The sequence below is a fragment of the Centroberyx gerrardi genome, chromosome 8 (genome assembly GCF_048128805.1).
Source record: "Centroberyx gerrardi isolate f3 chromosome 8, fCenGer3.hap1.cur.20231027, whole genome shotgun sequence".
NCBI classification, from domain to species: domain Eukaryota; kingdom Metazoa; phylum Chordata; class Actinopteri; order Beryciformes; family Berycidae; genus Centroberyx; species Centroberyx gerrardi.
In genome coordinates this window covers 12,363,624-12,651,981 of record NC_136004.1, presented here as the reverse complement: position 1 = coordinate 12,651,981, position 288,358 = coordinate 12,363,624, and the positions used below count along the sequence as shown (strand labels likewise).

The following is a 288,358-nucleotide window of genomic DNA, read 5'->3' as shown; positions in this document are numbered from 1 at the left end:
GAACAGGTCATTATATGTTGAGAATTTGGACCCATTTCCTTTGTTTTGGGTGTCAAATGTGCCCTTGTATACCTAGGCTTGTGGTTGAGCATGAGACCACAACTTGTTTGAGCACAGGCAGAGACTTACATGAATACTTCAGAACAAACTTCAGTTTATAACCCAATAGTACTGAAGATGTCCGATTGAGGTCCTCTTCTCCTACTGGAGCCCATAACACAGAACTTGCTAGTCACGCCTTGTGTGACCACAATTTGTCACAAACCAAAGGGTGGAAATTGTTGCCAAGATACAAGAGGATGTGAAAGCTACTTAACACCTTTTTAACGTATTCTCTCTCATCCTCAGAGGAAGAGAGAGCGTAGCGACCCGGACTGTGCCATAAGTAACTGGGGTTTGGTCAAACATTTTCTGTAAATGTTGCTGCCCTCGAATATAAATTCATACCAGTGTTTGTACAACTGGCATAGGAATAATGGTAGTTAAATACAAGTTCAACAACCCTGATTTATTTAATAGTGTATATACATAGTGGTAAAACAACTGTAAAGTCCCAATAGTCCATGGCAACTATGACAACCTTTTACATAGCAGTTCCTTCTTCTTCTTTCTCTCGAGCAGGACTGTTTCAAGTGAGTGTGGTTGCCGATATGAGAGCATCAATGTCCTGTATGGCTTTAGATGTTCTCTGCAGGGCGTCAGCGATGCAGCTCTCAGTCACTGGTTCACTATGAGTCTCCTCTTCTGCAGAACTACATCCCAGTTCTGAAGAAACTTTAGCACTTCTCGGGACATTACTGTTCTCCAGCAGAACTGGACACAGGATGTTAAAGAACACACGTTTTCACTCAGAAAGATTATCTACAGTAGCAGGTAATGAGTGGGGCTTATAGAAGTCAGGTTAGGACTTTTTTATGGAACAGGGTAACAGATTTATAATGAAATCTGCAATGACATTGTTACTTTAGCTGTCCTTGTTTTTCTGATGTGGGAGTTATTTTTTATCTTTTAAATTGTGGTGATGTGTTTTTGGTTTTTCAGAATTGTGTTTGTTTAGTTTTTATGTTCAATGTCTTGTGCTTCCTTGTGTTTTCTTTGTCTTTTAACATCTTGGGACCATGTTGGAAATAAGTGTTTTTCACTTTAACATGTTATTAACATGTTGTTATCCTTTGGATTTTTTGTTTTGTTTTTGTCTGCTAATCCACAAATAAAATCAATCAATCAATCAATCAATCAACTGGACTGCCAGCTAGTACAGTGTTCTAAACATGTAAAACAAGTACAATTTCAAACCCCAATCATAATATTTATGTCCACAGCCCCTTGTACCTTATATAATCATCTCAGAGTTCAAGGATACAGTTGAATCGTTTTATCTTCTCCAGTTCTGCAGCTACGAGGTCTGACCTGAAAGTGGATGGAAAGTCACTCAACATTACATGAACATGATTTTAAAGCTGTTAGTAATGATAGCTCAGTGAAATATAACTCACCCACTGTGTACCGTCTGTGTGACTATAATGTGATCTATAGGCGCAAGGTTGGGTAGGTTTTCTTCAAATACCACTGGCTCAGAAAAATGTCTGTCCTGTAAACAAAATAATAAAAATGTATTTAGATGCCTGAACAGTATGTAAATAAATATATCACTTAACATGTATGGACCGAGTCTTTGACCTGTTGCAAGCAGCTGGGTGTGGCAGGGAGCTTTAACGAGTGCTTGGCCTGGTTGTAGCAAGTGAGGATCCTGGAAAAACAGCGATGTGATAGGCAGAGACTCAAATGACAGAGAACAGCCATCAAATTCATCCCACTGTGTTATAGTGGTCGGTTACCTGCTTGCACGACTCACAATAGAGCCCACAGAGTAGAGCTGCCCAGGGACATCAGGTGGAAGGCTGTTCAGGTGGTATGTTACCTCTTTCACCTGGGAGACAGACACGATGCATAAATTAGCCCAATTATGCAAAGACCCAAATAGCTGTTGTTGCTTTAGCTTAAGAGGCTTTGTATCCCAAAGCAGGGTAACATGCTACATTGAATAGATCAGACTATATGGCTTGCAGTATGGCAGCTACATGACAGGCTGAAGCTCACCTGCCCTGACTGGAGCTCAGTTTTGTGGTGGGTGAAATAACTGTTAAGGACACCGTTTGACCGGATGACTGATCCATCTCCTGGGGAAACCTCTATGACTGAGATAGCTCCACCGAGGATCCTACACAAGACACACACACACACACACACACAGACACACACAAACACACATTTACAGTGTAGATGCATGCTATATGTATCACTACAAACACATTTGTCTTCATTTATGGAGGGGTCTTACACAGAAAGGTTGAATGTGGAACAAAATTCAATCAGAAAGTTGTGATTTATGAAAAAAGTTCTCAATGTCAAAATGAACACTTCATACTTGTTTTTCCCATTTTTGTGATATATCTTCTTATGATCTGTCTTATTTCTACCTTAACCAAACCACTAATAGGTTTACATTTTGTTGTTTTGTATTACATTCTCTGAAATTATTCTACAATAAAATACACAAAGTCAGAATTGAGTGAAAGTGTTTTGATGAATAAGGGCCATTATCTATCGAGAAATCCTACATTCCCACACTCACTTAGGAGATCAAATTCAAGGACTTTTCAATGACTGTCAAGGTTTTGACATTGGTCAAAATTAGAAATCACAGAGGCCTCAATTTTTACTCATGATCATGTCAAGCCAAGAAATCATGGTGAAACCATTCATTTTATTTTATTTTTCTCAACTCATCATACTTTCAAGGATTTTAAGGCCCATGGGAACCCTGAAAACCTAATGAGCTGCATACCTGTAGATGACTCCTTGGCACCACATCACTTTGACCAGCTCTTCTGGAAGGTTTTGGTCTGATTGTTCCTCGCCTTGGGTCAGGGGGTCTTTAAACTTCCACCTTAAACACATTAACCAATTAAATGCTACGTCTATATGGATGTATTACACATGTAAAATCTGTCACTGAGCATCTTTAATTGGTGTACCTTGTTTGCTCGATTTATTCAAGTCAATTAATGAGTGAACCTGTGCTGATGAGGCGAGGAACACGTGAGAGGCAGCGCCTCAGGCAGACGAGAGCTTCTTTCCTCTCTGCGTCCAGCTGTCATGTTTATCCTCCCGTCTGCCTGGCTGGAAACTCTTCTTCCCTCTGCTGCAATATCTCCAGGAGGCTTGGAGAGGCGAGCGGTGCAGTGGTGGCGGGCCAGAGAGAGAGGGTAGCGCCACATGGGGGCGACCCCGGAGCAGGAGTGATGCTGGACCACTGTGGTCGACTGGTACAGATCCTCTGGCTTGGAAGAGAAGAGGAGAAGAGGAATAGAATAAAATCTGATAAAAATAAGATAGAAATGAGCACTGAAATGTTGCTGGGAAGCATTACCTTGGGCAGAGGAGAACAAGACCGCGATCTGAGCGGCTCGTTCTTTCTGGTTCCTCTACCCTGAACCTCTTTGGTCTCATCTTTGCCTCTCTGGTGCTGCTGACTGACTGGCCAGCCATCAGGCTCTCTGCTAAGGCCGTGCGTCCTGTGCTGCTGATTGACAGCCTGACTGAGGCTGCAGGTGAACTCGACTGAGAAGTCTTCCCCTGAGGACGACAGCGTCAGGGCGGCCCGTCCCTCCGCTGACCTGACGATGGTCTCACCGCCGGGTCCGAGCTCGGCGTCGCAGGGAGACGACTCGGGCCACTCCACATCTGAGTCGATACTGATGAAAGGCTGTAGGAGGGATGGGGAGACACAGATGCTGATACTGTATACTGTAGCATACACAACAGCCTGAGCAGAAGACTTTTAATCTGAAGGACTAGTACTGGGTCAGCAGAAAAGCCCTTCGTACCTTTTTGAGGACAGCAGGGATGAGTTCCTCTGGCAGGTATGGCCGAGTGGCATACTTATTCCTGAATACCAACGCAGCTTCCATCATCTCCTACAAAATCATCATCATCACTTTAAACAAGATAGTAGCCTAAGCAAGTGAGCAAGAAATGCCTTTCGGAGAACCACACCATGCATTCAGAATACTAACCAACCAGCATCAGGCCTGTATAAAGCAGCCTAATCTGGTGTGTATTCATCTTTAGTACCTTGTAGGTGCTGATGGTGAACCTTGACCTCTGTCGGACTGTGTGTGTGGTCTGCAGAGGATGTCCTGAGGGGTCCGGGGCTTTCAACAGCAAGAACTCACAGCCGCACGGCGACAGTTGTAACTGGGATCCGTCTCCGTAGCGAACATCCACCGACTCATCCTCATACATGATCATCAAACTGACACTGGCGTTGGCTGCCATCATTAAAACTGTATGTGATCTGGCAGCACTTCATAAAAGTTACCTAAGTTGTAGAAACGCTGAACTCAAACACACAGTGAGAACTCTTTGGCAACGTCAACGTCATCAGGAGGAGACGTTTGTTGTGGGTGCGCGGCGCGCTCTAGTAACCGTCCGTTGGTTGAAACCGGGAAACAAAACAATGGGCTTCCTTGCCGCACTGTTGTCTGTTTTACGGTCAAAACATAATCATGACAAACACGTACATTATTGTATGGCTTTCCCTGTGTGTATCATCTCCGTGCAAGACAGTAGGTCAGGACGGGACGGCACGCCGTGCTTGTTTCGTAGTTTGTGTTTTTGCGTATAAGCCTACTATAAAGGTGTCTGGATGTTGTAACTTTTAACCACCAATGTCAGGAACATAGCCGCATCTGTCCCCGGTCGTTACGCTAGTGGACACTTGATTTTAAGGCAAGAATGAACTGGGTTTACAACTCCCGGGCAGTGTTTCCAAAGAGTAGGAAAAAGAGAGGAGCTCTTACTCTGCCCCTATTTCCGAGCACCGCAAACGTCATCGCGAAGCGCGACTAGTAACAAAACGTGCAGTCCAGAGTCTCCTTCAGAATTTAGTTTTCCCTTCCATATTTTTTTTGACCCGTACAAATTAATAATAATCATTTAAAAAGTAATTACTATCACTATCATTTAAAAAAATCATATTGTCATTTAAGAAATACTCTGTATTCGTATTGATATAGGTATCGATAAAACTGTTACATAAAAAATTGGTATCAAATACAATATCGAATTTTGGTATCACCCATCTCTATGGTGAATGTGCCTGGCTTGGCCTAGAGGCGAGTTAACAGCACAAAAATGTACAGCTGGATACGGCTCTTGGTGGCTTCTAAAGAAAATGGATCCAATTATTTAAAAATGTTATTTTTTTTGCAGGTATTTCTTTTCTAATGTATTTCTACGAAAAAAGGCCACTACGCCAAAATCGCTGCACAGCCAAAGGCAAGAATTAGACAATCAACACTAAATACCGCCCCCTTGCTGTTGATTGTCGTTTGTGAAAAGTCTCTGGTTATTATGAAAAAGTTCCTTGGGGAAATTGGAGTTAGAAAATACGTCTGTCGGGTAAGTGTCTTTGGGAAATGAAGACTGTTGTAATGAAAAACGACATTGGGAAATGCTAACTTGAATTAAGTGCAACTGTGAAAAGGGCTATTACGAAATGTTTATAAGAATAATTGGTTTGTTTCCAAAAAATATTTCAAAATAAAATAGTACATTTAATAATCTTATTTTGAGTAATTCAAAATAAAATGGTACATTTAATTATTGATTGAATTAATTATTTATTGATATAATAATTTCATTGTGAGTATTTTGGTCCATACTAGCTTGCTCGAAAAAGTAATTTGTCTTATACAGGCTGGTTATTTATACCAAAACTAGCACCGAAAAAAGGATGGATAACATATTTTCATCAAAAATAATAATCACAATATTTTATTTATGTCAAATAATAAAATATATTTTAAAAAAAATACATACAGTACATTGTTTGGTAAAATCTTATTCACTCATGGTATTGTTTGGATAGTTGCTATGCCAACCATTCATTTGGGTTATGTGATCACTTCCTGTTGAAAACAACAGATTCTGACAGTCCGCTGCCAACGCAAACTTTGAAACTTTCCAAAGTATCCGCCACTCCGTTGTGAGCGGAGCCGCTGTCCACAAGGGGGCGTTGAATTTACTCCATTACAGAGGTCCTCCATTGACTTGAATGATTTTCGGCGCCAACGGAACTAGCTAACGTGAACTGTAGGGATGGACGATTCCACATTTTTTGGAGTCAATTCCGATTCCGACTCCTTGTAATGGAATTGATGGAATCGATTCTAAATCGATTCCGATTCCAAATGAAAATCAACACAACAATTTCAGTTATATGTATGTATGTATGGTTGGCATTCAACAGTGAGCCTTGATCCCCCCCCCCCCCCGTTGTGAAATGGATCAGACCAAGGCAGTCGAACACAGATTAGTATAGATAGGCCTAAATCTGAATTAATTAATTACAAATTAATTTAAATGAAACAGTTTCTGCGATTCCAGAGTTTGGAGTCGACTCTGATTCCGTTTATTAGTAGAATCGATTTTCAGAATTGACATGATGGAATCGAGAATCGGCTCTTTTGGAGTCGACTCTAGTGAATTGTGTACGAGGCGTTAAGCATTACAAATTGTTGTAATGATGTTGACACTTTCAAATGGATTAGTTTTTCATCCAGGTGCATACAGTAGTTGAAGTGCGTGTGTTAGAGAGACAAGTGTGTGTTTGGACATACTATTTCATATGATGTTGTTTGCCAAAGTCAGGATGAGGAATTGTGTGTGAATCTGAGTTCATCACAACTCATTCATCATAACGATGTAGGGGTACAGCGTTGTTTAGTGTGCTTGTATCAAAGAAGTTGCTCCTCCGTTGTCGTGACGGCCCATCGCTTGTTGAACACACCCAAGCCTGTGTCAATATCCAAACTATCAAGTAACAGTTGTACTCCTCAGTCCTTAAGCATTCCCAGTGATCTAGCAACAAACAAATGGGAATAAGAAAAAATGTCACCCCTATAAAACTATTACTTTGGCTAATTGCTCCTAAACTGGGCTTCAATAGTTGATAGGGTTCAAGGGGTCCCCAGCGAAATGACAAATAGTTTCACACATATTTCATTCACGATAAGTTAGCACTAGGAGAGAACATGTTTAAATGACTATTCTGAGCAGAGGCCAATTCTCCCCACTGTTATCTACTTTAGTCACCAAGGATGTGCTTTCTTTAGGAACAATCAACATTTTGACAAAAAGTTGCTGCCCCAGTTAAAAAAATTTAGCCTATACAGTTTTATACCTTTTTATCTGGGAGTCAAGCATACAACAACATGTACTTTTTACACAACCAAACACATGTTTTATACTTGTGGTCATTTTGTGATTCAGGAAATATCACTATTGTACATTATTGCAATTTCTAGATTGCACATTCAAACACGTCACTAATATTTATACTTAGCTCGCTTCAAATGATTTTCAATGTAGAATGCCTCTGGTGAAGTGGAAGGTTTGTCTGTTAAACCATCCCATAAAGAATAGTACTTCGATTGATTGATTAACTCTACTACTACAGTATCTGACTCAAATAAGGAAACAAAATGATCACCTCCCACCAGTTGTTACCGTACAAAATTAATAATAATCACATTAAAATGCATTAAGACTGCAAATCCCAATAAGGTCTCCTTTAATAACTTCATAATTGTTAAAGAGCTGTACGTCCAAGAACAGGCTTGTTCTTCTACTGACAGTCTGCTGTCCTGTTGATTTTTACTTTGCCACCATAAAATAAGTGGTCCATCGGGCCAGGAGCAGAGCGCCGAACAGCACCGTGTAGCTGAAGAGGATGAATTTGAGAATCTCTCTGAATGTCCGGAGGAAGCGGATGGACAAAGGCTCCACGTCCAGAGGCACATGTGTCTTCTGCCTGCGAACTGTGTGTTCACTCAAGTGTCCCATGTTTTCTCCTCGTCCCATTGTTCTGCAATCACACACACACACACACATTTGTGTCATATTTACCCCTTCAGCCTCAATTCTACTCTAAATGATGAAAAACAAGTTATTTGACAAACAGAAAATGCACATTTTCATAGACTACTAATTTATTAAGTTAAATGTTTTTGGTTAATTGAATCAGAAGTGTTGTGTGAAGAAGCTCCTATAATAGTATCCAGGCTTGTATATGCTGAAGCCTTGGCTGCATTATCAGAGGACCATTATTAATAATTTATTTGTAAATTGCACTAAATGGGTTCAGTATTGATCTGCTCTCCATTGGTTTAGACCCAGAAATAATGTAGACTGTTGCTCTGTGTTTTCATATGGAGAAAGCAAACATGCCCAGCAATCAACAGTTTGAAATGTGTTGATTTCTTAAGGCAAGATCTTTTTGTTTCTGTCCCTGACAGTGGCTGCTTTGCCAGGACGTTATTTGAACACAGTACTTGCAAAGTTACACATAAGCACAGCTATAAACCATTCTAAAAGTAATACTCTTCTTGTTTTTGAGTAAGAGAGTAAGAAAATCATTTTGTCAAAAATGATGCTGTCCTGTTGTATGTATGTCTGTCTGATAATGATGTAGAACTTGAAAAACCATTCAAACAAATGTTAGTAATAATACAGTGATAGTGTACCTTTCACTTATTTAACCATAGAGTATAAATGCATTGTCTTGGCACAGACTGTAAAGATTTATCTTAAATCTTGAAGCGTAAAACATGCATGAATTTTAATAGTAACAGACTTACATCAATCTTACCTTTGTGTTGTTGGTGCAGGACAGGAGCTGATCAGTAAGAGGGCTCCTGTGCTGCCAGCCCAGAAGTCCAAGTTGGTGTCTGTTGCCTTGCCTGTTTCTAGTCCTTATGGCAGAGGAGGAGCCAAAAGCAATTAAATTGATTACAATGGTCTGAAACCCTTGGGTTTTTCCTAATGGAAAGTTAAGCCACACAGTGCACCTGCTCCTCAAACAGAGAACATCTACAATAAGATTTTGTACGTCAAACAATATTTACAATTTAAGTATTTTCGCTTTAAGCAGAATTGTTTTCAAGTCTAGTAACCTATCAACAACAGGGAAGCAATTAAAATAGAAGTCAAGCTCACCGACATATCTGGCTCCTGTCAATGTGTCTCACTATGTTCATAGTGTAAGGCACGGAGAAGCTATTGACTGGAACAGAGATCAAACTCCCTCCTCCAGCACAGTTACCGCTACCGGAACATGGAGCAAATGGCTTCCTAATTCAATCAGCATCCTGCGCTGTCAAATCATGGGCTGCTATGGGCTAAGCTCTCCAGACAGCAGAGGGCCATTATCGGCTGATCAGGAGGCCTGTTTACTGGGATAATTGCTCCTTCAGAGAGCTGGACCGCTGCTGATGGATACGCTCCCATCTCTTCCTTTCTTCTCCTCTCCCTGATCACAACCATCTTGCCTTTCTGCAAATGATCCATGAGCAACAATATGTACAGAAAGTTCTAATATAACCATGTAATATAATAAGACGAATTTCAGTTAGTTGAGACCACTTCATTTACAAATTTATTCAGGCAACAGATTTTATTTAGGCAACAGATTTTATTTAGGTAACAGCCAAACACAAAACTGCTCAAAAAAGACAAAAAAAAAAAAGTCAAAACAAAATGCAAATCAAAGTACATATATGTTTTATTGTGTTATACATTATCACAAACATCCAAAAGCTTTCCATCATACATACATACATATATACAGTGCAGCTGCTTAGTAGAGCAAGGACCAAATTGATGAGGGCAAGGGGATCTACAATAAACAGTAGCATCAGGGCAACTTTACATTATATTGTGAGGGTGCAAATAAAGGACTGGGAAACCTTAAAGAGCCAGCTGCTGTCTCACCAGTGCAGACATCAATGAGACACCTGCAGTACATTGATATGGACATAAAAATAGCCGCCAAGGTCTTCTGGTCGATAAGAGTGTTTGATGTGCGCAGGTGTGCGTGCACCTTCTAACTGAAGGTGACTCAGGGGGTCTGGAATTCAGGCCGGTCCATGAGGGATTTGATCCAACTGGTACCATTAATGAGTTTGGTGGTGGCAATAATGTATTCCATCCCACTGTCTTCCATTTGGGAGAGGAAACGCAGAGCCGCTATTTCTGCGTACGTCACTCCTCCGAGAAAGAAGACCAGTGTAGTCCTGTTCTCCCCCTGTTGGCCTGTAAGACAGTGAGAGGAGAGCGGGAAGGTCAGACACAGGACTTCTGGGTAGGCTGGTAGACATGAAATTCACTAAGCAGGAAAGATGAGAACACTTGACTCAAAATCATCTAAGACTACACACCACACACAATTACTTTCCTGTATGATTTTGTAACCCACGTGGACCAGAAAGAAGGTAAGAACACATCTCAGATTCTAGGTTTGTTTAAGCTAGGGTGACATCTGACCACACGTGAATGACACCCGACTCAGGAAAGACCATTCGACTCCTTTATGGTAGGGTTGAGGTAAGTAAAACAATAACCAACGTACACTTTAAGTTTACAGCCGGCAACAGTAAAATAATAGAAATTAAAAAATAAAACTAAAACGTATCTAACTAAATGTATAGTCTTTGTTGTGTGTTTGTGTGTTTAGGATCCTTTATGTGTGTGTTTGTTCAGTGTTGAAATTGGATCATCTGGGTAGCTAGCCATCCACTTCAAAATGCTGAAGAACCATTAAGGGTCTCTTAAAAAACCTGACATGTTGTAAAACAGGACATAATTCACCCTATATTATCTATTTTCTACTGTTGTACAACATAAGCTTAATCTCTAATCCAAATAAATGTATTCATTGCAGTTTCTAGCCAAAAGCTGCATTTTACAAGCTTGCACTCAAACACAGCATAATACATTTCAATTGAGTTGCAATACATTTGAATGGAGTTACTATGTTATGTTTCACAAAATGCAAATTTTTCCGAAATGGAGGTGAACGCACCATAATATAACTCAATGCAATCTCGAATTATATTGATTTCCAAGCATGAAACAACATTTTTTTTTTAACTTTTTTACACAATTCAACTTAAACCAAGTTACATCAATCAGGTTAACTGTTGTTTTAAACAAGAAAATAATAATTTTACAGCACTAATTAACACCTTGGTTAGCTTACCAAGTGTCATCAACAGAATTTTCAGAAGAATCATCACGTCTAGAAACACAACTAATCTAATTTATTTTACACAATGAATAATTATCCTTATTTCTGTATTATTCTCTTCATTTATTCAGGGTATTTAATATATTTATATGGGAATTTGTGACTGGGTTACATTTTACCCTTGATATGGTATCTCATTCAAATTTGTGCCATCACTCAGTGAAACTAAACACAACTGAATATAAAAAAAGGCAAAGCCCAATCTGCTTAAGGACCTTATTTTGGATTCTGAAAATACTAATTTAGCCATCACCCTCCCTTAGATAGAGTCCTCTATTATCGCCTTTTAAAATTCAATGTGGGGAGGACATGCACAAACAAGTCAACTGTCTAATACCCAAAGTCACAGCTCTAATTAGCACATTTCACAGTGAGTGTATAATTAAATTCATTATTCACATCAGTGCAACACCTACAACGGCAATAGCCAATATGAAAAGACTGCGGGAAATTGGAGGAAAATACTGGTGGTCACTGACAAATTAACCACAGTCCCGTCTATACATCCCTCTCGTCAGCACAGACACACAAAAACCTGCACAAACAGAGACTCCGACGTTCGCCCTGTCCTATTGTCAACATTGTGCAATAAATCTGCTGCTCTTCAGCATTTGACATGATGGGAACAAAGCCATGTCTTATCTACACGCAGCACCCAGGAGGTCATTTACTTTTATTCCATTTGGTGAGCAGCGGGGCAAACTGCAGCCCCGGTTTCTATCGGCGCTTACGTTTCTTATGAAGCCCAGCGGGCAGCTGTTGTCTCTCCTCAAAGTGGGGGCCTGGGAGCATCTTCAGAACCTCTTCGATGCTGCGCCAGCCGGGCCGCGCCAAGACCTGGGTCAGTCGGATGCTTAGCGGAGCGTAGCCACTGTACACGTAGGAGATGTCGTTGGGGTTCTGAAGAGAGCAAAACACACCCAGTCCAGAGGTCAGTTGAGGTCCTCACACCCTTAAAATTTCTCCTGGCTCAGTTCTTAAAGTGCTTTTCTATAGCGGCCCATAAATCTCACCAACAGGACTTACCTGCTCGTTGGCGTCCTCCATCCACAGTTTAAGGGTCTTTCTAATGGTGGGGTAGTTGTTCCTGGAGCTTGTCTGGGGCTTCAACAGACCTGTCTTCTCTAGGTTGTTCAGCGTTAGCATGTGTTCATAACCGTAGGTCTTGACAAAACAGAAAAAAAAAATTGTTTCAATTATTCATTCAATCAAAGTAAGTGATTATTTAAAAAAAGAAGAGCACGGTACACTCTGGTTCACTAGTTTCTCTTTGTTCACACAGCAGGAATGAGAACAGGGATACAGGGAGGTAGAGAAGATATGATTTTCTGATTTTCTGATCAGGCTCAGCCTTAACTACTACACCACCAAATTAAAGCTGATCATGAAAAACAGCAAGTGTCCTAAAACAATAACTGTATAGGGAAAGCTTCAATTCATATATTGTACCTGGAGAATCTCCCTCTTGTAGTAGTCCAACACCTTCTGCTTGAGGCCGTTGTTGCAGACAGACTGCATGCACACCAGACGCAGAATCTTGATCAGGGGATCTTTCTGGGCAATGCAGTCTTCGATGTACGTGTTCACCTGGATCATCAAGATCATTCCGACTTAACTCTTTTATAACATGGCATGCCACGCTTTTTGTTTGTTACTGTTCCATCTTAGAGAGTAACTCAACCCCAAACCCAAATCTGTGTAAATCCTGACATCTAATGGTAAAAAGCATGCTACTGAAATTGCCATCTGCTATTGGCTGATCTGTTGTGCCAGGTGATATATGTGGTTGTACTGTTCTCCATACAGATTAAGGGCATGACACTCAGATAAACACCTTTCTTCAACTAAGACTCCATAGACTGATGTTCTTTTGATGTTCTTTTGTCCACTGAAAATCATAGCAGAACATGTACATCTCAATGAATTAGCTGTAACTTGACAATAGGCTTATAGATGCCTGAAATGTAACTTAACGTATGAGTTTTTAAATTTACAATGTGTCTAATTATGGAATAAATTGACAATGTAGTACTCTAATCTCCAGATCTTTCATCATTAATTCGCAAAGCATGTAGAAGATGTAGCTGATATTACAGGTAAGATAGCATTAAACAACACTGATCGTTTTTAAACTTACAAAATAATCATATTTCACAAAGGTATTTATGTAGAAATGTAGATAACTCGTAAATGAATTAATACATACGGACAATGCTACCACAGGCATAAGGATGCGAGCAGGAACACATGGATTGTAAATCTACATGTGGATCAACAGCAGTCTCCGTGATAGTGAAATAAAGACCATAAGGCATTAGTGAGAGCTTGAGCATGCAATATAGCCTCCTTCTACCTTCTAAAGACAAAACTGCCTCAGAGAAACAATGGGTGGAAGGGTGGGGAATACCTTGTCTGTATCAACTCCAGTCATAAACTCCTGCTCCACTGTTAGGTTATCAAAGAAGGCCTCAGATGCTGAAAAAAAAGAGACATTCATTTGGTGAATGCTTAAAAACTATAATATAAAAAGGTATTCTTTGGCAAACAGAGATAGAAAATGGCACTAATAAAAAAACTTTTTGGGTTGGGAAGTTGGAAGTTTTTTATTTAGGTGATTTATATTTTCACCTCAAACAGATGTACCCTGGGGTTGATGGATAATGGCTTCTTTTTTTTTTTTACTATTTTTATTCCACTGCCAAATCTTCACAGTGCACAACGCTTTATTTTCCATTTATGAAAATATGGGCATCCCACTGAGAATTGCAATGGAAGAGAAGAAATGAGAATTTATGGGATTGAAAGGGAAAGAAGAGAAGGTTATTTACGCACTGGTGATGTCCTTGATAAGCTCGGCTATTGAAGTGTGGTTGGCCAGCGAGCTGCGTGCCGCCTGCATGTGAGGCAACTGAGACACAAACTGCTTTATTTCTCCCACTGTTTTAGCATTATGCCGCTCCTGTAAGACAAGAACAAATATCACATCATTTGCCAAGCTGTTAATAAATTAAACATGGCACCTCAGAAAAGGCATTTAAATAATGTAAACCAATTTGATTACTATCAAAAATCCATCATACAGCACAGCAGAAAATGAAATGAGATGTAAAACAGGTCTGGGCAAGGCAGACAATTAAGATGTTAACACCTAAAGCTGAGGTGGGGAAGCAGAGGCCCTTTTGTCTAATTATATTAGCAGACAAAAAACAGTTTAACCCCTGTCCAAGTCTCTCTATAAACCACAACTCTCACACAAAATATTATCTCCGTCTACTGCATATCTACACAAATTCACATGTGACTCAACAATGACAACACACACACAAACACAAAATGAGGTTCCTGAAAAACCTACAACATTAGGTAACAGTAGCCTCCTGATGCTCATTGCTTTCCAGGGGCTCAAGCCACGTATGATGGTGCATTAAATGTGCTTACAAACAACAGCACAACATCAAACAGCATCAGTTTACAACTGAGCTAATGACACATCAATAGACAAGACTATATACAGTAAGGAGATTACCAAAAGCCAAAATAAGAATTCTATTATTGTGGCTTTGTCAAACATTATGCTTGAAAGATCAGTACTTTATCTTATCTGTGGGCGACTGTCATCACTTGCCTAATCTATCGGTTTTCTGTTATGACCTTTGTGGCAAATTGCCTCAGAGATTATGATCAGATTGGACAATCTGAAGTGTCTGGATAGATACTTGGAGAGATGTAGGATGGCTTCCTGGAAGTAGGGCTGGGCAATAATTCAATATTATCGCTTATCGTCTTTTAGTGGAATCATATCGAGATGATATGAAAATATTTTGATATGATGCACAAATCTGTTGTCAAATTGATGATAAGCTAATTCTATTTCAAAACTCTGACAAAATGAGGTATCAAACATGTTATGACATCACACTTAACAACATCATGCAGTTCAATGTGATGAACATCAGTTTGATTATTTAACGTGATGTTGCACACATAAGTCATATCGTGATATGTATATCGATATCGGGGAAAAAATCCTTATGATTATTGTGATATTGATTTCAACCATATCACCCAGCTCTACCTGAAAGTACCATACATTGCAACTGCATGAGTTTGTCCTCTCATATTATAAAAGGCACTCTAACATTACAATTCTTTCACAGCATGTAAGTAAGGTAAGAGGAAGGAGTTGAGGTGACACCAACCTCAAAGGCAGCAGAAATGATTTTGGCCTTCTTGCTGAGCGCTGCTCCGACAGCATTGAAATTCTTGTCCCTTATCTCCGCATACAATTCCTCCGCTGAGTTGAGCTGCAACTTCTTAGGCTCTGTGGGTAAATCTTTACCCGCCTCACCTTGCTTCTTCTGCGCAAACTTCTCAGGGGGCAACTTGACGTAACCTGTGTTTCAGAGGATGCACACGACCAGAGGAAACAATAACGAGGACGAGGGAAAAGAGCGCAGTCAGAAAACAGAAGAAGCACAGCATACATTAGACACCCAACACTTGAAATACGATGAGAAGAAATCCAAAAGTTCATCCTGACCGTTAGTGATTCCATAGATCTCGTCAATGAGGCCCTCGTAGGTGAGCTGCGTGGCCAGAGGGGTGAGCAGGTCAACATTACGGTCCAGGAGCAGCAGGGTGTCGAACACTGGCAGGATCTGATTCTGACTGCCAGCAAACTCCCTCTTCATCCTCAGCATCATATTGGCTACGTGCTGCGAAGAGAATATCCTCCTCAGAACAATTCACATACCTGACTGCTGCCGAGTATCTGTCCGGGTGTAACTAGCAGTTTCACTTGTCGTTATTGTTTCCATGCAACATTATTCCACCTCACACCTCGTACTCACCCGCGCACATTCTCCTTTCCCATAAATCTGCGGTATAGTGCCATACAGCGCCTGCAAGGTCATGAGGCCTTTGGCGGTGTGATAAAGGCTTGTCTGGTCATTTTCCAAGTAGCACTCCTGCAAGAGACATAAGGGGGTGAAATGAGTCATGTGAGTCATGTAAGAGCTATAAATCCTGATGAGGTGTGGAATTTTAAAGATTTCCTTCTAGTGAACTTAGTAATTCGAACAACTATCACACCCAACTACACTGACCTACAAAGCAGTAGTAGTGAAACTGAAAAAAAAAAATCACTGCATCGCTTATCTATTATCTGCAGAACTAGACAAAACTACTGTTGGTGCAGAGGTGCACTGTATATCATTGAATAGAAATTATAGGTAGAATTTCAAATCTGTTGATTTGAAATCTAAACTCTAGTCATGACCATTGACCTTTATAGCATGCAAATAGAATTACTAGGTATGGGATGATATATCGAAATTCAATATATCGCAATACAAAAATGTGACAATACATATCGTGGGGCAGAAAAATGAATCGTGATATTAGCTACATTTTATTCTGCTGTAGTAATCACAAATGAGACGGCTTGAAAATTATATTATTTCCACTTTGTAAAGACATTTTTAAATTGTTGTTTACATTCTAGCAAGCCAGTGCCATTGCTAGAAAGATTTGTGTCTCAGAAATAAACATAATTCTGCACAGTCACACTTTGTTGTCACTGAACTTCTATTTATTACATCATATCGCGGTTGTATCGCGTATCGAATTGTATCGTGAGTAAATCGTCCCATCCCTAGTAGTTACTGCTGTTTGTGTTTGTATGGCAGGACAGTGGTGGACACAGTTGGCAGGTACAGGTTGCACACACCCTGAAAGCGCTCTCAGACTCCATGGAGAGCAGGTCCCCATCGTAGGGAATCAGGTCCAGGATATACTCGTCAATGTTGGTGAAGGAGCCCAGCACGCCCTGCTCCTTCAGCCGCTGTTCACACAGCATGCTCCGCCGCGGAACGAACAGGATGTGGAAGTCGCGGGAATGCATCTTATCCTCACTAAAAGGTGCATAAATGAGGGTGAGAGTGTTAAAAAGCTGCGGAAATGGGAAATACACTTGACCGTCTGCCTGTGATGTGGAGAAAATGCCTCGACGAAACAAACCTAAAGACATTCTCAGCGATGATGTCCATAAGCTCCAGTCTGGGACGGACGAAGAAGATGATATTTTTGACGTCAGCGGGTGGGAGGCGGCCCCCCTTGAGGGTGAACATCTTCTCCACTTCATGTTCCTGAAAGACACAGACATAATGATACAGCACCCGATTTTTCTCTATAGTAGAAAAATAACAAACAGATGCATCACAGGTGAAGTATCCCTTTGACTTCAGATTTGTTTCATCCTGATCCAAGCCTGGGCTGTGAGGTTATTCTGCTACACAAAAACAGTATGTGAACAGACAGAACTTACCTTCAATAAGGAATACTGTGCTATCAGTCCAAAAGGTCCTGTCAGATATTCATCCCACACTATGGCCTGGAGAGCAAAAGCACATGAAGTTAGAGATCTCATTACCAAGAACTGGACCAATATCTGCATGTGGAAACGATGGTTGATATAACCTATTTGGCTGACAATTTGTTGGTTAGAATAAAGAATAAACTAATGACCGTCGGAGCCGCCCATACCAAGAAAAACACATTTCACATGTACTTCAGGATGTGTTTAGAGACGTGTTTCAAAATGGTAAAAATGTCCAAAATGTATTGTATATGTAGATGACATTCATTCGTGGAGATATTTGCAGATGCTAGCTATGTAGTCAAAAGCAGAGGAGTATGTTTGAAGTATAGATGTATATTCAGTGTCCAAGATATATTTAGAATGAATGTGCACAAATGTACAAGTGTACAAATACATTTTTGGCCAATTCTGGTACATTTTCAAACATATAAACATATCCTGGATTATTGTGCCATGTATTTGTTACAGTATGGGCCGACCATTGACAGGTCCGTGACTAACGGCTGAAGAAACCGTAAAGTAAATATTTGTTTCAGTCATGGTTTGCAATTTTTGTGATGCTAGTTACCTTGCTTCCCGCACATTTGTCTAAAAACTCCCGAAGCTCCTTTCGTGCTGCTTCTCTCAAAATGTTTAAATTAACTCTTCCGTATGATAAGTGAGCAGCCATTTTTACTTCAACAGCACAACAAGTCAGGTGACTCCAGCGGCGAGGCGATCACATGATCAAAGAAGATTGACTATCAAGATTTTCACATCCTATTCCAGCCTATGGAAACTCCTGTCCGCTAACAGCATACATCTAAAATATCATATTGATGAATACCCTAATTACCTAAGAGGAAAGCTATCTATGGTATGCAGTAGCCAATTTGTGCAAAAACAATCAAGAGTATAATAGTCATCCACAACCATCATTCTACGCATGCGCGAAACCAGAGTTTTTGTTTTGTTTTACCCACGTTGAGGAACATCTAGGTCTCACAACGCTACCAGTACCTTACTAACATCTTAAACATTGCGCTGTTTGGCTAAATAAAATAGCACAGTAATGACACTGGACCGAGTGTGAGACCAAATAAGGAGCGGGCTCATCTTTCTAACAGGCAAAGCGAACACGGAAGTGGGAAGGAGTGAAACCTCTCGCTTCGCTTGTACACTTTGCTTGTATGTAGGTGGGGCAATCATATGACCAAACAAAATTACGCATCAGTATCTGCGCCACCACCACCATCAATTCAGACTATTGTGGAAATAAACGTGTCTTCACATTTTGGTGCTGATTCCACTGATTTCTTTTGGTAGGCATCACTTACGATAAAATTGGATGAGGCGCACGTCACTGTCTTTTGGGTGCAATGGACACTTTGTCCTTTAGATGGCGCAATGTCTTCACAATTTGAAGGGATAAAGTGGAGATGAGCAAAGCTCCATATAAATTGAGACACTGAGGGAGTCTTCAGAAACCCACTTGTCACGTCTTGGAGCTACATTTTGCTGCAAAACAATATTAGCCCCAACTCAACCCAGTTTACTGAAAAAAAATGTAAGTGACAAGTAAGTGGCAACAAATTAAGTTGTTTTTAGGAATAGGCCTAATGAAGATCGGTGCTCCGGTGTTTCCAATCTGTTGTCTCTCTGCCAATTAATGCGGTAAAGAGTAAAGTTATCAAGAGACAATCTGGAAATTTCAGAGAACACAAAATGAAATGCAGAGATGACCCTTACGACAAAAAATATTGAATGACCTAGTAATTCTTAAAAAATATCATACAGCTAGTATTGGACGATGTAGGATAAAAAAAAATAAAGTACCAAAACGCAGGTTAAGGCACAACAGGCGCACTACAAGGCCTTATATGAACATTATAGAAATGTTATGGTGATGTTTAGTTAGGGCTTAGTTTGGTAAGCCAAATTTATAAGGCAAGCTCGGGGACTGAACAAATCTAATAGGGTTGCGCTTTGGGCTGTTACAGAGACAATTGGAGCAGGTGATGATTGTCCACTTGAGCATCAGTGTTATCACTTTGGATCCAGGGGTTTCCTTCCCAGGGTACCAAGGGCTTTCCATCCTCCACAGAGGAGAGAGGACGAGTTCCCACGCAGTGTGGAGATCAGCTGTGCCTCTAGCGACAGGCAGCGCAGGAATACGCTACAAAAGTACTCCTGTAGGCAAAAAAATAAAAACACAGGCTTTGGTGACTGGCACCATGCGCAATGACTGACTTTGTGGTTGGATCCAAGCGCTGCACAGAAATTTAGTCCGCATCATTCCCTGACAAGCTTCCTGAGAGGGAGAGAGCGGAGACGGGCTGGATTCTCAGGTAGGGTATCCGATCGCCTTCGAAGGATTTTGAAACATTGCATCCTCAACATAAACCACTGTAAGGTTATTGCATTCAGTCAGTAGCTCAGTGAATTACAATTTCTCATTTACGAATTGAATGAATTAAGGATTTCATTCACAAGAGACGAGACTGAAAATGATCTGCTACAATGAAACATATTTCATTGCATGTATTTTCTCATATGATGAAACACATTTTCATTGCCTTTATGAGCCAGTTACTTATAGAGCCATTTGAAAATGGCTTTTTATGAATGTCTGCAAGGCAGTGAATCTGCATGAGGCTGTGACTAATTAACCTATATGAGGTGCTAATTATGCAAATGAACATATGATAGACTGCTTTGTTATTTCAATGGTTTCTTGATAAAAAAAAAATGCCTTATTAAAAACATTGCTATGCAATAGAATATTGCTGTCATTCATGTAGAGGCATTGTTAAAGCTGAGATTACCTTCTTATTTTGAAATGTGAAATGAAACAAACTACAGCTTTGGTGCTATGATTATGTAATTGATTGATAATACTACTACTGATAATACTTTATTCATGAACGATTATGCTAAAAAAAAAAGCACTTGGTGTATAGCTTAATAATAGCCCACCGTCTTCATCCCTACACCCCCCTCTCTTCCTCCCTCCCCTCCCCAAGCTTCATTAAAATGAGACTGGTGGCTGACTGCACTCCTGCAACACGGGTGCTTCCTTGTTGCAGATCTGTTCTAAGAAAAACAGACCTGGTAAGTCATTTGGGAGGTTGTGTGGTTGCGGTCCCTGGGCGTTGCTGCAGGATTTTAGGAGCACACATTGGGGCTTGATGTGCCTGCAGGCTAGGAGGAAAACATCAATGATGACTGTGTCTCCCAGTGCTTATCTGGGCAGGGCAGCTCAACTCCAGCTGTGCCACAGGACAGGTGACTCAGTCGCCTACTTGTTGTGACGACGATATCTCGTTCTGCACCCATGGGTTATGGTCAGAGCGCTGTGTGTAAACAGAGGCAAAGACCCACCATGGACTTATTGCAGTCCATTGCTACCAGCCTTAGTATGGAGGGAGGATGGGAAAATCGAGGTTTGGAATCCTCCCCCCACTTCCACCATCTCCAACCCCTCACATAGACCTGAAGCATGGGGATTAAATGGGGGAGGGGAAAAAAAAAGACTGAATGAACGGTTTGAGATTTCTGCAGCTGCCTCCTCTCACATGAACAACCACCACAGTGATTGGACGACACCCTTATGCTGCCACCTCTCTCTCTGTCTTCATCCCCCCCCCCCCCTCTCTCTCTCTCTCTCTCTCTTTCTCTGTCAGCCTATCATGATGCCATGTATACAGAGAAAGAATGGAAGAAGGATAAAATATGTTTAGGAAGACGGAAAGACGTTTCTTAGCTCATATCATATAAGGCAAGAGAGAAAGACAGAGGTAGAGAGATGGAGGGAGGAATAGGAAAGATGGGTGTTTAGGGAAGAGGTGAAAAAAAAAGAGATGGAGGAACGAAGTAAGTGCTCTGCACGCTAACTGCATTATTTAAAGCTGGAGGATACAAGGCAGCTGTATATACCCAGAATCCCGTGTCTTTGGCTTGTCTTCATTTTCCCCCTCTAACCATGCTGTCTTTTCAATTGATACTATTTATAGCAATGGTGAGAATCAATCAAGCAAGATGGATCATTTGTAACAAATTGCAACCATATTTCTTGATGTGAGAGCAGGTCTACTGATCCACTGACACTGATATTGAAACAATGACCCCATATGCATGGGCTTTGAAAGTTGGTACAGACATGCCCTTGTGTGAACACACAGACTGGTACACACACACACACACACACACACACACACACACACACAGACAGTGTTTAATCATTCTGATTCTCCTCCTCTGATCTTGCTGTTACCATGGCCACAGTTGGTAAAGGTACATGACTCCTCCATGTTCCTCAGTACTGTTCAAAATCCCTATATGGAGCTATAAACCCAAATCATAGATTATACCCAGAATCTCTGTATGTTTTTACGCCCCGCTTTTGAATATGTTGTCTGCTAAGAATACCTATTCTGTCATTTGTGGCTCAGCTTCAAAAGGGAGTGGCTGTGTGCTCAGATTCTCATCAGGCCAGTGGATGAGAATCAATTCATTAGTGGAAATCCCAGCCTCTCTGAAACTGGTGATTAGATCTACCTAAACGCTCTGGTATATTGGAGAAGACAGATGTAATTAGTGTGGCCTTTAAACCAGATGCCTCCAAGAGAGCGAGGGGTTAAAAATCAAAAACAGCCTTTCTGTTGTCTGGAATCGGGCTGTGGTTGGATCCACTTCGCCACTGAGATATCAACATATCTGTAAACAACATCTTTTTCCCATCTGCTGCCATTCCACATCTCTGTTGAGACACACATTTAGCCGATTATCACCGTCACTGTGCACATATTGTAGCTGCTGTGATGCTCATGCCCCGGAGGATCAGAGAGCGAGCCAAATGATCACCTTTCAAGCCGAGCGCTGTCCGCTGAGTTTTTTGCCTGAAAAGTCGGGCTAAAGATTATTTTTAGTGTTGCGGTGTTTTCAGACTCGAACAGGCTCTCGTTTGCAAACAGAGATCTGCTAAAAACACTCAGGGGCATTGTACCTGCTGGTTGGCTGGGACGAGAGGGAGGGTCAGATATCCAGCAGCTGAACTGTGCCAGATCCTCAGAGCCGGCTTCCTGCAGCATGACCAGGGGCAGAATCACGGCCATCACACCGAGGGACCGAAAGGAGATGGGACATGTTCCTTTTTATATTACCAGCCATGGAAATGATCTCAACAGACCCAACAGCTGTAGTTTAATTCTTGTGAGTAGCAAATTGATGCATAATTGCTTTAGGATGGACATTTAGCATGCTGATTTAATGCCCCCTGTCTGATAATACCTGTTTCTTAGAGATAAGATGAGTGGAAATTGAAGGAGAGTGACTGACCAATGCATCTGCAGCTAATTCTCAAAGTCCCACCTCTTACCTCTGGGGCATGCAGGGATGAATCACCATCAGCCAGGCAAATTAGAGACTTACTGCAGGCCCTTGCTGGAGTGTGGTTAGGTGAATGCTCCATGTTTGATGTGTGGCATCACTATACGCGTGCATAGCGTTTCTAGAGGGAAGCCTGGACAAAGGCAATCAGAATCTTAGAGAAAATGTGGGACAGGAAGCATTTTTTTGGTGAGTTTGAGACAGGATACGGACTGCTAATTCCGTGTGTACGTGGTGCTGAATTTTTTTCAGCCATGTCTGTCTCCAGTACCCCCCCTGCTCCGTCCTGTTGGATGGGGCTGCCATGATAGCGGGGTATTAACAGCACGATAGCTTGTCGGTCACTGGATGGTCTTTCCTGTTTGTTCTCCAGCGATGCGGGACCTGGAACCAAGCCTGCCGAGAGGATGTAGTTGTGTGGATCTGAAACGGCGCGACACTCTCACATTTGAGAGGTGAAGTGTCCTCACAGATGGTTTCACAGATGGTCCCCGTCAACCCAATTGTATGACTGAAAACATGGATAATTTGTCCATGCCATAGACTTGAAGGACCCACTTCCCAGACGGTCTCTTTTTCCCAAGACGCATCCCAACAGTCTCTTCTGTCTCTTCTCTCTTCTGTAATCTCCCCTTTCTGTCAGACCCTCTTCTGTCTCTTTCTCCCCTTTCTCCCCCAAAGCCCGCTGTACGTGTTCACACACAAAGTGTTAAAAATCTTTGTCGATAGAGGTATGAATATATAAAGCACACACTAATGCCTTAAAGCGGGGACTTATACAGAGGTAAGAGCAATGGGGGTGGGAGTTGTAAATAATTAAGAAATGCTGAGTGATGTTTTCCTCCTGCAGTGGAGGGCTACTTGGTGCAGTGCTTTACAGTCTTGTCCAAGTCCAGGCCTTAGTGTTCTGCTATCTTGGCATCTCACCTTCCTCTACCGGGGGATGGAGTTGTGCCATGCAACTGGGAGATGGCTTGTATTTTCGGTCCTTCCCACCCTGTCTCCTCACTTGTCCCTCTGGCCTAGAGCATGAGCATAAAGCATCAGCAGTCAGTTTATGAAAGGAGTTACTGTACATAGTTGATGAGACCAATGGTCAAAAGGAGAGATACGATTAATGGTGATGGGATTCAGTGTCCATTTGCAGGGATAGGAAAATGAAAATCATTTAATTAACATTTGAAATAATCTATCAGGATTCTGTTCTGTTAATCCAATCTGAGAAATCAATGGCACATTTGAGTGGCCCTTATAAACTTGTTAAATGGTAAATTCAGAACATAACCAACTTTCAGGAATGAGGTGATAGCTTGGGCGCTTGTTTAAGTCGGAAAAGTCAGCATCACAGAGATCCAAAGTAACAAATTCCACTATAATCTTCAGCCACTTGTTTCCTTGATGTAAGTGATTTTAGCACATTCTAGGAATCACAATGAGTGAGGGAGATTTTCATGTTCCATTTCTCCCACTTCACTGCAGTTGTCTCCAAAAATTAACATTTGGGTGTGCAATATCCGTAGAATCACAATAAGTCAGTGCCATATTCCTGTAGATGTTTCAATAGGCTTCATGCACAAATTCTAAGGCCTTGTTTGTGATTTTCCACTGCAAAAGGTGAAAGGTCATTCACTTGTTATAGCTGTTAAAGTTGGATATCATCAAAAAAGCCAGATACTGCTTGTTTTTATGACCTAGTCAACTATTTGGATGCCAGTTCCTAGTGGTAAAATTGGATGTTTACCTGTTTATGAAATCTGTCTGCACAAGCCTTGAGCATCTTTTTGATTTTGTAACTACCCACTCATTTGTAGCCCATATGTGTCACCACAGAATGCAAGGATCTGATTGGTCCCCTCGATGACTGATAGCCTCTGTGTGATTCAAGGAATCTTCCACTAGTTCAGGGTGTTGGTTGATGTATGTTAGAACATTTATAATTAACATATTTAACAACAGTATAGAAAGACAGTGTCATTATAATACTGTATTTACATGACAATAGACCTTGTAAAGGTTGTAAAGTAAATAGTGTATTCAATAGATTTCACTTCAAAATGCTATATTTTGGAAAATAAATTTCTGCCTGAAATTCATTACTCAAAGCACAGATGATCTATCCTTAATAACTATCTTGTAAGCAAAGGCCTTAAGATGACTCATAACTTTAACAGTTACAATTAGTGCTTTACTTTCTTGGCAGCAATAATTATGCAAGATTAGGTGCCAGTTTGTTTTTTAAAATAGTGACCATTTCATTTTGGAATGAAACTCTTCATTTAATAACAAGACTTATGCAAGCTATTTTCAATAAGGTGTTGAGATTGTAGTGAGGTTGAGATGGTAACATAATTGCTAATGATTTTTGTTGCTAATTTTCTGCAAGTGGCATATCAGAGTTTTAAGAAAGCCCAGCACGAGTGGGGTAGGGCGGATTTGACTAGAGCTTGTGAGCAGTAAGCTGCACTAACATGCATCATTGTCCCCATTTTTTTTTCTGCTCAAAATATAGAGAGCTGTGTAATTCAGGCCAAGGATAACAAACACTGCTATATTTCTGTAATTACTAGAAACTTTCTAATATTGTCTTCTTTAAGTTCAAAGGATTTTTTCGATTGGTGGATTTGACTTTGGTGCAGATGACTGTTTTATCTCCAGTACTGGATTAGACGGGTTCAGATTGGCTCTCAAATAAAAGTCTGTATTTAAGGATGTGTTTGAAGAAGTGATTTAAAGGAAAACACTGATCAGTCTAAGCTGCTCAGGCAGAGGTTCCAAAGCCTAGAGCCCCCACAGGAAAGGCCAGATCATCATAGACTGGGGCTAACAGGGTCCTGCCTGAGGATTTCAGGCTATGCTCCAGCTCATAATAGGTTAAAACAATCTGAGCTGCAGCTATAGGAGCCAGGCCTTAGAGCAAGGAAAATTACAGTACATTGAAATATAGGAGTCAATGTTTTTTATTTGCAGAATTAACTGTAACTCAAAGTATTTATGCCAAATTGATAACTATTCCAAGACATGTATGCAACTTATGGGAGGTGACTATGAAAACTCTTGAATCATTATGCAATCTAGTATTTTGCCTAGAAATATGGCATGGTTGTGATTCTCTTGGACACTATAGGGCAGCAGTGAAAGAACATGTGGTCAGGTGAAAACAGGTATAAGAATAAGAAGAACACAGGACTCTGTGTCATGCTTGCTTTTTACCAAACATCTATTCATCACACTCACTCAATAATTAATGTTGTCTTTGGATAGATCATTGCTTCTAGTTTTGCTTGGTTGCTTGCATTTGATTCTGGCTTCAAAATAATGTGAATTATTAACATCTAAAGTCGCACAGGGCAGTAACAGCCTATGGCCCAGTCATGGTCCTACTTGCAAGGAGGCAGGAAAATATTTGTCACAACAATCTGAAATGCTTGCACTAAGGTTATTGAGTCTTTAATAGGACACACAGCACAATGTTACAGCTGAGGAACCATTACTGGGTGCAACATACTAAAAAAATGTATATGGTTACACCAAGGTTATTGAGTCGTAAATAGTGTTGATATTCTGTGCTGATATGAACATCAATTCTGGCATCTACCTATGCTTAGTACCGCTTAGTACCTCTCAAAAGGGGTTGGAAGCAAGTGCTGACGAGGCTGTCACCTTAGACCGCAGGGACTCTGCAGCAGCCAGTATGGACTGCTGGTGGACGATGGCTGGTGGCTACATCAGGGCTTTAAGTCTCCACGCATAAATAAGTTTCAGTCCTAGGTAGGCCTATCACACTAAGAGTGCAGTCTTGATGAAAGATTAATTAAAGAGAAACCAATCGTGGGGCTTTGCATTGATCCCAGAATCTCATTATCCCACTTTAGAAATGTCCTTCTTGGAGGATGGCGAGGGAATTCTTGCCCTGGAATTCACGCTCAGTACCATGTAGTACCATATCATTATATTTTAAAAGGTTTACAAATAGGGCAGCACATAGCAAGGTACATTAGAAAATCAGAGGAATGGCACAGTGGCTATTATCCCATGTGATATACAGTGCAGATGTTAGCAGTCCCCCTCCGTTTATTTCTATATGCTGGACAGAAAGAGGGAATGTCTTGTCCTTCCCTTTTTCCCTCTTCAAATTATGAATACAATACAAAATATTTTTTGTATTTGTAATAAATGTAAAAACGTTGTTTGTTGAGTAAAACCTCGCTGTTGCACATTGTTCTTTGAGCTGATCCCACTCCAGGGGAACTGGAGATGACTCTCTTTTCTTTATCCCCATCCCCCCTTGAGCTCTGGGATGCTGCGTCCATAATGATCCATGCTGGATCAATCCATCAATGCCTTCCTGCACTATTGTCACTCTGCTTGCTATCTCCAGTTCTTTGTGCCACAAACGTGTACCAAAGTCTTGAAAAAAAATGGTCTGCTACCAGTCCAGTCATACGTGCTGCAGTAATGCATCAAAGAGCTGCTGTTGAAACAATAACAACAAATGCGTCCAGATTAATCTGTACATATGCCTGATAAGACTTAAAGCTTGTGCTGAGCATTCATATGAAGTATCCAAGGAGAATGCATGGTTGCGCTGCTAAAAATGGAAGGAAAATGTTTTTGTGTAGGGGTTGCACTGGGAGTTGTGTGTGTGTCCCTGAAGATGGACCGATGCAGATTTGTATTGACTATCCTCTTAGGCCCTTGAGTGAGACGCAGGTTTCTAAATTGGTCCACTCCACCCCCATATGAAATGCTATACAGGAGAGATCCTGCTGTGTGGATGAGTTACGATGATAAGGCAGATGACTATCTGAGTCGATGCTTGCGGTGATTCTCCCAGTCTCCCTCTGGTCTTTCCTTTTTCATCTCACACATTATCTATTACTATTCAAGCCTAGTGCATTTCGTACAGACTAACGGTGGTTTCTCCACGGTTCCCGGGCACCACTTTGTGCATCGCTGCCTCTCAAACCCTCGTCACTCAGGCTTCGTGACATTTTGAAAAATTGCAGGAGATCATCAGCTGCTTTTCAGAGCAGAATCCACCACCTGACTGAGTCATCATACATGAGAGGGAAACACGTACAAGATGACTGTGGCACCAAGTCAGAGGCACAGATGACGCAGATTGGTTGCGTGTGTAAACTCAATAGCCTGGTCACTGAATGGATGAGTCTCACAATGATATCTAAACCCTGGAATAGCAAGGCTCAACCTGACATTTTGCAGCTATATTTTTGAACATGCAAATTTTAAACATTTTGGGATGTGAAAACTTAAACCTTCACTGCCTACTCTGAACGTAGATGAAACCTAGAATTGCCGTCTGTACTCTATATGCCTGAAGCATGTGCAGTATATGCCGAGAGCTCTTCATGTGAGAGGTGTGTATGTGATGCAATCCTTCAAGCTATCTTTTGAATGCCGCTGCTAATTAGATTCTCACTTCAGCAAAGATGTTCACTCTCATAGCCCTCGTCTTTGATGCAGCAACATCTATCCACAGCGTCAGAGAGCTATGACCAGTCTGGGTGAATGATTATCCAGCCCATGTCTGAATGTCTCTTTATATTTCTGCCTCTCTCTCTCTCTCTCTCTCTCTCTCTCTCTCTCTCTCTCTCTCTCTTTCTCTCTCTCTCTCTCTCTCTCTCTCTCTCTCTCTATCTCCATCGACCTCCCCAGGACAATCATCTTGGACAAAAGTGGGATAATTCATTTTGTGCAGTGAAGGAGAGCCATGGTTGTGAGACCCAGTGTATAGGATGTATACAGTCGGAGTAATGCCCCCCTAGGGTGCTGCTGAAAAGGGGAATAAGACAAATGCTCTCCTAAGACTGGCTTGGCTAGATGCAGCAGCATCGGAGGGACAAGCCCACACCCAGAGTGTCTATTTATAGCACTGTAAATTTGTTGTTATTTTGTGAATCCTGCAGGCAATACAGCAACAGATAGAGTTCAAAAGGTATGTCGGTTGACGTTACACGGTATAATACGTATGGTTGAACTAGAGAGACTCGTGTTCATTGTCAGCACCAGTTTTGTGTGTTGGAGGTTTATACGCCACAATCCACAGCAGTGTCACACCCTCTCCCTCTCTCTCTCTCTCTCTTTCTCTCTCTCTCTCTGTTTTCACTCCCTCCAATGCTCTACAGTGCTAGTCTTGACTGCTGTGGATTGATCGCTTGTGAAAAGCTGAAGACAAATGAAACTTATTGATTTTCCTTTTTTTACGTTACCGTTACGCATTCCTTCTCTCTCCGTCTCTCTCCTGAACCTGCTCCCTCCCTCTCATCAAATCACAATTTCTAACTTTTGAACGTCTCAGACAGAAGCTCCAGAGACACTGAGCCCCTCTGAAGGACCAGTGCTGCTCAGTCTTTTGTGGACCCTGCTGGCCCTCTCAGCCTCCTGGTTCATCCCCTCAGGACATGTCCCCTGGCCTGTGGCTGCCGCAGCGTCGCTCCACGTATTGTCTGGTGGAGACTTGCAGCAGCTCTAAGTCAATTGCACAGGGCAGCCACACACACTCAGCAGACATGCCCATAGGCGCTCGCCCTCGCTGATTTCTGTTGACATCTTTGTGTCATTTTTACTATATCACTCTGTGGAATTGAATTGCTCAGTTGTTGCATCATATGGATTATGGGCATTGTAAGTAGGAATAGGTTGATATTGATGGCGAGGTTTTAGAAATAGGCTTGGCAAGAGTAGATGGTACAGGGTGGACAACGAATTTGCCACCAATAAATGGCATATGTTATTAAATAGGGCGTATGATTTTTTATGTATGCCAATACCTTGTTGCTGATATTGTGTTGCTCATAGTTGGGGGTAAACCCACCTAAACTCACTTTACTTTCCCCCGTTTTCAGGCTTATTATGTAAGAGCATAGTAATCATCATAGTAATTAAGTATCTGATGAAGGTTATGGAAAGACCTTTAAGGGGAGAAAGGTAACTATTGCTCTTCTGGAATATATAATTGAATTTTGTTACTACTGGTGTTTGTTTGTCTTATGATGGTCACCAGCTGGAGGTCATCATTTACCCACCTTTTATTTGCTCCTACATCACTGCACTTAGGCAATTAACATAAGTGCATCTGGTGACTAGCCAATTTGAGGTCAGCACCGTCCTGGCTCACAAATTTGGAGCAAATGTCCGCACTGATGAGGGAGCAGCCCGTGTTAATGCTTAAGTCAGCGCTGCATAAGAGATAAGGACAGGAGATAGCTTTGCTTTCCTGCAAGAATTCAATACATTGAGGTTTTGCGCTTAAGCTGTGAAGGTAAAGATGTTAAAGGCATTACATCCCAACCTGAACTGGACAGTTATCTCATCTAATGTAAGCCTCAGTGAGAAGCTTGGTGAGAAGAGGTGCCAACTAAATAAAGATCTTTTGACCACAGAGTTCGCATTTTTTTACATGACATTAGGCAAAGATTGTTGTTTGACTACTTCATGGTGCATTTATCTCTCTCTGGCTTCCTGTCTATCCACCTGCAGACAGCGATAGTGCAGCAGCCATGACGGACACGGTGATGGGCGGCAGCTCGGATCGCTGGGTGTCCAACGACCGGCAGAGGAGCATGCATGCCAAGTAAGCACGAGTATCAGCACGGCAGGGTACACTGGGCATAGCGGGCGCCATGCTGTAATCACTGGGAACAGCTGCTGTAGTGATGTTAACCCCTTCTATGCCTCCACCAACACTAAACTGTACCCTCCTTTTTCTCTCCTGCTTGCTTTCCATGTGTGATCTGTGACACAGTGATAAGGAGCAGTAAGTAGACAAGCTCCCACTCCATCTCTCTTATCTCTCTCCCTGCATTGTGTAGATCCACTCTGTGACTGAGTGTTTAGAAAGCAGTGTAATGTGTAGATGGTTGTAAATGCATATTCATTCATTAATGATTTGTGCACATGTATAGTGCACAGTTAACTGCTGAATGTTTGCACAATGTGCATTTGTCCGCCCAATGTACATTCTCTATGTGATATGCTCTGTGCTCCTCTATCCAGTGTTTTTGTTTGCTCCATTTGTCCAAACATTGAATGTGAAGTACTTATGCAAATGTGTGATTGGACATAATTTTAGTAAAAGCATAGAAGCAATGTAACCTCAACTGGAGAATATGTTTGGCTGACAGGGGCAACTGGACCATGCAGCCAGGCCCTGGTCCTGGTCCAGACCTGACAGATGAAGAGAAGGAGATTATAAACAGTGTGATCGCCCGTGCTGAGAAAATGGAGGCCATGGAGCAGGAGAGAATTGGGTGAGACATCCTGGACCATGGACTGGTTTCTATAGATATAGAAAGACAATATCACTCATTGAGACTGATGAGACCCTGTCTTGTTGCAGGCGCTTGGTAAACCGTCTGGATGACATGAAGAAGACAGTGTGTGGGGACGGAGTGTCCCGCTGCTTGCTGTGTGGGGAGCAGCTGGGCTCACCTGGGGTCAGCTCAGTGGTGTGTGAGGACTGCAAAAAGGTAGGAATGAGTCGGCCAATTACTAAGCGGCAACAAAACAACCCACTCCACTGTGGCAGCTCTGATAAATCTTGACAAAATACAAGTGGTCATGGTCCGTGAGTTGTGTATATGTGACATTGTAAATGGTGAGCAGTCGGAAACCTTTATTTTCTCCTGTCATGTAGAACATGTGTACCAAGTGTGGAGTACAGTGTAACAGTCGGCCACGCTCTGTGTGGCTGTGCAAGATCTGCAAAGAACAGCGAGAGGCAAGTGTTTTTCACTGGCGAGCTCTAACAGAAAAGAAATGTCAGTTGTGAAGCCTACGATAGTAACATTTTTCTGTTTCTCTTAGGTGTGGAAGAGGTCTGGTGCCTGGTTCTTCAAAGGCTTCCCTAAGCATTTCCTGCCTGCGCCTATGCCAATAGCTAAATCCAGAGAGGCTGCAGAGCCCAAGGGGCCACCAGCCTCTGGGCCCAGGGAGGCAGCAGCCCAGCCACAGCCACGGGGTAGAAACAGTCAATATGTGCCCCTTCAGCTTTAGTCCGCAGTCTATTTGAATCATGATGAATTCATACATAAAGGGAATTGCACAGTCTTAGCACCACTTTTGGTTTGTCGATAGAAACATTTGGTTTTCTCTCTGTCTCTCTCAGGTCAGAGTCAGGCTCCTACCTCTGGGCAGCAGGTTTCAGGCAAGTTATCTCATCAATATCAGGAAACCAAAAAAAAAAACTACCAAAATAACCAACGCTTGTGAGATTTCCATTTCTCAGCAGCACCGCCAGTTGCTTTTTAAACAACTTTTCAAAGTACCACCTCTTCAGTCTCATCAGATCAGCATCTGTACGCCCTCCTCTCATTGCTCTTCTCCCAACCATCAAACCTTTCATCTGCTTCCCAAATTTGGCAGCACCGCCCACTGTTGCAGGGGAGGGGATGAGGAGCTCAATTAAGCTGTTGGGAAGTGCATGCTGTGACATGGGAGGTGCCTCCAGGTGGTGCTGGCATGATGGGTCATACCGAATCATCTCACATTTTCAGCACAATTACCTGTGCAATCTGATATCCCCATAAAAGAAAGAAGTAGCTGAGAAGACGTGCAGACTATATAACCGCAGCATATAGTCGGCTGCCACAGCTTGTTGTACTGTATGTAGGTCAATGCCTTTGCAACGAAAAAGCTGCAACATCAAAAGTATCCGGAGAGACTAGGGAGTATTACAGATTCCACTGCAGCGGGGGCTGGAAGTGGTGTGATTATGTGTGTGTGTCTGTGTTGTGTGTGTGTCTGTGTATGTATGTATGTATGTATGGCATTCATGCGTATTTTTAGGAGCAGAGCCACAGGGCCGTGCTGGTTACCCACCTGTGGCCCCTAAACCATCGGAGGTGCGTATGGCCACGGGCGGGGCCGGTCCTGGCTACACTGACCAGGGCGGCCCAGTAGTGATGAAGAAGGCTGTGACGGTCCAGAGCTCCAGACCTCAGCCTGCTGCATCTGCCGCCATGGCCCAGCAGGGTAAGGGCCAGCCAGGACAAAAATCACTGAGAAATCCCCTGCATCACCCGTTTGCTCCTGAAGTGTTCCAAGCATATATTGTAACTCTAGATGTGGGTTCTTTTGTGCAGTCTAAGAGGATTGTATGTGGTTGTAGGTTCAATGGCGGCAGATGGAGGCGCTCCAGAGCAGAGAGCGCCTCCTGCAGTACGGGAGGAGAGGAGGCAGCCTGCTGCTTACAGCGCTCCCCCCGCCCGGCAGCAACCTCCCCCAGCTGAGGAGGAGGAGGAGGCCAACGACTACGACTCTGATGAAGCCAGTGAGTGTTCACCATCTGCCCGCTCATTTCATGGAGTAAGGTGGCTGATGCCCATGTACAATATTTAGATTAGCTTTACCTCATGACAGTTTGACTGTGACTGCTCTCCTCTTGTTTTCAGGTAAAAAGGACTAGATGGGGTGCTTTCTAAATGAATCAAAACATATTGTGATGTATCATAGTACTGGGCATTGATGTGCAATATTTTCCTTAATTTGGCAGCATTACTATTCCCTTTAGTGAGTCTGAGTCATACCGTGTCGAAGCTGAATTTCTGCCTTTTAGTCTGCTGGTAATATTTCATGTCTATAAATTGTCCAATAGTGCTAGCAGACAGCAAGTATCATTCTGGCAGAATCTATTGAGCCTGGTAGAAGATGATAAATGATAAGCGCCATATGTTATCCAAGCAGAGGAATCAATACCTTAGAACTAAAGCAGAGGAGGACGTGAATGAGTCAATAGTGACACATAAACTATGTAATTGTGCAGTTTTTTGTGTATATCCCCTCTGAGTGATGAGAATGGTGCCATGTCAGTCATGTTCTGTGCCTCCAGCAACAAACGGCCTTTATTCTTTCTCTGGGGGATCGGGCGTTAATTTACTTTATTGAGGTCCGGGAATACGGAGCAGTGCAAATAATTTGAGATACAACAGGGCTGACGGGATATAGATTCCCCTTGTGTTTGATATAATCCCCTGTGTTAAGAGTGAAAATGGCAGAAATAGCAATGGTTTCACTGTGCCTGTTCTCTGTGGAGTTGCGAGGGTGAGAACAGATAGGTCCTGCGGTGCCGACTGGTCTCAATAGCTCAGCTGGTGATAACTGCTTCAGTGTTGTTGTGCTCTTACATCTAGATGTCCTGGTTGTGCCTTTCAGCTCAGTAAAGCAAATATAGGTTCAATACAATTTGAATGGTGTAGTTTAATAGATATGCTTGTCAAATGTGATTTACATTTTGAACTTAAGGTATGCTGGTAATCATATTTATTTGAGATCCATTCTGTGCGAATGCGTGCTTTGATAGCTATCTTATCTAATCTATAAATATATTTAATTATAAAAACAAACTGGACGAGCTGGGGCTGCTTAGTGTTGGAAGAGTTTCAGAGCACTGCACTTACATACAGACCCTACAGGACCTACCGGCTGGTAGCTAAACTCAGCACTGGGACGTTTACTGTTAAATAAGAGGATTAACAAATTAGATTTGATTATTTTGTCTGCTAACAGCTACGCTAACCATTGTTACTCCTTCACAGAAAATCTGTGAGGGTAGTATTTTCAGTCTTTTTTTACCCATAACCTTGTTTTCTGAATGCCCTCCTTTGAGAGTCGTGCCTTTATTTGATTCCTTTTATATTGTAGCCTCTGCTTTGTTATGAGATTACCTGCTATTTCTTTAGGTAGGAGGCTCTGAATATGTTCCGCGATCTTGGCTCAAGACTGCTCAATCCAATTTACAGCACATTTAAGGGGAAGCTGGGCCTCATTGTGATTCAGCATTAGTGTCTGTCGAATCTTGATGTGCTAGTGTGTCCATCCTGTGCCAACGCCAATACTCACTAATACTCACAAGCAGAGTCTCAATGTTGTTTAATTAGAAGAGAGTCTTTCCCTGTATTTATACTCTTAATTATTCTAGGGCAAACACAGCCTCTCTGTAGTCTAATGTAATGACTGGTCTGCGTTTCTTTCAGCCACTCTGGGCTCTCTAGAGTTCAGTCTGCTTTATGAGCAGGAAAGCAACAGCCTCCACTGTAGCATCCTCAAAGCAAAGGTACCACCCATCTCCTCATGCTCTCACACATTGGGACAATTAAAGTGAAGTGGTTTATGTTGAAAAGCTCCTGGACGGTACTTTAGCTTTATGGCTCTCTGCTGTCCTCATGGTGTGATGGACACTGTGCTATTTCTCTCTGCAGGGACTGAAGCCCATGGACTCAAATGGACTAGCAGATCCCTATGTCAAGCTTCATCTGCTGCCAGGGGCTAGTAAGGTGAAAGAACCACCTTTACACCAAGCATTTGCCTCTTTTAAAAGATTTATTTCCTGAATGTCCTGTTTAGGAAAAAGGAAGAACGGTGATTATTAGACTCCTGTGGTTCAGCTAGAGGCCTTCCTGCAAGCTCAAGTCTGACACCTTGTGGTGTAAACATGCAACATCTTATTACTCATAAACTGGCCATAGATCTATTGTCTAACACATTGGGTGAGATATTGTGCCATAAGTGAAAGTGTTAGTGTAAGCATAGTGTAGGCCAGTGTAGGTCTGATCAGTGCCAAGTGGAGAAGGGAGCAGTTCTTGGATGCCAAAACTTGCTGTTGAACCTTCTGGAGGTCAATTCAATGAAACACCCATGTAGATGCTCACCCTGGTTAAATGGCACAAGGAATTACATACATCAGTTCTTGTGTAGTGGTAAGAACTTGTCCCAAACATATATCCAGTTTCTTGTCCTGATGTGCCACTTAAAGTCGAGATGAAACGGCATTTCGAGAGTATCTAACTTCCGTATCGTGATGTATTTCCGAGTGAAACAGGAAAGACAGGCGGGACATAACGTTGGGAGGAATTTGATTTGAACGTTGAAAAGTGGGTGTGTCATAACACCCGAAGACACACCGAAGTACCATGCTGTTGCTAGCTAGCTAACTAATGAATCTTAGCCTCTTAGCTCTGTGCGCTAAAAGTTGAAGATTGATTGATGGGTGGATGCCATGATATTATTGGTTGAAATTAGTTACGGGCATGCTTACGTAAGCACACGGCATATTTTGTTTTACAGGAAGAAAACATGATTGAATTTTGATATAAGAATACAATGAAATTGATTTTTGGTATTTTTTTTGGCATATATTGTTAAATAGGTGCACAGTATGACCGGGGATGTGATCTAAAAGGGTTAAAAAGGCATTTTTCATTTCATCTCGTCTTTAACAGTCTACGAAGCTGCGCACAAAGACCTTGAGGAACACCCGCAACCCCGCATGGAACGAGACTCTCACCTACCATGGGCTTACAGATGAGGACATGCAGCGTAAGACCCTCAGGTGGATACCTCAAGCAGCCAAACATGAATCACACAGTACTTAGCAGCTATTTGATCATCCGCTATCATTTCTTGCTTCAAACATGATCTGCCCTTACATGACTTCCTCCAATGGTGCAACACGTCCAAATGATTAACTTTTTGTTTTGATTTGCACAGGCTGTCTGTCTGTGACGAAGACAAGTTTGGGCATAATGAATTTATTGGGGAAACCCGAGTGGCCCTGAAGAAACTGAAGATGAACCAGAAGAAAAACTTCAACGTGTGTCTCGAGAGAGTTGTCCCCGTGAGTGGAATTCATTTACAGTCAAGCAATGCTGTGCTCTCCTTGTCTGAATCTCTTATTGACCTGCTGTATAATGTTGCTCCCTTCACAGACAAAGAGAAGTGGAACAGCCGGGGCGGCTCGAGGCATTTCTCTCTACGAGGATGAGGCAAGACTTTATTACCAGCATGTTTAAACGTGACAGATTCCTCCAGAAGTTCATACAAATCTTTTCATGAATCTCCCTGAACTATCTCACATCCCCCTCTGCTCTGTCTTTCATTCCCCAGTCAGGGAAAGATGGTGCGGAGGTAGAGGAGCGAGGCCGGATTCTGATCTCCCTCATGTACAGCACCCAGCAGAACCGTCTCATCGTGGGCGTTGTGCGCTGCGTTCACCTGGCTGCCATGGATGCTAATGGCTATTCTGACCCATTTGTCAAAATGTGGGTTCCACGATGGTTGAGATTATTTCTTTGTTGTTGTGTTGGATTGTAACGAGGGTAGCACCAGGCCATCAGTTGTTATCAGTACAGTGAGGAAGCTGACAACATACAAAATGATGTTACTCTGAGTAGTAGATTTAGATTGTAAATCTATGAATGCAGAATAATGGCAAAAAAGTAAAGTATATATACCATTTACAGATTTCTGAAACCCGACATGGGGAAAAAGGCCAAGTGCAAAACACAGATCAAGAAGAAGACCCTAAACCCAGAGTTCAATGAGGTTCGTATTGCAATTCATGGTGAAAGGCAGCAATAAATAGAAATGACTCAGCATTTTGTCTTAAATTATCATTGAATCAGTGTATTGATATTTTTTGCAACTCAAGTATGAAAAATGTCCCTCTTGGGAGATATCTTTGGGAATGATAAATTAATTTCTTTCTTGATTAAATTTCAGGAATTCGGCTATGAGATCAAACACAGTGAACTGGCCAAGAAGACTTTAGATATCTCTGTGTGGGACTATGATATCGGGAAATCCAATGACTACATCGGTAAGTTATTTTGGGGATTTGATTAGTACCATTCTTTTGATGATCCACCTGCTCTACACCGGACAAACACCTTTAATGGTTCTTCCTGTTGGACAGGTGGGTGTCAGCTGGGTATCACTGCCAAAGGAGAGAGGCTGAAGCACTGGTACGAGTGCTTGAAGAACAAGGACAAGAAGATTGAGCGCTGGCACACCTTGATGAATGAGAATCACATCTCTAGCGATTAACCACTTGCCCCCAAACTGCATGAGCTAAAACCTCCCTACTCGGTCCACTTCCCTTCTCCTAAGGCACTTTTTTTTCCATCGTATTCTTTTTTGTCTGTTCTTCTCTCCTGTCCTCTACCTGACCGACACACAGGCATCGCTCTCATGCCTCCCTCTCCCTGATGTAATGTGCCCTCTCCTATCTATTCCTTAACTATTTCTCTGCCTGTGCTGAGACTTAATCTGCCCGTGGAACTTTTCAAAAGGCAAAACATGGCATACTAAAAATGAATTGGAGATTATTTCATGAATGCAACCAAGACATCTAGACTTGAAAGTGCAACATTTTAGTGAAGAATTGCATAAAGACGATCGTGCCTGTCAATGATGTTATGTACTATACTGAACTCCACACATCCTTAGCTAAAGAAAATGAAATTTGAATTGCACTGGCACAGAACAAGAAAAGCAATATGTTATGGCATCTAAGGTCACCACCATCGTCCAAGGCCACAACATTCATTAAGTTCCTTGGAGTGGCAGGGTATCATTTTTTGATTTCTTGTGTAATTACATCACGCTGTAGTGTAACACTTGTATGAGCATGCAAAGCCACAGACATAAGAAAACAGTGAACACGCAGCTGCACCTTCAAATATTTCAACTGTGCCCGATGTCATGGACATATATTATCATGAAGAAATGTTTACATATTGATACATTGCTCAGGTTAGGATAGAAATTACAGAAATCTGGTCTATACATGATTCATAAATCAATGGACCATGCGCTAGATGAATCTTTCATCAGTTGCTGTTAATGTGTGTCTTAAAATTATAGCACACCTAGTTGAATATTATGAATTTTTATGTCTGATTATTCAAGCTGTGACTTTTGAGTTTGTGGGAAATGTTAACCATGTGATTTGAGTAACTGAACAGTGAACAGAAATGTTTATTTTTCAGTTTTCATTTATTAGTTGCGGTGAGAACTGGCAGGAAGAAGGAATTCTTTCTGCCAGCTCTACTCTTCTGAAGCACGTGGTTCGCTCTGACAGCTCAGAGGTTTTCTACTGCAGTTTTTATACTGAATGCACATGGTCAGGTTTCTTACTCTTACAAATCAGTCTGCTCCGCTTAATAGGAAGAGAAGGTGGAACAGGTTAAGTCATAAGTATGTGCAGCTTTACCTGCATGCACTGTGATCGTGACTCTTGTGTGCCTGGAGCAGTCATGGCCCGCTTTTACCCCAACGCACCCTTTCCACAGAGCGGGGCCCTTTCCATCCTGCCACACCCCAATCATTCGAGGCTTTAGTGTGTGGCTGTTCACTAATCACAGCGACCCAAGGAAAGCACACCTTACACAATGGAATGACCTCAATTTATACAGCTGTTTGCAAGTTACTCCAATGTCAAAAAACAAAAAGACAAAAACAAAAAAACCTATGCATGAAATGTCTTGTGGTTCAAGATATATACATATACTTTTTAAGAAATTAACGCTATTGTAATTCAATTAATGTTTACACTTCCCCATAACATTCCTATTAATACTTTATATACAGAAGGCCATAATAACACAATTGCATCTATGCTGCATGACTATCAGGATGCTTATTGATATGGTTGAGACAGCTTAATTGAAATGGTGTTATCTGAATAAACTGGTCTGATAGCATCCACAGGACTGATTGATAATGTGATACCAACTGAGCACATCAACGAAAAGAATTTATCCAACTCTAGAAGTAGCATACATTGAGATTAATCTCATTCTTGGAGTGAGACATTCTGTATATAAACATCAAGTTCTCTCCGGTGTCTTCTCTCTCTGAACAGCCACTCTGCCCCCCTGTGGCAGTGATTCACACCTCACAGTAGCATCATACACTGTCCCAAGTAATGCTACTTCAGTCACAGTGGATCATCGTGTGATGGTCAACACATACTATGTTCACTCTTTATGTTTTTTTGTCAGCAGGCTTCTCCCTGAGCTAAACATCTAGCTGTCTTCTACTTGATTCTGCCAGTTCAGTGGAATGTTTCCTGGTTCTATCTCTGTATTTGTAAATAGATAGTGCATGCACTGGAAATATGTATGTTTGCAAATAACTTTGCATGTAAAGATTTTGCAAAGAGTTTACACACAGATCAATAAAAATGAATGAAAAGTGACAAACCTAAGCATGTGCATATGTTTTTATGCTTGTGATGTGCAGTGTTGAAGGATTTAACAGATTTGTTTGCTTTTATAATAATAATAATGAGAAGAAGAAGAAAAAATGAAGAAGAGGAAGAAGGGGCAGCAGCTATATTTGATTAGCACTCCTGATTGACACTGCTGCTCAGCGGTATTAAAATAATAATAGTAATAATAGTAATGATATCCTACAACCTATAGAGTTATACTGGATACAAAGGTACATTATTGGACACATACAGCAACTCTTTAGGGACGACTGATAATGCTGGTTGGAAAAGGCCCACTCAGTTCAGAAAATGTATTGTGCATCATCAAATTGCCAGAAAGAAAACACAATGCTGGCAGTTGTTCTAAAGTTTAGGACCCTATATTGTCAGTGCATGTTCACATTGTGTCCTTAATCTGGACTGAGTTAAAGACAAAATACCTATACCCGTTTCCCTGAGGCTCCAAGTAAAGTAATATTTATTTGCCTCCCAAAACATTTCATGTGAGCATGCTTTTCCCTGGCCAAGTGGAGACATGTTTCTGCATTCAATCTAGTGGGTATTATGCAAAACATGTTGAGAAGGAGCCAGCCCCCAATAAATACCACATTTCTCAATATATTCAACGTTTCTCTTATTGTAAAAATATTAGGGTGCTTAAGCCTTGTACATTTTTGGGATTATGGTTACATGAAACAGGAAATTGCTGATTTTCATCAGGAGTTTAGGCTACATAAGGGCATCGAGCACAACAAGACCTGATGAGTTTGTATAGCTTAGTAGGTAGTTGCCTCCTTCAAATTCCATGGCAAAATGCAGCTCATGCAAGTATAAACACTGCTTGAGTCAGGACACACACACACACACACACACACACACACACACACGTATACAAGGCCAGGTGAAGAGAGTGTCATATTTCTGAGGAGCCTCTTCAACTGCAGGCCTATGAGAAAGCATCATCTACAAGCGGGTGAACCGGGTACTCTGTTTGGCATGCATGCCTCTGACAGAGTGAAACGCCTTAAAGCCGGCCGGTGCACGTCGACCAATTACAAAGACATTTATGCTGCAATTAATGTGGAAATTTTACTCCATTCTGACAATAATTTGACACCTAAACAGGATTATTCGCCCGTTCTGCTTTGAGATGCAAAGCCGATATCTACTGTATGTTCTTCTTGCCTTATCATCGCTCATTTTGTCAAATACACAAGATGTGATCGTGTCAGGTCACTTCTGCCACAGAGCTGGTCCTGCCGGGGAGGGACAGACGCGCCTCATGTTTCTGCGGGAGGAGACAGCCGGTACGCGCTCCTTGTACCTGACCCTGTGGTCCAAAGATATGCGACTTGTAAGATGCGAAGTAAATACCGACCCGCTCGTCACGGAAAGCTACCGCTCTCTCTGCAGCAGAAGCGGCACTGAGGGTCAGGAAATCAGCCAGCGCTTCAATATCAGTATGTTGCTGGCTCCGGGTGCCGCCTGCGCCCCGGACTCCACCGCTGCGCCGCAGTTTACCAAGCGCACCAAGAGAGATGGAAGTGAGGGGAAAGTCCGGAGGAAACGCGCCTGGATATTCCCAGGGACGCTGTGGTGCGGCACTGGAAGCAGAGCCACCGGATACGAACAGTTAGGTGAGGATGGTGGAGTCGCTTCTTCAAATTCAAGTTCATATTGTTGTGTTTAAATTATGAGCACAGACAATCCTAGTAGTAATACCATAGGAGATAAAAAGTATAAACTCTATTGAGTACAACAGACACACTACAAGTCCCTTTAGGCATATTATAGGCTATAAAAATTATAGAGTAAATTTACAGTGATAGCCTACCAAGATAAAAAAAAAAAAAATAGGCTACCATAAACTAGGTCATTACAAATTAACTATAGAATTCCGCAGACACGCTATAAATCCATAAGCATACGCCTATTTTAGAATTAGGCTATTATAGTGATGCCATATAAGAGATTAAAAAAAATATCATGTAGGTAAAGGTCACTATAAACTCACTATAGAGTGCCACAGAAGTCACTAGTAAGAATAGTAGCCTATAGCCTATTATAGTGAATTTTCATGAAGGGATGCGCCGTGATGCCAATTAAAGCCTATTCGTTTTTCTTTGCACTTCTGTAATGTTGAATGACGATAGAGTTTAACTGAATTGAATTGAATTAAAGTTATGACTTAGAGACGCGCACTTACTGAATGTATTTTTTCCTGAACTGAACCTGTGCGCTAAATTTGGATGTTGAACGCATATCTATGAAGACAAGGTTTCCTGGGACAATGTAAAGGGGCATTGTAGCCTATAGCCGATTACCATGAGCAGGAGCACTAGGGTGAGATTAGGCTATGGCACAAAATACATCAAGAACATAACACATGAGGAGTGGAGAGCTTTAGAGGTAGCACACATCAGGAGTAAAGTAATGACAAAGTCTGATGGACATTTTTAAATAATATCCATACCAAAATAATGTGCTTGGTATATTTTATGAATTAAATTCTGTTTTACAACCCATACATGTTTGATTTTCAAACGAAATAACCATATTCCTTTGAGGTCAACAACTTCTAGATTTTAAATCAGGTTGGCTATTTATCTGGACTACGTCATCTCTGCTTGATGACTCGCTCACATGCAAAGTGTCATTCAATATGTTTAAATGATGTGGAGATTTACTCGACCACCAATCCACTTCTTGTTCTCCTGCACAGGAATGTTTGAGAGTGCAGATCGATGCTGCCGGGAGCATGACCACTGTGTGCATATCATCCCTGCCTTCACGGTGGATTATGGAGTCTTCAACCCCAACTTCTTCACTGTCTCACACTGTGACTGTGACCAAAGGTGAGTCTCAGCATGCACCGCAGACCTCAGTAACTCATGTCCCCCTCTGCCCCTCAGCCCTGTCCCCCCCCCCCCCCCACACACACTTCTCTGACTAGCATGGGCATACAGTCCAGTAAGGGTAGACCTGTGTGAAGACTGATTTTTCTCATGCTGATTGAATTCCTCAAGGGTGTGGTGGTAAACGCCATTTATACATTGCATGCCTTTGTACTTCGGAGTGTTGTCATCTGAGGAATATTTGTATTAGATCATTTTGTCACTATGCCAGTGGATATAAACAGATTTAACTAGGAGGACCTGGGGGCATGTAATAATGCTTTTGATCTGTAAGTAATAAATACAGTGCAATTGACTGATTGCAGTATTACACTACATATATAGTTATTGACTCAACAATGTGCTGAATCCTTTATAGTTCATACATTTGCACGTAGAGTGAACATGTCACTCATCATTATTGCGTTTGCCGGCTGAGAGAGCATTTCGTGCCTCTTTCAGTATCCATTATTTAAACCCGCAGAGACTCAGGAGGGATGCCAGTTTTCGTCTCACTTGGCACAGAACGCAGACAGGTGCATGTGTAATACATTTCACCTCTAATTCCTCTTCTTCATCCATAAGTAACAGACATTTCGAGGATTATCCCTCGCAGCTAATGCTGTAAAGGTTATCTATCATTACAAGCTGTTTGGATTACCCAGAAAGTGTGCATGAAATGAGGCAACATCCCGCAATGTTTACCCTCCATAAGTGTTAAAGTTGGGCTAGTCTGACTTCTACTTTTGTTTATCGCTATATTCCTATTGTTATTGAAATTGCGTTACATTGCATGCAGTTAAGTTCTTAATGGCTTTGTCTCTCTATGCCCATCACCAGGTTTCAACAGTGCCTTCTTGGTGTGAATGACACCATCTCCAATATGGTGGGCTACAGCTTCTTTAATATCCTGAGGGTGCCGTGCTTTGAGCTCATACAGCAGAGGCGATGCACCGAGATGTACTGGTGGGGAATGTAAGGGACATATTGATATTCATGCTCAGAGCTTTGCTGCATATTGTTAGAGTGCGTAAGTGGGACACAATAACTGCTCAGTAAAACAGGACACTCCGTTGTTCAGTGACATACTGTACAGATAATATGGGAAATTGGAGCAGCAACTGCACCTCTAAAGTTCAACTGAGCAGCTTGTCTTGTAATGACATGCCTGACACTCTGCCAACCTCCACATAATACCCGAGGGCATAGTGCCACACCCCCACTCTGTTTCCACAACTTTGTCTATCAGATTACCAACAATCTTCCTTACAAACAAGAACGGATTAATGGTTAATTTGTTTCCAGCAACCCTGGTATTACGTTGACAAACCCAAATTAGAAGTAAAGAGGTAAAAAAAAAATCAAACATTCTGAGAATATTTGGAAATACCCTTTTCCGGTGAACTATAATTAATGTTTTTTTTGTGCTTCTTGAATTTGCAGTGTGTTACTATAATTACCTTGCAAGGAAAATGCTAATTACAGCCCTGAAATGACAGAACCTGTGACCCAAAATAGCAATAACAAGTTTACCTTTTCTGAATAGATAAATATGCAAGGAACATGGTCAACATTTGCAAGTCAGAAATATAAAAAATACAGAATGGAGTTTATGAAAGAGGTTTTCTCTTGGCGTGGCTGGGTTCTAACTTTCATGTTTACTCTCTGTAGGTGCAAAGTAGCCAAAGAGGCCCCGTATGCCATCTTCCAAAACCCCCTCTCTTACAACACTACCCGCGTTACAAGCAAATATGGTGACACCAGGGATAGCAACGAGTCAACAAGTATTGAGGGGCACCATGTAATGGAAAGACCGCCGACCAATCCAAACAGAAAGTCGCCCAAAGGCGAACACAGATGCACCTCCAGAGACCCACCCAGAGGAGATACTTTCCACCGCAAAAAGAAGAAGGGGAAAGGATGCAACAGAAGCAGGAAAACATCTACAACGTTATCCACCCAAATGCCCCCAGTATCGATGGCACACAGTACCAATCCTTCAACACTGACAACTGCAGCCCTGATACAGAAGATGACAAATGCTTCTAAAACCAACACTTCCATATCAAATAAGAAGAAATGGGGGAAAAAGAAGGGCCTCGGAAAGCAGCTGACAGCTTATCCCACACACAAAAGCCAGGTTCCATCACAGGTGACCACAAAGTCATATCCGAAAACAGCATCCACAACACAAAGCACCCCAACTGTAACACAGAGAGCTGCGCTTCATCTACCAACAACCATCACACCGGCGACCACAGTAACCACCAAAACTCACAAAAAAGTTCAGAAGAAAAGTCGCCGTTGTGGACCCAGGATGCCTGTGAGGGGCGATACCTTTCAGCCTCGTCGTAAAACTTGTCTGGAAAAAAAACCATCTCTGACGACAACTATTATACCCTCAACATCTACAGCTGTATTACCAAGCCAAGGGACAGCAGCTCAGACTCAACGGCCCAGTAAGACATCAGCATCACCCAAAGGGAAGACTGCAACAAGACTGTGGAATACAGCTCCTTCTACAACACCCATCAAAGTAAAACTAGAGACAGGACTCCCACCACAAACAGCTGTCCCCCTTCATCAGGATGGTGAGTCTCAAGGCAGAGAAATACCTATGTACTTTGGGATAAAACAAGCCAGGAGCCCATGATAACAGGTAGTACTAAAACCTGAAGCAACTAGTCTATGCAGTAACAAGCCTGAACCAAACCAAGGCATTACACAGTGTGACAGGACAGCACCTGCAGCTACTGTAACAGTGACCCAAGGGCAGCGTAACCCCAACTTGCCCTGGCCAATAGTATGACTCCTTGGAAGGGGTGGAAGACGGCATGTGGGGCCCCTTTTGCATGGTAGCAGAAGGGGCCCCACATGCCGTACTCCACCCCTTTGCTTACCACGCCACGTTCTACAAGCGAATATGGTGACACCAGGGATAGCAACGAGTCAACAGGCACTGAGGGACATCATGTAATGCAAGAAGCACTGATGCCTTCAGTAGTAGAAATTAACACCCGGAATACTGGCCGGTATCTTTCTATAACATTACACACATTATAACATGATAACATTTGAATGCCTCAAAATGCTCTCTTGCATGAATGAATTACAAACTTGATCTGCTGTATAAGTGAGTGAGCAAGTTTTAAATTAACACATTACCTGATTCTATCTGAAACAGCATTGAAAACAGGTAGGGCATTTTACTATGAAAATTGTATAATAGATTTGACAAATATTGTTCTTGGCAGGTCATTTTTATTTAGTTTAGACAAAAAAAAAAAAAATTCAACACTGATCATAGTCCTCTGAAAGAGCTGCCTGTGTTCTGAGTCCAATAAATGAAAATGAGACTTTTGTTTTGAATAACAACTTGAAATGGAAATTGTAAAGAAAGTGACGAGTTGTTTGGCTATATAAAGAAGTGTGGGTACCTGGGTAACTTGTGAGATCATCTGTGTTTATTTTTTGTGCTGCAGACAATCAGCTCCTGTGTGGAAGCCTCAAGCATTTGGATGAATGTAAATACAAAATCCCTCCTTTGGAGAAGAAGTACGAGCTGCAGAACATGGAGTCAAAGACCGTCTACCATTGTGGTTGCACCAGCCGGTAACACAATAGCACAACACTTGGTTTTTATGTACGCTGCACTCATGAATGTAAGCACAGGCATGGTGAGCCTATCAGTCCTACCTACGTAATGTGGAGTGAGAAAGGTCAGAATAGGCTCGCCTGTTCTTACTGGCAGCAGCAATGAATAGCTCTCTTGGTGATTGCTTTATGCTCTCGCTCTCTCTCTCTGTCTCTCTCTCTCTCTCTCACACACACACACATACATTGAATCTTTTCATCTCTTACTTTTTATTTGCCTTGCTTCTCAGTGTGTTTCTCTCCATGACGTTGTAAATAAGCCCTGCTTGTCTGCTTGTCAACTTTCCAGGTTGGCTGGTCAGATTGAACACTCCAAGATTCCCACTGTTCTCCGCTCTCTCCTGATGGATTTTGTCTCTCACTACTGCTTTAAACTACCAAAAGAGAAAAAATGCCGTAACAGAAAAAGGTTTTAAGCTCTGATACTCTCATTTATGTTAATCTCTGACAACGTTTGATGGCAGCTGTGCCAGTCTCCTGTCTAATGTGTTTCTCACTTTGCCTGTGTGACAGATTATGATGTTGGGTCCCGTCATTGATATTTTTGTACAATTCTTTTCTAGCTGTGCTGCTGGCTTCTCTAAAGCCTCTGACCTACTTCAGGCACTTAAGAAGATAGAGGAAAAAGACACTGCTGGAGTACAGAAATCAGGAAAAAGAGGGATTCCTGTTCATCTATACAAGCGATGCCTGAGGATTGTTGAGCCTGGGAAGAGAGGCTGATCTTACTCCACCGCTCACATGATTATAGACTGAGCTGTAATGTACATTAAGCAAACATTTTCTGTATCTCTATGATGATGGAAATTAGGTTTGGAAAATTAGTGAGGACTGAATACAACCAAACCCCCTCTTTTGATTGATATATTTTTTGTGAGTATGCCCTGGACACATATTTAATATATTTATACAGACCTGTAATGTAAGGCCACACATTATTAATTTATACACTGAAAACGCAATAAAGTCATTTATTTTTCACTTCTGTTTGAGTTAATGAATTGATTTGGAATTACATTGTGTCAAGGGCAATTCCACAAATGTTCACAGGGTGGCGCCCTAGTATCTGCATTGCAAATCTATTCAATGAGGATGATTAGAGACTTTGTACTGCTTTCCAAAACAGCCAGTCTGCTACTAATCTAAATCCTGAATGGAAAGTTTTGAATCAAATATTACCGGACTACATTACCTTAAAATAGGAAATGACGATACATGACTGTTACTTCTCCGGGCATTAGAATTACCCCATTTGTTTTACTATTAATGAGTTGGTCATTGTTCTGTTAGCTGTTTAAAGGTTTAGCACCGATATCAACTCATGAATTTTTGACAGCTTATTCTGGCCCGCGGTGCATGCTGGGAACAGCTAGTTGGCCTTGGAAACATGGCGTCGTACTGACAGCTGGGAGGTTCTCAGTATCTTATCCAACCGCTGACACAGAGGTTGGGCCGTTTACGGAGCTGTCTGCTCCTCGTTTTTTTACTTGAAGGGAGCTTGGTTCAGGTACCGTCTTCATCTAGGAAAAGCAGTCATTTTTAAAGGTGCAGTGTAATAACGGATTTATTACGAGTGTCACGCCCACTCTGGTCGGTAAGCGGTAACGATACCGTACGCGTTAGCTACCGTTAGCTGGCTACGCTACTAGCTAACCAAGCCAGCCACCCAGCTAGCAGCCGCTATTAGTACGACATGAGCACCTGTATATGAAGAGGACCTGCCCTGTCCACTGCCTGGCTGTAGTCGGTTAGCTGGCAACCAGCGATTGTCGATAGCAATACGTTCTACCTTTTCAAACATCAACATTAAAGTGGACGGCGACGATATGTTATTGTAGCTAGCTAGCAGGCTAGCTAGGGCGTTTCTGTCATTTTCAGTCACTGAATTTTTAATGTTCGACCCCTTTGGCATCATTGTCGGAGGAGAGAGCGATGGGCTCCGGTGCTGTGGATTCGTCCCAGTGGCTCTCGGTGAAGGAGGAGACGATTTTCCTTCACGATGGACTTATTCGGGTCACAGATCTGGCTGAATTGCCCAGTGAAATTGGAGTGTCAGAGCAGGGAGACACTGAGCAAGAGGTGGGTGAAAGACATAACATACATACACACACACATTAGACAGTACGATGGCTGGGTTCTTTATTGTTCTGTTAATGTAAATATGTTTCATTTTCAACGCCCTCAGTCAATGATAACGGGTTAGTGCTAACGTTTGCTAGTTCCAACCTGCTTATTGAACCATTGTCAAGTTAGCAACAATTGTCCATACATTTCCGGTCATGGTATTTCAAAATAAAAGTTCAACAGAACGTAAACAACTATTTCACGTCAAGAATGTTGATTAAAAAATGAATGACAGTGTCAAGTCAGTGTTTTGGTAACAAAATGTTTTTCTTATAATATTTGCAAGTACATTTGATTGGTGTTATTAGTGAAATACTTAATTGGACTATCCATAGATTGTTCTATTCAAATGTAACTAAACAAGCTGCATAAAGGTGGTACATTGTACCTCAGGTATCAAATTACACAGCTCCAACATTTATAGGTAATATTGCCAATCCAGCAGCTTTTTGTATGCAGCCAAGTTGAGCCAACCCCCAGAAAATGCCAAGTCTGCACTAAATCGGACACATTATTTGACTCTACAGATGTTGTTTAGCAATTGTATCAAAACATAGTGGAGACCAATATTCTCTGTAGTAACATATATGAATCCACAGATTTTTAATAACTACAAGTGATACAGGTATCGTAGCATTTCGGTAGCTGCAAAATCCACTTGACACATATATGTAAACACATATACGGTAAGCAATGTCAGATATGTTTTATGGTAGAGATTACAATATGCGGCCTGTATAGTCTAAGTTAGATGGGTTATTGACTGAGGGGGTTTGTCTAAAGATAGCTGTACAGCCAGCTGTTATTTCACTCGCATTAAATATCACAAAGCTTCGTACTTGACATTGCTTACACTCTTAATTCCACTCAAGTGCAAGCTAGAAGTCATCCTGAGCACTTGATGTTTTTTAGGTGGCTTACTGTGACTTACAGCGCTTATCTATTCAGCGCTTTTATTTTGGTCTTAAAACCGGAAGTGACATGCTCGGTAGCTTCTGCAGACTTGACACAGATGCCGATAGAAACTTCCAACGTTAATGTACATTGCATCCTCGCTAGATTCTACCATGTAAATGATCTAAGGTTACATAGCAAGCAATCTAGAGAGTTTGCCACAGTATTCTCTCATCAGCCGGTGGTTACTGGTGGATAATGAATACCAGACTGACAGTAATGAACATGTTTTACGCTCCTTAATGTTGTTACGTTAGGTTAGCTATAATTAGGCTATTATATCTAGCTATTGATATTGTCATTGCTTCATTTATTATTCAGTCAAATTTTAACTCAGACATCTGAGTCTCTTGTATTCAACTTGCTGGCTGGAGAACTTAAAAAACTCTCATCCACCTCGAGGTTCATATCTGCAATAAAGCATTCACATTTCAGGGTTTTGGCTTGTACGACAGTATACAGAAAAACAATACAACGTACGTTACGTTTTTAGCATCTATTGATTTTTAACAAAAAGATGTGCTTACACACTCCTGGCTCAGATGTACAAATGTATTATTAAAATAAATTATTAAAATTATAACTTATGTTTGAATTTTAGTATTTAAATCAGCACTTTGTTAGTGTTAATCACATCTATTTATTTGTACAAGATCAAAAGGTACTGAAAAGTTGCAAAATGCTGGGTACTTCAGTTGGGATCTTAAGTTTTCTGCTTGCTCTTAAACCTTTTTTTTTTTTTTTTACAATATCAATTGAACATGATCTGAGTTAAGTTAAAAACAGAAATGTCATGCTCAAATCTGTGTTCTACAGGCAAAATTAAAAAAAAAAAATCTTTTTTGAACTGACTGACACTGCTACCCAGCCTCATCCACTTGTTTGTGATACAAGGCCAAATGAAGTTTAAAATGCCAAGGCATCCATATAGATCTGCTAATATTCCAACATAGGAGTATGGTAGTGTTAGACCAGCTGTCAAGCCCATAGCAATACATTGGGAGAGTCAGCATGGGGGCACAGCTGGTTCCACACCTTCTGGTGGGGGATGTTTCTCATACAGACAGCGAGTATGCTGCAATTGGGTGAAGGCTATTGTGCTCATCAACTTACACTGCCTGCTTGACTTCATTTTTATAATATACAGTGTGGTGCACCCGACTGGGCAAATACAGTTGGTTGTGGTACCAGCATAACGTCTTTTATACAATCCCCCTTGGGAATGGTGGCTGTTTGAGAGAGCATAATGCTCAGAACATTTAAATATATGGAAATTTGCGACCCCAAAGTGTACTCAAAATTTGAAATGTGCACGCGCGCCCATTCTGAAATACTTTGGTGAGCATAAACATTTTATTCCCATGTATAAGCAAGGAAATTGCACACAGTTGATTGACTATATCTCTGCACTTTTTACTCATGATTCTACACATGTTACAACAGCTGGAAGATTAGCTGACTGGTTGATTTAGAGGTCTGATGTTTGGTAAAGCTTCTAAATCCTACATGACTGCAGGGTTATAGCTGGTTCCATAAATCACCAGTTTGCTATTGCCCTCGCTCCCATTTAATACCAGATGAGATTAGAGGCCAGCATTAGATACTAACAAATAGACTGGGAAAATTAACACCAGACACCACCCAAATGCTGTTAATTTGGCTGTGATTAATAAGTCTGGCTATTCTGCCAGCCACTCTGAGAGGTAACAAACCACTGGTAAAATAATGAATGTGACTGGTCAGTTTTGAATTTGACCACCCATTGTTGATGGTAGACTAAAAAAAAAAGCTAATTTCTTGCCCTGGTTCCAAACATGAGATATTTTGTCGTTTTGTTCATTGACAAGCTCAGCACTACACCTGGAGCGCGCAACACAGCTTCTGAACTTACACTTCTCGTTTGAGCAGTTCACAAGAAGAAACACTTGGAATTGCTGGCTCAGGCATCATAACTGACAGCCAGACTGTTCACTTGGAGAAATGCACGAGATGTTGCTGACTGTACCTCTGTTTATTTTGGCAGCATGCACAAACTTCACATCGAAGTTTGAAGGCTATTTTGTGCGCTCATGTTGTGCTAAGCTTTGGAAGGCAATATCTCCTGTTGTGAGTATTTATTGCAACAGTACCTATCATGGGGAGCTATAACAGGTTACACAATAGTAATAGCAAATTGGACATGGTTGTAATTGTGTGTGAACTCCCACATGTACCATGGATTTGGGGCCTTCAGTATTAAGTACAAAGTGATGGTTGTTTTGTGATGCTATAGGTATACTATCAATGGACTGCACCTGGGACAAGGCAAGTTTGTTATTACCTCTACTAATTTGTTATAGTGGCATTTAAGTAGAAGTTATGCAGTGATTAAACACTGATAGCAGGTCATGGTCTTAAACTGGAGGTTGAGATAAATGGGTTGTAAGGCGAACATCTGTACTGTCTGGTTATCAAACCATCACTTCTCATTCGCCACCACCCGCTCTAACCTGTGTTTTCACCAACCTCACTCTCTGTTAAGGGTAGAGCAGTCTTTTGGAAGTTTTTCATCATGCAATTCATTTTTTGTTCAAATTTAACAGACAAAAAGGGTCTAACTAAAGTTTGGCAAAGGAAGAAGGTGGTGCGGATTTAAATTTAGCATAAATGATAACTTGTATGTAGGTGGGACTCACCAGCTTGTCACATTAATTAAAGCTTTTTGGAAAGAGGGAGCAGCACAAATATGGACAGAGATTGTGTTGTAAAAAAGCCAAGTGAAATAATTATTGTTAGATTACAGTAAAGTTATACTGGATAAAATTGGATGTATTAATTTTTGAAAAGCAAAACCGAGATAGAAATGGAATAGCCATGTTTGTTGGTGCCCACCTCCTATATTTGTAAGTGTTAGTATGTCCTGTAACCTTTAGCAAGAGTCTGGTCTTGGAAGATATTATACTGTGATTCTCTGTAATTTTGTCCTTCAAGACCTGCCCACTCTTTATAGTGACAATATTGTGTCTAACTTTACAATTGACTAGCTAGGTCATTCAGTGCCATTAGACTGTAGGTGTTCTGATGCTGACTATTTTTATCCACTTGCAGCAGTCTTTTTGCAGAGCAAGGTGGAGAAGGCCCAGCGTCCAGTTAAGGAGTGTTACCGTAACATTAGTAGCATTTCTGAAATGGAATCAATACAGATTGGGCCTGCTAAATGGTGTAATGGATTTTTTTCTAGTCCATGATTCTTGGGCCACACAGTGTAATCAATATCTGAAATGCTGCCTAAGTGCATATGAAGCACATTGTTCTCCCTTCTGATAGGCTAGCCCCAATGTGCCTTGCTATCTTTGATCATTATTTCCTAATCAAACAAACTGTACACACTAGGCCTTATGTTTTGAAACTGAGTAGTTAGACTGTAGACATACGTTATACCAATAAATCATTGGCATGAAAATGTCAGTTGCTTATTAACCCACCCAGCGAATGGCCTTCTTCGACCATGCTGACTGTTGTTATGGATTAACCCGGCCCATAGTTTTGGTCAAGGATGCCAGTTTGAAGAGGATTTTTATCCCTCTGTCCCTCTGTTGCAGCAGTTTCAGGCTGAATATTGATGAAGCCAAATATTCTCAAAAATAATTCTCTGGTGAAATTTCAGACTGAGGTGAACTTGAACACCCCCCACCCCACCCCATTTAAATCTATGTCAATGAAATTCAAAGACTCCACTGCTGTGCTTCTCCCTTATATTTGATTTAGCTGCATATTATCTGAGTGAATCTGCCCTCTGACGAAGCAAATCTGATTTGTATGTAGCCAGACCAGGCCAATGCTTGATGGGGATTACGAAGTGAATGCATTCTACAGGGTGTCGTCATCATTTAGAGATCTCTGCCTGCAATCTCTGACTTTTTTTTTTCTCAAAGCAACAGACCAATTATGACTGTGATGACTACTGTTAATGTCTCCCTCTGTTTTTTTCTCCCACTCTTCTCCCCTACCCTCCACCTCCTCCTTCATGCCAGATCCTAACATTTGAGACAAAGAACCCGGTAGAGCTGGCCGAGCGTCTGCGCGCTGTCTGCGGGAATCAGAGCAATGCATACGCACGCCTGCTGGAGTACCGTCTCAACGCTCTGCGCGGGCTGTGGGGGGCACAGCGGCAGCTGGCCCTGGAGGAGCAGCAGGAGCGAGAGGGGGCCGGAGGGGCTGATGAGGAGGCCTTGGCCCTGCTCAAACGACAAGGTCTGCTCCAGCAACCCGAGCAGGCGCCCTTCACCTCCCGCGTAGGTCTGCTGCTGGTCTTCCCCCTTCTGCAGTCCCAGACTCGCAGTGACCCGGCGCTCTGTGGGGTCACAGCAGAGGTACTGCTAGCCTGTCTGCGGGACTGCCAGCCACTCAGCCTCAGCAAAGAGCCCGCTGACTGCCTCAACGGCCTGGAGGGGCTGCTCTGCTCCTGGCTGGAAGATGGTGCCCAGCAGACAGGCCAAGCGCAGGGGCAGGCTCAGACGCAGATTCTCCACGCACACAGGCAGAGGGAGAACGCTGCTGCTGCCCTCGTGGCACTTGCCTGTGCCAGGTGAGACCATACACCTAGCAGCAGAATACACCAACTTAACTGAGAAATGCTCTAGATTTTCCCATCATCTCATCCTCTCCCTCACCTTTGCCACCCTTGCAATTCCCAGGAGGATCCTTCTGTTGGCTCTTGCTTTAAAAAGACTGTTTTCTAGTCTAGTCAGTCTGTTTGAACACACAATGTTGGTAGCTTACTACCCAAGAACATTCCATATTTAAGTTTGCAGACCTAGTTATCCAAAGCCAGTAAACAGTTGTGTGCAAAATACATAAACGTTTATGCATTCCAAAATGGATAAACGTTGGTTAGGCTCCTGGAGTTGTACATTACATCTGTCTCATTCAGACAGACAATTACTGTAAGGTTGAATTCACACATTTGTGCAAAAATGTTGCAGCTGACTTTCATAGTTTGTGAGGGGAAAAAATTGATTACAGAAAACAAAAGTAAACGATCACTCCTGACCAGGTTGTGAGTTTATTACTGATATAATCATATTACACACATTGTTGGCATGATAAATTCTTTTTGTAATCTGTAATCCGATGATCACGGTTACTGTGCTACCCAACACGGTCATACCTATTGCATATATCCAGTCTTTTCCTTGTCCTTTGCCTTATCACATGCAAAATAACAAAAGAAGCTAAACCCATTACAATAGTACTAAGATACAAATCTACCATAAGGGGCCTTATGATTTTTATGTTTGTCACCTAGCTCACAGAAGAAGAGAATATCCTTTTTTTTTAACCCAGTGCCTGAACTCTGGCTTCTGCTGGTGACAACTGAGCTTGACTTGTCAAAACCAGAACCCTCCACTCTTTGTTTGGCCTCTGTAGAGGCTGAGAGCCCTTTGTTGTAGGGAACCATCCAGCCCTGGTGCCTTTTCACCAACACTGGGAGCTAATTAAAGAGCTATCTGCTGTGTGCCCCTTCTGATGGGCTGGGTTAGTAAATTCACTGTGTGACAGGGTTAAGTGAGCAAAAAGACCAGCCAGTCGTGTGCTTTGACATCACTTGCTGATGAGGTGTTTTAGAGCTGAGGTGGAAAGGGGGATTCTGAGTCGAGGCTGACTCATGTTGTGTGTCTCGTGTGGAACATGACTCACATGAACACTGCACCAAACATACAGAGCTATACAGTATGAGGCAGTGTTTCACTGGGTCTCCCAATAGCACTGTAACATGTTTGTGCTTTAAAAATCTAGTCTACACAGTATACACATGAGGCTTTTAATGGTTAGTGTACTAGTGCAGTGACAAGAGGTGTACCGCAGGTGTAATTTTTTTTATACCCATTTCCTTTGTTGCCACACACATGTAAACTGTGTGTAATGTGGTTCACCAATAAAATGATGGTTGTCTTGTTATCTATCCTCCCTTTTGCTTCCTTTGCCCTGTTGAGGCTGTTGCCCAAAGCTGCAGCATGGGGGAATGACAGAATGGCACTTCAATAGAACTCTCCTTCTATAGATCTTCTCCCCAAATAGCAAATTGTTTGAGTATGCTCAGTTAATAGTTCAGTCTTGGATGAGGTGAAGCAATAAATGACTCCTTCACATACTGTAAGTAGCTTGCACATTACACCCTGCAGGAAGTTGCAGTGGAAGAAATCTCTAGGTCTCATTACAATAGAAAAGAACATTTTATTCAGATTCAACAAACATTACATTTTAATTTCCAGTACATTAGATTGCCCCCCCGCCCCTCCCAATTGCCACCACCAAGTATTATTCCCTTACATTTCCTTCCAGAAACGCTAAACAATGAGCTTTCACCTAAATTTTGTGGCCTCCTCACTCATCTGCCCGGCTGTTTTCCAGGGGATCCCTCAAGACCTTCATCCACACTGTTCACCTGCTGCAGAAACAAACAGACCTGGGCCAACTCCCTGTGGCGGATGTGTTGTACAGGTGAGTGTATCCACGTGTGAAGGATGGTTCCTAAATAATTGTCTGGATGTGTAACCATTCTGTATCTCTCCTGCTTCAGACTCTTGGTCCTGGAAGGAGGGCCAGGCTCTCCATCCTGCCTGTTGGGAGGCAAACACAGTGTGTCCTGGGGTTTCGAGGACATGCTGCCCACGCCTGATAGTACTGCTGGAGGGGCGGAGAGCAAAGGTAAGACCCCTTCTCATACTCTTTTGTGTGATCATCCACCTCATTTGGCTTTGATCAGTGGGAAAATGTTTAGTGTTCTGATACGTTTCAGTGATGGCTGTCATGTTTGCTGTGTTGCATTTATGGTATTGTGTGTTATGCTGTTCTTTTGGTCTCTAACCACAAGATATGAAGAATAGGTCAGAATAGGTGCAGTTTTTGTGTGTGATTGTGATGATATGTGTCATGATCTAATTTTCTGGGTTATTGGTTCTAGAGAGGAACTGATGCTTGTCCTAGTTGCCCTCATAATACTGCCCTCCATTATGATTAATTTATTCACCTTTAGATTATTTATACTTCCCCTTTGTCTGGAATGCCTCCAGTTGGAGTCCCAACAAAGAGGGAGGGAAGAGAGCGCATTGCCATTTACGGGACTCATTTGGCCTCGTTGGAGCGTAGTGGGGACATTAGGGCTTATGGTGAAACTGGAGAGAAGAGCGGTGGCTGTGAGCGGTTTAGGGGACAAAGCAGGGGATGGGAGGGTGATGTCTCACTCTCTCCAGCAATCGATTAGCTGACCTTGTAGAGCTATGGAAGCTGATCAGGGCATATATGCATAAAGTGTCTGAGAACAGGAGTGCTGATCATCTGAGGCAAGTTTGCATGGCAAAGTTTTATGCTTTGAATTCTCATGCAATTCATGGAATTATCTGTGTTGGTGTGTGTGTGTGTGTGTGTGTGTGTGTGTGTGTGTGTGTGTGTTGGGGGGTGGCTCAAACAAAAAAAATGATTACATTGCCCCAGCATTGCATTATTTTCACTATTCATCTTGTTTGCCCCACACTCACTTGACTGATTCATTTGGGTGGATTATGATATGATTGCCTATTATGTCTGCCACAGATATTGAAAAAAGTATTAATCTCATAATAAGCACATCACACTTGACTACACCTCTTTGTGCCATTAAATGCAGAACAACAGAGAAAGTGTGAATCGGGAAAGCAATTTGAGAATCAATGTTGGACTGTAACTGCTGTCGATTTAGTGAACGTCAATGGAAAACAAATAGAAGTCTCTACCTTACATCCATGTATTCTCTCCTGGTTTTGTCCACTCCTGTGGTGATACCTCCCCCTACTTTTCATCCCCATTGTCCAATCTGTCTGTCAATACCTTCCTATTAACGTCTTTTCTGTCCCTGTGTCTTGCAGACACAGACCTGGGGCGCTGCCTAGCCACAGACGGGCTCTATCTGTATACCACTAATTCCTTTGGGAGAGGACTCAGCAAGCTGGGCTCTGGTTTACATGGGACACTGAGGTAATTTGACACCCCTGCCTGCCTGCCTGCCTGCCTGCCTGACTGTATCTGCAGCACTCAGAGCGAGAGACATAGACCGAAAGAGAGTGACACTAAAAATATCCCTTATCCCTTACCCCTCCCAAGGGAACCATGGGGCCACCTTGTGTCCTGTACTTCCTTACTTCCTTAAACCCCAATCTACAGTGTACAGTCACATCCCCTTTGATCTTGACTGTCTCTGATTGACAAGGTTGATTTGAAAGGGACAAAAGGGGGGTTGTGTGTTCTGTATTGTAAACGCATGCTGTGGATGCAAATTGCCCAATTTGCAAGCCTATGGCAGTTTCCTTCCACAAAGTACGTTTAGAATGCAAAATGCCCAGAGTTCATTTGTTCACTAGAATTGCTTTCAAACAAACAAAACATGTGCCTCATGTGCTAACTTTGCTAATTTTATGCTCGTAGTATCTCTGTTATCCTGATTCCATCTGAGGAGTAATACCTGGAACACAACCACTTCCACAACCATAAAGAAATTAGATTCCAATGCAATGGAAACATCACTAACATACCTTTACCACAAATAGCACAAACTGTGGCAATGACATGCAATTGACTAGATTGCTAGACCCATATCAGCTTTGAGCTAGCATGCCAATTCTATTCTAGCAAGACATACTCATTAACTTGTCATTGTCAGTACTGAATTGGGCAAACAAGATGCAAATGTTTGTGGATGGTAATGTGATTTTAACAAGTGTAGAGAACTGTGACACAACCAGTGTGTTGATACTATAGTCATTTTGCTGGTCCTTGTCATGTGATGCTTTGTTGCTGCCCCACTCAATTGTGGCAGACGAATGAATGAAGTATTTTTAATAAAATTTGCACTACTTCAAAGCCAGGTGTTTCAACTGGGTCTTTCACAAAAATGTCCACCTTCCCGCTGATAAAATTTGAGTATTCAAAGCACCGTTGCATAAGGAAATGAACGCAATGTGTTTGTGTTTGCCTAGGGGTTTTGTGTACTGTCGAAATGAGGAGTTGGAGCCCGGCTGGGTGGTGTTCAGCAGCGGTCGTCTCCTCCACCGTCCTGCCTCCTTTGATGCCAAGCCTCATCAGTTGTGCCAGGTCATCGACCCTTTCACCCTCCAGGTACACTCTAGTCCAACACAAGCATTTGCTGTTGACTCATTCAATCACATTCACGTTATTGGTCTCGGTAACAGAATGCAACATGAGTCTCATGTGAATGCTCGTGATGCACCGCCTCTGCAAGGTTACAGTTATATTGCACATTTCAATGCAGTTTTATCATCCCATCATTCCGAAATGCATTAAGTGACTGGTTTTGACACACAAAAATCTGATTTTGCTCTCATAACTATCAGATCTTGGTCAGACTCGCACTGTGATCGCAATTCAGTATAGTCTGGATTCAAAAAGCCACAATGCATGCACAAGCACTGTTAACAGATGGAGAGGGAGAGTGGGAAAAAGTAAGTAAGCAGATACAGATTTAACTACATACAGCCACAGGGGATGCATAACAGCTGTTTTCAGGCTAATGGCGGACATACAGAAATGTGGTTTCATTACATCCCATCTTTAGAATCAGATCTTAAAAATCACGTTGAAATGACAAGTGTAGCCAGAGCCCAAGACGGTGTTCAATGTGCCCTTTCCAGGTGTGCCAGATTGTGCCCATGCCAGCCCACCACTTCCCAGTGGGCAGCAGCATGACCACGCTGCACCTCTGCTCAGATGGAACCTACCTGTACTGGGTCTGGTCCCCGGCCAGTCTCAACGAGAAGACCCAGAAAGGCCACTCTGTCTTCATGGATGTTTTTCACCTGTCGGTGAGTATGCTCTCCAACATTTTTTCAGTGGTACTCAGTATTTCCATTTCTGTGGTCCATCTCTCAGAAGTCTGCTCTCCCCCCCTCCCTGGTTACAGACACAGACGGGGTTGTGCGTCGCAGACATCTTGCAGGAGAGGGTGATCCTAACTCGGAAGGAGGGCGAGTCTTCCAAGTGTTTGAATGAGCTTCTGTTGAGCCGAATGTCACGCTTCCGGGCCTCCCATTCTGCTACATTGGCTGCTCTCACAGGCTCTGCCATTACCAATACTGTCAAGGAGGAACAGTCCGGTAATTCATCAGTAGAACATAGTAGTATAATGTATGCTATATTGTGCAGTTATATTGTGCAGTTATTGTGGATCATACGGTTCTGAAATCATCTCTTTTTAACTGTTCCATAGCTGTCAACACTAGCTGTGGACTCCCTCTAAAGACTCTGAGGAAGACTCCTATGTATGTGTGCGGTACCTATCTAGTAATGCTGGCTTCACCTCCTGGCGTTTCTGGGAGCTCCGCCACACGCTCCCTGTTCGGAGGTACCAGCAGCCTGTCTTCTCTGAAAAGTAAGCACACACACAGATAACATTCCTACTAAATCCTCAGTGTGCTCTGTTCTTCAGGGTTCCAACCATCATAGATAGAACCTGGACAAGTCTATGTGATTTTATTTTTATTTTTTTCTGGAAAAGTTTGAGAAAATTATACGTCATGGAAATTTGTTCAGAATTTTTTTTTTTTTGACCAGCCAAGCATTTCACGTTAAGCTTGGCTGCTGGTCGATCTTGGTGCCTTTTTGAATGAATAATAACACAAATAACAAATGTTCTGATTACAGTCTGATTACTTATTGAGGTCCCAAGTGATGATAATTAAAGCTATCCAAAAAATGTACCATTTGAACATAGACAATTATGAACATTGGTCAAGATCATTATAGGCAACCATTTGATCCACTAGCTAGTGTATCTGGTAGATTCCTAAACTCTACCAGCCACTCACATGTTTTTTACCAGCCACTTTTTAAAATCATTGTTAAAGGCCAAATATGATAATGTTACATGGTTTGGCCAGACGGTGTGACAACCAGCCAGTTGAGCATCTTACCTTGTTCGTCATGTCGCCACTTCTCATTGAAATATTGTTGGTTTTTTTTCTCTTTGGCCCCGATGTCTCCTCCTTCACTTGCTGCAATGCACCACCTGTCTTATTATCTGTCTGCTGGCCTCTTAACTCCAACAATGTTGCCACATTCCGCTTCCAGTTTGAAAGTCTTATCTAGCCTTAGGGTAGACAAGCTAAACTAATGAAGTGGGCGGTGAGGCTGCCCTATTTAATGTTTTCCTTGGCAACAACATTTCATATCAAAATTATTTGTTTTGAAACAACGTTGTTAAGTACGTTGCCCAGGGGCGATGGAGAGTCTGCAGTCTAACCCCCTGCGGCACACTTTCACCCACATGACCAAAAGTGGTGAACAGAGCGGCCAACCGATAATGCGATCCATAGAGCCCCTGCTGTCGCGGGGCTAAAAAAAGGCATATCGGACAATAACAGAGGGCAGTGCATAAACATCATTGAGGGAGCTTCGTAAAGGGTCTGCTATCTGGTGATTTCTTTTTCCCCCCGTTTGGGCAAACTTTGTTCACTTGCCACAGTGGTTGATGGACTTAACAAATTTACCAGCCACTGCTCAAAATCACCCACATTTGTCAGGTGGCAGGTGTTAATTTCTGACCCTGATTGTAGGTAATGGAATAGTGATGGAAAAGTTTGGCAAAAATGTGTAGGAACCCTGAGGCTTGAGTTGATTCATTAAGCTTTTCTTTTCATTTTGGTCAGTTCTAGCCTCCAGCCTGGTCTTTAACCTGGCTGATGGTCAGTTCAGCAGCCGTGCGGACCTCATTGATGCCCCTGGCAGTTCTCTAGGCAGGGGTGCCCAGGTGGCAGGACTGGGTAAGCTCCACTTTTACTGCATTCTGCTGTTTTGTGTTGAACTCACAGAGGATAGTCACAATACGGTGTCAATATAACTGACATTCAGTTCCGTATCCTGTGGGTTTGTAGGAGCCTGTTATGATGCCCTGAACAATTTGATCTGGACCTGCTCCAGTGATTATATGGACCAGTGGTGCAACCCTGGGAACCAAGCCTTCCATCATGTGTGCCATAGGCTCGGCGTCAGCCATGTCATCAAAGAACCCAAAGGTAGACAAAAGTGCTCTTGAAACCACCAGATGTTCTTTGTGTGAGGTTAAGTCAGAGATTTGATCACCCGCTAACTGTGTCCTTCCACAGAGGAGACTGTGGCCACTGGAGAGGTGATCAACCAGCTGCTTCATCACGTAGGTGCCATGTGTATCCACCAGCTCAACCTGTTGGCGGCCAGCAGCAACAGCCTGCCCCTGGGCGCTCTACTGGGTAAACAGCACCCAATTGAGGCCCGCCACTTCAGCAGCATCTGTGACATCATGGAGAAGGCCATGGTTAACGGAGATACCTGCATCATCCGCTGCATCTTGGTGGTGTTTCAGGTCGGTTTCAGGTGCAGCTGGTGACAGTTTGCATGGAAAATGAGTCTCCTGTTTTCCTTTTTCTGACTCTTTCTTTTCATTGTTATCCATCTTCTCCAGGTGGTGTTCAGGTTTTTCAACCCCCAGTCGGAGCAGAACAGGGAAAGTGTGCGTCGTTCAGGCCTACTCCTGTGGCAGCTGCTCATGGCCCCAGTGGATCAGATAGGAGCAGAGATCCAGAGAGAGGTGTGCCTGGCCATCAGGTAGGTCCAACCATTCAATGTACAATGACATGAATAATACACTAATAACATGAATTACACAAACAATGCATAAAGTCCACATATGTTGGATAATGATGTTTAAATGGACTGTCTTTGTTTCCCACCTCTCTATCTCTGTAGCTCGGGCCTGAATACGTTGTATCAGGGTGAGGCTGAACTCAACAAGCTGCTGAAGTTGGTTCTAACCGAAGGTGAGTATTGAAAATGCTGATTTTAACTCCACTGATTCTACCGTGTTTTGCGGTGAATACGAGTTATGTGTTTGATGATGTGTGTTTGTGTGTGATCCTTAGGTGAAAGGAACAGTGGGCTGTCCCAGCTTCGTGATGTCATCCTTACCAACTTGGCTGACCAACTGCAGAAGAATAGATTTGGGAGTGAAGATGACGACCACTACAGGTCTGCCTTCTCCCTCTAACTCCAGGCTACAAAATAAGCTCCCATACCTTTCACTAACCAGCACAGAACAATTTCACATCATAGCTTGATACTTTTAGTTTGGTCCCTCTTGTGATATAATTGTCTCTCTGTTTTACCCTTACAGACTGAGTGATGAGCTACTGCATTGTATCCTGAAGACTGTTGTCCGGGAATCCTGCCTCCTTATCACCAAATGTCAGACTGTTGCCAGGGATGACTTCCAGAAGCTGCTCTCCACTGTGCCAGTATGCATATCAGTTTAGCAGCACTAAATGTCATCTGTGCTGACTAAGAACACGTGTTTTGTTAGATTGCATTCATACTGACTTGAGACGGTTTTTCTTCTCTGTTAGGTGGTCTCACCTAGTCTGCGCTACCTCATGGCTGTTCAGAACCACCTCCTCAGTAACACCATTTTAATCCGCCCAGATGACAACGACGACAGTGACAGCTCCCTACAAGGGGAAACAATGAAGGTACAGGTAAACATCCCCTTTAAATACCCCTACCTCTGTTTGTCCACGTGGAGTCCGTCTGCCAGTCTCGATGAGAGAGCAGTTAAAAAAAGGAGCAACGGGACACGGATGTTCTTTTACGGCACTGCATAGTAATTTGTTTTTACTGCAGTTGTATCAATAGCCGCTACAATACTTGCTGTCTCTATACCAAGCATGTGTTGTTTCTAAGTATTGATAATCATGGTTATTGATGAAAGAACCAAAGCAGAACACAATCTCCTCTGTAAATCAACAGCCCAGATTGTGCTGCTGTATTGTTTGTTTGGTTGTTACCTCTAACAAAGGGTAAAGTTATGATTAATTATATGTGTGCAATTCTGATATTTAAAAAAGAGATGCTCTTATCTACTGGAAAAACTTGGAGGCAGTGTTACGGAAGTGTGGGCATGTTCTGTGTGTGTTTCCCAGGAGCTGCAGAGCAGCATCCTGTCCCTAGCGACCAAGATCCTGGTGGGGTGTGATGAGGTGCTGGAGACCCTGCAGCAAGTGACCACAGCTCTCATTAACAGTGACATCCCTGACAGAGAAACCAGGTGAACTTTTTACCACACCTTTTTTACCTTTGTTTTCTCTCTTAACTGTTGGCCTCTTTTTCTCCCCTGTTTCATATCTGTCATCTGTTTTTCTGCCTAACGTGTAAGCATTTTTTGAATTAGGTAGTGACTTGTAGGTAACCCTCCTACCTTCCATTCAATATTTGCCCGCTTGTTATCCCCAGGTTGAAAGGCCTGGAACAGGTAACCAAGGCCACCATGCTGGGGCACCTGCTGCCAGTGCTGCTCACCTCTCTGATGCACCCCAACCTGCAGACCCTCACACTAGCTGACGCCCTCATGCCTCAGCTGGTCCAGCTAGTCCTCTACACCAGCCAGGTTGGACTCCTGCTCAATCCAAGAGACAATTGCTTTATATAAAAATCTTGAGTTAGGAAAGCAGTCATCAATTTATTCACTGTCTGTTTTTCAGACTGCCCTGTTACTTAAGACCCAGTCTCCACTTTTCACTGAGGAGCCTCCACCTATGGGTGGCTCCTTAGGGCAGGGGGCAAAGGCATCTACTGCTGAGGACAAGTAAGTTTTCTGAAGGTCTATTATGAACGCATTTTTATATCTGTCATAATCTCGGTTTTCTATAATAATTTGTGTGATTTATTTTCTATCCCTATCCTTAGCTTTAGAATCCTCGACGAACGTGAGGAGCCAGGTTTCCTGACTGGACTGAAGATCCCTGCCCCATGGGCTGCTGGGAAGACAGTGGAGACGGTGCACCCGGTGCGAGACAACTATAAATTCAAGGAGACCGTACACATCCCAGGAGCCCGCTGCCTGTACCTCCGCTTTGACTCCCGCTGCTCCTCACAGTATGATTATGACAAGGTACTCACTCTCACTCACACTGACTGTTGGCACAATGCATAGCTTTACGGTGTGTGTTGCTCAAGCATAGCAAATCTCTGGGTGGAGGGATTCTGTATTGAAGGTAGTTTCTGATGTTTCAGTTGGTTATCTACGCCGGCCCAAACACCAATAGCCGCAAAGTAACAGAGTATGGAGGAAACACACTGGGTTACGGCAGTCGCAGTGTCCTGGGGACAGGTTGGCCCAAAGACCTTGTTAAGGTAAAAGAAGCTGTTGAAAAGACTGCCTTCAGACAGATACACAGCACAAACACACACACACACACACACACACACAGACACACACACAGAGCACATACACAGTCTTGAGGTGCTACAGCCTTTTCCATTTCTTGCTGTAGGTTGAGGGTGATACCGTGACCTTCTCCTTTGAGATGAGGAGCGGACGTGAACACAACACCCCCGATAAAGCCATGTGGGGATTCTCCTGCACTGTCAGAGCTCAGGTAAAGTGTGGACACATTGGCATGCCCCGAGCTTCTGTGCCTGCCATTGGTTTATCATAGTAGCAGTTTGGAATATGATCTGCCACAGCTAATTTTAAATATGTTGTTTGCTCTGTGTTTTCAGGAGTCATCTGAGGATGTCTCTGGAGGCCTCCCCTTCCTGGCAGACCTAGCATTGGGTCTGTCAGTGCTGGCCTGCTCCATGCTCCGCATCCTGTATAATGGGCCAGAGGTGACGAGAGAGGAGGAAGCCTGCCATGATTTGCTTTGCTCAAAGCTGCTCCAAAGGTGACACAGCTAAATTAGTACATATTCTTTAACAGTATGTAGTGGGACACAGCTAAACTGCTATAACTTTTAGCAAATACTATTGCATCACTGTATATCATCCACAGGGGAAAAAAATGTAAAAAGCTTTTGATAAGAACTGAGGATGGCAGATTGGTGACAACCTTTATTTCCTCAGGTGTCAGTGGCAGGTGGAGGCAAACGGTGCAATCTCTCCAGCTCTTACGCCCAGCCCTTCGCCCCTGCCACTCACCATTGAAGAGGACAGGGAGTTCACCTACCCCTCCGATGTGCTCATCCCACCCCCAGGCCTCATGCCAGGGACCTACTTTGACCTGCCTCGTATCCGCCTGCCTCCAGGCATCATGGGCAGGCTACGAGAGGTGTCTGGAAGGGCTCGACCGCAGTTCCGTCCCAGCATCAAGTAATATACAGTGGAGTTATATATTGCTCTTTACCGTTCTCTTCTTTACCGTGCGCATGTCCAAAGCATTTATCCTCAACCACTCTCTTTTTTTCTGTTAGGGAGGTAATCAGGCCAGATGTCATGGAGGAGGTTATAGTGTCATGTGTGATAAAACATCTAACCCTGGTGGACGCCCTTCAGTCACTCGTCAACTACCAGTATCGTGAGGAGCACGCAGAGGAGTACGATCTGGTCTGTAAGATCATGGCTGAGACCTTCAAGAAGATCAATGCAATGGAGCGTCAGCTGCAGGTAAACTGCCGTCAGACAGTTGCATAACAAGGATTTAACAAAAGCTGTGAAATGCTCTAAAATATGTTGGCTAGCCAGTCATGGAAGACTGTGCACACTATGCATGTTTGTCTGTCTGCCTATTTTTAACTGCTATCCCAGATAAAGGCATGAAACATGTAAGGCAGCCATAAAAATAAAGGTTTTTAAAACTCTTTGCTTGTTAAAATATCTCCTAATGGCAATTGGGAATAAACAGAGCCCTAGAATTAATGGGGAATTTATTTTTGCATGGTGTTGTTGCATAGCTGTATTTTAAGAATTAGTTATAATAGGCCAGGCTTAACTATTCTGGGCCTATTTACGTTACCTTATAATTACATCTCTAATGCTTAGGCTGTAGTTGACATGACAATAAGAAATCTGTGAGATGTTTAAATTGTAGACAACACATTGTTTATTCCGTATGAAATAAATTGATCTTATTATGAAATTTAACCTTGAAAGTAAGGGAATATGAGAGCAATGAATAAAACATTAGAGTTGGCTATGTCAATTTAAAAAATTAGGTTGAGGTTGACGAGAAGCTTGGGTAGATAGAAATTCAGGCTACCAATCTGAACAGCACCAAAGAGTGGAAGTTTTATCTGTGTCCAACTATCTTCTGTGTCGTCTTCCAGAGTGTAGCAGAATTGGAACAGAAGTGGCAGAATGAGGTAGAGGAGGCCCAGCAGGGAAAGCTGGAGAACAACGCTCCTTTCTTTCACGACTACCACTTCTTTGAGGTACGAAGCTGCCCCATACACACTACAACTCATTCTCTAGAGATTATCTACCATGTGCCGTGATGCTCATGATTTATTATTTCATTTACCAGAACAAAATTAAGGAGCTGGAATTGCTTTGCTCCCTGAAGGAGGTCCCACTTGATTTCAGTGATTTGGAAAATGTTGTCCTTGCACTGAGGTAATTAATTTCAAATTATGCTAGTACTTAACAGTAACAGTAGGCATCATCTCAGTGAAGTACTCACTCCATGGCTCACTCAATGCCATAACTTGATGTATCTGCACCAACAGGGAGAAATTCTTCCAGGAGGTGAACTCCATGCACTTAAGAAGTAGCACCCCACTGGCCAAAACCAAAGCCCTGGTGAGGAGCCTGATGAACCGCACTGAGCTGCTGCTCCACGTCACCATCGCTCCACATTGCAGAAGCCTGACGACCACACCTGCTGGCACACCAGGGCCAGGTACACATCATCTTATAATCTGTTTTACTTCTGACTCTCTGAGCTCCTTTGAGCATGCAAGCAAAAAGAGAACATTTCCCCTATGTGGATCAATAAAGTATCACGTTATTGTTGCTATTGTAACGGCTCATAATTTACAGATCATTTACACACTTGCTATTAAACTTGATGTGTATGTCACCTTATGGACTTATGCAGCAACCGTGTCTCTCCAATTTTGCCATTTTTTGCGGATTGCAATTGACAGCTGATTTATAAGATAATATTTCATGACCTTATTTTTAGGCAGTTATCAATTCCTGCCTGAGTGGGAGGTATTATTTCCCTAAGACATCTGTGATTTGCAGCATAGTTACCACATTTCATGCAGATTCAATCAAGGGAGACTGAGTGGTGTTGAGCTTGAGTGTTCAGGCAATCACTGTAATTCTTTTCATCTTTTGTGTCAGCCTGCAAGTCTGTGTCGGACACCAAGACAGTGATCCCCATGGTGAAGCAGCCAGTCTTCCTGCGCAGCATGTCTGCTCCCTCCGACTTAGAGATGATCGCCAACCAGGACTTAGAGTTTACACATGCCCCCCAAAGGTAATTGTCAATTATTGTTTGATAGCTTCAGTGATACAGATTCATTGGAGTGAATGGAATGGGAATTTATTCCTTTACTTGTTTCTTTACCTCCAGGAGGCGACACCACCCTACAAGTCACCGCAGCAGCTCCTTCACCCTGCTACAGTCGCTGGCCATTGAGGACAGCCGTGACAAGCCAACATACAGTGTGCTGCTGGGACAGCTCTTTGCCTTTATTGGCACTACACCTGATCAGGCTGTAAGTGTCTTGCCTTTCACTCACTGCACTGCGCCAGTGATTTCTGTTCCTCTGATTTCTGTAGCTCCATGGGCATCAAGAGGTAAATTACAGTCAGTCTTTGAGGTGTCAGATGCTTCACTCCTTTATACCCGTGCACTATTAAACTTCATCACGGTTTCCAGCACTTGAGAAAATCATTTTTTACAAATCATGTCTGTAATTTATTTAGCAGTATATACTTAATAAAAGAAAGTAAAAGTTCTACTGTGAAGATTTAATCTTCACACATTACCTGTGAATTTTCACACAACTCCTACAATCTTCTTCTCATATTCAGAAAGAACTATGCTGTCTTTGACTACTCATGACAACATTTGAGGGAAAATGCCCTTTATGTTTTTTTTTTGTTTTTTTATGTATATTATAGTTCACAATTCACATGTGTGACATGGATTATGACTAATATTTTCACTTTGACAATGAGTTTTGAAATCATTTTTAGCTAGCTAGCTGTAGCTTACAAAAGAACAAATTTGCTGTGGGACTGCACAGAGTCTGTATTTGTTTTTTTAACTTCATGTGGAAAATGTTGATTCATTGCAGGTGTCCAGTAGCAGTTTCCTGTCTGCTGCACAGACACGCTGGCGACGTGGCAGCACGCGGAAGCAGGCCCTTGTTCATATGAGGGAGCTGCTTACGGCTGCTGTCAGAGTGGGCGGGGTCACCCACCTGGTGGGGCCCGTCACCATGGTTTTGCAAGGTGGCCCAAGGTAAGAGCAGCACACCAGCATGTTTGATTAGTGAGCGTACATACAGTAAATGTGAAATAGGCAATGTTTCCCTTACATTCAGTTAGCTGCAGCTCCTACAACAAGAAAAAATTCAATATCTTGAAATATCATGTACTCGCAACGTCCGAAAATTCTAGTGAAAGTTGGGCAATATGGCCAAAATATTACAATATTTTTAAATTTTGAGGGTGTATAGCAATGTTTGGTTACTCAAAATACAATGTCTGTGTGTGTGCCATCTGTGCAGGATTGAAGAGCTGACCTGTGGTGGAATGGTAGAGCAGGTGCAGGAGGCCTTTGGAGAGACCATGACGTCTGTAGTGTCACTATGTGCTCGCTACCCCATCGCTTGTGCCAATAGTATTGGCATGCTTTGCACAATCCCCTACACCAGGCAAGAGAATTCATCTTGACTTTTGCATTGTCCCTGTCTTAATTTGTTTCTGTATTGCTAGACCTTACCATCCCCAGACTCCTATTACCTCTCATTTGTCATCTCTGTGTTACCATAGGAGTGAGGAGCAGTGCCTAGTTCGGAGCGGTCTGGTCCAGCTTATGGACCGTCTATGTAGCCTGAGTGGTCAGAGGGAATGCAGCTCAAACGAGAAGCAGACCAAGAAGCAGAAGGTGGCCACCATGGCCTGGGCTGCTTTCCAGGTGCTGGCCAACCGCTGTATTGAGTGGGAGAAGGTGGAAGGTACGTCAAGTTTGGGAAGTGCTTACTCCTCGTAACTGCTCACTGTAAAGGGATTTTATATATAAACAACTATCAAGCAGAATATATCATGTTATATTGTTTTGACAGTGCCCGCAAAAAACACAGTATTTAGAAAAGCACATTAGTATTTCTCTCAGGAGGAGTCCATGTTTTGCAGATCCTACCACCTAACAGAACAAAGACACAGAAAAATACGTAGAATGTGTGAGAGGTAGGCAAGCTCAGCAGATGTTGAGTCGGAAAAGGAATTCAGAAACTAGGGCATATCAGGCAAGAATAACTTTTCTGATGGTGCACTTAAAGAATGTTAATGTTTTCTTCACATTGTCAGATGAAAAGGTTGCATGCTGTGCAGGAATTGGTACATTGTAATGATAGCTCAGTAATGTTTCCTATTTCTCTTCCAAGGTGGTTCTACAGATGCAGTACACTCTGGTCTGGCACGGCAGGTGTCCAGCCTGCTGACCAATCACCTGGCCCGAGCCACAGAGTGCTGTGGGAACCAGGCAGCAGGCAACGATGCCTTACAGGATGTGCTCAGTCTGCTCAATGACCTTTCCAGGTAAAGTTCCATCAATGTTGTTGGAAAAAATAGCTTCATATTGTGGTTATCCTACTATAAAATGAGGAAAACTCTGTCCGTCCGTCCGTCCGCATCCATTTTGCTCCTCAACAGGTTGGCCAATCAATCTGAAACTGCACATGGGCATTGAGCATTGGCATAGGCAGGGACTGACGGAGCTGATTTTTCCATTTTCCCAAATTTACGCTGTTTATGCGCCTTTTTGGCAAGTCTGCGCGGAGTTGTGGCGCGCGCATCCCCGGGTATCTGCGCAGAGTTGTGGCACGTGCATCCCCGGAAGTCTGCACGTAGTTGTAGCGCGCGCATCCCCGGGTATCGACTAGTTATTATATATGTATACATTTTTCTTTGCTTTGTATTCCAGGAGCCACATAGGGAAGGCTATCCTGAGCCAGCCAGCCTGTGTGTCTAAGCTCTTGTCTCTGCTGCTGGACCAGAGACCCTCTCCAAAGCTGGTACTCATCATCCTACAGTTATGTCGAGCTGCCCTGCCCCTCATGAGTGTAGAGGACTGTGGGAACGTGGCCCTGCCCTCATGGAGCTACTCCATCAACACACTGGACGCTGAGCAACAGGATGCTAGTGACCCTGCCTCTCGTATCGCTGCCTTGCTGCTGGCCAAGCTGGCAGACTATGTAGTACCAGGTTGGTCTCTTTAGGCACCTTTTTATTTTAGCTAGCAGTACCAAACAAATCCTTTAGGGAAGTGCTGGTCGTGGCTGTTGTAAGTGCAGTGCTCTTAAGTTGAAAAGTTTTTAACTTCTAGTGCCAAAAACATGCTAAACTCTAGAAGCCAGCATTATGAAGGATAACCCTAGTCATGAGGTCACTCTCCCTGCTAACCCTCTTATTTACACCATGCCCTCCCAGGCTGCCAGACCCTGCTCTCCCCCAGCTCCTCTGAGCCAGACACCAGCCTGTCCCGTGCCAGTTCCAAAGGAGCTCTAAAATCAGATAAAGACGTTGGGGAGGAGGGAGAGGCTGTCGATGGCAAGCTATCAATCTTTATCCACAAGAGGGAAGACCAGTCATCTCATGAGGTCCTACAGCCACTTCTCAGGTAAGACTGCCACTAATATATCATTGTTTTTATTTCACATGAGCAAACTTACTCAGGGTTTCTCTGACATGAGTGCTCTTCTGCCCTCTCCAACATGCAGTAGCTCAGAAGGACGTCCCTTTCGTCTTGGTACTGGAGCCAACATGGAAAAGGTGGTGAAGATGGACAGAGACATGACCAAGGTCAGGGTTTTGATATGACCAAAAGACAATTACCCAGAAGTTAAAAGCTGAGCCTTGCAATATCAACAATAGTGTGGATAGTTTGATTCCAGGTGCCACCCTAACCTCTACTGTCCCTTTTCAAACCCCTCCTAGAGTGGGAGCTGTGAGGTCATCACAGAGGAGGCGTCTGCTGCCCTGAGAAAGGCCAACAAGTGGGCCCAGTCTGGGCTGATAGTGAGTGTGGGCCCGCCTGTGGAGGCTCTGGCCCAGGAGACTGCTGGAGGCATCACCACTGGTGACAAGAAGAAAACTGCTCAGACCGCTGTTTGTAGGGACAGGAACGCTGACCTGGCCAGGTAACTGAACTGTAATTACTAGTTTTCTAGTTACTAGTTTTTGCACACTGCCATTTTTCTGTACATATGGTACATCCGTCCTGGAGCTTTTGAGAGGGGACAGCTGGTAATGTTCTTATCCAAATGGCATATTCTGTACATATGCTATGGGCATCTGTAAAGTGATTATATTTGATAAGGTGTATTTTTCCATGCTGCATCCTCTCCTATCCCATTACTTTTACTGCTGCAATGACCCAATTTCCCCCAAGGGTTTCATCTTATCTTATGTTATTTTACTTAATCCTTAACCTTTTAATAAAGGTAAAGTTGCTTCTGACATGTGACACCATATGCATTATATTTGCATAGTTTTTTTTTTTTTTAAATCCCCGTATATTATGATGGTCAAACCTGATGGTGGTTGTGAGCAGATCTGACTCCTAACCCTACCTTGTTCAGGTCGGACCCTGTCAGGCCGTTTATCAGCGGCCATGTTGCCAACAGTATGGCTGCTGAGGTTATCGCTCTGCTGCATAGCCTGCTCACTGCCCCTGAGTCCAACACCGCTCAGATCTGGACCAGCACTGCTGAAAAGGTAATTGACTATCACTCTTCTAACTCCAGAACAATGTTCATACTTAGTAGTGACAACTGATAGAGTTTTTTTGCTACAGGTTTCTACAGGTGCTTATTTGTGTCAAAGTGGCCAACAATTTATATTCAGTTTCAGTTGTATTTAATGCTATATGATGCTCTTTCTCTTGAACACAATGCTTTCTCACTTGGGGTTTGTGCTAGGTGCTTTCCCGGGCGCTGATGTTTATCCCTCAGCTGGGGAAATACGCTGAGAGTATTCTGGAGAATGGGAGCAGCAGTGGCAGGAAACTGGCTAAGCTGCAGGCCATTGGCAGGCAGGCTGTGGCTGCACTCTGCGCCCTTGGGGGCTTCAAAGAAACCATTAAGATCGGCTCTGAGGTCCAGGTGGGTTAAGAGAGACAAATCAGTGCAAATGACGTACTTAGATATTGACCCAAATGTGCTGTAATTCACATCCTAGATAATAACTGACATCACAATTTATTCTGAAAGCAGAGGAATGTGAGCGTTTCCTTTGATCTCTCTGCTCTGCAGGTGGTAGGTAAGGGAGTGCTTGGCAGTGTAGGCATCGTTATGTCTATCAATGAGCAGGAGGGCATTGCTACTGTCAAGTTCCCTTCTTGCGAGTACAGGAGAGCTTGCAAAGCCTCAGACATCCTGACAGTGCCTATATCTCGCCTCTGTACACCCAGATCTGAGGTAAGAGATTCAGCATCAAACACAACTCTGCAGTCCCTCCTTTGATGTAAAATAGCAGCCTGAAACTCCCTTGTCTCCCTTTCTCACTCCCTGCTCACCCCCACAGGCTCTCCCCCTCTATAAGCTGTCCATCACTGAGAAGGTGGTGCAAGCGGTACAGTCGATGCTTTTGCCACAGGAGGGCAGTCTCTCCATCCACACCTCTCTCCCCGCCACAGGAGACGGCTCCAGCCCCGTCATGGCCGCAGTACGCTTGCTGGCTGAAATCAGAACCAGGTTAGTAAACACTGCTATATGTATGAACTCCTCTACCAAATATCTGAACGAGATGGTGTTGATGTCCCTGCGCCGGATCTGGATGTTGATAGCGGTGCTCATATTCTATCTATTTATATATTCTATTTTATGTTCTGTTTTGTGAGCAATATTTACTCTTTGTTTGCTCACTCTGGGCACCCATGGCACACCTGACAGTCCTGAAAGGGTGATCCCTCTCTGTGAAGCCCTTCCCAAGGTTTCTTCCACTTTGTGTTTTTTTCCCCTTGTTCTCATTGAGGGTTTAAAGTTGGTGGGGGCCGTTTTTCATTTACTGCGTTAAAATGTGGCCGTCTGCAGCCCTTTGAGACTGTAACTGTGATTACTTGCTATACAAACAAACTTGAATTGTGTGTTTAAAACGGTTTAAAAATGCAGGAAATTTGATAGCAAAAATCAAGGATTGAACGTAGTCAATGGTTCTTGATTGTGTTTTCTCAGGGCATGCCTGGTGATGGCCCAGCTCCTGGAGGATAGCTCCTTCTGTGAGGAGTTCATCCAGCAGTGTCCTGCTGCTGTGGAGGTGCTCAACCTGGTTGCCCAGGAATGCAGCCCTGGTGAGTGTTAGTGACATACTAATATGTCAAGTCATTCAACCACCCACAACCTCTCCAATACAATATAATTTATTTAAACTCTGACATACAGCAGCATGACCTGTCATTTCTGCAGCGGCATCGTTTGTCTGGGTAACCTCGTACACTGTTGGCAGCTGTGTGTATAACAGCATTCTGTCGTCTCGTGCAGGGGAGCGTCTTGGCATGGTAGAGGCTCAGTGTGAGAGAGTGAGGATGCTGTACCGGGACTGCGCTCGCCCGCCACCCCCACCACTACAGACAGACAGGCGCCAGGTGGGGGTTGCCACAATTCATTGATCTGACATAAATCTAATAGAGGACACAAAAAACATACAAATACATTTTGATAGATGAAACACATTTATATTTGTGGGCCCAGTTGATGTGCTTACCCTCTCCTACGTCTGCCTCACCAGCCCAAGGAAATCACCTGGTGTCCGTCCAGAGTGTTCCCTCCGGTCCGTGCCTGTATGTTCTCCTCCCGTCTGACCTCCGTCACCTTCCTGGCTGATCCCAGCGCTGGAGGAGGGCTGCCCAGGGGCACCTTCATCTATGCCACCTCCCCTGTACCAGTTCAGGTGGGCACATTGACTCTTGCATTAGCATTTCCTCTGTCAGTATGTTGAACATCGATTGATGAGGTAAGCACACATTGATGCTGCAGCCTGACCACAGTCTACAATCTCCTCTTACTTTTCCCTGCAGGCCCCTTCCTTTTACTGGGAGATAGAGATTGTCTCCTATGGAGACTCTGAGGAGGACAGCGGTCCGATTGTGTCTTTTGGCTTTGCCACTGAAGCAGAGAAGAGAGACGGAGCGTGGACCAACCCTGTTGGCACGTGTCTCTTTCATAAGTATGTTCCTCTGCATTTAATCACTAACAGGTTCCATCTCTGTGAGCTTTTTCCCACTGCTCTGTCTCTGACTTGAGTGCTGACCGCTATCCTTCTTTTTGTCTTGTCGTTCCATCCTCTGTCCTGTCTGTCTGTCTTTGTCAGTAATGGTAGGGCAGTGCATTATAATGGCTCCAGTCTGCTGCAGTGGAAGAGTGTCAGGCTGGACGTGGCTCTACTTCCTGGTGAGACAGGAGACCAACTGTCTTTTTCTCCAGATATGATCTACTTCCTCTTTTTCCACTATTTGTTTGATTTAGTCGGCCTTAGAAATCCATATAGCAAAGTATGTTATGGATTTGAACTAAACCCTTAAAAGCTAAGAATCTCATCTGGCTGCCCTTTTGCCATGCATATCTTGCTTCGTTAACATAAGCTTTACTACAGTGAGCAAGTTTCAACATCTGTGTCATTTATTGAGAACCCAAATGGTGACTTTATGTTTTTATGAACATAGGCGATGTGGCTGGCATAGGCTGGGAGCGTTCAGAAGGCACTCCTCCACCACCTGGCCAGGCCCCCAAAGGAAGGGTCTACTTCACCTACTGTGGCCAGCGGCTCAGCCCCATCCTGGAGGATGTAGCTGGGGGAATGTGGCCCCTGGTTCACATTCAAAAGAAGGTGAGTTTCTGCTGGCTAAAATGACTCCTAAAGCTCTGCGTTCGACCTGTAGATCTTGTATAATTTTGTTCTTCTCTCATTTATTGATCTGTAAATCTGTCAAGAGTCAATATAGTCAAAAAATTCTTTCAAGCCAATTGGAGCTCTGTATTTGCATTTTAAAGACACTGTATCTTTAATCCTTCACCATGTTTTATTCAGTGTATTTTTATCAATATCCTTTTCTCCGCTGCTGCATTGACCCAATTTTCTCTCAGGATAAATACAGCTAATCTTATTTTTATTTTTTTTTCTAGAACACAAAGATCCGTGCCAACTTTGGATGCCGGCCATTTGCGTACGCTGAAGGCCAAGCCCACAGGAATGCTGCTGACTTGTGCGTAGACCTTGCAGAGGAAATCAGCGCAAATTTTGAAGCACTCCCCTTTGCGATGGCCTCGGACAGTGACAACGATGCTGGTGCAAGTGTTGCTTCTGACTCTGGCTCCCATGGACCCCCCTGTCGGATCGCGGCTGTGGCAGTCGCCCAGCAACGTATGTCTGTCACCCTCCTCCTAAAACATGGAAAACTGCTTGAATATCCTTGATTGGAAAGATAGGGAGTCAACATGTGCAGTAGGCTGTAGCTTATGTTTTTTTTATATTCCACACTCATTCTTGATACTTTTTTTTTTATTGTCTGGAGTTCTCATTTCATTGTTTGTCTCTGCCGTTTTGGTTAACCCTCTCCCTCCCCACTGTTTGTGTATCTGTTTGTCTCCCAGTTGGTAACATTTGTAAAACCTGGCTTTGTTGTTTGTCCTCTCCTGTCGGGACAGAGTACAACAGTGACCTGTCCTGCCACTACAAGGTGGAGCTGAGCTACGAGAACCTGGTCACCTCCGGGCCAGACCCTCATCCTCCTCCTATCGCGGATGATGAAAGTGACGACGAGGATGATGATGACGTCCCCAGGGTGAGTGAGGACAGCACCCTCTTACATTCTGATAATGGCCCCCAAATAATTTGTACGCATCTACATTTCATTGTTTGCTTTGATTTCTGTTTGACCTTAGGAGGACCACTATGCCCTGCTGGTGAAGGCCTGGGAGACCAAAGTGTTCCCTACCATTCGTAGGCGCTTCCGCAACGAGGCCGAAAGGAAGTCTGGCCTGGACCAAATCAAAGGAGCGCTCCAGCTGGGTGAGTATTGGCAATGAGGTCCATGTTAGGGATGGACCTTTCCCATTATTTACAGATTCATTAATTATAAGTTTAAATGATTGAATTGATTAACCCAGTGGAATAGTCTATTTGTCTAATTTCATACAACCCATGTACTAATTTAATTCAAATCAATTCAAAATCTATATACCCGTAAGGTAAATTTGCTCTTTAGACAGGATTTCTCACCACATACGCCACAAACATTTCAGTTAGTTGTGCCTTGTGGGCTATTTTCACCAAGCTCCCCAGTTGGTTTACATCGTTGAAGCTGAAGCTTCCAGCGAAAACAGGCTATAATTTACATATAATTTAACAAAGGTTAAAACAGATTCAGCAAAAGGCTGTGAAAGCATGCTTGTGTTTCTGTCTAGACATGAATCCAAAAGAAACAGAATGCCAAAGTGGGCAGATACTGTCTGCATGCTACTGTCAAGTTGTGGTAGCCTATATGATTAGCAATTCCATAACTGCAAAATAGTCAAGCAGCAACAAATAAGCACATTTCTTGACATTTTTTTAATGTGTGCAAACTTTAAGAAATTGAATAAAAAGATAAGTCACCCAGGGTATGAACATCAGTTAAATGCATAAAATGTAGCAGCCTGTATTCAAACTGACATTTTCCATCAGCCCCACTCCCCTATGCATCTCCCCTGGATACAAATTCCACTTTTTGATTTATCCTTCTACCGCTCTGCCTCAAAGAATTCCACCACATTTTCTGACAAGAATGCTTAACACTAAATTGCCAATAATTCTTGTGTGCTCATGCAAAATTTAAGGGGGGCACCATCGCAAATGGAATAAAAAATTAATTATCCTTTAACAAACCAGAACAAGGTGGGAGAAAGGTAGAGCTAGAGATAAATTTGACATGAAATGGACTGACAAAAGTTAATGAATAATCCATGTAATGAGATTAAAGCATAAATTAACTGTCGGACTTGATTAATTGAAAGATTGGGTAAATCATAGCCATTGTTAGCCTGTGTACTCTTGCTTGGGATGTTTGTTCAGATTCAGCTTTAGTAGGTGAACCAAGGTAATAATTTTGACACTGTTTGTATGGCAATAGGCATGGTTGACATTGCAAGACAGACAGTGGAGTTCCTGTATGAAGAGAATGGTGGCATTCCTCGTGATCTCTACCTCCCTACAATTGAAGATATCAAGGATGAGGCCAACAAGTTCACAATCGATAAAGTTCGCAAAGGTACCTTTCACTTACATCACTAGACCAACAAACCAAGTCAATGAACTCTTTAAGGTGGAGTTTGCTTACTTCAGGTAACATCAGAAGTGTTGTATTAAAAAAGCACAGATTTTACTCAGTTGTGCTCAGGCCTTTCCCTAAGGAGTTTTGCAAAGTGATTCATCTCAATTATTATCTGCTTTTTCAACACAGGCTTGACTGTGGTCATCCGCTGTCCAGACAGCAACAATACCAACAGCACCACAGGGGGAACAGCCCTGCCAAAGTTTGCTATCCGGGGCATGTTGAAGACCTTTGGTTTGCATGGCGTAGTGTTGGATGTGGATTCTGTAAGTGGACAATACATGAGAAGTCTGTCTTTTCTGTGCCGTCATGGGAAATGTATCTGTAAACTCTTAACGTGTTCCTGTGTGTGTGTGTGTGCGTGTGTGTGTGTGTTCATCCAGGTGAATGAGCTGGTCCAGGTGGAGACCTACCTGCGGAGTGAGGGGGTGCTGGTGAGGTACTGGTACCCTATTGAGATGCTGGAGCGCCCACCTGCCGGATCTCGACGCACTGCGGCTAACGGCTTAGTCTCTCTAGACAGTAGCAACATTCAGATTCACAGGTGATACATGCGTATATATGGGGACAAACATAATTCACATACACCCTGTACTGATGCTCAAAATAAAATCCAATTTTACCACTTTGCTTTAGGGAGCTGCTTCGCTGTGAGAGTGCACTGGCTCGGTTATACTGCCGCATGGCCCTGCTCAACATCTTTGCCCCCAAGAGCCCCCACACCTTCACTCGTCTCTTCCACATACCGGCTATCCGCGACATCACCTTGGAACACCTGCAGCTTCTGTCCAATCAGCTGCTGGCTCCGCCTCTGCCCGGTGAGTGTACTTTTGTTTTAGGAATATGGGACACTCGCTGTGAGCTACTTGAAAATGTATGTCTGGTTCTGTGAATTCTGTGCTGAATGCCGTTATGTTGTCCTTCCTGCAGATGGCACCATTAGCTCTAGCTCCATCCTACTGGCCCAGTCTGTGCTTAACAACCTCCAGGGCCAAAGCTGCTCTCCCACAGACTTATTCTACCAGGGCAATGCTCAGCCCATCCGGGAGTGGCTGACCGTGGCCATCACCCGTGCCTTGCACCAGGGAGAGGAGAGCCTACTGGAGCTCACCAAGCAGATCTGCTGCTTCTTACAGGTCAGTCAATCAGTGCTTGGGTTTAATAAACTTTTCTCTAGATATGCACCTGCTTTGCAAAGATGGTAATCTTCCTTTTTTTAATGTTGTTCACTCTGGCAGAATGCACCAGAGCAGTTTACATCGGAGGAGTTTCCTGTGACCGAGTCAAAGGTTAGCATGGATGTCAGCTTTCCAGGTGCTGCATTTGTGATTGTATCCTGCAAGGAGAGCCAACTAGGCTGCCGCAAAGAGTGAGTTCATTGGCAATATTCAGATTCAGCGATTCATGATGAACCCAGATTTTAAATTTGCAACCCATGTCCTCCCCTATTAGCGTTTTTCATCTCTCTCCTGTCTTTTCCCTTCCACTACATTAGCTCGAGCCTGTACAAGGCTCCCTGGGCACGAGTCATGGTGTATGGCCTGGGTCACAAAGTACGCAGAAACGGACAGTTAAATCTGATGGAGGCGGTGTGCTATCCCCTGGATGCCTCGCCTACCAACACAGGCCTCACTCCCCCTCCCACCACCAACCAATACCCCTCCGTCATCATCCCCACTGATAAGGTGCACATCAAACTGGGTGAGTATCTAGCCCTCCAAAAAGGATTTTCATACAGGCTGTTTCCGCTTTGCGTGAGGAAAACGTATCCGTTACGGCATGAGATTGAAACTGAGATCCTTTTCTCTTGATTGTAGGGGTGTCGCCACCTCCTGGTGCTGTGCTGGTGCTGCACTCCTTGCCACTGGAGTTCCCTCTGGCCATGGCGTTTGCCGAGCAGCTGTTGACGTGGAAGCTGGGCGAGGGCAGTGAGCGATCAGAGGATGAGCTGGACACAGTGCCCTCATCTGTGCTGTTGCAGGTGGTAGAACTGCTAGGTAGGTGGAACACAAGTCATTAAAACAAATTTATGGGCCTGATTTATTGGTCTGCTTTTGTAGTGCTTGCATATATTGGTATAATGCAACCATAATAAAATCTTACTCTATAATCAACCTAGCAGGCACAAGAGATGATAACTTGCCCTGATAAATCTTATGTGACTTTTTTTTTTAATCCAAATTGTTATCCACATATTCATGATTTGAATGTTATTTTATACTTAAATAATGTTATTTGAATGTTAATTTATACTGTGGTTGTGTGGTATGCCTGTGTAGTTTTGCCAGCTGGGATGTCAAATCTTTGATGCTCAATATCTTAGAACTGCACTCCACCCAGATTAAACCTTTTGCTTCCAAGCTTACAAAATGTTAGGAGGTTCATGCTTGTTCACGCCACATATCATCATCCTTCACTACTAATTCCATATTTGGAATTTTCATGTTAAAATTCTGATGATTGGTGATGATTGGTGGACAGGTCCCCACTTGCAGAACCTACAAATCATGAAGTGAATGCTGCATTCTGTCAAACCTAGCATGATAAATCCTGCCCAACATGCAAACATTCATCTCTATGGTTTCCCAGAATACATCTATAACTTTATAACTTTCAATATTTTCTGTGTTCTCTCTCTTATTGTTTTAGGAGGTTTGCTGTGGACCACTGATCTGGCTCCCTCCATCAAGGAACTCAGCTTCCACTTGCTAGCTGAGCTCTTCCGCAAGATCCACCACTTGGAGCAGCGCAAGAGCCCCGCTGGCCTGTCCAGCTCCATTGCTCTGCTGCTGAACCCCTGCCTGGCAGTACTCATGGCCCTACAGACGGAGCTCCGGAAGCTCTATGACCGGGAGACTCAGGGTTGGACGGCTGGTGGGGCCGGGGCGGGGGGTTCCTCGTCCGGGGGCGTCGCCTTGGCTCTGGGGGCGGAGCAGAGCCGGTTCTCCACCTACTTCCATGCTCTGATGGAGGTGTGTCTGGCTGTGGCAGAGGTCACGCTACCCCTCAATGTAGGAGGCTCTGCAGTGGGAGCCCTGTCTTCCACCAGCGCCCCCAACCTCAGCGACTCTTCCTCATCCTCGTCATCGTCCCCAGGCCAGACACCCCAGAGCCCCAGCCTTCTGTCAAAGCGTAAGAAGGTGAAGATGAAGCGCGAGAGAGCAGCAGCCGCAGTGGCAGCGGCAGCCTCTGGGAAACGGGGAAGCGGAGGCACGCGGTTATCGGAGAGCGACAGTGCCCTGCTCAACATGGCGGGCAGCAAGCCTGAGGACATGCTGTGGTTCCACCGCGGCCTCACTCTCCTCATGATCCTGCGACACCTTGCCAATAAGGACCCCCAGGGGCTGAGTGTGACCAGCGATGCGGTGACAGATGCCTGCCAGGCTTTGGTGGGTCCCACCGCCCACAGCCGCCTGCTGGTGCTCTCCGGCATCCCCACCCACCTGGAGGAGGCCGTGGTTCGTAGTGCCATACGCAGGGCCTGCAACGCCCATGGGGGGCTCTTCAAAGATGAGATCTTCATCCCCCTGCAGGAAGAAGACCCCAAGAAGCCCAAGGCTGGAGCTGGGGTTTCCAGCCCTCAGGATGGCAAGGCGGGCCCTGAGCCCGAGCGTCCCTTCCCCAATAATGGAGGTCCCGAGAGCCCGGACAGCTCCAGCAGTGTGACTCCAGCTATGAGTGTGAGCGCTTCGGCCTCCACCAGCCAGACCTCTATCTGCAGCTCCTCCCAGGGGGTCTCCCGCACAGCCAGTGAACTTTCTGTGGATCAGGAGTTGTTAGCTGCGCCTCCTCTCACCCCTGCTGCTGCAGCTTCTGCTGTCACCTACCCCCAGCAGGGCCCCCTAGACCCCCACACTGTTTCTAGTCAGGAGAGCCTTGATATCTCCCTGTGTAGCACGGGGAGCCTGGGGAGTCTTGGCAGCTTGGGGGAGCCTCTGGACAGTGCAGAAACAGCTTCAGTGTCAGATGGGGGCTCCATGTACACAGTCACCTCACTGGATAGCAATGCAATCATGGCCAGGCCCATCAAGGGCTATGCTGTCATTGAGGTGGGTTGTTTGAGAGATACCATAATACATTTTGTCTGTTTGGTTTTATGTTGTATAGAAGGTAAGCAAGAGTACAGTAAGGAGAAACACTTATCTTTCTCTTTGTTGAATATAGGTTCGATCCCGGGCAAAAGTGGAGAAAATCCGTGCCAGTCTTTTCAACAGCAGTGACCTGATTGGCTTGTCCAGTCTGGAAGGTGAAGAGGAGCTGATGGAGTTGACCAATGAGGAGATCCTCACAGCCTCCAGTGTTAACCAAAGCCTGTTTGACACACAGGGAAGCTCTGCACTTGAAGACTACTTTCTGGACAAGTCCATCAGAGGTTGGTATTTCATTCTATTTGTTTAGATATTTTCTGCTTATAGACAGTGATATTTGATCTCAAAATACTTAATCCTCCTAAATGATCTCTTTCCATGATTCAAGGGGACAAGCTCGTACCTGGAGCACGAGATGTTCTCACAGACATCTTTAAGAGCTGTGTGCACTCGGAGCAGATGCTGAGCCTCACGCCGGCCAAGCCAGTTAAAGTGTCTGACATTTACCTCAGCAAGGAGCAGATCAACTCTCAGACCCCTGGAAACCTGCTGCATGTTTTCTTCACCAATGTTCGGCCTCCCAAGAAAGTACTCGAGGACCAGCTAACTCAGGTATAACGCAAGAAGTGTTCAATAACCCATATGTACACTTTCTAGTACAGACATTCATATATTTGTGTATCCATGTTTTTCACAACACAAGATTTCACAGTGATTAAGCAAAGATGGTTTTTTTTCGCAGATTCTACGAAAGTATGGTACTCCCAAGCCCAACAAGAACAAGTACAGCAAGGCAGGCAAAGAGCAGCACCAAGGCAAGGTGGTGAGCACCAAGAGGCCCATCACCAAGCCTCCCACCAAGGAGAAGTCTGTGCTCAACAGTGTCAGGTGAGTCATTTCTCAAACCACAAATATGAAGTGCAAGATTTTCACATATGTTTTCCAGATACAATTCCACTTTGATCTGGTAATGAAGTGAATTTATTAGTCACATGTGCAATCTGGAACCCTAAGCAAATAAATTCTAGAACTTGCAAATGGATCAATCTCAATTTTCCATAACACAATGTAACACCCAAGGCAACACCCATATTTTGTGGAGCTATGCCTGTCGTCACGGCCAGTTATGCTTGTCTCTGCCAGGACTGCACTGAGTGAGAAGAAGACGGTTCTGAAGCCCAAGTCTCCTGAGAAATCCAGACCTGATGAGAAAGATGTGGAAAAATCTCCTGCCAAGAAGCCTGAAGGTTGGCAATAATCACGCACCATTTGTTAACTACACAATCAAAGGAAAATACACTTGCACATCAAGTGAAAACTTCATACAGATGGAAGACAGATTATTGTGGATCAAAACGATAGAAAGTGGAGTTCACACAATCTTTGCAAAATGCTCCCAAGAACGGTTTAATCTTTTCAATTTTGTCCCTTAAGAATGAGGCTAACCGTTTTATCTTTAATTTGAGCCTACTTCCATATCAGATGTATGCAGAATCGACCATGTCCCCATTCCCTCGCTTATTTTTGGCTATGATAATCTGTTTTCTCTGAATAATACGTTCTTTCTGGGCTTACTGTGGCTGCCGTCCCAGCTGTGGGATACTTCTATGATCCTGATATCTTCACATCAAATATAAGAGGAAAATGTAGTCTCATGTTGGGGAAATATTTGGGCCTTAAAATCTGTAAAGATGATTTCAGATTTTAGTGATGATTTAATTGTCATATCACCAAATCTGAATTGAATTGGCCTAGGCATATATGTTTTTTTTTCCCTCCATCTAAAGAATACTTTGCATAATATGATAATATCTAATGTATTGGTTTGCGACTTCAAAGACAGGGGTAAATTGTTGTGAAACCAGGAGCTGAGAACTTCTGCTGCGCCTCACATACCACTTTCTCTTCTTCAGTCCCAGAGGAGAAGTACCTGACATTGGAGGGCTTCCATAAGTTTGCAGTGGACCGTGCCAAGCAGGACATCCGTAGCGTTTGGAGGGCAATTTTGGCTTGTGGTTATGACCTCCACTTTGAAAGGTGAGACTGGTAAAGTCGACCCCCCCCCACCGCACTTCTCTAATTGCCGCACTTCTCATTTCATTGCGATACACTTGAAGTTAGCCTTTATCCGCTATGTTCAAAATTAAAGGAAGAATACTGGTTTGGAGGGATACAACATTAGGCCAGCCTATTGCTGCATTTAGGACAATTTCTTAATGACATTACTTAATGACTCTATAAGCTAATGAAATTGTCAAAGATGCAAAAGTAGCAGGCTTCAGTAAGGTCGAAATATGGGCTAATTTTGTCTTATTTAATTACATAAAAAGCACTTGTCCACATGTCCAGTGGAAGATTTTAATTCCAAAATGAAAAATCCACAATAAAACAAATTGCTGACCTGAAACTTATTACCTACCTTCACTTAAAAAGCAGAGGCTATAATTGTCTGTGTAATATTCACAGGCAAATATTGATCAATATTAAAAAATATGGAAGAATGAACATCATGCATAATTTTTTCCCCAAAATTTATTTATACCATTTTGGAATGAGTGTGCACATTTTAAAAAGAAGCCTGAGGTTCATACTTCAGAGTTCAAGTTCAAAGTGATGAATACTGTTTATCTCCAGGGAAATGACTGCATGTTCATTTTTGAACATTTTTTGTTCATTTTTGACACCGTTAACTTCACAGTGGGAGCTCTGTGTTTAACAGCAGCAATGCCTCTGTACTAGGTGCACCTGTATAGACACTCGTCATGCCCAGAAGGCCTGTAGGAAGTGGAGTTTGGAGATGGACGTGGCTCTGGTCCAGTACATCAACAGGCTGTGCCGTCACCTGGCTATCACACCGGCCAGACTACACCCCCATGAGGTCTACCTGGACCCCAGTGATACCGCTGACCCACGTGTGGCCAGCCTGCTCAGTAAGTGGCCCGCTGGTTTGCTTGTCACTGCCTGTGTAGTACAGCATGTCTGCACACTTGTTTACTCATTCTGATTTATGTTTGTCTTTGTAGATGTGCCTGTGGAGAGCCTGCGTTTGCGCTTTGCTCTGCTGCAGTCCCTCAACAACACCCTGGAGAGTTTCTTCCTGCCACTAGTGGAGCTTAGACAAACACAAACCTATCAAAACAGCATTGCAGCGCTGTTATGTGAGGCTAAAGGTGAGCGAGATCTCAACATCTCAGCACAGATCTGGGAGGTCAAGGGCACAAAGCCAACTGTCTATGTGGGTCAAGTTGCAGTGCTGGTGTTGCTGTATCAGTCCATTGACCTATTTAGGAAACTCGCCTTGATAAACATACCAAAACAGAGTCAGTCTGATCAGATCTTGTCCTTCACACCTCTTCTTCCACCTCTTCTATCTCCACCTGTTACAGGTCTAGTCTTCTATGACACTAAGGTCACTGTAATGAACAGAGTACTGAATGCCACGGTACAGCGGACAGCTGACCACGCTGCCCCAGAGATTACACTGGACCCTCTGGAGATTGTGGGAGGTAGGCATTCCCTTCACTTATGTTTTTTTCTCTTGCCCATTATATGTCACTTGTGCTAAAACTTTGCAAACATTTTTTGTGCGTGTGTCTCTGGCATGTGTCCTTCAGGAGAGATCCGATCGTCAGAGAATACATATTTCTGCCAGGCAGCACGGCAGCTGTCTTGCGTGCCCTCGTCCCAGCTTTGTGTGAAACTGGCCAGTGGAGGAGATCCCACCTACGCCTTCAACATCCGCTTCACTGGAGAGGAAGTCCATGGCACCAGTTAGGATCCCGCCTTTATGTCTTTGTTTTTCACTACTGCCTTGCACTCTTCTACCTGTTAAACTGTTTTTTTCAGACCAAGCTCTATGAGCTATTCCAATGAAACTGTCTGTGTCTCCCCAGGTGGCTCCTTCAGACACTTCCTATGGCAGGTGTGTAAGGAGTTACAGAGCTCTGCTCTTTCCCTGCTGCTCCCCTGCCCCAGCGCTGCAGCCAACCGTAACAAGGTAGAGAAATGTTTTACGGTATCTGACCAATTGTATGTCTTATTTTTGGCATTTTAGAGACATTGTACTTCACCAGATGTCCGCTTGTGCACAAATGGTAGTGCACAAACATGATTAGATTAATAAAATGGGTTAGGGTTAGTTTGAAATATTTGTCCAGGAACCAGTGTTTCCTTTACATCTAGCTGCCTTGCTCCCCACCCCACAGCTGGAAAATTGCCCAAATTAATAAATACAATGAAAATTCATCATCTGACTCTACTCAGCCTGCTAAAAAATAACAGTGAGTGACATGCTGCCACTAAGCTTTGTTGTGGGTGAGAGATTTAAACAGTTGCTGAATTATATTAAGAACTTGGAGTGTTCCAGGCACAATAGAAAAGCAGATTGGCTACAGTTGAGTTGCTAGATAACATCTGAGAAACAGCTCTCAGATGTCTGTTTGAGTGTATTTCTATTTCTCAAATCATTGGTTTCATATTTGTTGTTAAAATGCCAGTTAGATTACTAAAAATTTCCATCCCTAGGACACAGTCACTCTTAGAATCTGTTCTGGCTGAGCACAACTTGTTATCACTGATGGCATAATTTGAATCACTTAGCTGTTGTCTGTTTTCCCCAGGGGAAGTACATCCTGACGCCTTGTCCTATCAGCTATGCGGAGGAACAGCTGCTGCACTTCTTTGGCCAGCTGCTTGGCATTGCCATTCGGGCAGATGTACCGCTTCCTTTGGACCTGCTGAGCTCCTTTTGGAAAGGTCTGGTGGGTGAGCCGCTGGACCCAGAGCAGGACCTGCAGGAGGCCGACTTACTCACCTACAACTATGTCAAGAAGTTTGACAATGTAAGGAATGAGTGCTGTTTATCCCATGTGCCTGCTCCTGATGAGTCAATAATACTTCTGCACCAGTTATTTCAATACTATGATTCCGAGTTCATCATGACCCCTGCTCTCCGACCCTCCAGGTGAGTGACGAGGCGGAGCTGGAGGCCCTGTGCGCCGAGATCTCGTCCCAGCACCACTCAGGAGAGAGCCCCGACTCCCCCAGCCGGCCCTGCTGCACCTTCACCTACATCACTATGACTGGAGAGGATGTGGAGCTGTGTCAGGGAGGTCGCAGCCTCACTGTCAGGTACAGGGAACTTGCTCAGATCGATGCTTTTGGGGGTTTTTTTGCCTGTAGACTTCTGTTAACGTCTGTGCGCAGTGTGGGATCACTTGTCATTTTCAGTTCTTTATCACGTTTCTACTAATCTACAAAACCCATCTTATTGTGGTCTGATCTCTTCATCCTTGTCTGGTGCTTGTTTGCGTGTGTTTAGCTGGGAGAATAAGGATGTGTATGCGCGGGCGGTGCGGAGCCTCCGTCTGAGGGAGCTGCAGAACGTGGAGTGTATGACGGCGGTGCGTGCGGGGCTCGGCTCCATCATCCCCATGCAGCTGCTCACCATGCTCAGCCCCCTAGAGGTGGAGCTGCGCACCTGCGGCTTGCCTTACATTAACCTGGAATTCCTCAAGGTAATGCATACTTGCCTGTGAAATTGCATATTGGAATCAGTTTTACTACTTTACAAGAGAGAGTGGTGGTTTTCAGTTGGTGCATTAATGTTTAAATGTTAGGCAATGACACAGGTGTGCAGTTATCATGCGTTTAACAAGGGCTTCCAACATTACTCAGCCAGTCAGAACTGAGGATGGGGTCTTACTTCAAATAAACCTTATTTTCATATAGGTTAGTCATAAATCTCATCTAATTGTAATGCATCCTGCTCTCTCCCTCTGCAGGCTCACACTATGTATCAGGTGGGTCTGATGGAGACAGACCAGCACATTGAGTTCTTCTGGACCGCCCTGGAGATGTTCACTCAGGAAGAGCTCTGTAAGTTCATCAAGTTCGCCTGCAACCAGGAGCGCATCCCCTTCACTTGCCCCTGCAAGGACGGGGGGCCCGACACCGCCCACGTTCCGCCGTACCCCATGAAGATCGCCCCTCCTGACGGAGCAGCAGGTAATAAGCGAAGCGGAAGGCGAAGCTGCAGGACAGACAGAAGTGTGACACGAGGACTCCTATCTCTGCTCGACGTCCTCTTTGTGCAGAAACACTGATAGTGATTATCATAGCAGCTCATATTGTCTTTCAATCTTAGACAGGCGTTGAACATCTTGTTTGCTATTTTCGTCCACCCTGGCTTTATTGTGTCTGTAAATTAGTAGGTGTTCTCTGATGATCTCTGATGTGTGCTGTTGTACTGTATATCCTTCACAGTGTGTCTCTGCAAAGACTCTATTGTCTTTTATTGTTTTATCACCTAAACAAGACCATGCGTGTCATCATGTTCAACACTTGTTCCACAGCAACTCATTTGCCTCCCACAGTTACATGAACACCTCCAGGGGACAAACATGCATGACAAAACTCACGTTGGAAGGGAGGTAGTAGCTGGTTTATCCTAACACACATTCCTGTTTGTCTGCCCTCCAGGTCAGCCAGACTCGCGCTACATCCGCGTGGAGACCTGCATGTTCATGGTGAAGCTGCCCCAGTACACTTCTTTGGATGTGATGCTGGAGAAACTGCGTTATGCCATACACTACCGCGAGGACCCACTCAGCGGCTAGGACGACTTGATAAACACCGCTTCCTCCGTTCATTGAACAGACAGTCCACCCCTCTGCCCCCCCCCCCCCCCCCTCTGCCTAACCTTCCTCCCCTGCCCACCTTCACCCCCCACTCTCTTGGACCTTCCTCTGAGACAGCCCGCTCAAGTCCTTTATGCTCTGCTGCTCCATAAAAAACTTTTTTTTTATTTTACTGGTAATGTTTTGCATGTGTACCCTTGCTTCATTTGAATCACAAATACACATATTACACAAATTGCGCATTTCAGGAGTATGTTTGATGTGTATTTTTGGAGGAATCTGAGGGAGATTATCCCCACTAGTCCTGACACTGTTGACAGTGTCTGTTCTGGTTGCACTGAGGTTTAGGATGGCATCGAGGTGCACAACTGTGACACGGTACAGTGCATTCTCTTTTTGTTAGCCTTCTCCACGTTTCGTCCCATCTTCCCCCACCCCCCACCTTTTACAGAGGGGTTAGTCCTAACTGCCTCCCTAGGTTGAATATTACGAGGTTAGGTCATGTTTTGCGAATTTAACAGCTTAATGGGATGACATCAGACTAGCACTTTAGAATTGCAAGTTCAATTCATGTGTGCTGCACTGTCTTTCTGTGCTACTATTTTAATATTCAAATAAAAACAGTTTGACTGGTCTCAGCAAAAGGAGTCCTAGTCTCAGTTGCTGGACTTTGCAAGGAAAGCATATACATTTTGTTAATCTCCTAATGCTTAACCTAGCTGCCTCCCTCTGACTCCCCTCTGTGGGAGACGCTCTGATACATGCCTTTACTACAGGTACCTCTTTCTGGAGAGGGTGATGCTGACTGTGTGTGAAAAGAGAACCCTAATGATTTGTCTGATTTGTAGAATGAAGAGGTCTTGGTTTGATGTTTGAGATGGAGGTGCGCCTACTATCAGAAAAAGGAACTCTATAATGCTGCCTATTTCTGACCACATCAGCTATCAGCAGGCAGAACATGTGAACAAGTGCTGTATAGGATATTATGTAGTTACTGCCTGTAAAAAAAAAAAAGAACTGCTAATGGACGAAACTAACTTATCTGCCTATATAAACAGTGAATATATTTTATTCAAGTCTCTGAAGAGAGGGTATTTAAGTCATGTACAAAGTCATATTAATCTATTAGTTTATGAAATTGCTCTTTGATTTTAAATATCCTAGTAGCTGTGGCAGCATGGTAGGTCAGGTAGACTGGAGCTCTACCTGGATGCCAGGGGAGCCCCGCTGGTTGCTGGGTCTGCTATACTTGCATTCGGGTTTATGAAACCTGCGTTGCTTTGTGAAATGGGAGGGAGATGTTGTTCTCCCGAGCTGCTCTCCCACACTGCTTGTGTGCTACTGCTACTGAATGTGCAACGAATCCCCCCGCTCCCCAACATACACAATCCACACACACACACCGGGGGGCGGCGGATTATCTTAAGTTCTGCCTTTCAATGGTTTTCTTTTATGAAAGAACAGGATTCTGCTGTTTTTGTTTGTTCATTTTACCCATAACCAAATGTTTAGCTGTGTAAAAACTTAACAGAAAAAATAATGTAAATAGACTTTTAAGTTATGTTTGACGGCAGTTTTTATTAATTGCTAATTCACTTCACCTTATAATTTTTGTTTTTGGTTTGCACTACTCTTCCATGAAAAGATTCTAAAATGAGCAAACTAGGAGATGTCTGTTGGATATCCAGTTTGTTGGGTTTTTATTTTTTACGAATTTTGAAATTACCAGTAATCTATCACCTTTGTCTTGTACTCAGATGGATTCTATCTCTTCTACTCATGGTGAAACATGTTTTCTTGTGTGAGTAAAATCGCCATTTTACTTGGATAGAACTGAAGAACACAACAGAAGTCGATGATTGATATTTGACATGTATATTGGATGGTTGAATTGCTTGCAAGTTTGGTTTTGGTTCTGTTCTTTTGAAGGGTTTACCGCTGCTAACAGGGACGCTCTCTCTCTCTTACTTCCTCCTTTGGGGGAGTGGAGAAGATCATAAAAAGGACATATCCATACAAAGAGGTGTTGCGATAAGAAAATGTGTGCTGTACATTTACTTGATATTTATTACAATTATTTATGGTTGCATTAACTTAACTTTTACTGTCTTACCTCTGCACATCAGAAACTTAACACATATCTAAAATGGATTATACAGATGTAAAGAATCAGATGGCGTTTGAGATTTCTGTGTCACAATAAAGAAATGTCTTGATGTACAGATGCTGTTTGGTGATAATCCTGCTTTGAATCTTTTTTTGCATGTTTACGTAGACACTGAATTTTCTGTGTTATGGTTTGCTAAATTCAGTTTTCTTTGAGATATTGCTCAGATATACAAACAGTGTATTCAGGTAAAATACAGCATGTTACAGCCAAAGATGTATTCAAATACAAAATCCCCAAAGAGTGGGTGCTTTACGTACTTGAATCTAATTCTGAGGGTGCAGTGTTGAAAAGGCAGGCAAATTGTATAACAGACTTGTCATGTGTCCACATAGACAATGGATGAGTGTTGATCATGATGAATGAAGCAGGCTTTTATCCTCTTTCCTCCTTTTGGTCATGCTTTTTATGTAAGGCCCTGCTCCCCAGTCTCGTTACATCACTGCCTGTAAACCAGACACCTTTTGAGAGCAGCGAGTGCCGGGCTTGGCCAGTTCTAGCCGGATCTCAGTTATGCTCCTCACTGACTCACTACCCTGACCTATCACTTTCCCTGTGCTATACATTGAGCCCCATTTTGTGCCATACTCAAAGGGGAAACACCTAAAAATAAAGTTTGAAAGTTGAATTTCTTCAACAAAGCCCGAAGAAATTGATCTGGTTTCTGATATGGTATTTTGTGTGTTTTTAGGTGGAATTTCAGGTGATATGTCTCATTCAAGTCTGCAAGATTCACTTCGCCACCCAATGGAACTACTATGGAGTAGATGTGGTGCTCGAGGGCTGCACTTGTATCACAAATGACAAATACTTGAACTTCTAATACCCAGGCTCAGTGTAAACTTCTACAGTGCACTCGATATGCACAATAGTACTATTCTCTGGTAACACAATCAATTTTATGTCCAGAAATATAAGTCATTTAGTAATTTGGGGTTGATTTTTCCTTTAGTTTTGAGCTGATTGTTGCTTTTTTCCTGTAGACTGCTAGGTCTACAGGGAAGGTTACCATGGAGGAATTCCAGGAATGTTTTCAACATGTTGACAGGTCGGTTTGATGGGGGAACCAATCAACTGTTGCCCACTGGCAGCTGACTCTTCTCCTCCAGAGGCAAGGGCCCTCCACCCCTGTTTTAATGGCCTCCCGACCAATGAAACAGCAGGAACGGGTCACAGCCCTAACAATCCAGCCAATTGAATGACGGGAAGTTCAGTGCATTCAAAAGGTGTGGAAGACTTCCGCTGTGGTCCCTCTGAAACTTGAGGCTGACCCATTAACACAGCTTCTTAGGCGACCCAAAGGTCATATTACAGCATTTTGACCTGGCTGGAGTACACTGCTGCTCAAATACATTCATCACCGTTAGAAACATAAAAGTACAGGGAAACACACCCTCTGTGTCAAGTGAGTTCACTGACTGGTTTGTTAGAGGTTACAGGTTATATTTAAAAAGAATCACAATTCATGTTCAAGGACGGGATACATACCAAGTGTTTCTTATGATGTAATGAACAACTGAGTTACATCACAGGCTCCTTGGTGCTATAGATAGTTTAATGGTGTAGGGGAGACTTTTTAAATTAGCTTTAAATTGATAGTCCAAATAATCACTTTCCATTTGGTCTACCAAGGTCATACCAATACTCATATGAGACAGTATTCCGGTGTGTGTTTTGGAATGTGCAAAATTTCAGAAAAATTTCACAATCAATCAATTTTGAAGTTATTTTGCTCGCTGCTCTGCTCATAAATGACTTGATATTTAAAGAGTCATGGCACGTCTGTGTGAACATGGTGCCTTGTGAAACGTATTAGGAAAGTAGAAAGCAAATAAAAACACAGAAGCCCTGTGACAAACAAAAATACATATTTTTTAAGGACTATTATCCAAAACTGCCTGGCTTAAGTCTTTTTTTATAAACTTTTCACTACATATGTACAAAGTACTGTACATTTTATAATTTTAGCTGATATTTTAGATATCAGAGAAAGCCTAAACCAGCTCAACCCCATCACATGCTGCAGTGAACAGGCATGTGATAACAGAATATTGTATCTGCTAACCAGGCGTTTAAATTGCTTGTCTTTTCACCTATGTCTTGGCTGTTACCAGATATTCCAGATTTGCCTTTAAGGAATGAATATAAAACTGTTAGCAAAGTCCAACTGTGTGTTTAAGTGCAATGTGGTCCGGAGAGTGAACACCAAATGAGAAGCTTGCAGGAATGTTGTGTGGTAGAGGCTGGAGTCTGTAGAGAGCAGAATGTCCTGGGCTTTACATGCCAACTGCAGGCATGATGGACAAACGTGTCATGGGAGGGAAACAAGTCTTTTGGCGCGGACATTCAGGAAATATAATTTATTAATTCTTAAATACATCTCATAAAGTACAAAAGCAGGAGAACAACATACACTCACTTTTACATAAAACATGCTAAAATGTGAATACAACCTCAATGTTTCAGTGTATTTTTTAACAAGTTTTTTTTTTTCTTTCATTCAAAGAGGTCTTTCTATTCAACAACTCCCTCTGCCAGAGTAGCATCTCTCTTCATAACTATCACAATTTTTACAAGATGCTCTTTCAAACTCCCTCCAGCAGCTCACCCATCAGTGCGTCAGTCTCGGCACTCAGGAGAATGTCACAGTCTGGAATGATTCGGCCCATGGGGCACATGTCTCCTGTTCGCATGCTCCAAATGTGTTTAATACGTATATGGATCTACAGTTGAAAGCATCCAGTTGATGGCGGAATGGAGGGACGGAGAAAAGGTCAGCAACACCTGAGGCGATCCTCCAAGCTAGATAATGCCTAGCTGTTTCTTCAGCCTCCTCAGCTGCTCCATGCTGATGTTGTTGCCGCCGCACACCACGATGACCACAGGCCCCAGGTGCTGCGCCAGCTTGCCCTCCTTCTGCAGCCTTTTGATAATGTCACAGTACACCGCTGCCAGCGCCGCACCGCAGGCGGGCTCCACCAGGACCTTCTCATCATCTGCAGATAGAGGAGAGACGAGGGGAGATCAGTCTCAGGGATGCTTTTTGGCATTTTAGATGTGTGGCGGGTAAACATCTGTTCGGACACAGGTAGTACTCACCAACAAAGCGTTCGACGGCTTTAACGGCCTCCTGGTCTGTGACTAGTTCTGAGAAAACGGTGTGCTCGCCAACCAGTTTCAGAGTCTGCGCAGACACCCGTGTCAGGCCCAGTGTTGTGGCAATACTTCAGAGCAAACAGAGAAAACAAAGAAAACAAAGGGTTCCCATTACCATAAAGAGTAGAAATAAGGACAAAAAAAAAAAGGCTGAATAATGATGCTATTGTTTGGGTGTTATGGTGTCTATGAGTGGGTCTTGTACCTGGTAATTGCAGGCAAAGTGACCAGCTCACCAGCCTTCATGGCTGCATTGAGGCTGTGTGCTCCCACGGTTTCCATGGCTACGATGGGCACGTCAGCCCAGCCCGCACGCCGCAGCCCCTCCACCACTCCATTCAGCAGGCCTCCGCCTCCCACCGACAGCACTATCGCTCCTGGCTTCTCCCTCAGCTCTTCCTCCAGCTCCTTCACCAGAGACGTGTGGCCTTCCCTGCACACAAACCAAACCCTGCCTGGTCAGATTCTTGGAAAATCAACACCCATTCCTGACAAACTGTGCAGGCTGAGAACTGAATTCTATGTTCTGTCTTCAAATGAAACAGCGTTTTTTAAAAATGCTGATCATGCTAGATGTAGCCCATATTAGTAATTATTTATGGTTGCATTGACTCTTTGACTGTGACATCCACCATATAAATGTGTCTAGTATGACTCAAGTTCAGCAATCTCTAAAACGTTTTGTATTATCTGGCATCCCTACTAGTGTAAATGACTGTGATAAGATATGTCTGACATTTCTGACATAACACCTCATTCAAGCCGCTGCAACTGTTATCAATAACACAAAAATGTGTTTCCCTGGGAGTGAATGATAACACAGATGCTACAATCAGTAACTTGCACAACATTCTAAAACACTTTCATTTCCTTTGGTGTAGAGTGGAATCTATCTTATCACTTATCCCTCTTTATCTTCTGATGAGAGATAGATTACTGCGACAAGCACTTCTGCACAGAGTACACAGTAATGTAAAGGTTATCAAAGAGCAGTGAACCGTGTCTGAGTCGACAGACAGGTTGGAGAGGTTTCTCACCAGATGAGGGGATCATCAAAGGGAGAGATGAAAATCCAGCCGGGGTTGTTAGCCACAAGCTGTTGTCCATATTCAATGCTTTCATCGAGAGCCTGAAACAGAAAAGAAAACACGTCTTTATAGAAACTACTACATCTCTTTTAAAATATTCTACCATCTTTACCAACACCAACCATTACTTGAATTTATATTTCTTTATGCTGAAATAATGTAATTCTGTATGTCACTGGTGTAAATATACCATAACATTGAAATGTTTTAAAAGTAAAGGATGCATATTTGCAAACCATAACCTATATATGACACATGATGGATTAGCTAACCTTGCCATGAATGATCACACTGGCACCCTCGTCCTTCAGCCTCTCCACTGTTGGGTTAGGGGTGACACTTGGCACCACGATGGTGGCCGGGATCCCAAGCTGACGGGCAGAATAGGCCGCTGCCATCCCAGCATTTCCTCCTGTTAGGACCCAAAGCATCAGTTATGACATAAACACACACACACACCAACAGTGCCAGGAACAATTATTTTTGAAAGGTAGCCTTTGATTTGCTGCTCACCTGAACAGCAGACGAATCGCTCGCAGCCTCGCTCGGCCCACTGCAAGACAAGCCCAAGACACATTACTGTCAAAACCCTCACATGTTAAAGTCGCTGCTCCCTGCAGTATCTGGGCTATAAACACATGATTGCAGATCATCATCAGGCTGGAGCTGACCCTTTTAAACTGGTCTGCACTGGCTCTTTTGGGAATATGCTAATCTTTTCTCTCTCCCTCCTCCTCCTCCCTCCATCACCGCCACCCTCTGACTCATTGAGCTGTTTGGGCCCTTTGTAAACAAGAACAAATGAGGAGACACCATCACCCTGCTGGAATACAATATCTCTCCTGGCTTACTGATAGAACCTGGCACAGGAAGGAGTTACTCACTGTTTTGCAGAGGTGCCCAATGCCCCTGATCTTGAAGGATCCCGTGGGCTGGGACGAGTCCAGTTTTAGGTAAACAGATGTCCCTGCCACTTTAGTCAGGGCGAGGCTCTGCCTCACTGGGGTGGCCACATGAAGAGGGCGCTGGGTCTTCATCTCACTGTGGGGCAGACAAGCAGAGACATTAATAGAGTAAATGGTGCACCTGAATATACTCAAACCTGAACACCAGGCAGAAAACAAAAAAGCATCAAAATAAAAAATAAATTTGACTGTTAGCAGGTGTGACTGAATAACCCCAATGGATAATAATCAAACTTATTATTTTAGTGATTACCTCTCAATGTATTTTACATAGATCACTGATGAATGCATACATCTTGTAATTTTTTTCCCTTCCTTACCTGATTCAAATAGATGAGAAGACAAGAAGTTGTGATGGATATTAGATGATTCCAAACTTCCTTTTTCCTTTGCCCCTCACATCTGACTGCATATATATACCTAGTGCTGCTGGGGGCTTGGCAAAGGGCCCCCCACTTGCAGACCAATCACAGTTAGGCACTCCTCTGCCACCAGACCACTCCCAGTGACTGGGAGGATGAGGCAGGTGGAAGATGAATGAGATTCCACCCCATAAGGAATTTCATCCCATTTTATTTGATATCAACATGAGCTTGTTTAGGATGAGTCACAGTCTGATCTAGTATTCATATTGTGTCCACTGCTATGACTGGTAGGACTGTCGCAGGGAATGGGAATGGGAACAGAACCAGCTGGCTTTTTATTTCACAGTGTCACCAGAAAGGCACATTTTATTCTATTCTAAGAGAACCTGTTCTCATGCAAACTTTTTTTTTCCAGTTTTTTTTTTTAAAATTATTATTAGGATTTCACCCTCATCTCACCTCCTTAGAAATTATATAAGTACTCGATGACAATTTCACACACTGTCCTCGCACACACCTCTCCCCTCTAGGAGATGCAGGCACTGCTGGCATTACCAAAAGAGTCGCTACTATTTTGGCTCCAATCCCCGACTACCAAAAGCGGGCTCCCTTCCTCTGGGACACCGTGAGCAGACTCTTTAGAGGCAGCAAAATGTCACACTGACGGCTCAAACCTGACTGATCCGGATCAGGGCCTAAAAGAAGAAGAAGAAAAAAGTTTCAACTACTTATAAAGAAGTAGCCATAGGCCTAGGTGAAAAGGCAAACAATTCAGAACCCCAGCGCACAGTAAAAACAAAGTCTTTTGCATGATAAGAAAATGTCTAAATTAGTCAAATCATTGCACCAATGCAAAAATCAGATTGCCTAGAGAGAACATACACAAACAATATTGTAGGCTACTAGTATTTTTTAGGGCTACATAGGAATGTCTAAGCTTTCCAAAAATCGATAGCCAATTTTTCATGGCTTAAAATCTGTGTCACTGTCATGGCTGTAAAGTTGGCGCAGTCCTGACATCACTGATTATAACAAAATTGGATTTTAACACCTGCTTATTACAGCAACAAAGGGATTTGGGCTTTCCACAAATAAAAAAAAAATCGTTTGTAGCTCAGTTCAAACACTGAGTCAGTGTCTCACAACGTAAATATAGCCTTTTGGTGCAGGCGTGACCATAATCAACAGTCCTGAATAGATGATTATGCTGTTTTTGTTGCGCCAAGGCGCACAAGGCTTCAGCAGCATCGCACTGCAGATAGATCAACATTTTCTTCATAACTGGACTTTTGATTTGTGACAGCGTCAGTACAAGGCCATTTCGGAGTTGGACCTAGGCTGCAGCAGATCTACGGTAACCCAACTGTGAGTAAACTAGGCCAACGTGTTCAATGCTGAGTCACACTTCCAAGCAGCGTGTTTGACAAACTGCTCTTGGTTCCTCAGGAGAAAATATAGGAAAACAGAGTCTGGCTCGAATTCAAAAGTGAATTTATCATAAGGCCTTATAAGCTGGAGGAGCCCTGTAAAACTATGTGCTTCATTTCATTCTTTCCTTGTGAACTGCCTACAAGGCAAAGCACTCCCAGGGTGATGTTTACATTTTCATTGTTTTCATCATATGGTTGGATAGACAAAACAATAATAATTTAGCCTACTTCAGGCTGTGTATCAATTGTAGGCCTGTGGTGACTGCATGGTGTGGAGACAGTGGGTACCAGCAGGTCTACTTGAGCTACTTTTCATCAAGATAATTAGGACATTCAGTCAGGGGAAATAGTTGTCAGACAGCGCACTCTCGTGGCGTATAATAAACCCTGATGGATCTCATTTTACACTTTAACCCTTTGCCAGGTGAAACTGGCGGGGATGCAGTGGAGAGTACACACACATAAACCCACCTTACCCAGCTTTTATTTGCGGAATACAGTTTACCCACGCTTTAAGGCTAGCATAAATCGTTATGAGAATATGTGAAATTCAAAGTAATCATCATGGTAAGTACATCAAAGTCATGTAAGTTATACGGGTCTTTAACGGTAGAAAAAACCATAAATGGACACTAGAAAGGCCAGTGGCTTTTGGGTTCTAAGAGAAGGCCAACAAGCCGTCAGCCGAAGTAGGTGAAAGTATAATTAGCCTATAACTCTACTATTAACTTGCATGATATATTGAAAGCTGAGCCTACTTCAATTCTAAAATTCAGCTGACCACGGCTTGGCCTTGCTAGAGTTAAGGCGTTTCTATTAATGTTTGTTTATATTGGTAGTTGTTTGCCTCAGGATGACCACCAGCTGGAGGTCAAACCGTCGCTTACTTACCCTTTAATGTACTAACGTGTTACCACATCACTGGGAATGCATTGTACACACTTGCCAGGTCGGTTGACCACCGGGCTGTTACAGACTGAATTTTCTAACAAGTTTAAATGTCGAGGTACAGTGTGAAGACATTTTCTCAAAAGGTACAGTACAAGGAATTAGCTAGTGGGTTAAATGCATCTAGACACAGGTGAAGCTAGCAACTTGACGGTTATTTCAGCTCTTAGGACACTAGGCCTCCCTTAAAGATTTGGTTAATTTAAGGTGGATTTTAACGTTTTAAGTGGATTGTCACATTTTTGAATAGTAAATAAAGGGCAGAACTGAGTCATAAATTCATTAATTCCGCTTTCTTTTTCCCAACTTTAGGCTCCCACAGACCTCGCCAGTCAAACCATGCCTCCCACCGCACAGTGCACAAGAAATCCGCTATGGCAACAGGGGAAAAAGGGCAAGAAAAAAAAGGAAAAGATTTGACAACATGGCGCACTTTCCTTGAGAAAAGTTTCTTCTGAACGCCAAACAGCCCAGTTTTTGTGGATTTTCCGCACAGTTTGTCGACACTCGCACTGCAGCGTACACATTTTGGATGAATTTTTGAACAGCTCTTGATGCACAAACAGTCGTGGCTGTGCGTTTATAAATCAACGAGGACTGTGATGGGATGAGAGCGATAACCCGTTGCAGAAGCCAAAGCAGTCAGACAGGATGGAGAAGCAAGCGACTCTGAAAGAAAAGGTAAATAGATCTTAAAAACAACTCATTTCTACGCAATCACGCGAGCTGCCATTTACTAGTTGTTAACATTTTATTACCCCCTAAATAACACGTTATACTCTGCGTCCTGGACAGGAAATACCAAATGACCATTCCTGCGAAAACCTCGTAAAAGGCTTTCTATCGATTTTCCAGTCATGCATACTGTAGCAGCACACTAGATGATACATAGTGTGGGCTCTCTTGGCTCAAAGAATAGGCAACACTGTATGTGATTTAAAGGTCATTGTTGAAGATCATACTGATTACAAAACAGGCTATGAGCCAGCTGTCACACTGATGTTATTTTGCTGTTGCATGAACACAAGCGCTTGCAGTGCCAAAATGCTACAGTGGCGATAACACGTCTGCAGTTTGTGTGTATTGCCATAAGCAAATCCATACAATTCCCCAGCAAAAGTATGAGTAGCCTGTGTGTGTATAAATATCTGCCTTTGGAGTGATGAGTTAATGAGTTAATGCCTCTCTCTCTCGCTCTCTCTCTCTCTCTCTCTCTCTCTCTCTCTCTCTCTCTCTCTCTCTGTGTGTGTGTCTCTGTCTCTCCTTATGATTAAGCTGGTAGGGTGTTTTCTTTATTGGTCTACAGGGAGCCCGATTGGTCTAGGCTCTTATTATCTCCCTAACTCTCCACCCTTCCTGCCCAGTGCCCACATACACAGTCCCTAGTATGTTGTGCCAAGACAAGACAGCACACAGTGAATGTTACTATAAAATCATGCCGATTAGTGCCTCCTGTCTGGATGAAGGTGTGCTAATCTGGAAATCAGATGGTCAGTTGTTGCTCCTGACTTTTCTTTGTGAGTCAGCTTCTGAACGCAAGTAAACATATTAAAATACGATAAATTGCTTTAGTCTAGGTGTGGAGATCAGTCCCTCACTCTATTTGTCTCTTTCTGAGGGGCGGGTTGCCTCTCAACGCAACCTTATAACAACAGTAAACACTTGCTTCAACAGCAAAAAATACCCCCCACCCCCACCCACACACAACATTACAGTGGATTATCAATAGTTGATGTTCAGTCTTGGAGCATAACTGCTCTAATCTCAACAGTATCTTTAACAGTCTAGTTGCATCAGTTATTCCAGGTAAAACACTCTGGAAGGTTTTAAAGCTAAAGCAGGAGACCTAACCTTCCCATGTTCTCATAAGGTATTAGGCGTTTTGGTGATTATCATTGACAGACAAATTAGAAAATGTGGGAGAAGATGCAAGCAAAAGGGTGTAAGAAAACAAGTGATTGGTACGCTACTGTAACTTGATGTTGACTCTGCTTGATACCCAAAGCCCTCATGTCTGCTTCTTCTACTCCCTCGGCCTCTGGAAGTAATTACCAAGCCTGCCCTATCCCAGAATTCAGTCTGAGGAGGTGTGGCGAGAGAGAGGTATAGTGGAAGCTGGCCCCAAAAACATGCAACCCAAGATTAATTTCATGATTCAGTAATACTCAGCAAAGCATCCCTGTCCAGAGGAGACAGATAGCACTACTGATCTACTTTCTAAGAGTTCCTCTGCTTGTCGTGGTTGGATAATAACCCTCCTGTGAAGCTACTTTAATTGATGCAGTTAGTTTGCCAGCCTGTTAGTTATAAAGCGTAACCTCTGTGTGGAATATGAATGAGCAAAATAATAGATCAGATCCCTCCATAATGCAGTCGGCTTTGCTGTAAGGTAGGTGTATCTTGCTAGGCTGGGAGAACCCCTATCAGTGCAATGTAAAACTCTTTCAGAAGTTTTTGGTAGAACTCAAAACCATGGTTAAATGTCTAAACCGCTGTACAAAATAAAATAAAAAGTAATGAAAACTGAACTTCTTAGTACATATTTAGTTACCTTGTAAATGTCAGAATTGTGAAGTCTTAGATTTCGTGGGAACCCTTTTTTTAATGACACTTTATGACTCCAGTTTCATGGTTGCACACCTCTGGACTTGAAACCTGCACCTTTCTTGCCTTGCAGTAGTGAACTTAGTCACTAGATCAAGCAACAATGGAGACAGACTCAGCACCAGTATTGATAACTAACTCTGGGTTTTGATTAACATAGAAAACTCTGTTTTATATGATTAGCACACATTACAATCATTTACAATAATAAAAAAAAGTCCTACTTCTTAATTTTAACAACAAACATGTATCTGCTGTCACAGACAGCACAGGACATGAGGACATTGTTTCATTCTGAAATTGACCAACTGAGCTCTTAGTATTTGGTAGCCAAATGGTAATGCATTTTAGTTGAAAAAGGTTTGTGTACGTTTGCATTGGTAGCAAACATCAGAATAGATAAGGGCTGCATTTTGAGCAAACTTAGGCTGTTTAATTCCTTTTCTCTTCAAATAATTCAGACAGGGAAACCAACTATTTTCAGTGGCCTTTTTTGTGCAGAGTGTGCCGATCTGTAACTTTGTAATTTTTGATATTGTCCAGTCAGAGTAGAGTAGAGTCAGAACCTTAATCCAGTTTAAGAAGATCAAATTACATGCATTTTATCCTCCCTTTTATTTCTTCACTTTCATTTTCACATTTTTTTTTCCATGGGAGGTTTGCTGAACACACATGCACTTTTTCAGAAACACCCTGCTTCGCATTCATACAGTGACATGCTTTCACACTTTGGCTGCCTGGTATAACTATAGTCTTCTACCACAGACCAGTGAGCTCCATAGGAGCAGTTGGGGGTTTAGCACCTTGCTCAAGGGCATTCCTGGCGGTAGCTATTGAGAGAGGTAGTTTTGTTTTGCTGATTATACATCATTCATGTCCTACTGATTAGACATGTATCATATCTAATCAGTAACTGTTTAGATATTTTTTTCAGTCAGTCTAATTTTTTACACCTCTCTGTCCATTTCTCCAGTTTTCAATTTTTGGTTCTCGGACAGTTGGAAGACCTATCCGGCGTGTAGTTGGAGAAGAAGGGGTCAGATGTGGCCTCAGCAAAGCAGAGTTCATGGAGAAAGTGCAGCAGAGCAACGAGGCGTGTCAGCGTGGTGACTTCCACGCTGCTGTTCATTTGTACAGTGATGCCTTGCAGGCTGACCCACAGAACTGCATCCTCTATAGTAACCGTTCTGCAGCCCTCCTCAAACTGGGACAACACCAGGCTGCCCTGGATGATGCTGCAAAAGCCCGTGTACTTAATCCCAAGTGGCCTAAGGTAAGAGTGCTTCAGCAGCCTTACCTACAGATGCATGGAAATAGTAGACCATATGTTGCAACAAGGCAACAACACCACTGAGGAGGGAAATGGTTCTGATTTTTCAGTCCAGCTGGGCACAATAACATTTTGTCTTCTACAGAAACTGTTGATTTTTCTCCATTGCTCCAATGTAGAGTCAGTGCCAAGAATTGTAAATCTCAAACAGAATACTAATTTGGAGGGGCTTCGATGGGAAGATCATGGCCAAATTGAGCTATAACTCCCAGCTTTATAGAATAAATTGTAGAGGCCATTTTCAAAATACCATATATCCATTTGGGAAAAAAAAAAACATTATTTGAAGTTCATCATTCAATATCTCTATAGAGGATCCAGTCTATACATATTATATGTTATTTTGTCAGCCCAATAATTAAGTTACCTACTATCCTTTAAAAAGTACCATACTTAATTTCTATTTTGTGCTAGCAATCATTTTTTTAAGAGTAGTTGCTATTTTTTTTTTCACAAATGGTGGATATCTGATTTTGAATCATGTCTCTAAATTGTAAATCTGCAGTTCCAAATTCCACTCACATTTTTTATCCTTGGTGGCATTCTTGTGGACGCTGATCAATACAAAGTTTTCTGAGGTCTTGTCTTTGGTCTTGTCCGGGCCATGTGGACTAACCTACCATAGATTTCACATTACTCAACCACATAGATCACTAGGAGACCAATTCCTCTCAGAGATGGAACAGCATTGATTTCATGATTTAGCATCAAGAGATACTTGTGTGTTAGAGAGTGAGAGATTGATGATAATAAGGTAGAGTGATATTGATGATAATCCTTCATTGCCGATGATGGATCAAAGGCCACCTCTTTTTTTGATCTAAGGTCATGTATCCTTGGATATTCAGGTAGGTTTCCACTTCTGTAAAAATGTATCGTATTGTCATTGTACTGAGTATTGAGTATTGATATCAAACTCACTTTATATTACATAGCTAATATTTTCTTACCTGCAGCATTGGTCTATGGTACAAACCTAGATTAGGATGGGCTACATTGCAACAATGTTAAAACAGTATTTGCAGCTCTTCTCTTTTAACAGTAAATTATTATTGTAGAACTTTGTTTAAACTTTACAAATTAACACTCAAATCTACAGTTAAACTTCTGATGTTGATTTTGATTGATGTTTCAAAGACAGTCTAGCACTTGCAGTCATCTTTTTTAGTTTACTATATTTCTTCATATTTTGCTTGTTATGCATGTACAGTTGATGTCCAATTGTTATTTGAGATGCTTTTCGGTCAGTTGCTCTTTTGTAGGGATTGTTGTTATTATTCCATGACGAGTCTCTCCTCTATAATGTTGTCAATTCTTTCTCTGTAGCATCTGACTATTAATATGGAATACATCACTGTTAGCATTAATTTGGAGAGATTTCATAAACTAATGAGGCCAAATTATAATTCAAAATCACTGCCAAAATCACTCTCCTCTCTCCTCTTTATATGCTATCCAAGTACAATGAACTCTTTGTGGTCTGATTGGGGGATGGTTGGTTTAATCTAGGCAGTCTTTCCCTGCTTATTCTTGGATTTAGTGCCTGACAGTTTAGACTCTGATGTTGAAGTTACTGTTAGAAGACTTGGTGTCAATGTATAGCCTGACCCTTGTGTTTTAACCTTGTAATATGATAGTCAGGAATTAATGTGTCTGTAGTATTGACGATTAAGCAGAGGGTGGAGGCTCTTTTTCATAAATCACCACTAGGGGTCAATCTTGTCAAACAGGAAAGCCTTCTCAGTGAGACACAATGGAGAACTGAACATAGTCTGTACATGTCAAACAGGCATGCAAGAAATTTCATTTCTAGGAGGTATTTTGTACATTCAGTGGATTCAAGGTAAATGTTCATCATGCCTGACGTTGGTCTTGAATGTAGAAATGTACTTATACACCAAACCATGCATCAACACAGCCATCATGGAGAATTTTGTGGTAGTTGGCTTTTCTACTTGGTGATTGTAGAGGGAAAACCCAAGGCCAACTTGCTTCATTCTTCAATTTTATCTCTCATATGTCAGAAAAAGTATTTGAACATAAAACTAAAATTCTCTGCATTATGTGATGCTATCCTAGCTTGATCTTCTAATCAGAGATTTTGATTGATTAGTGTGTATCAATGTGCTGTAGTGTATATGAATGAACAATGGTATTTATTACAACTGCTGTTATCAGGGCTTCTTCAAAGAAGTGATAGGCCCGTCTGTAGTGATGCGTCATGGCGGCCTTGACACACTTATGGTGTTGGCCTCAAGGAAGGAGAAGTTTGGTTTGCACAGCCTCCTACAGTCCATCTGCTACGGCTGGATGTTTGATGAAGGGATGGGGATTAAATCACAGGAGTGTGCTGGCATTTAGATCCTGTGTGAGTACATATTTATCATCAATCATGCTTCCCTGTGACCACACCTCTGGATTGGCCCGTCAAACAGTGACAGGCTGGGCTGTGCTGCCCCACGCACCACCGAGCAGGAAGCCCATAGCCAGCTTGTGAGAGGAACCCCTGTCTAATCTGTCAGCTTTCCCCTACTGCTGTAAGTGCCAGAACGCACTCTCTCTTTTCCTGAAAGAAGGAAGAAAATGTGTGGTTTAATGACCCAAGACAGCTTGAGGCCCTTTGTACCTCACCCTCTCGCTGAATGCAAAAAAGCTTAAACGAGAACAAAATAGGGTGTCATTTGGTAGACGAGGGGCACACACTTATGTGTGTCTGTTCACATTTTGTCTCTGTGTGCCAGTGTGGGAGGCAAACTGGAAGAAAAAGAAAGAATGCGTGGTGTATACTCAGTTTCTTTGCAAAAGAAATGATGTCAACCTCTTGAACTTCAGTCCACACTTTTTGATAGATATGCAGTAGCTGTGTGCGCCTCTGCGTTAGATGGAAAACACTGAACATTTGATATTTTGAGTTAGTATTTTGCGATCCTATGTTTGTGCACCGTGTCACGAGTATTGGAATGACTGAGGTGACAATACCCTTTCTAGAGGGATTTCCTGCCTACTCTCCTCCTCCATCTGCTCCCTCACTCTCCACACTGCTGTTCCAGTGACATGTTAAACAAACAACAGCCCTTTCTGCTATCACTCCCATTCTCCTGCTTGAGCACTGACAGGAGAGTTCCCTGGGAACCAGAGGAAGAGTGGCATTGCAGTGTCAGGGGAGCCATCTCTATCATTTGCATACCTCCTGATTATAGGCTATGATGGTGCCTATCAAGGGTATTCTGTCTGCTCAAGTGTTTATTGCCGAAGTTGCTGCTGACACCCACCCGTATTCATGGTTGAATCCATCAAGCTTTGTTTCTCAGATGAGTCTGTGACACATCTTCTGCATTTATTGTAAACTGTTCATGCCATTACGTGCATACATTTTTCTTTTCCACCAACATAAAAATGTCCGTTCATGTCCCAGTGGAGGGGCCTCAGGTTGAACTGAGACAATGAGTGTTTGCACTGGGAAAGGTCATGGTGTGCGGAGGGGCTGAAAGGGGACTTTAATTAAAGTGGCATATCCAGTAATTGTGCGCGGAGTGGATGCTGACACCCTGGCGAGGCATGAACCTTTTCCTCCTACACTGCTGGGTGATGACACTGCCTGTTGCTGTTACTGTACGTGGAATAGGAAGAAAAGAATTGTATGTGATTTTAAGACCTCATCCCTTGCCCCTCTCAGCGGTACTCTGCTTTTCATGTGGACGAGAACCACTGGGGTGTAATGCTCCCCTATTGGTATGACAGTCTGTTAAACCAGCCCTCATCTGATCTCAGTGTGTGTAAAGAATAAAGAACCTGGCTTTTGATGTCATGTGGAGAGTGGTTATAGCTCTTGCGCCTTTCTTCTTGCTTTCATTCTCCCCATCTGAAATATTTATCTCACACATGGGGGTGACCTGTTCTCTTACTTTGACACACGGCAAATAATGAACTGAGAAACCACAGTATAGTACCTAAGCAGGCCAGAATAGATGGGTATTTGGATTTACAAAATGGAGAACATATGAGGTGGCCTATTTGTTTTAATGCAATATTATATTGATTCTAATATATATTATTTATGGGATTGTGTATTCAGTGGAGGGTCATTCTTGGTCATTGTCATTCTGTAGTTTACACTTGTTCTGTTTTCTCTGAAATAGACAAACAAATGGCTTGCAAAAGCAGAAACAGTCCTACTGAGTGTTGAGTGGATTTCATTACACAATTCGCATTAACATTACACAAACATCATTCATCATTCTCTTTCAGATTCCTTCTGTTTTTCTGTGACAATAGTTAAATCTGAAAACTCACACTGCTGAGCATTTAGTAGCCATTTTGTTTAAAAACATTTCTGTTTAGAGCCTCCCTTTGAGTTTCCTCACCAACAATTTGAAAAAATTCATATTGTCAAAAAACATACGCAAGAAGAGTGCCGACAGGAATTATGAACCTTGGGAACATTTGTGGTTCTCCTTGTAGTTCAGTAGTGCATGGCTTGGTCCATTCTATGTAACAATGAATATTTATGATTTCACTTTATCCGCTTGATACATATTTATGACTAGCATGTTTTAGTTTGACGACTGACTTGAGAGAAGAATTGAGCACAGCCGACGTCAACCTGTATGCCTGCCCCACTTCTGAATATTCAGTAGAATACCAATAGACAGAGGACACATTATAATATGTGCAGAGGAGGCAGATGTAGCTCATGTCCCCACCTAGCATCCTCAAATCCAGTATCTTGCTTTTCGCCTTCTTGGATACGATGCTGGCAAATCATTGGGTAACAACGGATTGACAACGGATAACGGGTTGAAACAGGAGCCGGTCTACAACTGTGCATGTCCCTCCCCTGTTCCCTTGTTACACAGGTGAACCAGGGTTTGTTAGTGACTGTGATTGTCAGAAATAATCACTGTTGACTTTCTGAAATATGTTTTCAGAGGAGCTAAGAAATTTGAAATTGCGTGGTGAGGTCACCATAAGGGAGGACTTTGATACCTATGAAATGCCAGAAAGATTTATGAAATGCAAAGCACACCATACTTGGTGAGCGTTAAGATTGGTGACTTAAAGGAATATACTGACTTTTTAAGATATAAACTCTTTTACTCAATGCTTTCATGACAAGGAGATTCATAGCAGTTTCACTTCTGTGGTGCCAGTATTTATTTAGCTGTTGCGCATGCTAATGCTTCTGCATATAGTGTATGTTTAGTGGATGAAAGAAGCTTTGCATCATCTCTAAAGTGCACTAGATAGTAAACACACAGAAGTGAAACGATTAATCTTCTCATCGCACAAATGTAAGTTTTTAGAAATGCTTATTTGCCACAAAGTTGGTTTATGTCTTCAGTTCTACTTATTTGTAATCTGAATGGTATTGGCTGTAAGTTGGCAGACCAGGGGCTTGTTGGCCACTGCCAGTGTTTTATGGAAAGTGTTTTATGCATACAATTATGACACTACGCCTCCCCAAATTGTCTCTCTTCACAAAGATGAACTCTCTTTGGTTAAAAAAAGGTCTTCCCACCAGCTCTCCCCTCTCCCTCTGCTTCACTGCCTTTTTCCACCCCAGCTCCAGAGCTCAGCATGGAGAGAGTAGAGTCATGAACCACTAATAAGAGGGTTCCGTTTTGCTTCTACCCAGCCGAGGCTTGAACTAATGAACAAATCAAATGAATGACATGTAATTATAGGTCAGAGAAAGCGGGACGGACAGAGGGTTGGCGCTAGCGGGCACAAACCTGAAATTATTTGTCTGGAAAATCTGTGGAATGAGCGGGAGCAGTTAAATTCTGCCTTTTTCCTTTGGAAGGCCTTTGTGGCTAGGCAGTACTGCACATGTGCATGGGCCAGGTTATTAAAATGAGGTTGTTTAGGGAGGGTGAAACTGACCACACACGAGTCTGCTGTTTTGATTTCAACAGCACTTCCTCGCCAGCTATGTCATTCTTTACGGACACGAGAGGAAACTAATCCTCTGCCTCAGTTGTCTGTTGGGTAAACAGCACTGCTTGATGTATCTCTCTTACTTGGTATCCACGACACCGATTTCTGCTTCATCGTGGACGCAAGGTTATATTCAGTAAAGATTCTGCTTTCTTGTTCTAGCCTACATTTCATTTGCGTTTTGTAACCCAGTCAATACAGAACTACTCAAGACTTAAGTAAGTTCAGTAACATGCAACATACATTTATTTTAACTACTGCATTCCTAGCCTGTGTTTTACATGTGAAAATATTCAGTTATAGGTTTGTTACTCTGGTGGTGTAGCTCCAACATGCAGGTTGTTGTATTGAGTAAAAACAGTAAATAAATTGCTTTAGGGACCCTAGACTACACAATTTAATGACAATCACAATAATGAGGGTTCTGGTGGACTTAGGATGACCTCCACATTTGCCCCCTCTCACACTGCTGCTGTTTGTTTTGAGCTTCCCTGTCGCCTTGTGGTTTTTCAATCTACTCGTCTCAGGCTTGCTATGGCTTCTTCAGTTCTCTGCTGTGCAATGCTGTTTGGTTTTGGCTTCATTGGCAGTGCAGGCTGCACCATCTGAAAGAGAGTGAAGTGAATTGTAAAAGTGCACATATTTGATACTTTAATGAAATAAAACTTTGTCGGGGCTCTCTGACACCCAGCCAACAAAGAGGAGAATTTCGGTGCCAGATGATGTAATGTGGTTTGATATATGTGTGATGACCTCGTTCCCACCCCACAGCTGTCTGTTTCTGGACTGTCCTGAGGGGATGGATGAGTCAGAGCTGGGAGCTGATGTCACCCTGATGATAATCTGTCAGGCCTATCGGCAACGATTGGCCGGCTCACACAGCTACATATTTTTAGACCATCCTTACCATAAAAACAAATTAATACAAAGTGAATGTGTGTGCCTATGTGTTTGTGTTTTTGTTCTGATAAATTTCTCAATATTTAATGTTGATTATGTTTGTGTGTGTGTGTGTGTGTGTGTGTGTGTATGTGTGTGTGTGTGTGTGTATGTGTGTGTTTTAGTGTTCTGGATAAATCTCAGTTTTTTATTTTGAGCCATTACAGATGAGCAATTCAGAAAGATTTTAAATGCGTTAGACCCTTTTGTCCCTAAAGAAATAAAGCTTGTCAAGGCCTAGGTAAGCACCGCAAACAAGAAACTTTCAATCATGTTAAAGAATGTCTACCTCCTCAGAATGCTTTTTCCCTCTGGATACATCAACTGATTACCAGCTTAATAGCTTGCTATTACATGGCCAGAAATGTCAAAAGGCCCAGAGAAAGCAAGCTCATTGCCATGCTCATGGCATAACAGCCTGCTGCTGATAGTGGATCAGCTTTACAAGCCTGCGGAAATGAGGAAAACAATTGGGCCCTGCTCCTAGCACATAACCCCTTGGGTTGCTCAGATGCTCCTTTTTCTTCCAGGGGTTCATCTTGCTGTCAGCCTCGTACCGTGTTGGCCCCTCCCATCTGGGAGCTTGGCAAGGCTCAGGCCCCCAGACCTGGATGTCTCCAGAATTAGCACAGCCTGGCTTTGCTGCAGGGAGGAAGCGCTCCCATAGGGGAAACAGGGTAGAGTGCAACACTGCAAGGAGCCCATTAGCATACCCTGCATAAGCATGGCAAAATGAATAGCAGAGCTGAGGAATGTTTTTTTTTTTGCTCTGATCAGCTTCCCGATCTTGTCTTGTTCACCTCTGAACTTGAGGTGAATAGTACACACTAATTCTTTTTCTTACAGTGTCAGTGCCAGCAGCCAGGATCCGTGTCATAACCATATAACCAAGCAGATTAGAATAAAGAAAAGTGCTCTCTCATTCCGCTCATGCATTATATCACTGCTCTATTGTTATATCTTTCACCTCTTTAAGGAGGTGTAAGGTTTGGTCTATGCTTACGCCTAGTGGAAAGTGTGCCTCTCCTAGCTTGTGGTCTGTTTCATACAGCACCTATTCATGATGTAACCTCCTTCCTTGAATGAGTCATATGCCCTGGTTCTTCTTAGAGAAATGAATTGGTGGGGATGAAGGTGCCACTAATTTTGTTACCAGGTGGCTGACTAGCTTCTTAGAAAAGAAGAATAACAGCATCACTGCCCAAAATCAGTTACTTTTCCATTCATCTCCCATTCTCAGTATTTAACATTTTTGTAGGTTGTCTCACTATCATCCAGTTGGCTTTGTGAGGGTTATTCTGAATAAGGCTAAAACATGAGGGATGTTGATCTGTTAAGCTTAATAAAATTGTAATTGCTATGGTAGCAATATTGTGTTAAGTGAATACATGATTACTTATATATAGTATAAGTGGCTTGGAATTAGGCATTAGTTGAAGTAAAAATTAAAAGGACATCTGTCCTCATTACTGCAAATAGAAATGGCCTGCATTACTTCGCAACTTACAGCATGCACCAGTGTAAAATGTCAGTGCACATTAATAGAACACATTTGTTAAATAATATATCACTTGAAATCAGTCAGTTCTTTCATTCAGAAGCAATCAATTGATGTATCAACAATGAAACAAAGTCCTATTTGTCAACGTTGCCCATGTGGAACCAGTACATGAAATGTAATCAGGATTTAGTTAAAGTATGACCTACTTTTGCTCCTTTAAGTGTGAGCTGCGTGGTCACAATTTTTTCTGTAATTACTGAGTTAACTGGCATGCCATTTATGATTAATGAAAGATGATTGCTTAATAAATAATGTATGTTTTAGACAGTCTGGAACAAACACTGTATGGTGCACAATATTATGTTGACTTGCTTCTGTGATAATCTCATATTTTGTCCTCAGAAGATAAGGAGGACCATTCAATATTCAAATCAAAACCAGTGAAAGATGGATCTCCATTTTCTGTCTAAATGTCTTAGTGTGTAATGGCCTCCAGCCTAATCCATTCCTCTAAAGTGCTCCTTTCAGATCTCAGGGCTCGTTTTGAGGGAGCTAAATTACTCACTTGTGTCAGGTTATTACAATTAGCTGTTTGAGTGCCTTCACTGTTGTGTCTTACCCAGATACTTCCCTCTAATTCTTTCTCTCCATAATGAGTTTTACAGGGCAAAGCACCAGCAACAACAACAACAGCAGCAAAATGGAAATGCCTGGGGAGACGTATTAGCTGACAAACCATGGAATGCAGGTGGTGTATTTATGTGTGCGAAGGTGACAAATGCCTTCCATGGTTATGGATACAATCTCAGTATTTGACCAGAGGCTGAGTTGTTCCAATCAGGCGTTTAAAGTGAAAACGCATCCTAAAACAGAAATCGTGAATGTTGCTATTCCCATGATCTGGACAATCTAATATAGATTTGTAGAGACCAAGTCTGTCTTGTATACAAATCACAAATCATTGTGTACCAATACACAGGATGTGATGTAATTATTCCTTGTGCCAAAATATAGGGTGAGCATCCATACAGAAGCCCAATTCAGACGTTAAAAGAATAATAGTACGAACCCACAAATGGTTACTGTAGAGGACATCAGGCTACGCTGTCATAGGCGGAGGGTTGGGTTGTGATACAGAGGGTAAGGGGGAGGGTTAGGAATATGATTATGCTACCAAGCCACTATACTAACATACTAACAAAACCAATATACCAGCAAACATACTACTAACAAAATATATCCGCTTACATGCTACTAACAAACAAATGCTAGCAAACCAGTACAGTATCAATATTCTAACAAACCAATATACAGCAAACATACTACTACCAAACAATATGCCAGTAAACATAACACAGACATTATACAAGCAAACATACTACAAACAATATATCAGCAAACATGCCACTGATAAACTACTAATGAACAAATTTTGACAACCCAAATACACCTGCAAACAGTACCTTCCCTATAACACTTAGTGACTTTGTGCCCCAGTCAGCATGCTTTCTCCTCAGCCACAGCCGCACACTGGCTCCCACTGCAGCCTCAGACATACTGCCTGCTTTAAGCTCTGCCCACAAATTCCTAATTCACCTAGTAGTGTTGATGTTGACATTTATACAAAACCTTGGCAGCCAACCTTGACAGGGTGCACTCTAGACTTCTCTGTTGCTGCAACCCTGCTGCCAGCTCTGTATACCTAATCATTTTTCCTTTCTTATGCCTCATCTACTGCGTCCTCCCGTGGCACCGGGAGCTCCCCAAAATACATAATCCTCTACGCCCCTGACCACAACACCAAGTCTAGGTTTAAGGTAGTGCTCACTATTTCCTGCGGGATTATTAGCTTCCCCATATCTACTCACATTTTCCAACTCTGCCTAGCCTTAGCTGGCCTACAATATGCCTGCCCAAAAATGCTTAACTCCCAATTTTTCCTCCCTCACAAACAGAGGTGAGACTTAAGGATAGTGATCTGTACATAACCAGCTCTCCACAAACACCCTTACTTTTTTTTCTTTGTCATTTTTGGTGGTGGTACATTTGCAAAAAATTGATACATTACATTTTTGAATGAGGTTCGTCTGTAGTGCTGCTGTTGGTGTTGTTAACTTAAGCTAGCTACTTCTATTCTGCAATGTTGTCGCCAGAGTTCTGATTGGCAAGCTGAGCCCAACTGGGCAACTTGCCCACTCTAAAATCACTTGCCTTGGGCGAGCGGGCGAGCTTAATTTCATACCCTGCTCACAAACAAAACCAAATTTAATCTTCCCTCCTATCAGTTACAACATTTTAACTGTTTGCTCTCAGTTGCTGCTGCCAGAAACTTCAGCACTTGGTTATGTAGCGCGGTGTAGTGTCCTTGGGAAATACTCATTTTACATCAATACAAAATGTGTCTAACTTTTCTACCTTAGCTATAGGTATCACATATACTGTCAAGGGCCATGAGCTGAGGCAAATTGCAGGCACCACTACTTTAACTTGCCTGCTAGTCTTGATCTTTCTATGCTCTCAATGCGTTTAACTACTTCCCACCTTAGCTCCTGAATCTGCTCCTTGTCATTTAAATTTACATCATACCACCTTCCTAAGCTTTTGACAGGTTTCTCTAGTACAGTTGGAGTTCCTTCCTCATCCATAAAAATCTTCTCAATTTACTTGGCTTAACTTTCACCCTGCCTATCATTCAATTTGTTCAGCACCCACATTGATGCCCTAATGATTACCTCCGACACATACCGTGCGTTCACGCTGCAAGCAACATGATCAAAAAGTCACAAGAGCTGAGCAAGCAGAGAAAGTTGGCCACAGCTGAATTTTTACAGTCATCAACCATCAACAGCCAGATATCAGATATCCACGCTTATTTGTTTCCTTACTGATAAGATTTTGTTCTGTGACCAGTAGGTCCACCTGGCAAGTGCAAAATGAATGAGAAACTTCCTAGTGCTCTGCAATTTTTATTTGAAAGACTACAATAATATACATCTCAAAAATGACATTTGTTGTTGGGGTCAATGCTAAGCTAAGTCATTTTATTGAGTTTTCTGTTTATTTTTGATTAATGCTATCTAATTAGCGCTTACCAGCTAGCTATGTTAACTTGTTAAAACAACATAACATTGTGAAAGGCAATCCCAAACCAGCAGAAAATTTGTAGCTACACAAGACCTCTATATTGGAGCCTCTCGCACTGCCCGCAGTCGGTCAAAATAATGTGACCCATCAACCAAGTCAGTCGCAGTGTGAACACCCTGTTAGTGAAACCACTTCACTAACAGTGAATATGTTAATATGGTAAAAGTGAATACAGACTTTGTAGATATTGCGACAATATGTGGGGGTTTTTGGGGATACAGAACTAGTGCAGAACTGGCAGCATGACTATGAAACAAAGCATAATTAAATGGAAAGTCTCAAATAAATATTGTATGAGTTCATAAATTCAGCTTGCCAATTATTGTCAGTGAAGCTCTAGAGAATGGTTCTTGATGACTCAGAATAGTGTGAGTTCTTTGGATTCTAGCCTTGTGACTGAATTCTTAAAGTTTACTTAATGTGAATTATGTTTTAGATAGAGATTATCCCATTAACCTGACAGTCAGCCACAGATGAATATGTCCCAGAGATGTAATTAGTATATAATGTTAACTATTATTCATGGTAATGGAAGAATATTTCGATCCAAAACTCAGTTCTGCGTGTGCAGATACATTTTGCTAAGATAAGGCCATGGTCTTTGATTTCATATGGATGTTGTCGGTGCTATACATGCTCTTATGGAATGGAATGTTTGAGCTGTTTTTCATTGAGCAAGACACACAAACAAGAGAGATGCTCTGAACTGCAGATGGCAGCAAATGGAAAATTGTTGTGCCACTGTTAAAATCTGTCAGACAGACACAGTTGGATTGCTCTGAATCGTTCCAACTTTTGCATGCAGTACTCACATAGCAAACTCCCTTTGACATGGTAGACTGTGGCAGTCACACTCAGCACAATGGAGCTGCTGATCTTCTGGCATCCATTATTCAGACATCTACTCAAGCTGTGCTTCGGCAAGATGGTCTCTTTTAATCCTGGCGCTCATCTTGTGGTACATCAAGCAAGTCTTCAGTGGATTGTATATGGCGGGAGAAGAGAGTGTTTTTTACGATGGAAAAGTTGGGGTAGACAAGACTGGAGCACAGCAAAGTACAACCAAGGGGGAAAAGATGACCTTTTTACTTGCAATTAAAAATTCTTAACATTTGCTTTTTGCAGTAAAATTGGCAGTGTTTTCTACTTTTCAACTATCCTCATGTATTTACCAACGTGTTACACTATGAGTTTATTTATTCTGTTTGAACTTTAGTTTGGTAAGATACAGTGTAGAGGCTGTTTGTGGCAGAATCAACCGCCATAAATTCTCTCCTCTCTTGTATCTATCTCAGAAGACATGTGACATGACCCATATGAAGATAAGGCCAAAGCTTTCGTTGTGTACAAAGTGCTGGGAAAATCATGTCTAACGAAGTGAAAACAGGAAACTGGTTGGGAAGTTTGTCAACAAAGCTCGGAAATGACCTGTTTCTATAGCCAGGGTCAGAGTTTTAGCCACAAAACTACTCTACACTCCATTTTTAAAAGATTGAGGACATTTTGACTTGGTGGTTAACCCCAGATTGATCTAAACATAGACAGTAGTGGTTCATGTATCAGCATCTAATAAACCACGAAGGAAATTATCCCCACCACACAATATTATCAACATATTCAAATGCATTTCTGTATTAAATGTGATCATAGGTGAGTCAGAAATTTTTCCTTCCATTGTTTAGCAATTCATTTTGTTGAGTGTGTATTTCAAGACTCTATAATGGTTGTTAGTGATGGCTGTCAAATCATGAATTGAGCCTCCAAGTCAGACACACAGGCACTTTGTGTGCTTTTAAGGCTTTGGCAGAGAACATATAGTACTGCAATACATTTTGTGTTGCATATTTAATCAAATATGAAGAAATTTTGTACACTTATCAGTTTTGAAAGCTGATGTGTTTTAATTAGGAAGTTAATATGCAATGAGGATACACTGGAATTTGAAGTAATTTATCTCATATTATCACTCGTTTATGTCCCAGGCTTTCCAAAGTTTGTTTACAGATGTGCAAGCACTGAATAGCATAATGAAATATAAATGTATTGAGGATCAGAATGCTTCTAATTACTTTCACAGTTTTCATTGACTCATAAATAGAATAAATTACGCATTTACCCTAAGCTTTGGCATGTTTATTTATGATGCAGTCTCCTTTCGATTTCATCTACGTACTTCATGTAATTACATATTTGCATCCGCAGCACCACCACAGTACTCATTTCCCCGAGCAACACTTATGGCACAACACATTCATTCATGCCACATGGGATTTCACCATTACAAACTCTGTGGTTTCACACTATTACATTATCAGGGTCTGTTTCTGGAAATACTCACTTTTCATTGCAGGCAAAACAGTGGAACAAATGTACGGTATACATACTTTATCATGCTCTATAATGTGAAATATTGTGCTTCTATATTAACTCAATGGTTAAAATGATATATAAAAAACAAACTAATTGGTACGTGTGCTTCTATGTGTGTTGTATGGGTATGTTTTATTTTTTCTGCATTTATGTTGTGTATGTGTGTGTGTGGGCACGCCTTTTATGGTCTATGGCGCACACTTGCGTAGGTGTGTGTGTGTGTGCTTGGTTGTCAGCCATCTGGCCATTGAAAAAAAGAGAAATCTTAATTCCTCTGTAAGTCCTTGGCACAGTTGATATTATACCAAAACACAATTAAAGAAGATGCTTATGTGGCCATGCACAGCCCTCAGGGGGATAAATCTCTTGTGTCTGACACAGTTGACTAATAAATAAGCACGTTTGGCAGATTGGGAAGGGAGGGAGGACAGGCTGATAGGTCTGTGGAGGTCAACACAGCCTATAGTACCTCACTGCCTGACTGTATTTAATGGGGAAGTACAGCTACAGTACACTGGACCTCTGACTTTACACTGTTTTTCTACACCTAGACTAGTTGCTACTGTGTTTTCTAACTAAATCATTCTGTAATCAGCACTTATAGCTGAAATCATTTGGTATCAGTACAGGGGCTCTTTGCTATAAGCCATGGATTTCAGCATCCTTTGTGAGTTGTTAAGGTTATAGATAGTTGTGCGTCCTAGTAAGCCAGCAGAAAGCCTCAGAGCGATGCAAGTCTCAAGCATTACTGATAATTCATTAGCGGTGTGTGAGGAAGAGTCTCCCCTTTCATTTCATTGTCTTTTACTCCACTAATAACTCTGGAGCTGACAGAAAGCCTTAAGGTAGGGAAAGACAAAATGACTCTCCTCTTCCCTGTTTCATACTGTAATAAAACTGTCTCCTTTACCTGCTGCGGAGACTCTACATCATCTATGAAGTTGCCGTGTCATAAGACTTCAGTTCTTGTAGCTTCCAGTGTTGCCTCAACTGTCATCTTTTTGGCATATTTCATTACATGCCATTTTATGAAGTGTCTCAGATTTGTTTATCGGGCCTACGCTGTTTTGTGATATTGTGCCCATAGAAAACACTGGTGTGGATATAATTGAGTGGAGCAGCTTTGCTACAATCAAAGATGGACAGTCTGTAGCGAAATACTGGCAATAACAGGGATAAAGGCTCCGGTTGTATTGCTCTCATTCTGATCATTGTTCCATTCCCCAGATGAATCATAACTCATTGTCTGATTGCTCTGCCATTCCTCATCTTTATCCGTGCACTATTATGGTCAATACACCGGACCATTTGGTCCCATTTCACTGAGCGGGTTCCATTATGACAAGTGGAATGTAATCCATCTGTGTGTGTGTGTGTGTGTGTGTGTGTGTGCGTGCTCGCACGGGCGAGCATGTGTGTGTGTGTTTGTGAGTGATGTTGAACAACACCCATGCAGACATGGAAGAGGCCAAGGCTGAGGTTCAAGTGGAATTTAAGGAACTGTGTGAGTGTATTTGTGTTCGTTGGGGTAGAAACACAGTTTGCTTCTATAAAGATTGGTCCAAGGTTGGCTGACTCAGTGACCCCCTGCTTGAGATTTTGCCACTGAGCTACAGTCATAATACTCTCCGTCTGAGCCTGACTGATTTGGCAAGAAAATTAATGATATCTGCTATGTCTGCTAATAATGATTTATTTTTGTGGTATCATTGTTACTCATTGTGGTATCATTGTTATAATTTATCATTATAACTCATTATAACAAAATTCCTGACTGAAATTCTAAAACAGGCTTCTGGGATTTTGTTCAGAGTTGTTCTATATTCTCAAAAGTCTGGTGTACAGTAAATGTACACTACCCCTTGGGTAGGGCTGCACGATTAATCGTATTAAAATCGCGTTCCCGATTCATACCTCTATGCGATCTCATTCCTAAATCTCATTCGATTCTGCCACATGTTCATTAGGGATATCCATTGCATCAAACCAGGCGCTCCTAACAAATGACAACACTGCGTTACACCACGTGACGAAATGTACACATGCAGAGCGACAGAAACCGGCAGAAAGGAAAACAAATCCCGAGAGAGACATAACGGAGAACAGCAGACACACACGGGAAAACAGTTGTTCAAAGGTTGTGTTGTAAATAAGAGAAGAGGAGAGATGTAAGTTGATTGTTTTTATGTTCAGTGTTGGATTCATCAAGCAGTTGAATTTAAGCTATTTTGTCTATTAAAAAACAAGCACATATCCTGTACAGGCCCACGGTGCGTGTGTTCAACAATTTCTATACATAGACCAACTTTTTATTTTGTGGCGGAGCCCATGAGTCTCTGTATGAGAAACACTGCATCTCACAGCCAAACACTCCATCTAGTGGCCATCTGATGAAGTGCTGATGGCTAGCTGACAAAGTTGATGTGACAGTCCCATATCAGTCACTGTCACATTTTTTTGTTGTGTTTCTGCCCTGTATCAGGCAAAAGAGTGCAATAAACATTTCTATTAAAAATTGTTTTTTCTAAGAATCGTGAGAGATAATTGTGATCTCAGTTCTAAGCAAGAAAATCGAGATTTTCATTTTATCCAGAATCGTGCAGCCCAACTATTGGGCATTACCTATTGTAGTCCTGTAGCTCAATGGGTAGAGCATGGCACGAACGCTGCCAGGGTATGAGCTTTGATACCCACTGGGGCCACCCATGGTAAAGATGCATGCACTCTTGGTACTGTTAGGTGCTTTGGATAAAAACATCCACCCAACAGCGCATGTTAAAATCTTAAAAATAATTCAAGTTATTCTGCTTAAACCTATTTTGTTTGTGCTGATGTTATTGGTGTCTTGCTCTAGGACAGAGCAGATAGTTGTCGACACGGGGGTTTCAACCTGGGTCCTCCTCATCCACTCACTATGCCACCCTGCTGCCCAATAATGGGTGATAATGTCATTGTACGGATACACTGGTCGGGCCATACTATGCAGACAATCACTGTATCAAAATGTTGTCTTTGTAAGGGAATGTATTATACCCAGGGTAGTTAGAACAACTGTGTTCACTGGCTAGGTCATTGCCTGGCTACCCTACCCTATCAATGTGTGTCCTGATGGGCTCTGCTGTAGCTGAAGCGAGTCTGATACAGCTGTCTCAACCTCTGCTCCTATCCTCCAAGAAGAGGAAAGGAGGGTCGGTTTCATTCTCTTATATAAAGTGGGTTTTATTGGATGTGGCAGACTAATAAAGAGCCTCACTTCGGAGTGGAGGTGAGGGGTCAAAGCTGGTGATAAGGGTATAGATGAGGAGGGTTGGAATGTGTGTGTGTGGGCGTCTGCGTGTGTATGGGTGTGGATGCGCATCTTTTGGGTCCTGGCTCATATTCCACTAATCCTCCGGGGACAGAGGGGAGAACTGGACAGGGATTACAGCATCCCAATGCCGTGTTCCCATCACTCACAGAGAAACACTTCCTGTGCTCCCCCATCGCTGAAACAGGCTGGGAGGAATGTGAGAAGTACAGAAGGGCCAGGGGTGATGATGAGAAAGATATTGCAGTGTTGTTATCGTTGCGAAATTACTTTTTTAGTTGACAGATTATTAGAAAGACAGGGGACCAACCATTGCATTTTGTAGAGAGACAACACTCTTACATGCTGCCAGTGAGATGTCAACAAAAGCAGACTGTTGAGTTTTCTTGATCTGTTGTCATAAGATCATGTGTACCAGAACATTTGTGAATAAAGTTTTTATTTCAATCTTATGTGAGACATGATGGTGTTTCAAAAAATACAACATGAAAGATGATGTTTACCAGACGAGTGGTTGAGTGTATATTGGCAGTGTTTGTTGTCTCCCCAATTGCAGGTTTATGTGTTATCAGGTAGTACAGCACTTGTCTTGGAGGTACTCAGTGCTTGACTTTTGCATTAATGTTTACAGTGTCTTGGTGCAGTGTGCACATCAGATGAGAGACATTTATGATAGGATATCAAACTGTCATATTTGCTTTTAGTGGCATATAAAATCCATTCAGTCTAGCGAGGTTGGTGAAGTTATACAGGGTAAATAATTGGAGGCACAGTTGACCACTGGGGCAGTTTTCCTTAGAATAAATGTGTCTATAATTCTTGGTGTGGCAGTAATGTGCAGTAAGCTATACTCCCATTTTCTTTGTGCTGTTACAAACATTGTTTGCCTGTGTGTACAGATCTATATGCAACGTACATGCTTCATTATTTATTGGAGCAGGAGCATACACAGCTTATTACCTACATGGCTGTGTGATATACAATTTTAATGCCATTGACTGAATGCTTCACTCCTTAGTGGAGGCAGTGATGTATGTTCCATATCTGTAACCTGTGGTGTGTATGCTGTAGTTGCTGTGGGGGCTACAGGCATACAGGGGGTTGCACTAATTAGGACCTCTCCGCAGCGTTTGTGGCATTTTCATTGTGGCAGCTCCCTGGATGGCCTTTTTAAAAAAAGCCCTTTTACAAGGTCATGCATTATTCACAACACAGGTGTCAATCTGACCCCTGGCGATGCCAACACACCAGACGGCAAGCTCTACTACAGAGCTACTGCCCCCTCATGGCAGGGCATTGGCATGTATAGACATGCAACTTGGCTGTACTAACAGATGCTTGTTGTGGATCACACACTTTCTCATCTTCTGTTGTTTGAATACCACCTCTCCTCAGCTATGCCCTGTTTTGGTTAAATCCTTTTCTGATTCTCAGGGTAACCTTCACTAAAATGACAATACCTTCTAGTACGTCTTTAACCAGAATCTGTTAAATTACAAATTTTGTACTTTTAATCAGTAGATCTAGAGGTAGAAGCAGGAAGGGGGACCCGGCTGGTCACCCCGTGTTTCACTCCTGCAGATTATGTCTCTTGTCAGAGAACTCCCACCGGGAACCTTGGTCATCACTGGCACAGCTGGCCGCACAGTTACCTTCCATTTTCTCTATAATTGCTTTTTTTGTAAGAGGTTATTATGGAGTGATTAGCAGAAAATAAAAGGAAGGTGCTGTAGTTTTGAGTCTTTCAGTTTCCTTATGCTTTTTTGTGTGCTGTTCTTTTCCTCATCTTTTTCACTGCCTGGGTGTTTGTCTATCTGTCTCTCTGTCTCTCTCTCTCTCTCTCTCTGTCTGTCTGGTCAGGTAGACCCTTCTGGTCCCATTATTCTGCCAGCGAGGCAGTGCAGACAGACCCGGGTCTCACGGGGCATGTCTTTCCCTAATAAACAGCTCTCTGTATTTGTCTAATTTCTCCTTATTAATGTGGTAGTGTCTGGTGCAGAGCCACTAGGTCTGGAGTATTAGGAGGCCCTAATTTGCTCTACTGAGGGAGGCACGGCTGTATGAGGATAGGCGAAGAGACAAGGGGGTCATCATTAATGTTTCATAATTTAATCAGGCTTCCCTTTCTAGTTTGCCTATAGGGGGATAAGGGTTATGTGTCTTTTTGTTTGCATGTGTGTGTGAGTGTAAGAGAGAGAGTGGGATAGACAGTGAAAGTCACTAAGATAGGGCAACAGATATTATGAAGTGTTTGTGCAATGTAGGATCTTGAATATGCATCATGTTTTTCAGAGGGATGAGGTCAGCTCCCTTTGCCCTGAGTGACACCCAGTCGGTGTTGGTGGACTATCCATCACCTCAGCGTGGCTGCCTGGTCAATGGGGGTCACTTCCAAGCAGTTACCTGTTAACACAGCTAATGGAGGTCCGTATTTGCATAAGCCTTAGTAGTGGGGACTGGAGCTGGATAGCAGACAAGTGGGGCGGGTCCTTTCTCATTGTACAAATGAGACCATTCATCACAGCTCTGTTTGCCTGTATGCACCTTCCCATGAACAATTAATTAATGTGCTGCAGACCTTTTAGTATTTTTCCGTTCTTCCTCTATCTTACCCTCTCTCTTTCTTTGTCTCACTTTCAGGGGTCTGTCACTGCAGCACCAGCCCCTCCCGCTCATTGTAACTTTAATTCCATTTATTAATTTTGTCTTTCATAGCTGCGGTTGGTATTGTTTTTCTTTGACAGCCAAGGGGCTTCAGTGCATAAAGCCTTTGATTTTCCCTTTGTGCCCTTACCTATTTTAATGTTAACGGGCTTCTCTGTCATGCCAATGATGCGCTCCAGGCATTTTCTGATACCTCACACAACATAGCGAGCTGTGTGTTCTGCTGCAAAGACAGGAGCACGGATTAAGTTCAGTATTCAGCTCTGCAAGGTTCATCGTACTGATAATATACAGCACACAGACAACAGAAACACTTTGATGCTCCGCAGAGTGTTTGGACCTTGTCAAATGAACATTGTTAATCATAGTCCTTTTTTCTGTAGTGGGTTGAGTTACTTAATTGGTCCACATTTTTTATGTGTAATCAATATATATTGTTGGATATTTACCTAAGCAATTCAGGTTAAGTGCCTGGTTGCCCTAGTGGTTTTTGAGACCAAGGCCCACCTGGGAATAGAAGCCAATATTCCCCGGACAAGAGTTGTCGGCATAAATCGGGTGCCACTCACCATTATCAAGACACATCCATTAGAAACATTTCATTTTTTGTTTAGGCAGACTGCTTAATGTAGTGTATTGACTTTCACACTGGGGAACTATTTGGCTCAGTGTCGTCAAATATTAAAGCTCATACATGAGTTATTCCTGTGTACATGTTAGCCATGTTTTGTTCGCTGCCTTGGCTAACAGCATCATAAAGAGAGAACTATGAATAATAGATGATAACAGCGATAAACGATGCTTTTGGTTTGGACTTTTAATCTCTCACTGGCTGTGTTTACATGCACGGAGTAACCCAGCTAATGGCCCTACTTCGGTTAAGGTCTTAATCAGGTTAAGCTGTTTACATGGACTTTTGATACCCTGCGACTGAGTGTCCCAGACTGAGTAAACCAGTTAAGTGTTCCTGTCTACCGAAGATGTCTCACCCACATATAACACGGTCCGACTTCTAATACGGGGAAAGCAGTGATGATCCCAATAATAAGAGCAATTGTAAGTATTGTTTGCTGCTATGTTTTGTTGACATAAAAATGGCCCTATAATGCTGTGTGAGTCTGGAAACCAAAAGTCAGTGGAGGAAGATGTTTCCATGCCACAGCATCAGAGTAAGCCAGACATCTTAACCAGGTTTCTCATAATCAGAATATAATCTTAACCACACTATTCTAACTGAGTTATGATGTTAACATGCATTGACCCAAAATTGGGTTACTTGAGTAACCGGGTTAAGAACAGAATTCTCCGTGCATGTAAACATAGCCAGTGTGACGTGTCTCACTGGTCTGTGTGAATCTCTCTTAACTGTGAAAGATCAGACCTGTATTATGGCGTTTGATCTAGTGGGATTAGTGGATGTGTTGGTAATCCATGGTAAGACTACTGGGGTTCAGGTAGAGGGATTGGATTGAATTTGGATAGATTTGATATATAATGCTGACTTCTAACGTCTGGTGTCAACAGATAATAGGCAGTTATTTTTCCTTACATATACTATATATTTGCAACTGCAATACGTATTCATTATGGTTGTATATCGACAGCATAAAATGTGTTTTTGTTGTATTTCTGATTTACACCAGGTTTTCCCTACATCATGTGAAGCAGCAGCAGCTAGTTGTCTCCTCAGGGTGGCAGGACCCCCCTCTACTACTTCTCTGAAGCAGAGTGATAAGACATGCATTCAGAGACCTTGGGAATTCACACACATGTGCCTTTTCTTTTGCACACACTGTTAAACACACTATTTGCAGATAGAGAGCTTGGGATGAAATATTAACAAACAACTGACACCCAGAGCCAGATCTCCCTGTTTGAATTTCAACACAAGGAGCATTACCACATTAAGCTATATTAATATTAAGACTCCATTTGCCATCTGGTCTGCACTGCAAGAACAGATCTATACCTAGAGATTCATGTATATGTTGCTCTCTCTATTTTACTACAAAAGAAACTGGTTTGTTGCCTTGGGCGCAGTGAAGATGGTAATAAAGATGGGTTAAAAATCATAGAGTTGTCGTAAGGAAGCAATTGATTTAAATGTCAGGGTGCATCTCGCCCCTCCTCCTGCACTCCTTTATTGGATATTGTCACTGGGATGGTATGCAGTGAGCGTTCCTAGGAGACCCAGTCAAGCTTGGAGATCCTTGTAGAGGGTCTGTGCGTAAGGGACTGGGGGAGGGAGGGGGACACGGTGGTAACATCAATAATTCAGAACGGTATTGCTAGGGAAACAGGATGTGAAGGTATAGGGGGGTCAGACCAATAGGAATAACACATCTCTCCAAGCACCGTGCAAATGAACCAAACCCAAGCGCCGCCATTTATTTTCATAGCATTTCACAGTGATATACAAGTCTTGAGCCCATAAAAATGCTTAATGATTGCATTGATTTCAAAGAATGTTTTTTTCAGGAAAAAGGGAGTCCCACAAGCAGAGAGTTTAATTTACTGGTGTGTTGAGGATTCTGGTTTTATAAACCCAGCAGTTGAGAGAGGAAGAGAAAGGTATAGGGAGACCAAAAGAGCAGAGGGCTATTTCCCAGGCCTGCTTATTAAATTTCCAATCATAGCCTGTGGTGCAATGGCATTACGACCATAAAACACCTCTTCGCTATGTAGCCGTCTAGGCAGAAATTGCTATTGCTTGGTGGAAACTTGAGTGTTTCCTTTGCATTGATTTCTGTTGAGATGGGAGGGAGGGAAATAGAGTTTAGGCTATCATTAAAACAGAGACACAGAGGAATTCCTATGAACAGAACACATTAGCTGCAGCCTTTGTAGACTCTACCACAGGTGCTGAGTGGGCTTTATGGAGCATTCCCTCTGTGTTTTTGGCTGCTGATTTTCACTGCTATGGATATAGGCTTAATCCATTATCACACTGATTACCAATGAGATTTCTGTCACACCCTTCCCCAGGCTTGGGTCAATTACAAAGTAGGCAGTAAATGCATCAGTTATTCATGGGGATATCGTGATCAGATGAAGAATAATAAGTCAGATGATTACCTTTTTGATAACCAGTGAATTTGATTATGATTTGGATCTATGGTGTGATGATGAAAGCGAGAAGATTTACTTCTCATTTCATAGTCTAACATTACACTACCTTTATCCTACAGCCCACTGTATTAGGGTCTAGCTGCTTTTCCTTCTTATCCCCACTCCCCAGTGACTCTCTCCCTCCCTCTTGCCCCTCCACAATTTTCTCATTAGTGATTAGAGCAGAGTTTCCATTTCCAGGCTATTGACTGTGCTGTTGGAAGCTGAGAGCCCATTACATACATTGCTCCCACTAATTGTTTCCAGTCATAATGAAGTTCCTTGCAGTGGAGGAATGGTAGTTAAGGCACATTAGGTCATAGGCACGTACATTGCATTACTGTGAATACAACCTGACTGCTGTTTCTTCAGAGGCATTCACTTTCATGATTGTTTATTAATTCACTGATAGTAAGTGGATTGGGTAGCCATTAATGGGCTGCAATCATTGAGCAAGCCTGCGACATGACTCCGCTTACTAAAGTCAGATCCGATTAGTTTTCTCTGTTCTTATGTATTTATTTGTAGGACAGGCAAAGGTATGTGTGGAGCGTCAGAGTGAGGAAATGTCCCTGCAGGTTGTTGGTGGAGCACAGAGCCATGGGAGTCTGGGATTTGATTAGAGTCGTGCTGTGTGACAGCAGTCCCATTCTCTGGCTTTTCTATTAAAGGGAGTTAAAGTATTACCAGTCAAGCTCGGCTGTTGCTCACTCTCAATGGCTCTGCTCCATCCCACTCCCAAAGCCAGTATACATTTCATTAATGTACCCAGTCTGAATCGGCCACAGGGATCGTCATGGGAAACATTCACACCCCGATACAAACTGCACACACTCATTCATACGCATGCTCATGCAGGAATATCACACAGAGCCAAATACATATTGACTCAATGACTTAAAGTTCTCTCTTTAAACTTTGCTGTTGTCTCTCTTAGTTTCTCTGTGGCTTGCACATCCACACACACGCACACAAGCTGTCTGACTTATATTCAATCATGCACAAGCACATCATAGTCAACCAATCAATCAGTGGTTGGCTCGGGTTGTGAGGCTCCATGTTGTTCAGACACACTCAGTCACAGCATGCCAGAACGGCTGGCTCTGTGAAATGGAGAGTGATGACACCAATGTGCTGCAGATATGGGAAACCTGACTAGGACAAAGTGGAGGTCTGGTTGAGATGACCCTTGAACATGGCACAACACGCTCGGCTCCAGTCAAGTGTTTAAAAAAGTGTTATTCTACTTCATCTCAGCCTGCTGGTGAATGGCTCGCCTCCACATCGCTCGCTCTCATACCTGCCTCTTCCATCCTGTTGTGGCTTCTGTCCATGTCAGGCCTCTCTCCTCCAGCACTACACTTCACTGCGGAGCGTAGCATGTAATATGTCATTTGTGCAGCGCCATCATGCATCATATCATGGTATATGGATCACATAATTTCATAGTACATATATCAGAAAATAGCATGCCATTATAAAGCCTGACTTGCCCCCAGGGCGGGAGCAGGCGAGCACTTGGAGTCGGCTGGAAGGATCACTGCTTGACTGATCCTCTAGAGTGATTAAATATTATGTCTTAGAAATGGCCACCATCTTATTCTTATTCATCCTGCACAACCCCTTGCCTTTTCCTCCTCTTCTCCTTTCATTTTCCTTTTTTCTTTTAAATGCAGCCTTAGCCATTTCTGCAGGAACGATGAACTGGTGTTAGCACCCCAGCGAAAGTAAATAACCAAGCCTATGAATTATTGATGGAGTGCAGGACCTTTTTTTCAGGAAACCCATCTTGATTCCCTTACTTAAACCATTTCAATTGCAGTGCTGCTTCCTCATTGTGTGTGTGTATGCATGTGTGTGTGTGTGTGTGTGTGTGTTTGTTTGTGGACATGGAGTGCTCCTCTGCAGTATGTGTACTTGGCAGTGCAGGCGGGCTGCTATTCTGACTGATGCAGATGTAGAGTCCCTGTTGTGGATTCCATCTCATCTTAAACAGCTTGTACAAAGTCTAGTTTCTCTAGAGTCTAGTGCGCCCAAGCCCATTAGCTACCACACTCAGAGACACAAAACCACACACACACACACACACACAAGCATGCTCGCAATTATGAACCTGTTACATGGGACGCAGACTATCTATGAATTATTTCTCACTTCTGAAAATACACAATATAGTCCCCCAAAATTGGAATAAAACTGTTCATTGAGGGTACAGGCAAGTGACCAGGGGCCTCTTATAAGTGTTGCGTATGCACAAATTGGAGCTTGAAAGATGCATACGCCACTTTCCACACAAAAATTGGGATTTATTTAAACCAAATTGACGTGAGAATGTCCGTACATGTACGGAAACTGCAGTGAAATCAAATTACACAGACTTCTAATAATAATATCCCAGAAGAACATCCAGGCCATAATCATTTATTTGTTGCTTTTGTCTAAATGCAGTGTAGTTTGCCCAAAAGGCATCTCCTTATTTGCAATGAACTGTCATTATGAGCTCATAAGTTGCATGTCCCAATTAAGTGCAACAAATTCAAGGTGTTAAGCAGGACTGAACGTGAGTTTGTAAAATGGCTTGCAATGATGATGCATAATGATGCATAATGATGCATTATGGCTGCGTTCGTGGTGCACGGGGTGCATTGGAGACACTGTGGCCAGGCACACAGCCATCCTCTTTAGCCACCTCTTCACTGGTTGCATCAATTGTCAGAAAATGAGAATAAAACACTTATCAAGTCTGTTGTTAAGTCTTTTATACATTTTATTTAATCAAATCAAATGAGTGTGACTTATTGAATGTGTGCTTAGGTTTGTTCTTTACAAAAACAAAAGCCACATTTAGGATCCCTGGGTCAGCCGCAGCAGTCTCATCTTCCTCTAATGCCACGTTGGTGTCACCCTCTTTTTCTGACACACAGCAATGCGCTTCTTGGCGTCAACCTTTATATCAGACCCTTTTTTTTTTCTTTTTCAATAAATGGTCCCCGTCTCGCAGCTGGCAGATTAACTGCTGCTGTGACATGTTGCCACTCAACATACTTTTTTAGTAGGTGATACACGAACTAAGGCCACTAAACAATACCTCTGGCCTCAGCTCGACCTCCCAACATGGTTTTTCAATTTCACACTGTGAAATTCCTCTATATAGCCTTGCACCCCGACTTTGCCATTTTCTCACACACAGAATGTCAGAATATGTCAGAATGTCAATATTAATGAAGCGCAATTTAACCATTCATGGGTAATTGTGGGAGTTATCGGGGTGGGACATGAGACTTGATTGCAAGTTGATTGGGATTTCTAAAGGGAAACTTGCGTGACGGAAAGTGTACGCATAGTTTTATAAATCAGATGAATTTAGTACGTAGTTTTCCTCTTTTGTACGTACGTATCTCTTTGTGTGGAATCTACACACAGTTTTATAAATGAGGCCCCAGTTCTGTTGCTGTATAATGTTAATCTCAATATAGAGAAACTAGTGGAGCTTATGAGATGTTTAACCCGATTGTTATTCAAGCCAAGGCTTGGTGGATAAGTGTAAGTACATGGGTGTAACTGCAGACAATGAGACAAACATCAAGAACGTAAAGAGGCTTAAAACTTAATTTTCTTTGACAAGAATTTTTATAATAGCATTCTGTTATGTGTTTTAAGCTATGCCCTCTTATGCTGGAGTGCTAATCATTTACAAGAGGATGGCAACATGCTGAGAAGGATGATCAGTAAGATGATGCAAACATGGAGTGTAATTTGTGTCACTGAATGAACTGTACAATAAGAGAGTCACCATGAACAATTTTGCTCAAACACTGATGCAACTTAAGAATTGTTTCAGCAATAAGTTTACACTTTCTAGCACATCTGGGGAGAAGATTGTGTGGATGAAGTCTTGGGATGAAGACAGTGGAGTCATCTTAGTGTCACTTCCCAGTAGCATAGGCACTGTTTTTTTTTATTTGCTGTATGTTTCTGTATATCACTGATGTTGAGCATTGTTCTTTGCTGTGTATCAACTGTGGCGTTTCAGTGATGCAGAAATTTCACACTATGGCGTCAATAAAATACTTCTACTAGTGCTACTACTACTACTACCACTACCACTGCTCCTATAGGATCCTATACTGTGCACATGCATGATTTTACAAATGGTTAAGTCAACAGCCTTTCTGTTATCTCAAATTCTAAAATTTCATCCAAATTCTTATAACTATTGTTTGAGTTCAACAAATTAATTATTTATTTCAGCTCAATAATGTTTCATTTTTGGTGAGGCTTCTCGGGTATTAGAATTGAATTTTGCCAGAATTAGCCGTTGAATTGCTTAAAGAGATAATGGAATTATTTGTGTACTTTGAGGTCAGGCCAGTGTCTCATAAAAAAGATGGGAAAGCATTTTCTTGCTCTCGACATAAGTGCCATTCATATCCTTAATTGAATTTCATTACTCTGTCAATAATGCATTTCACAGTAATGCATTTTGACCTCATATGAAATTCATTATCCGCACAGTAAACATTTTTTTTGCATACATATTAAACTCTTTTGCACCAAACAGAGTGCTGCCTACCTCAGGTCCTTTCAGCATCTTGCTTCATTTGCATGTGCCTCATATTTGTTTTAGCCCGAGAAACTGTTGACGGGGGGTAATGCAATGCACACGCAGACAGACACTCACACATGCCTGCCAGCCCTTCCATATCCATCCGTCTGTCATGTTAACAGCTTTAAAGGCTGGCGCTTTGCATCTCTTTCATGGAGTCTAAAGTATAATGTGCTGGTGTCCTTTTGAGTTGTCACTTTAGAGCAATATGGCTTCATAAAAGTTCATTAAACGGTTTAAAATATAAGTAAATTAAATAGTAAATTAAGTAGTAACTGTGCTTTGGATTTTTTATTATCCTAGTTGTGACTGCGATTGGCCAGTGATCTAATATATTTCCCTCTCTGTCCAACAGACTGTCTAGTGCTGCATCATTTAGATTACTCACATTAGGCTGCATTACACAGATAAATTATTCAAGCACTGAACTTATAATTCTCATCTACTCCATCCATATAACAGTATATTATACTCCACATACACTCTGAGCACCATATTTGAGATGTACCACGATCCTGCCCATTGTTTTGGCTTCCTGCAACTGGATGGAGGGACCTCAGTGTACGGAGACTGGCGGCCCGCTCCACACCGGGCCTTCTCTTTTACTCTCTTTCACTTGTTCACTCCACAGTCCTCGTCACCTTCCTCCCCTTTTCCACTTATTGTTCAGCCTGTGAATGACTTGGCTACCTCAGCCGGTCTCCTGTTTGGTTACCAGCTGGTGTAAAAATAAACAGGGCGGTGGTGGCGGTTTCTGCGTTGGCAGTGCCACTCTGATCTGGTGGGTTGTAGGCGGTGTAGCGCTGCCTGCTGCTCCAGATGCTCAGAATTACGCCGTCCGCTGCAGCCCCCTCGCTCCCCCGGACTGCTTGCAGCTGCCACTGAAAGGCTGGGATTTCATAGACGCTCAGTCGGCGTTTCTTCTTGGGCAGTGTGCGCAAAATTATACTACATTACTGCAGTTTCAGCACACCAGAATCCTGCTCAGCGCTCTCTTTTTAAAGATTACTCTTGACACATTTGAATCTAAGCTAATGAATGAAACAAATATAGGGGTTTTGAATGTTTTAGTGCCTCATGAACATGGTCCAATTACTAAAACACAGATAAGACATAGAGGATCTGTCAGTTTTCTCTGTTCTTTTTTTTGACATTTCCTCACCCATTAAGTCTTGTCTTTTGGTTCAGTGAGAAGTCCAGTGAGGGGGTCATCTGAGCTTAGTATGTCAGTTAATCCTGCCACTCATCAGGCGCTTGCTTGAGAATGGCAGTGGTTTGTAGTGGAATTATGCTCAGCGCTAATTAGTGGTTAGCATTGACACTGTCAAGGAGAAATAGTGAACTGGAGCGTTACCATGTGACAGCACAGATAGAAGGAGACTGGCTGCTAATGCTGTCTTTTACACACTTCACACTCAGAGGTGGGTAGAGGTGGCTCCCAGTTCACTCACTATCAATATCCTTCCTGTCAATTCCATCCATTTCTCCCTTCATGCATATTATTCTACAAATCTTCTCTTTCCTTTCCCCTCTCTATTGTCCTTTCTCCATCCTTTCCTCTTCCACCCTTTCTCTTTCTTTTCTCGTCACCCAGCCCTCTGGCTGCGCGCCTCACAGTTGCCATGGTAATGATATAGTTTCTCATCTCTGTAATGTGATGTCTTATTAGGTTCCATCGGGGCGTGTGTCACTATTTTATTTCACGCGCCATTTGGTGAGCTGCGGTCTCCCGTTGAAAAACCTTGTGTCTGAGAGGTGAACAGTGAGTGCACCAACATCGAAGTGTAAAAGTGCCAATGTACGTATGTGAGGGTCCTGATGAAAAGGAAGAGGATGAGATGGAGTGAGATAGAGCGAGAGATATACTGTGACGGGGATGTGCTTGCTGTAGCGACATTATATTGAGTCTTGGTTCACTCTATCAGCTTGCAGAATAGATACATGAATTGTAATGTGAAAGACATGCTCGTCCCTGGGTGGCTCTGCCTTTCGCTGTGTTCTCTGGGCTGTCACATCAGGGAGGGGTTTCAGCTGCTACCCAGCAGGAGGCACTGTGTGTGCTTTCAACCATCCACTGAGAGGGCATTTTATTTGCAGTACAGTAGGCCTACTGTATCTCCATCTGTCTTGAGACTCTTTTGTAGATGGGTTGGTGGTATGTGTATGCGGCTGATGTGGGCCAGTGATGGTGGTTATACTGTGAGAGGCAAGATCAGTGCATGGGCTCTCACTGTGACTACTGCTCTAGATACATTCCTTTCATTTTCCTCTTCATACACTCTAGTAGATTACACAGTGTATTTGTGCTGTAGCTTGATAATCAATTTCTGCATTTTTAATGGAGGTCTGTGTGTTTGTTGAGACTACGTCCTTTTGAGTTGCGAATGTGTAGGCTAGTATTTTTTTTTCATGTGTGTGCAATTATAGCCAGTGCTTTGAACGCCTCTGAGAAAAATGGGTGGGGAGGGTTAGCAGTCAATAGCTGATCAATATTAGCCCAGATGCCACTGTCAAACACATCAATAGAGGAGTTTCACCAACGGTGTTTTTTATCTCCCACTGTGTATTAACTCCCACTGAGCCGTGTGTCAGCCCAGAGGGCATTTAAAAATTACCCCGCTTGCTTCATCTTCTCTGTCTTTGCAGATGTGGACCTCCGTAGGCTGCTTCTGTTGAGAGAAGACAGCCAGGACTGTGTCATTGTGGCTATTGAACTGGCTATTGAAGTGGTAATTGCACATTGCCATTTTTCTTAATTTGCGCAGGATTGCGGCAGCTGAATGAAGGCGTTCTGTTCTCCACGATTTCCAATTCGATAGTACTCCACATCTCTGTGGGGGTGGGTGTTAAAATGATTTTCGCCAGCCAAGATGACGTTTGTCTTTTATACATAAAAACTGTCTACTACTTGGGGGGTGGGGGTGGGGTGCTTTGGGTGGGGGTGCAGAAGCTGGTATCCCATTATAGTGTTTTCTCTTGCCAGAACAGAAAAATTTGAATGAAAGAATGACACCACACATGAAGAGCCACTAAATAAATGTGCAGAAGAACATAAAAGACAACCAGTGGTATCGCTCTCAGTCATTTTTTTTTACCATCTCAAACATCGCTGTTGCGTCTGCCTCTTTTGTCTGTTCAGTTATAGACAATTAGACTGAGGTTGTAATGGATGCTGTGGAAAGTAAAAATAAAGGCATCTTCGTACCATGTAAACTTAGTGCATTGACCTAACAACAACATAAGGTTTGATTTACACCACCTCCACCCACCAAACTGTGCTGGAATACAGCTTTGAAGTTCCCTGGTAGTCCCTCTTAATAATGCTCTCAGAAACCTGCTTTGGCTCTGTGGGCTATGAAGCAGGAGAGGCAGATGATAGAATACTCTGTGTAACCTCTTTCCTACCAGTGAGATGGAAGGAAAGCACTATCTCCTTCTATGTGTTTTTGATGAGTCCCAGTAACAGAAACGGCTTATGTAACTGTATGAGGCTGCGTATGTAGGGCTCTGGCTACACCATAGCTGACCTAGTGAAGCGTGGTTAGGATTTCCCTTCGTGGGACAGGCTTTTTTTGATGTATCCTAGCCAGGCTCATAGAGGAGGGATGGTGTGTTTTGGATGGCATCTGTTGTCTTTCCTTCTCCTGGGCTCCCTGCCAGGCATGTGTTTGTCAGATGGCAGCGCTGGTAGGATGGAGGCTTCTAATATATCCTGACACACTCGCTCTGCATTCTCCTTGACTGGGTCATTTGTAGTATTTTGAGACCCTGGCACATTATAATTTGTATCTCTATTCATCACAACCCAAATTAACATGCTGCCTTCTGAGTGCAAACTTAGTCCAACATCAGGTGTCAGCTCTGTTTACACACATAATACATCTGAACTTTATTTTGTTCCTATTAGGGATGGGACGATATATTGAAATTCAATTTATCGCAATACAAAAATGTGACAATATGTATCGTAGGGCAAAAAATGAATTGTGATATTAGTTCAGTTTTATTCTGCTGTAGTAATCACAAATGAGATGGCTTGCCCATCACAATTTCACAAGCTCTCCATCCAAATTATGTTATTTGCACTTTGTTTACATTCTAGCAAGTGCCATTGCTAGAAAGATTTGTGGCTCAGAAATAAACATAATTCTGCTCAGTCATGCTGTGTTGTCATTGAACTTTTATTTATTACATCGTATCGTGGTTGTATCGAATCGTGAACCCCATATTGTGTATCAAATTGCATCGTGAGGCATATCAGCCCATCCCTATTCCTACCTTGGGTTTACTTGATTTCCTTGAAAAGACTTTTGCTGTCTCTTTCATCCCTGTACATAACCAAGCAAACAATGGTGATGGACCTAATCATATATGGCTCACTCAAGGAACAAGCACATTTTCCCTCAAGTTTTTTTCTCATGATTAGATAAGGCTATAATCTTGCCTCCCAAGACAAATAAATGTCTTGAAATTGAATGGCACTGAGTTGATAAGCCATGGTACAACCTGATACTTGCTAGTTTTATGATTGAGTATCTCCTAGATTTGGAATGGTTCAAGTAATTTGTCAACAAATATTAATGCAAAACTATTGGCTTTGGCCGTTCACTATTTTTTTGATATACATAGGTAGCAGTATTATGGTGATGAGAAAAAATCAATTTCGAATGAGTAATATTCTCCCCTCCTTCAACAGCTGCCATGCTGTACCCTTGAGCAAAGCACTTAACCTCAAACTGCTGCAAGAGAGCTGCACAGTGGCCACCATAGAGGACTGTGGTTGTACTGGGAGGTTCACAGGTGTGGATGTGTACAACCATATGAATGTGAAGCAGGGTGTTTTTAAATAGATGAATAAAGGTTAAAAAAAAAATAGTGTAGATAGTATAGTGTAGCTTACACTATACACTACTACTACATACTACCCACCCTAAAAGGACCTTAAATCAAAATGAGCTTTAAGGCTTTCTTGTGCTAATTTTTGTTTGTTTTTTATGTGGTTTGTATCTGGCTGAAGAGGCTTCACTAATATATTTGTAATTATCAATACAATTTGCAATAAGTAAGTCAACTGGTCAATTAATACATTCATGTGTTGTATTAACATGCCAGATCATGATTACGTGTTGTGATGTGTTTCATGCTGTTTGGTGTATTCAGGCCTGGTCACAGTGAGTTGATTGCGCTGTGTAAAATGTGAAATTTGGAGGTGTCCACTCCTCAGCTCTCTTCCCTGCCTGGGAGAAGCAGATTTAGGTCAGGGAGATTTGGGGGTGGCAGAGCAGCTGGAGAGCTTGTTCTGGACTGTCAAAGCTGCCCTGTATACCATCTGGATGGGCTGATAGTGCTGCAAAGCTGAATAGCCAGTTATCCTCTTTAGAGAACTGTGTGGGGATCTGCATAGTAAGTGGCCCCCAAATGCAACACTACCACTGGTGCAACTAAACCAAACTGGAGGTGATAATGGCATGCCTATCACATCACTGCTCTCCTCTCTTACGCTTTACGTTACGCATGCACCTGTCTGCACACATGCACACGCACGGACCCACACACAGACTCAGACACAAATGTAATCTGGCAGAGGGGTCACAAGTGTACGGCAGTCAGGCCTTAAGGAATGCAGTGACCGTTCGCCCCGAGACGCTCGAAAGTCCTCTCTCCTTCAAACAGCTTTCCCCTGCAGCGTGAGAACAGCCGTACAGTCTTCTGCTCACCCTGGGCCGTCATACCCAGGGTGTCCAGACTGTTCCCACAGAGTCAGCCAGGCAGTCACAACTTTCATGCTCAGTAGCAGCCCTTTATGCTTCAGTAACGGCTAATCGGTAGAGACTGGTGAAGAACACTGGAAGCTTTTACAGCCAGGATTCACATGTCAGATTTTAGAAGTGAAATGCAAGGTTATATTCTCAGATATCACCAGGGTGACAGCTGAGTGTTGATGTGAAAGCATTGGCTTCCCTCCTTTCTCTCCTCCATTGCTCTCCGGTTCAGAGAGTTTCTGATAAAGTCAGCTGAACAGAAATGCCTGAACAGTGAGTACAGTTGATGAGTAAATCCCCTTTTTTTTTTTTATCCCTAAATCCAGTTGTTGTTGAGCTGCCATTTATTGTAGTCATCACACCTTAAGCAGCACTTCTGCTTAGCCTTTTTTGGAGCACTCCTCATAAGTGGTAAGCGAAAATGAATTTCACACCTCTCAATTGAGCTGTGGAAATGTGAGCTATGTGACAAATTGTTTATCATACCTTTGATTTCATCCCTGTGTGTTAATGCATTTTGTGTGGGTGCTAATGAATATGTAATTAGCCCTTAATGTAGCCTGCTTATGTATTTTTTTTTTTATCAGTGTGGCTTGTGAAGGACATGTCAATGCTTTACTTTGTGTTGTACAGCAGATAGTGTCAGCTGAGCAATCTAATTGAGCAAAGACACTGATGCTAAAACACAGCTAGCCAGGCTTTATCAGAGATGGAATGGTAACCAAGGAGCTAGTTTGCAGATGTTCTGGCTTTTTACTGTTTTTTTTTTCTAATTTATGCACCCTACCATGAATAAAACCTCAGACCATACACATAGATTTGTAACTGTTACAGAAAGTCTTTGATACCTTTGAGAATGTTCTTGATGATGTTGTATATTTTTGTGATTATGAGCCAGGTACTGTATGTACAGTATATGTTATAAAATATGAGATTACAGTAGTTGGATATGTCTGTTTGCCTTTTTGTGTTATGTCCCTTTGTTTATCTTTACGCAGGCTACACACTGAATACGACGTGTGTGTGTAGTGAGCGTGATGAAAGACCGTGGATGATTGATGCACACAGAGCATCTACACATCTGTTGTGCTCCACTGGGGGAGTTTTGAGGAATGCCCAGCCCCTTTGAGGGGTGCTGGTTCTGTGGGAAGATGTAGCTGGGACAGGGGGTGGAAACTCCTCAACTATCAAACTCAGCTTTCACCAGCATTACATCATCCCTGGGCCTTCCCCTCCAACCACATCAAACAGTCCTGAGGCGAGGCCTGTTTACAGGGAGGGGCACAAGATCAGCTTCACTGGGCTTTTGGGTGGCCCTGAAACCTGGCCTCCCTGTTTTCTGACACCTCTGAATTCATCAGCACTGCTGTGGATACTACAGCAATATTACTTGCAAAGATCATGAGTTACGAGACATTCACCTACTCACTGGCCACAGTGAAAAAACAAACCCGTAAAATCACTTTGGGCCTCTGAGTGAAAGGTTTATGATCACGATTCCACACTGTCAGTTTGAGTAGCACTTGATCGTGACTCAACTGCGTGTCCCATGGAGTGATTTAATTCAACTTTTCATAAATCCAGCAAATAAGCTATTGTCAGATTAAACACCACTGCATGCATCATGATATCGCATAGCTATTAGTTACGAGTTGTCACAAATTTCTATTAAGTGTTCTGACAAGTGCCGTGACATAGTTATGATTAGATTGCAAAATACGGTTGATTGGAGTCACTGTTTTCCCAATGTGTTTCAGCAGGATGCAGACAGAGATGTTGCGATGTGGTGAATGCCAAATGGAGTTGGATGAAGTGATGAGTCACAGAGGAGTGTGTCAGCAGTGGAGCCTAGTGAAGGCTGTGTCTGTATCTGGCCAGGCTGGAGACTGGGGGGCATGCGGCGCAGGGCGCGGGTGGTGATGGATGAGGACTGAGCAAGAGGAGGACGAGGCATGAAATAGAATGAGGATGAAGGACAGAGAAGCCCAGGCTGGCCTAGGGAGGGGGAGGGAAAGTGGGAGACAGAGATGGAGAGACTGAGAGTAGAGAGTGAATGAGGGTCAGAGAGAGACTAACCCTGTCTCAAAATTGCTGATGTTTGCCCCTCTGAACAGCGGTGTGGTTAGTCATGTAGCTTTGCGTGTACATTTGCATTTATGCAGGTATTTAGTCTTTTCTCAGTTGTCAGTATTGTGAAAGTTAACACGTCACAAGTATAAGGCACTCGGAGAGCACAAACCTCCACCAATACTTGTGGTTAAATTTAAAGTTTAATTGATTCCTTGACCCTGCAAACATACCCTTTTTGATTTGGAGTTAAGTCTCTAATCTAAGGTAATTACATAATTGTGGCTAAAAAACAACAATGGTCTAATTCCAGAAATTCCAGATCCGGATCACCGCCAAAATCTATTAATTTTTCCGTGACCTAAGGCCTATCTGTCCACCACATTTCATGGAAATCTGTTCATAGATTTTTGAGATTTCTGTCCTGCTGACAGACAAACAAATTAACATGGGTGAAAACATAACCTCCTTGGTGGAGGTGACAATAGTAAAGTGGATGGTTAAGAGGTACATTGAGGTAGTGAATGTAGACTTTATGTGATTTTTTAGGTCCAAAACAACTTTTTTGGCAGATGCAAGTTTATTTGAGAAAAATGTTTTACTGAATTTGATGCGGCTTCTGTTAAGTATTTAAAGCTTGGTTCCCGGCTGCATTCGATCTACCACCTCTGCTAAATGTTTGCGTGGGTATTAAGCCTTTTAGTGCTAGTCAAAATGGAACATTGAACAATTAAGCATTTTGTGCATTAATATGGAAGGAACTGGGTCACAGACTTTTTACACTTTTAACCTTATTAGTATGTATTTTGAGGTGTTTCATTTGCAGAGTAGGAGATTAATCAAATGACTCCTGTTATGAGATTTGGGAGGCCAGAAAGTCCTATCTCATGTGCAGTATTTAACTTTGAGAAAGCATGTCTTCACTTCTCAACCTGTGCCAAATTAACTGAAATGCAATGGGAGATGTGATGCAGAATTTCTTCTCATGACCGCCTTATTTTGACAATGATCTAAAATTAAACAAGTACAGATTGTGTGCAGTCCCACGGCGCATTAATGATGACGACACATAGACCTAATTAATTAACGGTTTATTTGAGTGTGCTACATTCACATTGTGGTCTAAAAACAACAAAAGCCGTACTGCTCGACATTGTGTCCCTTTTTAACCAAACTTCTGATGACCTTCCAAATGGTCATCTACAGTGGAAGTCCTGCTGTGGATCTGGGAATTACTGCTGAATTGTGGGTAAATGAAGCTTTCGTTCCGGCTGTGAGCTGTCATGATCTGTTTGGGAAAAGCAGGATTGTGTTCACGCATGCACACATGTTCGCATGCATAGACACTCTCTCTCCCTCTCCCTCTCTCTCTCTCTCTCTCTCTCTCTCACACTCACTCACACACATACTGTGGAGGCAAAGACAGAGGGAATCATCAGTCATTGAGTCACGCTGAGGGTGGCAGCTAAAAGGAAGCAATGTCCTTTCCGTCTCTCGTGGTCCCTCTCTCTCTTTCTCTCTCATCCATTACTTTATCTGCCACTCCTCATCCCTCCGCAGTATATATCCACTACTCTCTCTCTCTTCCTGTCTATCCTAGTGTGGCCTGACCTTCCCTGGGTTGTCTTCCTGTCTTCAGCAGGCCAGCGGGGGAGAGAGAGAGAGGGGCCGGCTGTTACCAGGCCAGCCAGATGGCAGGGCCTAGCCTGGGACAGCAGACTGGGATGGGGGGCAAACCCACTGGCCAAACTGGTTACTGTGGCAGCAGACAGCAGCTCTGTGGGGAGTGGCTTCACCACCGCTGCAACTCCCCCCACTGTCAAAAACACTAATTAGCCGCCTTCAGCATTTAGATAGGTGAATTGGAAGATGGGCAGATGAAAGCAGAATGTGGGTTAAGGTCAATGAGAGGCTGGTAATGGAAGGCTGCACTCCTGAGGTTGTGCTATAGCGTTGGCATTGGTTTGGAATGAGATCTCTTTTCTTCAGTTTGTCACAGGTGGTGTTTTTCGTCCCTGTTCTACTTCGACAGTTGTATTGTGGATTCATAGCTGATAGGGGGCTGAGCCGGAGCGGGTCACACTGTAGGATGAAGATGATTCGAGTAGAAAAGTCAAAGCTACGACAAGGAGGCTCGACAGCAGGGGAGGATGCTGGTGGGGGTGAGAAGCAGCGTGTGTTGAAGAGGCTGATGGGAAAGGACTGGAGTGTTCCTGTCCTTGGAGTGGAGTCAAACCCCCTATGTCTCCCTTCTTCTGCTACATCAGCTACTGAGCCTCTACATGATACGTATCAATAGAACAGGCCTGTTTCATCTCTCATGAAGTATGCAGTGCACCCTGCCTGAGGAAACCCTGTAAACCACCAGTTAATAAAGGCTCACAAATCACAGCGTATGCTTTACCTAACCCCTGTTTCACAGGAGGCAGAGAGCACAGCTGTTTGACTCAACCACTCTCAAAACACTGGCTGCATGCAAATGCAGTAATCGTGCCAATAATACATTAGAGCAGGACTTGTTATCACAGTGGTCAGGAGGAGAGAGTTCAACTAATGCCGGTGGGGTGACAATGCTGTGGAATGGCTCTACTTTCCTGTAACTGAGCTTTTTCTACTCTAACCCTTAAGTAAGGTGTTGAGATGAAAGAGGGGCCTGCCTGTGCTACATTGCTAATTTAAGGGATTAACACCTGTTCTACTAAGGCCGATTAATCCTAATCCTGCTTTAACCCCTTTGATCTGAAGTCAGAGTTATTTAAGGAGGGGACTGGCCTAATCCCTCCACAACAGTGACCAAAACCACAGGTACTGGATGGAGCAGCTGGATCCATGGATGGACTGACGCTGGTTCACTGCCATCAGCAGATTCTCGTGCTCTACACCGCAAGGTTGCGTTCGCTCACGCTTCCTCTCTTAGTCAACGGAGGAATGGAGTTGTTACAGAATCCTCTTGTGCACCACTCCTCCCTCTCCCCTTCAAGAGGGTTAACGCACATTTGATGTGCTTTCACAGGGTTAGATTAGTAAGGGCAGAAAGAGCTGTAATTGGCATAATAAGCCTTGAGTATTAAGGTATTAAACCCTGATTATTGAAGAAAGAAAGTTCGTTTTGTTGAAGCCAACCTTAAAGGCTACAATATCTGGTCTTTCAGCTCTTTCGTACTTTGCTTTTGTTCCCTTTGCATTTTAATAAGCACAGTAACCAACAGAGAAGCTACAGAGTCTTGGAAGTAGTTAAATCTTTGCACAATTATTTAATATCAATTGTAGTCTGTTCAAGAGATCAGTCATAAATTGTAAGTATGGCTTTAATGCTTTAATGTGCTTATTATGATTACCAGATTGTGGTGTGTGACTGAGTGTGCGTGTGTACATGCGTGTGTGTGTGGGTGTGTGCGCAGTCTCTGTTTGTAATGGTAACACATGGATACATTTGATATGAGAGAGAAAGGAAAAAGAGACTGTGGGAGAATTTAGATAGATTTGGTGTGCCAAAGATGGTGGGAAGAAAGGTAATTGAAAAGGAGAGGCATGAGTTTGGTTTTGGGGTTTTCTAAATGAGGGACTGGAGTTGGGTGGGTCTGACCACGGCATGGTTTTGTGTGTTTTATGTGTGTGCGCGCGCGTGTGTGTGTGTGTGCCTGTGTATTCAGTGGAAACAGAAACACACAAACACATTTGAATACATTGTCCTGTTCCATCTCTGTTTAGTGTATAGACCGAAGAGGACCACACAGGATCTCAGTCCCATGCGTCAGAGTATGCGGCAGCGCTGTTATTATTGATCCTGCCGCAGACGTCAAACCCCAGCGCCTCTTTAACTGCTGCCCTGATTTAAACAATATGCTGGAGCCTGTTTCATCCATGTCCAAGACCACTGAATTATTAAACACAGCTCTGAAGAAAAGGTCCCTCTCTTTGCATAATGTCTTCACACAAATCTAGAGTGCAGCCACTTCAGGGGATAAACAAGCCCTTCTTCATTAGTGTAATTGGGAGAAGAAAAAGAAAAAGAGAGAATTAGGGGAAGGGATACAAAGGGAATAAAAAGATCATAATCATATATCTTTATCATGCTGAGTGAAGACCCATTGAAGAAAGACTGATTAAACACTGTAATATCTCAAAAGCAAGAGCTTTCAATAGCATTTTCATTATCACACAGTGTACAGAATGGAGCAGGGTGTTTATATTTCCTCTGAGGGACTAATGATGGGCTTTTGGATGCAACAGGGCGCAGTGAAACCCTTTACACTCCAGTACTGAAGAAGGCTCAATTCTTAAACGTGAAATTAATCAAACTCAAAGTCACAGATGCCACATTGATAGTCACCAAAAACACTGGGAATTTACAATTGCTCTATATTTTCAGCTTATAAAAATATACTGCAGCTTTTTTTTTTTTTCTTGTATGTAGGTGCCCTATATTTTGCCACATTTTCTAAAATTTGAAACAGGTATTGTAGCCGATAAGAAACACATTATAATTAGGTCAGAGTAATTTGTGTGTCTAAATGACAAAGAATGAAACTTGCTTACTTAGCACCTTATTCTAATTCATTTCATAGGAACTACTTTCAGGCGGAAAACCTCTTTTCCTCAGCTGGGGGGCTTGAAATAAGGTGGGATGTAATTAGTGATTGGTGGGAACTCTAAGGCGGGACTTCCAATACAAACAAAAAAAGGTCAGCAAAAATTGTGGTGAGAGTTTTGGGTGAAACTGGCGAAGCTAATCAGGTTAGCATTTTGTGTGTGTTTTTATTTTATGTTTTTAATATTCTGATGATACAGCTATGCTGCCACTGTATTTTGTCGTCCTTCTTGTTCCAATGTTTTGTTTCCAATTTTTGCCTAACGTCATAGACACGTCTGCTTTTGTCTTGTCATCCAGTGAGGTCTTTCTGAATGCTTTCAAATGTATTTGTATAGGAACTACTTTTCATTCACAAAACAATGCTTTTTTAATGTCTTACTACATGAGGCCTAGCAAACATTTTGTAGACCCACACATCTCCGTGGATTATGTTACTACATTTAGTTCGCCACCTCAGAAATGTGGTTTTGATATCGCTTGGACTTGAATGAAAGCAAAGGGTGTCTAGAGGTAGGGAAGTGAGTCACATGATAAGTTATAATTTTCTCTGATAATAGCATGGAAAAATCCACAAGAATTTTTAGAAGAGAGAGAGAAGGCACGCAGGAAAAAGGATTGAACATCCACTGTGGCTAGAATTACAGTAAGACTGTCTAGGTTGTGTTGAGCGTGCTGCGATGTTGAAAGGACATCATCTGCCTGGGACAAGGGTAAACTGCAGCACACCATCCAGTCTGCGGTCAGGGTCATTGGCTGCAACCTGCTGACTGCGTGAGGCTGAATTGAGGGCATGCAGGGAGGGAAAAAATGTGTGTATCCTAAATCTCCACTCTTGAAAACTGTTTTGGTCATTCAAGACCAAATCATCACACCACCTGAACTGTTTATTCAACTGCACAGTGAGTAGTGGCGCCTCCAGCTGAACACTGACCCGACTGATTCATCTGTGTGTGTGTGGGTGAGTGAGCGGTCCCTTTGCAATGCTGTGAGTCTACTCTCCAGATGTACCATTCTACTCCCTGTGGACAGGACCCAGCAAACAAATAAGATTTGGAATGGTTTTCAGGGCCCATATTGTCAGCCTTTGCTCGGGGCACGTTGGGTGGTCAATACATGTGACCTCCTCATAGTGGGGCGCCCTAACCCCCATCCATCCCGATTAGAGGACACTTATCAGGGACAGCAGCCCGAGTGACACACTCCCAGCTGGGCTTCCCTGGAGAAAATGCTGGGCAGTGCACGGAAAGATCCCTACAGAGCACTGAGGTGTGTGTGTGTGTGTGTATGTGTGGAGTTGTTCTCTGCAGATAGGACCCTGTGACTCTGAGATATGCGCAGGCTCATTAATTAGAGGCTCTCATTATCCCCCCTCAGGCTCCAGACACTTAATCAACACCAAGCTCCAACTAAGACGCACACACGCACGTATGCACGCACGCACGCACGCACGGACGCACGCACGGACGCACACACGCATGCATGCACACACACTCTCTCTCACACATACACACACGCACACACACACCTCACAAAGTCCACAGCAGGCTAAATTCTGACACAACATCATCCAAGAATAGAGTGCTCCTAAAAGAGGTGAATGAATGCTGATGAGGGTTATTTGTTTTCCATGATGTACGGCACAACAGAGTGGGTGTGTGACATTGCTGGTTAACACTTCTATTATTATACTGTTGTTAAGTATTTCAAAACAGATCCATCCATCTGCCATGTCTTAATGTGGAAGCAATCTGTCAAAGGCTGTAAATTATATTTGTATGTTATAAATTTCCATATTGAAAATATTATGGATGGGTTTCCAAAGACTTTCCCTTTATGAGCTGCACATTCTGACTGTAGTTATTGTAATACTTGTACTTTATACATACAGTGTCTGTCATATAAGAACATGAAGGACTAAGCCTTTTGACCAGTCTTGACGACTGCTGTGTGTGCACGAATGTGTGTATGTGGGTGTGTTTATACAGGTGCTCGCATATCTCTACGTATGTCTGCATGTGACAGGAGGTTATGTATCTCCGTGCTCTTGCTGTGGAATTTATTGCCTTGAAACTCCAACCCTGGTAATTAAAAGGCCGCTGTTTATTCAAATGGGGGTAGAGATAGCGCATGGCGGCACTCCAGTGTCGTGACTTAAGAGCACAAGCCTGTCTGCCTAAGTGAAAATAAATTACATTGAGACATGCAGGAGAGCTCTCAGGGGGTCGCTACTCTTTCGAGTTTTTATAAACCTTTTTTTTTTTCTTTTGACAATTTTCTTTTCATTTTTGCCAAACACCCTCTGTTACTGTCATCTGGGTAATGCACTTTCTCTCGCACGCTGACGAGCACACTCATACGCAGACAGATACATACACACACAACCCGGTCGGAACATACAGTGGAGGCAACATTTTTGAGGGTATGATTGGCAAGGACAAGAAAAGGAAGCACAAACTTTTAAACAGCTCCAAGTTGTGGAAAATGAAAGAGGGGGTTTTTGTTTCCCTCTGAAGGCTGGAGTCTGATTTCCTGTGCGGCTCTGATTGGGAAAGCAGAGGCACGCACAGGGAGCCTGCTTCTGTATGGCGATGCCAGATGACAGGCTTCACTATGAACACAGACTACTGCAGAACACAACACTGAAGTGGCCTCTGATTGATCATCAAACATGCCTTTCATGAAACAATCTCTTGTGTAAACCTGTTTTAGATGGTGAGAGTTCAGTATTTGAGTGTGAGCATGTGCTTGAAAGAGAACATGAATGTAAACATCTTAGTGCTGTGCATTTCCATACTGGGTGTATGATGTAGCACAGTGCCAGCAGGAGTCGATGGAGAGTTGGCCATAAGAATACGAGTTGGATTAGCTCGCCTTGCACTGTGCTAATTATTTAGTGATGCAATCCATTATAAGGAGTGGGTTCAGATATACTGTAACACACACACACACAGACCCCTCCTCCTTTGACCACACAAGTGTGCTTCGATCGCAGAGCTTGACCACACAACACAGAGCAGAGTGTCATTCTGCTTGGGTGCCAGCTGTGGCTGCGGCGGTAGTGTCAAGCATTTTGTTCATGTGCATCCAAGTGGATTAGCGAGTGCCTCTTGGACTCTATGCACAGCAGGGATTTGTCCATAAGGCCATATGTCAGCTTGTCCCCTCCTATTTGCCTTTTGTTATCTGAGTGACCCCTAGGTGCACTGCGTACCCCACTGACCCTGAAGAGACACCAGGTTATTGACCAAGTCACAGCTCCATGGGGTCCATTACCTAAACCAATTTAAACCACTAGCTTATCTTTTTAAAGTGACTTTCCCACTCTTCAATATCGACCATTTTCTTAATTCCCCTTTCTTCTACTGAGAGATCATTTCTCACGAGTAAACAACAATCCGATTACTGTATTTATGCTTCCACATGTCCAGTGAAACAGGATGGGAACCCTGGTTTTGCGCTGTGGCAACTGAGGTCAGCACCAGCAGATCTGTTTTACATGTTGGTAGCTGCTCTGCCTCGGAGCTGTTGTCAGTCTGGGAGAGTACAAGTGATGGCGTGTAAGTGAGAGGGTTCTTACCAGAATACCATGTCCTCTGTTTTGAATTTTATTCATCATTAAGGGTGGAGAAGCTAGAGCTCTTATCTGACATATTTCTCACTCCGGGCAAATAATGCCAAACAAAAATCCTTGGCAATGGCCATCATCTGAAAGCTATGTGCAGTGAAATATTACAGTATGCTGTATGTGGCAGCTGTTCTTAGCAGTAGAGAAGAGGAAACATATAGACAAACAGTGCTTCAGTTGTCTCCAGAGGCTCCAAGGCTCTTTGTGAATGTTGTCTTTTATACAACCATTCAATCCCACACAAATAATCAAGGACAGTAGCCTACTGACAGAGAACAAGGCGGCAAGTCAGCTGCAGCAGAGTGTGGTGTTATTTGAATCTCCTTAGCTCATTAACACCAGTTTAAACAGTGAAGGGCTTGAGCAGAGTTGGACGGTTTGTACAAAGCTGCTAAGCAAATGCACCTTGTCACCTTCCCTGATTTGTTTGCAAGGAGATGGACTGGCCCTAAAAATAGGCCTGCAGTAATACTATGAGACATCTTAGAGGGATACTACACAAATATCGCAACAAAACTATAAATCCCTATAGGAGTATTACAGTAGTATTGTAGTGATAAAATAGGAGATAAATAATTCAAACATGTAAGTAAATAAGGTCATCATAAAGTCACTATTGAGCACCACGGACACACTATAAATCCCTATTGGAATATTATTGTGATTTTTGGTAAGGGGCAGAATAACAGCAAATGCACAGCAGCCCCAACTGAGGCGCTTATTAAAGTATTTTAACATGTGAAATAGACTTTTTTATTTTTATTTTTTTACCGTGCTATAATACAGCAGCATGCAGGCCTATAGGGGTGGCTTTGCGGTTAGAGAGACTGTTCCGTTAAAGATAATGTCCCAGGTTTAGTACCCTCGACAGCCAGTGTTGTGCGTCCATCAACAGCCATGTGTCTTGCCAAAGTGTCCACTAGACCCCTACCTGCCCTCTCTCGGGATAAGAGTTTCCAGCTGAATGCTAATCGTCATCATTTTCATTAAAGCGCACTTTTGGCAAAGCAGTGACCGGCGGCGCTATGACCCTGCTGCCTCGTGCCTGCTCTACTCCAGCTCCAAGTCTGCAAACTGCAAGGCTGGAAAAGAGCAGGGAAGGAAGTCATCAGAGAGCTGTAGTCCAGTTTGTTGCTGTTGCAGGAATCAGGATATCCTTCCAGCTCCTCACAGAAATTCCAGGGATTTTTTTGTTGTTGTCCCCCCTCCTCCTCCTCCTGCAAGTCGTTTCCCTGCGTGTCGCACTGTCTCCGCGGGGTTGTGTTTGACTATTTTCCCCCGAACACTTTCCAAAGTGTGTTTTAGCCGCTGGAAAAGGGGAATTGACCACTGTGATGAATATTTCTGCATTTTGGCACCGACTTCGTCTTCCTTTTGTCGCTATTGGGTCGAATAGGTGCGAAGAGAATCGGTTGGACATAGTCCATCTATATATGACTTGCGCTGGACTATAATGGTGTAACCCACTGACAAGGACGACTTCAGCGTTTACAAAAAGTTGAAGAATTTATTTTTTCCTATGACACAGTCCGGATTGGTCCTGGAAGAGAAGCGCTGATCCTGCGGGCTGAGTGAAGAGGGATCGGGCGCATAACGGACTGATACTTTGGATTTACGCACAGGAACCTTTTTCTCCAAAACATCCTCGGTCGAATAATAGCACACCATGTACCTCTGATTTATTCTGAAGACCCAATTTGTGGATTAAACCGGTCTATGATTTGCGTTGACTGTGCCATCTCCCCAAAAACTGACGCAAAGCCGAGACTCGCACACCATCATGCGTCGCTTCTTGGAGAAAATCTGCTGCAAAATTGAGGAAAGTCGGGAGGCAGCATGACTTGCGCTCTGGATTTCTTTGAATCTCCATTCCCTTCTCATGTAATATCTTAATGCTGTTCATTTTTGGTTTACAAATATGATGAAATGGCAGCCCCGGAAGAAGGTGAGTGTATCTGATTTTCTCCAATTCTGGCTATAAATTACGTTTCTCTGGTTGATCACAAGTTGGCAAGAGGGGGCTCGGTCAGGCTGACTGGGCTCCTCGCTTGGTATTCTTTTACTACAAATGGCAGGACCTGGATGGTAATAGCACTATAACCAGAATAGAGTTTAAGACAATCAAAAAGTTTACATTCCTTTTCACTTAGATCTTTCACGCTATTTATATGTTTAAATAGTTTTGATTAAATGATTGTCCAAATAGACATTCAGTCAGCTGTTGTGCACTGTTGGCTTTGACCTAAGCTACATATCTGCATATTAATCATGAGGTAGACACATGCACACCCGGGAACATAAAATTTGTTGCTATTTTCCGATTATAGCCTGCTCTGGTCTAGGTTGTCTTGCATGTTGTCTCTCTTTATAACATTAGAAATAGACCTACATTCTTAATTAGGACTATAATCATGACATCATTTATTAATCTTGGTCTTGGGTGAATCTCTGGTGCTTTAGGCCTACACACTGTTGAATCCTGTCTCAGAATATAAAATAACATTTCAAGAATGCATACAGAATGTGAGACATTGCACCCTTGCAAGACTTCACCTAAAAAACTTTCAGAATGAACTGGCACCCATCCCTCAATCCATGAATCTTTCAGTGGATTTACAGATGTTGTAGTGGGTGAAACATGTCCTTTGCTGTTCCTCTTTCCCCAGATGAAAAGTCATTTTTCTAGGACGAATTTGTAGGCTTATCTTATTCTCTTACTGTTCCATTTTCATAGCCTTCAAGTATTACGACATGGAAAAATATCTGAAAATCATCCGGGTTCCATAAAATACTCTCACAGCAGTAAACTGCCCGTGGTTAGGATTTTTACCACCAGGGGGCACTTGTCTAACAAGACGCAGCTTTCTTTTCCAGAGGGGGTTTTACAACAGTCTACAGGCAAAGGAAGAATAATGTCAGGATGATCAACTCTGTTCTCTTCTCCATCTTTTTCCATGTTTTCTTTATCCATGAGACCTTATTTAGCAGCAGCATAAAAATGTACAGGACTGTTTCCTTCTGGCCCCTCTAATTTATTGCCAGGTCAGCTGAGTTGTGATGATGATGCCATTTCCTTCCAACTACTGAGTAACCCAATAGTTGAGGCCTACTTTGGTGTGTATGGCCTCAATTAGTAGCCCACGCTATCTTTTTGCCTAGATCCATTTTCATCTTCATCAGCGGTTTGTTCCGAATCATGTGCCATTAACGGAGATAATCTCAGCTTGAATGATGATTAAAGGAAAAATTCAAAACCGAGCTTCTTATTATGGAATTATCAACAGAGAAAATAAAAGCTGTGTGCGTGCCCTGATCATTTCTACAGCTGTGCAGTGTATCTGCCAGAATCATCCGTGAGACCCCCCTTTGAGGACTAAAAGCCTTTACTCACTGCAGGAATTCATTCCCAGTCACACTGCAGTCAAATCTGCTCAACCTGAAAATATCATAAAAGTAACTGCTGTCTTTCATTTTCATTGATAGTGTTGATTCACTCTTCATAGGATTTTACTAAGGCGAACACACCGGATCACAAATTGTGGCGTCTCTCACATCAAGGAGGAAAGTTGTTACTCTGTTTGGTTTGATGTTGATTAATTAATCTGTTAGAGGTGTTTGATGATAGATACACATAAATGCACACACATGCTATGCACAAACATGCATATCAGACCCACACAGCAGTGTTCAACATTTTGAATTATTTGTCACCCACATAGTTGTGTGTGTGTGTATGTGACATTGTCCCTTCACCCTGTCCTCTGGTACAGCGCCAAGTATATCTCCTGACTAAGATAGCAGGCAGGACAATGGCATGAAAATACAGCCATTGTGTCCCACCCCAGTGGTTTCTTTAGAATACACTCTTTAAAAACCACACATAGAGTACACACACACACCCACACACACACACACACAAACGCAGTAATGACTCAAAAGGTCCTTGAATTTTCCCATTCTCACTTGTTGTTTATCTGCTTTTCAATTTGTCTCTTTACTCCACTTGTAGTTCGATGGAGATCAATAGGAGAGTGTAGGAGGATCATATTGATCCGGGCCAAGTGTCCACTCTACCTCTTCATAATGGATTACACTAATAAGTTTAAATTCCATATCTATGATGTTGAAGAGAAAGAGAGAGCGATTCCCTTAATGTTGGTGGCAGATAGCCTATCTGCTCTACAGAGAGAATTGGAGTAAAATCCACTTTTTTTTTTTCAGGGGATTTGCGTGATTAACTTGCTCCTCCTGTGATTTGGTGGAGATGCTCAGAACACCTGAGCCGATTAGGAGAGAGTGTCTATTGCACTGTGTTATAATGGGGAGAGGGAGGCATAGGACTAACGGCTGACTTAGACTAGGGATTCTGATAAAGGGTAGATAAGGCTGTCTGCCCATTGATAATCAATTTATTCTGTGGAGATAGCATTGCTGATGGGCTTAACAGCCAAGTGCAACAATCCCCAGTAAGCCACTGTCCTTCTAAAATGAAGAGACACAAACTTCTAGGTTTGTGATGCTAAGAAATGCTATCATGGCTTTTGTGCCTAACAGTAAGTTGGATGGTGTGGGTGTACAGCAGCGGTCACTGCAGTCGTCTGTGGTCGCCTTGTATTAGAGGAAGACAAGCATTAAAAAATACAGACAGTACCTGTCCTGTGAGGAGACTAACTCAATGAATCAGGTAAGAGATGGCAGTGTGCCTGCAACCGCATTGAAATTATAGAAAGCAGCTGACAGAATCCCCACCAGGATGCATTCAGAGAATGAAGAGCCTGCAGTATGCAGGTTGAAAAACTGCGCATTTATATTGGTTTTCAGATACTTAGCAAGGAAAGGCTGTTTTGTGAGTGTCTGAGTATATTTGTGTTTGTGTAAAAGTGTGTGCACACAGCTCCAACGTGGTTTGGACATGAATTCTGGAATAGAATGGCTTGGCAAGTATCTTTGCGGTTTATACCTGTGTGTATCAGACACTGACTGTGGTTTTTCCATGACTACGGGTCCATGCTTATTTACTGCAGTCAGGCTTGGGTTTAAACCTCTCCATATGCCATTATCACCCTATGTTATCTCTAGCAAAAAGACCTACATCCTGTTAATATGTTGGGTGATCTCAGTTTACAAAACCAGTTTCTGCATTTAGAGTTTATGTTGAGACTTATGGCAGCATGACCAAGACCGGGGGAAGAGACTGTTTGTTTTTGTGGTCATGCCAGATGTTTCTCTGGGTTCCTCACAGTTGACATAAAGCCTTCTCACCTGTGTCTAAGTGGGACAGGGTGCCCTGCCAGTGTTTCTGTGGCCAGAGGAGATTCAGTCCTCAGTAGGAGCTCAGGCTTTTATCATCAGCAGGCGCACTCTTACATCTCTGACCATGTTCATCGCCTTTTGACCTTAGGGAGTTTCTCATGCTGCTTTTCCTCTTTGATTCGGTATTATTTATGAGCTCTCTGGTGGGCAGAAAGGGCTATCTCTCCCTCCAGCGCTCCATCAGTCCCTGTGACGTCTCCTGGCTGGCAGCAGCACAGCAGTTTTGGAATACATTTACAGCAGGGGAAAACCCGTCAGAATGTGAGGAGAAGCGCTGGAGGACACACATCTGAGGAGAGGAGAAAGCAGGCGAGGCTGTCAGTGGGGGAAGGAATCACTTGGGAGAAGAGAAGCTGAGAGTGTTGGACAGAGATTGAGACACATCAGGGAACAAATGAATGGGGGATAGATTGTAAGAGCGTAAGAAATAAGGAGAGATGGGTGGATATTGAGGAGAAGAAATGGAATTACTGTAGAGCTGTAGACATTGATAGAATTGGAGATGGATGGAATGGGAGAAAGGGAGAGCAAATGGAGAAGGGGTGGGGGCTGGAGAGTAAGAAAGATGGTGCAGGAGATAGAGATTTGGAGTTGAGGAGTGAGAGGGCCCTAGAGTGATGCAGCAGGGATAATTAATGATAGGGAGTGATAGCACCTGCTGTTCCTGACGCTGCGCAGTATTTACGGCCCAGCATGCCGAGTGGAACGGGATGCGGCTGCGTGACCAACCCCCCGGCCCATCCTCCTGGGGAGGGAGGAGAGGATGGGGGTGGCGGGGTTGGGTTGGGTGGGGGGTTACGAGGGAACAGCGACTCAGCACCACAGCTGAAATTTATGTGCCGCACTCGCTCTGTTAATCCCACTCCACCGCCTCCCATTGGGAGAGCTGGACAGAGATGGAGGACAGAGAGGCGAGCTCCCCGGAGTGCAAGGCCTCGCTCGCTCTTATTGTGACGCAGTGGTCTGCAGTACTCGGAAGCTGTGGGCATATGCCTGGTAAGGCACACCTGGGAGTCCAGTGTCAAAATACAGCAGGAGAAACAATAGAAACAATGGTGACTGGGCCGTTCTGCTCTCATTAATCCTCATTCCTGGGACCTGCACATTCCACTGTGCGTGTGGAGATGGATTTTTGGATAGCGAGTGGTAAATGGAAAGATTGATTTATGTGTAGAACATAGTACATTTGTAATGTTTTCCTCCAAGCCTCAGAGCACTCATTTCTGATTTGCTGCAGCTTTCCCATACCCCCCAGTGCTCCTGTTAGAGTAAATGGAGCCGTGTTTGGGTTTATCGAGGTCATTGTTTTCCGGGGGTGTGGTCAACTGCTCTCAGGGCTCTGGAGGTGCCTGCCTCTGGGTGCCTCCACAGGGAGTAACAGACCTGACTCGATGGGCCACATCAATAGGAGCACATATCCCTGTGCTATGAGGTGGAAAAGTCTTCTGTTGGACTTAAGCCCTATTCTTTTCGTTGGTTAAGCTGCTCTACTATGTGCATGCCACTAGCATATAGAGAGGCAGCGTTTCATGTATGCTGGTTAAAACAAGCTTTGAATGAGTGCTGTCTGTGGCACCAGAGACACATCCATTTATCCTCACAGTATTTCCTTCAGCGTATGGCCTGAAAAACATGCATACTTTTCTCTGTTTCACAACGTTTATCATGGGTACGGCTGCCAAAACCGCAGTTCCTACATTCCTTTATAACTCCACACTGGAGTGCTTCCAGTGGGCCAGGCTTAGTATCAGCTCAGTCTCCAGGCCCTGCAGCTGTCTCCATCCAGCCCAATGCCGGGTGGTGTGACAGACATGTACTGCTAGTGTGTCCTAAAGGGGGCCTGTGATCCAGCCAGGATGGAGACGTGTGAAGAGCGCCACTAATACCACCCTGCCTCATACTGACGCCCCTAAATCCCACTAATTCCATCCCTTCTTTTGTCAGAGATGGGATTCATAAGCCTTTCTTTGAAGGCTCAATTTTCCAGGAGTGTGTCCATGGCTTAACTGTTGCCTTTATGTGGCGAAGACTCGGCATTCCGTTCCTTGGACAGACGGTCTGGGTGGCACCTGTGTGGACAGTATCTGATGTTCCAGTAGAAGCTGATTATTGAGCGTGACAAACTGAGTCAATTAACCCCCGAATCTTCATGCCCGCTACTCACTTGGATAAACGGCACGTAGTGCAAGAGAGACATAAACGAGATTAGTTTGAGCCTCTCCTCTCCCCCCTCAGTCTTCCAGAAGGAATAAGTGCTGTGCAGTGTTTTTGCAGTCAAAGAGTGTAGCAGACAGACACACAAACGGCCTCAGCAGAGTGCTTCTCCCGGGGTCACAGAAACAACCGAGCCCAGAGCAGATTGTTTTAGTTTCCCTCGCCGCCACTCTGGCCTACCTGGCCCTGCCTCTCCACACTCTTCCTGCCACACTGAATGTGGTGAGGGCAGCCAAGGAAGGTTTTTACTGCTGGCTGTAAAACCCCGCAGGAAGGAAGCAGAAATGTGCCGAGCAGCACCCACTGAGACTTTTCCATCACTGTCTCTCAGGGCTTGGTTTAGCTGCTGCTCCCTCCTGTAGGTTTGGATTTATTTATATGGGGCTTATAGTGGGATACTTATGTCAGGCATATGTTTATAGTTGCTGAGATATGTGGGTCGGGAGAGCTCGGTGGTTCCATCGGTATACAGTATATCCTCTGTGGGCTTGTCTCCTGAGGGAGAGTCATGATTCCTGTGCTCTTAACAAGGCAGACAGACAGGTGGAGACTGACAGGCAGGCCGAGATAGACTCAGTAATGAGGACTACAGAACAAAACCCCCCTACTCCACCCCCTCATGCTTCACTATCTCTAATGATCTCATGCCTCATAGATTTTATATATTTAACTAGAGGTTCTGTTGCAGTCTAATAAAGCCATAGCTACTTATACTCCTGTCTCTTCCTCCCCTCTCCTCTCCTCACTCCTCTCCTCGCCTCCTCTCCTACCCCACTATGTTATTTTCTGTTGTGCCTCCTCTCCTGGTTGTCAGCGTCCTGTAGAGCCCAGACTCGTCGGTAGGTTTATTTGTTTTTGCCACCCTCTGCAGCCTACATTCTTGGATGCGACTCTCACCCTGTCCCACCCTCGCTACTTCGATAAATTGCACTGCCGCCTTGCTTCAGAGGAGCTATGAAAAATGATTTGAAAGATTTGTGGGTGTGTCAGTGTGTACGTGCGTCAATTTGTGTTCGTTCTATGTACTGTGTGCATCTGTGCATTTTAAAATGCCTGTTTTTGTTCGCGTCTCCAAGTGTCTTGGCAAGTGTTTGTCTTGACAAGTGAGTGATATTCTTGTGCCAGACAGGAAGTGATCGATGGGAACTGCGCAATATTATCATCCATCTGAGACACTGGTACTTTCTGTTTCTCTCTTTCAGCCTTTTATTCCCCTCCCCCACTCTTCTCTTTAGATCTATATTCCTGAGACTGGGGTCAGAGGCCACATTAGAGCAAATATTGTTCACCAGTCTGGCGAGGGCTCCAATTACCACTGTGAAATCTCAAGCATCAGCGGCACCTTAGCTGTTTAAATATAGAAGGCTGAAGGCTGCTGTTCACTCCTGGATCTACAGGAGCCTGCCAGACACTACACGACGTCCATGGTGTGATGTTATATTGTTTAAGTCATTTCTGCCTTTATAGCCATGTAAAATGTGTTTGGTGCCTCCACCACCTGTCTGGGTGTTCTGCATGGTGAAATCATGCTGAACAGAACATGTTTAGCGCTATGAATGCTGCTCTGTCTTCTGCAATAAAAAACGTGTGTATCCACTCGTTCAAGCCGCTCCAATGAGGGCTGTAAAAAAAGATACATAATCACTCAGTGGAACAAAAGACTGTAACTTGGCACACAACAGTTGGTGTAACGCTTCAGGTGTGAAATTACCCACACAATTTACATTTGGGAGTGTGATTTAGCCCCCCCTCCTCTTTGTCTTCATATGAACAATGTTGTCTTTTTCAGTTGCAGCTTAGGCTGTGACTGGCATAATGTTATTTGCCAGACATAAAGCTGTGAATGTATCTTTGACAGGATAGTAGACTGCAGCTGCCCCATTAGGACCGGGTGAAGCTGGGGTACGGTTATGCTGCCTCAAACTGCTGAGCCCAGTGTTAAACTGAATGGATAGTTTATACTTTACAGGGGCTGAATGCTTCTTGTGTGTTGGTACTAGGTAGTGTGCAGTTTTACAACAGTGCCCTGGGGAATTTATTGTAACATGGCCATGCTGACTGGCATTTAGGTATGTGAATTCATCCATGCCTGAGTCTGTCAGTGATCACATCTGCACGTGTCACCCAGGCTCTGACCAGCTGCAGCTCTCTCTAGCTGCTCAAGATGGGCCAATCCACCTGCCCCTATAAGGATACTCAGCTGAACCTGCACACATAACTACCTGCAAGCCTTGGCTTTTATTTTCTCCCAGACAACTGGGACATTGTATTATTTATAGCTTTGCATTTGCAGTGCACACAAGCTCAATAACTATCTGCTTAAAACTCTTCTGAATTCACAGTAGGTCCTCAAATGCACTATAGTTGGTTTGAGCTAAGCTGTTGACATTTACGCCAACAGATCCATTCCCCCCAGCTTTCTATCATTCCATCCCCTCGCTGCTCAATCTCTGCATTGTGCTGCTGCTCCCAGCTAGTGGAGAAGGGCCTCAGGCAGAGCAGGTGCAGGCTGCGAGGCTGCTGTGATGGTGGCTCTCCTGACACACACACACATGCATGGGCACACTCAGGGGAGCCGGGTTGGCTGTGGCTCCGCTCTCAGTGAAATGGCAGGCCAGGATTGTTTGTTAGAGAGGAGAAAAAGCTCTGTGCTGGTTGTTTTTTGTGGTCTAAGTAGAGAGTGAGCAGGTGTTTGGAAATTAAAGCAGCCCTCCATGTGCCAATGTGCTCTTGGTCCCAGTGGAACTGTTTTGATCTGGTAAATCCTGCTTGCTGCAAATCTGTTGACAATTCTGGGTGTTCCTATGCCAGTTGGTGTTTTGAAGTGTGTCTTTTTGGCACTGTGTTAAAAGTCTAATTTAATAAGGTGGTTTGTCCCTGTTGCTGTGATACTGCTGCTGATGAAATGATATGGTTCAAGGACTTAATCAGAGGAAGTGAGCCAAATCTCTAGGCTTAGATGTATTGTCCTTTGTAAGATAATATAACTTTATATTTATCAAGGTATTACTACAATGGAGTTCTTATGGTAAATGGAACCTTATTTTCAAAAACTGTCAAGAAAACATAGTGGAAGGAGTCCTTTTATTTATATGGAACAGTAGTTGTTTCACGAGGAATGCACCTTCTCTTTGGACATCTTAATGTCAGAGTCACAGTGTGAAGAAACAGTCTGACATGTAATCTCTTGCTCTTCTTGTTTCAGCAGTGGCTGTCCTCTCTTTATTCGTGCTGTGCTTTGTTCTGGAAAATAAAAATTGACTTGACATTTGAAATGGATTTCTAATCAAAGTGAGAGACAAATGTAATGGTTGGGTGATTGAGCTGTCAGTGTGATGGCTGTCTTGGAGACATCTTTGATAAAATACTTTGTTGGAATTCTTTTTCTTCTACAGGAGTAATAATTAGAAACTGATGAAAAATGTTGAACAACAGAAAAATTGCTGATCAGTGTGCCACAGTTAGGCTGCCCCCTTTTCCTGATTGCACAGTACATGTGACACATGTTGTCTTTGTAAATGGAGTTTGTCAGTCTTCTGAGCGCCGTGTGGCAAACAGACAGATGGACTGGCAGGTTGACAGATAATGGAGACGCAAGTGTGGCGGATGACACCGCTTCTGAGACACTTCTTTGACTGTTATCAGAGCCACTTGCCCCCATTCCCATAAAGAGAGACTCAATTAATCCCCTGTCCTCATTTCCTGTGATGACGGAAACTGTCGCCTTGGCAGAGGAACTGCTCATATCAGGAAACGTACGCAAGACAACACGAGACAGAAAGATGTTTTTCTGCCTTTCATACAATATGCATTATGTGACTTCCGTTTTTCTCATTAGCTATTGATGCACGTGCTTACTTGTCTCAATCAGTGCTTGTCTTTAAGTGCTTTCCTGTTTGGGAAATTAGCGTCAAATGATCTTGTTTGAGTGCCCGTCTCTTCTTGGCTTGTATGATGGTGAGTCCCAGGGGATTTGTGAGAGGATTCAGATTGGAGGTTATTTGGAAGAGGTGAGGGGAGGGGGGGAGTTATGAAACCTGATTAGAATATCGTTTGAGTTAATTAACTCAGGGTTTTTTTTCTCATTCCATCTATCTATGTGTAATCTAATTACAGATGGTGGTTTTCCAGTTCCTATCAAATGAAAATGTAACTGGTCCCATGAGAAAGGGAGGGGGTAGAGGCTAGAGATGATACTCCTCCCACCCGCCCATCTACCTCCTCCTCCTCCTCCTCCTGGACTCGTCCTCCCCAAAGCTGTGCTAAGGAGTTAACAGATGTGGGTGTCGGAGCAATCAGAAAGCTTTGTCTCCATCATCCTGCAGAGCTCAGTCTCTGCCACCAACTGCCCTAGAACTGCCACTGTGTCTGTCAAGGATACTGTAGACATCTCGACTTCATCATGTCACGGATTCAGAATAGAAATGCACCATTATGTTGCCCACCGAGAACAATGACCTGGTTTCTACATCTATCTTCAGACAGCTAACACCTCTGTATTGACTGTTGCTGTCTGTAGACAACAGTTGACACAGGTAAATGTGACCAGTTGAATATAATCCACATCATGCTTTTGGTAAAAAAGGAGAAGAATGATGGGAGCATTGTGATTAGATACACAGCGTAACAGAGGCATGGCACTATTCTAGGAAATGGTGGGCTACACAGTATTTAAGCTGCAGTATGGACCCCAGACATAATTATGAACAGATGGCAGAGGACCTCTCATATTTGTTTCTTTCTTTCTCCTTTCTTCCACTGTCTTTGTTCTGCCTGCTTTGTCCAACTTCTTTATACCCTTCTTTCAAACTTTCAAAAATGGAATGAATTTCTTCGTGCTGACATCCTCTTTTGTTTCTGCTTGTTGAATATCTGAGCAGCTCTTGTCATGGTAGCTGATTGGAAAGATCAAGAGGCCTTCTTCAACTCCAGTCTCTTTGTATAAGAGAAGTTAAAGGCTGAAAATGCAATTCAAGCACTTCTGTCTAGCCTCAGAGATGACACTCATATTAGTGCCAACGTCTTGCTTTCCTGTCTCACATCTTTTTCTTCCTTTTTTTTCTCTCTGTCTAAATTCAAACCTCTCATCTCTCTCCATCTACCTCTGCATCTCCTCTGTACTCCATCTCCATGTCGGTGTCTCTTAGGAAGAAACAGCCCTTAGCTGTAAATTGGCCCATTTCTCACATTTCATTTCGGAAAGTTGAGGCAGGCAGAGACGAGAGGGGGAGAACCTGCTAGCCCAGCACATCGGTAAAACTATGAATTCATTAGTCTCTCGGGGTCCTTGAAACAAGAGTTTGAGACTTTTTCTCAAATCAGCTAGTATTTGTGTCCTTTCTGTGTTGCATTTCACCATTAGCAATGAGAGTACACAAGCACCTTATATATTGGTCGTGAAATGAAACGGAGAAGCAGGCGGTTAACACAACACATTTTGCAGCACACCAAGCTCCCCGGTTTCCTAAGTGAAGAAAAAATATCAGGACATTTCCATTATTCTGCAAATGTGTAAGTCCGTAAAAGCATAAAATTAGATATCCATGGAGCATAAAATTAATTCTGAGACCTCTACAAAAGGTCAAAGGATATTTTCGAACTAAACCCACGATTAGCTTCTTGTTTGACATACAATGTTAATGCTTGGTAAGAAGTTACCCAGTGTGGAATTGGTATGTCCAGTCACACATTAATCCAGCTTTGAAGTCTTTAAGTCTTTTATGTCCTCCTAAGGATTAAGGATGAATTTCCCATATCGTTTTGATACATATACATAACGTATATGACATTATTGAAATTCATCGCTACAAAGCATTTCGCTGTTGTCGCAGTCTTGTTCATGCTTGCTGTCCCATTTTCACCAGTCACCACTTTTTTGTCTGAGATTACAGGGAGGAGAGCTCCCAAGTGTAGCAGCCAATTACAGTTATATCTCTGTCCTGTCGTAGACACCCCACTGTCTGCAGCCCTCCCCTCAGTCAAAAGAGCACCCTCTCTTCTCCAGCAGCCCAATTTGTCAAGATCACTCATTCAGATTGGTGTCTTTTTGAGTGGGGGCTGGTGTCTGCCTTTAGAGAGGAGTGATTGCGGAGGGGCAGATGAAAAGGCAAAATGCAGATGTTCCTTAATCTCTTTTGAAGAGTCGTACCTCCTCTTGCTTTTCTTCACCCCTTTATCTCATGATCCCATTTCCTTTTCATTCAAGGTCTTCCCAGTGTCCCGCTGACCTCTCATTTTTTCTCCTTGATTCCTTTCTCTCTTGATCTCCTTTCTGCCCTTCATTATCTCTCCCCTCTCTTATTCGGTTTCCCAATGTACCATCTTCCCCTTTTTCTGTTTCTATTTCTTTCAGTCTCTCTGTTTCTCCCCCCTCGGCGGCTGGTTCTTTTAATGTGCGGACGACACAGCACCGACCCCATGTAAATATGTAGGCTAATCTGGGCTTTCATTAGTTTGTGTACATGAATATTGCATGACTGGTTCTCCTGTGCTGGCCCAGATTAGTTCTCACTCTTTTCCCCTGGTTAATTGAAAACCATTATAGCTGACTGCAGTCAGGAGTCGTGCTCTACAAAGCTCCTTTCTCAGGCTGTGCTGAGGCTCTGATTCCTCGCTCCCCCACCCCCCACCCCCCCCACCCACTCCCGTCCACCCAAAGCCCCCTTTTCAAATGGACACCAATCAAAAGGCTCGTCTGGGAGAGGCAGAGCAGAGTGTTGGGAAATGAGGTTAAGTGTGTAGACGGACCGACCTTCAATATTGCAACGCCCTCCATATCAGAATCTGACAGCCCGTGAGAGTGTGGAAAGAAAGGGCTTGGTGGGACGAGTTGTAATTGGACTGGGATACCAGAGAGTAGATGAAGCGTTCATGGCTCTGACCTGTCTATCTTCACAAAGAGTGCATGAAGGGTGTGGGGATGGCAGAGTAACCTCTGTGGGTTTTTGACGAGAGCTCCTGTTTTCTTTTAACGAAGATAAACAACAAATCTATGTACACACATACACAAAACCCACACACACACACACACATATGCAAACACACATGTGAACGTACGCTTCATCTCTCTGCGATAAGGTTGAGTGGTAGAAATGTACATGGCTGTTTGAGCATGTAGGAAATCTCACAGTGGAGTTCATGATTTTATGCTCTGTATTTTTTGTGAGTGGTTCTGATCTTTAGAGGAGTCTCTGTGGGGTGCTATTTTAAACAGGCCTCTCCCATCTCTGTGTGATTGTGTGTTGTTACTTGGGGATATGGGGGGTTGAGCAGCGTGTGTCGAGACTCTGTGGAAACAAGGTCTTCCATGTTGCCCCTGGACACGTTCCCCCTATCAAGCAGCTAATTTTATGCAACCCTCATCATGCCTTTGGAACAGAGAAAGAGAGAGAGAGAGAGAGAGAGAGAGATGTTATCTTCGGGATGGTGCAGAAATAAGAGGAAGAAATTGAGTGGAAACTCTTGCTATGCATAGAAGCAGTCTATCATGGGAGCATGTTTTTCCTGCCCCCATCCTCTTTCTCCATTTATTATTTTTCCAAAAGAGAATATCCTACTGTTGTCAGTTTGCTCCTCTGTCTTTATTTCTTTCTCACTTTTTTTCTGCTCTGGGAGGTGGGGAGATGTGTATTTGTGTGTATGGGAGAGGTTTACATTTTAGCTGAGATGGATATATAAGTGTTGCTCCTGGAGTGTCTTGAGAATGCCAGTGCCTGTTTACCCAAACTGCGAGACTCTCCCTGAGATTTCATCTATTTTTTCAGACCAACATTATTTCTGTCAAAATGTCTGCTGTTCACTTTCTTAGGCACTTTTTTGCACCTGTGCACATTTGTTTAAAAATTGTGCAACTGTAACATAATTAGATTTTTCTACCTTGACCTTGAAGGTGTTTTGCTGACACATTTGTGTGTAGGAGAGTCACATTATTTCTCAAGCTGAATAGTTTGCATTTTCTTCTTGCACACATAAACACACACACTCCCTTCCTCCTTCCTCTTCCCCTTCCCCCTATTTTCCTCATTTCCCCTCTCCCTGGTCCGACCACATGGCACTGCGATGCTGGCAGGTCCGTGGTAAGGCTTCAAGAATGGAAATGAGATGCACAGTGGCACTGTGTCAAAGAGCAGCAGATTGAACATTAGCCTGGATGGTCCAGCAAATGTTTGCTGATTTTTTTTTTATTCAAATCAGCCCAGAATATTGGCTCCAGAGCCAAGGGTACAGGGATAGCTCTTCAGTGGACACCTGCTCTATTAACCTCGCATGATGTGTGTGTGTTTGTATGTGTTTGTGTGAGTGTGAGAGAGAGAGAGAGCAAGAGAGAGAGAGAAATTCAGTACAGTGTGAGTCTTATCGGTATTTTCCTCCGTTTCTGTGCATGTGACCTGGGAAAGCACAAAAATAGAGAATAGGATGAAAGTTAGATTTAACAGCCTTTAGCAACCTCTTCACTCTTGCTTGTTATGTGGATCATGTCTGCTTTATATTTGTTTTCCCCAAAGCAAAGTTTTCAAGTTGCAGTCTTACATTTAGTCAAACGATGTATCTAAATCTGAGCAGAGGGAGGGCTGCTCCAGCCTGACTTCAGACAGTGTTATTTATGGTGTGTGTGCATGTCATTCGTGTTTGACTTATTGCAGGGTCACAGGATGTGGGTGGATTGAGGTGGTACTTTATCACTCTTACCTCGCCATTCTTAATCCAGTCACGTCCCGCCCTGTCACTGCGCTGGGTCACCTCCAGTATCTGCATCTGTATCTGTGTGTGTGTGTGTGTGTGTGTGTATGCTTGTGTTTGTGCATGATTGTCTGTGCCACGACATGACGCTATTGACTCAGACCACACACCTTCATCCAGACATTGGATGTATGTAAAGACCAGTAATCAACCTCACATGTAGAAATTATGCAAAGCCGCACAGAGAGCTATAAAAGCCAGCCCTCTTTCACATGGACAGAACCCACAACTCTTGCCTGGTTGAACCCAAGCCCTCTTTTGCCCGACGGCTGAATGGCATGACATGTCAGTTTCGTTCACACGTGTCTCCTCCATTCAGAATGTCCACTCTTCAGCTGTGCTTAAAGAGCAAGTAAGATGTGTAGGAAAGAAAATGAAAAAGTAACTTCCACAATTTTTATTAGGAAGATTATTTTTTTAAAAAAGGAAACTATATTAAAAAAAAAAAAAAAAATAGTACAGTTTTGTAACAATGCATGCTCTTGTGTGGATTCATATCTTTACGCTATATGGTATATGTTGCCTTCAGCCCTGCCTCCTCCTGCTCTCTCCTTCTCTGCCCTTGGCTGGGTTGTGCACACTGACAATGGCTTCTGGTTAGCTGACCTGTCCTGCTTTTAACCTTACTCTAAAGCCATGACTGATGGGATTCACAAGCCTCCTCCCTGCTCCACCTCTCACGATGATGGATGTTTGTATGAGTGTGTACCTTTGCCCATTGGTGTGTTTGTGTATGTGCGTGCATCTGTCTGTGCAGCTATGCCTGTTGGCATGTTTGTGTATGTCTGTGTGTGTGTGTGTGTGTGTGTGTGTGTGTGTGTGTGTGTGATCCTTGGCTTTGACCTACACTTGGCAGAGTGGTATTTTATATTTTTAACAGCATGTTTTGTCTTTGGGTAATTTAACCAGGAAGGAACCAGGAACCAGGAAGTGTCTGCAGTTCTCCATTGCACATATCTCTTGGCTAACTCTCTGCTGACTAGATATCATGTCAGTCAGGTATTAAATGTTTAATGCTAGTGGATGTAGAAGATTGCCTTCTACTTGTCCCGATTAAATATTTAGGGGCGTCTGAACGGTGCCTTTGACATTGTTAGGTGCTGAGGGACCCTGTTCTCAGTGAGGAGTGCAGGAACTTAACTGACTGCCAGCTGTCTATTTGGTTGTGACTGGGGTGCAACTGGGACCCAAGAGTAGTGGCAGATGCAGAATGAGAGGTGAGAGGGGAGGTTATATTTAGCCATGTCCTTCCAAACACAGCCCTGCTTCCTCTCTATACAGCATGCCCCTGGCTCAGTATGAGGACCTTGCTTTGTCCTTTTGAATACAGGGACACTGGATGAGTAGAACACTTGTTTGGCATACAGACCTAATTCAAATGTTCGCAGACAACTGAAAACTGAAAACCAGGTATTTCCAGGTTCCACTTGATAGAAACTGTGAATGCTGCCAAGTTGAGAAAACTGAGTACACAATGACCAAAAAGATGTTGTGTGTGTGGCTGCAAGTGAAAGTTCTCCCACGGAAACAGATTGAGGTTCTTTCGGTTTCCATCTGGTAAATCCGACAAGGCAAAAGCACAAAGACAGGCATGGATTAATAGCTTAAAATCAAAGAGTCGCCTGAACAACCAAGTGGCTTGATCCATTTACCTGATGTCTGGTTCACGCTGGAAGTGGGAAAGACTGGCAGACAGCAAATCACTACCATTTTTGCATGTTTGACATTATTAAGTGATGGATGGAGAATTAAATAAACCTTACCTTGCTTTACTAAGTCCCTAGCTGTAAGACCTTCTTCCTCTCTTTCTACACATGCTGACAGAAAGTGTTTCTATACATAGATAAAAATTAATTAACAGGCAAGCCATAACCTGCAATATAAATTATTGAGGAGTTTATTTGAATGTGATCTCAGCTCTCTGGCTTCTTATGGAGATTACAGTAATGTTAGGCTACTTGGCTTGCTAGTTAGTATTAGTAACAGAACATAACATTTTACGTACATACCTAGATTCACTGTACTTTATTATAAAATGCCAGAGTGTGTGTTGTCTTATGATCATAAAATGATATATGGTCATAATTAATATATTATAGCAGGCCATGCAAATCGATGAAGAACCTGGAAATAAGTGCTTGCGTCGCAGTATCATCTATATGCTCCTGTACTTGACCATTTTGGCCATGGCTGCATAGGATATAGGCTTCTGTAACCAGATTCAGACTCTACAGTGTCTGGAAAAAATGGACAGAGATACACTACTCAGTCTTTGACATACCTCTATGGTGATACATGATCTACATGGGCCTCCTGGGTCCAATCTGCCGCCCCGGTTACCCCGTCTTCCTTCCTCAGATGCAGTGAGAGAAGTTGGGATGTCAGAAGGATATCTAGACATAGGTCCTCTGGGATCAGCTCAGGAGACACCTGGTCCCACCACAGACCACTTTACAGTGCTGGCTTTCACTGGCTGCATTGTTCTGAGAAGCTCACAATGGAGACATGCACACAGAGACCCATTCTGCAGAGAGACGCGATGCATTCCACTGAGGTTACAGAGTACTGAACACTCTGGCGCATAACCCAGCTCACACATCCATATTCACATCCACATGGTGAAGACAATCCAGCAGTGTGTCACCCAAAACAACTGTAGTCTGCAACTGGGAAGATAAAGAGAGGAGAGGCAAACTTAGTCCAGCTGGAGAGCATTCCCTCTGGTCAGGAGAGGGAGAAGAAAGTAGGAGAAAAGCGTGTCTGACTGGGCCTGTCTGCCCCCAGTCTGCTTGGCTGGCCTGTTGGACGACCCACAAAGGGAGGCAAGCGGCCGCCTTAGCTTTCTGGCAGGAAGGGACAGAGGGGACTGATCAGAGGAGGAGACCTCCCCAGGAACAGCCTGGGGGCGCGAGGAACCTTCGACTCCACAGTCAAATCTACTTCTGAAGAGATAATGCTGAAAGGATAAAAGTAGACACTAGCTATTGATGTGATTGCTGCCTCAGGATGTAGATGTGTGGATCACAGTTTGGCATGTGCTCTAGCGGTCTCCATGTTTCCATGGTGGTTGGCTGGTGCTCACACTTGCTGGCCCCAGCTCAACTGACAGCTCAACAGATAACCCCAGTCCATGGAGCCATTGAGAGGCTGTCTATACTGTATGTCAACAACCTCTCCAAAGGTGCTATGGAGCATATGTGGCTGTTGCTTTAATGTGTTGATAGGCCAAAAACCTTTGAACTCTGTGAGGCTTAAACTAATGATTTAAAGTGTGACTTGTTGTGGTCTTGCATATAATGAGAGAGTATGTAATGACTGTCTGCACCGACTGTTTTTGTTTTTTTACAGACAGAGAGAGCTCAACCGGCCACCATTTTATTCAAGAGCTTTGTGGTTGTACTATAATGCTGTTTTCATTGTGTGGTTTCTTCGTTTGCTCTGGTATTATCTGTCTATTTGTTTGTTGTGCCATTTCCCTTAGGAATGTTGCTGGGGCTCTGCTTTTCATTAGTTGGGCTGTGTCTGGACAATCCTGGCCATGTTTGAAGATTGGTGTGTGTGTGTGTGTGTGTGTGTGTGTGTGTGTGTGTGTGGGGGGGGGGTTATGATCATTTATTGTAATCCTGTCATGCATCTTTCCTGTAACATGGGCCCACATCAAAGTTCATTAGTTCCTCCCATCCTGAGTCCCCGGCTCTCAGTGTTTGGACTGAGCTCAGCAGCAAGCAGGACTGCATGGCTGGAACAGGCTCACTCAGGAGCAGCTTGTTAACATGCTAATGTGTCCACATGACTGATTGGTATACACACACCGGGTGAATATCTTTAAATTTCTCTGATTTAAAGTCTGACGCATCTTCAATTTGCCTTGTGTTTTTCTGTGGTCACACTTAAAATTTCCTCAAACTGCTACAGTACAATTTGAAAACATGAGGATGTGTAGTCACTGTACACAGAGATCCATTGTAGACTTACATATACCACACACAAACACACACACACACACACACATGCACACAAGCAAAGGCAATAGGGGCTGTTGTGCCCAGTGTTTAGGGAGCCTTGCTGGGTGGATCAAGACAGGATCAGTGGTTAAGGTATGAAGGGGGCCTTATAGGCCCTGTTATGGCTGGATGGTTTAGCTTTAATCCGATTGAGCAGGCTGGGGAGACTTGATGGGGCGGCATCAGGTCCTCACAGCCAGACTACCAGAATGCTCACACCTGCCACTCTGCTTCCATTTCCTCTCGGTGTTCCAGCTGATTACTGACAGTAATTAAAATTTCTAATTATATCTGATTCACAAACAAGCTGGATTTGTAGAAATACAGATTATTAACTGGTTTTGTTTTGGCTCAATTACCCATTCACCTCTCATGGGAGCTGTAGCTCATAAGCCAGATATTAGCTCTGCCAGCGCAGCATCTCCGGCAGCTCACCACGGCCCCCCCTCTTAACACCTGCAAGCATTTAGGTCTGCCTTTTGGTCAGTGGATCAGTGTAATGTTGTAGGGTTAGAACAAGATGGCTTCCTGTGATGAGAGGCCAACACATTGGTGGCTCTAGTTGTTGCATGAAGCGGGCTAATGAATATTTAGCAGCCTCAGCCCTTGCAAGGAAACAGATGAGCAGGGTAAATGGTAAACTATGCAGAGCTGCAAGTCATTGGGGTTGTGAAGTTGAACCACCCCAACCTGGTGTTGTAATTTCCACCCACTGAACACATGAGCAGGATTCCCAAATGGTGAAAAGAGGGAAAAGACTTTCCAGATTAAAGGAAAGAAACCAGTGGTGGAAAACACGAGTGGCAGAGCAATCCTCTAAAGCAATCTATAGCAGCCCATCCAACCTTGAAGGAGCATACAATAGCCCAAGCCGTTTCCTCAGCATTAGCAGTCTTGTGTGGGATGCAGTATAATCTACCTGCCAGATTAAGATGACATGGTCATTGTCTAGAAGAGAGAATTGAATTATGGTGTGTGAAGGGGGTTTAAATGAGATTATAGGGAAAGGACTCATCCAGCATGCGTGTGATGTGCAAAGTCAGGGGCTCTACACACACACACACACACACACACACACACACGCACACACAAATGCATTCACATACACACTGTGCGCTCTTGTGCATACACTTAACACACGCATGCATACGCACATACAACCCACACATACACATGCATGCGCACAAATGCACATGCACGCATACGCACGTGTGCACACACACAGATATAGCCTATATTCATAGGGCCTGGCTAGCATGCCCTCTTGTTCTGCTGCATCTGTATTAGCAGAGCTGATGAGTTTTTGTGGTGACAATGCATCTTCTGTCTGTGGCTGCCTTTTCTGCCCACTAATGTGTTTACTGTGCTAGCTTGTTGGGGTTCCCCCCACACACGCATGGACTAATCCCCAGGATGTGTGTGATTAGCTTAACAACTCTGCCCCATATTTGCTACATGTATCTGCTCTGTTTAACCGTGGCTAATCTCCTAGCTTCCCCAAACTGCTGAGTTCTCATGATCCTCCCTCTCCATGTTTACACTTAAACTCTATCTCTTTTCATGTTTTTCCTCAGGCTGTGTGTACGCGTATGTGGATATGTTTGCACGCATGTGTACGTGTATATATGTGGTAGCGAGGGCTGTGTGCATGCGCGTGCGTGTTACATGTTTGTCTACCTGTGCGTGTATGTGTGTGTGTGTTTGTGTGCTCTATGATGCTTTTTAAGTGTGTTTGGGTGCTGTTATCTCAGGGGATACTGGTGTGTATGTGTCTACCCTTTGGGTAAAGAATATGTTTAGAGATTCTGCAGTGGCAGCTTGCCATTTATTTTATCATCATTGATCATCAGCTGATAAGACACACAAAGGCTTTATAACAATAGTGATGGTATCAATTAATCACATTTATTGTGCTCTGTCAGATAGGATGTGATCTCATCCCGTAGAATTGTGTTTACGCCACCTATACGTGTTTGTGTGTATGTGTGTGTGTGTATGTGTGTGCATGTAATGAAGGAGTTGGGGGTGGATGGATTAGAATTGGTTAAAGCAGATGGACAGTATTTGCATTAGCCACCCAGGCGCTAACACAGACAGAGTCAATCTGGTGTACAGGGCTGAGACCAGGTTGCTGCTCACCAGGGTAGAGCCAGGCCAGGACACTCTGTCTGGGACTCAGGCGGCAGCAGCAGGGGGTCGGGGTGGGGCCAGAGTCCAGTCTGTCTCCATGTGGTGCTGAGGCTAAGGAGATCAGGAGTACAGGTGGGGTGAATGGAAACTTTGTTCTCAGTAGCTGCCTGATACCAAGTGTCTGCGTAATGGCAGAAGGCAGCAACAAATGGACATCGAACTGCTCTGTAGAGGTGAAGAAAGGGAATGTGGCAGGAACAAGAAAGGAGAGGAGGAGCAGGGAGGGTATAAGTGGAGAAAAGCACAGAGGGTGAGAGCAGGGAGGGCGTGAGGAGAGCACATGAACCCAGAACCCCTTGCCAGTGTTTTGGAGTCAATTAGTTTTCTTCCTGATATATTCATGCTTTTTTCATTTTCCTTTGTTCTCCCTCCTCTCGCTCGGTTATCACAGTCCCATGCTCTCTGCGGGGGGCTGGTTGCAGTGGTTTTGCTAGGCGAGGCTTGTGTTTGTGTCAACCAACCATCACATTCCCTGCAGAAATGGCCAAATCTCTCTCTCTCCCCCTCACTGTTTCTCAGATATCTGTTCCTCTTAACATTCTTCCTCTGAAAATGGATACAGCATGCTTTTAAGGCAACATTTTAAAAACATTACAGATGGACAATTTTTTCAACAATTGTGACCAACAGTACTTTTCCATTTCATTCCTTTTTTTCTTACATCCCTGCTGCTATTCATGTTTGTCCTGTTTGCAAATCCCCACCCCTGTTGAAGGCAATATTGCTCATCTTCACCGGCTCAAGAACGTGCCCTTTAGAAATAATAAGCCCTGTTCTAAACACTAACAAATGAGTGCTGGAGAGGTCAAGGAAGCCAGACTGCTGTGATTATTGCTCATCAGGATCCATACAAATCGACATGGACTAAGTATCTTAGCAGAAATGATCCAATGAGGGGCTCAAGGTTGTGGCCGAGCTGGAGCCACTGGCAGCTACAAGACTCTGCAGGGTGAAAATAAGTGGCCATCATTTCCTGCCAAGCGCAGGCAGTCAAGACTCTCTGATTGATCACTATTGGAGCAGTTTTTGAGTTACAAATTAAGAAGTGGTAGCAACTAGGCTGGAGCTACCCAAGGGTGCTTTGCAGTGAAAGACACAGAGGAACTGACAGATACTTAGTGGGCTGTTGTAGTAGTGGTTTACAAGCACGGCAGTTGTGGAACAAAAGGAGACACGAGGGCTACTGGTCCCCAGAGGTTTTAAGCTTTAGTGCAGGCTTCTATTTTGGGAAGAATGATTCTTTGAGAGAACAAGAGAGTTAGGGAGGGAGTGAAGGAGAAGCAGCCTTTTTTATTGCACCCATTACATGTCATCACTCCAAACTAATCATGTCCTGGAAATTGAGCCTGAGGAAGACTGCTGAGCTTGGATTTTTCCGTCCTCGCATTTTACTCACCCCCCCTCCTCCCTTCACCCTTCCCCTCTATCTCTCCCCTTTCTCCCCCCCCCATCGTTCTGCCTCTTTATCTCAGTCCAATCTCTAATTCTCACTCCCTCCCTCCATATCTGTGTCCTCTCTCATTACTTTCCTTCTTTTTGCTTTCTTTCTCTTCCTCCCACTGTATTTGTCTTTTTCTCTCCTCTCTGTCTCTCGCTCTCTCTTTACCTCTCTTCTCTCTCTCTCTCTCTCCCTCCCTCTCTGGCATTTTACTATTAAATAGAAAGCCAGGGAATAGTGCCCCAGCTCCTCTACACTGGATTGTTTTCTCTCAGACATAGAAGTGGATTTTCAATTAAATTGGCTGTCATTAGAGAGACGGCGGCGCTCTGCCGTTCCAGGGCCGTCTGCAGCACGACCAGCCTCCACAGATGCTTTGATGATGGCTCATTTTCCTCAACGCTGTTACCCTTCTCCCTGCTCCTGTCTGAGACACACGGGCTCCAAGTCTACGTCTGTCATCTCACACAGAGAGCTCTTATGAAGAGGCCAGTGGTCTGGACTCAGGCAGGCCTGTTTCTAATACAGGTTTCCACAGTCACAAGGTTGAAGTCTGCTGCGCGTTGCGATGCCGACTGAACCAGAGACCCCCTGTTTGGTAATTGCATCGCCGTAATGGTGTTGAGAATGCTATCTCCACATGACAGGTGGTCACAAGATGTGGTGGATAAATCACTGCATAAATTACCCCGGGTGGTGGAATTACAGTTTTGCTGAAATGGGGAAGTACAGCAGGCTCAAAAGGAGAGGCGATAAGCAACTGGATGGGAAATGTGGTGAGAAGTGGTAGAGAGGACTTAACCATGACACAAGGGGAGCAGGGCTTTGAATGGTTGAATCCTGGATGCATTGTGGACAGTTGTTATCTTTCAATACAAAAGCACAATAAGTCAGGTCTGGGTGAATGAGTTTGAAGAGCAGGAACATAGGGGCCCCGGGACAGACAGCAGACAGATTACATGCGTGGTCTATCCTCCGGGGTCTGAAAAATACGCCTCGTTTTTTTATTTATTTATTTTTATTCTGTAGCACGGCATTTTCATACATATTTGATCCTCTCCTGGCCGTGATTACCACTCCCTGCATTGTCAATCTCCATCTTTCACCATTTCCAGCCTGTCTTCCTGTATGTGAGTGTGGGGGTGTGTGTGTGTGTGTGTATTGGGGTTGTTTGTGCGTGTGTGTATGCACGCATTGTGGGCAGAAGGGGGGCGGTTATATTAGATTTGGCAGAGGCAGCACAATTTGTCTGACATGTTGAGGGAGAAGATTAGAGGGGGAAACACAAAATGTATTCAGTATTACACTCTCATCTCACAGCTGTAGCAATTGATTTTTTAAAAGTACACATTGGAGCGCCTGGGCTGCCGATAGCTGAGAAGGAGGTGTGGAGAACTGCCATTATCAGGCCGAAGACTCCAATTCACACATGTAAAAATTCAGAATGAAAAGCGGATAAACAGCAATAATCTGTTTCTGCGAACAGAAGCGTGTCTAAAGTCATTTGGGTGGAAGCCGCTGTGTATGAATTTCTCCACCGCTCTCGCCCATTGTCCTTTACTCCATGGCCCGGCCTAAGCCTGCCCTCTGGGTCAGATTATTCACAAAATGCCCCATAGCCCTCCCAGGATTCCCCTAGTCTGAGTTTATCATTCTCTCACACATTCAGCAACTCGTCTGGAAAGCAAGCGCACTGTCTTAGGAGTGCTAGGCCGCATTATGCCTGCCAGTTCAACAAATACTAAATAGTGCAGACAACAAAATGAGGAGAAAAGTGGATTCATCAGCAGCAGACTGTTAATATAGGTCAACCACCTGAAAAGCCTCCGCAGCAGTAAAAGGCATCAAGAAAGGACCATAACGGGTGTTGAAACAGCTTGAGTGAATTGGATTGGGATATTTCTATTTTTCCGTGCTACTCGGCGCACAGAGTCCACTTTCACACTCTTACTGCTCCGTGGCCATCGATGAGGGTGAACTTTAAATGAAAGCGCCAGTCAATGTCAGCCAATTAATGCTGTCCTTTGGCAATAAATGGTTTCTTAATGGTTAGTCAATTTTCCCACTTTTGCGTGTAGTCTCATATGAAATGATTAGTGACGCATGGCTGTGTTAGGAGAGGGAACATCAATCAAGCCTGAGAGAAAGGATGGCTAATGACACATGTGTCTGAGAGGGAAACCCGAGGGGGGGGGGGGGGGACATTTAGCTGGCTGTCATATTCAAAGATGTATTCAACATCTTTGTTCTCTTTGTTCTCTCATTTTATTCTCACAACATGCATTCAGTAGTTGCACACACAGGCCTGGACATACAGAATTTACTCTTGCTCTCATCAGTTCCCCTTATAAAGTAGTCTTGCAGACAGATGTGTAAGTTGTTTTCCCCGGGTGACACGATTCTTAAGAGTTAACAACAGGAATACTTTAGGACCTGTGTAAATCCCACATGCTGGCAACGCAACAGAGCACACAGCACAATCCCCCTGGTTTTGTGATACTGCAGGTTAACGTGTGTTTGTGTGTGTATATGCATGCCTGTGTGTGTGTGTCTGTTGTTCCATAGCTGCTGACGTAATGGCTGTGTTGTTTTTATGAGTCCCCTGCTCCATGTTTTGGGCCCCTCTGACGTCAGTATGCGGAGAGCTATGAACTGTGAAGCCCCCCATATCATATTGAGTCTAGAAACGTAAAAGACTCCTCTCTCTCTCTCTCTCTCTCTCTCTCTCTCTCTCTCTCTCTCTCTCTCTCTCTCTCTCTCTCTCTCTCTCTCTCTCTCTCTGTCTCTCTCTCTCTCTCTCTCTCTCTCTCTCACTGTTCAGTCTGAAAAACTCAAACCAGCTTCCATCGCACCATGCCAGTGTTTGGGAACATTTTCATGCAGTATTTACCTTGATGGGGAATTGAAACTGACTTGGTGGAGGAACGTGACCCTCGTGGGGTTTAGAACAAAGTGCTTGTGTTAGTAAACAGACGCATAAATTACATTCTTTTGAGCTGTGAGTAACGGCTCGCAGACTTGCACAGCCTGCGAGCGGGGGTGTATAATTTCAGCATCCCTCGAGCTTCCCAAGGCTTTGGTTAAACATTCCCGAAATACCATCCTGGCGATCCGTCTTTAGCCGCCAAGCCAAGGAGTGGCTTCCTGCTCCGCCCCTGAGGTCTAGTGATGTGTGTACCGTTCCCTTATGGAGCACTTAGATCTACTGGCACTTGGTGCTCCATCCATCTGCTCACACTCTCTATTCTAGCCTAATTTATAGCCATTGCTCAGTGTATCCAGCCTTTGTTTTCCTTTCTATGGAGGGAGCAGTTGATATTCCAGATTGTGTTTCATTTTATCATATTTTAGGCCTATTCTATACAGTTGACACAGGCAAGATGATATCAGGTTGGACTTGAGGATCACTAGCCTGAGTGGCGAGTGAGAGTTTCTATTAGGAGCACTGCGGTTTTTTTAATTATTATTTTTTTTAACCAGAAAAGGGGATACCATTGAGTTTGGCATGCCATTTTTAACAATTGCGGTCATTGTGGGTTATTGATGTGACTAAAGAGGCTTTCACATCATGGACTGCATTTGCATGGCCCCTTTCTACTTGTTGAGAGGCAAAAAAAACTCAATAATGGAAAAAAAAAAATGTGGCAAGCAATGGTGGAGGGAACTAATAGTTATTAAGGCATGAATGACAAAGGGCCCACACACAAAGGTGGTATTATTTTTCTGTGAAAGAGATGCTACAAGAATAGCATTAATTGAGGGGAATACTACATAGTGTACTACATAGTGGGGTTATTGGCTAATAAACTGATAACTGGACTTGTAGCATTTTAGCTGGGTTAAAAAGAAATCAGGTCATCAGGCTAATTGACTAATGCCAAGTGTCCTCATGTTACATCCTTGATTTTATATACGTCAGTTGTAATCATTAGAATGATATTGCCCTAATGCTAACTCAATTATGCCCCTTCCCTCTTCTGAGCCCAAGCCTAACCTTATCTTAGATGGCCATGAACCATAACAGATATAATCATAGCATCCCCTGTGTGGATGTGTTACCAGCATATTATCACACGTAGTAAATCAGTTTATGGATTAATCAAATTCAGCCCCCACGTCTTTGAATAGCAATCTCCCCACCCTCCCTCCCTCCCTCCCTCCCTCCCTCCATATCGTCCCTCCTGCAGTGGAATGAGCCGCGTGCTCTGCCCATTTCCAGGGCATTCAGGTGTGGCTCCACCTCCGCACTCTGTTAATAAGGACGTAATGGCTCCATATCTGCTCCCAGGCCAAATGAATTGAATCAGTTCCACAGTGTGATTAAGAGTGTGGAGCTGGTGGCCTGGGTGTCTATCTGAGGATAATTGTGTTCTGTGCGAGGTTGTGCTGGTGCTGTGGCTTTGGCTATGCTGTCCAGGTTAGGGGAGTACAGGGGAGAGGTCCTACCCCTGCTCACTGGGTGCCCTAAGCATGATCAAAGCAGCTCAGCGGGAGGGCTGACTGCTGCAGGTTCAGCAGATTTTGGAAGTGAATACTTTTAGTACTCTATTTAGTATGGAAATGAAATGGGAAGAAGAGGCTCAAAAGCTCAGTTCACATTTGTTGAACTGAACAAAGTGTGTTTGAATTGCTGGTACTACTATTCAAGGTAATTATGCCCACTTTTCCTTGTGAGGGTATTCACAAGATGAAACATATTACTTTCACTATGTGTTCTCCAAAGAGACATAAATAGCAATCAGTAACTAATCTTTTGATTCACACAAGTCTTAAAAGTATAAAATCATCAGTAGCGATCACCTTTCATCTCTACCTACATTTTAGACTGATATAGCACATCTGCATAGGAAAGAACAAAGGAAGCACACAAAGCAATAGCATACAACCAGCCACCTAATTAAGTATTTCTCTAGCCAACAGCCATAGATAATGAAGGAAGCGGGGCTTGGTGGGAATTGGTTTGACAGCCTTTTCTCTCCATTTCTCCCTTTCTCCCTCCCGCAGCACCATCCTCTTGGTCCTCTGTAAATACCATTGAGTTAAATTAGCGTCACTGATAAAAACAGGCCTGCTCCACAAAAGACACCATAAGTGACGGTAATTGTCTTTCTCAGATTACATTTCTAACCTTCGCACCTAGCTCCCTCATCCTCCCACCAAGCCTCAATTCTCTTAAGCACACAGGCACTGATCTGACTGGCTGGTTGTTACAGTGCTATTAAGATATGCTGTTATTCTGTGGATGTTCAGGGGCAGTTTTCCCCTCTTTTTCTGACTGTCTGGTTGTCATATAGTTTGTACTTCCCTCCATCAGTGAGACGGAGGGAAAGAGTTGTCACTACCTGTCAGAGCAGCCCTGCACAGTGGACAGTGGCAGTAGTGACAAACACCTTTGGTGCTTTGGTCCTGTTGGAACAGAACTGCAGATCGCTGCCGCTCACTCCACTTTTAACCGTAGCAATGTGTAGGAACGCATGTTTGCAATGTATAGGTCACTGTTGATGCAGCCACGGCATATGACGATGCATGTACAGAGTTAACTGTAGGCTATACATGCAGCACTGTACTCTTTTTGAGTAAAGCAAAGCTGTAAGAATGCTCATGAAGACAAAGCTAAGTGATGGATACAATAAAGGAGAGAGATATAGGGGTGGGGGAAAAGATAAAGCAAGTGTGAGGGAGGGACAGAGAGAGAGAGAGAGAGGAGAGAGGGAGAGATGAATAACTGTTTGACAGGTGGAATGAAAAAGCCGCAGAGGGTGTTTGGAGCAGTGTGGTAGGAGTGTGTGCGGTGTGGTGTGGCGCAGCACAGCGTTTGGCTCATACATCACACTAATACAGCAGGAGGACATAGCCTAGCACAGCGCTATGCAGAGCAGGGGGAGAATAATGTGCTGCGCTTGCACCCGCTCAATCTGATTGAAACACACAGCACAGAGGCTACATTTACTCACCCCCCACACGCACACTTTATAAATCTACTCTTGGCCTTTATATTCTCCTAGATAATCCCTGAAAACAGGAAAAAAAAACAGACACATGGGTTCTTCATCATGGTGGGTGGAAGGTCTGCCGCATTGTGTGTGTCAACTAGCTACATGTTGCTGTGCCGCGCTGCTTTGCCAAGGCCAGAAACATTAAACTACAATGACATGCTGAGTAGAATGCAAGGCATGCAATTAAAAAAGCATTAGGTGGCCATTAAGATTGAGTTTGGCTTGCTGTTATGCTGAAAGACAGTCAATGATCAGGACTGTCGATTAATTTATATAGAAAGAGCATGGGGGATTAATAAGACATTGAAACACAGACACTCCCCTTCCAAGGTGCTCATTGTATATGCCATGCTAAATGATCCTCTCAGTAAATCCCAGTTTGGCCTTATTATTTCCTATTTGAGGCTTGACATGTATGAGTATAATGGACCCAGCAAAGGGGTGGAGTCTAAAAGGTGCTGAAACTAGCCAACAATTAATTATTGTAGACGATGGTCCTAAATGTTTTAGTTCTCTCAGTGTATGTTGTAATATAACCTTTCATTTAAGCGGGCCTGGCCCCTCGCTCCTCATGCATTCCATAGTGCTTGCCTTTGATCACTGAAACGTGATTCAAAGCAATTGTGATGAGTGCTCAGGGCCTCTCTCTCATACTACTGACATTTACATTAGCCAGACTGATTTCTCTTCAGCCCTGATAATGAGCTTCATCACTGCAGTGCTGAGAAAGAGTGTGATGATATCACCTCCAGATGCATGCTGTAGCAACCACATCTTATCGGGTAGCCTGTCAAACAAACTGCCGAGCTATGCAGGTGATGTTCCACATGCCAATCACACCTAATGACACGCTGCAGACTGGTAACGATGGTGCGATATTCATGTAACAGACTGTTGCATGTCAATGCTGTCTAGTGGGCGGATCTAATTGGCCGACGGTTCAGGTCTCGGAGCCTGCCACCTGCTTCACAGTGTCATTAGCATGAAAGCTGTGCTGGGCAACACGTATCACCTCTCACCTCCTCCAGGGAGCTTTGGTGTTAGGTGGACCAAGTGTGGGCCCTGCGCTGTTGTGCCATTCTGACCTCAGGAGGGGATTAATTAAGGATGAGGGCCAGCCAGATGATCGCACCTACAAAGACACACGCGGAGGTGATGATGAGGAGCGTTTAGATACCCCCCATCCGGCCTGCTGCGCTCTCTCACCCCCAGGCCACGGAGCTCATTGAATAGAGTCATCTCTGACGGCAACCTCTTCCTCTGATGTGGGTGGGCTACTAGGGACCTCAGGGTCTGCCTTGGAAAGGGAATTGGATTTCCTCCACTAATGATAAGGATGTGTTCATCAGGGAGTTGAAAAATGGATGAGGGTTGTCTTTGAAAGGTGTGCCTGCAGGGGTTTTGGGGAGTTTGGGGTTGTGTTAGGGGTTGATAGGTTGAGGTATAGAGGTGGATCTCATGAAGTAATAGTCAATCCACATTGGGGTAGGATGCTATTTTCATCATTGTCCTGGTCTAGTCTTGGACTGTGTTCATTAGGGTTCAAGGGTTTCATAGGGGCTGGGGCTGGGGCTTCAAGGGGAAAGGAGAGTGCAGGAAGGGCCCCTCAGGCACTGAACTGGTCCTTTTGGAGCGTTGTGGTATTTGACAGGGCAACTGTAATTGCTCCTTAGAGACCAAGAATAGTCAGCATCATCAAAAAGAACATTTTTGAAAGGGATTCACTCCCAAAAGGAATGAAATGCTGGATGGGAGGAGGGAGGCGAGGAGAAGAGCAGGAAAAGGCATTTTATTCATTTTGTGTTAATAACTTGTATATTTGGAGAGAAATGACCTTAGATGTCTTCCTTAAGCCCTTCTGGGCATAGAAGTCTCTTGCCCCTTTACAGCCATGCCCTTTTCCTCTCCCCAACCTTTCTTCCGCCAAATCTCTGTTCTTTTCATTTGTGTCAAGGGTTTTGTTTTGAAAAACATGAGAGAGTGAGGCCGGCCCTCGGGATCCCCCAGGGCCGGCGCTAAGGCTCTCTTTCAGCATACGGAGATGATGTTCAAAGGCTCCTCCAATTTCCAGCCCAGTTGAAAGCCAAGTGTTTAAGGTGATTCAGAGTAATGGCCGTGTCCTGTGCTGTGCTGGGTCATGGGAATGGGTTGGTTCAGGGGCAGGCGAGGGGGATAGAGGATAACCAGCCCATAATAGCCATATTCACAACATGGTCTCTGCTGCTAGGAGATAGTAGTTGTAGTGTAGCACATGGATTGAGCCTCTCTATGTGAGGTTTGTCTGGAGGCTGTGATAAATATACCTCTGTAATTGACCTGGGTGTCAGAAACCACTCACTTTTGTTTGTCTGGATTCAGTGAATGTTGGTTTATGAGTGAAGGGCAGGGACAGCTGCAGACTTGTGCGGCTGCATCTGCTCTTGTATAAGTGTGCATGCGTGTGTGTGTGTGTGTGTGTGTGAGTGTGTCTATACGCACGTTATCCAGGTCAGATGGGTCACCGTTGGAGTGATAGGTGTGTTTTTGATGGGTGACATAACTTCCTCGCCCTTTCACCTGTCGCCTCCGTCATCCATCCCTCATTCTTTTTCTCTGCCGAACAAGATATATATCGCTTTATAACCCAAGAGCTGAAATACACTGGTGTAATCATATAAGCTGACAATTAGTCCACCATCTCCAACCTATGTTATGTGGATATATTAGCATTAATAAGACCAGACCTTCATGGGTGACTGGCTACAGAAAAGATCCCTTTCCATAAACAATAGCTGGTTTCCCCCTGGGTGGGACCTAGTTGTTGACCCATGATGAACTCCTGACCAGAGCTGCCATGTCCTCCTGACTTGGTGCAGTGACGCTCTGGATTCTGACCCACAGACAGAGACAGACTGACAGTGTGACCCAGACACACTGGAATGCAAATAGGGGGATCTATAGGGATTATACTGCCCGCTTTTTTAAATAGCCTTGGTCCTTTAGTGTGCAAGTCACCCTGGCTGGAGAGGCCTGGCCAAAGAGATAGGTGCCTTTTTTCTTTTCATGTTGCAAAATGTAGTTTCACTGGAACTGATTCCTCGTCACGAGTACATTATTTTCTTTCTTTTTTCTTAGTTTTTTTAGATATTACTTTCAGAGCGGCTCAAACAAAGTGCAGTGGTGAAAGATATACTGTTGGCCTAATCTCATCCCCTCTTTTGTGTGTATGCAGTCCCAGACTGGCTGCCTCTTAACTACCTTTGCCCCCTTATCCTTTCATTCTCTCTCACCCTCCCTCACTCTCTCTCTCTCTTTCCTCCCCTCTCCCTTGCCTCCCCTACTGCCACATTGAGATGGTTTAATGGAAATTATTCAGTAATGGAAAGAAATGAAGAGTCCAAGGTTCACTGCGTCTTTGTCAAACCGTATCTATTCAAGTCAGAGAAGACATAGCAGCAACTGGGGCACACATTTCTTAACTTCTCTGAAAGGCCATTTGTTATTTAGGCACTGTAAGCACTGCATTTCATTAGCTTGCACTAAGAGTCTTTTTTTTGGTAACATTTTATCATAATGTGCCCTCATGATTCACTTTTGCCTCACTGTTTGCTAGTAAGGTGACTTTGAAATCCATTTAAGGTCTAAGGAGGAAAAGTCCTTTAATCATGTTTTTTTAAACCCACAGTCATACCTCAATAAGTCATAAAGCTTGAACTTATGATTCACTGTGAACTTCCCTTAGTATCAGCGTTGCCTAGAAATTATTCAATTTGAATGAAAGGAAGAGGTCAGAGCTGTGACGGTTTATTGTCTTTGTAGGTAGTTAGTCAGAGGGTATGTAGGCATGTACTTCATTGTGTTCCCATTTATAGCAACAAGGACAGTCTTCTACATGAATACAGTCAGGGAAATGGATATTAGAGATGTTCTGGTGTATTTGCATTGTACAGTCTCACTGGTACCGGACATTAAAGCACATGAGTGTCCTACCGAAATCCTTCCCTCCTGTTCCTTGTCGTCCCTGTTCAATCACAGGTAGCTATGCACCGTGGGGCTTCACTGTAAGCCCGGTGTCACTCTCCCAGAGCCACCAGACAGCAAAGAGAGGAGGGGATTTGTCTTCCTTTCCCCTTCACTTATCTCTTTTGTTTGTCCTGGTTTCCATAGACGAGCAGCAGCTCTCCATTCTCTTCTCGAGCGAGACTAAGTGCTGCCGCTACTCTCGACCTGCCAGCTCCAAATTGGCAGCCTGACCTTCTTTTTCTTCCTCGGGGCGTCTGCACAAAGCCATACCTCTACCATGGGGGAAAAATGCAATTAAGAGGTGACATAAACACTGAGCACCCGCTGTAGCAGTGCCGAGGAAGAAGGAGGGGGTAAGGCAGCTGCCATCGTGACAGCGCATGCATAGATACCGGCCTATTAATTGGACTTAAAGCATTGTTGAGTGACACTGGGGTGAGCAGACTAGATGGAGAACATTGGATGTAGCTAGGTCTCATTGAGAGAACCATGACAAGAGAGTGGTGTCAAACTTTGTGCTGTGGTTGGTGTAGGCGTTAAGTGCGGCTGCTCTCTGACCTTGAAATGTGTTTTCACTTGTTGTAGACAGTTAGCACCTTATGTTTGTGCACCCATGACAAAACAGAATGATCATGCAAAGTTGATTTTAGGTAGATGTGTGTGTGTGTGTGTGTGTGTGTGTGTGTGTGTGTGTGTGTCTGTGTTTTTGTTATTTGTGGATAAGTGGATTTTGTTTACAGTAATTATTAGAATATGAATGCATTATGTCATGGGGCGTTAATGTTAAGACTATCTGCAAGTAAGATTATGCTCTCTATGGAAGCACAATATCTCATATTGTAACCTGTTATGAGGAGACCTTTTACAGTTTTTATTTTTAGTAGAAGAAGCCTATTAAAAGAGCCACTGAGGGAGAGTGTTGTTTAATTGCCAGCTAAGGTGTGTGACATTTGGAGCAGCACATCGAATCTGGCCCAAAGTCCAAAAGGTGTTGGTAAGGGACTCAGTAATTACTCTAGTCTCTCCAGGCAACGGGTTTAATAAGACAACTCAATGATGGAAGGACAGCACACGTGCGCCAATGTATACACACACACACACACACTCACACGCAAGTTACACGGATTGTTTGGTAGCATTTTGTTTGTTTATGCGAGTGTGTTTTTGTGTATGTGTGTTTGACGGAGAGGATTTGGGCAGCTGTGAAGCTTTATGGGACAGAAACAAGGCGCCTGTTCACCGGTGCTTGATGGTGGGCTAGATACTTTCTATTTGAATGCAGCGGTCAGAGACGGCTCAAACTCCAAAGATGTGATTTATTTTTTTTCTCCTTATTCACTCATGCATGAAGTGTTGGGTTTTCACTTCTATTGAGTAAAAAAAAACCCATAAAACCTTAAAGTAATGTTCATTTCAGCAGCCATTTGTCACAGCTATGGTGTTTTAACCTGTGGTCCCAAGCCTATATTTATTTTTATCTGTAAGACTGAATGACTTAAAGTGCCAGCAACTCAATGAGCCTTCTATATATTGTATTATTATTGGACACATTTTTATGTGACCTCTCCAGAGGAACAGTCTCACCGGAGAGTAATCAAGTGTGATCTATCTGCTGGGATAGCCTTGTAAACAGCCTGCCTCTCCACCATGGCTGTGCTTGCCATATATGTACAGTAGATGAGTGGTGCCCTGGCCCTCTCCTCAGGGGTGTTTAGCTTTAAGACCCCTGACAGAGGAAAGGAAACCCCCTCGGGGGAACATGAAGCACCACAGGTTGAATGAAATTCTCTCTGAGCACTCCAAAGCTCTCTTCATCTCCACAGGCTCTGGGGAAAAGAGCAGCAGAAAAATGTTTAAAACCAGATGCTTAATCCAGCAGTATTGAAAAAACATAGTAGCGCATGGAGTTTTTTACCCAGGAGAGAAAACACTTTAAAAGAGACCCAGCATGATAGGCCAGCATAATGAGCCATCACTGGCTGATATTAGGAGGTTTATTCATAGAGTAGCACTAGAAGATGGCTTAGTGCAGGATGTTATCTTAATGCCACAACATGATAAATGATGCAGGGAGGATAGCGTTAGGAAATGGTTAGGAAATATGCAGTAACATATTTTCCAGCACAGAGAGTAGTAGCATATTTTGCAGTAAAGAGAATATACAGTATACGCCAACTGTGGAGAAAGGAAATTGTGTACTTGTACCGATAGAAGAACTAATATGGGCTTACAAACTGTAGGTAAACACAGTATTAAATGAACCTGACATGATAACATGAGCTAAGCCCTTCTGCTCATCCTTTCTAATTACCTCAGTAAGCATGATGTAATATGTTCCACTATCTGTATTGTAGTTAAGTAATAGAACATTGCTCACACACTGTGCCATCTAATGATAAGTTATGAGTGTGAGTCCTCCTTAAATGGTCCAGGGGTTTGGTGTGCGTGTGTGTGAGAGAGAGAGTGTGTGTGTGTGTGTGTGTGTGTGTGTGTGTGTGTGTGTGTGTGTGTATAAGTTATGGCAGGGTCTCCAGCAGGGGCTAGTGGCTCAGTAAATGATGGTGGTCGGGTTGGCTACATCGGCCAGGGTCATCACTCCCTGGGTAGCCTGATAGGTAATTCATATAGCCCTGCTACAAAGGGGGGGTCACTGCCATTTCACCATTTATCACACCACATCTATTTCTGACACCCCCACCCTATTGGCTGGCACTCAGTCAAACCATTGCATTATTACGGTGAGGTGAGAAACACGGTGTGGCGAAATACAAAGCCCTCAAGTCAATCAGCTCTAGCCGTAGAAGCATTCCCCTCATTAGCCAAACTGAGCCTTGTCCTGTAGCTATTCAACCACAGAGCTGCGATTGTAGACAGGCAGGTCCGGACAATGTGCTAATTTAAATTTGCAGTTATGCTGATGTTCATTTGCGACGTGGTGTTGCAGAGCTGCACCTTGCTAGGGGTAATCATTAGCGTCAGAGGAGGATTTGGTATTCTGCTCGGCTGGGGCTCTGACACAGAGGGCTCCCTGGCTTCTGTTTCTATTAGTGTCCAGGCCCGCGGCTGCACAGCTAACACTTCAATGAGCGCGCTCTCAACGAGTGGCCATTTCTCTGCTGCCGCCGCTGCCCCTCTAACACAAAGCACTTTGGCTTAGGGATAGAAATGTGACACCAGAGGACACCCATAGTATTCTCATACTGCGGGAAGCGCCCCTCTCTCTCTCTTTTTTTTTTTTACTCCACTCACGATTTCACATCCAATTTTCCCATCTCCAAGTGTTGTCCATTCCCCTAAGACCTCCAGCTACTGCAGGATCACTGGACTCCCCCTAGTGTGTGTGTGTGTGTGTGTGTTCTGTGTTATTGATCAGTGTTGTGTCTCTGTCGCTCTGGGCTAGTGCTGCTGTTATCACTGCACTGTAGAGGGTGGGGAGGAGGGAGGGCGGTTCACCCACTGAGGGCGATAGGGCAGTGTGTGTAATCTAATAGGATTTACAGTATGCACAGCATGTCTCCAGTTTCAGTTTTTTTCTCTCCGCTTTATATTTGCAACAAGTACAAAAATTGATACAATTAAACTGCATAATTGCGATTTACTTGGTCTGACTCAGCCAGATAACTGTTCAGCAGCTTGAAAGGAGAAAGGTAACAGAAGAGTAGAGAATTTTAGATTTTAGAGGAGAGAAAGGAGACAAGCAGGAGCAGACAGAAAGCAGAGATGATGGCAGAGTATTCAATGGTGTAAAAAAAAAATGTTTGAAGATTTGGCTTTCAATTAAAAACTGTTTATATGAGCAATTATAACATGGCAGACACAGAATTGGTTTTATTGACTGTGCTAAATTATTCCAGTTTCGTGTTCAGACAGAAAGAAAAAAGGCTGATTCAGGGAGACAGAGACAGACAGAAAACAGACAGAGGCAGAAAGAATGTTCCTGGTAAAACAGAGGGAATGTTATTAATATTAAGGAGGAGCAGAAGTTATCTGCAGCAGAGGACACACTCCTGCATTTTACTTAGAGCAAAGTGAAGGTGAAAGAAGGAGTATTCCCTCCTTTTTTTTTTCTCCTTTCCACCTCCTTTACCCACAGCTCCCCTTTGCTGTAGCGCTCTGCTCAGTGGGTGTGGATAGGACTCTTATGATGGATTGCACTAGTGGTCCTCTTGAGTGCATGCATGTGAATAAATGGGTGCAGTGTGCGCATGTTCCTCCCTTCCCTTCCCTTCCCTTCCCTTCCCTTCCCTCCCTCTTTCCTCTGCCTGCCTGTTACTCTTTTTTTTCCCCAAAGCTCTCCGTGTTACCCTACTCCATCCTTCTCTTTTTCTTACTTCAGCTGTTTCGGACATGTGTGCACAAATGCAGGCACACAAATACGCATGTAGGATGTACATACTTGTATTAATAATGTATATAAATACACACACACACACACACATTATGTATACACACTTACACACTCAGCAGAACTGAATTGCACTCCAGGCACCATTACTCCCCGGCCACAGTGATTAATTACTTTTAACAAAGCAAACAGAGTCTTGCTTGTCCGGATCAATCTTTTCCCAATCTCGGTGCCAGCCGCTGTCACCAGTAATTGCCAAACCCTGTGTAGTATGAAATGAGGGCTACTTTCTCCCTCTCCCCCAGTCCTAAGCTAGCCATGGCCTCAATTTTCTACGCCTGTGCCCCTGCTCCCTTGGCTCCCATGGGCTCTCTTTCCTCTTCCTCCCCTCTGTTTCTCAATTTCTCCACCTCTCTCCTTGCAAAACAGCTCCTTTACTTGGAGCTCTGCCTTTGAATGCAGGTATGAGATGGGTAGTCATGTCATCCCCCTTAACTCCTTATTTTTTAGGAGTTGCCATATGCTTTTAGGACACACACACAAACAAGCATCACACCACTCGCCATCCATGCATACTAATTGGCATTGCTTTGCCAAGCTGATCAAACACCATTAATCTATTTGTAGTATATATTTGTTTCTAAATGAGAAAATTAATACATTCCGCTACTACAGCCAGCTGGGTGCGGCGAGCCCCATTGATTGTTGGCACCCACGCTATGACTCACAGCTCTGAGCAAGTGTGTTTATTTGGCTCAGTGTGTGCGTGCGTGCGTGTGTTTGTATGTCCGTGTTTGTGTGTGTGCATGTGTGTGTTTTCTGGCGGTGGATTACTTTTATGTTGAGACCAGTTGCCAAAGGAGTTTCAATTAAGATGTTTAGTTTTTTTTTTATAAAGCTATAAACTGTCCACAGGTGGCAAGGAAACCTGTTCACTTCATTTTATTACTGAACAGGCCAGCAAGTCACGCCGCATGTACAGAGATAGATATCAAAGCCAAGGAAACACAGCTAACCTGATTAGCAGTAAGACACAATTAATGATGCATGGTGATGGCTGGAGAACACAGAGAGCTTGCTGTTTAATGAGCTAACCTAGTCATAGGGACTGTGCAGATGTATTACAGGACCACTCAGTGTTATCAGTGTCAGATACCTCTTTCAGTAGAACACTGCCAATTAGCTGTATAATTTGATTTGACTGTCAGAATAAGGTGGCATGTACTTGTTGCTTAAATGTGCAGCAGCATTGTACTTATGTGTTAAAATGTACTGTGCATGTTTTTCCTGCGCATGACATATCTACCGCTAAAATTGCCCTAGTGTTCAGCTCAACTCCACCTGGGATTGAGCGGTAGTTCTCAATAGGAAAGCAGCCCTGAAAACCGCTCTCCTCATTAATAATGAAAAATCCACACTGGTCCACCCATAATCTTAATTTTTCAGCTTGTGATATTTTCCCCGAGTCCTGGCCCAGCCATGTGCTGGAGCATGTAATATATATGATAAGTAGTGGAGCCAGTCGGCGTGGGACTCATCACACACTTAAATTGGTGCAGCATGGAGTTCATATTGCAGTGTGGCCGAGGGGGAATTAGCGAGTCTATATATAAACCCTGCCGCATGTGTTGTGAATTAAAGTGCATTTATCTGGTAATCGCAGGGGAGATCTCCGCGTGCACAAGCATGGCAAAGCAGCGGCACTGCAGCGACCACAGCCCAGTGTGCTGCTGCTGCTGCTGCTGCTGCTGCGCGGGGAGATGGTAAGGAGAAACAGGTCAAACACAATAAAGAGCTCTGATAGGCAGGATGGCAGAAGGCTTGTACAGTACACGGGGAAGGAATAACAAGAGGTGTCTGGCTCTCCTTCAAGTGCTAACCTTTATCTCTGTAACCATCTTCCTCTGTCTTTCCAACTCCCTCTTGTTTTAAGTATATGTCTAACCCTCTGTACCATATCACCATTGTCTCTCTCACCCTGCCCTCTCCTTTCTCCAGTCGTCTCAACCTCTCAGCGCCTTATCTGTGATTCAACTTGCCTTTACTCAATCATGTATGACTCCTTACCAGCAGAATCAAAAGCAGTGGGGCTCATGCCATGCTTTTCATTAGAGTGCTCCATAAGGGCCGGCTGTGAGTCTTTTGAAGTATTGCAGGGCAGCTCTGGAGAAGCCACACTGTCAGGCAGCCTGTGCTGCTGACTCTCTTGTTTGATGAAGCAACTCCCCACTAAGGCCAGAGCAACCTAATGATCCCAACACAAGTGCTGACACAGACAAGGAGCTGTGCCTACTGTTTGACAGTGTGAGGGAGGTAATGACTTGGTGGACTTTGTCTCTCTTTGGGATCTTCAAACTCAGCAAGCAGCGATAACCAACCACAAAAAACACCTCAGGCTCAGCAATGCTTCATGCAGTAGGCAGCTGACTTTTCACACCTCAGAAAATCCCAGTTTGAACAGCATTAATTTTACACGGCCCCAATGGTTTGTGAATAGGATGTCACGTTTTGCACTAAATCAGCCCTTATCTCCCACTGGAATTCCCTTGAGTAGATGACAGCGGCGCTCGAGATGTGGAGCGGAGAGTGTCATGCTGTGAAGAGGTGTTAAGAGAGGGTCACTAGGACATGACTACCCATCCTAATGGGTAATGGAGATGCCTGGTTTCCCATGTTGAGAACATGTGTCTCTCAGCCAGTGTTTACTAAGAGGTGGTTATTTTTCAGCCATGCTTGAGTTCACTGTCAAAGCCAATTAAGGCAGTACAAATGAAGATGGAGGATGTGGTGCCTCAGGCCAGGAGAGCGCAGCACCAGGGCCAAGTAGCCTCCTCTGTCCTCACTCTAGGGCTAACCACATCAGGGACACATATGGCCTGGGCAGCTCATTCAATTGGCAAACTATACATAATTACAATCTAAAGTGGGTCTAAAAAAGAGAGTTTTCGCTTAAGCAAGACCTTTTTGTATCGCTGACCAATTGGTTGAATTGAATTGGTGTTATTTTAGTAATTTTTAAAATAAGAGATAGATATTATGGAGGTGCTGCTCTTTGCTTGATCACTCTCTCTGCTTGCAAACAGTATCTATATAATGAAGCCTGATATCAGCTGTTTTAAATGCGTCCTTTTTTGGCCACCTCTCCTCTAGTAGGGGTGGAAAGCACTTCTCCTGCAGCCTAGAGTTTGCTCTCTTTTTCAGGTTCACCATCTGGCCCTGATTGATTAAAGCTCCTTTAAGTAATTAATGCCTGCTTTAATTGAGAGTCAGCCCCTGTGGCTGTGGGGTTCGTGTGTAATGCTCAGGCAGAGCAGAGCCAAGGATCTGGTTGAGAGGGGCACGGGAAATCTGTTTAGCACCCTGACCCTCTCAGCCTCACATCTCAAGACTCTTAAGATGCTAATAAGAATGCAAGTATGCTAGCTGCATTCTGCTGTGCCATGTGACAAATCGGGGCTATAAATCATAGCGGTAGAGTGTGACATGGTTTTTCTAACACTGGAATTAAAGTGCTTGAAATGATCTACGGGATATTGCCATTTTATCTGCTGGTTTATCACTTTCCATTGGTGTTTTTCCTTTGTGAAAACCTTGTGTTTTGGTGGACATGCACGTAGCGGAAAGAAAATTAAATTCCCTCTGCCAAACAGTGTTTTGTGACAGCATGTCACTGCAGGACCCCACGGTTTGCCACCATTGTGCTGTCTCATCTGTTTGTGATAAACGAGCAATATCAGTTTTTCCCTTCTGTTTCACTTTGACTGTCACAATGGATGTGCACCACATGACACTTCCCGGATCACAAGCCTTGACCTTCTTTATTGAAGGTTCTCTTTGTCTTTTGGTAATTGTTTTTAGAAAGCGTTAAACCATCCCCCCAGCCAGATAATGTGAGACATGGTGAATACAGAGTGCTCAGCATTGATTCCACATACCTGACTATGACCTTTTCCAATCTGAAGTCCTGCGCTGGCTGCCAGTTTGATGTGAGCCTCCTAATCGATGGCTCGCAGCCGTGAGAGAGTACTACAATGTCTCTCCCACTGATGGCTCTACTGGCAAGTGAACCACTGGCTTTTACCTGGGTCTTATCGTATTCACTCTCTGAATAATGAAACATTTACCCTTTAATCGCCGGCTCCACAAAGAATGATCAGTATAATTTGCTCTCATTAAAGCCATCTAATCTAATGGGCTAATTAAGGGCTTTGGATGGAACAGCAATCACAAGAGTCTACAGCCCCCTTAGGGAGGAACACATCAATGGATCATAAATATTTTACTGCGTCTACCTATGTGCAGATTGTAAGGCGCCTCTGTTTGACTTGCATAAGTACTTAACATGCACCATTGATGTGGCTCATGTTGCTCACAGAGAACATGAAATCACTGCGGGCTTGACCTGCGCTGTTCTACAAAAGCCCCCCAAGTCAGCACATAGAAAAAAAACATCCCCACAAAGCAACATTATTAATTCATTAGCTGAATTAATACAGCAATCTCTTAGTCACTATGAGTAACAGCGGGTCTGTCTCGGTTTTATCTGACTGAGAAAACACATGTACACACATATACACACATTTGATCGATGCAGGTCAGGGGTGTCTGGTGGTCTTGGGCTCGGTCTTATTAGATTGGGGAGATGGTAATAGACAGGCGGCTGTGTCATGAATCTATCCCTGTGACCCCTGGGCCAGAGGTTTGTGTTTGGCCCAGGGCGAAGGGTGTAATCCCCCCACCCCTAACCCGGCGAGGACCGACCTCAGACCTCTTCAGTCCTGGGGGAAAGAGGCCCGTACCTGCCAGGAGACACAGGAAGATGGAGAGAAAGACAAGGATTTGGCTTCAGAAATAGATTTAATTACATACAGGCACCATTGTGCTGTTCTGTGGCTTTCAGCTTGACAAGTTGAAGGGCAGGAAGCCCAAAGCAGCAATCATTCCATTTCGCTTTTTTTGTAACTGTTCTCCCAGCTAATTTGTCATGGCCGACAGTTATCCCTGGATATTAAATTAAGCAGTTGACATTTTGTGTACCCTGCGAATCGACTGTGTCACCTTGAAGTGCAGTGGCAGAGATGTGCAAGGGATGGTAGAGGCACATGTCTGAAACCCTGGTCGACAAATGACATTTCTGGGTCACGTCGGAAACCAGGCAACAGCACCTAGCAGTTAAGGAGCCAAGATACAAGGAGAAGAAAGGCAGCAATCCCTTTGTTCCAGCCACACCATTAGTGTTAATCTGATCCCAGCGTCCCGGCCTGTGTGGAAGACCGGTGTGTGGCGGACCAAGTAATACATGTTTGTTGGAGACTGATGGGTGGGTTTCTTGTGGAGTTATTGATGTATTTTTCTTCACTTTGTATTTGTGTGTGCATGTGTGTGTGTGTGTGCAGTGTGTTTGCAGCCTGCTGTCCCTATTTGATGGTCTGATTTGGGTTCCATTACGGCGCTGGCAGGGGTTCTGTTCAGAGACGCTACATTGGCACCAACTGCCCTGTGGGCGATCAGAAACCATCTGCACCAGCCGTATCCTAAACACACTACAACAGCGAAGGGTGTGGCACTATCTAAATGGAGCTTATGCGGCTTCTATTGATTTCCGCGTTTGAGAGCATCTCTATTACTGCTGATATCGCCGATCAGGGCGCAGCACGCCACACGAGGCCTTTGGCTACTGGAGCACAGCTGGAGCAGTCAATGACAGACTGCCTTCACTGTGGGTGAGGAGTTATGCTGTTTGTTTAGGGAGACACCATTCTGGTTTAGATTCTACCACTCTGAGTGTGTGGCAGAAAACAGCTCCAGCTGTCTGTAAATAACCTAACTGGCTACACAGGCAGGTTTCCAGCTCCAATGCCCTTGATACAAAGCTTTTACAAATTACCTTGGCAACTTGATTTGTTTCTGAAAATGACTGACTGGTTCAGGAGTGCTAGACAAATAGATTCTTCACAACACGCAGTCTTTGATCAACATTTTGTCTTGCAAAGAGTAAATCCATCCCATACTTACCCCTGCAGTGTGACCTGGGGAAGTAAACTTAGATGTTGCATACATATAAGCACTCTTGGAGCAATGCAAAGAGCTCTATTGACTGGACTAGGTTCTCCACAGCTGTGGGAGACTGCACGCCTTTGTTAGCATTCATCCTATTTTAAGAAGCGAGATAAGAAACCGTGTACAATCAATTGTACCAGACAGGATGCTGAGTGCCTGCGTGTACATATATATATCTGCCATGCCACAAATCATGCTTTGTTTTCGGATTCACTGCATATTGTTCATATATATTTGGTGTAACAGCGCAGCTTGTAGAAATATATTTTCAATGAAGTCTGCCTTTGAGCCTGTTAGGCCTAGACCTTGAATACAGTTAGACAAAGCACACACACACACACACACACACACACACACACACACACACAAACATGCTCACAGGGGCTGAGGGCACCCCTGGGGTTATGCTGAGGAGGAGCCAATAGGAAGGGACAAGGACATATGCCCAGGCATTAATCTGCTAATAGAGCAGCCTTTAACAGCTGGTCTTGCACCACTCTCCCAATCTTAATCTTGTCAACTTTCTGTTCAACTGCTGTGACTACAGGCCTTTTTGTGAACAGAGCTGCCATTGAAAAAAAGTGTCTGTTTTATTGTAAGTATCTTGTTAGTCCCTGTGTTAAAGAGACAGAGAGAGAAAGAGTGTGTGTCTATGTATGTGTATATGTGTGTGTGAGCGTGTGTGTCTGTGATGTGCATATTGTTTGTGCATATGTGCGTAGAGTATGTTGGTTGCCCACAGTGTGTAGCACAGTCTACCAGAGTGAATAACTTTTTTGCATCATTTCCCTCTTCCTCCTAAGCATAAAAACATGAATATTTAAAACTACTTCAAACAAGCATTCATGAAATATTAAAATGTTCGAGAAACAAGAAAAGCTTTTATCCTCTCTCTTCTCCTTATGTCTCTTCTAGCCTCTCTCTTTCTCTCTCTCTCTCTCTCACTTACACACACACAAACACACACACACGCCCGCTTACACACGCACGCGCGCATTAACACTCACAGACTCATAGAATTCACCCACGGGTAAGAACGACAATCCTTCCCACTCGATCCACCCTTCTGTGGCATCAGCACATTGCTGCTTTAAATAGAGGAGGCAAAGATGCAGGAAGGTTCAATAATTTAGCCCGGATTGAATTTCAGGCAAAACACATTATTAGAAGTGTTGGTTTGGGGTTGTCATGTTGTACAAGATGCCTAACAGATGCCTCAGATTTCAGGAGGGCTTCTGCTTTGTTAGAACTTTCCTTCAGAAGCGTCATTCTGTAATATGCATCCTGTTTGGGGAGACGGTTTCTGGCAGCAAGATTAAGCGTTGACTTGTACCATTCTGTAGTGTGTGTAATGCTGTATGTTGAAAGGGCACAGTTAATCTGTGGAGCCCTCTCTTTCCCTCTGATGCTCTCTCTCTCTCTCTCTCTCTTTCTCCCTCTACCTCTCTCATTCTCTCGCTCTCTCACTCTCTCCATTTCCCTCTCTTTCTGTCTAGCTGTGAGCTAGAGGCTGTGCTAATCGCTGTAGCAGCAGCTCTAAGTAGATGCTGCTGTGTTTTTAGAAAAGATCCTGTTAAGTGTGAATAGAAAATGTCGTGTAGGGGGTAAAAGCTTGCTCTCTTCTTTCTCAAAATGCTCCATGCCAATAGCGTAGCCAACTTGTTGGTTGTTTTTACAGCTTTGTCCTCTTATGCACTATTAGGTTACTTTCCTACAGTATATAGCCTTTTACATTAGTGTATCAGTCTCAGTTAGTCTTGAACCACTCCTCAGTTCACTATCAGCATTGCCCTGAATTAGTATTCAGCTACTGTATTATAAATTCAAGTGAACCCTGTGTTTTATGAGCAACACTAGTTGAATTGACTTGTTGGATTATGCAAAGGCGGAGGTTATGTTGTGTGTGTGTGTGTCTTTGTGCGGCCTACATGATGTGTTTTGACTGCAGTGGGAGATTAATGGAAGAAAGAAAATTCCTATAAGGCTGTACGGCGCATCGATTCTGTCATTTTTTGCTGTGGCTCTTTGGTTTATGCATTTATGCCCGTGCTTGTGTTTGCAATATTTTAATGCTCTCTCCAAACAGTATAGGCTTTTAACTGCATGTAGGGCAAGATAGGGTAAAATAAAAGGATTAAAGGAGATGCCAATTTTTGTTTGAAGCAAGCCTTATTTGCTCCATCTTTTTTCTCCTCGTCTTTCTTTTGCTCTTTGCCTTTTCCTCTCTGTTGGGGCACAGTACTCGCAAGAGAATGAATGAAAAATCTCTTGGAGAGCAGTCATATTGTAAATCTAATCAAAGGGAGAAGTGCTTTTAAATGTCTGTTGTTCCCCGGGGCTGCTCTCTCCCCACTACGTCCTGCCCAAACTCCACCACCACTAGATGCAATTAATATTGAGCGGCTACCCTGGCCTGCGCTCCCCACTTATAATAACAGTGTTAGAACAAAGGTTAATGCTTTGAATCTAATCTCTGTTCTCGTCGGTTTCAATGGAGTTGTGATGCAAGTGGAGGGAGGTGGGGGAGCAGGGCGGAGAGATTGGTAGTCAACGGGGGGCTTGGACGGAAGCAAAATTAATTACTGGTCTCCATAAATTCGATGTCATGTCTCATTTTCCCTAATCCTCTCCTCCTTTCCCGCTCCCTAGCGGTGCTAACGGAGAAGCTTGGGAAGACTAATGAAAAGGCCTCTTAGATGCTAATGGCAAATTAGCCCCTGTGTCACTTTTGGAAGCTGCGAGTGGAGTGACTGCCTCCTCAGTGAGGAGGTGGCCAGTCGGCAGCCTGGGCTGCTGCTCTCCCCCACACACACAGACAGACACAAGCACACACACACACACACACACACACACACGTACAGCAGAGGAGGAAGGGTTGGGAAGCTCCCGGGATGACAGATATTCTAAATTTTGGACTCAATGCATTTTTTATCGGCCACCCAAAATACTTGCCTCTCAGTTCTCCCCAACTGTTGGTTCTGCAGTCGTGCATTACTGACATGAGGGTGTTCGGGCCCAGATATGACTGTTCAGCGAGACACTTTGCTGGCTCTTGGGGGGGATTAGTGGTTTGGATAGCAGATAGTTAGCTGGATCTGGTTCCATTTCTCTGCTGCTGTTGTTGGACTGGACCAGAGTCAGGTTGAGCTTCTCGCTAGGATTAGTGTGTGATCAGGCCTGAGACACAAACATACTGAGACACAAACTTGCCTGGATAAAACATCTCTTGTCTCTGGTGAGCCCAAACAGACATGCTGAAGAAAAACACACTTATGGAAGAGGGGTTTGGATCCCAGAGATAGCGTCTGTTTTAGTTTTCAATCTGCAGAATGTTCCAAAACATTTGAGACTCTCACAATCAGATATGTCAGCAGTCACATGCAGTTTATGTCTCAATGGTATTGAATCATACTCTCAACCATTTGACTTTCTCAGATCTGGGAATAAACTAGTGGATGACAAGTTCAATTCATTTTTTTTCTACTTGCATAGCCATCCGCATGTCCAGAGCATGACACAAGGGCTCGTCTGATGTAAAAATATGGCAGAGAAAGACTCAGGCTAGTTGCGTTATTATTTTACAACTGTGCCCAGAGAAAGAGAATGAAGAGTCTGAAGTATTTATGGGTATTCTTTCATGGCGCTACAGACTGACTCCAGTAAGTAGCTCTCTCTCATTCTCCCTTTTCTCTTTCTTTGTTTTTTTTTCCCAACACAGCCAAAGAGAAATCCCAATGCTCCATTTGTGCACAGTTGACTCCCACAGCAAACAGAAGAAAAAAAATGTTGAATTGAAAAACAATGGTTGCTCCTGAGAAAGGCAGCCAGCCAGTGTGTAACATGTGCATTTATGTAAAACTTATAATCCAATTAACAAGTACAAAAAACCCAGTGATCACTCTATTATGGGAATACAAAGGAGAGAGGTGCCATGTTCTCAAAATTGCTCATGTGGAAAAAATGCAAATGGCGTAAAATGAGTGTGTCTGGTAATGTGTTTGTGTAAAGCCCCATACTGTGGCGCTAGACTGGAGCCGTGATGACTGTCTCTCTTACCTCTCTCTCCCTCCCTCTCTCTCTCCACAGGCATACTTCCGACAGGGTGTTGCCCTTCAGTACCTTGGTCGCCATGCCGACGCGCTGGCCGCCTTCGCCTCGGGGCTGGCCCAGGACCCCAAGAGCCTACAGCTCCTGGTGGGCATGATAGAAGCCGCCATGAAGTCCCCATTACGAGGTACAATAATCCGTGGGTGTCTGTGTATATGTGTGTGTTTGTGTGGGTTTAGTGTGTGTGTGTGTGAGTGTGTGTGTGTTTCTGTGTCACTGTCTGTCTGCTTCACCATCTCTGCATGTTTTGTCCTACAACTGCCTGAAAGGCTGTCTCTGAGATAATCCTCACTCGCTGTCAGTCAATAAATGTGTTGGGGTGACTTTACCTGTCTGTCAGTTTTTCCACCCGTTTGGCAGACAGACCATCTCTCCATCTGTCTGTCTTTCTGTCTTTGTGACTGACTGTTGGTGGTGTCAAGTACTTCCCCGGACTGTGAGGCCCGTGTAGCCTGCAGCTTCAGCATATCTGATTGTCAGTCGGGCCGATCACACACATAGATAGCCCTTTATCTTAATGAGCATCCAACAATGCTGCCATTGTCTGTGCCTGCCCTTGCGAAAACCTATTTCCTAAAGCCAAGTGGATTTATAAGTAGCTTATTCAAGCCAAGATTTTCACTAAAATGTATGTCGTCCTTTGGCCATAATCATCTGTGTTATATCAGCCAACTGCAGTGACCTGGCTTTCCATGAGTAGTCAGTGTGGGCCAACCTAATGGGCCTCAAAACAAACCTGGCAACAATTTCACTTCAGCTGACCACTGCAGAGGATTTAATATGCTACAGATCTGGATGGCACAGACTGCCAACATAGACTGAGTCATCTTGCGGTCTTGCTTTGTCATCACCGGAGTCTACTGTTCCAAGGCTGCACTGAAACTGCGCCTGTGAATAAATGCCGCCTTGTTTTATAATCCAAAATTTACTGAAGTGTACAATGAGATCAGCGAGTCTGAAAGGCTTTGTTCAGAGAGGAATCATTGTTTCTTTGATTGAATACAGCGCTCCTTTGAATCCCCATTTGCAAATCACTACAACTGAATGCAGGAGAAAAAAAAAAACCCCAAAGAGAATAAAGAATGAAGAGCCCATCTGAGCGACATATAAGCCTGTCACTGGAACCCAAACAAGAAAAGGGTTTGGGTGTGGGCCCAGACCCAAGCACCATGAACCGGAGTGGGTCCGCTCAGTAGGGGAAGACCAACTCTTAGCCCAAGCCATTTAATCTCTTAATTGTTTACCACATTTCCCACAGTGCCAGGCAGCCAGCGGAGGACCAAATCCAAGGTGTGTTGAGGAGAGGTAGCTAGGTCGAGGGATTAAGAGCAATGATCCTCTCAGAGGGGCTCCTGGCACAGGGGGACGATAATCAATGTTACGCCAGCAAACAGGGAGGATAATCAGTGTTACTCAGCCAAAGCCCCTCTGATAAGTGAAAGGTAGGCGAGCGTTGCTTTCTCTCATTCTAGGCGAAAGAGTGCTATGTTCCTGCCAGCCTTGCTTATCGGCCACATAACACACCCCTCCCAGGATTCAGCTGGTGGATTACCTCGCCCACCAATTTCATTTTCACCCTACATAGAGTTGAGCACCATCTTAGTGAACTTTCTTCAACACCTTGAACAAGTGGAATTTACTTTCAGCCACAAACATGGCTTGACATATTTAGGCCTACATACAGTTACTCATTGTACTCAACTGGCTTTCCACCTGTTTGTTTTGGCATAATCTTGTAACAACGTTGTAATTACACAGAAACATTGTAATCCGTTGTAATTACATTTAAATCTCTTATTCCAATTCAGCAATGGCTGTATTATTCCCACCAGTATATGAACTCAATGTTACTACCATGTTGCCAAGAATGAAAGAGATGATTGTATCTAGCCGTGATTGAAGTGTTCACTTATCTTAGTCATTTATCTGTACCACAGACATCTCAATACACTGTCATGTTTTTAGTCTTCTCAAAGCACTTTTATGTTTATTTATTTTTTGGCATGGAGCAGAGAGATCCAGCCGATGGTGTTCTTGCAAAAAAAATAAAAAAATCAAGGATCCAGGAAGACAAATAATGAACGTTAGCGAACAATTTCAAGGCACATGTCTTCAAGGACACAGTGTGTAGTGAATTCATCAAAGCGTGCTTTGTTGCCACAGCGTATTTTAATATCACAATATATAATTCCCCAATACTTACTGTGTCATATGCAATTCAACTCTCTCTCTCTCTCTCCCTCTCTCACTCCCACACTTCCTTGCGCAGATCAAAGATTTTTTTTTCCTGTTATTCCAGAGTTAAGCAGCTATAGTGCTCTCATGTGACTCATACGGCATGTCTTTGTACTGTATTTCCCACAACAAAGGGCTTTCACAGAGGTGGAAACTACAGCAATCTCACCTCCCTCTCCCTCTCTGCCACCTCTGATCGTCCTGGCAGCTCTTCTTCCTCCAGTACCAGCGTTTCCAGGCATCTTCATCCACCTATGAATATCACTGAATGAGTTGCGGGAAATCAGTCCCACGCGATTTTCTCTATTTAATGAAGATGTGTTTTAGTATGCACGTTTTCACATGGGTAATATTCCTCCTCCCATCACCCTGCTCCAGTTCTGTCTCTCGCTCAGCTGCTTGGGGCCAGAGAGGGTGCAAAGGGTCCATTAGCAGTTAATTATTGGATTGTTTTCCAACTCAAAAGGGGTTTTACACTTGGAGACCCATCTAGATAGACCGTTGCCCTAGAAGAGATGGTTTCACAGTGTTGTAATTAGTGGAGTTAGACTGGATAGAGAGGACGCTTCCTGGTGGATCACTGCAGTCTCCATTCAGTACTCCTGAAGTGGCTGCTATAGAATTTTTATAAGCAGCTGGGTTTCACATGTGGTTACTACATGATAAGTGCTGGAAATCAAAATATTCCACCCCGAAATGTTCTATCAAATAATAATTTGGAATCTGTAATTTGATCCCTATAGTGGAATTGCTAGCCCCGTCCAGAGGTCAGAGGTCAGGGTCAGCTACAGAACAGCACCCCTGCAGGTCGGAGGGTTTCAGTGTCTTGCTCAAGGACACTTCAGCAGGACGGCTACTCGCCAACAGGGAGGGTTGAAACAAAGTGCTCCAGTTGAAAGGCTGCTTTACTTTGTCAACATGTCAGATTAGACTCTTCAGCAGAAGTTCTGTGGCAGCAAATTTACATGTACTGTACCGACGGAATGGCCAGTCAAGAATCTTCATTTGAATGATGTCATCCATTCTATCCATTTAAATTGTATGGTAGCAATATGCAATTGCATAAAAACTATGAATGAGATTTAAAAGTACAAATTTGTACCAATCCCACAGATGAAATGATAAAGCTCCTGAAATGGAAAGAGGACATGACTTAGTGTTATTGAGGTGACAAAGAAAGCAGAATCACTCTATGATACATGGCTTTCCCATTGCCACTATACTGCCATTACAGTATAGTAGGTATGGATGGCCCAGGCTGTAAAAGCCTCCTTAACAAGAAAAGCCTCTGGAAATGGCTATATGTGTTATCTGTGTGCATGTCAATGAGATAGGGGTTGTAATGCTTGATTCATATCTGGATACTGGGCTCAGTAAACACTTTTGCTTTAGCTTTTGACTTGGTGTGTGTGCGTGCCTGTGTGTGTGAAACAACACACACTGATGTTGTCATAACTACCTGTTTATGAATGCAGCAGCCATGACACCTTTTAAAAAAAAGTATTCTCTCAGTGTTTGATTTATGACTCGGCTCTCGGTGTCGCTCTGAAGGCAATTACAAGCTATGAATGGATATTATATGCACGCACTGTCTCTGCAAGCACGACATTCTGCCAAGTGCTGGAACAGAAGTGATGCTCTTGAAAGAGCATCATCAATTATGCTTTTGAGTGCTTGTGTGGGGATGCATCTCATATTGTGTGTGTGTGTGTGTGTGTGTGTGTGTGTGTGTGTCTGGGTGAATTAGCATCTGTGCGGGTTTCCAAGAACTATTGAGTCTGTTCAGATAGTGTGACTCTGTTCTTGCTGTTGTGCCTAAATATTTGTCTAAACAAATGAATGTCATGGTCCATGAGAATTTGGGCCTTACCAGTACTATGAAATGGATGCTATACAGCAGCCACACATTGCTACTTTGTACAGGCACAGTAACACCACACAGAGTCTTCTGTAAATCGCTTTGACCTAATTAGTAGCAACTCTGCTCAAAATATTTGCAAATATGGGGCCATGAGAATTCAGCATCCCCCTCGATACACCCCCATGCACGGATGCAAATACACACTGACGCGCACAAATACACCAACAGGCACACACAAATACACGCGTGCGCATCCCCCCCTTTCCTGTTGTTCGATGCCGCTGTCTGCCAGAGGGCTGTGTAATCTGGAGGGGCTGTGGATCCCAAATCCCGTGTGGCCCACCATTGATTTATGTCATTGTGTGCATTTTCAGCCTTCCCAAAGGTCACCTTGTGTGTCTCCTCTGCTCTGCATTCCTCTGCTACTCTCCCCTGTGCATTAGCTGCAGTAGTTTCCCCATCACTCTTTAAACTCTATCTCAAAACCCACTCAGCCTTCTTTACTCTCTCAAACAGCCATATCGACTGACGAGAAGAGCAAACAAATATAATTTCACTGTGCGGTTTGTCAAGACAGTTGCCCACAATGGTCTAAACTTCTGCCATTTTTATACAGCGCTGTTGGAAATTGCCTTAATTACCCCAGTCGGAGTAGAAGGACCTGAAAATGGCTCATATGTTGGAGTTATTGTCAAATTGTCAGTGAAAGCCATCACTCAGCCAAGCTACAGGCTATGCTTATCTAGCCAGACAAAACACAGCCATTACTGGAGAAAAGTAGCATCTGAATTCAGACAGGAGTTTTCAGTGAGGGATCATGTTGGTAAACATGGAACACATTTACTGCAATCGACTTCAGATACCCATTATTTGTCAGTCACCAGTTCAGCACAGGTTTATATTTTGATATATTTTGTAGTCTGTTTCTAATCTTTCTCTTATGTCCTTCTTGTACAGAGTCTCTAGAGCCCACCTATCAGCAGCTGCAAAAGATGAAGCTGGACAAAAGTCCCTTTGTGGTGGTGTCTGTGATTGGCCAGGAGCTGCTGACGGCCAGCCACCACACAGCCTCTGTTGTGGTGCTGGAAGCCGCCCTGAAAATCGGCACATGCAGCCTCAAGCTACGCGGCTCCGTCTTCTCGGCCCTCAGCAGCGCCCACTGGTCCCTGGGCAACACCGAGAAGAGCACCGGCTACATGCAGCAGGACCTGGAGGTGGCCAAGACCTTAGGTAAGAGGTCTGGGGTGGGGAAGAGGGGATGCTGAGGTAGAGATACATTAAAGTTACATAGTAGAGCTAGTAGAGCTGGGTGATAGTGTACATCGTCCTGTGAACCAATCGATCCTCGATGTACCCAGAAGACTTCAACTGCAATCTATTCTTTAAATTTGCAAGGAAGGGGCATCTTTCATTTTTAAGTATAAGGTGGCAGGGCATTCCCAGTAGGAAGCAGTAGCGCAAGACACTCAAATGGGACAAAACTAACACACTCTGAAGAAGGCTGGGAAATTTCGGCTGTGTTTAGGCTACCTTTTGTGCTGGCTCTAAAATAAAATCTAATAACTTATGTCCCTGTGTGTGCTTCCCCATTTGAGTGTCTTGCACAAGGCTACATTTGAAATTACCAAAGATCAAGGTAGTTTAAATCGGCAAAAAACCTGCAAGATAATTTTCACCTATGTTTTTGTCCCACCGCACCACCCTAGTGGCTATGTGTGTATACACTACGTGATGTTTATATAGGAAGAGGAGAGAAAGAACGAATGAGAAAAGAGAGGGAGACGGGAAAAGGAAGAAGCAAAGAAAGCAAGATAAAAAGTAAAAGAGAGAGAATAAGGTAGTAGAGACTGGCTCCACTCTCTTGGCCCCCACACAGTTTGACACATGACTGGGCAGAGCAGCTGGAGATAAGGAGCTGTGGTTCTCAGGTGGAGCGCAGAGGCTTATGCTTTACTCTGGCCCTGTCTGTGGGGCCTTTCCGTCAGGCAGAAATAATAAGGCCTTCCCCTCTCACCCCCTGGTGCTTTGAGATCAACACTACCTGCTGTCAGTGAAGCCGCTCTACTGTGGAGAACTTAGAACGGCCACGTTCCCTTTTAAGGGCGTAGTGGCATGTCAGCGGCAAAGAGCCGGTGCATCACATCACTGCTCAACGGTGGCACAGGACTTTGATTCAAAATAACCACTACTTTACCATGCTCCGGTGGTTTTCTATTCATGTAGGGTCTACGGTAAATGTTCTTTGTTATCTGTTTTTCACTTCTCTTCTCTCTTTTCGTACCTTCTCCCCAGGTGACCAAACAGGGGAATGCCGTGCTCATGGGAATCTGGGCTCGGCATTCTTCTCCAAGGGCAACTATCGCGAAGCGTTGACCAACCATCGCAACCAGCTGGTCCTGGCCATGAAACTCAAGGACAGGGAGGTAAGAGACACACACAGGACCCGGCTCTGCACACGGGTTGGGGGACAACTCGTGGCAGTTTTGAAATCCGTTATAGCAGAACTGGAATGGACGGAGCATGCTGACTGTCATTGCTGAGGACAATGTATTGAGGTTATAAAGTTTCTTTGCAAGTCTCTTATCAGGTTGTAGGTGTGGGATTGTGCTGTGCCCAGCATTCCTTTGTATCGGCTGTTCAGAGGGTATCTGAAGGAGGAGGCTGAAGGACGCAGAGATGCTACTGCTCTCTGTCTAGTAAAAAAAAATGGGTGTGAAGTGGGTTAGGAGAACAAATGAAGGTGATGGGGGAGGAGAGAGGCAGAGGGAGTTGAAAGAAAATCCAATAGGATAGCCTAAGTAGCAGCTGGCTAACCTTATTATCAATGCAAACCATTTATGCAGATATTATGCAGATATTTGTCCGGTTCATGTTGCAGTAAGTCCGGGGCTTTGTAACATATGCTGGTTTTGGAATGTAATTTACACAGATTAAGTTGTTTGGATGTGGGGCAGAGAGAGAAAGGGAGAGTGGGAGGGAAAGAGGGAGAACATGAGGGAGAGAGGGGGAGAGGGAGGAAAATGAGTTAGACAGACTGGTCTACTTCTGTTCTGTGCCCTCTTTCTCTCTCACTCTGTCTCTGTCTCTGTTTCTCCACTTCTTCTCTTTGTCTCTCACCCATTCACTTACTTTCTCTCTCCCTCTCTCTCTCTATCTCTCTCTCTCTCTCTCTTTCTCTCTCTCCCTCTCTCTCTCTCTCTCTCTCTCTCTCTCTCTATCTCTCTCTCTCTTTCTTTCTCTCTCCCTCTCTCTCTCTCTCTCTCTCTCTCTCTCTCCCAATTTCTCTCTGTCTTCCTGACCTCTGTGGTCATTGTGGGGGGTGACAGGTGCTTGTTCCAACACAGTTCCCGTCACACAAGGAGAAGAATGGCCGCCGTTTCCCCTTCGTTCCTTATCCTCCCCGCCAGGCCGGCCGCTCTGCTTGTTTGTGTTCCCTGATATCAGGAGACATTTAAACAGTCCAGTCGAATGCAGCACAATGCACAAAGCCAAAACTAATGGGTGAAAAATGAGGCCAGAGGCCCCCTTGACATCTCTCCCTTCCACAATTTGAGGATATGCGCAGAGCAGAAGTATGATTATGAGACCACAGACACTGGTGCCAAACACCTCTGTCTTGTAATGAGGTTAGAGAGAGAGGGGTGAGAGACATATACATACACATACATGGTCTTTGGTGTCTGGTTTGGGGGTCTGACTACCCTGCCCATAGTTGGCTGTAGCAGTAATTGGCCAGCCAGATGGCTGATTTAAGTGTTTGTGTGTGTGTATGTTTGTGTGTTTGTGTGTGTGTGTGTGTGTGTGTGTGCGCACGCCCGCTACCATACCCCATATACAGATTAGTATGAGAACCTACTCTGCTCCTAATGATATTCAAAGCCTCCTAATAGCATCAAGCTGCCATAACACGCTGTGTCCCTTTGCCATGATGCACAACATTTTCAGCCACCAACACAGACAATAGAGGCCAATAGCTGGATACTGCTTACATGTTGCTTTTTACACCCTACATCCCCACGCACCCACCCACTCCCCCGCCCATTCAGCACAAGTAGAAAGGGACCACTCACGTGAGTGGTGGAGGTGTTGCATCTTGTCCCAGGGCCACTAGGAGGTCATCGCACAGCACTAATGGTTGCATCATACAGGACGTCCCCGTTGGCCCTGCACGGCCCTCCCTACTGCCCCCCCTCTCGTTCCTCTGAAGGCCTCCTAATCAGAGTCATATGTGTGTCACACCACCTGGCCTCCCTCAGAACACACTGGAGCCTGGTGGATAGCTCATTACGGCTGGCCTGGTGTTTTTGTTTCTGATGTGGACTTATTATCTGGCCTTTCTGAAGCTGAGGTCACTTCCTAGAGGCCGGGAACAGGATGTTGTTCCTGAGTGGATTTCCAGTGGACACTCTACTACCTCAGCATGAGTAGTGACGGAGAAGAGAGAGACTTAGACCCACTCAGATCCCCAGTGATAAAGCAATATATGCCATATGTGAATTGAAAGTACATTAAAGGAATACTTAACCCAAAAATGAGAATTTTGTCATGGTTTACTCAACCTTTTACCACTGAAGTTTGTATGTCCACACAACACACAGCAAGTTAGCTAGCACAGCTCCATGTCAGCCTTCTCCAAAACAACTGAAGTCACTGGGGATCGGTTCTTTAGAGTTCCAAAAAGGGCAGACAAATTACCATAAAATTACTCCAAACATTTCGTGCAGCATAATCCAAGTGTTCTGAGGCCAAACAATTGCACTGTGAGTCCAAAAGTTTTTGAAAGCGTTCACGCTTGTGCATTTTGGAGAAGGCAAACTTCGCCGGTGTTTTGACTTACATGAGGGTGAGTAAATATTGACAAAATTTTTATATTTGGGTGAACTATTCCTTTTAATTAACCTTTTTGTCTTGGAGACCTTATTGAAATAATATAGATAGTGAAATGTTTGATGTAATAAATGGACCTAATGGACCATGTGGCTTTGACATGACATGGGATGTGGGTTTTGATTCTGTTGTACTATGGGTTTTGATGATGTGGGTAAAAGGCTTGGAAAGTGATACAGACACTTTTGAATGAACTCTATGGACTGGTGTTTACAGTGTTTGTGTATGTGTGTGTGTGTGTGTGTGTGTGTGTGTGTGTAGGTGGGTGACCCAAACAGTACCCAGCTCTAGTCAGAGCCAACGTGTTGAAAATTCCTTAAAGGTGGCAATACAGTATATTTCATTAGCCATCATATACATTAGGGTATGTAGTATGTCTATATTCTTTTGTATAATATTGATACTAATACTACTGATAATAATAAGAGTAGCAGTGTAACTCGTAGCTCTGGCTTACCACAACACTTTAGCAACTACCCTCTCCCCCACGGTGCAGAGTGGCCTCTGTGTGATGAAGGAGCCGAGAGAGACACAAGACAGAGATCTCAGTAGGAGTGTTCTCCATAAATCAAGAGGCAGTACAGTAATTGGATCCTGTTTTTATCAGTAAAAGAGCAGTGCACGGCCTCTCTTTCATCTGCTAATACCTTGGAAAAAGCCCTGGCTCTCTACAGCACAGCACAACAGGCAGGCCTAGTGTCGATCAACTGGCCTCTTGCCTGTAGCTGGTCACGGGACTCTGTGACAGTAATCAGACATCATGAATCTCACCAGGATACTTGGCTATAAGGACGGATAGCTTAAAAAAAAACAGGGAAAAAAAATAGTAGGAAAAAGGTAGTTTATCTGAGCGGGGCGAGCTGGGGAAAGGCTCGAAGAGTGAGCGCTCTGTCATCCGCGACTGGAACTGGGAGCTGCGGTCCAAACCAGTGAGGTCATAGGCTAGCGTGAAGTTGGTGTTTTTCTTTAACTCGCTGCCTTTTGGAAATGTCCTTAGCAGATTTTCAGCTGTCATATATACTGCAAATAGAACATAAACACACTCCCTACTCTCTCTAGCCGTGTGTGTCTTTTCCAACTTTTGTTATTGTCCCAGTTTCCACACCTGGCTTTATCCAAGGTCTGCCAGCAACCATCGTTAACAAAGGCCTTCTCTGTCATTCTGAAACAAAGCCGTTAAACTAGGTCTTCCCTCTCCAAACTCCCTTTCCCTTCCCCTCTGTTTGTCTGTGACGTTCTCGTCTTAAATAGTAGGTTTAACTAGAAAGAGGTAACCCCTAATTTGGGGTGTGAGTATTTAGGAGAAACTGAAGCGGGCTGGCAGTGGTGCAGTCTGTAATTACGTCTCGTGTGATGTTAAAAAGAGTTTCTGCTGCTGGCTCCCCCAACCCCAAGTTGAAATGGAAATCACAATCAGGGAAAAGTAAAATGGATTGAAACAATGTTTTTTTTCCATAGGGTCCACTGTCTATCTCCCACCACCATTCTCTTCTTTAACTCTGGCTTTGTTTATCTATGCTCTCTCCCTCGCTCCATCTACTAAAAGGAATTTGCTCAAACTTTGCCCCTCACTCTAAAAGTGACATGGACCATTTCATCATGGGTGTTTATCTTGCTGCTAGTTTGGGGCTGTGCGGGTCCTGCTGGACCCTAGCTGGTATAATGAGGCTGAGAGCTGAGAGATGAGCTTCTAAATAGGGGGTGAGGATGAGGGCTAAGTGTGGGTGTTTCTGTTGTCAGGGTCAGGGTTTGTCAGTGTTTGTCAGCACTCTAGCAGAGGAGGGGATCATTAAGGAGTCATTAGGGGCCTGGACGTGTGCCTCCGCCGCCTTTCATGGGGCCCTCGCTAATGGGGGATGGCATGGGGGAGGACTTGGCACCCTTGTCTCTTCTTTGCACTCACCACTGCTCTGCTGATTGAGAAGGGGGATTTGGGGATGATTAGAAGGGCTAATTTAGCTGAAATGCTGCCCCACCTCGTGGGCGAAAGGGAGGGGGGAAGGAGAGAGGGGTGTCAAACTAAATGAGAGGCAACACTCCTCTTGCTCACTGTGCACACTTCGTAGGGCAAGCTAGTCACTGACTGTCTCAGTGCACTCAGCTGTTGATAGTGCTTCTCTAGTAAAACCACTATGAACAATAGCACCACATACAGAAGTAGCTGCTTCCTCGCCTCCTGTTGTGCTAGACTGAGGCACAGGGCTAGCCATGGTGCAGCAGCTCTAACAGCATGTCCAGCCCGCTGTGCCTTAATGACACACAGGCTGTCCTCGGCCCAGTGGTTCAGAACTGCTCTACAGCAGCTCGCTTAGCCATGAATCATGAGAGATGGACGGCAGGCAACAGCCAATGGGCCATGACCAGTACAGGGAAACAAGGATTTGTGTGTGTGTGTGTGTGTGTATGTGTGTGTGTGTGTGTGTGTGTGTGTGTGTGTGTGTTAGTGGTCACACACATCTGTGTGTCTATGTTCCAGTGTCATTTGTGTGTGTCATGTACTGTACATGGAGGAAATCATGTGTCTTTTTGATTTCATGTGTCATTTGAATGTGTGTGTGTGCGTGTGTGTGAGTATTCTTCAATGTGTTTGCAAAGAAATATAAAAGACATTTTGCTAAAGAATGTTTATTATATTATTATAATTATAAAATGCATAGGTGTGTGTGACTTAAGATGATTTTCCACCTTATAGGTAGGTTTGAACTGGTCAGATTCAGGCTGCCTGGAGATTTATTGCTCTTAATTTGATTGTTGCAGCATATACACATCACTTTATCAAATCAGCAGATGTGTGTGTATGTGCATGTGCATGTGCATGTGCATGTACATGCGTCTGTGTGCATGTCTAACTGATGCCTGTAACTATGATCTGTACATGGACAGGTTGTAGTGTAATGGAGTATGTACTGATCTGCCCTGTCCCACAACATACCATTGACCCAGAACATGGAGTACTTGCCCGCTAAAGTGTGTGTATGCACAGCAAAAGCAAGGTTCATAAAAATGTATTTTGTGTGTGTGTGTGTGTATGTATGCAAACATGCCTGTATATGCTGTACATTTGCTGCATTCGAGGTGACGCAGTTTTGTGTCTCCCCCAGTGGAGCATTTGGAAGGCTGTCAGAGAGATGAATGAGTGCCGTTATATCGACTACTGCTCTCTGCCTCTCTGCTGCCTCCTCCCTCTCTCCTTCCTGCCTGCCCCATGCTCCATTTCTCCTTTCCTCCCCCCCTTCCACATCACCTCCGCTTCCTTTCTTTTCTTCTCTTCCATCTCACACCTCCCTCATGCTTCTTCGATGTCCCCACCCCTCCTTTCTCCCTCTGTTCATCTCATTTTTCTCCTCTCTATCCCTCTTTCTATTATTCTTTCTCCATTTTACAGAGCCTCAGACCATGTCACCATATTATGTGGGAGAGTGCCCTTTAGAAAGTGCCAACACAATCCAATGTTAAAGGATTCCATGCTATAAGGGGCCTGGCTGTTTAAATTGGCTCTACAAAGCAGACTGCGGTATGGACTCCTACAGTCTGCTATATTTACTGATCAAAGCGTCAATAGAAAGGCATCATGAGCCCCGCTGTTTATGCCACTCCAACAACACCTTAATCTAAACGCTGCATGGCCTTATGTAGATTGAACTGCTCACAGTTGGGAAGTTGAGTAATTTGTCTTGAATATTACACCTTGTCTATCTTTTTCTCCCTTGCTGCTGCAATCAATGGCAATTCAGAGGGACAGATTACAGAACAAATAAACAGTGACATGGTCACAGGAGACCCGCTCACATCCCGATACGCTGTTGTGGTGTGCTCTATGATTATAGATGACAAGCAACAGACACAGAGATAGTGTTCATCAGAGGGAGGAGGGGGATTCAACTGACTCCTTGGGGTTTCCACTGCACCATAGGACACTGAGTACGCCACGGAGATTTTAATCATTAGGAAAATCAAACGTCCGATCATTAATCTTGGCAGAGGGATTTGATGTCATGCGGCGAGAGGGATGAAGAGGGAAAGTGCCAACTCATCTTCCCTTGATAACGGCTGACGATAAGGGATGGAGCCCGATTAAAGGCGTCAGCCAGCGGAAAGTTAGTTCACATGGCTTTGATTGAAATGAATTGCACGTCAGTGTAGCCAAAAAAACTCTCCCACCCCCATTTCTTCCCAATGTTGTGAGGGTTCTCATTATAGTTCTCTCAGACACCCCCCCCCCCCCACACACACACACACACACACACTTTCAAGACAGCCTGTAGAAGCAGTCCGGAGAGGCTGCCTAATCTGTTGGCTCTCTACCTCCGTGATTAATTCATTATCTGCACTCATCATCTGAATTCTCATTAGTCGGTGAGTACTACTGGTACTGGTGCACTCTGGGTGCCTTTTCACCAGTGACCAAAAATGCATCACATAGTCCAGGCTCATGGCAGACCTCCCGGCCAAAGGTAAGTGGTGTGGGTTTGATTCTCCAGCCTGGCCCTCCCTCCTCCCCCTCCCCTCCGGCCTCCGTCCAGCCCAGCCCTCATCCAGGCTGGCCAGAGAGCCATTTAAAGCTCTGGAACTGCATCCCTTTCGCCAGCCCGATCGATAGCGGAGCTGTCAGCAAGACGAATGGAGGCTTTAGGAAGTCCATTTTAATGAAGGAGAGGGAGAAGGAGCAAGGGAAAGAGAGGTACTTGGGAGAGGGGGGGCAGATGGAGAGAGGTAGAGTCACAGAGGGGAGTTATGCAGGGAAGGAAGGGAAGGGGAGAGAGAAAGGGAAAGAGAGAGACAGCGAGAGAATGTGTGTGTATGTGTTTATTGAACGTGTGTGTAGAATTATGTGTGCACCGTGTAATACAGTCTACAGAGACAGGGGTTGGGGGGCGTGGACTGGGTTGATTTAGCTACAGTAAGACCTATTTCTAGCCCAGCAGTGTGAAATGGCTCCTTAGATACAGTAACTTGTAAAGCACACCCCAACACAGAAACCCATATTACTGGACTGAGGGGATTTCATCTGGCCGGCACACCAAGACCACATCAAGTCCTCTGGCTCATGAATCATGTCAGCAGCTCTGTGGTAAAAAGATATTGTTGTGACAGGGGAGAGCTACAAAGCCAAGGCAACTCCCTCTACAACTGCCCTCAACATAACCAACACATTGGCTTGCATCAAAAGATTTGCGTACATTTGCATTCAGATTGTGTCCTCTGGAGCAGACTTGAGCATTTTTAACTAATTTTTTGTTGTTGTTGTTGTTTTTTTTCCCCAGCCTATTTAATAGGCATTCTGAGCCGATACCCTTTGCCTTACGTCAATATGCAGAAAAAGCTGCATGATAATGGGTGATTAGGAGCTGAGGTCAGAGGTTGGGGACAGCCAATGGTGTAGACCGACAATGTCCTCCGGGCTCTGCTCTAGCCAAGCCCTGATTTCACTCATTGGAGCAATTACTGGCCCTGATTAGTCACTGTGACTATGTGGAAATGGTTATCGATTTATACACGTAGCCAAATACTGACTGCGGCCAGGGCTCTCCCCACCAGGAGTGGTCAGTGCTGTGACGAATCCGTGGAACTCCGACCGACAGGGGAAAGAAGAAACTGGTTCAGGGAGTAAAACCAAAAACCAAAACACAATAAAAGCTCTATTTTTGTAGGAGCAGAATTTTAACTGGGAACACAAGTGATTTCTAGCTTAGAAACCAGTTTGTAACATTGTTTTATGTCGCAGCATTTACTAGTTTTAGTTGTCAGTGTTCCCTCTTCTGAACAGTGACCACAAAAACATGAAAGCTTCTTTTCCGTCTTGCCTTTTCCTCTTCACTCTTAACTCTATCCTTCCCCCTGTCTGTCCCTCTGTCTATTGGAGCGAGCCATGCGGGGCGTTACCATGTTACCTCAGCTGGGGACCATGGTGTTAGCTTTCCCTCATTCTGCCTTCATGCAACGTGTGGATTCTGTTTTTTTCACAGTGCATTTGTATTGTCAGGCTTTTAAATGTCCAGACTTGAAAAAAGAAATTAAATTACTCATAAGTAAGTAGTTGGTAATGAAATGGACAAAAACAGCAATTTGTGGCTCACTCCACAGAGGATAAATCTTAACTAAAGCCACAAGAAGATCTGTGCATAACATTATAGCTACTATAACTCATTTGAAACAAATTCAAGCAAATGAGTGCATAACGAAGCAAAAGCAAAATCATTGGTTCATATCCTGCTTCAAATGACCAGTACATGAGATATGTATATCAGAAACACACAGCACAGTGACAGAGAAAGGAGCTAAGTTGTTCTTTCTCATTGAGCAGTATGTATACTGTTCTCCCTCCCCATTCCCCTCTGTCTGAAACAAGATACATTTTAGGGAAACGGCCCTCCTCTTTCTCTTCGTTCTCTTTCTCAGATCTTAAAGAGCGAAGTCAAAGATGGGAACAAGATTAGCGCTCACCGCTCGCCCATCTGTAAGCTAGAGATGAGCTTGTCCTCAGAGAGATAGTGAAATTCAGATGGTGTGGTGGAGGTTAGGAAAGAGTCTGTGTGTCTGCGTGTGTGTGTGTGTGTGTGTGTGTGTGCATGTGTGTGTGTAGGGGGAATGGTTTCTGTATTATGAGGGAACAAGGGGTCTCCCAGAGAGAGAGGTCAGCGCAGCTACAAGCGTTTGATGTTTGCATTATATATAGCTGCGGCACACACTGGGATGTGGGAGACAGCATTTTTGCAGGGTGAGGAAATGGTCTTCTGCAAGACTCCCTGACACCACGCCAAAGACGGGGATTATAGCTCCTCAGTTTGGCTAGGCTCAAGCCTCCTAACAACCCCTATACACTAACTGCAAAGACTTGCACTCTCTCCCTCCCTCTGTCTCACTCTCCTCTCGTCTTTAGCTTTTGTCCCTAGTTACAGCAGTGTCAGCATTCTTGTCCCTGTGGCACAGTATCCAAACCTTCCCTGCTCTCTCTTGGATGGGAGCCCTGTGTCTGTATGAGGAGGTGGAATGTGTCTGTGTGGAAAGCGCTCAGAGAAAGCAATAAAATGGAGAGAAAATACGAGGCCCCAAGTGAATGAAATGAAAGTACTCCATCTTAGGAGGGGATGGAGGCCTACGGGTTTTGCCTATACTTGACCTTGCAACGCACACAATATGGTCTCTAAATAACAATGGAGGCGATCGTTTGTTGGCTGCACATCAAGCCCAGAAAATGCTCCTGAATGTGCTGTCTTAAACGGAGAAAAGGACAACATAAAACCGTGATAGTAAAATATTCAGTGGAAGGCCCAGAGGTATAGACTGCTCTTCTCTGGTATTCCCGTCTGACTGGGACTTGTGGCCAGTCTCAATTTCGAGAAGCTAGTGGCTATTGCTGGTGCTGTCAACAGTTCTAATTGCAGCCATTGGCTTTAGCTTGTGGCAAGCTGTGGCCACTTCAGGTTGGAGGGAGTTGACTCTTTTGGTGCCACACAAACACACGCACACATTAACACACGCTGAATGGAAAACTCTTCTAGTGTCGTTTTGTGTCTGTGGAGGTAATCTCCAGTTTTATAATGTTCCTGTTAAAATTCAAAGTTATTCTAATGTGATTGCTATGTTGGTATGTATGGATTGGTTTGTACAGTATGTGTGTGAGGTATCAGACCTGCTTCTACGGACTGTGCGTAGCTGCTTGTGTGTTTACTTGTTGTGTTTGTGGTGTCGATGAAATGTGTTTGCATTTGTGTGTGTGTAATGAGTTCGGCATCTGAATATGTGCACGGGCACGTTTTTGACTTCATTGCCTTTCAGAGAGGCTTAGCGTGATTAGGGTAGTGTGATCCTCTGAAGAGTTAATGATGAGAGAAGCAGTGGCTCCACAGAGGCCAATCACACACCAGCCTCTGACAGCACGCTGAGGCTTATCTCGCTCTTTGTGTGTGCATGTGCGTGTGTGTGTGTGTGTGTGAGAGCGCACGTACAGAGCATGCCGCTGTGTGTTCATGCGTGCGAACATGTATGATGGGATAACAGCCTACATTTCTCATGTGGTAGTGTTCGTTATCATCTACCCCGAACACCATTAGAATATGCATGATCCCTTTGTCTGAACGGTTGACATTTGGGGGTTTATGGACATACAAAGCAGAATCCATAATCATATGGCTTCATTATTCCAGTGTCAGACATAGATCCAGCGCAGGAGGGGCTCTTGGTACCTCCGGGTCTAGTTCAGGGCTCCGGAGCACATTGAAGGAAGCCGATGGCGGCTCGCTCCTCCCCGAGCTCCGGGGGACTGACTGACAGGCTTAATGACACTGCCGGGGTTACAGCACGTCTCCGACTCATTTTCGGATGTGATTGAAGTTCGCAGTGGGTAGCTTTTCATCAGTGTTGAGCAGACAAAAGGGATCTTTTCTGTGTTGTCTTTGTATGTGTGTGCAGTTTGTGTGTGTGTGAGAGTGTTTGCACATGTACGCCTGCAGCTCTGAAGAGATGCACAAGAGAAGAAATCATTTTATGGGCTGTTATCCGGGCTGTGCCGGAATCGCAAGTTCCCAGAGATGATGAGTATTGTATTGGCCCGTCTCCAGTGTGTACTCGTCTTGTTTATGGCCTACCATATATGTAGTTATAACACTGACGTACTTGCAGGCAGACACTGTCTGAACACAGCAGACTGCGCAAACAGGATTATATGTCTGGGTCAGTGTGTCATTAAACCAGGCTGTCTTAGTGTAGTAGTAGTCCACAAGCTAACCTGTTATGGACAGTAACAAGATAGAAAGAGAATATTGTTAAAGCCTAATTACACGGGTATAAGTGTAACGTAGTGTGATCTGAGGCAGAGTGTGATAAGAGTCCAGCCTTATGTAGTCTTCATCAGGTTGTGCAGTGTGTCCAGTGGCCGTGCTGCCGGCGGTCCCTGGCCAGGCTCTGGTTCCAGTCCACCTCAGGTTTGGTCTGAGCCAGTTGCGGCTGCAGATGTGGGATGAGTCATGTAATAGTTGTTGGTGTTGGCTTAGCTGGATTCCTAGCCCCCTCCTCCTTCTTTCCCACCGTTCCCTTCTCTTCTCATTTCCGCCCTTTCCCTTGCTCCTTTTTTTTTGTTCCTCTCAAATCGCCCTCTCATCTTTGTTAGTGAGCAGTTAAGCTTATGTTATGGCTATGAGGCCTGCACCCCGTCACTTCATGGCAGCGCATGAGTGGGCCTGTGATTGCTCCATCACTCCAGTGTTAAGAGGCCAATCTAACACATACATACACTCTCATCGATAGACATACATCCACTTTACTTTCAGCTACACTGGTGCTTTTCCTATCATTCTTGCTCTTGACTGGTGGAAGTTGAGTTAGATTGGTGATTATGTGTCTGCTTTGAGTCAGCAGACACTTAGCCCTCTCTCAGCATACAAAGTGGAGAAGAACCCTAATCTGCCTGAGTTTCCCCCAATCAGAGCTCTTCCTTCTTGCTTCAGCTTGTCCTCAGTGGGCTGCAGAGAGTTTAGCACAGCCAAGTGTTCCTCCTACACTGGCAAATCCCTCTGCTTACATTGCGTGACCTGAACACAACAGGCATTCCAGAAAAATCAGGCCTTTAAATTCCAACACAGTCCCTGCAGAGTGTTTGGTAAACATATTCCCCTCTCCTCACTCCTCCCTCTTTCTGCTTTCCCTCTGCTCTCTGTCTCTTTCTTGCTCTCCTTCCTTATTCCCTGACCGCCCCCTTTTCCCTCCCTGTCTCTCTCTCCATTAGGATGTGTATGTTTTTTCTTTTTTTTTTTCTCTCAGAAAGCTTTTGTTGAGGGAGCAGAGACAGATGTGTGTGTGTGGGCGCAGGGTGGGGTGGAGCTGCAGACCAGGGGTTTTAGGAGCAGAAAGCAGCTCTAAGTGAAGGTGCGTCTCTAGACCTCAGGTGGCCAGGCCGGGATGCCCAACTTAATTTGTGGTTGAAGGGCTGTAACGAAAGTCAATCACCCTTCCTCTCAGGCTTCTACTTTGCCCCGGGGCGAGAGATACAATCAGGGCCCCTGCTAGCAACTATTTACCCTCCCTGTCAATCAGAGTCCTGTGGCGTGTGCTCACAGCTGGAGGCGTCACTCGCAGGTGCCCCAGCTTCTCCAGGAAAACACCGTCTTAAGAGCAGCGATTATTTCCCCGTTGTCCCTTCCTGCCTCATCTGCACCCCACCCTGCTCCACCCCACAACCTGGCTCCCCCCTTGATCTTTCATCTGCCATTGTCTTTCTCTTTCTGTCAGCCTGGTGCTCTGTGGTCCATATTACCTCTAAATGAAAGACATCAGTGGAGCTCTGTTGTACTGCCCTGGGAAATTTTGGCCTGAAGCAAAGTAATTAGGCAATTTTTGTTTTTGATCCTTTCTCCTTCACACACACACACACAAACACACACACACACACACACACACACACACATACACCCTCACACCCCAGGAGGGAGATGTGTCTTGCATGTGTCTGGACATGGAAAGGAATGTTCCTGGGATTTGCACTGCAATGGTTTCCATCATCCTGCACTGAGGGAGCTTACCATCCTCATGGTCTTAAATTTCCATCGCAGGGGGAGGTTGTGTTTGCACATGTGTGGTTGTGCACATGTGTGTTTGTGTGTGTGCATGAGTGCGTAATGTGTGCCTTTGTGGATGTGATAATACAGCCCAGTAGAGAGATCCTCTTTCGGGCCTTTATCAGTGGGACCAGTGCTGTCTGCCTGGTGCTAAAGCGAAGGACCCAGTGGCGCTGAAAGCATTGGGTTAGCCTGGCGCAGCTTGGAGGAGCCACAGCCTAAGAAGCAGTGAGGTGCGGAGGTGGTTTGGAGGGATGGCCCTGTCTTCTGATCCCACAGAGAGCTGGTGTTGATGCTGTGTTCTGCAGGCTGCGCAGGCCGCAGCAGACACCCTCGCCAGGCTTGTAATTACATTTGGGGAATAAAAGCACAGAGGGAGAAGGGGATTTAAATGGTTTGTGTGCTGGGCTGGAAGCAGAACCGAGTCCCTTCGCTCTCTCAACTGCATGTCATTGGGGATTTATTCATCCAACACTTCAGAGCATGATGACTAGAGTCAGTATAAGGCATGATTGAGCTGGCTATTTAACTCACAGGTGAGAGACGAGAGGCTCTTCTGATGGCTGCTGTGTGCTGGACAGCTGTAGGCCTTGCTGATTGTGTTTCCTTCTCTCATATAGAGGTGAAAGACTATTATGGATGTCACAAAAACAGTCACACAGATTTATCAAGTTTACTTACACAAGGTCACATTTAGGTATTACTGTAGATTTGACCATTCAGGAGATATAAGAGACCTTACGCTCCATTTGTTGTGTTGAGGCCTAAGTAAGCTAGTAGGCTTGACTCGACAGAATATCCACCTTCTATTTACCACCCATATATAAGGCAAAAGCATGGGAAGGGTTGAGTCTGTTCCAGTCACAAGTCTATTACCCTAACCAGGAAGCAGAAGAGCACATTAGCCTCAGATTCACCCTGTCTACCCGCTGGCTGCTACCGAGACGATTGAGGTGGGACTAGGTGAATCCAAATGAGACCAGAGGTCCCAGTGCTGTTCCACACACAGTGTTTCCCTAGGCCTGGATATGCTGGATAAAGTGTGGAAGGAGAAGATGAGAGATAGATTCTATAGACCATCTTTTTAGTAAATAGCAATAGGTCTCATCACTTATTTTCATAGCAGTTCATTCTTTTTGCTACCGCTTTGGCAACTTTTACTACCGCTTTACTTTGGCTTCACAGTAACTCTGTGAAGTTTGCCTTTTCACTTCACAATAGAGAAACACACTTAAAAACAAACCAATTGAAGGCAGCCATGCATCCCTCTATTTCATAGAAATCTGATTTGGTCTAAACCCATTAGGCATGAGTTGCTTGCTGTTGCGGATGGATTTGAGGAGAGACGCACAAAAGCTCTGTCTCTCATCTCAGAGAGAGCTGCGAGCTGCTGAGAGAGTCTGTACATTTGGACTGTCACTCTTCATTCCTTTCACTGTGTCAGGCTGCTCCAGGCAACAGCTCTGGCCAGCTCATATTGATCTGGGCCCACAGACCTGACCTGCTCTCTTATCTCTCCTCTCCTCTCCTCTCCTCTCCTCTCCTCTCCTCTCCTCTCCTCCCCTCTCCTCTCATCCCCTCTCCTCTCCTCTCCTCCCCCCCACCTAACGAATGGAATTTTTTGTGTACCAGTGAAATGCTATGGGGTTGGACTATGTGGTCCTGCATGTCAGGCCTGATTTGTCCAGCTGTATGGGCTGACAGGGAGCGCCTCCCATCCCTAGGCTTCCAAAACGCCCTTGAATAACCCTGGACTCCTGCGTCCTTGGACTGACTGCTTCCTGCTGGATGCTTTCAGATGCAAGTGGGGCCCTGTAAGCCATGCTATATTTAGCGCTCTGTCCTCAGACACAGCATGAAGCCATAACAGCAGCTAATTAGCTTTTAATGGATGGACATTGTAAATGACGTTGTTGTATCATCAACTGTTGCAGCCCTTTCATCTAACTTTAGAGCCCTGGTGTTGTTATCCCTTCTCTCTGGTACTCCACCTGCAGCATGATTGGATCTCTATTGTTCTCTTTGTTTCTCTTTCATAAGATTTCTGTTGCCCACAGAGAGAGCAGGTAGAAAGATTCGGGGTAAGCGCAATCCTTTTTGATCACATTGAATAGTGTGACTCTAACTGTTTCTCATTCCTATCAATGTTTAAAGGAGTTAGCCACTGTTCACAGCACTACATGTCTGTCTCTGCTTTATCCCTAGCCTGATGCCTCGCAAAGTGGCAAACCTTGATGTTTACCTCAAAAACCTACTGAAATGACTTTCAAATACCATTGCAACTGTGATTTCCCCATCTGTCACCACAAGGTCTCTCTTGAATTGATTCCCTGCACCAGCAGACATCACACAGTTATCCCTATGGAGAATTGACTTTACTATAGAAATAAACAGCAGCACCGTGCAGCCCTTCAAGGCTTTGCTCTGATTTAGAGTACATTAAGATTCATTCACAGCGCCCTGCTCCCCCGATATGCCACCTCTTCAACTTCCTTCTCAACCGGACTTTAGATTCATGTGTTTATATCAGTAAGCAGGAGGGCTGTTGTTACATTTGAACAATGCTGACATCCTGTCACAAGGGACAGGCACTGGGACTGAGGCAAGGGGCGGGGGGAGGGAAAGGTGGAGCCCCAGCTCAGTTACTATGTCGCCCCCTCTCTCTCTTCCTCACTTAACGTTTGGCCATTTCTGTAAACCCTTCTTGTTTTGTCTAGCGTGTTGTCAAGAGAGAGGGAGCTTGAAATATCAAACCCCCACACACCACTTGAAGGGCACAGTCAAATTTTCCACCAACACCAATGGAGACTGTCAGAGCCAATTTTACTCTTTGCCTCTCACGTTTCTTCCTCTCTGCTGCCTGTTAGCCATCGTCACACACAAATACACAGTCTCAGGCAAACATACACACATATGCAAAAATACGGGTGCACACACGGGCCCACACACATGAGCCCACACATACGTGCACGTGCACACACATGCAGGCACACACACACGCATGCTCACGCACAAATAGCTCAGTGGAAACACACGCATACACACACACACACACACACACACACACACACACAGAGCCCACAAAGCTCTGGGATACATTTGGTATGTTTGTGTATTACTTTGTGTCTGTCTGTGTAAGGATGTGTGAGTGAATGTATGCTGGGTCTCTGGTGTAACCACAAATGATCCACCATTTGCCTGGCACCACTGCACAGGCTACCCACAGTTCAGAAAAAAAATAAATAACAGTTCTTTTTCACTAGGCAAAGCAAAGCATGGGCTGCAGCTTGTGCTTATTAATAGGTGCATTTTGTGTGATGCTGCATACTGCATGTGTGTGTGTGTGTGTGTCTGTGTGCTTGTACCTGAGTGTAGAGTATGTGTTTAAGTGTGGCCATGTGTGAGTGTGCATTCATGTGTGTGATTGTGTGTGACGGTTTGTATAGCAGACGGTATGACAGACAGCAGAGTAGCTGTCACGAGTGCCCTTACCCACAGCTTGACCTTTCACGACAATCAATCCTTTGTGAACATGTCCTGTGAAGGCTAAAGGAATTATCAAGCTACAAGCCCTCTGGCGTCATTTATCTACAAGCTGGAGGTCACACAGGTCATGGTGAAACAAGTGGCTTCACTGGTATCTCATCACTGTAAGATTAGTTCAGATCATGGATTGGAGAAATTGGTTATCAGCCAATTTACTTATCTGTTAGTTTGTTAAACATTTTACTGTCCCATCCTCTGAAACTGAAAAACAACCTTTTCGTAACTAGGCCATCTGAAATAAATTATAGTATATATACAATATGCAATATATGTACTGTATAGTGCAGAGAATATAATATGCATTGATCTGGTATTGGGGAAAAGACAGAGTTATGACTATCTTGAATATTTTGTATTCGGTGGTGGCTGCTGCAGCGGTGGACAGGTAAAGAGGAAGGGGTCTGTCTTTTGGGTCCAGAGGATGCCAAGTTGAATTTAACCTGGCCTGCGCCTGGCTTATCAGCCACAGTCGACTGCCAACTCCCCGCCATCCTCACCCCAACCCCACCACCACCCCCCTGCTGATGGTTGAATGCTGTTGTGTGTGTGTGTGTGTGTGTGTGTGTGTGTGTGAGAAAGAGAGCAATCAGGCACAGCTGTACGTGCCCTCGCTTGGCAGAGCACAGCACTTGCCTGCTTAAAAAAGCAGAAGGTTTTGATATGGCGGAGAGGCAGTCATTTGGCCGATCTAATGGTGGCTCCCACAGGATCCATATCTGTGTGCAAACACCGAGCAAGGAGAGAGAATGGAGTATGCACCCATAAAACCAGCTGAATATTTTATCATCCCTATCCCCACCCCCAGCCTCCACACTGACATCACCAACATGCCTCCTCTACACTCCCCCTATTCTCTCTCTTCAACGCGCACATGCTTGCGTGCATGCGCGCACACACACACACACACACACACACACACACACACACACACACACACACACACACACAAATACATGCACCTCTAGAAGGCATCATTCAAGTTTCTTTGAGAGAATCTCTGACCGGTCTGTTCCGTCTTCTTGTTTATTACAGTTGAGATGTTTCCTTTTTTGTCAAAATGCATCTCTGCAGGTGAATTCAGATCTGAAGACATCCTCGCCCCGGGGATGTCTCCAGCATTCTCTCCTCTCATCCTTCAAACACAATCTCTCCCCTAGCCTTTTATCTGCCCCCTCCTCCCCCCACACGCTCCATACCCCGCTCCCTCCAGTGTGTGGTTCTGTTCCCTGCCAGGCAGCTCCTGTTGCTGCTGGAGCCCAGCTCGTTAAGGGAAACACTGGTGCATGGTCCTCCTCACCTTCCCTCTACACTGCCTTTTAATTAGACAGCTGTTTGTGTGTGTGTGTGTGTGTGTGTGTGTGTGTGTGTGTGTGTGTGTGTGTGTGTGGGCTGTTGGTGTTTGTATGGAGGGCTGTAGTGTTTTCGCTCGCACGAGTCATCTTTTTGAAGTGCTAGCTAATACCATAGCTAGCTTGTTTCTCTGATGTTCAACCACGGAATTAAGTAGCAGTGTGTATATATATATATATATATATATATATATATATATATATACATATACGTACATTTGTGTCACACAGGAATTCACCCATGTATCTGCGTAATGTGTAAACACTGCAGTAGCAACACTGAGCACATATCTTGCATGATAATTAGCATACTTCATAGCCATTATTTGCACAGCAATGCAGCTTGTTGTGTTACATTTGTATAATTGTTACTGTTTCTAAAATCATAATCATATTCATGTTTTTGCCACACCCAAATCACTCAGTATTGTGAAATTAAATGCTAATATAGCGTTGTTTACCCTGGTAATTAAGGTAGTACACAGAAATGTAACATCTTACATTTCTGTATGCCAGAATGTATGCAGTTTGTGCGTGCCTGTGCATTTGTGCAAGCAATGTTTCTAGCCTAATAACGTAACATCTGTGTTGGCACAGTGAGACAGAGGGTTGTTCCCACCTCTCTGGTAATGGAATAAAACCTGTATTCCATCCCCTCTTGTCAAGAGAGCCTGACTCCTCTCCTCTCTCCCATATAATCCCATTAACAGCACTTTACTGAAGTAGCGGCTGCCCTGCCCTCCTATAGGACACTGTCTTTGGGACAGAGGGCAAACCATGGGCTCTTTAACACTTCACACCTTACCAGGAGACTGATTTTCTCTCTCTCTCTCTCTCTCTCTCTCTGGGGTTATGTTGAATTCTCTGGAGTGGCAGCAGTTCAATATTGTATCCTGTGGCCATCAGATAATTTGTGTGTTTATCTGTGTAGTATCATAAAATTACCACCTTACTAACATCGGGTTTCATCAAGTTAGGCTATAACTCCAGATTGTAGAGATCTCTGTTCAGGTGGAATTTGTAAATCCATGTCAGTAGAGAGGCCTGGTTACAAGGAAATGTAGCTAAGACGTACAATCAAAGAAGCAACAGGCAGCTAGGTATTTTTCTATGAAAACAGTTTGTGTCAGAGCAGTGGGTGCTTGTTTGTGCACTCGTCCATGCCTTTGTTTACTGATTGCTGTCTGCACAGGAGGAGGTAACAGACTATTGTTCAGAATCATATAGAGGTGGCAGTCTCTTCTACAAGGCCTGGTAGGCTCTAATCCAACCATTTACGTTCCCATGGCAACCATGTCCATCCCATAAGCACTGTCAGTCAGTGATGATAGCCTTGGTTGTTGGGAGTATATCAGAGCTCTCGGGTCTAAAGTCAAATAGGGAGGATCTCAAGGCATATTCACACAGCTGCAAGGAAAGGCATAACCACATAACTCAACACAGCAGTGAAGTGGTGGGCAGCACTCTGCCGTTCCAGGCAGAGAAATAAAACACACACCAGGGGCCCAGAGTCACAGAAATCACACACAATCCAGCCCAGCCATCAAGAGCAACGCTGCTGCATGGCATAAGGGGCTAATTATGCTGAGTACAATACATTACCTCTAGCATGTGCTATGAAAACAGCCGTTTCTCTAATGTGCTGTGGAATATAAACATACTTAGGGAAGAGGGCTGACAGTGGAGAATCAGCTAGGAATCCTAAACCACTGTCCTTGTCAGAAGAGTGAAATGGAATAGTGTTGTTGAAGCCAAGCATCTCTGATTAACATGTCATCTCAGCCCTCCCCTACCGCCTCCCTCTCCTCTCCTCTTCTCTCCTCTCCCAGGCAGAACTAGTTTACCTTTCATTAGGGGACCCTCGGTGCAAAATGTGTTTGCTGATAAGAGCCAGCGGTTTATCAACAGTTTATAAAGGCCGACGTTAGGATTAATCAAATCAGCACACATCCGGGGGAAGGGCTGGACTCTGTAAACACAATCAGATCTGACTGCAGTCAGAATGAGAGAGGTAGGGGAGAGAGAGAGAGAGAGTAAGAGGCAGGGAGGGAGGAAAGATAAGTGAAGAAAAGAAATGGAATCATATTAGAATGAAGTCAATTTGGCAGAAATTATGTATTTCAGGCAATTATTTCCTTCCCGGACTGCATGTTATTTTGCGATATTGGTGGGGAGTCAAAATGAGTAGTGGTGGGAGAGGGCTGGAGTCAGGAGCGAGAGAGATATGGGCGCAGTGTCTGTCCCTGAGCCAAACAGAGTGCATCCTCTGTGACTGGCAAGACTGGCTCCTCATTATCTGCCTATCTTGGCTTCCATCTGAGGAGAAAATGCAGCGTTGCAGTCTCACTTTAGAGGGACACTGATCACAAGAGCAACTCATCTCAACTGGAGAAAGATTGCTCTCCCTCTCTCTCTCCCTCTCGCGCTTTCTCTCCGTTTCTGCCTCTGCACTCACTTTAAGACAGACAGAGATGAGGAATCCTCTCTGTTTTCGGCTCAGAAAAGTGGAAGTTGGAGTCAGAGAGATGGAGCGGAGCTTCAAAAGGCACATGTAATTGAGCAGCCCTAGATAGGCTATCTGGGAACATGAAACAGCAACAGTTGTGACGGAGGGTAATTGCCTCCCTGGGCCCGTATAATGCCTTGTCGAGTCTTTAAACTTGAGCAAACTGCTGGAAGTCCTTATGTCGGCAGGTAATTGGTTCCAGGCATCAGCAGCCATGTGAAATGAAGGAAAGATAGGGAGGCGGTGTGTATGTGTGCTTTCAGGAAAAGAATTTATGAAAGATTGAAAGAAAAGAGAGTGTCTGCATGTATAAGCGTCTTTGGGAGTGTTCTGTTGTATTGATTTTTTTCTAACAATGTGCATTGTTTTTCATTTATTCATAGGACTCAATGTTTTCATCATATGGTCCCAGAGCAAAGTGGAAATTTCTCTTGCTCTCTGTGGGCACATTTCTTCAAATTACATTCCGCTGTATTTGTGAAATAATAGATACATAGATTTGGGATTCTAATGTGTATCAGCCTGCTCTAGAGGCAGTGATGGTCATGCCTCTTCTGAGGCACAAATGTTGTATAGAAGCTGTAATATTACAACATATATGTGTGAAAACGTTTTCATCTTACAACACAAAATGCAGTGACTAGGTCTTCTTTACTGTAGTTTAGTTTGACTTTCCAGTTGTCATATTTGCGCTAAATGCCCCCAGTTGGACCCAGGACGTCCCTGCTGGTGAAGCTCCAAGGCAGGCGAGACGAGCAGCGCTGTGGCCTTCATTGTCAGGGTGACTGTCCTCTCTACTGGCCGGCGTCCAACCCCCTCCCTGGCTGGAGGACGCAGAGTGGGACCTCAGGAAAGGGATGCTTTATTAGCCGGCCCTGCATGATTAATTGAACATCTGTCCACACAAAGACAGCTGCCCCCAATTCCCAGCTGTTTACCCTCTGTATAAACAGCTAATAAGCCTACAGTGAATGTGTCACATAGGAGGTCAAGCCTGCACTTTTTCAAATCTCTCCATTTTACTACTAAACCCCTGTTTCGCAGGTTTAGCCGGTGCTCTCTGTAGTTTTATTTTCACAGGTGGACAGTGGTGAAAAAATGGAAGATAGGGTGGATGAGAATACACAGAGAATGTCCTTCTCTGTGTCTTTAATTTGAGAGGTCTTGCCAGCAGTAACCTAGATGAGGAGAATTAGTCAGTCAGTCAGCCAGTTGGTCTCCCACAGCTCTAGTGTGAAGCTAAGCCCCTCTCTTCTCCCCCCTGATTAGCTGTGTCTTTGTTCCATTGGTGGTGGCACGCCATGAAGCATGATTGCAGTGGGCAAACTGTCGGCTTTAAAGCAAGCCTGCTGCTGCGCTGATCTGCATCATGGTTTACCCCCCTCCTGGCCTAGCAAAGAAGGAATCAAATCAGTTTTTGTTTGTTGTTTGGTCTCTGAGCAATAAGGTTTTGATATTGTTTTTCTATTTTTTGTTGTTGTTGTTGGTGTTTTTTCATTTGATGCACTTCTGACTAAAGCGACGTTTAAGTGTGGGGGGGAATCTGAGATACATAAGCACCAAACTGTAATACTTAAAGAAGCTGTTTTCATTTGCCTATTGTTATTAGCTTGATGTTTTTCTTACATGCTGTCTCTCTCTCTCTCTCTCTCTGTCCATAGGCTGCCTCCATGGCCCTGAGCAGCCTGGGCCATGTGTACACAGCCATAGGGGACTATCCTAATGCCCTAGCCAGCCACAAGCAATGTGTCCTGCTAGCCAAGCAGTCCAAGGATCAGTTGTCTGAGGCTCGGGAGTTGGGCAACATGGGGGCCGTGTACATCGCCATGGGAGACTTTGACAATGCCGTCCAGTGCCATGAGCAGCACCTGGGCATCGCCAAGGCCCTGGAAAATAAACGAGAGGAGGCTCGGGCCTACAGTAACCTAGGCAGTGCCTACCACTACCATCGTAATTTTGACAAGGCCATGTCCTACCATACTCACGTTCTGGAACTAGCCCAAGAGCTGGAGGAGCAGTCGATCGAGATGAGAGCCTACGCCGGACTGGGTCACGCTGCCCGCTGCATGCAGGACCTGGAGAGGGCGAAGCAGTACCATGAACAGCAGCTGTCCATAGCTGAGGGCTTGAAGGACAGGGCCGCAGAAGGAAGGGCCTCCTCCAATCTGGGTACGTATGCAAAGCACTGAAGGCTTAAAGGAATACACTAAGTTTATGGGAGACTGGCCTGTTGGTCAACTTAACTGTTCAGTGATGAGAACATTAACACTAACATTACCGCTAACACTTTAGCATACACTATGTTGAGTGACAGTATAGGCGACTAGCATCATCTCAAAGCTCTAAAGCTAAATGGTAAGTTATTTTAAATGATATGCAGCTGGCAGAGTGGTAAAATTTACATTAAATATGATACAAAAATAACGTAGTGGGAGAATGTGTACAGCTAAAAATCACAGGGGATGAATATGTGGCTTCTCATCTGAAATTGTTCCAAAACTAAACCATGGCTGTATCAGCTATATTGAGTTAAAGATCTTTTTTTAATGTATATATTTTTAAACTGTATGAATCTACAGGCCACAAAAACCAACAGTATTGTTTTATTACTAAAAAGGTCTGCTTACTTTGGATAATGCTAGTTGCCTACTATCACTCAACATAGTGAATGCTAAAAAGTTAGCATGGAGCAGCGGCCTATTCCTGTAAACTTGGACAGGGTGAGGGACTAGAAACCATCTCCTTCCATCTCACATGCAAGTCCACTTGAAGCATGTCTCTAGTGCATGTATCTCTACCTTAGCGAATCCTCTGTGACCCGAGCAGCTGAGGACAATGTAGAGCTTAGTGTCCAGAAGCACATGTGATCAGTCTGTGTTTTACCACATCCTGAAGGATAAGGAAGCACCTGGTAGTTAGAAAGTTAATCTCGCAGATCGTAAGGAGGTAAGTGTTTACTGTATGTTTGGTTCAGCATGGGGATTTACGCAAGCTACTGACCTACAGTGCACCTGGCTTGCTTCCTCAAATGGAGCTGGGCCGGACAAGAAGGAAAAAAAAGAGAGAGACAGAGAGATTGAGGTGTCACCGATGAGATTTAGTATTCACTGTTCAATTACAGTATTCTCCCTGTGTTCTAGGGTGAGTTGTGCTAAATTGTAAGTCCTGATAATCATATTCCTCTCATGTTATTTTCACCGCCTGCCTTTTCATTGTTTTTGGGTTATAGTCTGAAAACATCTCTTGTACTGCTAATGTTTTCACTCTGCTCTTGGCTACATTCCTTTGTTTGTCTTCATATATATGAGCTGTTTACTTATTATTGTTAATTCCATTGATGTGATTAAGACCAGTGTTTTTCTTGCTTTAGGCAAGGACCAACAGCATATTGTTGTATTATCACTGTATTATGTATAATTATTTTTAGATATACTTCAGTGTTGCATTATGTTCTGCAGTATATTATACCCAGTCGATTATAGAGGTAAGGTAATGTAGTGCAGCCTCCCTGCATGCAGCCAGAGAGGAGGACGGTGAGCCATCAGCGATTTGTGAGCCCAGGATGTTCCAGGGTGATGGAACGCCAACATATAACACACACTATCACAGTATAAATGAAGCCCATAAAAAAACCTTTCAATTTTTCATGGGAAATCTCTCTCCGCATTACCCTGCTCTGCTCGGCTCTCTCCCCCCACACTGGCTAGGACTTAATCAAATCTAGAAAATGAATCCTGGGCTGAAGATAAATAAAAATGAGAGGGGGGAAATTAACTATATGATCAGGTCTTTTGATTGGAACTTAAAATGTAATTATTGTCCCCTTTACAAGCCAGGGTTTTACAGCCAAAATCCTGCTGAAATGAAATTATTAGCAAGGTAACCTTGTGGAGCCTGCTAATATAATGATAAAAGGGAATATGGGGATAAAGGTGTCCCTGTGGATATTCAATACCCCATGAGGTGTATGACATGGCCAATTCTGCCGTATTTAGTCCAGCTATTATAACCTATGCTGGATGACTTACGATAGCCATCAAGACAGTTGTAAACCTGACTCTAATGGACAACTAAGAGGCATAATGGTTCCTCCCAGATGAATTATTCCATATCCTAATGTGAGAAAGTGTGCAAGCAGGGAGCAGGGTTAATCAGCCAAACATAAATTGAAGTTGTCCTTTGACCAGCGTAATGGTCGCACAGCCTGGTTTGCTCTTAGCTCTAACACACACATATTTTGAAAGGTGTGCTGATAACTGGTTGTCATAAATTAGGGCCTCTAGTGGGACCAGTTTATGATGCTACATGGGAGCTTTATTACAGTGGGCAGTTTATTTCATGCAGCAAATCTATTCTCGTCTCAAGTCTGACTGGCATTATGACAGCCACAGCACAATCTTAAGTTGTTATTCAGAAGTTGGCTGGCATAGTGATTGTATAGCATTACTTGCAACGTTACAGTATTTCCAATCCATGACAGAGTAATTACAGTGCAGCTGATGTAGTCTCAGAGACCCCCAACTGGTGACAGAGCAGAAGCTAAATGAGTGGGTGGTGGCGATAAGGCCTGTTGCTCCATGCAGACTGCCTGGACGAGCTGGACAGCATCATGGGAATACAGTAGCTCTGACAACCAGAGGCGCTCACTGCCTGCCTGAATGTCGCCTCTCTGTTGGTACTTCTCGTCTATTTTCTTTCTCTCCTTTCTCTCACTTTTCCATACCTCCCTCCCTCTCTCCCCTCACCCCTACTGATTGTAATCTGCAGCTGTCAAGCTCCCAGTAATTGAAACTGACTTGATGAATCGCTTAATTACCTTTAATAGCTGATTCGAGAGGAGCTGAATAATGAAGATAACAGAGAATGAAGTGGAGCTTGTGAAGCGTCATTTCTGTAATTGCACCATTGTTGTTGTTGTTGTTCTTGTTTGTGGCGGTGGGGCGTACGTTGTTGCTCCGTCATCAACGCCCACAAGCCTGCTTGGCACAGGAAGATATGGGCTAAACTTAACAGGATGTTGTTTCAGACTTCAGAAAATGCTGCATCCCTTTACGCCGCGCACAAAGAGGAGGAAGGATGATCGAGTGAAGATTAACGAGCAGTGGTAAAGGCAAAAAACATTGCAGGAGAGATGGGAAGGGGAAGTTGCAAGAAGCGGGAGAGAACGAACTTTTATTATGCCCTCTCAGCTTGTCTTTAATGATGCGTGTAGTGTGGGCGGAGCAGTAGCTGACATGGCTCTGAGGTACAGTTGTGTAGAGATCTGTGCTACACCACAACACCATGCTTTAATATCTAACTGTGATGCCCAGCGGTACCAACAGCCCTGGCTCAGCACACTCTGACCTATAAAGGATATGAAAATGTTGCATTCCAGCCCCATTTATTATTCATTAATGGGCTAACTTACCCCCGAGTCAGCAATATTTAATATCTGAGAGAGGACTGAAATGGTGGCTTCGCATTTAGTTCACATTTCTGTTATTCATGAAACAGAATCTAAATTGTATTATTTTCCCTTGCAATTCACTTCAAAGAGACTTTAAATAAGTTTGTTTGGAAGCGCTTTTGTTTTATGTTGTTCTTTCTTGTGCTTTTGCACGCTGCGTCCAATTCACACTTCATTGTTTGGCCGTATGTCTCAAAGAAGTCATTTGAAATGTCCGCTCCATCAGTTAGAAGGGCCGGAGGTAAAAGTCCTAATTAAGCAATCACTCTCCTTGTTTTTATCCAGCATCCCTGGGGATTGCTTTCTGCTGATGCTCGCAAAAAACAAAGCAACAAACACAAGAAAACAACAGGCAGTGTGGATCACAAAAACAACACAGAATCAGAAAATGCGCTGCGATGCTCTGCATCCACCTCACTGGGTCATTGGTGGGCTATAACCTCTATGTTGTATTACCTTCAGAGCTTTTTTTTTATAAACGTCTTTCACACATACAGCCATTTAAGGGTCATGTGTAAATGAGAGCTGGAGTTGCTTCGTTCATACATAGTAACATTTTGATCAAGCTTTGCAACGATGTGTGACAATAAAGATGTCACATTAATGGATCGAGCACACATGACACATGGTGTATTTAATGCACTGCATTTGTTGGCAAACATGTCTTCAAATAAGGCTGACGCTGAAATAAGAGAGCACCTCAGCATCTGATTACAAGAAGAAATTTGTCGGCAGCTGTCAGGGATAGATAAAGACGTGGTTGTGACAACATAGCCTTCTTCCTGCATGTCACGTAAATAGGAAGAATTATCAGGTAATTAGCAAAGTGAAATCCCTTACCTCAGAGTGATGAAAAAATTAAAATATGGCAGAAAAGCTATCATGGTGGAAATATTTTTTTATTCTAAACCTTATGGTTCAGGAGTTATTGGCCAAAACATAAGGTTGCTTGTTATAGCGCCACCATCTGTCCAATAATAATTAATAATAATAGTCATTTTTGTTGCATGTGTAGTGGGGGAGTTTGAAACCTATCCACCACATTTGGTTGCTCTAGGACTTGCGGTCTCTGAGGTACAGACTGTTTTAGGGCTGAAAAAGAAGAAGAGGAATCCTAGCAAAGGGTTTCAGCCTTACGGGCTTGAACCCCTAATAATACATGACCGCCATGGCAAAATATCAGCAGCAGAATAAGCCAGCCCTGTTTTCACCTCAGCCAGCCTGTCATGACTGGGGGAGCAGTCATTGGTTGCGTGAACAACATAGACCCGCTACCTTGGCGGTGGTGTTCAGACTGCCCACAGCAGGAACAAACTACAGACTGGGAACAGACTTGCCTGGAGCACAGAGGCATAGGGATTACTCAGGTTTGTACTCGAGCCTTTGGAAACGGCACAGATTGTAGATATTTTATTAGACTGGTCAGGAAGAGGGAGCAGGAGAGTAGCTGCTGAATTTACAGAGGAATTTAGCGAGCCTAATGGCCCAGACAGGATGAATGAAGGAACGCTGTAAGGAAAGAGACAGGGAAAGAGCCTAACAAATACATAAAAAAGTGCATTTATCTCGGAGTGGTGACATCTTCAACTCTCCATTAATGAGCGGGTAAACGCCTCGAGTAAATATCGGCCGGCCTGCTGGAGGAGAGGACAGAGGGGAAGGAAAGAAGGATGGTTGGAGAAGGGGTGGAGGGATTATATGGGATGCCAGTCCTATTTTACTCTCCTGGAGAGCTCCTTACTAGCTAGCTGATCTTTGCAGCCTGGCCCCAGATTTCTGTTCATGGAAAAGCAGCAACAGCAACCTCCCCCTACATGGCCCCCTTAAATCTCATGACAGAGGACCATGCCAAAAACTGGACTAGAGGCCCCGTGAAACACTCTCCCTCGTTGTCCCAGTGCTTACACATAGTTGTAGCTTGCTGTATATCTGTATGCATTTATTATTCTACTCACTAAGGAGCTATTAAATGAAACACAAGCGCTGCAGCATTCCTTTGCATTAAGCAACTGTGCCCTTTTCGTCAGCACATCTGCAAATTCAGCATGAAATGTGATCTCTTCCTAAACGGAGAGGCTGTTGTGCAGTGTAAAAAAAAAAAAAAAAAAAAAAGGAGAGATTGAGACACTGAGCATGCTGTAAGGATCGTGTTGATATAAGCAGTAGGAGGAATCAGATGTCATGTGCGTGGACAGGCCAGTGACAGTTGGTTTGGTGAGCTGAAGGAGGGGAGAGGGTCAGCTGGAGCAGGGAGGAAGCAGCTCAGCTGGGGCTGCAGGCGCAGGGCTGCAGCGCTCTGTCTGTGTGTGTTTCTGTTGGCAGGCCTCCCACCCAGCACACATCCATCTATCCATCCCCTGTTCTTTTTATCTTCCGCCTTCCTGTCTCTCTCAGTGTGTCTGTCAGACTGTAGGAGATGTCTGTGTCTGCGAGTGAGGATTTGGTACCTTAAGCCCAGACCCCAGCCCCGCCCCGCCCCCACTCCTGCGGGACCCAGGAGGAACTAGACTCTGCCTCAGCTCTCTACCTCCCCCCACAGATCATAACATACATTCTTGTATATTGTATATAGTCTGATTATGTCTAATTTTAAAAGTCTCTCTGAAAGTAATCCTCATATTTATCTTTGGTTGCTACACATACTCAGTAATGACCTTTTCAATCTGACATAATCCTAGTTTCTCTGACACCATACTTGATGGTGACTAAGATTGTTAGTCAAGCTAGACACTTCAAACTATGTTTTATTTACTGACCCAAAAAAACAACAGCATATTCTTTCACGCTTAGCAACACTGCATTCAAACTAGGAAAACGTGTTAAGACAGTCTCATTTGCCATTCATAATTAGTGGTACTATGTGACAATGGAAATCTTGTGAGTGCTGAGCCAAAAACACTCAAATCCAATAGGACTTCTCAATAAAGAGTGAGATAGGATGTAATACTCACATTACAGTCATTTATTGGGGCACACACCACAAAACGCCGATATGTTCCGGCAAGAAAATCCTCATCAGAGCGTTCAAATGTGTTTCGTGGTGTGTGCCCCAATAAATGAGTGTAGTGAAGTCAAATCCAGTCAAATTTATTTATATAGCCCTTCATCACTCAGCATGTCTCGTCACAAAGCGTGTCTCAAAGGACTTTACAGAGAATGAGCCCACCTAGAGCATTGTGAGTACTATTTCCTGTTTTTGTTTTTTGGGCTTTTTTTTTTTTTTCTCAAATTTTGGATGTGCTACCTCACTATTTTTTTTTTTGAGTACTGGTGTTGCATTCATAATCACGCTGCATTGTAAATCAATGCACCTTGTTTTAGCCTCTGTAATGTAATATGAAATACTACAACCCTGATCAGTCAATTAGAGACAACAGTCAATTAGAGTCAACGCTATTATTTCAGCAAAAAGGTGGTGCAAGCAGCTTTGTAAATAGCTTCTTAAAGTCAACTGCTACCTCAACATTGTAAATAATTTTAATATTTAGAAGTACTAAGCTACCTATGCTAGCTGTGGTAAGATAAAATGCCTTGTGAATACAGACGCAATCTCACAGGAATTTCCTTCACAATTTGACTCCCCATTTTGATGTTTTATACACGCCATCTGCTTGAGATGAGACCTGAATAGACATCAGTATTTTCCAACACCACGATTCCAGCAATCCTGCTCTGGATTTTAGGTCTCAAACATGAACGTAAATTATAATGTTGACCTCATTCTGAAATATGAATGAGGAAAACACTAGAGTTAGTATTTTTGGGCTGAGGCTGGTCATCTCGGTTCTATTCCCAGTATCACCCCAACCCAGCGGCAGCAGTACCATTGTTGGGGAAATCCTCTTAGCTAGGCAGCAGCGCTCCGGACCTCCATAGCTACTGGGAGAATGACACAGTGATTTACTCTGAACACGACACCATCCCTCAAAGTCATCACTGCTGCATATCCCTCTATGTACAGCCGGCTGTGTAATGAAAAGTGACAACACATTGCCACGCTTTTAATGTCTTTGGTTATGGGGGGATGGATGGGGCTGTGTGTAAAAATGTGTGTGTTTGAGCGTGCACATGTGTGTGTGTGTCTGTCTGACTGTATTTGAATGATGTGGTCTGTCCTTTATCCCTCTTTTTCACAGTCATTGTCTCAAGCAGTGTGCAAAAGGGGAATGAAAGAGACATATTCTTTAACATGTTACAGTCAGGTCCATATAGTTTGACAAAAGTTCAACTGACTGGACTGTTTTTTGGGGTCATTTTGAATTGGACAACATGCCACAGTGGCCACTTCGACTAGACCTCCTTCCTAATTCCCAATTATTGTGTTCCAACAGCATTTACTAGGGTGTAGGGTATGGCTTTATTTACTATCATGCTGGATAGTATTCCCAGAGGGCTCCATAATCCTCTTACCATATGGGAGGGGGGCAGAAAATATTTCCTTGCTTCAAGTGTGGCTCCAGGCATAGCCTAAGGCTTATGGCAATTTTGGCTCCAACTTCCAGGTCCAACCTCAAACCTAGCCATACACCCCATATCCTTCATCCCAGCCTTCTCCTGTGCCCCTTCCATCAATTGCCCAGCCCCAGCTCCATTTTTAGCCTCCAGCATGGAACATGTTTGCTGGTAATAAATCAATAGGCATTATATCCTCAGTGAGATCAGCCTCCATGGGGAAGGCATAACCTTGGGAGTGACTTTGTGGCGAGGGCTGTCAGTGCTCTTCCAACCCGCCTGCTGTGAATGTTAACATGCTCTCACTCTCAGGAAAGACTCCCAGGAAAGGCTAGGCTCTGTCCATGGGGTGGGAAATGTCTACACCAGTGGGACTTCAAAATCCAAGCAGTATTAATCCTGAAAAAAATATTGAAAGACACTTGTGCTGTACTTGTACTGTACACTTTTGGGGTGGATGCTTGCATGAGTATTCAGTCAAATGCACCAGATGGATTTTACTTGTTGTGAAAGTCTTCCTTGTGGAGTTACATCCCTTGGAATCTGAATTCTCCATCAGTATCTGGCAGCACTGTTGCTCTCTGTATTCTGCTCTGAGGTATGGCTAGCATACTAATTCCTCAGGGTGATGACCTGATGATTACAAGGTCAGTTCAGGTTATGTCACTTTAATCTGAGGACACAAGCAAACAAACAGCGAAACAGATTTGATTTGTCAGTAGGTTCCCGCTGTATGCTGAGTCATGGCCTGAATTAAGTAGGCAGTGGATCTTTGAAGACGTTTCTGTCAGATGTTTTTCCTTGTTTAATTTTGAGACATTTTGAGTGTGTTAGTTTGATTGATCTCTTCTCTTGATAGACTTAGAAAAATCAAGTGTACCTTCACATTCTTTACAACCTAATTTCAAAGCTTGGGTCTTGTGAGTTTCTTCTATATCCTGCCAACTTTAAAAGGATGTGTCAGTTAAGCCTTATAATGTGTAAAACCCACATGCAGCCCAGGGGCCCATGGATACACTTATAAAGTGTAAGAACTGTGTTTCCATTCCCATTGGCGTAAAGTGCTGCTGTTAATTGAACAAACATCTCCATGCATGTGCATCCACATATATAGCTTCTGTAGTCGTTGCCTGTTTAGTTTCAGTCCCACTGTTTATGTAGCCTGTGTGCATGCCTGTAATGTGGCAGGTTTGGGTTGGAATAAATGGGAAAACACACATGGCGGTAGCTAATCCCTGCGGCACCATCACATTCTCACCACAAGCCACAAAGCCTCTCTCAGTCCCTGCTTCCCACCCACCCTGGCTCCAGTTCCTTTCCCATCCCTGGTGCCCTACCAGCGGCTGTGCCCCCATCCTAGTGTCCCATTAGTCTCCACGCTGACGCAGCGAAGCCATGTTGGCCAGGCTGTATGCTAGATGAATGGCTGCCTGACTGTGTTTTCCTCAACACAGCTTTCTGTGGTGAGTGATTATTAGCCTTGCGGCCGTTTTCTCCGGCTCCATCCGCCAGCCTGCGGCCATCCCCTCCTCTCTTCTTCTGCTTGAGGGAGCCAATATGCTTTGATGTTATTAGTGTAATTATTGTTATTGAAAGCTGGGTGACAATGTAAAGGGAGAGACCCAGAGATGACTGGTAACTCTCAGAGGGAAGGAGGAGAGATAGATAAGCTGTGATGTCTCTTTACCCTCCGCTGTGTATTTGTCAGTTTGTATGGGCATGTGGGTGTGGGTGCACATTTGTTTGGGTGTTGTGTGTATGTGCAGCTCTGTGTGTGTGTGTGTGTGTGTGTGTGTGTGTGTGTGTGTGTGTGTGTGTGTGCGTGTGTGTGTATGTGTGTGTGTATGTCTGTGTGTGTGTGTGTATCTGCCAGCTGTGGCTGTGGGGTAAAGCTATTATTTTTCAGAGGATGGTATTTTATCAGAGATAATACGCTCAATGCACAGGGTTCTCCATTATTTATTGTTTCTCCACACTTATCTCATTTTTCAAAAGTTGTTTGCTAAGCTTTCGATCTGCTCTTCCCGCTCTCTCCCACTTTCACTCGCTTTCCTTCCTCCTCCGCCTCTCTCTCTGTTCTCTCTCACTATTCTCTCATAACAATTTCCCTCCCTGTGGAAAAGTTGTTGGTTTTGGTAAAATTCCTCTAAGACACAATCATCAAGGACAGCTTAGACAATCTAATGATTCCATTTTGGTGTTGTTATAACTCTGTTTGATTGCACTACATTTTAATGACCATATTTCTTTGGGAGAGTGTTGTGTGAGCAGAGAACAGATGGCTCAGAGAGCATATTTTAACAACCAAATGACTTGCTTTGTACGTGGAGGAGCTGACGAGGCACTTGAATTTTACTCAATTGCAGTTTTTTTCCCTGAATGGCTGGTTAACTTCAACCCCTCCTCTCTCCTGTCCTCTCCACAGGCATTATCCACCAGATGAAGGGGGACTATGAGACCGCACTGAAACTCCACAAAACACACCTGGCCATTGTTCAGGAGCTGAATGACTATGCTGCCCAGGGCCGGGCCTATGGTAACATGGGTAACGCCTACAATGCGCTGGGCGCCTTTGACCAGGCTGTACGCTACCACCGCCAGGAGCTGCAGATCTCCATGGAGGTCAATGACCGGGCCTCGCAGGCCTCCACCCACGGCAACCTGGCTGTGGCTTACCAGGCCCTGGGAGCTCACGACCGCGCTCTGCAACACTACCAGAACCACCTCAACATCGCTCGCGAGCTCAGAGACGTCCAGAGCGAGGCGCGGGCTCTGGGCAACCTGGGCAACTTCCACTGCTCTCGAGGAGAGTTCCCTCAGGCCGTGCCCTACTATGAGCAGTACCTCCGGCTGTCCCCTGACCTCCAGGACATGGAGAGTGAAGGGAAGGTTTGCCACAACCTGGGTTATGCCCATTACTGCTTGGGCAGCTACCAGGATGCCGTCAAGTACTATGAGCAGGACCTAGCGCTGGCCAAGGACCTTCATGACAAACTGAGTCAGGCCAAGGCATACTGTAACCTAGGTCTGGCATTCAAGGCCCTGGGAGACTTCGCCAAGGCAGAGGAGTGTCAGAAATACCTGCTGTCTCTAGCTCAGTCCCTGAACAATGCACAGGCCCGCTTCAGAGCGCTGGGTAACCTGGGGGACATTTTTGTCTGTAAAAAGGACGTGGCTGGAGCCATTCAGTTTTATGAGCAGCAACTGGCCTTAGCTCACCAGGTACGGTCAAACATAGTTTGGCTCCACACTTCATATGGTATACCATATACTAGGACAGTTCATTATTTAATTTGCAAAGAACTGTGTTAATGTAATGCACTGTAATGTAACTCACTCATGTCACTCATGCTGTAATGAAATCCAATCTGGTTTCAGGTGAAGGAACGTAGGATGGAGGCCTGTGCCTATGCCGCCCTGGGGGCCACCTACAGACTGGTGCAGAAATATGACAAGGCTCTTGGCTACCACACCCAGGAGCTGGAGGTGTACCAAGAGCTGGGCGACGTGCCAGGAGAGTGCAAGGCCCATGGTCACCTGGCAGCCGTCTACATGGCCTTGGGGAAGTACGCCATGGCCTTCAAGAGCTACGAAGAGCAGTTGGAGCTAGGCCGGAGGCTGAAGGACCCGGCCGTGGAGGCTCAGGTGTATGGCAATATGGGCATCACTAAAATGAATGTGGGCGTGATGGAGGAGGCTATTGGCTACCTGGAGCAGCAGCTGGCCACCTTGCAGCAGCTGAGTGGCAACGAGGCGGTGCTGGACAGGGGCCGGGCCTACGGGAATCTAGGAGATTGTTATGAGGCTCTGGGGGACTTTGAGGAAGCCATCAAGTACTACGACCAGTACCTCTCAGTGGCCCAGAGCCTCAACCGCATGCAGGACCAGGAGAAGGCCTACAGGGGCTTAGGCAATGGACACAGGTCAGCATGTTTTAAATGAAAGGCATCATATTTCTAATGTACCCACACTTACCATTACTAGCAAACTACTTTTCAGCTTTTGAATAACCCACCAATATCAATTTCCCCTAGTTGTTGCAGTGACAGATAATTGTATTGACTGGGTATTACTAATAATCACAGTAATCCTACTTTGCATAATCTTTTTTCCTCCTTGCACACACTATCGAGGACCACCGTAGTTTAGAGACACCTTGCCGGTGAGCAGGGCTTGGATGTGAGCCTGGCACTAGCTGTCTCAGCAGCAGCCTAGTGGCCCTGGCCTGATCTGTATGCAAAGAGGCTTTGGCACACAGACATCTGAAACTGGGGGAAGCACAGTTAATTCGAAACGACCTTTTACATTTTGTCTCTTTTCTCCCTTTTCTTTCCCCTGTGCACATCTAAAAGCTGATAACATCCTGTGAGAATATGCTGCAAAATAAAACACGGAGGCTGTGCTGGAATCCTCATTTCGGAGATGATTTTCTCCTTATTGTGCGTCATCAGCATGCCACCATAGCTATCACACACAAGACGGTATTAGCCATGCATGAGTTCAGAAGGGAATAATAGACATCAAACCCAAACACTTCTCGTCTTCCTACAGCTCTTAGTCAACCACATACATTATCACACAACATTAATTAAGCTGAAGGCTTTTATTCTTTTTAATGCTCCATTTGAACCCACATCCGGCAATTGTTGCTGTGCCTGCCAGTATAGACTGTTTGAAGGCTGTGCGGGCGGATAAAGTGTTGAGATGGGATGAATGCCGCTCTCAGTCATAGCGTACATAAGGGGATGGAGGCAGGGCTCCTTTGACGGCTGACCCATCTAGGGATAGAGGATGGTAAATAGCATTATGCTTCAAACCCACCCAAATTTTATCATATTGTAGCTCATCCCTTTCTCATTCTCCAGCCTGCACACACAGACACATTTGCACACAGACACATTCGCACACACACACACACACACACACACACACACATATACACAGTGAGACCATATCAGCAGCTATCAGCAGTTCTGTTTGTCAGGCATCTAAATCTGTTTCATTCACACTGAAATTGTGTGGTGCTTTGCAAATGAAAGTGTTCCTGCAATATGCACTCCTCATTGTGCTCTAATAGTGCCCTGCTGCCATGTGTGCAGATTAGATATGCATCTGTATAAATACAGATTATAGTATTACCTTGATAAGAGATAAGCAGAGAGATAAACGGGAGTATTGTGAGTGTTGTGGGCATGAAGATGTCTCAGTGCCATTCCATTATATTTGTACAATTTGAGTAGCAAATGCCAGTGACAGGTTGGTCTTGGTGGGTTATTACTTCACACATCTCAGTCCCAGTTTGCGTCACTCTGACCTTGATTGTTTTCTGTCTTTACCTGCAGGGCCATGGGGAACCTACAGCAGTCGCTGGTGTGTTTTGAGAAGCGGCTGGTGGTGGCCCATGAGCTAGGAGAGTGTGGGGGCAAGGCTCAGGCCTATGGTGAATTGGGTGCGCTGCACAGCCAGCTGGGAAATTACGAGCAGGCCATCTCCTGTCTGGAGCGTCAACTGGCCATTGCCCGTGACACCCAGGACAGGCCACTGGAGGGCGATGCCAGCTGTGGTCTGGGTGTTGTATACCAGTCTATGGGTGAGTACGAGACGGCCCTGCGTTGCCACCAAAGTGACCTGGAGATTGCAGAGGAAACGGGCAGCCCCGCGCGCCAGGGCCGCGCCTACGGCAACTTGGGCCTCACCTACGAGTCGCTAGGAAACTACGAGCGGGCGGTGGTGTTCCAGGAACAGCACCTGAGCGTGGCGGCTCAGACTAATGACCTGGCTGCCAAGACACTGGCCTATGGCAGCCTGGGGAGGACACACCACGCGCTGCAAAACTACTCACAGGCTGTCATGTACCTGCAGGAAGGTGAGTGAGACGGGAAAAGGGAGAGGGGGATTGACTTTGTTGCCTGAGCTGATAGGCTTAGAGTTTGTGAATTCATGAATATGAAATTCAGAGCGCATTTGTTGCTAAGCCTTTGCCACATTTTTATTAGGTTGTGTGCGTGTGCGTGCGTGTGTGTGTGTGTGTTTGAGCTTTTGCGCTTATGTGTTATATGTGCACTGTGCACACAGGGATTTTGTGTGTGTATTATGTGTATGTGTTGTCTCGCGTGCTGTATAGGCATACCGGCATTTGTGTGTGTATGTCTGTGCAAACCTATCAGGATGCATGCCAAGGCATTTTGCCTGTTTACCGCTCGCTGTTCTTCACACCTCTATATCCACTCTTCTCAGATGGTACTTTGCAGTGAGCTGCCAAAGGATCTTTTCACACACTGCGGCTGACAGACTCCTGCCTCTCACGCTTCATTGTCCCCTACAGATTATGGTGAAATAAAAACCTCCAGCTCAGCCTCTCGAAAATTCATTATGTCAGTGTCAGTGCAGGAAGTGTTTGTCACCGAGGACGTGATAAGCGGCAGCACGCAGGGCTGTGAGCTGACTGGCCACCCCACCATGCCATTGACAGGCCTTATGCACGGGCACACCCACCGTGCTACGCCCCGAAGCCTGTTTGCATACAAGAAAATTGCAGTTCATGTATGGGGACACCGTTAGCTATTTCACCCTGCTGGGAGTCAATGCAAGGGAACAGGAATACGTCTCCTCTATCTCTCTTCCATCTGCTTTATTAGAGCTAGCCGGGCCTGCAGTGACCCACACACCCTCTCCAGGCCTGCTTGTTGAGCTTTAATGGAAACAAAGGCGACAGGCCACTCTATCTCCACCCTGTCCTCCTGTTGTCCCCTGCACTGTCCTTGTATTGTTCCTCGGTCTGGCTTTGAAAAAGAACAGTGCCTTCACTATCCTTGACAGCCAATTATTTCTGGCCAACCTACCCAGACCGAAAAGTTGGCAAGGTTTTTTTCCCCTCCAGTTTTTCTATTTTTTCTCCTCCTGCTGCTGTTTTTTTTTATTTATTTTTTTTTTTTATTCTTCACGCTGCACTGCTTGGTTTTTGTTTTTGTTTCCCGAAAAAGATTAATTGGAAGGAGGGATAGGAATGCAGCTCCAAACTAGTGCGGATAGTGACAACATGTGACCTCAAAATGAGTGTGTGCGTGTGTGTGCGTGTGCATGTGCATGTGTATATGTGTTTGTTTGTGTGTGTGTGTGACTGATGTTAGTTCTGTGTTATACAGTAATACAGAATGGCAAGGCTACAGCTGAAAACACAAGGAGATGCCAATTAATTGCTGATAGACAGGCATATCATTTCTGTCACTGCAAGTGCTCACGCAACTTATCCTTCTGTGATTTTACATTAAAGGGCAACTTAAGTGATGTCTTCTTCTTAAACAATACTGACATTTAACACTGAGATGCACTTTTCCACGGTGCTGCTATTATGGTTCTTCCATGGTGCTTTGTTTATTATGAATGAAAACCAAATACTGAATACACAGGCTCTTAGACTGCTTGGCACTAAATGCAGTTGGATGATATGCATGTCAGTGTGAAATGTGTGGTCCTTTGTAAAATCATCACATGGAGGCTTCTCACATTTTGCAGTGTTACTATTTTTATGCTATAAATCATGGGTTGCTGGTTGTTGTTGAGGTAGTGATAGTGGTTGTTGTGTTGGTGTAGTGAGCCTTTGGTTCACTGAGCGGAGATTTGAACCTTTACCAACTGGCCAATGGTGATGAGCAGCAGCACATGTCTGACATACAGTAGACATAACTACACAAGTCTAATGGTCAAAGCTTTGCACTGGACTTTTATAGAGAGCTGGCTGCTCTCTGTGGTGTTCATTTAAATTTTTGTTCTTCGGCTCATGACAGACAAAATCTCAAAATTTCCCCTCAAACATTTATTTTTAGTGATTAACAAGCGCACTAGGGAAGAATTAGCATAGCTTTCCATTAACTCATAAATTAGTAAGCAAGCTTTCACAAATACCAAATTCAGTCCTCAACTTAATGGAACATGCCAATGCTGTCAGTATACCAGCGTGCATTGTGTACAGAATTCTAGGCAAGATGCATTCAATTTATCTACTCATTTTACAAGTTTATTTATGTTAGATGAATTTAATATTGGTGCGGGTGTTTTTTCAGTATCATAACATTTTCCTGTATTTTGACATGACCGGTCTGGTGAATAGTGGGAAGGCAGGGAAGGGAGGCGTACGGTAGAAGTAGCTCTTAATGTACCTCGATAATTTTTCATATAAAGCAGTAAAATTAAAAGGAATTTTATGGAATATATAATAATAATAATATTGTGTGTATTGTATTGTAATAATAATAATGACTATCACACATTTGTGGGTGTGTATGTGCGTGTCAGTGAGTGTTTGTAGGTGTGGGTGTGGGTGTGAACATCACAGTGGGGAGGGGTGAGACACAGCAATGGGACTTGTGAATGTCTTTTATTTATTTTTTTCATATATATTCATGAGACAGTGTGTTTGGCCTCCTTCTCATAGTCATGTTTGTGATACGCCGTATATGCGGTCATAATCAAAAGGGTATTGTTTTATGCGTCGCGTGTGTGTACAAGCCAGCGTATTTGGTTTTGCGACGTAATGCACATGCGGGTATACAGTACATGAGAATTCGTCCCCTCTAAGGCGTGTACATGCGGTGCGTGCGCGCCAAGCTTGTGTCTGAAGGCGGAGGTGCGTGGGCCTCGGGGGCTGCGGAGAATCTCTCACCCAGCTGTCAACCAGCCTTTAAAGTGTTCTCTAGTTGCTCTTCAGGGTGCAGCCAGCCACGGCCACATCCTCATGTCAGCCACCGCTACGTGACTGTGCCTGCGGGGCACACCAAAGGCATGCACAGTGACAGTGACAGACACTGAATGATACAGAGCGGGAGAACAGAGAGAATGAGAGATAGAGGGAGGGATGGAGAAAGAGAGAGAGAGAGAGAAGAGAGCGGCATGAGTCATAATTCACGTGGATTATTTCAGTGTCAACTGGAGAATAAAGAAAACATAGAGTGGGATGACATTCAAGCTTGATCATAAAGAGCTATCATAGAGCGGTATAGAGAAAGACAGGGTGTGTATGTGTGGATGAAAGGCTCAGAGCCGGGGTTGGGATGAGTGAAGGTTGAGGCTGTCAGGGAATGAAAAGGATAATTTAGATCTGTTTCCTCTCTCCAGCTCCAACGCCTAATGAGGCCTAAGCAGTGCCGAGTCCCCGCAAGCGCTGCCACAGCAGTCAAGATGAAACAGGTAGAGAGAGTAGAGGGGGGGGGGCAGAGACACAGGCGGAGAGATGAGGGAGCGAATACGGGAGGTAAAGGGAGAAGGGGAGAGAGGAACGCAGCAGATGCATGGGGGGGAAGAGGGCAGAGGGAGACGGAGGGAGGGAGAGAGGGTGGGTGTGTTGAGAGATAAGGAGAGAGGGGAAAACTGTTGCAGGCTTCAAAGGCTGCCGGCTCTCTGAGAGCATACTCATGGAGCAGCCGTGAAGTCGTATGGGTGCGTGGTGTGCTGGGCCTTGCGGAAAAGACCGTTCCGGGTCACGCTCTCTGTTCTTGGCTTATCTGGGTCAGCCACAGACCGTTTTCCTGGAATGCAGAGAAAAGCAGACTAGGACGATGGTTGGCTTGGCCCATTTTCTCTTCTCTTTGACCAAAAGCATGTTTAGCTCCTTCCTCCTTCCTCCATCGCACAACCGAGCGGAGAGAATAGACTGTGCCCCAGCAAATACACAACCGGTGTAAGCGAGAATGTTTGTGTATGAGCAATAGCCTATTTCAAACTGCAGACTGCTTGCTGTGCATTTAGCACCTTGTGGGTGATATGTGGCACAGTAGCTGTCCTTTTTCATCATTCCCCCTCTGCGGAGTGGCATTTTCATCTCAGTAATTGGGCAGAACCAAGTACTCGGGAGGCAGACTGAGGACACATGCAAAGATGTGACATACGCCTCACTGCTTGAGGGATTGGAAGTGAAAAACAAACTGCGCACTCGCCAGGTGATCTGACAAAGGCACGCCGACTGAACATACACACCCAGATACACACACACGTACATGCACATGCAAACCTCCCTTGGCTTCCAAAACAACTCTCAAAGTCTCTCGACACATTTCAAGCAAAGTATCACAAGATAGGCTTTGTTCTGCAAGTTTGCACACTGTGTATTAGTTTATCGGTTTGCTTGCAAATATTTGTAGACTTCTTCATAACATAGTGTGGTTAGTCAGCCACCTTCTTTTATACAAACATTAACTGTGTGTTTGTGTTTGCTCAGCCAGTCGATCCTCAGCATTGATTACGAGGCAGTCAGATTAGTGCTCTAACAGCCTCTCACTATGGCAGAGTGTGTGTGTGTTTTAGTCCCAGTGTGAGAGGTATCTTACAACTGAGGCCAAATATCCAAACCTGTTCTCTGTCAGAACATCAGTACCACGCTATGCTTACATCTGTTACTCTGAAAGATACCTAAGAGTCTGCCTGCTCTGAATAATTTTTAGTCTCTCTCTCTCTCTCTCTCTCTCTCCCTCCCTCCTCTCTCTCATCTGCTCCCCTTTCCTCCCCTCCTGACAGGCCTGCGGCTTGCAGAGCAGCTGGCTCGGCGTGAGGACGAGGCGAAGATCCGCCATCGTCTGGGGCTGTCTCTCTGGGCCAGTGGGAATCTGGAGGAGGCCCAACATCAGGTGAAGTATCTCCTCTCCTCTCCTCTCCTCTCCTCTCCTCTCCTCTCCCCTCTCCTCCCCTCTTCATCCCCTCCTCATTTGGACCCTATCCAACAAATCCACCTCTTAAAGTCAAAACTGACCCCTAGTAAACACACATCTGTTGGTAGGCAAAGATTACAGTGCGACAGAGGGAAGTAGATGTAAAAAGAGACGGGGTGTGTCTGGGAAGATAGGTTTTAAGTGATGCCCTGTCGGTGAAAGAAAGAACACAGGAGAGAGAACAAGAGAGAAAGAGAGAGGTGGCTATGCAGCTTGAACACGGCTGCGTGCTGCCGGCAATATGCTGGGGAGTCTGTTGAGCTGGTAAATGCTGTCATCTCAGACAGGCGACAGATGACTGGAGATTTTTTGTATCCATGTGCATGGTCTCAGGGGCCCCCAGCCTCCACATCACACACGCACTCACTTCTCTCCAGCCCACTGCCCACCTGGCAAGCATGGAGCATCCCCTTAACATCTCTCTTCACTTTATAGGTCGGGCCACACAACCGCAGCCCAAGATTTGAAGCAAATTCCCTTTTATTATTTTTAGCTTGTTTATCCACATACACGTCTGTGAACAGTCAACCAACAACGGTGGCGGTCCCGTGCGTCTGTAGGGATGTCATTCACTCGCTTTCATTTTCAATACCCAGTCCAAAACATTTTGCGTCTAACAAACACAAACTACAGCAGTGTGACCCAGATAGCTTTATTTTTGTGTCCTGCGTCATACTTTTTCACAAAGTAATTTTGTCTGTTTGCAATTATCTGGAACAAGAGTAGGGGGAAAAAAGCCTGAACCAAGGTGGTGACGAGAGCAGAGGTTGAGTGTTCATGAGTCATATTGAGGAATGTGTGTTCTATTAAAGTGGAATACCTTTCTAACTAACAAACAAAGGCAACAGACTTTCCAGTACATGTTTGCCTTTTGCTTGACGTTTAGAGCTCAGTACCACATGTTAACATCCAGTGTGCTTGTTACAACTCAGTGTGATCCGGTGCTTTGTCCATATGCGACACAGAAATGTTTAGGCTATTTTGTCAGCCTATAGCCCCCGGAGTGGATTGTTGGTGGGAAAGGACACAGTTGTCCTTAGAGTATAGATCAGATGATTATTCATGAGCTGGTCTGCTGCTACAGGTGACCTTGGTAAATACCCTGACCCACTTCAAGCCTGATTTGTATAGGCTTCCATGCTGTGTTTGGGCACTTGACATTCATAAAGCATCCATACTTGTGGAATGAGAGTACCTGACCTCATGTTCCTCATTCTCCACGTTTAAACCCAATTGTGTTTTAACACCCTCGCTGTGATCCTGGTGTCCTCCATGACACACAGATTGACGTGTCTTGACTCTAATCAGCTGTTTGAAGAACACAGCCTCTCTTTGAGAGGATCTAGAATCTATTACATTCATATCGAAGAAGACACAAATCAATAAATCCATGTCTACTTAGATATGAATGGGCTAGATTAAGCATTTTTTTTACCGCTGATATCATCTGTCAAAGAAGATGAGAGTTTCCCAGGGGGGATATTGTACGATAGTCATTTGAGGTGCGTGTATATAAAGCACAGCTCACCTTACCAATTCCATGTGACACTGACATCCTCCTAACATGTCAGATGAGTCATGTTAATCATCATATGGTGTCAGTGATGTTACAACATCAGATCCCTATCGGAATGTTGGCGGCAGCAGTTTGGAATGTGGCGGATTTCACCTGTAACACAGCCAGGCGAGTCATTGCGGACTCAGCACTTTTGGGATTGTTTTCCTTTCATCTGTGCCAGGTGAGGTCAGGCCAGAGGGAAGGCGCTGTGAGAAATTAGTTTCACTCTTAAAGGGATGTCTGCGAGCCCAACAGATTAAACTAGCACTGCAGCAATCAGCCCACAGCCCTATCAGCAAAATCAGCCTGGGACTTGCAGCTCCGTCTACTAGCACTAATGCAGCAGAGCTCCCAGATTCTCTGCTGATCTCCACTCTCCCCCTCCACTCCCTCTGACACACTTTCCTGCATGACCTTGGGATATAGCGAACTAGCTATGCATACATGCTCACAACATACGTACACACACACGCACCTGCACACACACACGCACACACACACACACACAGAGACACAGACTCTTACCGAACCTACACGCTTGATAGAATCCATTTTGTCCATACCAACAACCATTTCTCTGCTGTAGCCCTTCCTCTTGTGCAAACCCCAGTCCAGCAGTGTGAGCAGAGTGCTTTAGCCTCTCTGCTGGCCTCCTGGCCTCCTGGAGACTGGCTCTCTAGCAGTCCCAGTCATCTTAAAGGGCTGCCATAGGAGCAGAAATAGGAAATCAATAACAACTCCCATGAATCAGCACTCCTGGCCAGCTCCGCTTGGCCAGTGTGCAACACTCTGCCTCCGCCCATGATCTGCCTGCCCCCTCCACCTCTCCTTTGTCCCTCCTCCTCTCAATCCAATGTCTGGCACTGAAAAGAAAGGTTTAATGACACAGACAGGCCTATTGAGATTAGGCATGCATTTGTTATTTCCGTGGACATTGTCTGTCCAAGGTGCCCAGGCAATGGTCTAGCTCCTCATTGCCCTTTCCTGTGTCCAGGCAAATAAGAGGTGAAGAGAGGCTTGCTTGGGTTGTGTTGGGTTGATGCGTCAAGCTACTTCCCTCTGTTGTGAGAGAAGCAGCATTGGGAAGGCTGCAGGTCTGCTCCAGCATTGACCAGTGAGGCGAGATGCTACCATCTAGTGGCCATCTAGTTTTTCTCTCTCTTCACAGATCTGTGCCTTGCAGTGCCATGAATGCATACGTTTTTAGCGTGGTTCCCAGTAGGAATCAAACCTATAGCTGAGGCAGTGTTAGTGTAATGCCCCACCCATTGAGGTACATAGGCCCACCTTTGGCTCGTACAGTGATCAGAACTGAATAAAAATGCAACTTTATAGTTTTTGTGTGTAAATGAGCAAGCCAAGGATGTATGAAAATATCTGATTGTTGTCATTGCTTGTGTTTGTCTTCAGCTCTACCGGGCATCTGCGCTATTTGAGACCATACGCCACGAGGCCCAGCACAGCACCGACTACAAACTGTCTCTGTTCGACCTGCAGACCTCCTGCTACCAGGCACTCCAGAGGGTCCTTGTCAGCCTAGGTATGCCCACACTCACTTCTAATTTCCTCACAAGCTTATCTTCCTCCCCTATTTCTGTTTGTTTTATTTGGTTATCTTTATATTAGGTCCCGGTTCCGCCCCTTTGTATTAAAGATCAGGTTTTGACATTAACATGCTAATCAGTATTGACCTCTCACCCCCACAGGCCACCATGATGAGGCTCTGGCAGTGGCGGAGCGGGGTCGGACGCGAGCCTTTGCTGACCTGCTGGTGGAGAGGCAGACGGGTCAGCAGGACTCAGACCCTTACACCCCAGTGACAGTGGAGCACATCCTGGACACTGTCAACAGCCAGAGGGCCCTGGTGCTCTACTTCTCCATGGCCGCTGGTTACCTGTACAGCTGGCTGCTGGCTCCAGGAGCAGGTGAGGACTGACGCTCTGCTTGTCTGCTCAGAGTGTAAATTGTTTTATTTATTTATGTATTGTTCATTAGTTTATTTGACAGGGACAATGCACCATTATAAACAATTCTGTAAATGTGCTAGAGTTAGCAAAAAAGGGTAGTTTTCATCTGTAGTCCCTGGTTGATATCAGTGGCTACGTACAGTAGAATTAAAAGCAAATATTAAAACACAAACAAACACATATGCACATACACATGACTGAGCATATCAGCAATATGTTAACATTATACATGAAACCCATGATTAGTATAGCAGAGCATTGAAAACAGGACAATATTAAGGCGGATACACTTACGGGCATGTAGCAGAGTATTGACAACAGGACATTATTTAAGCAGATATATAGTTTTGGGCACACAGGCCATTGTAAGAGAAACTAGCAGTTTGCTAATATGTACATTAAAGCAGCAACAACTACACAGGCGCAAGTTTGTGCTCACACACAGCTCATGACCACACACACACACACTCACACACACGCTTTTTGTGCTCAGTTCAACTAAGAGGATAGGAGGCCTAGAGGCCATTGCCTGTTTTCAGCTGCAGGGGTAAGAAGGCCAGCTTTAACACCAAGTGGCAGTGCCACCTGCCACTCCACTGCTAGGCTTGCCTCCTGCCTTGCTTCTCACCCCACAAGGCATCTGTCAATGAACCATGCTAATTGAGAGTGACACAGCCAAACAACACTAGGAACATCTTCACACATGCCAACAGGAAAACACTTGGGCAGTTACACAAAAACAGAACATTAATCTCTCTGTCTGTCTCTTTCCATTTCATTCTCTTTCCATTCCGTTCTCTTTTCCGTTTCGTTCTCTTTCTTTCATTCTCTTTCTTTCTTTCTTTCTTTTCTTTCTTTCTTTGCTATTCTCTTTTGGTATTGCTGCTTTTGAATATCTTTCTGTACTTCTGCATTTTTGTATTTCTGTCTCTCTTGCGGAGACACACCGACACAGGCACCAGGATTAAGATGCAACTCACTTAGATGAGTCGTGAAATGCCAGTTTCACCAAAGAGAATAGGAAAGGCTGTGGGTGAATTACAGTCCGTGTCAGAGTGACGACTGCGGCTGGCATGGTGTTCGTTGTTCTTTGGCTCTCTTCTGCTCCCTGCTGTAAAGAGCGGAAATGAGAGCCGTGACCCATGTCCCATGCCCGCCAGGCCTGATCATTTGATCAAATCTGGCTCCAAGGCAACCAGATGAACTTGACCCCCCAGCACTAGTCATATGGATGGGAGGAATACTGCAGGGACTAACGGAGATCTTCAAAGCGCTGAATATTGCCCCAGGCTAAGAGGGAGCCACTTGCTCACTAATCGCCTGTCTGTCGCTTCCTGGCATTCCCCGGCATCCAGCTGGCACACGAGCAGGGCCTGTTCTAAAGAGCCCCTAATCAGTACAGGGACTAGGACCCTAATTACTTCACTAGTGTAAAACTCGTGTGCCATCTTATAGATCTGAATGCACACAGACGCACACCTGCATCACATTAAACATACCAACTCATTTCGTACAAAACCTGGCACACGTGCATGCACATCCGCACATCCAAAGCACTAACACACACACACACACACACACACACACACACATATCCCGCTCCTCATCTTGCACAACACATCACAGCACACATACACACTCACGCACACATCCTGCACTCCATCTCCCAGTGCTGTCACCCCTCCCTCCCCGCCCCCTCTGATTTCCCTCTTCAAATCTCATCTGAGCTCCCATGGCGGGCAGCAGATGGCACAGGCAGCCTACTCTTATCTTTTATTGAACATTATTTGTTTTATTCATTTTGCTCCACAGATGCGTTACTACACGTGGCCTAACTCGCAGTTTTCAATGTGAAATCGTCCCATATGCTCTCCTGTTGTAAGCGGGTAATGCGGATTTATTAGAAAAGAAGTGGGGTAAATGGTTTCTGTTTATTTTGTACTTTCATATCGTACAAACCTGAAAGCAACTAGTCTTTTTTTTTGTCTTTTTCCCCTCTCCCTCCACAGGCATCCTGAAGTTCCATGAGGTGTACCTGGGCGAGGGCGTGTCGGACGGAGGGTCAGAGTTCCAGGAGGGAGGAGGCGGCGGCGTGGTCAGCGGCTCCTCGTTGGAGCAGTACATTGGCAGTGCCCGCGAGGCTCTGGGAGTAGAGTCCTATTACAGCAGGTGAGACACTTGATCACAACGAAACACTGAGGAACGTCCTTTTCACCACGTTAGCGTATTATCCGTATCATAACATAACACCTATTTCACAATAAATGCCAAAAAAAAATCCAGAATTCATTTCACATATTTTTCTATCAAAATCTCCTTTACTTTTACTTACTGGAACATGCCATATTTTTAGCGGTTACTTCATGGCGTACCAATAGGTGTACAGGAAAATTCCAACCAGTAATACCATCACAGATTTTTGAACAACCGGAAATACGGTTGATGTCAAATTGTCAAATGTCAAATTACGGAAACAGCATACCATCAACATGCTGTTTCCCTGTGATTTTAAAATAATAATCTGCAACATTTTTATATAAATAAATATATTGATATTACACAGTAGTCATTAAATCTATACCCGCAGCGACACCATGGCTGAACAGACAAAGAAAAGAGCGCCACCTACAGAAACTCAGACTTCATCAACAGAAAATCCAAGGAGAAAGACGTCACAGTACTGGACACACTGATTGACAAGTGATCTTTGGAAGTGCAGTGTAGAAACACCACAGCAAAATGACTGCTTAGCACCAAAGATGTAGCCAAAAAAAAAAAAAAAACACTGATTGCCACTTTAACCAACGCTTTACATTTTCACCCTCAGCTTTAGCTTAAAAATGGTTATTTTGTCATGCAGAAAGTGTGTGTGTGGAAGGGTATTATTCTGCCCCACTGCCCTCTGTGATGACAGGCCTCCACTAGCTACCTGCCTAAACTGCTTCGCTCTCTTCCCACTGGGAACAAATGAGACGGAATAATGGCCCTTTGGATGCCCAGACTGTTGAACCCGGCTAACAAACAGTGAGCCTGACAAGCAATGGAAGAGAGAAAGGGGTTTACTGAGAGCGTAAGAAAGGAAAGGAAAAAGGTTGCGATACCGTGGTGAAATCGATGGGGTAAAAGTCAAAGAAGCGGAGGGTGGTGGATAGAGACTTAACAGACAACAGGGAATACAGCCAGAGGGAGTCTGCAGGAGGAGATGCAAAAAGGGGAGAGAGATATTGACAGTGGAAATCTCCCATTGACATCCACTGGCCTACGCTGAGTTTGAAGTTAGCCCCGTTTCTCTAGTTGGTGTTTGATCCATGGTGCCCAGCTGGTCCGCCCAGTGCCAGCCTCCACCACCCCAGCAGCCTGCCCCTCCTGCCCCATTACCAGCTCATTTACTGCTCCAATGGGAAGCGGCACACACACCACCGCGCCTGGATGGGCACAATATGGCACCACTTACCGGCCCATTCATTCTCCCCAGTGGAGAGACAGGGGAGGGAGCACTCAGAAATGAGTGGATAAAGAAAATGGAGTGAATGGGAGGGAGAAGAATGGGGAGAGCATATGTGGGTGAAAGAAAGGAGGATTTTGAGAGGGGAATGATGCAGCCTTTGTGATCGTAGGACTTGTGTATTCACAAATGGAATCTCTGTGCCGCCATCTCGTTACACCACATTGTATTCTGCTTACAATGTGTCTCCAACCCACAAGGGTTTTGGCTCTTCGGACAGAGGGACCCCAGGAGGATGAATCTCAGAGGAGACAGACACTGCAAGGATTTGTTAAAAAAAAAAAAAAAGAGGGGGGATGGGGGTGAGATGAGAGTTCCCATGGTGCCAAGTTCATGCTCTGCTACTATACTGTGCACTGCTACAGGATGCTGACACAAGAGTTATGCGATATGGGTGTATCAGAGGAGGGGGGCAGGGATGAAGGGAGAGTTAGAGCAGTGTAGATTAAGTGGTGGTGAGGTAGTGATAGGGCTGGTGGGGCGGGGGGGGGGGGAGAGAGTAGACTCCCCACTGACTGGATCAGCATCACCAGCATTATAATGAAAGGATTTAACTCTGCTTACCATCAGGATCTTGGACCAAGCCTGGGAAATTAGGCCAAGTGTGTGTGGGTTGAACAGAGTGTAGTATGGGTAAGAGAGTGTGTGCAGTTGACTTATCTGCATAGGAACAATGTAAGCCTGTGCATTGTCTATTTTATTGAAGCTCTATTCTCCTGCCACCCTTTCTATCTTTCTATGTTTCTCTTTCTCTCTCTCTCTCTCACACACACTTTCAGAGGATGTTCCAGCAGTGAGACGGAGAGCGAGGCAGGAGATTTGTTGGACCAACAATTTGAGGAGCTCAACAACAAGCTCAACTCAGTCACTGATCCCACAGGTTTCCTGCGCATGGTGTCCAGAAACAACCTCTTCAACAGGTAGGAGACTGTTGCGAAGCACCTGTGTGTCCCTGCCCTCTCATCTGCAGATGAAGCCTCACTGAGAGGCAGCCTTTATCAACAAGCACTACTTTGCCCCACTTTTCCACAATAAAGATTAAAATATCTGCTGGGGTAAGGAGATTCGCGGGCATTGTAGCTCATCTGTGAAAAGGGTCTTTTCTCCATTGTTTAGCCAGCGCAGAGGCAGCATGTGAATCCTCCTTATTAAATAGACTGAGTAGAGCCAAGCTGTTAAAGCCCTTATCAACCGCCTACTCTGATGGCTCTTGTGTGCGTGTGTGTGTGTGTGTGTGTGTGTGTGAGCGTGTGTGTATGTCTGCATGTCAGACATAGACACTGGGATGGGGAGTGATGTTTAGATGTTTGCCAATACGACTGTCTGTGTTTGCAGTGCAGATTTATGACTGTGTAGATTCTGCCAGTGCCATCGGCAGGTACCATTTAATGATACTATGCTAAGTATGTATTTACATTGTGCTGATTGGTAATGTATACTATGTGTGCGTGTGTGTGTGTGCATATGCGTGTTGCCCGTGTGTCTGGGTCATATTTCCCTGTCCTCGTCCACAGTTGAGCTGCTCTTTGATGAGAGGGTAATTCCAGCTTTAATTGAGTCTCGGTGCTCATTAAGCCTCTTTAATGGGCTGCCGGTAATAATCCGCTCATTCTTTTGGGCCTCAAAAAACTCTGAATTATAAAGCTCCTCATGCTTAGGAGCCTATCGTCTATCACAATGCTAAAGCAAGGGAAAATGGAGAATAGCTCATTGTCATTTCAAGTCATACATCTTGGGGTTTGATATTAAGATAAAGAATGTGCTTTTCAAGGGCTCGCTTTTATTTCACTCTCCCTTATCATTTTTCTCCTCAATCACATTTCAGCAGCCCCTTTGCTATGTGATATGTAGGCTATTAGGGGTAGGAAGACTGCAATATTCCCACAATTACCCATAATTAAGAGAATTGAGTTATTCTATTAAAGGAGAAAATTGTTACAAAGACTAATTCAACAATGACACTTAAACCAAAAATAGGTATGAGAAAAATATACTCCACATTAAAAGATATTATCTGTGGTTCCTGGTGTGCTATCTCTTATTGTTGCTTGCCCTATTTTTAACACTGAGATCTTATCCACATCGGGGAGCTGCAGGGAGTACTACTGGAAGGTAATAATGACACCTTCAAAGTCACCTCATGTCTAATCCCCTTACTTTCTAATTGAATACTTTTGTACGCACCGTGATCGTATAATCGGATTGTTTGAGGACCTCAATGAAGATGTCAGTAAACATGCAGTAAACAGTGACAGTAGGACTCACACCTCAAAACAGCTGTGTGGCCACCAGCTTGTTAAGTAGCTATTTACGTCACAGCTAGAGAAATCGGGTCAGTATGGAAAGTTGGAGAGCAGTAGTGGATTAGAGGCTAACTTGTCTGCCTTTGTCCCACCTCTCTATTCACAGTCTTTAACTTTCAAGTATGTTATTCAACATAAGCCCAAACTAGCCAGCCAGTGAACATACTCTTCACCTTCAACCTTACTGCTCTTTGTCTTTTTTTTTCTCCGTTTCCCTCTACACTTGACACTCACCTTTTCTTCACTTATCCCTTCCCTCCTCTCTCATTCCTCCTGTCAGGCTAACAAACGATTGTTTGCTTTCCCATGGCGGCCCATGCCAAGGCCTGGGAGAGAGAGACAGAGAGTGTTGGGAGGCTGGAGGGAAGCCAGTGGCCCGGGGCTACCAGGAGGGCGGGATAGATGTCTGTTGGCTGAGGCCCGGAAGAAACTCTGGCTGGTGGAGCAGATGGAGAGCAGTGACAAGTGTGCCTATAAAGCTTGGGCCTGTGTGCCTACAGCACCAAAGGCTTCTCACCCTGCGGCCACCATTAGCACAGTTTTCAGTATGTTGCGTGTCTCTGCCTGAGCAGGGAGCTGTCACTCCTGTCACGCAGCAGAGATGCCACAAATATACAACATATCTACTAATGCGGAGCACCAGAACAAGGCTGTTGTCTTATTTCTGTTTGGTTCAGAAACTTAAAGTTCTGCAAAACACTCTCAGTCATTTGCAATGTATTGAAGAGTATCGCAATCTCCTTTTCCGCCAACTGAGAGATTCTCTGATTTTATCATGTAGAGTAGTCAGGAGTCTGGACAGTAGCTGGTGAGTAGAGAAGAGCCCCACACTCCCTCTCATGTGGTGATTCTGTCAAAATGATAGCATTCAACGCTACACTAAGCTCCAGATTGTCACAGTACAATATCGCCATCTTGTGGAGTTTTATATTTTGACATCATATTTTCTTAACACAGTGGGATAGTGCCTCTTTGTGATTTCTCCACTAAAATTACATAGGGAGCCTGTTTAAAAAGAGATCATTAGTTGCTCATTACAAGGCAGATCCATTATGACCTGCCTTTGTCAGTCCCTGCCTCTTCCTCTGTGTAGCTGATGGTGAGTCAGAAAACGAAAGATGAGCCTCTATGATTGAGTGTGTTGAATCACTCCCTTCTGCTGCAGTGTTGTATCACTACCACAGGAATTACTGTGGCTGAGTCTGCAACTTGCCAAGAGCCATATCTGATGTAACACTATGCAGCAAGCTAGATATGGCCCTCGTCAACCACATTACCAGCACTTCTGCCAAGCCCATTACAAGCAGCATGGTGGTTTGGTGTTGAGGACGGTTTGATTCACAAGATCCTTGTTAACATGCAGTTATTTCACTTTTTTCATTACGGTATCAGAGTAATTTAGAGCAGAATGCAGTCCAGAACTGAACTGCCACAAGAAATGTCTTTACATTAAAATGTAAATGTAATTTAGGCCATTTGTTTTGCAGCATAACAAAAGCATTAACAAAAGTGTTCCTAGTCCCAGTATTAAAAATAAGTCCAATAGAATGGTCTCAGCACAGTCAGTAACAGAATAGTTTTATTTGTGAAACATTTGAAATTAAATATTAATTAACTAATATTGACTCCAGGGTATTTGTACTATGCTACAGCTTCTGTCACCTCTCCACTAATGAAATATTACTGAACTTGATGATGAGTTCACAAGTTTTGGCTTAGGTTTTTTTGACTGAAAGGAATGCTTGCCCCAGTGGACAAACTCTGTGACAACAGGCAATTATCTGTTTTCTCCCGCTCAGGGAGAATTAGGAGGGCAGAAACAATGGCTTGAAGTAGACCTAAATATATGATATCTTGAATACAATCTTCACCTGTCCTAGTACAACCGAAGGGTAGTGGGTGTGTCTTTTTTTACTTTGGAAGAAGAGTAAAAAGAGTGTGTCATTGTCCAAATACTTTTGGAGCTCACTGTAAGTGTGTGATGCTTGGGTGGCAAACTGTCTAAAGCTCTGTACTTCCAAGGTTTACAACTGCAAATACCAGATCTGCAGCAGAAAAGTATGATCTAGTGTACTGTGTGACACCAGAGCATTGTTTTTGTGTTGTGCTTGTGCAGGAGTTGCCAGAGTATGACCAGCCTGTTCAGTAACACCATGTCCCCTGCCAAAGACGGTAGCTCTTCCCTGCCTCGGCGTTCCAGCAACCTCAGCAAGCCTCCACTCCGGGCGCTTTATGATTTGCTCATCGCACCTATGGAGGGGGTGAGCACTACCTCTTTGGGTCAATGCCTGCTTGTGCATGTATATGTGTGAGAGAGATACAGTAAAGAGCATGAGAGAGAATGCGACTTTAAAGAAATAGAAATCACCACTTATAATGAATATTCTTGTGTATTTGTGTATCTTCATACCAAGCCTTTTGTCTGTTCAGGGCCTGATGCACTCCAGCGGGCCTGTCGGCAGACACAGGCAGCTGGTGATGGTCCTGGAAGGAGAACTGTACCTCATCCCCTTCGCCTTGCTAAAAGGCAGCTCCTCCAATGAATACCTGTATGAGCGTTTCAGCCTCATCGCCGTGCCCTCCATCCATGGCCTTGGAACCAGCACTAAGGTTGAGCTTCTTATTCAAATGACTGAAAAAATATCTGTGTTGTAATACCACAATACCATTAATAATACCATTTCTACTGGACCAAATAGGTTATGCTTATAGATTCTACTTCTTTTGTGCCCTTAGGCTCACTCTCGCCGCGCCGGGCCAGCTCCATGTGGCGGCGTCTCCATGGCAGCGGTGGTGGGGAACCCTCGACTGCCGTCACCTGTGATGGACCGCTGGCTGTGGGGGCCCATGCCCTCGGCTGAAGAGGAGGCCCTGATGGTGGCTGAGCTGCTGGGCTGTCAACCCCTGGCCGGCTCCTCTGCCACCAAGGAGAGGGTGATGAGCGCCCTCACCCAGGCTGAGTGCGCCCACTTTGCCACCCACATTTCTTGGAAACTGGCTGCTCTGGTGCTCACACCCAATCCAGAGGGTGTGCCCGGTGGGGCGGGTGCCAGTGTAGGAGTGGGAACAGTGGGGAGAGGCGCGGGGGGTGGGAGGAGAGGCAGCAGTGGCCGGGGCAGGAAGGGCTCATTTGGAAGCAGCTACACTATCCCAGAGTCGCTCCACATGCAGGATGACAGCAGCGATGTGGAGAGTATCTGTGACAGTCCGCCCCTACAAGAGTTCCTGCTCACCGCTGCAGATATATTGGACCTAAGGCTGCCCGTCAAACTGGTGGTGCTGGGGTAAGTGGGCCGGGCCAAGGGAACAAAGTTAACTCCTAATCTCGATGTCAAATTTAAGTCCTAATTTATTATTTTATTTTGTCTTATTTTACATTTATATAACTAGTCCCCTTTAAATCAAGAAGAGACCTAGCCAAGAAAGCAGCCCAGGGTCCAGTTTTTCAAAACTTACCTGATAGGATTTCAGTAATCGGATTGGATTAAATTGGGTTTTTCAAAACCGATAAATGAGATTCTGATCTTTTCAAAAACTGGGCACTGCTCTTTCAGCTTTAAATCATTTTGCAGTGAGTTCCATGAAGAGGTAACAGAGCACATGAAGATACTTTTGCCTAATTTACTTCTGACCTTAGGGACAGATAACAAAAACAAATCATTGTGCTTACTTGAAACAAAATGAAATGTTTTGTAGCATTTATACAGTGAAATAGCCTGCTAATCCAGTCATGCATGTGTGCTTCTGTGTGGGCGCAGGTCGTACCAGGAGTCCAGCAGCAAGGTGACAGCTGACGGTGTAGTGGGGCTGACCAGGGCCTTCCTGGCCGCTGGGGCTCAGTGTGTTCTGGTGTCCTTGTGGCCCGTCCCTGTCGCAGCCTCCAAGGTTTTTGTCCATGCCTTCTACACTGCCCTGCTCAACGGGACCAAGGCCAGCGCTGCACTGGCAGACGCCATGAAGACTGTTCAGAGCAGCAAGCAGTACTCACACCCCTCCAACTGGGCAGGTTCGAGACACTCTCATTCACTCATGTATTAATCCTGCATCTATTACTAATCAAAACGGTTAGTATGCCTGCATGAGAGGATAAAGACATGGCCTTGGAGATTTTAATAGTGATTGAGTTTATTTCCCTTTGTGGTTTTGTCTTTCCAGGTTACATGCTGATTGGCAATGATGTGAAGCTCAACAGCCCCTCATCCCTGATTGGCCAGGCTTTGGCTGAAATTCTGCAGTATCCAGATCGAGCGCGCGATGCCCTGAGAGTTTTACTCCACCTGGTGAGACATGCACACACACACACAAGCACTTACACATAACGTCACACACAAAGACACACACAAAAATGCTGATGCTATACATCCCTCACCCTTTGTTGCTCCTTGCAGGTGGAGAAGTCTCTTCAGAGGATCCAGAACGGTCAGCGTAACTCCATGTACACGTCCCAGCAGAGTGTGGAGAACAAGGTGGGGGGCGTCCCTGGCTGGCAGGCCCTGCTGACAGCTGTTGGCTTCCGTCTCGACTCCGCAGGCACCGGTATCCCTGCTGCTGTCTTCTTTCCCACCGCTGACCCAGGAGACAGGCTCCAGCAGTGCAGCACCACCCTGCAGTCACTACTGGGTATGCAGTGGAGACAAGCTCTGTACCACAGTTAGATCAGATGCAGAATCTGCCTCTTTCCTTTCATTGATTCAGTGTTCTAGATTATGTCAGATGTGTTTTTTATTTGCTGTGATTCAATATTATTTTTCACAGTATAGCCAGCTCTGCTCCTTCATATTTCTAGCCAGATTTCATATCACCTCATGTGAAATCACCTGCTCAGTCTTGATGCTACTTAGTTTGGGGTATAATGAACGTGCCTTGTGTATGAATAATGAAGTGCTTCTTTTGATCCCATCCCTCAGGTCTGCCGCCCCCAGCTCTCCAGGCTTTGTGCAAACTCATCACAGCTTCAGAGGCAGGAGAGCAACTCATCAACCGGGTAGGCCCCTGAAGCCCTGCTCACATACCGCTGGATTATTAAATCTAATGCACTAGATACACTTAAGTCTTTGCCTCAAAAGTCAAACAACATGACATTTAGTGTTTAGAGTTATGAAGGCAGTCCTACCCACTTTCTTTGACAGCCCTTTGCGCCATGAGGTTCAAGCTAGAAAAGAGCTGCGGCATTATGTCATAAGATAACCTTGTTACGTTAGGACCCGTTATGCACAGTAACGCACTGGCAGCTAAAGCTGCAGCTTAATTTGCATTGAGATGCTGCATTGAAGCCGAACCAGCAGTCCTTAAAGTACAAAGTCTCAACCACAATCTGAGTCCTGTGCTCCTGCTCCCTAGCTCGTGACCCCAGAGAAGTAATCTTATGCTACTGAGGTTCATCCATGTGCATGTGTAACATGTGGTTACCACATGCTTAAATTGTAAGATTATCCAATTAGTAGGCGATTAGGGCTTTTTGTTGCGTCATACAGTAAATAGTGGGGTTCAACGTACAGAACATGAAACATGCTCAACCTGATACAGGAGATGCACACACACAACACTTCACTGCATAGAGATCTACTATTTGTATGGTAATCCCATCAGACACTGTTGTCTAACATAAGGGTAATGTATTATACATAACTATTACTTATTGCTGTTTTCCTTCTTGCTGACCTGAACCCTTCTACCCTTTGTGAATGGCCTGTGTGCATGCAATTAAAAGCCTATTCTCTCTCCCCTGCCCTAACGCCCGGTGTGAAGGCTGTTAAAAATATGGTGGGAATGGTAAGTGTGCCTTGACCTACCTGCACTTCTTCATCCCGTTCTACCCTAATCCACCGCACTCCATTTCTCTCTTTTCTCCTGCTAAAAGTTCTGCGACACCACCTTCCTGCATATGCAGAAATATGAGCTGCATGAATGTTCACGATCTGCTTTGATGTCTGTTTCCAACATCTTTCATGCATACAACGTAGCTGTACAAATAGTTGCTTTTCAAGTGTTTGTGTATAAGTTTTCCATTGCTAGTTCCTGCCGTTGGAGATCTTTGAGATTACGAGTGTTCAAGGATTTACAACCCTGGTTCACTCCATGTCAGAGGAATGTTTCAGGGTGGTAGGAGGATAAAACTGTGATTTAAAAATAAACCAATCATAATCATGAAGGGGAAAGGGAGGTGACAAAGGCATGTTTCCACTTTCTGAACAGTTGCGTCAGTTTGACAAAGGTGTCTCTGTTCCAAGTCAAATAATCCCCAAACAAACAGGCAAGTGTGGCCCCAGGGCACATGTAAACCCCCGCAGAGCAGGATCTGAAGCCCTTTTAGTATAGGCTCTGTTGCCCTGAATACTCACTGGAATAGGAATCAACTTCACAAAGGGGTCAAGAGTCAGATTCATAGCTACTAAGGGAAATTAACTTCTAGTGCCACATCATTTTCTTTTCTTTAGTACATTGGAAGAAATAATTAATGAGAGCAATAATTTTGCACTTGGATTATTTTAGTTTTTGTTGACTAAAAATGGTTTGACTAACCAAATGCATTTAAACCATTAATCATATCATCACCAATAAAATTAATGTGTTTATCTTATTTTACTCATTCCTAACCTCTCTCCCTCTTTTTCCTCCTTTTCCTCTTTGTCTTCTCCCTCCTCTCTCCTCTCCAGCTCCACCAGGTGCTAGTCCAACTCCAGACAGGAGAGAAAGAACAGGACTTCTCCCTCCTGCCCATTCAGGTGTCCATTAGTGTGCAGCTATGGAGACTGCCAGGATGCCACGAATTTCTGGCTGCTCTAGGTGAATAAACTGATGATTCCTGACTGATAACAGCTCATTTACCAAAGCAGTATAACTTGCAAGGATAAACTCATGCAGTCCCCCTCCAACTCTCTACCCATTACCCACCCGTGTACCTCTACACACATACACACACACACACAGATTACCTTTGTTCAATTAAAGTTAAAAGTTACAGCTATTGTCCTTTTGTGTGTGTGCAGGGTTTGACTTGTGTGAGGTAGGCCAAGAGGAGGTGGTGCTGAAGACAGGCAAGCTAGCCAACCGCCGCACCTTGCACTTTGCTCTCCAATCGCTGCTGGCGCTGTTTGGTAAGTATAGTTTTTTTTGGGGGTTTTTTTTAGGACCAATTTTTTATCGATTCATTCATACATGACTTTGGCTGCTATCGTTCCCCTTCCCCATTCCCCCTCTCAGGCTTCTTCAAAATAAAAATAAAAAATAAATAAATAAATAAATTTAGATGTGTTGTGTTTTGAAGTTTTGTGTATGTAAGTGTCAAGCTATCAATAGTATAACATTGTTTGGCCTATTATCTATAAAACATCTATAGTACGTTAATGAAAACATTTACATAATTAGGCTGGGTTAATTAAGTAGTAAATGTATAACTGTAGTACATAGTCCATGGGAATAGATATCGGAAACATATTAAGATCGTCCTAGGTATTACTTATTGGCAGAAACACGGTAAAGTACAACAATAATAAAGGCTAAATAAATAAATAAATATTTTTAAAAAAGTTTTAGTTTTTGTTTTTCAAGAAAATAAAAAATGAAAAACAAGCCCATACTCATACTCATTTTATCATCCCCAATCCTCCTAATATTATCAGGCACTTGACTGTAGATTGGAACTATCCAGAAGTTGTACATAACTCATTTAGCTTTCCTGTTGTGGTTTTACATGTACCACATCTTCCCTACCATCTTTTTCTCTTTCTTCAGACTCCACAGAACTGCCCAAGCGCCTGAGCCTGGACAGCTCATCTTCCCTTGAGTCTCTGGCATCAGCCCAGTCTGTGTCCAACCCCCTGCCCATGGGATATTCCACCCTTCCCTTCTCTCCTCCTTGCCTGGACAATCTGGCGTCAGATGCCATCTCTGTCTACAGCCTCAGCTCTGTAGCCTCCTCCATGAGCTTCGCTTCCAAGTCAGACTGTGATTTCCTCGGCCATCGGCAACGCTGTGGGGTCACGGCACACTACTCTGCCCACAAGCACCCTCACGTTCCCCGCAGTCGCTCCTCTCCTCAAGGGGCAGCTGCTGCAACAGGAGGGACCCGAGGGGAGGAGGAGGAATACGAGGGCTTTTCCATTATCAGCAGTGAGCCGCTGGGAAGCCACTGTGATTCTCTGCCTCTGCCACCAGGCCATAGCCAGCGCCACCACCGCGGAGGCAGGGGGGTTGTCGGCGGGTCGAGCACGGGAGCAGGGAGGGGCTACGCTGTATCGGTATCATCAAGGGGTAGTGTCAGCACTCCTACCTCCCCTGTCAAAACTTGCCTGGTGCCCAGCCCCAACTCACCCTTCCAGAAGGTGGGCAAGGTGAGCAGCTCAGATACAGGTGAATCTGACCAGTCCAGTACTGAGACGGACAGCACTGTCAAGTCCCAGGAAGAGAAGACTGTCCCCCTGGACCCCCAGGAGCTGGCCCAGAAGATTCTGGAGGAGACCCAGAGCCATCTGCGGGCAGTGGGCAGCCTTCAGCGGGCCGGGGCAGAAGGAGGGACAGCTGGAGGCACCTCAGCTCGGAGCAGCGCCTTCCGCTCCTCAGAGACCAGCGCGTTCAGCCGTCCCAGCAGCAGTGCTAGTGGCCGAGCTCAGTCCTCCCCGAGACCCAAACCTCCCTCCCGTTCCTCCTCCCTGCAGAAGATAAGCTCTGGCTACAATAGCCCTGCAGTGTCCGAGTCCTCCCAAAAGGAGGGCAGCCATCCTTCCCCCACTCTGGACAGCCACGCACAGTTCAAGTTGAAGTACCCAAGCTCCCCATACAGCGGCCACATCTCTCGCTCTCCCAGTAACGTGTCTCCCAGTTCCGGCCACCAGTCCCCGGCCGGTAGTGCCCCGTCCCCTGCTCTGTCCTACTCCTCCACTGGCTCTGCCTGCTCCACGTCGGCTGATGCCCCAGACCTGGACCGGCTAAGAAGGGGGGTCATCGATGAGAAGGTCCAAGCTATCCACAATCTGAAGACCTTTTGGGCTAATGCTGCAGCCCAGCAGCAGCAACATCTGGGTCCCGTCAAGGCCATCCACAGCGGTTCTGGACCTCTGGCTTCTGCCAGTAGGGATGTGCTGAGCCTTCTTAACCTCTCCCCACGCCACTGCTCCCCTAGTGATGCCCAAGACAGCCTGGAGCTGCGGGAGCTGGGACTGCAGTCACTGGATAGGGTTAGCAAGAACTCCTCCAATGGACACCACTGCTCCAACCCCAGAAAAGTGGCCCCCTCACCCACTATTTCCACAAGCAGCAGCCCTGGTGCTCGTTCTATCCGACTACCTGCTGGCAATGGATACAAGTTCCTGTCACCCGGCAGATTTTTCCCTTCCTCTAAATGCTGAGACACTTTAAATGGTCCTATACTTTTACCTATCATTTACTATCCTGTGTGCTGGAGGAGTAGGGCACTTTTTGAGGGCCACTATTGGTCCACTAAACTTGATTGACAGTGAAAAGGATTTGATTGGTCAATGAGTGTGATCCCCCAGAGGCACATGAATGCTTTAGAGAGTGTCTTGTCTTTGTGCCCATAACACTGTAAATGGCAATGAGAAATACTCAACGACCTGATACTGTGTTTGTGTGTAACTGTGTGTCAGGTATGTGTAAATGCCAATTGGTATTTTCTCCAAAAACTTTGCTGTTTGTGTGGGCCAAGATGCAACAGCTATGACTGATTTCCTCCATTCTATTTTTTTGTTTTTAAATCTAATGGTTATTGTTATTATTGTTTGTTATTGTTATTAATATTATAATTATTATTATGTTTTGTAAATTAATTCCAGTGTTTCACAATCAGTATTAAGCGTTTTTATATTATTAAAAAGTGAACAAACCTGTACCATGTAAAGATGGATAGAGTGAAAAAAAAGATTTAATATTTTTTATTGAAATCAAAAGGGCATTTTGCCTGATTTCTTTGTGAATTGAGTGTCTGCTCCGTAGCATGGATTCTCTTGCTATTCAATGTTAAGTACCATGTATGACTTTTTAGCCCATGATTTTTGAGATTAAACATGAAAATTTCATGACAACCATCTGTCATTTATCAGTAAACTGTTTCAATAAAAAATCATGTTTGCTTTCTTGTATTCTTGGCTTCGTAGTATTTTGTCGCATATCAATGAATTTGTGTGACAAATAGATTACAATACACCAGACTAGATGGACTCAAAGACACGTCCAAGGACAAGTCATTATGCAAGTATTTATCCACCAGAGTCTCTACAGCAGAAAGCAGATTACATCCAATAATCAGTATTTTGAAATGAATCCTTCCAATTACTGCTCAGTTATAAACCTCATATGAGTAATAGATGGGAATAGAATATGATGACCATCAGTAGTGCCCGGACGGATGAAGCCCAGTGGAGTTTGTACGATGTACAGGCGGTCTGAAGAGATATTTTAATTGGCTAATGGTAATTAGTAGGTCTGTCTAGCCCTCGTTCCACCAATCACAGTCCACGAGGGGCGGGACCAGGGAATCGTTCTTAGCAGCTCGTGACGTCAGCAGGAGTAAGTAGCTGTACCCGAGAAGCGACGATGGTTCTCATCAAGGAGTAGTAAGTACAATGTTTCTCTCTAAACTGTTATATAATTGATTTTGAGGCACAGTAGTCTTGTTACTAGCAATTATTATTAAGTCCTGCGGTTATTTGAGCGGTTGAGCACAGATGAAAACTTTATATATTTTCCAAATGTCTGTCAAACACACGAGGGAAGGGTGGGATTGCTCAAGAGCTGCTCTGGCCTACCGGCTTTGACAGCAGCACGGCACTGTGTGACAGCAGCTGCTTTCCAACACACTTTCTCACATGTAAACTAGTGGCCCTCTTCAAAATCAAGTTTATAACAGTGGGTGTGCTGATGTTTAAAAGATTAGAGGATTGACATTTGTGATTTCTTGCCTCGACCTAGCAAACTTTACCCAACCTGAGCTAACTAGCTCACGTTAGCTAGCCAACCTAACGGTAAAACTATCGGAACAGGAATGGGAAATAAACGAGTGCAGCTAACGGCGTTAGCTTAGCTTGTTAGCAACGTTGCTCTTAACTTAGCCACGCATAAACCTGTGTCGCCGTCAGCTAATCTTACTTCAGATAAGCTAGACTTTGATTAACAGGCTACTGTTTGTCCTAGTAAACTGTTCAAATTAGCTAGCTAACGGTTGTATGTTTAGTATTCAACCTAAGTTACGGTAGCTAGCAAGCTAACTGAGTCATGAACTTTAGTCAGAAGATGCTCATGTTGACATATTGGGAAAACATGTCAAACCACAAAATCACAGCCACAAGGTAGTGATACCGTAACGTTAGTGGAGTTGTATTTATATTGGATATCCTTGCCACAGAAACGAGCCGGCTAGACAGCCCATTGCCTTTCTTATTTTATTCTTTTTTATTTATTTGTTTATTGGAATTTGAGTTTGTTGGATCTGAAGTACAAGGATGGTTATTTCCACCTGTAGCTCACCCAGGAAAGTTCAACGCCTTGTTAATGCAACAGTGCTAAAGAAACATCAATATATTCTTCCTTAGTTGTCATAGCCAATAGTCTTACATGTCTTTGCCTTGCCCTGGCAATGAGGTGTCTATTTTTCACATCATAACCCACCACCTGCATTGACCTTTGAATAAGATCACAAAGTCAACATTTTTATATGAGACATTTCTGTCTCTCCTTGTCGTTTGTAAATTAAGATAACTCAGATGTCATGGTGTCAGCACTCATTTCCTTACTTTTAAAAAAAGTCATATAGCACAGGGATGTGACATCATATCCTAACAAATCAGATTAGAAGTTGTTGATGGGGAGTAGTATAACTGAGTATAACACAAACCCAGGCTCCTTAGTCTAGCTATTGGGAATGAGATTGAATTCTAGAATGTAATGTAGCCCAATTCTAGCAAACTTTGTTAAGCTGCACAGTTTTGAAACACATTGTTAGTCTTAGGCGTGGTCATTTAGGCCTAATTTGCTTAAACTTTGTCAACAAGCAGATGACAGGTGATTGGAGAGGAGTTAGCGTAGCCGTGTGGGAATGTTGAGGCATGGTCAACGGATTTGGTCTGGCCCTTGAAGTTTAATCCTGTCCGTATTTCTGTTAGACATAGGTTCGATGATTAGACCTCAGCAATATGCCTTGAACTCAAAGCTTCATTGCTTATATTCCTTACATGTGACCCAAAACTTTTCCCTGCATATAGCCTATGTGTGTTGCAACCCTATATTTGCACTCTAAACAACTCTGATTTGGGTTTAAATGGCAATTCTTAAGTCCATTAATTTAGGTCTAACAACTCCTTGTTATTCCTTTGTGCATAGAGGAGTGGGTGACACCTTCTGAAAGCCATGTAGATTCTGTTTTTTATGCTGCGTTCCAGAGATGTTGGAAAGTCGGAAACTCTTTTAACATGTTTATAATCCTCAAAATACACTCAAGTGTATTGCATGAGCTTAAATCTATCAAAACACCTGTGTGGTGGTTAAACATGAGTTTGAAATATAAAGTTGCACTTACCGTTGCTAACGTTCTGTGGTACCGAGGTAACATTGCCAAGTATCACTGACATAACATTAGCTGTAACAGTCGCTTATGTTGGCCAAATTAAATCTTGTGGGCGTCCATGTTTCTTCCCTGGTTTTTCCATGCTTGACCACTGGAACACACGGTGGGCATAATTACAACTTGCCAACTGGGAATTTACAAATTCAGACTTTGAACACAGCATTAGCCTATGATCATTCATATTTTATAATTGACTGTAAACAAGAGTCCAGTCACTTGTGTGGAAAAGGTCTTTATCAAGAAACTTTTTTTTTTTAAACCTGTATGCACTCAGCTTGTGCACACTTCAGTGTATCTACATCTTCGTCTTTTTTTTTTTTTTTTCTTTACACAAATTTAAAAGGAACCATGTGATTAATCAAACAATACTTTTTTCCCTTAAGAATCTAAAATGTCCCAAGGAGGGTATTTTTTGTAGTGTTCTATGTATTGTCCGACTTAATGATTTTTGTCTTTGTTTTTTAGACAGTCTTACTGGAGGCATACAGCCCAGCCACTGTCATGACACATCTGGCTCTGGGCAAAATTCTGAAATTAGTGTAAACTGAACTATTGTAGGGGGTGCACTTAACCAACTTTGCATTTGTTTGCATACTATATATTGGGCTACATTACATCCACATGTACAGTTGTGCTAAGGCACTGCTGTCAAGTCCATGTCTCCTTTCAAAACCATGTTCCTGTTCAAGTTTCAGAACCATTCAGTATGGCGTGCCTGTGCCATGATGTGCACCTGGCACTGATGGTGTTGAAAGTCATATTCATCACCCATCATGAAACCTTGTCTTGCAGTTGTCACTATTGTAATACTGCAGCTCTCAGTCCCATCTGTCACTGGGTCTCATTATGAAGATTAACCTTGTTTCAATTATAAATAGGCTATTGTTTAATCTGGACAAAACTGACATTCTGGCTATGTTAGGCTACATGAAAGTGCACTTGAGTAGAAATAGTGCGGTAAGGAAGAAAGACATTAAAGTGTGTAGTGCCAAAGTAGAATACGGGGTCACATTAGTTTTATGCTTTGTTAGAACTTCCTCTGCCTATCTTATTTCCCTTGCACTGTGTGGTTAGTGGTCACTGTGCAGCTTCGTCTTTGACGGGGTAAATTATGTCATTTTGGTGTGGGCACAGCATACCACACCCTGAAGTAGAAATCTGCTGGGACACCACAGCTAAGATGAATATACACAGTACTTTTACACATCAATAAAAAGAAAGTATTTCTTCAAAAATCAAATACCTTATGTAAAAAACGAAATAAATAAATAAAGTAATTAAAATTTTTCATATTAGATAATCGCACCCATCAGTGTCAGAGTTGATAAATAATCAGAAATATTTAAAAGTTTTAAATATTCCACACCCCTGAAATATCATTTGGGATATTTAAAATTGTTGGCTTTTGAGAAATGTAGCAGTATCCAATTGGAAAATCAATTCCAAATATTTCACCTGAAATGACAACACATCAACTTGAAAAAGTTGGTCTATGAACAAATAATAAAAAATTTAAAAAAAGAGGCTGTTTCTATCCCAAGTCTGTGCGGCACAGTTGCTTCTAAACTGCATTTTTGTCCCAAAATAGGTTACTACTACTTTCCATTCCCATAATTCAGCCCCTTTTCTCCTCTTCCCCTCTTGCCCCTTCTCGCTGCTATTTTCTTCATCTCTTAACCATATCCAATCTCAGCTTTCATTTTTCCACTCTGCTCTGGTGATGAGTCCCTCTCATCCTGCTGAAGTCAGCAGTGTGCCTAACTGGGCGGCAGTAGTTTTTCCTCAGGAAGTGTGACCACGACTGGCTTCTTGTGCCCTAGCAGTGGGGCGGTCTCTGTGCATTGTAGAGGCTGTGTCTAACGCCATGGAGCGCACAGGGCTGTGGCATGGCCAGAGGGCTGCCGTGTTATGAGGCACCGACCATGCATAAGAAGAGAATGATTAAATCTTTCTGTAGGAGTTTAGGGTGACAGACAGGTGACTTGCCCTAGTCCTCCTTATGAAAAGAGGAATTAATGTTTTGTTTATACCTTCCTGGAGTGTAATGTTGTTTTGAAATGGAAGTTTGTACATTGTTTGGATTTTTAATGCTTCTGGCAGAATTGCTTAATATTTAGTAACTTGTCTAAGTCACAAATAAGCCTGTTTTGTGAATAATTTCTCATCTTTCTTCTCTTCTGCAGCCGTGTGGTTTTACCCTGTAGTGTTGAAGAGGTGAGTACTCAAACTTTTTAATCGCACATGGATTTTAATTATGCTGCAACCAACAATCAACAGCTACTAAAATGAGTCGTCTTGGAAATATGAGCAACAACAAATCTTTGTAATACACCTTTTTTAGAATAATAGCCTTATATCCACAATGAGTAGAGGCCATCAATGAATCCAGCGCTATCCTTTCCTGTCTGTGCGGCTACTGGTAATGAGGGCAACACAGTCCTATCCAAATAAGACATTATTTGTAATTCCTGTGATTCTTTTACAAGAGCAGGCAATTGTTTCCCTTGTTTATAAAGGATTGTTATGAATCCCAGACTCTCACCCTCCTGCCTTTATATGGCAACAAAATCTGTTGGCAATTGGGGCCAGATTTTAAAGCTCAGTCCAAATAATTGAAAAATAAGTGTTCTCTTGAGGGGAGGAAAACTTGTTGGAGTTTTGTAGTGGCTGAAAAATAAGCAAACAAATATCCTTCTGTTGCACCGTCTGTTGTCCAACCCATCATAACAGGAGACTCAAACTAGTAATTTTGGCCCGCAGCGTGTGAGATTGACTTTGAGTTTGAGATGCAAATAAAACCCTGGGATTCAGTCCAGATTTGGGCTGGTCTGCATTGCAATTTGATTTGGAAACATGGCAGCCTAATTGAAGAAAGGCTGTCACTCCACCTCATAGGTCTGACATGAGCTTATTTGGGTGTTCAGTTGTGTGGAAGGCTTAGTCACCATGTTGTAAATCTATAGAGCCACAGCAGGCCAAAATCACACATCTTACTTGGTTAGCCTTAGCTTATTTGCACAGTGAACACAGAAGTTAAGTGATAAAACTGATAACAACACAATGATAAAAACACAAAGAAGGAAAAAATCTATATTTTGTGAGTAAGAGAAACAAAACCAAGGGGCTTTAAAAAAAACAAAACATAAAAAAACAATCGAGATGGCACGCAGTCACACAACTTACTTGGATACTAAGTCTGATTTCGTGGTCCCTATATAACTTGTAATGTAAACATTTTCAGTAAATAGGCTGAAATGCAAATGCTTGTTTAGAGCCCTTAGCCTAATTCAGGCCATTTTGTACGCCTCATTTAACCTGGAGCCCTAAAGGCAGTGTTGCATCAGCCAGTTAGTTTAGACCAACCCGAGTTTATTTTCCTGCCTGATTATTTTTTATTTGTTGAGTTAGGATTAATTTGTTTGTATTTATTTGCTAAAGTTGTGTTATTTTGTGTTACAGTATCAAGTGGGACAGTTGTTCTCAGTGGCTGAAGCCAGTAAAAATGAGACGGGTGGTGGTGAGGGCATCGAGGTTCTCAAGAATGAGCCCTATGAAAAAGACGGCGAGAAAGGACAGTATACACACAAAATCTACCACTTAAAGAGGTATTTGCCTTTTTTTTTTCTATTTGAATCAGACTTCTGTACCCTAGACATTTCCTGCTGATAGTGTAATAGCTCTGTGCTGCCAGCCAGTGGCAGTGTTGTCTTTCCTGTGAAGAGAAGCTTGTACATTATTCCTTATAGTGAAACCTGCACAATATCCTCGCACATACCTACCCATTCCCATCCTTTTTCCCCGTCCTGCAGTAAAGTCCCTGGGTTTGTCAAGCTGTTTGCCCCTGATGGCTCCCTGGTATTCCATGAAAAGGCCTGGAATGCTTACCCCTACTGCAGAACCAGTGAGTCCTCTCCCAACATGACTTCACCTTGCCTTTCCCTTGGCCCTTTTCCCTTAACCCTTAAATACATTGTTACTTAAGTGATGGCCATATATTTTCTATTGGCATGAATTTATATGTTTTTTACAATTCACATGGTATGATGTCTTATCCCAATTTTCCTCTCCCCTCATGCTTAACCCTGATCCAGTTGTGACGGTGAGTAGCCTGAAAAACGGCTTTTGTTTTGTTTCATTTGACATCAGTTTGCCAGGGATTAAATTACCAGCATATTCCTTCAAGTAAATTTGTAGTAATTCTTAGTTTACTCAATGTGTTGGTGACTATATTAGATAAGAAGTCCTACTGAAGTGTGTCTATGACCATGTATTTAAATTCCTGACTCAGTAGCCTAGATACATTTAAACCTTGTGGATTTGTGACTTTATTCAACAGAAATGTAAATTAAGATTGCTTTTATACCTCCAGTTTTCTGATATTCTACTTCTGCCTTCCAGAATGAGTATATGAAAGACGACTTCATCATTAAGATTGAGACATGGCACAAACCTGACCTTGGAACACAAGAAAATGTGAGTATCTCCATGTCACACTCATGCACAGTTAATTTTTTTACACTATAGATATATCACTGTAAATGTTTCTGAAGAAAATATCCTGTTTGAAGATGGGCTTTGAATTTGTATGCTGTTATTTTACAAATGTGTTTGTGTTTGTCAGGTGCATAAACTAGACAGTTCCACGTGGAAGACTGTAGAAGTTGTGCCCATTGACATTGCAGACAGGGATCAAGTGACCCCTGGTGTAAGTAGAACCTCTGTTATGACAAATTCTGGATAAAGCACAGTTTGGCACCTCCATGTGGACAGGCCTGGTCATTACCAACCTATCTGCCAACCTAATCCACTTAACATTAGCAGTGTTCTAATGGGGTTTTTTAAACTAGAAGTAATCGGCTCTTTCATTTTGTTTGTTTTATGTACAAAATCTGCCTTTCAACAGGCCATATTTTTCTACTACTGTTTGGACAGAAAAAGTACTGTGTGTATTCAGGGCTTGGCATTGTCGGGGACTCACAATATGACTTGATTTCAATACTGTGGATCACAATATGATTTGATACAGTACTTCAGATTAATGATATGATATAGAGTATATATGACTGAAATTTGCCTCGAGTTGATACAGACTATACAGTATCTTTTTAGTATTGTGATACAGGGCTATTTACATTATTGAGATGGATTAGGGGATAAATTGAATGGAAAAATTGATTTTAATATTTCCACTCCTCTTTATTACTCTGGAGCTCCACGACCAGCGCCACGTTGTGTTGCCATCAGTGTTGCTCCAATCAGTTCTCCCTGCTCCACAGGGCGCGTGACGTTGTGAATGGATACACCAGAAAACAACCAATATCAACTTTATTATATATATTTTTATATTATATTTATTTATATATATTTATTTCATTGAGGGAGAATGCGTGGGTTAGCCATCGAGAATTGAACTGAAATTGAAATTATTTATTTATTTATTTTTTTGGACGCAGCCATCGGACGCAACGCGAGCAGTGGAGCATCTTTCATTGCTTTTTAAAGGAATCATTCCTTCAATGGCAATGCCTGATGCCCAATGGCTGTAGTGGAGCAGGGCCGTTAGGCAAATTATAAGTAAATAAGGCGCACTTCTGTACTTAAGTACACTGAAATAACACAGATACGCTGAAAATGCACTCTTTGTGCTCTGGTGAGTTGAACTTGAGGTAAAGTTCCGTCAGATTTAACATCCGACTGGTGTCTGGTCTGGTGTGTAAATTCAGTAATTTAATACTGAATTGCAAAGCTTACAGCTGACCTTACTTTTATTGAGTTTTTGTCGCTCCTTTTTGTGTTGAATCCAAAATGCTCCCAAACATCTACCTTGAGATTTGCTGGCACTGGCTTATTCCCACCCACCTTTCCTATTGATCATTTTGCTGCATTTCGGAGTAGAGAGTCTCCGCTTGACAACTGTAGTCTGATCGAGTGCCATATACAGCAAAGAATAAAAGCAAAGAATGAAATATGCCCTTCTGTAATATAACAAAATCAGGATTTGCTGAATTTATTCTGAATCATAAAACCTAAAATCACGATGTATTGGTGTATCGACTCAACCTGCATCACCCCCCACACACCCCTAGTGTAATTTGTGGGTAAATGTACAAGATTGTCATTTGCGCTAGAATTTTGCTAATAAAATTAGGACTATCACTCTTTCTTAAAAGTGAGTTAAAAAACAGATGAAATTAGCTCATTTTTCATGTAGCCTGCATTTGAAAAATTACATATTGACCTTGGCTGCCATTGACTTGATTGACTTATTGATAGAGTGTGTGTGTAGATCTGTGCCTCCGGCCATACGAGGCCTCAAGCTGTTATTCAGCTTACAAATAAAACAGTTTTCTGAAACTATTGTTGCATTCCAAGCTCTTGTAAGTGCTGTTATTATGGTGCTCGATACAGTACATTGCCATTTGCTGGTCAATTTAATATTGGGATTTTTAATCAGTAATTTATGAACAACTTCGGAATATTTTTTAATCACCGTCATAAGTTGTATAGAGGAAACTATACTTCTAGATCTAATGCTGTGTCAACGGGGAGGCACAGTTATTATAACATCAGTGTGAGTTTCCTTGCTCAAACGTTCTGCTGAGAGATTGAAAATCATTTTTAATAAAAAAACAAATTGTCTGAATGATGAAACATGGCTTTTTCAGGCTACCAAATGATGGAAATGGCTCACATTTTCTCTCACCAAATAAAATTGGATTATCAGAGTAGGTTAATCATTAGCAGATTAAGGTTAAACATTAATCTTAAGTGAATTATCTGTTGATAGCATTTGGTCTCCATCTGACTAAAGGATCCCTTTTAGTGGTCTTTCTGTGATATTTTGAAATACAAAATATGTGTAGATTTTTGCTAATGTTTCATTTTGAATCTTTGAAGTCTTTGTATTTGAAAGCCACAGACACAAACAGATCAACCGTACCCAAGATTATCTCAGTGATATTTTTAAATAGAAAATATGTATGGCTTTTTGTTAATCCTCCATTTTGAGTCTTTGAAATCCTATTTGAAAGTGTTACACATTATTGCTGTTATTTGACATCACATTGCCTCATTTCACTGTGGCTCTGTATGTGCGTTTGTGTGTATATGTGTGGCTATTTGCCTGAGCAGCATTGGTACTGTGTGTGTACATGTTTGTTTGCGGTGGGTAGTTAACGAGGCGGACGTGTTTGCCTTGCTGGAGGAGTGTGTTGTGTCTGAGGGCCCTATCAGCCCTCAGCCTCAGGCATGGCTGCAGGGCCTGGGGCGTACCGCCAGCATAGATGAGTTTGTTAGTGTAATTAAGGCTCACAGTGCTCCGTATGCCGGAACTAGACAAATACACACACACAACACAAACACACTCTCGCTCGAACACACACTCTTTTACTTGAGGAGTAGCTCCTTTTCGTCTACCATGGCACATCGATTCACAGACCTCATTAGTGCAGCACAGTGTATTGTTATAGTGATGGAGCTCTCAGCATTAAAACAGCCAAATTACTGTGTGTGTGTAGGGGTGCATGTCTATCGCTTTCCACTCGTTTGGCACCCTCCTGTCGGCCGATAGCCCTGAAAAGTAGCTTTTAGCTGCAGGCGCATCATGATTTATTTAAAATTGCTAGGCCCTTGAGCTGTTGATAATTTGAAAGCCATTTCATTTATTTGTATTACCATTTTTTTCTTGCCAGTTTTATGAAGTCAACTTTGCCCTTCTCTCTGTGCTCTTCCAAATGCGTTGTGCAACTAGAGACGGAAAGGAAGAGTGTTTGTCATGTGTGTACTTAGTCTGGCATGTGTGCTCAATATTTTTCTATATACTTAAAGCTCCCTACCGTGGGACCCAGATCCTACTGCGTACTGGGGATGCAGTAGTTCAGTGAAATGGGTTTGGCAGGACATGACTGTATGTATATAGGGCATATGGAGTGCTGTTGTGGTTGGTACAGCTGTACTCACCACGCACACACACACACTTTATCATGCGTGAGGGTAGCTACACTTTCCTCATCCTGTTTAGGGGTAATTTTAGAGAAATGGCAGTGGATACTCTGCTGCTGGCAACACCCCCCCACATGAATGCTTGCATGTACAGTCACACAAGCACTCATGAACACACATGCAAGTAGACACACACACATTCTCTTGCACGCACTGGCACCAGAGTCACCCTGCCATCTATAATCTTAGCAAAGCTATTTGCTGGTGGCATCAACAACCCGAGACCTTACAGGCTCCCATCTCCTAGCCAATGCAGCCTAGAGCCATTGTGCAGGGCCGGGGCCCCATGGACCAAGGTTGGGGTCTAAGAGAGGTTGCACAAGGCTGGACTGTGCTCTGGTCCTGCAGCATGGAAATCTATCTGGGGTGCCTAGAGAAGAAGGATTGGCTAGGTTTTGGAGAAGGGGCTATACTACTCTTGGCCCTCCAGTGGCAGTGACTGCTGCGCTCCTTAGCTTAGAGCAGTCAACAGCAAGACAAATGCTCATAGACATCTCATAGTGTTTGACAGACTGTAAAGTCACAATAACATTTTAAAAAATCTATTTTCACCTTGTTAGCTAATTCTGCATATCATAATGTACATCTATTTAACAATGGATGGCAAAATATTTCAAAACATCAAAATCCCCTTATTTTTATTTCCTGGGAAAACGGTGTATTTGTTAGTGCTTACTTCATGGTGTACCAGTAGGCATACAAACAATTCAAACTAATAATACCACAGACTTTTGATAAAGCCAGCGATGTGTGTCAACTGGAAATACGTTTAATTACAGAAGCAACACACCGTGGAATTTTTATTTATTTATTAATTTATTTTTTGGTGACTTTAAAGGCGCTTGCAGTAATGTAAAATGCAAACTTTGTTTAATGCTATTAGGTTTTGTGGATTTTTGTGTTAATAATATAAATTGTTCTCACTATAGGACTACAAGCAAGATGAGGACCCCGCCATATTCAAGTCAGCCAAGACTGGCAGAGGACCCCTTGGGCCCAACTGGAAGGTACTGCTCTTGTGAACCATGGGAGGGAGGAGAGCAGTGAGAGTCATGGGGGAGTGAAAGGAGTGTGATAACCTTCTAGCATTTTGTTTGTTTAGTAAAGCCACTGTTTATCTGTAATTGAGATGGTAAGAATGTATATTAATCCCAGACCAGCAACACTGCCAATAATCATCAGAATGGCTAATGTGTACTGTGCTATACAGCAGAGCGCGTGGAGGAGGAAGGCTGGAGTAGGCTCTGTGGCAGAGCTGTAAGGCTGCAGTTTGATGAAGACAAATCACCCCTTTCCTAGCTCTAATTGGACGTAATAGAAATGGCAAGTCATCAGGTCAGATTAGGGCTCTCCTGTCTGAGCTCTTCCCACCTCCTCACTCTCAGCCAGGACTCTGTGTAACCCTCGTCTGCATGCACTGTGTGTGAAAATGAGAGGGAGACAGAAATAGCAAAGGGCACACGTACGTGTGTGTGTGTGTGTGGGCACTGATACTAAATTTGACAAGGAAGCAATTCTGTATAATGACTGATGTGCTTTTGATGGAAAGTAAAAAGTCAAGATGACACAGCTCAGTCATCCACATAGAGAAACTTTATCAGGAGTTTTGTTGCTTCCCCTCTAAACCCTACCATACCCTGCAGCCTCACAAACGGGCCCAGCTCACTGTTAGAGCACTGAGAATTTCTATTCTGCAGTGGAGCCCTCAAAGTTCACCATGGGAAACTTTCCTCTGCTTCAAGTACTTTCACAGAACAAAGGCAGCCAAACAGCTTTAAAAAGTATGAATAAAGAAGCACAACTTTTTATTTTGTGTTTTTAATTAGATCACTTTCCCGTCCGCTGTGGACATGGAAAAAGACTGTTTTTGAAAAGGTGGAAAAAAAAAAGTAGTTATGTGACAACAGAGGCACAATTTCTGCCAGCTTCTCAGAGCAATAAAACTCTTGTCTATCTCTGCATGCACACATGCTTGCATATCGGTACCCTTTGTATTTCTGAAAACTCCTGCTCCTTTGAGTGGGGCACAGAGAGGGAAAGAAGAAATGTCACCGTAAGTGTTTTGATGTGGAATCCGTTTCATGTGAAGTTCTCCTTTAGCGATGACAACTTTTCTAAACCCACTGCAAATTTAGAAATGTTTCTCATTTCCCCCTCTCTCTTGCTCTCCTCCATGATCGTAGCATCAAACGGCAGCGGGATGGGGGTGATTGAGGCGGGTCTGTGGCATTTTCTCCTGGAATGCCGAGCCAGAATGAAGTGATTAATTAAACAGGTGTTCTCAGAGGGAGAGTGTGTGTGTTCTGGGGGCGAGCAGGTCCTAGGTGTTAATAATGTAACCAGCTTTGCACCGCGACGCCCTTATCGCTACGCGAGCGCCGTTTTATCTGCCTTCCGTGGCCACAAAGGCATGCCTGTCGGGAACGGTGTCGCTGTCAGGGCGGAGGCAGAGAAATGGTCCCTTCATCTGGAGTTTATCCACTTTGCTCTGCTCCTTCTCCCCCCTCCACCCCCCCCCCCTCTCTTCCTCCTTCGCCTCTTCTTCACAGGGCGGCAGAGTGCAAGCAGCAGATGGATTTAGAAAGTGTGTTGTAGATTAGGGGACTTTTATCTGTGCACTGCACATCTTCATATTGATAATTATTTCAGCAAGCTCCATACCCAAAGCATTATGTATTAATGCCATTTTAGCTTTGAATGCAGCTGAGATTAGTCTAAAATGATTTTCTTTCAGTCCTCTGCTCTCTTAGGAGTGTTCCCACATTGGAAAGTTTGTATCAACTTTTTGTTGGTAGATCTGTGATATTTATTCATATTGCATTTTGAAATGTGATGGATAATAACTCTGTCTTGTCATTCTTGTGCTGTTCTTTCCCCCAACAGAAGGAGCTGGTTAGTAAGACTGACTGCCCGAGGATGTGTGCCTACAAATTGGTCACAGTCAAATTCAAGTGGTGGGGCCTGCAGACCAAAGTGGAGAGCTTCATCCATAAGGTTAGGAGGACATGTTTTCTCACAGTTAAACATCACACTTTCAGTTATCTCTGCTCAAACTATATATACTCATGCTACTACTACTCAGAATACCCTAAAGCAAAGAGTGCCAATTTGCAGTTGGACTAGGAAGTCATAGCGTACCTCTCTGCTTTGCTGTGATCAAGACTGACCAAGACTCTGCCATTGTCTCCCTCAGCAAGAGAAGAGGATCTTCACTAACTTCCACCGCCAGCTCTTCTGCTGGATTGATAACTGGGTGGAGCTGAGTATGGATGACATCCGGCGGATGGAGGCGGACACACAGAAGGAGCTGGAGGAGGTATGTGTACACAAACAGTAACAATTGAACCAAATAAAAAATAACTCATGCATGTGATGCACACATCAGCCACGGTCTAACATTTGCTGTGGCTGCAGATCAATCGATAGACCTGCGTGTATAACCTGGTCTGGCTTTTGTCTCCAATTCAGCTGACTTAAGAGTCTAATAGACTAGCAGCAGACTAGCTTTTTTTGTAGCGCAACCTCCTTTTTGAGTTGCCATGATTCAGTCAAACTTCTTGAAGTTCCTTCCCTTTTATAATATTTGAGCTGTAATGTTTAACATTAAAATGACCCCTTCAACCAATAGGATTCTTAACCTTCTACTTCCAACATTTTCCATTTTATAGTACCAACATTCCCTCAGCTATTTTACCCATACTATTTATTTTTTCAAAATCCTCATGATTCACTGTCCTACGATTTATGCGTTACATCATAATTTTATATTCATTGTTCTTGCACTGCTAATCGTATTGATCATTATTTCCAAATGAAATGTATTTTGTTTTATCCTTTGCACCCAAAATGAAAGCATGTATGCCTTAGATGTATGACTACCTTCCGCTTGCATCACAACTTTCATAACCAGAAAGTTGTGAACATTTAGAATATTATTTCAGTGGGAACCCTTTCCCCATTTCCCCCTAACCCTAACTGGCCCACAGGCTTCCTGATTCTGTGCTATAGAACCTCCTTGATTCTGTGATTTTGTGTCTAGATGCGTAAGAAGGGCTCTGTACGAGGCACAAAGGCTGCAGAAGAGTAGCCAGGCCAGGTGTGGGTCTGAGTGTGGCTGTGTAAGTCTTAACTGCTGGAAGGCAGAGACTGGTAGAGGCCATTTTACTTCCTTCCCTGCCAAGTCTCATGGATACCTTGTCTGCTCCCTCTGGGGTTTCTCTATTGCTGCATGGCTATGCTACTCTCACTCTATACGGTGGTGTTGTGAAAGGGTTCTTGGTCCACTGTCTGTGTGCGCACGTGTGCATGTATTCACGTGCACCTCCATAGCTCAGTCTGAATTAGTTAATCAATAACACCAGATCTCAGAGAAATATGAAGCATTTGCCAGGTCGTTAAGTGTTTTGCTGACCCAGTGAAAAACTCCCTGCCATGGTTTGTGTGAGTGTGTGTTGTGAGTGTATGTGTGCACGCCTCTGAATGTAAGTGCCTTCTCAATCTCTGTGTATATCCAGACATCTGTGCAGACTGTTCTCAGAATCACACAAGCTCTTTTTTTTTTTTTTTTTAAGAGGTGGCTGGCAGTCAAAAACATACAAAAAAGGCCTACTCAAGCCTTGTACCTGCAGTCCAACGACTCACCATAGAGAATACAAGGCAGAGAAGAAAAACAGTCCTCTTTGGAATCACAGGCTCTCATTTCTGTGTATCACATTCTCTGTAAAGCCTTACCACTGGTTCCCTCTTGGCCCTGCTCTAAATATCAGTCTGGGAGCTTTTGGCCGTACAAGGAGAAAAAGGGAGGAATCCGGGCCGGACTGGCCAAAGTGGGCCAGGCTCAAACATTCCTGGCTTACTACCAACATAGAGCATTTTGTGCTTTGCCTTTCCCCCCTCACATCTCGCCCAATTCGGCATGTGTTTCCCATTTTCCCCTGGAGTAAGTAAACAGGCGGGTGCCATCAAAGAGGGCTGTGGTAAGGAGGACGACTAGGCCTGAGCCTCTGGGCTCAAGGGTCAGCAGGGTCGCAGTGCGCCTGTATAAGACAGCAGAGTATGAAGGAGTGTTAACACATCCCATTTCCTTATGACAGAAATGAGCAGACACTCTAGCTTGGTGTCGAGCGGAGATGTTGGCCTAAGCCTACATAGTGGTAATGTCATGGTTGTTGTGGTGAGACTGCACTGGGTGAGTGAGAAACACCATGTTGTGGATGCGATGCCCTAACAGGCCTGTCTGTCTGCCTGTGTGCTAACATTGGTAGGGTGCTGGTGGAGGAGAGGGGAGGAGGCATGAGGGGTGGAGGGGGAGAAAGCCCTTCAAGATGGCTCCCTTTTCCTCATTAACATACAAATGGAATTCTGCAGTTGAAAAGGAGTCTGTGCTGTGATTGAGAAAAAGGGAGGGAGGATGGGAAGAAAGGATGGAGAAGTGGTAGGATGAATCCTCATGCCATTTCATCAGATCTGTCTATTCCTCTGTTTAGGGCCACCGTTGGTTTGAACTGTTCCATTAAGGTGTTCGGCTATCAGATTCTAGCACTAATTGACTTTCTAAAGCCATCAGCCTCAGGGTGGGAGAATCTGAAAGTGATGCTTTTATCTACCTAGAAGACAAACAAGGGGCTTGATAAGAACCCTTTCAGTGACATTTTCTCAGAAAAGCTATAGATTTCAGTTTGTAAAAGGAAATTTGTTCAATTTTTTTTTATGGTTTCTGATGCAAGTAGTGAAACCCAAAGTCATCTACAATGAATAATAATAATGACTCCAAACCTGGCTCCTTCACAGTAACTAGCATCCATTCTTGCAGAGTTCCACTTGTTGACGCATGCATCCACTAAACCTGCCCTCACTTGTTTAGCTTACGTAAATCTAATGTGTGTTTATTTCTCTCCATTTTACACCACAGCTTCGCAAACGGGGTGAAATACGAGGAACCAGTGCTGCAGACGAGTGAAAAGGCCAAGGATTTTAAACGACAATGACGACAACAGTGATGAAGACTGCGAAGAGGGCTCTTTTGGTGCCACCTTTACCTTAACTGATTCAGGCTGTGGAGGAGGGTGCTCTGCTACCGACGATCAATAGAGCAGATCCCTGACTTGCACCCAATCATAGACATTCTATCCACCGAGGAATTGATTTCTAGAAACCGACACGATCTTAGCTGATAAGGCTCCGGTTAATTTTGATCTCCTGGGCAGAGAAAGGCCAGCTATCATCGTCATGTTATTGACAAGACCTAGCCCTCTGGATATGAAGAGGAGCTACTTGCGATAGGAGATGAATATTTACAAAGCAATTGAATTGGCTTGATTCCATTATGGCAGGTGTTGGACCAAATACTACATTTTGCTCCGAGAGGACATTTTCCTCTGTAGTCTGTTGGCCATTTTTGATTTCCCTTTATACTAATGTTCTCCAAAACATTCCTCTCAGGATGGTGCCCTCCCTGGCCTCTCTCCTCCATCTTTTTTCTCTTCCTCTGTTTTAGCTGTACATACTGTAGCTCAGTGGTTTGCATTCCCCAGCATGAGTCTGTCTGTTTGTCATACTCATGTTCCTTCCTGCCACAACCTCCATTAAGAGATTACTAACACCCTTGGCGCCTTGGCCCATTGTAATCCCTCCCCCTCCCCACCTCACCATCCCCAAAGCACTGCATCTTATTAACACTGACAATCTTGCCCGTACAGGTATTCACTCTCACTCCCATGCAAATTTAATAGAAACCCACACACTCTCACCTATGACACATATACATTGTACACATAGGCAAAAACACTTGAATTCACACACTCACAGGTGTGGATGCCTTTGCAGTGACTGATCTCTTTAAAAGCTCAAGCTGGGCAGATCCATGCAAGCTTGTTCAACTAAAGGATGTTACTTTGGAAGTGTTTACAGCTCTCACTGTTGTTTTTTTTTCTTCCCCCCACACACTCCCTATTCTAAACACAAACACACATACATGCAACAGAGCGTTCTCCTCCCTAACAGATGTCCCGAGAGAAAAACTGCACTGAAAAACAGCCACAGATGGTGCTACACCCCTCCAGCCTCTGTCACGAGCCGCACTGCACCGCTCTGCTCACCCCACCTCACCCAGCCCGCCCCAGAGGCCCGCCTTACTCAACTGGTTCTCTGAGGCGGTGTGCGTTTTCCTGCTGGTGAGGCCTGCTGAGCAGGGCCGACAGGTAGACTGTTTCCACAAGGCCTCTCGTGTGTGCTTCATGCTAGGTCTGTTTACAGAGCCGTAGCAGCCTTACCCGTACCCAGTCGACACCAGCACCACACACTGCTTGCCTTAATCTCTGGACCTTTTAAATGTACCGCATTGTACCTCTGCCGCCAGCAATTGCTCTAGCTACCTCCCTTGTCTCAGACTGGGGCTTTTCCTGCCGTCTGAAGGTTAGCACTAGCTATTTAGCTGTTACTCCCTGGTTAGGAGCCCATCCATGTATTCATTTCAGAGCTTTATGAGAGAAGTCGTTTGATAAGTTTGTGATGACTGTTTATTTTCTTGAGGGTGTAGGAGCATAATTCATTCCCTTTATGTCTCCTGTTATGTGTCACAGCACTTAAGCTAGTGCATTTCCTTCAGCCAGCGATAACTTACAATAAGAACAAATTGCAGCCAGTGCACTGTTGTTGCTGCAGAGGGCTGTAGATGTACATCTCTGCCTCAAAGCAGTGGTTTTGGTGGATATAATGCCATATTGTTGTCTCTTTTGACTTTCCAGGTCCACAGTGCTTTTTTTCCCCAAGGCTCCAGAATCATGTGGCGCTGGCTTGCAGTGTTGATCATCACTAGTGTTACATACAGTACAAGCAGTTTTCCTCATCCTCAAACCTTAATGCTATTCTTTGAGTTTTTGTGTCGGTGTGTATGTCTGTTCAATTGTGCGATCAGAATGGGGGCTTAGATTACTATTCAACCTCAAACTTTTTCTTTTTTTTTTAAACATAGATGTAATTAAATATTTTGGGTAAAGGTTCCTGATATTTTTTTATATTCTGTAAATCATGGGGGAATGTGATCACTTCCTCAGTAATGGGTTGATGGCTTGCCCAAAGAGTATGAATGGATCTCTGATGTGGTTTGTTTACATGTATTCAGCACTTGTCTTAGGCTGCTGATACATGCAGTTTTGGAAGCAATGTAGATGTGGCAACATTTTTCATGGCAACAAAATATTCTTACGTGAGCAATGCAGCAATGTTGAGGAGCCTTGGATACTGTTACTCATCAGTTGTCCCAAAACCTGTCCTCTGTATCACTGCCTTTACTGTACCACATGCTTTCCATGGGCAATATGGCAATACAGTCTTAACATAGTGGGAGGTGGTTGTAATGTAGCCTATTACATTATATGACAGAATATAAGACATCTAAAGCCAGTTGGTGTTTGTAACTGTATTGAGATATCATGCATACCTCTCAAAGAGCGAAATGTGCGAAACGACTGGTCTTCATTATGATCAATGTCTCCAAGTTGATCTTTACGACCCCTGCTGTCTATTGAATAGAAAACCCAATGGCAAACCAATACAACCTAAATCAATGGTTTACCATCTGCCAAGACAATGTTGTGGGAGAGGGAGTCTTCACAAGGAAAAGAAACTACAGTCTGATCATGATTTATGAAATCTACAACTGTTAATTTCTAAACTGCTTGCTTTTAAATGTTTCTGATCATCTTTTGAAATTCAGGGGACATGGTAGTGAATGTATAATATGTTGTGCCTTTTCTTTCTGTAGATCTTTTTTGTGTGCCATGAAGTCTACACATTGTATCTGTATATCAAATAAATTTCACCTCAAAGCTCTTTTCCTTTCTGATTCTGACTTGGTTTGTTACATTGTGTGTGTGTGTGTGTGTGTGTGTGTGTGTGTGTGTGTGTGTGTGTGTGTGTTTGAGATGAAGTCTGCCTAAGGGGATGGGGTCGGGCTCCTTCCCCTGAGTGTTCGTGTTTCCTTCAGACCAGTGGACATGCTGATAGCTTGGCCAAAGAGATGTGTCAACGTCCCTTTTCTCTTCTTATAAAACCTCCACTGCTAAAGAGCTCCCTCTTTCTGCCTGCATACCCTTTGGCCCTGCTGGTGGCAACAGGAGGCCCCTACACATCATAATATATCACACAACATATTGTGAGATGTAGTTTCCATAATGTTGTGTCCAGATCCTCCGGCTACTGTGGTCTAATACACAATTAGTTCAAAAAGTTCATTCCAAGATGTAGATCGACGTGTGTTAAATTGTTTTGAAATGCATTACATACTGCCTCTACATACAGTAAAGGCAGGCCTCTGCTGTAAACTGCACAGCAGATGAGAGAAGCATTCCTTCAGAAAGTTTATTGGTGACTCCAGCACGGCTCAGTCCGTCAGTCTCCTGGAGGTCAGCAGAGTCACACAATAACAACGGAATCGGCGCTAAAGAGCAGGAAGAGCAGCCAGTCTGCCGGCTGAGATATCCGCTGTTTTATTGTTTGTGGAGGACGGTCACGTGTGCCTGTCGCGAGGAAATAAGTCGTATCTGCCCCAGAACAAGCAAATAATACTGTTTCTAAAAGGGGAGATGGGCAGAGTCGCCCACACACCTCCTGTTAAGTGGCAGCTCGCAGTAGTCTACAGCAGGCATGCATCCATCCATCCATGTGTCTCCCTTGCAGAGAAGACGAAGGGACATGTCATGAGTGAGCCCCTGTAGTTTAAATAAATGAGGCAACAGATGAAGAGAAGAAATGAATCTCCAAGGGAGGCTCAAGACTTCCCACAGCAGGACACCCAGGCATGCTGCCCAAGAAAGATTTACAAAGTTGACACAACCACGGCTAAAAACACTTCATGATACCGGGCAGAACAAACTAAGTTCATATTTTGCTCATAAATAGAAGTCACAGTATTCTTAAATGTGTCAAACAGAATTTATATCAAGCACTACGCGGGACAAAGCCGGGCCAATGTTTGCTGCAGCACATGCTGCAAGACGCCACACTGGGGCGAGAGCTTCTGTTTCCGGAGGAAGTGGCACAGTGCGGCTTCAACTTCTAGTTCAGGCCCCACCTACTGTGTTCGTGTGACCTCCCCCCGGGGGCCAGATTTGCACAGGGGCCACAGGTTTTCTTGGAGAGGAAAGTTATTTTTGGCTTACGTGCGACGGCCGTGATGTCAGAGTGTTTCCTCATCTTCCGAGCTCGGGTCAAGTTTAGCCCCAGAGATTTTCCTGCGTCCTTCCTGTTGTTCCGGGAGAGGTGGAAGAGGTGTGGAGCCGACAGACGAGGGGACGGGGGGGGGTCTCCGTCGCGCCCCTCCCCTCAATACAATGGCGTTTCTCTGGATGACAGATGCTGCTTAACCCCCCCTGACCCTGGGAGTTGTGACGGCTCAGCTGAGTGACAGGCCCATGGAGGACACACAGAGGCTCTGCTGCACAGGACGCTGTCCCCCGACAAGGGAAGGAACTGTCTCTTTGGGCAACCCCCCACGGTAATATATGTCTATCTGAGGAAAAGCTGCGTTAACGGCATGAATTAAGGGTAGAGGAGGGACACCCACTTCTGCTATCTTGTCCTATTGAGCAAAATATTGAGACAAATTGACTACTAAATCACCGTAGAAAAGAGTGGTATTGTGACAGCGCTTGAAAGCCTGTAGACTGTCCATTGTCGCGAAGCCGCCTCAGCAGCAGCTCTGAGCTGCATTTATCATCACTGGGGACTCAGGGGGAAAAGAGACCATGCCATCGGTTTGTCATACTTAACTTGTCTGTCTCCATTTGAGAAGACTGGAGACAGAGGTAGCGGAAAATGTCTCTCAGGGGTATTAGTCAAACAGAGCAATGCAATCCGAGCTATCTGTGAATTTGACTTATTTTTTCTGCGGTTGAGCTACAGTATAAGCAATTGTTTCATGTATTGTTAATGGGGTTTGGTGATACTCCAGGCCTGTATCAGCTGAGGAATGAACATCAATCCTGGTTTTTCTAAGGGGCTCCGCACAGTGATCCCAGCCAAGGCCAGAGACGGTACGATATCCGCGCGCTTTTGTGTCTGGCAAGGTAAACCTCTGTAATGATGCTGCATCCAGCTGGCTCTCAGACTGTGGAGTTGATCCTCCAGCAAGGTGATACTGAGAGAGCCGGCACTCGGTGCTGAATGCGTTTTCAGAAACACACCACACAAGACCACCGGCCCTCCAACCCTCTCCGCCCATCTCAGATCTCACACATACACTTACTTTTCCCCTGGCTCTTTCAAACTGGCAACCCCTCTCTGTCTCTACCTCCTTGCTCTGAGCTCCTGTCCTGTCAGCTGCAGCGGTGGCATGAACCTCCCCACCCATCCCAAACACACACACACACACACACACACTCCCTCCCAACACCTTTCGCTGCCTCATCCTGGCCTCTCTCCAACCTCAACCCTGACATACAGCCTTCTCCTCTGCTCTGGGCACAGGACAGGGTTTTATGCATAATCTGCTTATGTATGTCCACAGTGTGTAAAAGACCATCTATCTATAGAAAATAAATCTAAATGCACTATCCTTTCTACTCTTTATCGTTCAGCTGAAATAACGTCCTCGAGCAGCATGGACAAGGAAAATGATACACACACAAGTAAATCAGGAAATGCAGCTGTGCCCTATCATCTCTGATTATATTTGGGAAATGGAAGACTAAGAGACTTATTGTGGCTCATCGTACGTATATTTCCAGACATTCCTTTCACTCAGTTGGGCTTGTGCCAAGAGAGAAAAGAAAACATGTCTACATTTGTTAGTTATCTCAAAGTTTAACCAAGGTAATATTACATGCCTTTCCTTGAATTCATACAGTTCCCCTAAAATAACATGACTGATTCAGCAGGACAGGGCATAGACAAAACTTCATGTGTCTGACATTTTTTGGTAAAAATATATCAATGTCCTCTTTTAATACATATCTATTAGAAAAAAACAAAACAGCTCAGATTTTAACAAAAGGACTCTTTATTTTGGAGAAGTGGCAAATTGAAGAGGAGCATGAAACTTGATAATACACTTCCATCTCTCTCTCTCTCTCTCTCTCTCTCTCTCTCTCTCTCTCTCTCTCTCTTATTTTGTGCACACACCCAAGAAAGAGAGAGAAGAATACTGATCTTTATTATTTGCAACCCAAAATGTAATATTTGTCTGCAACAGATTCATATTTAGATTTAATTTTTGTCTTTATGTGCCAATTAAGACTCACGGCTCATGTTTTCTAAAATCCCTTTGAGAATGCTACAGGATGAGTGTGTGTTGGTGTGTTATCTTCCCTTCCCTCTGACGCCAAACGCTAGGTGGCACTGTGTCTTTTTGGTAAAAGTCCTCTCAGTCCCCCCCTCCCCTAAAGGTACCAAACTGTCTGAGACCAAATTCTCCAAGTGCCCACAGTCCACAATGTCGGAAAAGGATAATATGGTGTTTTCCTCTCACCAAAGAAAATATCCATGGTGGTGAATGAAAGTATGAAAGTACATTTTGTTCAGTTTTCCACACACTTGATATATGTGTGTGTTTTATTTCGCAAAATAACTGAGTTCCCCTAATCCTGGAGAAAAAGAAAGACCCCAGCACCACCACTACCACACACACACACACACACACACACACACACACACACACACACACACAATCTTGAGTTTAGGATAAAGCACATTTTAAATATATTTTATATATGGAAACTTTCGCCTTTATCTTTGTCATTTGATAACGATACATAGAGAAATTCATGTGAAACTGGCCAAGTCGAAGCTACTTAAATTCATAAGTTGAAAGAGATTTAAGATATCCCAAAAATTCACAACTGATACAGAGAGAGAGAGAGAGAGAGAGAGAGAGAGAAATAGAGAAATAGAGAGGGAGAGAGAGAGAGAGAGAGAGAGAGAGAGAGAGAGAGAGAGAGAGAGAGAGAGAGAGAGAGACCACATTACCTAATCGCTCCCATTTCACATTTTCCTGAGTTGGCCTTGCTTAACATAAATGAAAGTAAAGCACAATTATGTAATACATTTCATAACATTCTAAACTCTGTTATAAAATTAAAATACATGAATATTTGTCCGAGTAAAAGATGATAAATACCAACATTGTCTAGTCTGACTTTCTTATGTTGAGACCCAGCGTGTCTATCTTCAACTGCTATAAAAACGGAGATATTGGTAATAATGTCAGGTTTTAGCACCACTCATCGTTACACAGATGAATTTATATTGTATACCTAATTGTGATCATAAATTGTCCTAATTTGGCCTTGGAAAAAATGAGCTATTCTACGGAGTATAATACTAAGAGAATGCTATTGATTATCGGAACCGAAGCCCAATACCATCCACATGATTCAGTTCAGATGGTGTTTTAAGGAGGATTTTTCCCCGTCGGGACACAGACCTAATCCACGAAGATTCTGTCACACACACGCACACACACACACACACACACACACACACACACACAAACACACACACACACACGCTAAGACTAGTGTGATTTGGATGGGTCAAAGAGGGGAGTTCTCTGAGCCAGTGTGAGCAGGACATCATGATATTATATCTTCATCTCTGTCTTAATATCAATATCAACCGAGACGTTTGTATTTCAGTCTGACAGACATCCGTCTTATCTCTCAGACTCAGCAGCAGCTTTAAATCAAGCTTGTGCTCCCGAGGCCAATATTGGACCTTTACACGACTCACAATAGATTTTCTGTGCTTTTATACATTTTAAGTAAAAAATATAATTTATGGTTTCGAATTCCCATTTGCTGACAACTGATTGATAACGTTCAACTTGTAAGGTAATGGTGGTTGAAGTAATTATGCACATTACACAATCACCCACACATTAATACACACAATCGGAAAATAATTGTTTGTGTGTATAAACCCAACATGCTCCTCTGGCTGTATTCGTTCAACTATATCCCTACTCCGCATCAAGTCATCAGTGATTGCATAATTATGTTGTAGCCTAATGGGGAGACTATTAGGTCTATACCATCTATACTGAACTGGGTGTGTAGGCATCATCACTGGTTCCCAAATTGGGGTCCGCGGACCCGCAGGGCTCCAGTGGGTCAAACGCAGTATACGGAATAATTTCACTCTAATTCCATTAGAAGATAGGACTGTGAAATAGTGTTACAGGAGTGACTGTCCATTCTCCCCACTGTTAATCCCCACCTATAAACAGTTGTCCAGTTCTGTGCCATATCCAATAACAAAAATCATGGGGTCCCTTAGGACAAAGCTAGTCTTATCAAATGCGGATTCAAGGCCAGTTCTTAATCTATTGCCGGGGAGGGGGTGGAAATATTTCGGAGCCCCTGAGCTACCTGATTTGGTCAAAACCTTACACTTTGAGAATGCCATTTTTTAAGCTCTGATTTACACACACGGGTTTACAGTCTCATTTACTCCGCGGACCACCTTAAAAACATTTGTCCCGCCCCCAAAGCTTTCTGTGTGTTCTCTGATTGGCTGGGAGCTCATGGATGGAAGTGGCTGCAGAAATGCAAAACTTGTTGCTGGCTCCTCTGGACGCGTTGATCTCACACAGCGCCAAGCGGCAGAGCGGAGTGTGAGTGTAGCCGTGAATCGCTCCCAGCTGGACTCAGACCACACCAGACCAGACCAGACCAGACTCGGGAATCGCAGAGACGTACAAGACGGGAACGAAAGGCAGCGAAAGGCAAAAGGTGCTGCACGGCGCGTAGCTGCGAGGCACATGACCGGCAGCGGGTGAAGGATGCTGTCAAGCCGCTCCGTGGTGGTGGAGTGCGGGTAGTGCGTGCCCCGCCGCTCCGGGGTTGAGGTCGCCTAAAGAGCGGACTCTCCGGTTCTCCGGTGCCTGGGTTGGACAGCCGTTCTTCTGGACTTTCCATCACACTGGACTTTCGGCTACATGCCTGTTCAGCAGTTGTCGAGATTTTGAAGGGCATCACTTGGGCAGTCTTTTTTTTTCAAAAAGATTTTTTTCCCCCAAAGCCACAGAGGTTAGATTTAACTAAAAGGCTCCAAGTGGACTTTTTCCTCGTCTCCAGTATGGGACCCTCCGTAAAAAGTCGTCCCGGGACATTTGACATCGGACTGGAATAATGAATTAGACGACAGAAATTGTCTTACTCTCTGTTTGATCTCTCGTAATCCTCCTGCGCTCTTAGCGAGATGTTTTTGTGTCATGTTCGGCATGAAGAAATGCGCACAGAAAAACTTTGGAATACGATAGGTCACTCATGCTGCAAGTCAAATAAGTGCGTTTTATAATTTGTTGACTTAATCAAAAGGAATAAGAAGAGCAGACAAGCGCACGCATACGCACGGGAACAGGGACACTATTTACGTGCGTATTTGGACACAGACTGTCCCCTTTATTCTCCGCGTCCTTGGAGAAGTTGGAAAAAAACAATTGAACCAGAACAATGAGAACTTATTTGGTGAGTGAATAGATTTGAAGTAAATAGAACGATTTATTTAGTAGTGAGATACAAACGTGTCTGCCTTTGCATAGTAGGCTATCTTGTTATTTCTTTTTTTCTTTTTTTCTTTTTGGGACAGACGGAAAAAACAGACAGTGTGCCGATGCCTGGCAAGCTGGCTGTCATGTGGGATTGATAGCAGGGGAGTATGTTTGGGCTGGAGCAGTTTGGTTCTCAGATTAATAGCAGAAACCCTGGCCAGTCAGAGAGAAACATAAACCAACCAAGACTGAACATGGGCTCCCATTATAAAAGCCCCGGCTTTCACGCTGGAGGCCCGCCGGGAGCCGTGGAACCCGGCATGGGCCCGCTAAACGAGCCGCCAATGCTCGGGCTCAATATGAGCATGAACGGAGAGCAGTACGGGGGCTTTCACCCGCGGGGCCACTCGGACATGCATGCGGGCGGCGGACTTCAGCAGCAGCAGCAGCAGCAGCAAGGACCCATGCATGGATTTTTTAACAACCAACAACCTCATCAAGGACATCCCCACGGCCACCAACCTCACCCCCACCAACATCACCCTCACTTCAGCGGGAATTTTGGAGGCCCAGAGCCAGGGTCATCCTGTTTGCATGGTGGCAGGCTAATGGGCTACAACAACAATGGCATGGGACCACAGCAGGGCTTCGGAGAGGGATTTGATCCCCTCGCCGAGGGCCAGGCAGGGGACGGCTTCCCCCAGCAGCAGCAGAGGTCCGGTAACATGCCCGACTTCCAACATCACGGCCCTCCCAGT

General features: G+C 43.9%; 9 protein-coding genes and 1 long non-coding RNA gene across 12 annotated transcripts in view; 6 read left to right on the top strand and 4 right to left on the bottom strand.

The window, feature by feature from the left end:
• Positions 1-493: 493 nt before the first annotated feature.
• On the bottom strand, positions 494-4,374 carry c8h5orf34 (chromosome 8 C5orf34 homolog). The gene is made up of 11 exons (XM_071924746.2): positions 4,138-4,374; positions 3,891-3,980; positions 3,434-3,769; positions 3,079-3,344; positions 2,849-2,950; positions 2,101-2,221; positions 1,839-1,930; positions 1,681-1,750; positions 1,497-1,591; positions 1,364-1,410; positions 494-813 (listed from the first exon to the last, which is right to left on the bottom strand). The coding sequence occupies exons 1-11, from the start codon at positions 4,342-4,344 to the stop codon at positions 629-631; spliced, it is 1,611 nt and encodes a 536-aa protein (XP_071780847.1). The 5' UTR covers positions 4,345-4,374; the 3' UTR covers positions 494-628.
• Positions 4,375-7,722: 3,348 nt separating this feature from the next.
• On the bottom strand, positions 7,723-8,766 carry LOC144539589 (uncharacterized). Its single transcript, XR_013505035.1, has 2 exons — positions 8,717-8,766; positions 7,723-7,933 (listed from the first exon to the last, which is right to left on the bottom strand). It is a non-coding gene; the product is annotated as an uncharacterized LOC144539589 (long non-coding RNA).
• An 844-nt stretch (positions 8,767-9,610) lies between these two features.
• On the bottom strand, positions 9,611-18,211 carry vps33a (VPS33A core subunit of CORVET and HOPS complexes). The gene is made up of 13 exons (XM_071924147.2): positions 18,100-18,211; positions 17,478-17,543; positions 17,171-17,298; positions 16,881-17,064; positions 16,003-16,119; positions 15,693-15,867; positions 15,352-15,545; positions 13,985-14,111; positions 13,560-13,627; positions 12,602-12,739; positions 12,179-12,316; positions 11,884-12,052; positions 9,611-10,158 (listed from the first exon to the last, which is right to left on the bottom strand). The coding sequence occupies exons 1-13, from the start codon at positions 18,199-18,201 to the stop codon at positions 9,965-9,967; spliced, it is 1,800 nt and encodes a 599-aa protein (XP_071780248.1). The 5' UTR covers positions 18,202-18,211; the 3' UTR covers positions 9,611-9,964.
• A 12,207-nt stretch (positions 18,212-30,418) lies between these two features.
• On the top strand, positions 30,419-38,004 carry LOC139930727 (rabphilin-3A-like). Its single transcript, XM_071923974.2, has 18 exons — positions 30,419-30,492; positions 30,664-30,675; positions 31,043-31,168; positions 31,258-31,387; positions 31,555-31,638; positions 31,725-31,887; positions 32,026-32,064; positions 32,706-32,891; positions 33,028-33,189; positions 34,892-34,971; positions 35,117-35,191; positions 36,137-36,246; positions 36,405-36,531; positions 36,623-36,679; positions 36,801-36,955; positions 37,157-37,238; positions 37,416-37,512; positions 37,609-38,004. The coding sequence occupies exons 1-18, from the start codon at positions 30,419-30,421 to the stop codon at positions 37,737-37,739; spliced, it is 1,890 nt and encodes a 629-aa protein (XP_071780075.1). The 3' UTR covers positions 37,740-38,004.
• A 2,929-nt stretch (positions 38,005-40,933) lies between these two features.
• On the top strand, positions 40,934-47,420 carry LOC139931086 (uncharacterized). Of its 2 annotated transcripts, XM_071924491.2 has the most exons (7): positions 40,934-41,546; positions 42,632-42,764; positions 43,644-43,778; positions 44,475-45,394; positions 46,286-46,415; positions 46,747-46,866; positions 47,021-47,420. In XM_071924491.2, exons 1-7 carry the CDS (start codon positions 41,060-41,062, stop codon positions 47,178-47,180), a joined length of 2,085 nt encoding a protein of 694 aa, XP_071780592.2. In that variant the 5' UTR covers positions 40,934-41,059; the 3' UTR covers positions 47,181-47,420. The 2 variants fall into 2 exon arrangements, 1 of the variants encoding a protein (XP_071780592.2); XR_011785502.2 differs by lacking the exon at positions 46,286-46,415 and having other exon boundaries at positions 47,021-47,152.
• Positions 47,421-48,386: 966 nt separating this feature from the next.
• On the top strand, positions 48,387-90,801 carry hectd4 (HECT domain E3 ubiquitin protein ligase 4). Its single transcript, XM_071923901.2, has 76 exons — positions 48,387-48,536; positions 53,549-54,102; positions 55,929-56,018; positions 56,098-56,225; positions 57,422-57,530; positions 58,529-58,667; positions 59,201-59,371; positions 59,470-59,662; positions 59,776-59,937; positions 61,214-61,327; positions 61,439-61,579; positions 61,670-61,905; positions 62,005-62,147; positions 62,289-62,359; positions 62,462-62,567; positions 62,713-62,833; positions 62,942-63,070; positions 63,515-63,639; positions 63,825-63,978; positions 64,073-64,176; positions 64,278-64,482; positions 64,605-64,724; positions 64,865-64,969; positions 65,094-65,257; positions 65,436-65,681; positions 65,783-65,975; positions 66,635-66,739; positions 66,832-66,920; positions 67,034-67,206; positions 67,656-67,791; positions 67,888-68,032; positions 68,618-68,784; positions 69,053-69,199; positions 69,318-69,502; positions 69,932-70,085; positions 70,471-70,751; positions 70,977-71,166; positions 71,267-71,348; positions 71,484-71,686; positions 72,128-72,263; positions 72,467-72,649; positions 72,800-72,964; positions 73,071-73,240; positions 73,721-73,836; positions 74,027-74,130; positions 74,274-74,435; positions 74,563-74,711; positions 74,856-74,935; positions 75,208-75,371; positions 75,668-75,905; positions 76,190-76,326; positions 76,427-76,553; positions 77,653-77,790; positions 77,983-78,119; positions 78,237-78,397; positions 78,490-78,671; positions 78,784-78,989; positions 79,092-79,222; positions 79,349-79,554; positions 79,671-79,850; positions 80,503-81,902; positions 82,018-82,225; positions 82,330-82,553; positions 82,684-82,829; positions 83,085-83,188; positions 83,855-83,978; positions 84,681-84,871; positions 84,965-85,111; positions 85,328-85,447; positions 85,556-85,711; positions 85,835-85,938; positions 86,561-86,782; positions 86,905-87,071; positions 87,262-87,457; positions 87,725-87,947; positions 88,422-90,801. The coding sequence occupies exons 1-76, from the start codon at positions 48,390-48,392 to the stop codon at positions 88,556-88,558; spliced, it is 13,368 nt and encodes a 4,455-aa protein (XP_071780002.1). The 5' UTR covers positions 48,387-48,389; the 3' UTR covers positions 88,559-90,801.
• Positions 90,802-93,548: 2,747 nt separating this feature from the next.
• On the bottom strand, positions 93,549-96,027 carry LOC139931267 (L-serine dehydratase/L-threonine deaminase-like). The gene is made up of 7 exons (XM_071924733.1): positions 95,875-96,027; positions 95,504-95,543; positions 95,263-95,402; positions 94,940-95,031; positions 94,108-94,335; positions 93,846-93,970; positions 93,549-93,742 (listed from the first exon to the last, which is right to left on the bottom strand). The coding sequence occupies exons 1-7, from the start codon at positions 96,025-96,027 to the stop codon at positions 93,549-93,551; spliced, it is 972 nt and encodes a 323-aa protein (XP_071780834.1).
• A 3,322-nt stretch (positions 96,028-99,349) lies between these two features.
• On the top strand, positions 99,350-261,551 carry LOC139930903 (tetratricopeptide repeat protein 28-like). Its single transcript, XM_071924235.2, has 25 exons — positions 99,350-99,379; positions 102,276-102,575; positions 194,644-194,791; positions 199,718-199,990; positions 201,053-201,183; positions 223,263-223,770; positions 233,928-234,724; positions 234,881-235,425; positions 236,845-237,368; positions 242,012-242,121; positions 245,171-245,300; positions 245,467-245,685; positions 247,737-247,896; positions 250,012-250,152; positions 253,652-253,796; positions 253,966-254,145; positions 254,272-254,819; positions 255,294-255,541; positions 255,691-255,815; positions 255,924-256,155; positions 256,443-256,519; positions 257,284-257,307; positions 258,192-258,321; positions 258,525-258,632; positions 259,270-261,551. Exons 1-25 carry the CDS (start codon positions 99,350-99,352, stop codon positions 260,880-260,882), a joined length of 7,446 nt encoding a protein of 2,481 aa, XP_071780336.1. The 3' UTR covers positions 260,883-261,551.
• Positions 261,552-262,048: 497 nt separating this feature from the next.
• Positions 262,049-280,945, top strand: LOC139930770 (phosphatidylinositol transfer protein beta isoform). 2 transcript variants are annotated; one of them, XM_071924053.2, is made up of 12 exons: positions 262,049-262,106; positions 266,296-266,326; positions 267,572-267,717; positions 267,922-268,013; positions 268,204-268,211; positions 268,511-268,585; positions 268,734-268,817; positions 273,043-273,120; positions 274,997-275,107; positions 275,307-275,429; positions 276,153-276,231; positions 278,025-280,945. In XM_071924053.2, the coding sequence occupies exons 1-11, from the start codon at positions 262,087-262,089 to the stop codon at positions 276,198-276,200; spliced, it is 816 nt and encodes a 271-aa protein (XP_071780154.1). In that variant the 5' UTR covers positions 262,049-262,086; the 3' UTR covers positions 276,201-276,231; positions 278,025-280,945. The 2 variants fall into 2 exon arrangements, with proteins under 2 accessions (XP_071780154.1, XP_071780145.1); XM_071924044.2 differs by lacking the exon at positions 276,153-276,231.
• Positions 280,946-286,730: 5,785 nt separating this feature from the next.
• The window catches only part of mn1b (meningioma 1b), an 18,481-nt gene continuing 16,853 nt past the window's right edge, over positions 286,731-288,358 (top strand). The window contains exon 1 of the mRNA XM_071924009.2: positions 286,731-288,358. This exon is cut by the window's right edge and continues 2,950 nt beyond it. Within this exon, the coding sequence (XP_071780110.1) occupies positions 287,768-288,358 (591 nt within the window). The 5' untranslated portion in view covers positions 286,731-287,767.

Bases quoted from the DNA above. Each gene is read 5' to 3' on its own strand.
- LOC139930727 (XM_071923974.2), top strand. From the start codon at position 30,419: ATGACGGACACGGTGATGGGCGGCAGCTCGGATCGCTGGGTGTCCAAC. The intron at 32,065-32,705 runs GCAAGTTATCTC...GCGTATTTTTAG, and splicing joins CTCTGGGCAGCAGGTTTCAG to GAGCAGAGCCACAGGGCCGT. The intron at 33,190-34,891 runs GTGAGTGTTCAC...CGTTTCTTTCAG, and splicing joins CTACGACTCTGATGAAGCCA to CCACTCTGGGCTCTCTAGAG.
- hectd4 (XM_071923901.2), top strand. From the start codon at position 48,390: ATGGGCTCCGGTGCTGTGGATTCGTCCCAGTGGCTCTCGGTGAAGGAG. The intron at 59,663-59,775 runs GTAATTCATCAG...ACTGTTCCATAG, and splicing joins TGTCAAGGAGGAACAGTCCG to CTGTCAACACTAGCTGTGGA. The intron at 78,990-79,091 runs GTCAGTCAATCA...TCACTCTGGCAG, and splicing joins AGATCTGCTGCTTCTTACAG to AATGCACCAGAGCAGTTTAC.
- LOC139931267 (XM_071924733.1), bottom strand. From the start codon at position 96,027: ATGAAGACCCAGCGCCCTCTTCATGTGGCCACCCCAGTGAGGCAGAGC. The intron at 95,032-95,262 runs GTTAGCTAATCC...TTTCTGTTTCAG, and splicing joins GTGTGATCATTCATGGCAAG to GCTCTCGATGAAAGCATTGA. The intron at 93,743-93,845 runs GTGAGTACTACC...CTCTATCTGCAG, and splicing joins AGCCGTCGAACGCTTTGTTG to ATGATGAGAAGGTCCTGGTG.
- vps33a (XM_071924147.2), bottom strand. From the start codon at position 18,201: ATGGCTGCTCACTTATCATACGGAAGAGTTAATTTAAACATTTTGAGA. The intron at 17,544-18,099 runs GTAACTAGCATC...TTTGCTCTCCAG, and splicing joins ACAAATGTGCGGGAAGCAAG to GCCATAGTGTGGGATGAATA. The intron at 13,628-13,984 runs GTGCGTAAATAA...CTTTTTTTTCAG, and splicing joins GCTTATCAAGGACATCACCA to CATCTGAGGCCTTCTTTGAT.
- c8h5orf34 (XM_071924746.2), bottom strand. From the start codon at position 4,344: ATGATGGCAGCCAACGCCAGTGTCAGTTTGATGATCATGTATGAGGAT. The intron at 3,770-3,890 runs GTACGAAGGGCT...TCCCTCCTACAG, and splicing joins TCCCTGCTGTCCTCAAAAAG to CCTTTCATCAGTATCGACTC. The intron at 2,222-2,848 runs GTATGCAGCTCA...TGTCTTGTGTAG, and splicing joins TGCCAAGGAGTCATCTACAG to GATCCTCGGTGGAGCTATCT.
- LOC139930903 (XM_071924235.2), top strand. From the start codon at position 99,350: ATGGAGAAGCAAGCGACTCTGAAAGAAAAG. The intron at 250,153-253,651 runs GTAGGAGACTGT...GTGCTTGTGCAG, and splicing joins AGAAACAACCTCTTCAACAG to GAGTTGCCAGAGTATGACCA. The intron at 258,633-259,269 runs GTAAGTATAGTT...CTCTTTCTTCAG, and splicing joins ATCGCTGCTGGCGCTGTTTG to ACTCCACAGAACTGCCCAAG.
- LOC139931086 (XM_071924491.2), top strand. From the start codon at position 41,060: ATGCAAAGCCGATATCTACTGTATGTTCTTCTTGCCTTATCATCGCTC. The intron at 45,395-46,285 runs GTGAGTCTCAAG...TTTGTGCTGCAG, and splicing joins TGTCCCCCTTCATCAGGATG to ACAATCAGCTCCTGTGTGGA. The intron at 46,867-47,020 runs GTTTTAAGCTCT...ATTCTTTTCTAG, and splicing joins AAATGCCGTAACAGAAAAAG to CTGTGCTGCTGGCTTCTCTA.
- LOC139930770 (XM_071924044.2), top strand. From the start codon at position 262,087: ATGGTTCTCATCAAGGAGTA. The intron at 262,107-266,295 runs GTAAGTACAATG...TCTCTTCTGCAG, and splicing joins ATGGTTCTCATCAAGGAGTA to CCGTGTGGTTTTACCCTGTA. The intron at 275,108-275,306 runs GTTAGGAGGACA...TGTCTCCCTCAG, and splicing joins TGGAGAGCTTCATCCATAAG to CAAGAGAAGAGGATCTTCAC.